At 38.1% G+C, this 242,376-nt stretch overlaps 12 protein-coding genes and 2 long non-coding RNA genes across 25 annotated transcripts; 4 read left to right on the top strand and 10 right to left on the bottom strand.

Moving 5' to 3' along the window:
• Positions 1-12,826: 12,826 nt before the first annotated feature.
• LOC114135123 (fidgetin-like) lies at positions 12,827-28,528 on the top strand. Its single transcript, XM_028002100.1, has 3 exons — positions 12,827-13,001; positions 15,227-15,436; positions 23,681-28,528. The coding sequence occupies exons 2-3, from the start codon at positions 15,412-15,414 to the stop codon at positions 24,838-24,840; spliced, it is 1,185 nt and encodes a 394-aa protein (XP_027857901.1). The 5' UTR covers positions 12,827-13,001; positions 15,227-15,411; the 3' UTR covers positions 24,841-28,528.
• A 2,701-nt stretch (positions 28,529-31,229) lies between these two features.
• On the bottom strand, positions 31,230-87,298 carry scn8ab (sodium channel, voltage gated, type VIII, alpha subunit b). Of its 5 annotated transcripts, none has more exons than XM_028002069.1 (28): positions 87,153-87,298; positions 81,302-81,639; positions 68,326-68,444; positions 67,104-67,193; positions 66,896-67,024; positions 64,322-64,413; positions 61,355-61,576; positions 60,850-60,913; positions 60,439-60,580; positions 59,412-59,618; positions 59,038-59,319; positions 57,756-58,112; positions 56,750-56,882; positions 54,425-54,663; positions 52,520-52,693; positions 52,023-52,379; positions 51,765-51,938; positions 50,775-51,062; positions 48,998-49,115; positions 47,315-47,469; positions 46,328-46,501; positions 42,164-42,286; positions 38,619-38,903; positions 38,484-38,537; positions 38,267-38,404; positions 37,602-37,706; positions 37,247-37,517; positions 31,230-36,587 (listed from the first exon to the last, which is right to left on the bottom strand). In XM_028002069.1, the coding sequence occupies exons 2-28, from the start codon at positions 81,581-81,583 to the stop codon at positions 35,434-35,436; spliced, it is 5,928 nt and encodes a 1,975-aa protein (XP_027857870.1). In that variant the 5' UTR covers positions 81,584-81,639; positions 87,153-87,298; the 3' UTR covers positions 31,230-35,433. The 5 variants fall into 5 exon arrangements, with proteins under 5 accessions (XP_027857870.1, XP_027857871.1, XP_027857873.1 ...); XM_028002070.1 differs by lacking the exon at positions 64,322-64,413 and adding an exon at positions 64,674-64,765 and having other exon boundaries at positions 87,157-87,298; XM_028002072.1 differs by lacking the exon at positions 64,322-64,413 and adding an exon at positions 64,674-64,765 and having other exon boundaries at positions 57,789-58,112; positions 87,157-87,298.
• Positions 87,299-89,993: 2,695 nt separating this feature from the next.
• Positions 89,994-92,719, top strand: tmt1a.1 (thiol methyltransferase 1A, tandem duplicate 1). The gene is made up of 2 exons (XM_028002111.1): positions 89,994-90,566; positions 92,164-92,719. Exons 1-2 carry the CDS (start codon positions 90,072-90,074, stop codon positions 92,395-92,397), a joined length of 729 nt encoding a protein of 242 aa, XP_027857912.1. The 5' UTR covers positions 89,994-90,071; the 3' UTR covers positions 92,398-92,719.
• Positions 92,720-92,801: 82 nt separating this feature from the next.
• LOC114135129 (methyltransferase-like protein 7A) lies at positions 92,802-95,828 on the top strand. Its single transcript, XM_028002110.1, has 2 exons — positions 92,802-93,430; positions 94,819-95,828. The coding sequence occupies exons 1-2, from the start codon at positions 92,933-92,935 to the stop codon at positions 95,053-95,055; spliced, it is 735 nt and encodes a 244-aa protein (XP_027857911.1). The 5' UTR covers positions 92,802-92,932; the 3' UTR covers positions 95,056-95,828.
• atf1 (activating transcription factor 1) lies at positions 95,260-101,165 on the bottom strand. 2 transcript variants are annotated; one of them, XM_028002105.1, is made up of 8 exons: positions 100,600-101,165; positions 99,691-99,794; positions 98,237-98,359; positions 97,735-97,832; positions 97,517-97,650; positions 97,078-97,257; positions 96,673-96,826; positions 95,260-96,079 (listed from the first exon to the last, which is right to left on the bottom strand). In XM_028002105.1, exons 2-8 carry the CDS (start codon positions 99,787-99,789, stop codon positions 95,935-95,937), a joined length of 933 nt encoding a protein of 310 aa, XP_027857906.1. In that variant the 5' UTR covers positions 99,790-99,794; positions 100,600-101,165; the 3' UTR covers positions 95,260-95,934. The 2 variants fall into 2 exon arrangements, with proteins under 2 accessions (XP_027857906.1, XP_027857907.1); XM_028002106.1 differs by lacking the exon at positions 99,691-99,794 and having other exon boundaries at positions 100,600-101,162.
• LOC114135136 (uncharacterized) lies at positions 99,801-100,771 on the top strand. The gene is made up of 2 exons (XR_003593545.1): positions 99,801-100,388; positions 100,494-100,771. It is a non-coding gene; the product is annotated as an uncharacterized LOC114135136 (long non-coding RNA).
• A 615-nt stretch (positions 101,166-101,780) lies between the features above and the next one.
• On the bottom strand, positions 101,781-145,351 carry dip2bb (disco-interacting protein 2 homolog Bb). 2 transcript variants are annotated; one of them, XM_028002073.1, is made up of 39 exons: positions 145,044-145,351; positions 129,733-129,804; positions 128,706-128,858; positions 124,325-124,450; positions 123,870-124,211; positions 122,907-123,053; positions 122,210-122,329; positions 121,083-121,280; positions 120,810-120,901; positions 120,006-120,116; positions 119,810-119,933; positions 118,657-118,766; positions 118,411-118,513; positions 118,265-118,329; positions 117,172-117,265; positions 116,970-117,089; positions 116,586-116,700; positions 115,894-116,033; positions 114,805-114,941; positions 114,621-114,701; positions 114,392-114,519; positions 113,808-113,922; positions 113,533-113,734; positions 112,732-112,844; positions 112,441-112,464; positions 111,405-111,485; positions 111,191-111,314; positions 110,971-111,092; positions 110,048-110,159; positions 109,294-109,403; positions 109,037-109,167; positions 108,775-108,943; positions 108,528-108,698; positions 108,181-108,242; positions 106,464-106,521; positions 106,294-106,368; positions 106,019-106,193; positions 105,285-105,408; positions 101,781-105,071 (listed from the first exon to the last, which is right to left on the bottom strand). In XM_028002073.1, exons 1-39 carry the CDS (start codon positions 145,126-145,128, stop codon positions 104,819-104,821), a joined length of 4,884 nt encoding a protein of 1,627 aa, XP_027857874.1. In that variant the 5' UTR covers positions 145,129-145,351; the 3' UTR covers positions 101,781-104,818. The 2 variants fall into 2 exon arrangements, with proteins under 2 accessions (XP_027857874.1, XP_027857875.1); XM_028002074.1 differs by lacking the exon at positions 112,441-112,464 and having other exon boundaries at positions 145,044-145,350.
• A 2,031-nt stretch (positions 145,352-147,382) lies between these two features.
• Positions 147,383-160,322, bottom strand: atf7b (activating transcription factor 7b). 4 transcript variants are annotated; one of them, XM_028002093.1, is made up of 12 exons: positions 160,173-160,322; positions 157,626-157,686; positions 155,592-155,688; positions 155,352-155,479; positions 155,113-155,238; positions 154,864-155,021; positions 154,673-154,769; positions 154,472-154,591; positions 152,597-152,746; positions 150,301-150,489; positions 150,097-150,202; positions 147,383-149,952 (listed from the first exon to the last, which is right to left on the bottom strand). In XM_028002093.1, the coding sequence occupies exons 2-12, from the start codon at positions 157,671-157,673 to the stop codon at positions 149,717-149,719; spliced, it is 1,455 nt and encodes a 484-aa protein (XP_027857894.1). In that variant the 5' UTR covers positions 157,674-157,686; positions 160,173-160,322; the 3' UTR covers positions 147,383-149,716. The 4 variants fall into 4 exon arrangements, with proteins under 4 accessions (XP_027857894.1, XP_027857892.1, XP_027857893.1 ...); XM_028002091.1 differs by lacking the exon at positions 157,626-157,686 and having other exon boundaries at positions 160,173-160,295; XM_028002092.1 differs by lacking the exon at positions 157,626-157,686 and having other exon boundaries at positions 150,301-150,474; positions 160,173-160,295.
• A 294-nt stretch (positions 160,323-160,616) lies between these two features.
• larp4ab (La ribonucleoprotein 4Ab) lies at positions 160,617-173,413 on the bottom strand. 2 transcript variants are annotated; one of them, XM_028002082.1, is made up of 15 exons: positions 172,980-173,413; positions 170,844-170,982; positions 170,347-170,575; positions 169,815-169,951; positions 168,393-168,496; positions 167,994-168,104; positions 167,610-167,663; positions 165,931-166,143; positions 165,687-165,784; positions 164,873-165,097; positions 164,535-164,586; positions 164,246-164,407; positions 164,004-164,140; positions 163,746-163,917; positions 160,617-163,623 (listed from the first exon to the last, which is right to left on the bottom strand). In XM_028002082.1, the coding sequence occupies exons 1-15, from the start codon at positions 172,980-172,982 to the stop codon at positions 163,261-163,263; spliced, it is 2,199 nt and encodes a 732-aa protein (XP_027857883.1). In that variant the 5' UTR covers positions 172,983-173,413; the 3' UTR covers positions 160,617-163,260. The 2 variants fall into 2 exon arrangements, with proteins under 2 accessions (XP_027857883.1, XP_027857881.1); XM_028002080.1 differs by lacking the exon at positions 172,980-173,413 and having other exon boundaries at positions 170,844-170,988.
• Positions 173,414-175,609: 2,196 nt separating this feature from the next.
• On the bottom strand, positions 175,610-178,146 carry pfdn5 (prefoldin 5). The gene is made up of 6 exons (XM_028002113.1): positions 177,995-178,146; positions 177,701-177,803; positions 177,452-177,483; positions 176,512-176,586; positions 176,334-176,439; positions 175,610-176,175 (listed from the first exon to the last, which is right to left on the bottom strand). Exons 1-6 carry the CDS (start codon positions 178,058-178,060, stop codon positions 176,075-176,077), a joined length of 483 nt encoding a protein of 160 aa, XP_027857914.1. The 5' UTR covers positions 178,061-178,146; the 3' UTR covers positions 175,610-176,074.
• Positions 178,147-178,867: 721 nt separating this feature from the next.
• On the bottom strand, positions 178,868-183,093 carry LOC114135134 (prefoldin subunit 5-like). Its single transcript, XM_028002115.1, has 6 exons — positions 183,009-183,093; positions 181,028-181,130; positions 180,801-180,829; positions 180,255-180,326; positions 179,788-179,893; positions 178,868-179,359 (listed from the first exon to the last, which is right to left on the bottom strand). The coding sequence occupies exons 1-6, from the start codon at positions 183,069-183,071 to the stop codon at positions 179,310-179,312; spliced, it is 423 nt and encodes a 140-aa protein (XP_027857916.1). The 5' UTR covers positions 183,072-183,093; the 3' UTR covers positions 178,868-179,309.
• Positions 183,094-183,491: 398 nt separating this feature from the next.
• On the bottom strand, positions 183,492-197,948 carry espl1 (extra spindle pole bodies like 1, separase). 2 transcript variants are annotated; one of them, XM_028002066.1, is made up of 32 exons: positions 197,801-197,948; positions 197,560-197,648; positions 197,076-197,378; positions 195,370-196,125; positions 194,990-195,091; positions 194,589-194,700; positions 194,344-194,471; positions 194,052-194,245; positions 193,690-193,932; positions 193,390-193,534; positions 192,958-193,117; positions 192,457-192,596; positions 191,912-192,046; positions 191,665-191,781; positions 191,414-191,585; positions 190,709-190,837; positions 190,450-190,606; positions 190,211-190,320; positions 188,609-189,741; positions 187,437-187,842; positions 187,115-187,246; positions 186,770-186,983; positions 186,482-186,669; positions 186,251-186,378; positions 185,655-185,777; positions 185,331-185,480; positions 185,061-185,228; positions 184,846-184,950; positions 184,627-184,742; positions 184,448-184,531; positions 183,974-184,138; positions 183,492-183,857 (listed from the first exon to the last, which is right to left on the bottom strand). In XM_028002066.1, exons 2-32 carry the CDS (start codon positions 197,638-197,640, stop codon positions 183,656-183,658), a joined length of 6,498 nt encoding a protein of 2,165 aa, XP_027857867.1. In that variant the 5' UTR covers positions 197,641-197,648; positions 197,801-197,948; the 3' UTR covers positions 183,492-183,655. The 2 variants fall into 2 exon arrangements, with proteins under 2 accessions (XP_027857867.1, XP_027857868.1); XM_028002067.1 differs by having other exon boundaries at positions 184,849-184,950.
• An 883-nt stretch (positions 197,949-198,831) lies between these two features.
• On the bottom strand, positions 198,832-210,141 carry pfkmb (phosphofructokinase, muscle b). Its single transcript, XM_028002077.1, has 22 exons — positions 209,847-210,141; positions 207,208-207,281; positions 206,825-206,902; positions 206,395-206,584; positions 205,268-205,433; positions 205,135-205,179; positions 203,847-203,955; positions 203,674-203,769; positions 203,505-203,597; positions 203,290-203,415; positions 202,541-202,605; positions 202,391-202,454; positions 202,125-202,271; positions 201,914-201,984; positions 201,701-201,788; positions 200,850-201,002; positions 200,603-200,767; positions 200,428-200,489; positions 200,223-200,334; positions 200,033-200,132; positions 199,823-199,928; positions 198,832-199,218 (listed from the first exon to the last, which is right to left on the bottom strand). The coding sequence occupies exons 1-22, from the start codon at positions 210,136-210,138 to the stop codon at positions 199,077-199,079; spliced, it is 2,544 nt and encodes an 847-aa protein (XP_027857878.1). The 5' UTR covers positions 210,139-210,141; the 3' UTR covers positions 198,832-199,076.
• Positions 210,142-210,778: 637 nt separating this feature from the next.
• On the bottom strand, positions 210,779-212,746 carry LOC114135137 (uncharacterized). The gene is made up of 2 exons (XR_003593546.1): positions 212,659-212,746; positions 210,779-212,584 (listed from the first exon to the last, which is right to left on the bottom strand). It is a non-coding gene; the product is annotated as an uncharacterized LOC114135137 (long non-coding RNA).
• Positions 212,747-242,376: the final 29,630 nt, after the last annotated feature.

Raw genomic sequence — 242,376 nt, 5'->3', positions numbered from 1 at the left:
AAAGCAAATCAAGTTAAATAACGCAAGGAAAAAGTAAGTACAGTTAAAATAAAATGCAACTGTTTTATTTATACTGCATTGTGTTTTATAATGACTACCTAATGAAGTTCCTTTTTTTATTTCCATTTGTTTGGTGAATTTATTAGTTTGTTTAGACATATTTATTTTTTGTTCACTAAGCCATTTATTAATTTCTGTATGTATAGTTAGTACTGGCAGTTTTGGTCTTCTATTGATGGTTGTTGTCTAATCGTAAATTGAATTTTAAATATATAATAAGAGATAAATTATTTTAAAATTTATGCCATGGAGAGGTTCTGCACGATAAAATGTTGTTTGGCTCTTCGGTGTGTTAATGTAATAAAAGAGCTTCTCCACTAGGTGGCAGCAGTGCCATGGTTTTCTTTTAATTAAACATTTTCCCCATTTATTCAGTCAAGCTCCTCATACTGAAATAAAATACTCATCAGACCATCCTCACCTGTTGGTGCAGTATTTTCCTTACCTTACTCCAGCCTTCATGGCCATCAGATTATCCTGATCTGCTTGTGTTGAACTACTTCACTCAGTTTTTTCTCCAGAGGTTAGAAAACAATCTGAACATCTGGAGGCAATGGCCAAAGAATAGCCTGTAGGTAGAGGTTTGAGGTCAAAGTTACTCTGCCCTAATGCATGGAGCTGTGACATGTGTATGCCTCAAGGAGTCATGCGATCCAAATGCCAGATTACACACAGTCATAATGCTCTCACTTAATGAAACATTTTATTTATTTTGTAACATAAAGTCAAAGAAGGGAAAGGCAAAGCATACTAAGGCTTTTTTAAGCTTTTAATAGATGAAGCCAAATCAGTAGACAACATTTTAGAAAACATTCACTGATGTTATTCTCACCTGGTTGTGCAAAACAACTTTCTTTATTGAAAAGAAAATTATAATAGCCTTTATTTACATTTTTATAGAGATTTTTTTGTAACTTTCCTCGAATTAAAAGGTTTACAAAAGCGTACAGAATTAGAGATAATTGTTTTTTAAACTATATGACTCAAACCTTTTAGATTTCCTTCCACAAGCTTCTCACAATAGTTTGCTGGAGTTCTTGCCAATTCGTCCTGACAGCACTGGTGGAACTGAGTCCATTTAATAGGCGGCTTTACTGCACACACCTTTACAGATGTTTCTGTAAAGGTGTGAGAGGAATATTCTCACAGGACCTCAGTCCTATTCTCCATAGGACTGTGGTCAGGACTTTGTGACAGTCAAACCAAAACACTAACTTCTTTGTCGTGAAGTCACTGTATAACCACTTTGGCTGTAAGATTAGGGTAATACTCAATTTGGAAGACCAATATGTGGCAAACCTAATACTTCCTGGCTGATGCCTTTAGATGTTGCTTCAATATTTCAACATTGAAATATGTTGAAATATGTAGATGCCATCTTTCCTCGTGATGGCATCTATTTTATTGAAGTGTGCCAATTTCTTCTACAGCAAAACAGCCCTACAACATGATACTGCCACCCCATATTTCACAAAATGGTGAAAGCATCCATGTTCTTCCTCCAAATGTAACGATGGTCATTATAGCCAACAGTTTCACTTCATGTCATGATCTGTGTTTTTCTGTGTATTTATTTCGAGTTTTCTGTGTCTCCGTGTTGTCCTTTTCTCTCCTCGATTACTCCCAGGTGTTTCTCGTTTCCCTAATTACCTCCTGTGTATTTAGTGTCACCTGTGTGTCTGTGTCTTTGTCGGGTCCTCGTCTCATTGTGGCGTCTGTCTATGTGTGCTCCAGTCCGTCGTTCCAGTTGCTACCTGAGTTGAGCCCTGGCTTCTGCTCATCAGTGTTGCCTGGTGTTATTTGGACTGTTTATTTTCCGGATTGATTATCATTAAATCCATCATTTGCACGTCAACCTGGGTCTCAGCGTCTGCCTCACCTCCTCACCACACCACTTCATGACACTTCAGCTTCCTCAGACCACAGTGGATGTCTCCAAAAATGAAGGTCTTTGTCCATGCGTGCATTTGCAAACTGCAATCTGGCTTTCTTTGTTTCCTTTGAAGTAAAGACTTCTTCCTCACTGCGTGGCCTTCCAGCCCAAGTTTTAGTGAGTATCTAATTTTGTTTTGTCTATATTTTGGACCAAAAGACATTCATCTCTGGGACACAGAATGAATGTCTGAGACCAATTCTGTGTCCCTTTTCTGGGACACAGAATCGGTCTCCTTATTGAGCTGTATGGTGGCTGGACATTCCCATCATGTCTATACTTGCATGAAATTGTTTGAATAGACGAACATTGCACCTTAAAGCATCTGTAAATAAAGAAGGAACAAGACATGTTCAGCTGCACAGTTCTCCTCCTGATATCTTGGTTTATTTCTTGTGACTCCAATTAACTCAAATATGTTTGTGGAAGGGCTGCACAGTGGTGCAGTAGGTAGGACTGTTGCCTTGCAGCAAGAATGTCCTGGGTTTGATTCCTGGCCCAGGGTCTTTCTGCATGGAGTTCGCATGTTCTCCAGGTACTCCGGCTTCCTCTCACAGTCCAAAAACATGACTGTCAGGTTAATTATCCCAGATACTGAAAAAATTTAACAAACTTTTCAACACGAGGAAAGTTACAAAAAATATTCTAAAAAAATGTTTGAGCCACATTTTCTGGCATTTAGCAAATAGAGATCATTTTGGTAATTCTACCTAAGGCAAAACAAAAAAAAAACTTGGTCTAATTTAACTTCAGACAATCAAAATAAATATGTATCTTTCTATAAAGCATATATATATATATATATATATATATGCATTTCCATGACCTTCCATGGGAGATTGTTAAATCAACCTTCCAGGCCACTAATTTTACCCAGTACTCCCTTTATTTTCCTTTGCCTCACTGAACACTGAACTGCTTTTCTTTTTTTTTCAAGCAGAACAGAGGTGGCTCTGAATTCATCCCTCCTCCCCATCAATCTGTGTCATAAATCTATCCAGCCAAGAGAAAGGGAAGTGCTGAATACAGGTTTGTCAGCAATTAATCTAACCTCTATTACCAGGGTTGGATATTGTTTCCTCAGTGCCAGAGGACAATGAGGTACTCAGATGCAGAACATCAGGATGTGAAATGATGCCAGGCAAGAATAAAAGGGAAGAATTTGATTAAGAAAGACCATGCATGCAGTATAAAATCTAACAGGCTCAAGTAATGATGTTAGCAAAACCTATACACTTATTAGCTGAGAAATTGTATCTTTTAAATTCATCAATTGTTTTCTTTTCAATGGAAATTATGTTTTTTTTTTTTTTATTCTTTCCATTTATTTTTTTTCCCTTTGTAATAAGACAACACCAACTTACAAGTAACTTTTCAGCAAGAAATGTGATTTTGTATTAAGTAAATAATTCCTTAATATTGATTTTAAAAAGAAGCAGTTCCATTGGCAGATTATTTTCATGAGGCATTTTTCCCATGTTATATGAAAAATAATCTGCCATTGGAACTAGTACTTTTTATCAGAAATGATTGACTTAAAACAAGTTCCTATTTCTTGTTGAAAAGTTATTTGTAAGTTTTTTCTTATTTCAAGTGTACAGAGATATTTGCACAAGAAACTACACCAAAAATACTTGATAAGATTTTATACTGTTTTTTTTTTTACCCCTCCAGGGGGTCTTTTGTGGGCTCTAGTGTCCCTTTTATGACAGTAGGCTGACAGGAAACGAGAGGGGGGAAGACATGCAGCAAATATCGTCGGGTCCGGGAGTCGAACCCGCGACAGCCACGTCGAGGACTCAAGGCCTCCAAATACGGGTCGCGCTAACCACTACACCACCATGGCACGCCTGATAACATTTGATTTTATTATTGTTGTTATTATTATTGTTGTTGTTGTTTTTGTTGTTGTTATTTTTAGATTTCAGTTTATTTACAAACATCACATAGTTGGTGGATTCTGTCCTTTACACTTTTTTTAAGGCGTTGCTAAGAGACAGTTTTGTTAAGGTCATGTTCTGCAGGATTCCTCTGCTGGCTTATTGTGCAGCAGTGCCGTTTGAGTTGTGTTTTCTTCCTCCTCCAGCTACAACTGGTGACTTGTTCCTATTAGCTCCAAGCGGCTTTTGCGTTTTCACTAGATGAGGAGAATGTTATGATACTTCTGGAGGGTCCTGGTTTTTCTTTGGGGTGAGTTAAAACCGACTGCGATGGTGTTTCATCTGAGCTCTTTTGGGATCGGCTGGAGCTGACATTTTTTTACCATTGTTCGTGCGTTTATCACATATTTGCCTGAGCATCCCACAAGATGTTTCATAGTTATGAAATCCTGTCTGTGAGCTTCAGAGGGGCTGATTCTCTTGTCTGGATCTAAAACTATCATCCGCTTGAGGAGCTTTATAAAGGCTTTGATATCTTTCTGTTCATATGAGTCCTTACAAGTTGGAACTTTCTCCTCCAAGTCGTAAAAGCTTTCTACCAGTGTGGATGAGCATCTTCTGTGTGTTGCCTTATCCTTTGATGTCATTACATATTCTTTTGCATCTTTGAGCTCCCAGATTTCTTCAGGGGTTTCCTGGACCAAGTTGAAAAAGTTTGAGGTGAACAAACCTTTATTCAGCAAAGAATTATCTGGCTGTCCACACAACTCCACAAACATCTTCATGTTATCATATTGAGAATATGAAGGAAACAGGAGCCTTCCCAGGTAACAGAAGGCCAGAGTGCAACCGAGACTCCACATGTCCATACTCACAGACAGTGGCAGGCCCAACAAAACCTCAAAGGCCCTGTAGCAGTTGGGCTGAACCCAACTTCCGGTCCGTAATTCTGATACATGTTTAGCCATGCCAAAATCAATGAGTTTCACCTTGAAGGGAATTAACTTATGATTGACTAACATTATGTTGTCTGGTTTGATGTCGGTGTGAACCATGGCAATGCTTTTCAGCGCTTGTAGGGCTACAAGCATTTGTTGTGCTATCAGTCGGATTGCTGACACAGACAATGGTTTAAAATGTCTGCCTTTCATAAATTCAAAAAGATCTGTATCCAGTATTTCGAAAGCCAGACACTGATGTTCCTTGTGCACAAAATGATCGGTCATCTTGATCAAGCTGCATCTGTCTGAGTCAAACTTTCTGAGCGAAAACATATTTAAAATTTCACTTCTGCCAGCATGTTTGAGGTCCTTTCTTATTATCTTAATTGCCACTGTCTCTTTTGTGTTTAGATTCTTGCACTTAACAACTTTCCCATAAACGCCCCGGCCAATTACCCTAACAACGCGGTATGAACAGTAGCTACCTTTAAGAATCACGTTTTGACCCGTCCAGGGACATTTGCAAATCTTCTTACAACACTTGTTTCCCATACTTTCGGGAACTGAGAATGAACTCAGAGGTGCAAATGAATTAAATAAATTCAAATATTAACCAGTTTCTGGAATAATAAATCCCATCTCCCCCAGCTTGTTTCAGTGCAGAATTAATTCACTTTTTTCAACCTTCCTCCAACACTCCTCTTTGTGACGCGTTATGACAAACAAGTTGTGACGTGAGGAGCGCCTATGCGTTCGCGTGGAACTTCCGTGCATGCTATGGCAAGCTGTTGTAATATAAAAATGGTTTTGTTTACCTATCTGTAATTACGTTCTAGATATCTAAAAATTTGTTTTGACTAGACACGACTACATTTGGACTATCTGGTTAATAATTTAAGATAATTTGCATTCTGACAAGAAGAACAATTCAAGACATTATCAATTACATTTTGATGGTTCAAAATTTATTTCCAAATTCCTGTCAAATAATATCACCAGATATGTCTGTTGAAGGATCACACATTTGTAATTACAATTCGAGATATCTTGAACGTAATTATGTCTAGTCCAAATTAAATTTTTAGATATCTAAGTATAGAAATTGCATTTAAGCTCCCCTGGGGTTCAAACAGAACATAAATTATGTGTGAATTTCTGCTATTACTTGTCTGATTTGTGATGGTTTGTATTTTTCACTTGATGACGTTTTATTTTTGTATCTTTAAATGACATGGAATACTCTTCCTCTGGAAATAAAGACTTAATCAAATTCTTTTAATCCGATTTTATGCTAAATCGGCCTGCCATACATACCCGGGAAAAGCGGAAGAAAATGGATTTATTCTGTTTTGTTTCCATGTATTTTGCATTTGTATAAAAGTACAATATTACATGTTTGAAAAACATTCTCATGGTTATGTACAGGTTTAGGGTTATATCACTGATTTATTTAATGTGCCAATGACAATCAAAATGTTTTCATGCCTTTTATGTGTCCTATTTTTAAGCAGTTTGGATTTTCTCTAGTCTGGTTAAAACCAGCCTTTTGTTCTACGCTTTGCAGAGTTTCTGGACTCTCAGAGAAACGATTGCTTCTTAAACTGGTGACTGTTTTTGTGGTGTGATGTGATGATTCTAATGGTGGCACTTGACAAAATGTGATGTTTCTTGCTTGTTTCACAATTAGTGATTGCGATGGGTTCTGATGATGGGTTGATGATGGGTTGCGATGCTATACAAATTAACTTGACTTCCTGGAGCAGTGAACTCTATTGAGTTTTTTTTTTCACTTTCTCTGCTGCCATTACAGGCAGGCTACAATTCTCAAACAGAAAATTGATGTCATCATTCACAACTTCTCCTTCTGTTCAATGATTGGACCTGTTGAAGTTCTACCACAGGAATCCAAGTCAATGGGAGAAAGCACTGAAGCGAGATTAATTGCACAGGAAGGCAATGGCAAGACTACATTTCCCCTCAAATGCCGTCTGGACATCAACGCATGTTATGAGATGAGGATGGTGTTTAATATGCTGATGCTCTTGGTTTCCTAATCCAAAAGTAGGAAAGATTTCTCATAACAACTTTCCTGTGATTTCAAATCTTTTCAAAATCTGAATTGGACGCTCAGTGAAAAAATGTGTGTAAATGGAGGGCTGGGTTAGAGAAAGAGCAACTGCATTTCCCACCCACCATGCTTCTATTTGCTGGCTTTGTTGAGCGTGTATAACAGGGTTATTAGGCATCTCTTTGATTCTCACCTCAAAATGGATGGTGAGTTCATTTGTCTGTTTTGCAAGACAAAACTTGTAGAAATATGTAAACCTGAAACTCTAACTGAAACTATCTGGGTATCTGCCTTGAGTCTCAGTGTTCTGATCTGCTAGAGCTTTAGGTCACTAAACAGAGAAGCATTTCCAAACACGCCATATGAGCTGTATGGGAGTTCTTTGATATTTCTCTTCATTTTTGCATTACTTACAGATGGAAAGTTATCTAGAATTTGGAGTTTAATGGTGCTAAAAGCAAATTATGTGACAGAATGAACTTGAAGAAAATGAGATTGTGCAGTGATCTGCAATGAACATTTACAGAAATCATGTTAAGAATAAACTAAGACGTATTTTCAAATTCAGCTGACCAAACCTTTGGAAGTTAGCTCTGTCACAGCAAACATGAAGTTGCAGACTGAGTCCAAAACAGGTCCATCTGAAAAGATTACAATACTGTCATAAAAAGGTTTGCTAATTTGTGTCACTCATTTTAGAAAAGCAATTTTAGAAAACAATGCTTTCTTAAACGAAAATATTACACGTGTTGTAAAATATTGAAAGAATGTATACATTTTTCTTCTCTTACCCTTGCAAAGGAGTGGCACTTTGAATATGTACTATTAGCTCTCACGTGTCTTTATATTTCTGATCAGTTTTATTAACATCATTGTCACTGCTGATGTGTTTTACTAAAATCTGATCAAATCTTTGGCTTACAAAGCAGCATCCAGATGATGGTTTATATTTCTGTCTTTAAGGCTCATGGCTATACAGAAACACAGACCAACCCTCAAATACCAGAACTTGCACAGCACTGAAAGGGTCTCCTATGAGAGACAGAGAGACAATACCAACAAAGCACGCATATCCTGTTCTTTTCCGAAATATTTCCTGTTCCTGTTTTGCCCTTTCTCTGAGTTTGTTGCTCTCTCTCTCTCTGCCTCATCATTGACCCTTCACATTATCCCTGAACATGCTCAGACTGGTAGGAATGAAGTCTGGTTTGTAGCTACATATTTGACTCTTATGTACAGCACAACATTCTCAGTTACAAAATAACCAGTGAGGAATGAAACTGAGATTTGTTGACAACTGATATCTCATAAGGAGCTAAATCCTGTTTACAGTTGTACATAACAGATCACATTGTTTTTATATGAACAATGGCTTAAAAATATCTCTGAAACATTTCTGCTCACCTCTTTTTAGTGGAGTTTGTGCAGCAATGGCAAAGGAAGCTTTGATTATAACAAACTTTACTGTGTCAGTGTTTCTAGATTTTTGATTTTTCAAAAAAATAAATCCATTCCTCTTAACTGAACTTCAATAGCAAAGATTTGAAGACTTTTATTGAGAAGCGCAACACAGTAAATCAATTCAATACCATTAAGGTCTGATGAGTTTACTGGCCATGATCACTAAATTTCTATATTTTGATTTCTCTGCTCTGGTGGGGGAAAAAAACATTGCTTGTTATCAGATCACTCAGGGAGAAAGTTTTGATCCAGTTCTTTATAAATGATTTTCCTTTTCATCAAAATTAGTGAATTACTGAAGCTTAACCATCTGCATGGCACAGAACGTAGGTAGCATTCAACTTTTATTCTGCAGAGGAGCCTATTTTCCAGGTGCCCTAAACAATCAGAAAGTTCAATCTTCAGAAAAAATGCATTCAATTCAGTTCTCTGAACTACGTCTTGCAGAACATCATTTTGAAATTGAGTTTTTTCTTGGGGGCTGCACAGTTGAACGGTTGGTAGCACTGTTGCCTTGCAGCAAGAAGGTCCTGGGTTCAATTCCCGGCCTGGGGTCTTTATGCATGTTCTCCCTGTGCATGCGTGGGTTCTCAACAGGTACTCCGGCTTCCTCCCACAGTCCAAAAACATGACTGTTAGGTAAATTGGTCTCTCTAAATTCTCCCTAGGTGTGAGTGTGTGTGTGTGCATGGTTGTTTGCCCTGTCTGTCTCTGTGATGGCTTTTCTTGGGGAGAAGCACCTTCTTTGCTCCTATCCAAACGTTTAGCCTCATAATGAATGGAAAGCATAACATCAGTCTGGTGGTATTGCCAGTTCTGCACAGGTGACACCTGATTTGTTATGACTGAATGTTTTGTCGGAGACTGACCAGGCACTGACTAGACTATAAATGGCCCCCCTGACAGCAGAACAACCTCTTTTCTTGAATTTCTTGCTAATTATTAGTTGATTTGAGTAGAAATATTAACAGGACACATATCCATGGCAGACAGAGAGATATCAGCTCTCCTGGGCCTCATTGCAACTTTCCTCTAAGCTAACCATATGATCACTGACATGATGTTAGCACGTCATTTTAAAGCAGAGATCAAACCAATAACACAAAAACACGTGGCATGGCATATTATTTTTATCTTCTCCTTACGCAAGACTGCCCCCTTCACGCGCCTTGCCAATTGTAAGGCAGCTGTACTGTCAGTCTGCCCCAGGGCAGGTGTGGCTACAACATAGCTTGCCACCATCAGTGTGTGAATGTGTGTGTGAAAGGGTAACTGAATGTAGTGTGTTTCCTCTGTACTCTATAAAGTGCTACACAAATCTACCTGAACCTTAATGAGTCACTTCGGGGCAACCATCTTAATTGCTCATCTGCAAACATCTTTACCAAAAAGCCAAATCTGTTGTTATGTGATTAAAGGAGTTAAAGTAGGTACTAACATAACAAATGTTAACATGTTGCTATTGTTCAAGCTATATTATTGAACCAGTATTTCCTAGTTTTCTATAAAATATACAATCATAAGTTAATTAATGATATGCATAGGATAAGTAACTGCTTACTAGCAATAAATCTCTGTTGTTGTCTTTCCACTTTTTATTACCGTATTTCACTCACCTTTCACCTAAATATCTAATCTATATCTAAATATTTCCCATAATTGCATTTATTGTTTAACATTGATCAATGGTTATTTAACAATTTGTTCTCTGATTCGCTCCTTAATAGCAACAAAGCTAAGCTGGTTATACATAAGTGTTACCTGTGTTTAATTTATTTTTAACAGCAGTTACTCCAACCCCATACATGTTCATGCTGTCATCCACACACACACACACACACACACACACACACACACACACACACACGCCCACACATGCCTGCACCAGTATCATTACAGGGACAGTTCAGCGGAGCAGTGGGTCAGTGCTCAGCTGCTTGAGACAGAATTAGAATGACTAACAGCTGAGCTTCTCATGCATGATATCATGTGACCTTTCCCACCTACAGGCCCAAAGATGCACAAGGTTAGCGTTACCATTTCCAATTTCCACAATGTCTAACATGGATGAGTGTTTATGTCTTCCTATATGTTTCCATTGCTGTACAGTGGGGGAGCTGTAAGGGAAATCTGTCAGTAAACTTCACCTCCAACCTGCTGCTGGTAGCCGCGCCTTTATGTTTGGACCTGCTCACTCTGGCCTCTGTCCTTCCTCTTTCTCCTTTGACCCACTTAGGCATTTTTATTCTAATATGGAGCGGTGTTTTCAGAGGTAAAGAGACAGAACACCTCTGGTAGTTTCGACTCAGGCAGTGAGAATGTATCAAGCCGCCCACCTTACCTGTGATGAAAGGAACAGCTTCTGCAGCACATTTGGGATTGTTCAGATGTATTGTTTTCTTGTCTGCAGAATAACAGAGTGGCTTTTTTTTCAGGGTCTGTCAGCAAAGCATGTAAGGCTGAAAGGGCTGAGCGCTGCACTAGCCATTACTCTTCTGAGTCACCTGTGAAAGGTCTTATAACAAGCCCCTCCACTACTGTTCCCGGCAACATTTTAACTCACAGTTCAGTCCGATTTTTTTTTTTTTTTACTCCTGCAATCTTCCAAGGCACTAATAGCAAACAGCAAACCAGAACTCTATTTAAAGTGATACATCAGTATCCAATATAGCATTCAATAGCGTTTGTGTTTTATATAGATTTTCTGTGATACACCAACAGAAAGTAGAACATAACTCTGAAACTGAAGGAAAATTATACACTGTTTTTAAAGTGACTAAACTGCATTATGAAGTTCAACCAACCCACCAGATAGGTCAGAGATGAAGTTGTGGAGAAGTTTTAAACATGAGCAGGTGGTAAAACAATAAGCATCTCATGATGCAGTGCTCGATCCATGAAGCTGTTGCTCAAAATAAGACATAGATTTGCCACAAGCCATGAAAGCGACTCAGCAAAGATGTGGAAGAAGTAAGATTTTGTCTACATGCAGCACAAAAGTGCATGTCAGACTGAATAAACCATCACCACAGTGAAACATGGTGGTAACAGTATTATGGTGTGGGGATGCTTTTCTTCAGTAGGAACACAAAAACTGGTCAAAGTTGGTGGAGCAACAGTCAAACATAGACAATCTATTAATTGATGCAAAAGACTTGATACTGGGAGAAAGTTTTACCTTCCAGTAGAACAGCAACCTAACCATACAGCCAGAGCTACAATGAAATGGTTTATTCCAAAGCATATTCAAATGCCGCAACAACAAAGTTCAGATTTAACAGAGAAGTTGTGGCCAGACTTGAAAATATATTTTAAGAGATGGTATCTGTCCAGTCATTGGATGAGCAAAGCTGGAAGAGATAAACAGTAGAAACTTACAGCCGTACCTGGAAAATATAAATATAAATGCCACACATTTTTTAGTTGGGGACGGCACATTTAGAACCCCAAAACTTTAAACCATTAATTCATCTCACAATTACATGGTACTCTATATTAGTCTATCAAATGAGATCCTAATGAAATACTGGATGTAAAAATAAACAAAATGTGAAACATTAAAAGGGTATTATTAATTATATTAGTTTTGCTATTAGCAACTAATCTTTAAAACATGGCTCACATGTGTCCAACATGTTCATGTGTGTGTAATCCTATCTGAAGCTGAAGCGGAGCATCCTGCAGCGCCATGAGTGTTTCTGCATGGTAACATGAGCAGCCTATAACATAACTCCAAATGCAGAGTCACAGCTGTGCTTCTGTGTGCAAAACTACCTCAAAGAGTGTAATTAACATCTCAAAAAGAAAGAAAAAAATTTAACTGTGTGGAAATGTTTGGATTATTAAAATAAATTATAGGTGAAAAAGTGACTCCACTGAGTGAAATATCTGAGCTGATTTTATTGCATGTTTGCAGCCTGATGAGTGCTGCGTGTGTATGCGTGCGGTGCATTGAGGGGGATGGGTCACAACAGGAATTAGGTAATATTGACACGGTTGCTTCAAGCCCTCCCTCCCAACACCACTCAGATCAATGCACCGGATCAATAGAAGTCATTGGCAATAACTGAACTTCTCATGTGATCACTGAAGGAGAAAATTCAAAAAAATCTGCCCTCGCATGTGTCCCAGCACGCCCATTCATCAAACTGAGGGCTTCCAATCTCCCAAGTGGGATGACACTCCAATGCACCTCTGCACACGCTGATATATATATATTATATTTATGCATGTATACATGCACACACAGCAGGGATCTTTATGCTCTTCTCTGACACTGCATGATTGGTCACTTTTCCCTCTCTCTCTTTCCCTTCCTGCTAGAATAGTTTGAACAAAAGACAGAAGGGGGAGGAGGTGGGTGCATGGTTGGGGGAGGGGATGCGTGTGTGTGTGTGCGTGTGCGTGTGTGTGTGAGGCTCTGTTGTCACCAGGAGGGAGGGACGGAGGTGGGAGTCAGATGGGGGAGGGAGAGTGCGAGAGAAGAGGATAGGGTCCCACAAGTGAGGGAGCGAAAGAGAGAGAGAGAGAGAGTGTTCCCCCCTCCTGAACACTCAACTACAATCCCTTTTACATCGACTCCCCCCTGCTGTATTTTGAGGAATATTGGATTACTTTCCGCACCGGAGCACTAACCGAGCACATCCAGGGATGGTCAGGTCTGTAAGCATTTCCTCGCTTGTTGAGAAAGTTGTTTTTATTCCCCTAAAAGATGCAAATATTACCTCAGCTTCTTGCGCATTTCTGTCCATCCGCTGCCGTTCTCGTATTTTATTTTATTTTTGCACACTTTTTTTTAGTTTGTCTTTTTGCACCCATTGCCCATCATTTTCTTTCGAGTCGTCATTCTAACACGTCAGTTCAGTCAGTTTTCGCTCGGGCTTGACTTTCTTTACAGAAATGGAAAATCGGTGTCAGGCAGGAGAAAGTCCTCTTTAAAGGAAGAGTGCAAAGTTCTGCTTGCAGTGATATGGTTCCGAGTTTTTCGGTTTGAAAGAGCGATTTTTTTTTTCTTTGCACAGTGAAGCCTGTTTTCTGTCAGGTTGCTAAAGTGAAAATAAGGTTGAGAAGGAGAATATGCGCGCATGACAACTCCAGCAAATGGTAACTTGACGATTTATATATGGGGGTCTTTTTTCCCTCCACTTTCCAAAACTTGACCGCATTAAAAGTGCTTAATGTGTCATTAAAGGAATAAAATGACGCATTAGTATGTTTTTATCTCAAACGACGTAATATCTCCAAATGGTCTGGAATTTAAAGGTCGAAAAACATTCATATGTGGCTTCAGTGGCGCCACCAATGGGGGGCCAGAGGTGGGCAATAGTCACCCCTATAAATTTGCTGGACTCCAGCTAATGGCCAGACAGCTTTATGTGCAAATTATTTTTTACGTGTGAGTTTAAGACAGGAAAGAATAAATTTAGAAAAGTTTCATTTATTTATTTTTGATTTCTTCATATTGTCTGTTTGCATGTCTGTTTCTTAGTTCTGGCCAAACTGCTAAATGATTTTTGAATCGCATATTTAGGTGGAAAATCAGAAGCTGTTTTGTCTTTTAGTAATACAGACACTACATTTTGCTCAGGTTGAAAATAAAAATGACCTAATATATTAAATCAACTGATTATTGGTATGTAGGTACTTGAAAACAGGAAATTACAGATTATTAAACTTTTAAAAATCCTTATTAGGGCTAAGATTAGTTTTTGTTGACAATTTTTTTCAGTCCTAAGTTTGATATTATTTCCTTTTTTATTATAGGAGAAGTAGAAAATAATTACATAATCAGGTTCTAGCCTTTGGATAACATTCATCCTTTTATGTTTTTCACATAAACACACAAAAAAAGATGATAAAAAAACACACCGTTGTCATTGCATAGGTGCAGGATCCCATTATTGCACATTCAAAATCACACTACACTTGCCAGTATGGGCACAGAGAATAAAACTCATGTTTATTCAACTGTTTCATGGAAGCACAGCAGAATAAAATGGCCTGTATGATTTTGCTTTCTTGCAGGTTTGATTCAAAAAGTTTTCTTTTTGAATTTCTGAATTTTTTCTTTTTATTTTCTGATGCTTGACCAAGCATCAGTCAATTCGTACCCATTATGGGGATATTTCATGCCTGCTTTGGCTAAATCTAAACTAAATTAATTTATCCTAATCATAGTCTCCAGTAGTATTTTTTTACGCCAATAACATTACCAGAAAGAGGTTCCTTAAAATAGGGGTCTCAAACTAAAATCCTCAAGTGCCGGGTTCCTGCAACTTTTTGTGTCTCTGCTTCAACACACCTGACTCAAATAATGAGCTAATAATAAACCTCTGTTGAGCTTGACTGAATGCGTATAAGGAGATGTAACCTTTTGATTCAACTGAGTGGGACCAGGAATACTAGTAAAAGTTGCAGCAATCTTTCTTATAACAGCTGGCGTTCTGCTCCAGAGATATTTCAGTTTGTTAGGCTGAAGTATTTCAAGTTTAATCTGCATCTGAACCAAAATACATCAAAATTGGGTGAAAATCTTTCAGATAAAATAGAAAACACCACTGAAATGGTAGTTATTATTGAGGTTTCTACATTATGATTGACTATCTCCATAATATAAAGTGTATATTAAAGAAACACACAATTGTTTATGTACATGAATGGTTATTTTATGGCTATGTAACAGATGTAGGAAGGGGAAAAATGGGAACTTGAAACGATAAAAAGGTGTACAATTTGGCAAAGGGTGAATTGACCTGAAGCCAAATGAAACTCCTGAATATAGGTTATGTCTTTTAGTGTTGCTTTGCTTTCTGAACATTTCTGTGTCACTCTTTACACAAAAGTACTCCTGCATAAATAGCATTGTGGCCGTTTCCCTCTTCAGGTGGTACTTTGGTGTTGAAGTGTAAGGTGAACCATGAAGCTGTACTTGAGGCTGGCCACTTGCAGAGACAGCAGCCACACAGTGTACAGCAGGATCGACTTAGGCCCCATCAGCATGCAGCTGGGTCCTCAGTAAGGACAAGTGGACCTGGTCCTCTCCTCTTCACCTGGGGCCAGGGCTGCAGAATGCTCAGTCCTGCCACCCCATACAGTAAGTCCTGGCAGATTTTGGTGTGTGCAGATCCTCACCTTCAGTCTGTTTTTCTGTACTCATTCTTCTTCTGGCTCATCTTTTGTCCGTCTCCTGTGGTTTGGTTAGAGGGAAGCAGGGAGGGTGAGTGGAGGGAAATGAGAGGAGGGGGTGTCTTTGAGAAGTCATGTTGAGAAAGCAGAAATGCTAATGGTTTTAACAGCTGAGCCTCCAGGCTTCGTTTTGAGGAATTTCACAAAAAGTGTTCAGTTGCTGTTTTTCCAGCCTCTCCATGTGAATGGTGTACAGTTTAAACAGCTATTAGACTTCAAAACATGTTTTGCAGTAAAGCAACTTGTGCATCTGGTGCTTTTTTGTTCAAAGAAAGCGTCATTTATTTTGACTGTGCAGTTCTATGAATAAAAACAAGTATTTCCTGTTTAATCTGTAAACTCCAGGTTTTAAACTTGTTAAATTATTTTTCGGTGAAGAACCAACTCAGAATTAGGTAAGAATAAATGTCACAGTGTGTGAGCTAGTCAAACCTGGAATGGAAACAAAACAAAAAAACAAGGATCCAGTTTTCCCAGACATAAGGCCAAAATCTATTTTCTGCTATTCGTGTGAGACTGATGTATTGTTACATCCATAAAATAAAAGGAAATTATGTTGTTCAATATTATTAATGTCAATGTGTTGAGTTAATGACACCAAAAACCGAGTTTTACTTTTACGAAAGCCAATGTCAGAGTTCTACATTTGGCTGCACGACTTATCCCAGAAACACGTACCGGTAGCTCATTTGCGCATGCGTAAAAATACTTCTGAGACAGTATTTTTTATTTATTTTTTACTTTTTTGTACTTCATTATAATCATAAAAATAGTGTATAATTTAAAGAGAATGAAAAAAAAATACAGATAACAGTTAAATCACATTTCGCTAGACTGCTGTGACTGCTATTTTATGGGAAAAAATATATATTAAGTAATATATGTGCCTGTGTACAATAATCAAATGTGAGGAAAGATGGAGAAATAAATTTGTATTTGTGGGACATAGTCTTGCACAGTTGGATGACACCTTTAGTTAATCTCAGATCTGTGTATTCTGGTTCCACCAGAGGGCGCATTGACATCGTAAATACGTTACAGTCCAATGAGTCTAATACACAACTTTCACAATTATGATCATTATTATTTATTAAGGACATAATAGCTGTCTAGGAAAATAGTTTTTTTTGTAGTAAATAATATTTCAATTGATATCAAAAATAATTGTTAGTCTTTGTAGATCTACATTATAGCAATTATCCAGAAAAATTTTTTTTAGCGCATGTGCAAATGAGCTACTGGTACTGATTGCGCTTCCTGGTCAGATCGTGCAGCCACACTACCTATAGATAGCACAAGCTAATGCTAGCTAATTTTTCAATTGGTGTTTTGACCAAAGAAAATATTATAAAGTCGATACAAATAAGCAATGTTGTGTAACACGGATGCAAATATTTTAGACATTATGAGTATGTTGCCTTCATTTCTTCTTAAAACCCCTTGACTATCATGAGGACACCGGTGTCTTGCATGTAAGTGTGTTAAAGGGTTAAACTGATCATTTTTATGGCACAAATAAACTAAAAGTGAAAATATACATATTTTAAACTTGCTTATTAGTGACATTTGTCACTTGAAGCAAATTGTTGATTCTAAAACCCAACCCAGTTTGCTGGCTCAGAGTCATTACCCAACCCAAAACATAGGTCCAATATTTGGTTAGTAAAAAAAGGCATGTTTTTCACCCCTCTAGTTTTAAGAGTCCAGGCTTTTTTCATATCCTTATATTGACTGACTGGGTTATTGATCAGGTCAGGCTTTAACAGGATTACAACACTAACCTGATTAGAATAAAGCAGAGGGAATTGCTTTCCATGTCTATACATTGCGAATCAGTCAGAAAAATGTCCTGTAGCTTCAACAGAGAATGAGGGAGTTGTCTGAGTAGATAGGAGTTTTTGGTAACATGCATTTGTCACATTCCTTCCTCAAAGTGACTCACAGCGTTGTGTTAGTTCTCCTCCATCTTGACTAAATGCATTCCTAAGATAGTGTTCATTCGCTTTTCCCCCCCCCAATAAAATCTGCCACACTGACCCATCATGGATCAGTCTGCAAAAACAAACAAGTAAACATGTAATCACCATCGTCCCACACCTCATTAAGGGGGCTCTGTACATAATGATGATAGTGTGATGGGAAGAGAGAATGATGAGACATTTTAGCGCTTTTTAAGTCGGCAGTTACCGGGGTGAAGCAGTCCTGTGAATGAAAGCCACATCGTTAGTAACCCGGTGTCAACAGCCTCTCATTAGCTTTGAATGGTGGGCCACATAAATGTCGGCCTCTACAAACGCATTACCCCTCTAACAGTAATCGTGACAGCTTGTTAAGAAAGCCGCAGCCCACCGTAGATTCCTCATTAGGAGTTTAGGTAAAGATGGGAGCTGCGGCGACTGAGGAACAAGCAAAGGGAAGGACAGATGGGGAAGACGTGAGGAGGGACTGGTCAGCTGCAGGGTTGATATATGAGTGGACACAATGAGCAGAGCGGAGGTGTGGGGGGGGCACAGTCCAGCCTCTGCCACATGTGTGGAGCTAAAGGAGTGGGGGAGGGTAAAAAAGTGACCACACAGATTGGGACAGAGTCACATCTTTACTATACTGCACAAGAGATAAATATAAATTAAGCAAACATATTTTAAGCAGATTCTTATTTGTCTTTGGATCAGCAAACTGGATAAAACTGAACCTGGTGTGGTGCAGAGTTTGCACTGTAGCCTGGTTACACTTTGCACACCAGAAAAAAGGAGTAAAGGGGAGTTAGGAGAGCGAGAGGGTCCATTCTCCTTCACTTTGACATTGTGCTTTAGCCACTGGTCACTGCATACATAACAAGGTAGCCCTCATTTACCGTGTAAGCAAGGACACAGACAAGCTTGACGGTGAGTCCACTGGCGTTATCCTCAGTAATTATTACATATTTTTAATGTAGACTTGAGCCGATTTCTTGTTTAAAGTTCTACCAAAGTTTTACAAAGTTCATGTTTCAAACTGAGATTTGAATTCCAGCTTTTCCTTTTGATATGCCAGAGAAAGTTCCTCAATTACCGGTGTTTTCCAGTTTCATACAGTAGTGATCCCCCTCCCCTGGCCATGGCTGTACACTGACAGTCAGCTGGCTGAAAGAAGACTATATTTTTCACTGGCTGGTTCTGGGAATGAAAGCACAGCCAGTCATGTGTGTCCTGTAAAACTATTGGCAGAGTGTGAATCAGCTATAATCACAAAACCCCAACAGCTGATATGTCGCCAGAATTGTTAGCATTTCCACTGTCCTTTTCCCAGATTGTGGAAATTTGACAAGTTTGCTGAGTGTATGGAAAAGATATCTGCGTCTCAGGTTAGATTCCTGGCATGCCTGCAACCTAAATCATCCAATGGTTGATCAGGAGTCCCCCTGCTTGCTGGCCATCCGAAGCCCAACGCTGCAGGACGAACCGCAGTGTGGGAGTTCACTTTGCTGTTGGGGCTTTTCTGTGTGCTCGTGTGTGTGTGTGGGTGTGTGGGGGTGTGTGTGTGTGCATATGTGGGTCAGTGTGTGTGTATTTTCAAGTGTCTGTCCATCTTCAGGGGATCTCTTTGTTTATTGTGAGTGGAGAAAAAGCGCTAACAGAGACCCTTCAGCTACAGAGGGGTGACTTCTTTTTTTTTACTCATCCAGTCCAGGAGCCATTTCTGATGTTCCACAACCCCCAAATCCCATCACAGCAAAGCCCTTCCCCCACACGTACTTCCATCTTATTAACCACTAATTACTCATACTGACCATGCAGTGGATTGCCGTTCAAACTGGAGTCCACTCAGACCCAGAGATCAAGAATAACTTGTATATGCTTGTGTCCTTGAAAGATAAAATCAGGTAGTTAGAGAATAAAACATCCACAAATGTAAGTAACAATGGTGACAATGTTTGGACTGAATGTTTGGAAATGCATTTCCTCATAATGCAGTTCTGTGGAAAAATATTTGCCCGAGATTTCCACTCTTTCTGCTTTTTTGTCACACTCTGATGATTCAGTTGATCAACAAATTTTAATATCGGACAGAGATAACCTGAGTAAATACAAAAGTCAGATTTCAAGTTATGATTTTATTTATTATGCCAGGCTTAACCTGGGTTCAATTACACGTTCCACCCCTGATTACTGCCAAAGCTTTAGAAACAACAAATATCTTAAATATATCTGTCTGCTAACATGTGACAGGACGGAAGATCTTAAAACAGACAACACCAGGCTCTGATTGAAGTAATTTGAAGAACAGATGGATGCAAAATCACTGACATCTATAAGACTGAAAAGGTTTACGAAGCAATTTCTAAGGATTTGGGACATCAGTGAACCACAGTGAGAGTCATTATCTGCAAATGAAGAAAACATGGAACAGTAATGAACCTTAGAGGAATTTGGCATACTAGAATAACTTCATGAGTGCAGCAAAGACTCCTCCTGAACAACATCCGAAGCACTGCAGGCCCCATTAGGCCTACCGATAAAATAGGCCTATCTCACATCTTCCAAAACATCTTGATTATCTGCAGGACCTTTGGAGAAATATTCTGTAGACATTTCTCTCTCTCTTCCTACCAAAAGCTGGATGCCAAAAGTCTTAAGTCTAGTGCACTATTCTCAAGCAGTCTGGTCTCTGCCTTACCTTCACAAATTATTATGAGCAGAAAAAATTTGAAATCTAAAAATCCTCCATATATTAAATGAAACGCTGTTGTTAGTCCATGTTTTGGGTATTCAAACACAACTGAAGTAGACTAAGCTAAGTTAAAGGTTGAAAGAATCACATAAAGGTTTTTAGCTAAGAATGATTTATCTGATTTGAGATCTGAGATTTGTGAACAATTTCTGATCTATGGTTTTTGTAGAGGTTTGTCAATTCTGATTTCCTTTTAACACGTATAATAAAATATTGGAAGAGCCTTCAAAATAAGCTGTCCTGTGTTGAGAGGTGGATAATTATTTATATTAGTATCAGAGGCAATGGGATACCTGGAGTGAGAAAGCAGTCACTGTAAAACATGGTTGTATTGATACTAATTCAAACTAAGACAATATCGTGATGGAGGTGACATTTAAACTGTCACCAGCACCTTATATTAGCAATGAGTACTAAAACAGCAGACTCCATGTGTGTTTTTTTCAGAGAATGTCCTTTAATTAACAGTGAGATTTTCAAAATTTCACATTTCCTTGACAGACAAAAGTATTAAATCTTCACCTTCCTAAAACAATGGAAAAAGCCATTTTTTACCAAAAGTGATTTTGGCCAAAAGAAAAAAAATCTACCTCTATTTCTATATTTCCAAAAGACATTTAGGCAAAAAATAAAAATAAAAAAATTACTTTTGGCATAAAATGACATAGACCGGGTGACGAAATACTGGTTATCCTCCCTGTTATCTGTTAAAGGTCAAGCTTGTGCTCTTCTGCAAGCTGAATGGGATTGGTCCAAGCTTTTCAAACTGATTTATTAATCTGCATTAAACCACTCTCTGTCCAGTACTGCAGATTCAATCCGCAGAAGCTGACTTCAGATCAGTCAAACTAATGGGTCCAAAGATATAGGCTTCTGGTTTATTTCAACAATATCAATATCCTACGTCATTTAGCTCTTCTTTGAAATACATTAAGCTTTAAGAGTAAGCAGTAAAAATTTGAGTTGCACATGTACACTGTAAGAAAAAAAACCTCTTAATTTAAAATTCTGGTAACCACAGCTGCTGGTATTTAACCGCAAATTAGAGACGTTTTTGGGTTTTTTTAAAGTGTAGATATAAACTTGTCATAATTGTAACCAACTCACATCATAGATTAAAATAACTTTAAAAACTCATAAATCTGCAGTGATTTATCATTTTTCAGAGCATTTAAGCAGAATTTAGTTTAGTTTAATGAACAACTTCTTGTAAGCACTTGGAGCAAACTTGCCTCACTGTTCTTATTATTCTTAGTGCGCTATATTATACTGTGGTGATTAGATATTTACACTCTTACATCAACATAGATAACATATTAATTTGGGAGATATGGAGTATTTAGCCTTTTTTTTTTTCCAACAAAAAGTTTTTAAAACAAGTTTTAAAAACAAGAACTGCATCCATTACTTTAATTTTGATGCAAATTTATAACTCCTGCATGTTATTTGTCAAATTTTTTCCACATTAGATATTTTTAAAGTTTATTTTGTTATTTTTCTCCATTTGCCTTACTCATTATAACATGTACTTCTGCCTTTCTTGGCCCGGTTACCCTTCTGAAAGAGATATTGATGTCAACAGATCTTTCTTCTGGTTGAATGAAGGTTTAATTAAAAATATGACAACACAGGCATATAATTTTAAATAAAAACTCAAATATAGACATAAACCCACATTAATATTTGCTCAGTGTTAGTTGGCATTCAGCAAGTTCTTGTCTATAAAATCAATTAAGAACTTTCATCACTTTTGCTCTATTGATATATCTAAAAACTCGTGTTTTTGATACCTTTTTGGTGTAAAAATCATGAATCTCTTGGACGCGCTTCAATCTGCAAACGATTATAGTATTGAAATGTGATTGATATTGCTATTTAGGTCATTAATGTTAAAAGTCATGCATCCAGTCATTATCCAACACGCTTTGTGGGATCACAAGGCTTGCTGGTGCTTATCTCCAGAGGTCAATGGTGAGAGGCGGGGTACACCCTGGACACGTTGTATCTGCAGTGGACCCTGCCAGTCCACTGCAGAGCAGCACCCTGCAACACTTTCATTATTCACTGTAAAAAGTTGCATCTTTAAGGAAGCAGAAGGCTCAGAAAAGGAAAGTAACTCAAAACTCATGTTTGGTTATAAAATCCTATCATAAAAAGGAAATGTTCTCCAAATCAGACCAAAATCTTCTGGTAACTTCCTCCTCTGTCCAGTGCTGTTGCAGGAAAACCCCTCTGGACTAGGCCTGAGATTGGGGTAGTTTAATAATGCTCTGCAATGCCTGGAATGTCAGCCTAACTCCAGTTCAAAAAGACCAGCCCTCAGCCTCTAAACCAGTGGATTACCCAGTCTACATGTGGATGTTTAACTGCTCATGTCACATGAGATTTAGATTTTTTTATTCTCTTGCCTAATCAATCATAACTAAAGCAATCATCTATATATAAGTTCTAGTTTAGCCTCCATGTAAAAGGAAGGAACGAAATACTTAGATTTTTCTCCTCACGGACCCCACCCACTTGTCCAGCAGACCCCTGAGGTTTGGGCCGAATTAGATCACACGCTTGGTGGGGGTGGCTTTGTGGACTATGAGACTCACAGAGAGACAACAATGGCTCCAATGTGAGCGGAGCAGATTCAGAGGGTAGCATGCAGGCTAATCAAGGCTTATCGCTGTGGAGACCAGGCTGGGGGCTATGTTGGCACTTTCTCATAAGGGTTAGGGTTGTTGTCCCCTGCCTGGTTGAATCTGAGCATGGGAACAAAATTGTGTAAAATGCTTTGTTTTTATGGTGATTATGAAGACGGTGTGAAATGACCACTGAAAGGTTGGATGGTCAGTACTGTCATCTTGTGATCAATTTATCCTTTTCTGCAGTTTTACAGATGCAACAAACAGAGCTCTGCCTCTGATACTCAGGTCTTCTGTATTTGTAAAGCTTTAAGATGTTGATACAAACATTAGCTGATTGCTCATATTAAATAATAGTGTTTATTTAATGTCCTAGAGAATGTAGATGAGGACTTTAAAAAATGATGTAGCTTTATGTTATTAAAGCTAAAGTTTAATCAGTAATACTTTTATAACAAATTTATGTCAGATCATGATTTCTTGATTAATGTCAAGTTGTCATAACAAAAACATTTAGAATAATGTCAACTTTGTATTAAAAGTGTCACGATTTACCAAATGACACTTTATGACAACAGTCATAAATATTCATGAAGACTTACTCATGTTCATGCAGATGTTATGTCATGTTTATGACAGTTTCATGACAGTCTTATTCACAACCCGTCAAATAAAGTGTTACCGAGTGTTTTTGCTACTGTAGTCTGCTATTGCTAAAGTATTAATCACAACTAATCAAGCAAAGAATCATTTGATTCTCGTATTCTCGCTGCATTTTTGTGAGTTGACGCATTCTTTCTTGTTTCTTTCAGGTCTATTGAAGATGCACTGGTCTCCGGAGCACGGCGCCCCTTTATCTCAGTGGCCTGAGCAGCACCTAGATGTGACATCCACCACCTCTCCACAGTCTGCCCACAAACAAGACCCCTACAGTACTGCTGCCCGGCGCACCTATGCCCCTGCTGGGTATCCTTGGGCCAGTGACGACATATCTGCTCTTACGGCTTCTTCGCTGCTCAAGCGATATGCGGAGAAGTACTCAGGTCTGGAGTTGTCATATGAACGCCCTGCTACAGGCGCCTACTCTGAATCTGGAAGTTTCCTAAAAACTGAAACCGAGCCCTGGGCTCTGAGCCAAGGCATGGATTGCTACCCCGGACTTGAAGCACTAACTGGCTCCAAGGTGGGGTCTGCCTCTGTAGGAATCCCGGCCACAGGAAGTGTAACATTAGTGAGTAGTAACTTGGTCACGGAACCAGGCTATGGAGGCACTACGTCCTGCAATGCCCCATCATCTCAGGAATATCCTCCTGCCTACAACAGCACCTATCTGTCGCCCGGATACTGCCCTCAGCCCAGTGCAGCACTTCCACCTGCCCCTCTGCACACCTTGCAGCCAGCCCCTACTCTAGTGCCAAGCTACAGCACCAGCACTCCGGTCTACAACTACCCACCGGGTTGCTACCCCCAAACCAGCCTTTCTTCTGGATACAGCCACCCCAGTGCCTCCTATCTTCCCTCAGGAATTAGTGCCCCCACACCTCTAGCCCCTCGGCCTACCGTGGTCGGAGGTAGTTATAGTTACCCATGCCACAACCTTGGAGGGAGCACTGATGGAGGTCTTAAACGCAAGGCCTTTGAGATGACAGATGAAGTACAGGAGGAGGTAGAAGCAGAGGGATCACGCTACAAAAAGTATGGCAACGGTCCAGGAAACAGTCACAGCAAAGGTAACGGTAATAGCCAGGCCAATGGCTATGACGTTAGCCGTCATGCCAACGACCAGCAGGCCTACAAACCTGGAAAGCCCCTGATTTCACCTCCATACAACAGAGCAGGGAACTATAGCCCACCGTCAGGCCTTGCAAGGGAAAGCGTAAGAGGGGAGCACAGCTTTTCTCAGCAGCAAAGAATGTCTGTGAAGATACCTGCATCTCACACACGAGCTGAGGACACCACTGGTGGCCACTGATGATGCCAATCAACATCAGGGAGGAGTACCTAAAGACTGAAGGGTACTGGAACAACACTGACTTGTTCTGCAAAAGGTGTAATCTCTCTGGCAAACACAAGAGGGCACAAGACTTCTATTTCTTGTGGATGTCCATCATTTGTCTTTCTTCATATTTTTCCAAAGATTCACAAGTGTTAGGTTGAGCTATTCTCTACATAGACAGTCTAAATATCAGAGTGTCTCTTTCTCTCAGGATCTTATCTATTTCCTTTTGGCTACTTAGCGTTGTTTAAGAAGTTGGTGTACTAATTTGTAGCCATTATTTATGTAAAAAGGCCTTTGACTGCAAAAATGCTCTTTGGCACCACAAAATGACCAAAAAGGAAAGCAAGCAATAACTAAAATGTTGAGATTGCCGTTCTACTTTAGCATAATCACTGGTAAATCTGACTGCAGGCCTTGGTGTGTCATTGGGCCTTGGGAGATTAATATCATAGTTCTCTCTCCACCTCCTTTTGCATTTATTTCCTATCGTGGAGACGTATCTTTTCTGCTCAACAACAGTCGATGCTTAAATAAACATACAGTGCTGTGATAAAATATTTGTTACAGATTTCTTTAAGTTTTACATTTAGCAATAGTGTTTCAGGTCAATTAAACTCTAAATAGCACAATAACAATTTCAAAATGTTGATTTCATTCATTAGAGGAAAAAAACTAACCAACCTGATCCTTTCTGAAAAACTAATTTCCCGTCACCTTTTTGTACAATCAACAAAAATAACAAGAATATTAAGAATTTGCTTTGAGGTTATATATATATAGATATATATGTGTATATATATCGCTGTATGTGTATAATCTTGCCCCACTCTTCTTAGATTGTGTTTAATTCAGTCACATTGTAGTGCTTTAGAGCTTGTAGACTTTGTTTAAGGTAGTGCCACAGCATTTCAATAAGATTCAAGTCTGGACCCCAATTAAGTCACTCTGTTGTCTCTTTTTGTTAGCCTTTTGGACAGTGTGCTTTGGATCACTGTCCTGCTGGAAAACCAAAATGCACATGATCTTAAGGTTCCAACCTGATAGCTGGACTTTCTCCTTCAGGATGTACTGCTGAATAGCAGAGTTCATGGTTCCATCAGTTATAGCATGGTTGGTCATGCTATAATGACCAGCAGTCAGTATGCTTGACTGCTGGTCATTATAATGTTCTTTGTAAGAACACCTTACAAAGGTTCCGGTTTTGTCTCCTCGGGGAGCAGAATACTCCCCAGTTTTGTGGATCAGCAATCTGATATCTTTGGACTGCAGTGGTTTTGACTTTTTTTTATCCAGTCCTTTTCTTAACTTAACTTATGAACACTGATCTTCACTGAAGCAAGTGAATCCTTTAGATGCTGTTTTGGGTTCTTATGTGACCATTGTTGATGCACTTTGGAGTAGTTTTGGTAGGTTAGCAAATCCCTGGAAGGCTGGGCTACTTTTCTATGTTTTCTCTATTGTTGATGATGACACACTGTGTGTCCCTGGAGTCGTAAGGCGTTTTGTTTCCCATCTGTTCCTGAATTTCTTTAGATCGCGGGGAATGGTGTGTAGCTTTTTAATAGAGTAATCATGTCCTCAGACAGATTCTTTTTAACTGATTTCTTGATTGTACAGGTCTGGTTGTGACTGGAGAAATTGAACCAGTAAGAGTGGATAATCACACTTAATTAATAGGCTAGCAGAAAGGGATAAATTGATTTTTACATAGGCCCAGGTTGATTTGTACAACTTGCTATAATAAATGAAATCTTCATAAAATCATTATTCTGAATTTACTCTGGTTGTGTTTGACTAATATTTGAACTATTCAAGGGAGAATACTTTGTCATAGCACTGTATAAAAAACCTTCAGCAACATACACGAAGTCACTGTTTAAGCTTAAATCTATTACCAATGATTTAAGATTTTATTTTCATTCGAATGTATTTAGCATTCAAAAAATTGCTAGACACAAATATCTGCGGGTTGTGTTCTAATGGTGTAGTTACCAGGCACATTTGTGGTAAGCTTAAGAAAACATTAATAGCATCCAGTTTACCATCCAATAAAGGTTGTTTATTGTATGGATGCTCTTCGTGCAGGTTCCAGTGCCTCAAACACTTTCTGCTCAACATTATAGTCTTTATGTACAATTGCCTGCTTATCTGCTTTGATTTACTCTTTTTAATATGCAATCTCTTTACTTAACCCTATTAGAAGGATGATTTATAGACATGTTATTGAAAAACTCAGGAAGAATATTGTTACCTCAGAATGATAAAAGTAAGAATGTATGTTATAACCTTAGGGTGTTGGTAGCGAGCTTTACGGAGCAAGATGGTGAAAGAAAACAGAGCCATGGCTAAAAACTTCAGGGAAACCACAAACGTTCATGCCTTCAGTAATATAAAATGTCAGCATGCTCACACAATTGCACACATAGGAAAACACAATCCCATCCATTTTATTGCTCTGGAAAACTTGAAGTTTTCTTACCAAGGCCCGAAATGTTGAATGTAATTCAGATATTTTTTTTAAGGACAATACATGCCATAATGTACATCAGTGATGTTTTTTAGATATATAAAACATATTTTCTTTGTGTATAGCTGTAATTCTCCTATAGGTTTTGGTGGAAAAATTTATGCTATGTTAAGTGTTAGTGTAGTTAGTGTTAGGGAAAAGGTTTTGCAGACCAACTTTGTCAAAACAAAGCACTCCTGGTAAAAAAAACAAAAACATTTCCATATATCAACATCTACATCATGTTGGAATGCTTGCTAAATGTCTTAATTAAAAGTTAGCAGTTCACTGTAACTTTTTTCAAATTTGAATCAAAATCCATAAAAAAATGTTTGAAAAGATGTCGATCTAGAAGTTTTTTGGTGATAATATCTTGCGAGAGTGGGATGAGACTTTGCTGTCTCCTTAAACACTCAGACATCAGAATAAATGCAAGTGTAGAAACTCGACCGTCTTTTAAAAATCAAACTTGTGTTAAAATGTCGCAAACAAATCCTCTTTAAACAGAGCTCTGTACTATTTTTAAGAAAAAAATACAGATGTTAAGAAAGGATGAAAGCAACTTGACTAGACTTTTATAAATTTCAAGCGCTTAGCAGAAAGGACTATACGCTCTTCAGTGCCACACAAACTGCATGTTTTATAGTAGAATACGCACAGCAGCAATTATTTCAATTTTTTTGTTTCTCTGGTGCAGAGAAGGATGTGGAGTCATATCTGAACTTCTGTTATCTTTTTAATTCACTCATCATTTCTTCTACATTCTCCTAAACTGTTTCTACCTCATTTGTAAGACATTGTACGTGGCAGTATTTATTTCATGTCATTTTTAGATGCCTGCATAAAGAGCAATGTTTTTTGCTGTTGACCTGTTTAAGTCTACCTCACTACCGACTGTTCTGTCATGTTCTATCAGATGAAAATACACAAAATCAAATCATGCTTGACTCTCTTTGTTTTTCTTTCTTTGAAAACAAGAAGGGGTTTGGTTCATTCATACAACTTTTTTGTGATATAAAAGGACTTTTCAGTGTTTCTCTTTCTTGATTTTTATTTAACTAATCACCGAGCTAGCTAACACAACTTGATAGCTAACAATTTCAATAGCTACTGTAACTGTCAGTTTAAATAATACCAATACTTCTGAAAAACTTACTAATTCATCTGTTATTTTCTTCTACAACTCACACGATGGAACTATAATACTGACATGCACAGTGTAAAAATATTCAAAACCCTTTCTCCCATCTGTCTGTCAGTTAGGACTACTAAAATAATGTATATTTTCCATAGTCACGAGAGACAGATTTTCTTAATATAACTGTACAGTCAGAGCTATGCACATAGGAATGGTTTAGATCCAAGCAGAGGCTGGTACAACATTAACAAGAAAGCATACTGATCCCATGATTCAAAATAAATGTTGAATTTTCCTAGGTGTCCTGTTTCTTCTTGCATAGAATAAACAAACCTTTTCAGAAGAGAACGTCAAACATGGAGTTGGTAACATCTATTGATTTGTTGCTTCAGGATTTAGATGCGGAGAAAACCTGCCATAAGTTTGTGACTTTAAACTCAAGTGCACTGATCCAAAACTACCCAGAAAGATCAAGAAGAAGAATGAGTTAAAACCATTCTGCAAGAAAGAATGAAGCTAAACGTCATGTAAGTGACTCATCACAAGTTTTGACAAAAATTTGACGGCAATTGTTGCCTGCAAGGATGAAAGAATCGATTAGGTTTAAAGAGAAATTACTTTTAAAACAGGGCATTTCCTCTTAATAAGTTACTTTATCATTTAAAAACAGCATTACCATTTACTCAAGTTATTGCTGTCAAATATTAAAATTTGTTTGATGATCTGCAACATCAGAAGGGGGCAAATACTTTGTCACAGTAATGCCTGTAGGTGTTTTTTAGTGACTTAACTCCTTGTAGTTCACTAGAGGGCGTTAGAGAGCTGTAATAAATAACCGGTTTATTATTATATCTGCTTTATTACCGCAGACGTAATAAAGCAGTCCAAAGTGGAGTTGCAGTTTGAACAGTTAAGCTCTAGAAATACAAATTAGTTTAAAAACTAACATGGCATATTTTGTCATAATTAATGCAAGTAATGAAAGGTTGTTATTTCAAGGCTCAGCAGGAGTTTTTATGTGGGGCAGAAGCTGAATTGATCTACAAATATCCCCAGAGGTGGGATAAAATGCGAAATTCAGACGGGACAAGCTCTGACTCACTTTGTGATCAGGTTGTAGAGACAAAAGAAACCCCCAATAAATTAATTAAAAGTATTTGCCTATTTTGCTCTGCATTTTGTAATATTAACATACTGTGCATGAAGACAGAAGTCATGCTCCTCTGTTGCATGCAGGGAGAGACTTTAGTCAGAAAGGAAAATGGCTGTTTTGTGCTTATTTAAAGGAAACCACCTGACCGACTCAGTTGATCATGACTCAGATTACACCAATTCCCCGAAGAACATCCTCCATCTCTGAAAGCCCCCTTACATAAACTTCTCAGATCGGCTGCCCAGCAGATCTCACCAACAACCCACTTAATCGATGGCCTACCTCTGTCCTACATTCAGGTAGATTTTTAAAAAGACAGAACCTTACCAAGGACAAAAATTAAACCAGAATGGTTTAGAGTAGATATGCATATAAAGAAAAAAACAACCGATTTATGCAATTATCAAATAAATAAATTCATTTTACGTGATTCTCAATGATGCAGTGTGAAACAGAGTCGAATCAAACAGCTGGATCATTGGTAAAGGGTAGCTGAAGGTTAAACCCTTAGCAGAGCACTTGCTTTTGACCGCATGAGTCTGTGTTCATTGTTCTCATTTACGTTCCTTTTCCCTAAAGTGGCTGCCTCTCCCTCTGATTTGCTCGCTGTGGGTAAGTAGGTGCTTTACAGTGCACTGTACAGTCTGAGCCTGTTGGGAACATGCTGCTGACTCAGCCCAGGCCACTGCATTCATCTATCTGCACTGCAGTGCTCTCCCTCTCCGCTTACCCCCTTCGCACTGCTCCCTCATTCAGTGCTCCACACAAACACACAACACAAGGTGGGGAGAGACACCCATGCACACACACACACACCTGCCGTTTTAGCATTGTGACATACCTGAGCACATAAAGCCCTAGGGTCTTTTCAAAAGTATTTATTCCTCTTGAACTCATACTTTGTTAAAAGCACAAACTGTTTAATAAAATAAACATGTTTCCTGTCTTAGACTAACAAGAGCTTGGCCATAATTGTGATGTGTAAGGAACTTTTTTTAGTTTTGGTACACAATAATCTGAAAAGTGTGGTGTGTAATGCGTTTGGCCCCTATTAATTGTAACTATCCACCTTTTGCTGCAGTTGTTGCTACATGTTTGCCCCAGTTTCGCCTAGTCAGAGACTGTAACCCAATATCAAGCTCAGTCAGATTGGATGGAAAGCATTTGTGAGCATAAATTTTCAGGTTTTCCCAGAAGTTGTAGGCTATTTCATGCTGAACTTAGGAAATGTTCAGAATTTTGGTTTATTGCTTCATGACATATTTCTGCTTTAAATTTCTCCGCAGCTTCCTCCCTGAACTGCCTGCTGTGTTCCTTGATCTTCATGATGATGTTTTCTCTCTAATATTCTCTAACAAACCTCAGAGTCCTGGAATTATATTAAGATTAATTTGAAACCTTTTTAAGAAAATTAATTGCATTAGATTAGATTTAAAGGCACCAGAGTTAAGTGGACTCAATACAAATGTTCGCCACATTTATATTTTTGTTACTACTGCTTCTTTATCACATAAAATCCCAAAAAGGAAGATTTTTATACCCAAAAATGACACAGGCCACACAGATAACTGGAAGGCTGCTTTATTGTTTGGAAATAGGTTCGTGCTCAAATGAAGACATTCTTTCACCGATTTCTCACTTAATTGTCCCATGTGGTGTGCAACATATACCCTCTTTCTTGACTGTAACAGTTTAAAGAAATGACAGTCAAAAGTTGTTCTTTTTTTCTTTGTAGTTAAGCTATTTTCAAAGAGAAGAAATTCATCTCAGTCATGCTACAAAACAATGGCCTCATATACTGATTGATAAACCAACCTCTGAAAAAAAAGAAGAAAAGAAAACAGAAGTGTAAAACAGAAGGCAAGCTGTTGTCTCCCTGGCTGACGAGCCAGCAACACAACAAAACACAGAGAGAGAGAGCACTTCCTACAAGACTCTACACGATGTTAGTCCAGACAGTCTACACTAAAGGTGGTGAGTTTTCAGTTCGCTTCGTACTCAGCATGTCGTCATGCTCCGGTTTTGATTCGCTCTGAGGGTGATCTTCGTTGCAGGATTTATCAATAGAAAGCTAAAAAGGCACGTGCCGTTAAGAGATATTGCACCATAAACAAACATACAGACAGTTAAGACAACTAATCCTTAAATTGTTAGATATACCTTATTAAAAGTGTCAGCAAAAATCAAGGATCAACTCTAAGCTGCAGCAAATGTGTTAAGGTTAAGGGTGGGGGCACAGGAAGGATTAGGGGCTGCAGCAAGCAATTGAAGTGATCTGGTTAAATAGCAGTTGCCTACAAAAAGGCCAAAATGAGTGTGCATGTCTGTGATGTGTGTGCCATTTTGCATCTGTGTACACAAAGTGGGGAAACTACAGAGGCAAGACATCTTCACACATGTACAAAAAGAGAGAGGGGCGGGGTGTGTGTGCGTGTGTGTGTAGGGTCAATGGGGCTTGGTATGCTGGTAGTGCAATCCTCTCACCAAGGCAGGCTCCACAATTCTCAGCAAGCAGCCAGTACAACATCATGCATTGTAGGCCGATACTCGATACTGGGGAAAGTCCTGGGCAGGAAAGACTTTAGGAAATTCTCTGAGCGTACCGCACAAAGAAAGAAATGGGATCACTTACACTCAGTGGATTTGGTGTCACCTCAATGGGAGTGGACAGGAGAGTTGAGTTACAGACATGGTTCTAACATATATATATAGATATATCTATATATATAGATAGATATATCTATATATAGATAGACATATCTATATATATGTATAAAAGAATATATGTATAATATATATGTAACAGCTCTGAATATGTGAGTTTTGATTTATACAGCTTTACACACAATTTTCTGCTTTTTAATATAGATTCTTTTCACTTATTTCCCTCTTTATTATGAAAAGTGACACACAAAAAAATCTACACCTTTTAACAATGCATCAAAGCCTAGAGTGACAAAGGTGCATCAGCTGGAAGCCATTCTATTTATGGTTATTTGTATTTAGAGTTAAAACTAATAGCTGTAGTTTTTTTCTTTATGGTAATCCTGTATTTACAAAAATTATTTTAAAAAAGCAACAAAATAAAAAAAAACTACACATGCGCTTAAAATTATATATTACATTATTTATAGTTCATTAAAAAAGATAGCTTTTGCAGTTTGTGCCCTATAGAGCATTTATTTATGAATTTATGTATTTATTTACGGCAAAATTGATTTAAAAATTTTTTTTTCCCCATCAGAAAAATCTTGGAGATGTTGGAGAAAATGCACGGTGATAGCTTTATGCTTGTCATTCAGATTTTTATTTGGTTCAAGTTGACACCCACACTGATTCTAGAGATCTCATGCAGCAGCTGGAGCATGGGAAATAACTGATGAGGGAGGCTTATTCACAAACAGGGAAGTGACATCGCTGCACAGCAGGAAGTGCAAATGCTCCGGGTTGTGGTGCTCAGGTTCACAGTACCGTAAGAAGAAATGCATCCGGTGCTCTGTCGGTTATTTGGTATATGGTTTTCTTTTTACAGGTAAGCGACATGAAGGAAAATGGAAAATGAGAAGCTCAAAACTCCTGCTTACATTTGGGGCTTTTCCACTTCTACCTCTGTGCTGCTAAAAACCCAACAAATCCCAACTCACTCTTGTGACATCTCCTCTTGTGACCTATGTTTTACAATCGGGGTGAACCTTTTTTTTTTTTGTATTCAATTTCAATCCACACTAAAATGGCCCCAAACATAAATACGCCACCGGTTATAAGCGGGTTATGTCACCTGGTCACTGCCGTGCCTCTAGCCTTTTGTTGGCAAAACATCTGAACCAGGAAGCGCTAAAATGACCCCCCAACCGAGGCGGCTGTCGGATTGAGACGGCCAAGAGTCATTGTCCCCAATAGTGGCACAAAACAAAAACGATTAAACATGATTTTACATATAATGATACTCCTGCCACATTCAATTGCATTTTGTTGTAGAGCTCTTAATAATACATCTATAATATCTCCTGAGAAAAAGGGAAGAATTTTTCAAGCATTGCATACATTTCTAGGGTCTCTCTGTCTGATAACGACAGCAGAAAAAAACCAGAATGGGCAGTCCCACTCCGTCAGTAAAGGACAACAAGGGATTACAAGGCAGATCTCTTTGGCTTCTCCACACACAATGTTCTCATCACCCATTTATGAGTTTACATCTCTCACTTTGAACACCCCAAACATACCTTTCAGCACAAAACAGCTTTCCTCTCGGCTTGATGCGGTTTATAAAACTGCAATATAAGCCTCATCACCCTCTGAAACATCAGCATTACACAAGGGAAAAAAACAAACATTTACATTAGCGAATAAAACAATTTAAAATGAAACTCCAAACTCTTCTGAGCCCTTTTATAAAGGTTAGAGAAAAAACAGGAATCGGAAAAGGGTTTGCCAAAGCCCAAATCCCAAACCGCGGACAGTCAGACTCCCGCTCACATTAAAGTAAAAGGCAGATGATGCGAAACATTAGACAGGAGCATACAAATTATAAACATATGCTTTTCAAGGTTCCTTAAAACATTCCGGTCCAAACGAACATTTCAGTCCATTGATCCAGTCAGACGTTTTTTTTCCTCATCTTACACACCCAAAATCTTCCGAGCAGCAAAGAAAGTGCTTGCATTTCACACATTGAGGTGGTGTTTTATTCTATTGTTTATAGATTAAACATCTGAAATGTGTCAAATGATGAAATCAGTTTTAGCCGATCAACCCACATACCGCTTGTTTTTGCTGAAGAAATTACCTCCCAACTCTTAAAATTTTGACCAAAAGAAACGCCTCGATCGTACAGATCATCAAGCCACCGGTGAAGTCTGCGTATTAGTGTCTTGTGGACTATGATAATTCATGCAAGATTTCTGATCAAAACATGCCTTCATGCAAGTCATTTCTATGCATTGAACAAGCACAATTATTTATGTATTTGTCTGGAAATCTTTCTGAGTAAATGGAAGCCCTTGGCCCCGGGTTGAACCCCTGTTAATAAACAGACCCTTTAACCAATTTGGTGCAAAAAGCCCATGTAAAATAAAGCATTTTGTATGTGGGTGTAACAAAGACAATGTGAGTAGTTGACCGACATGGGCAAACTGTTTGAATATTGTTCTTTCTTCTGTCTTTTTTTTTTTTGTTGGTTTGTTTCTCGGTTTGCATTTTTTGCTGCTCAAAAAGACAAAAAAAATTTCTAGTTTTAATAAAACAAGAGAAAATACTTTAGACTCTCAGTTTGTGTCTTTCTCTCACTCACCAGTCATCCCTCTGTTTGCTCATAGAGTGAGTCCGTCATTTGTGTCTCTACACACTGACACAGAACCACTTTGACTGCTGAAAGACCGAGCAGCTTCCTTGTCATCTGCAGCCACACGGCGCTGGATTCCCGTTTTTGCCTTCCACCTCTTGGTGTGGAGTTACTTGGTGGAAAAACGTAGGATTTTTCCCTCTTCTGTCTTCCTTCCCCTTTTTGTTAGGATCGGTTGTGTTGATATAACAGTGCCACACAGAATGCTGATTATGTTTGGTTTGACTAAAGTTTAGTCGTTTCTTGCCCCGCTCTGCATCCGTATAGGAATGAAGTCTGTAAACAAAATTATTGAGGACTATTTTTTCTGACTTGCAAATGAAATAATCTGTACATCTGTGTGGGTGAGTTTTCTCTCACTCTGCTTGAAGTTACATTAGTTAAATCTGTACTGTTATTAATGTGGTTATTCATCACCCTCCCCCAGCCTAACACTGAGACTCCCTGATGTCTTTTTGGTTTCTGCCCTTCTCTTTCCTCTCTCCCCTGCCCTCGTTGTTGTCATCCTGCTTTTCCTTTTCAGGTTTGGTCACACTGTCATAAGAAGGCAGGGAGGCAGTGGATGGAGTGCCCTCCTTCTTTTCTTGCTCCTGATTCTCAGCTTTGTTGTTGGCCGGTTTGCGCTTGCACACAAATCCCCGCCGGGCCAGGTGGGAGCGGTAGGCCCGCTGGATGATCCTTGCCGACACGTCCTCCTGCTTTCGCCTCAGAGTGGTGGTAATCGGCTCATAGGAGACTTTAGAGGGATTGGCAGCCACAAAGCGCTCCTCCATTTGTTGCCTGAGCATGTCCAGCTCCCCGCTGTCGCCCAGCACTCGCTTGGTAAAGGCAAACAGGATGTCCAGGCAGTGGATGCGGTCTCCACTCACCATAGGCATGTCCATAGCGATCAGCTCAATGGTGTTGGGCTTGGGGACACGCAGCGGGTGTTCAAGCGCATCGGCAAAGTCAGAAAGCTTGGCATAGGTAATGAACTGGGAGGCATCAGGGTCAAATTTCTCCCAAATTTCATAAAAGGTCTCAAAGTCGTCCTCACTGAGTGGGTCTGCGCTTTCCTCCGTGGCCACACTGAAGTTCTCCAGGATGATGGCAATGTACATGTTGACCACGATTAGGAAAGAAATGATGATGTACATGACAAAGAAGAAGATGCCCACGGATGGGTTGCCACAGTTTCCGGTTGCGGGTGTGCCGGCGTTCTCTAAAAGTGGGTCGCAATCCGGTGGGTAGTTGAGGATGGGCAGCAGAAGGCCATCCCAACCTGCCGATGTGGTGATCATGAACAGGATGATCATGCTGTTTCCAAACGTCTCAAAGTTGTACATGTCGTCGATGCCGGCCCCGTGTTTCACGTAGCCAAAGTTGGACATGCCAAAGATGGAGAAGATGAACATGACCAGGAAGAGCAGGAGGCCGATGTTGAACAAGGCGGGGAGCGACATCATGAGGGCAAACAGCAGAGTTCTGATTCCTTTGGCGCCCTTGATGAGACGCAGGATCCTGCCGATACGAGCCAGACGGATCACCCTGAAGAGAGTCGGCGACACAAAGTACTTCTCGATCAGGTCAGCCAGAAACATACCTGAGGTTACAAGAAAGAGACCAAACACGCTTGGTTAAGGTGTCACAATTTTTACAAAAAGTGTCAGTTCAGACAGAAATTTCACAAAGTTGACAGCACACTGTTTTGTAGGCGCTCTTCTGTATTTCACTTCCATTTTTTGTTTATTTAATGCTATTTATTGAATTTATTTACTCACAACCTTAATTATTACTTAACTAGAAACTTATACGCCTTAGAATGAATGTGTTTGGTGTGCTAGGGGAAACTTTTATTTTACTCTAAATACCAGAGAAAACTAGATTTGTTTTTGCTCTTTATGTGCTAAAGACACATTAGGCTCAAAATCAAACCATGACAACTAAAAACTGGAAAACTACTTTCAGAAATGATGAGTTTTCTTCATATTCACAAATTTTTCAGTTCTAGTTGTAAAAGCTGCAAACCCAGTTTTGTCTTCGTCTTTATCACTCTTTTCTAGATTACCAGATTAATTAAAATTCTGGTTACAGACGTAAAGAAGTTAAATAATTACAATAAAAAAAACACAATTTGTATAACTTCCTATTTATCACTTATAAACTGCCTTTTTAGCCCATTTGAATGGGTAGTATTTAGGCAACACTCAAGCACACTCTTGGTTTTCCTTCATCCACACAAAGCATTTTTTGAATACTTGCCCACAATAGAGAGGATGACCACCACTACGTCGAAGATGTTCCAGCCATTGGTGAAGTAATAGTGGCGCAGCGCAAACAGCTTGAGAAGGAACTCGCCAGTGAAAACCACGATGAATACAAAGTTGACCCAGTAAAGCACAACCTCTGTTTCTTCTGACTGATCATCGGTTTCCACCATCATGGTGACCATGTTGAGGCAGATGAGGATCATGATGGAAATGTCAAACACCTGCTGTGTCACAAAGTCAAACACCATTCCTTGGATCGGGTTCTGTAAAAAAAGGAGAGAAGAAAAATAATTATTTCTGAAGGAAGTAAGAATTTGTTTGCAGGTGGTAAGAGCAGCAATGTTTACCTGAGGCCTTGGTATTGGTTTTTGTGGTTTCTTTGACCCAAGTTTTTTCATTGCATTGTAGTATTTCTTTTGCTCTTCTGTCATGAAGATATCCTGACCTCCAAAGTAAGGGGACACAAACAGTTTGGTTATAATCTGCAGAGGCCTAAACTACTTATTCAAGAATTACATTGAAATGTGTTGACAGAAAAAGAAAATGTGACCAAAGAACAACATGATTGATAATTTATATGATTAAGAGAAACTGTTTGGTAAATATCAGCCACACTTCACTTTAGTAGAGGATTAATTTTAACATCTGTTATATCTCTGCCTCATTTAAAAAACAACAGCAGCACAAGTAACTTTTTCACTTATTCCCCTTTTGCATCAAAACTGACACCAGGTTTCAGCAGATGGTATTTTTTTCCATGCAAGCTATATTACATGTACGTTTTTAGAAGTGCCAATATGTTAGGCAGCTGTGTTTAAAAATCTAAATTATCCTAAAGTTATTTGTGTCAGATTATGCTACTGCAGCGTTTGTAATTGTAATAATTTTTTTTGCACATCTCTACCATGGATGCCAGCTGCAGATCTTCTCTTATTTTCTATCAGACAGTACTCCCCTCTAATTCACACACACTGCTTTCTGAAAAGGTGAAGGTAAAGAAAATAGTTCTTATCTTTTTCTTCTGTTGATTGAAATTATCAATGATGACACCAATGAAGAGATTCAGGGTGAAGAAGGAGCCAAAGATGATAAATATGACAAAGTAGATGTACATGTAGAGGTTGTCCTCATAGACAGGCTGGTCTTCCACCTGTCAGATGGCAAAAGTACATTAAAGTTATTCTAAACAGTAAAATGTAGGACAAACAGTCAGAGCTGCAGATGCTTACCTTTCTTGAATCTATTGCTGCATACATAATGTCCATCCAACCTTTAAAGGTTGCCTGTGAAACAGGTAGACACAAGAGATTAGATTTAAAATTTGCAAGAGGAAAAACGTTTCCTAAATAGAAAAGGTTTCTTACCACTTGCAAAAGTGCAAGATATCCTGCGCCCACATTGTCAAAATTGATCTTCACGTTTTTCCACCTGACCTCAGTGTGATTGCTGTTAATCAGCTCAAAGCACTCAGTTTTATTGTTGACGTCATCCGGCAGAAAGTACTCTTCAGCCGTCTCGTTGAAGCAGTAATAGTATTTCCCGGCAAACAGGTTAACACCCATGATGCTGAAGATGAGCCAGAAGATGAGGCACACAAGCAGCACGTTCATGATGGAGGGTATGGCACCCACCAAGGCGTTCACCACAACCTGCAGAGAGCCGTGAGGGAACAAAACTGTGGACTGACAGTCGCACTGCAGCTGCACATGAACATCAACACACAGAGAAATGCACACTCTCTTCTCACATTAGAGGCTCGCGTGTTTTGGTGATTGTTAAACCCTTTCATGATGTACTGATAGGGAGTGTAACAATACTGAGCAGGGCAGCACACAATACTGAAGCCAAGTTTTAACTCGCAGTAAAAACTAAAAAGCATTTTCAGACATTTTCTGCAGCACAAAACAAATGCAAAACATAATTGTGACTGAAATAAATGTAAACAGATGTGAAATGAAAGAATTACAGAAAGATAAAATGATGTAAAGCAAAAATAATTCTACAAAATGCAAAAAGTATTATTATTAACAAGAAGTAAAGTAAAGAAAGAGGAATATATAAAGCATAAATATGAAATACATATTTCAAAAAGAATACATTCATAAAAAAGTATAAATAAAAATATGAAAAAGATAACCACATGTAGAAAAAAAAACATATCTGTTAATTAAATAATAGCAAAAATTAGTTTCCAAGTCTTCAGCCTAGATTTCACGTGATACATGCTCACCTTTGATGTAAAGTTAAACATGACATTTTGAAGGCTTGCCGTCTCCTAGTATCTTTTTAAACAGTGTGAAACTTTTGGCAAGTTTGTCTTTAACTGCAATTCGATTTATTAAATTGTATTAACACTAGATCAAAAACTTCTGACAGATGTTTTGTGCCATATCGTTTTGTTACACTCCTCCGAACCAATTCCAAATATTCTATGTTGATGTTTAAATATATGTACGAAAGACTAATTGGGTGTAAAAATATAATCTCTAACAGCCCCAATGAAATATATGCCAAGATAATTTGACAAATAAAATTATCATCTCATGTGAAAAGAAACTACTCTATATAAATAGCAGGAAGGGATTGAAGCCTCCACAGGTGAATACATGAATGTGCATTTCTACATACAGAGGTGCCATGAATACAAAAAGCCAAACAAACCAAAACTATAAACATATAACTTTTTTTCTCTTTTTGCATTTTTTTCTTCAGCCCAATATCATACTAAACGAGTCAATGCATTGATGTTAATATAATAGCAAAAGTGTGATGATGGAAACCATAGTGATGAGAAATCACTGAAGAGTGATAAGCAAAGATGGCAGGGGAAGGGAGGGGGGGTATGCAACCAGAAGTTTGTTGATCTTCCAGTGTGACAATGCCAAAGCCAAACTGTGATAAGATCAGGTAACAGGACACCTCAGGCAGAGCAAAAGTCAGGATGCTGAGCCCAGACACGGACAGGACTTTTTGTTTTCCGCCAGACAACAACCAGAGGCTGATCGGAGCCATCCCACAAATCAAGTGCCGCTCAAAAGTGACGATAGTTATAATAGGAGAAAATCTTTTTAGATTTCCTAACAATACTCCCTAATAAAGCGTGGTGATACTGTAAAACTTACCAAGGATTTTAATATGGAAAAATAATTCATCCTTCTAATGCTTTTCATATTTTACCACATGACAACCACAAAATATGTCTTTTGTTGGGATTTTATGTAATAGACCAACACAAAGTAGAGCAAAGTATGTTAACTTACAGCTCTGGAAAAAATTAAGAGACCACATAAGATGATCGGCTTCTCTGATTTTACTCTTTAAAGGTAAATGTTTGAGTAAAATGAATATTGTTCTTTTATTCTATGAACTACTAACAACATCTTTCTGAAATTCCAAGCAAAACGTTAGTATTTATTTGCAAAAAATGAGAAATGGTCAATATAATGAAAAAGATGTTTTCAGACTTCAAATAACCCTAAGAAAATGTTCATATTAATTTAGAAACAACAATACTAATGTTTTAACTCAGAAAGAGTTCAGAACCAAATACTTGGTGGAATAACCAAGAGGTTTTCAATAGGGTTCAGTGCAGTGGGCTCTTCATTTTTCCAAGAGCTGTATTTACAAATGAAAATCTGAAAAGTGTGGCAGGAATTTGTATTTGTTCCCCACTAAATCAATAATTGGTACAAAAACTTCCAGCTTTAGTCACAGCTACTAAGTTATTGTGTATATGTGACTACCAGCTTAGCACATCCAGAGAAATCCATTTTACTCCATTTTACCCATCTTCATTTAAAATAGCTCAAGGACAGTCAGGTTGGAAGGAAAACATAATTTCTTGTAAAAGTTTCTCAGTTTTGGGTTTGGTTTTAGACGTTCTCTGACATGGCTCGTGGTAAACTACTTGCAAATTACATTGTTAATAAACTTACAGCTGTGTTCACAACTTAAAGTGTATTTAAATGAGCCACACCGCCAGCCAATCTCAGACAGGTCTTTTCCGTCCAATCAGAGTATCCTTTGGATAAAAAATTACCAATCAAATCAAAATAAGTGACAGAAATTACAGCATGGTAGGATTTAAGAAAAACACAGGAGAATGTACACTTGAATTTTGAAACCTGATATGTATTTCAGACAATACTGCTACATATACGTAGTTTTATAGTGGATTTTTTTGAAATAGATGAATTAGGTGACCTTTCAAGGCAGTTGTTGCACTGTATTTTCTTTAGGGATATCACAGCAGATGGGTCTGAAAACAAATGCACACCACACTTCAGATAAACTGATCTTCTATCTAGTTGAGAGATGTTATTACTACTTTGGTTTGGTCTATCCCATAAAATTATAATGAAACAAATCACAAGCTTATGGTTGTAAGGTGAAAAAAGCTGAAACAACACAAACACTTTGAAGGGTATTGTGAGTTCATTTGTCTATCTGAGTACTTTAGGAAGACTACCAACTGGTAGCAGATAGTATTTATTTCGTCTTGAATTTGAATTTAAGGTTTTGATGCGACAGTTCACGCCAGCCTCTAGTTGTTTCTCAGCTAGCACCAATCAGAGCTGACTTTTTTTATTTTGCTGCATCATTCAGGTAGGTCAGAGCAAGATATCCTTAGAGTGGGTCATATTTTCTACAAATACTTAGTCACTAGGAGCTTTAACAGAACGCTAAATTTATCATATATGAAATGAAATATGATAAATCAAATCAGATGTATTAAACCATCTGAGATGATCTTAATCCATGCAAAAAAGCTTCTTGCCTACTAAAAGGGTTACTGCAAAAATTCCCCTCAGAGATTTTCAAGGTTTTTTTTGCCATTTCTAGCATGCGTTGATGCTTTTTGTTAAATCGGCATGCAAAAGGAGCAGCTGCCTGGAGTCTTAGGTCTTACCCTCATCCCTTCAAAACGTGACAGGGCCCTGAGGGGTCTCAAGGCCCTCAGTGTCCTGAGTGATTTAATCGGGCCTAGATCGGAGAAGCCCAAAGCATTAGCTATAAGGCTGACTATAGACACCTACACAGATAGGGACAGAAGGAGAAGGAAAGACAGAGGCAGAAGAAGAAGAAAGTCGCCACACAGTTAGAAGGGATATAGAGAGAAAGTTGGCCCTAAATCAACTGTAAGGATGGCTAAATGATTATATACAGAGTACAAAAATAACTCCTTTATGTGTAGGAATACTTCTACAACATAAAGGTTCAAACAGTAAAAAGAAAATGGTCAGTAATGTGTACCCAGAGTTTTTTCCCTTGTTTAAAACCTCATGTTTGTGTTTGGTTTAGTTTTGGCAAGCCAGTCTAGCGTGACAACCAGCTTAACAGCACAGTGAGCACACCTGGAAAGAAACTTGTGGTTGACACAGTGAGAGGAAGAGAAGAGAGTCCAACAAAGGGACAAAATCGGAGGAGAGATGTGTTCACGAAACACTCAAATCAATGTGACACGATCATATAACACACAGTACACAGTACAAAACGGTACCAACACCAGCGGGCATTTCACTCAAAGAAGGGAGAGAGAAAGAGAGAGAGAACGCAGGAGGTTGAGGACAACTTTCAGGGTTAGAAGAGAGAGGGTAACCTGTGAAAGTAGGATCCCCACCACAGCACACAAACCTTACCCTGGACCCCCAAACACCGGCCTCTCTGTCCCCCTTCTGAGGTGCACAATGTCTCTCTTAACTTAAAGAGAGACAGAGTTATTGGAACCTGCTGTGAGAGAGAGGACAGGTCAGTATTAGGGCAAAGGATTGAGTTGTATTTACAGGATGTGATGTAACTAGTAATGCATCAGTTTTGTACAATTACAGTCACCTTCATAAAGTGTAGCAGCCACAATGACTGGTCATTCTCTTATTTTACCCCTCTGAAGGTTTTTATTGTTGAATCAATGTGTTTGCCTACTAGACTCAAATTTTAACCTGGACTTATAGCAGACATAAGTACAGCCAGTGTTGTGCATAAACACATTAAAATGACGCGTTCATTGAGTTCTCAAACCAATGCGAGGTCCGCATTTGAGAACTCACATTTTACTTTCAGTTTCTTTGGTCAAAAAATAAATTGTCTTTTTTGTGAACATGAAAAACCCCATCTGTCTATCAAAAGCAAAATGGATCAAACTTTTACTTACTACAAAATAAACTTTACTAAATTTAATATATAGACAACCCATTCTCTCTGTCTCTCTCTTCTGGATATATATTTCACCCAATTTTAGTCATTTGTGATGAAGAATGTCCAATTTATTGCAAGTACTACTGTAGTTTATTATATTATTATATATTCAATACAAGAAGAAACTTGTGCTTGACTGATTATTTCTTTGTTGTAGCAAACCCTCACAGCAATAATGATATTACTTGTTTGTTAGAGTTGTGTGCGTGGGCTGTGTCCATGAAAAGATTTACCCAATCCTCTTTGCCAATGCCAGACACCTTATTCTGCTACTGACACACGCTTGTTGTTGGTTTTTCAGATGATTGCAGTTTGAAGACATATTGGTAATTTAAACAGTTCATTCATTTAACAAACAAGGCTTCAGCAGTGTGAGGGAGAACCGTACAACCACAACAACCTGTCACCCAGTCCCTGTTATGTTTGTCCGGTGGGCATCCCATCCCCTCCTGTGGGATCAGATTACATTCTTTAATCTGGATTTGTCACAAATAGCCAATCTAGGTTTGGCCACTCTGGCAAGAATCACACAAGATGACAAGCAGTTTCCTCCTCTCTACTCCTAAAACCAGGATCAGCTCCGCTCTGTGGAGGAGAGCTCTGACATCTTGGATGATAGAGTTTGGTTTCTAAGACTGGAAATATCAGATTTCCATTGGTTGAAGAATTCTTTGAGTGTAATGCCATTCCTTCACACTGTCTTCACCAAAAGGAGTTTGGTTTTGGCAAAGAGGATTTAGCAAATTCATGGGCACAAACAGCATAGCATCACTCTGCTGCTCAACCCAAAAAGGCATTTTCCTTACAAAAGGGGCACAATTGAAGGCAGAGTAATAATTAATTACTTTATTAATTAAACAAAACAAAACAGATACAAAAAAAACAGTTTATGTTTTGTTTGTATCTTTTGATCTATAAAAATGTTTATTTTATTCTACTCCTAAAAATATGCAATGTGAAATAGTAGAAAATTGGATTTGTCAATTATTAATTTTAAAAATTAAAGCAACAAAGAGAAAAAAAATCTAATAACATATGTATAATGTGAATATGAAGAATATTCAGATATTCATAGCCCCATTCTAAATGGATTCACACACAAATATAATTTGATCAGCTTTTTTAATCATTGATTTTTTTTAAAAATGTAAAATTCAATATATTTTACATTACATTATAAGATCTGGTATTCCAATAACGAATATTGTATTTACTTTTGTAAACACAATAGTTGTTATACAGACGTGTGTGGAGATAGATAAAATAAATAACTATTTATAAATAAAAAAAACAATACATAGAAAAATTGTTTGGGAGGTATACAACAAAAATAGCCTTTTGCAACATCTGAAGCTGCTGTAGTTTTTCAGATATTAAAAGCCAACTCATACTAGAGTATAACTTTGGATTTACCCTCAAACAGAAATACAAAGAAGTATGAAAAATGAGTAGGGAAGATTTCCATCTTTTGGCAGGGAAGGAAACACAGGTTGTATTGGTAATTTCTTCTTCTTGAGTTAGATTTACTAATGTGGACAAAAGAACAGACATAACCCAAATTGGCATTCAGACATTGGCATTAAAAACAGAAAAGATCAACAAAAAGACACAGAACAAAAATCAACTGAACTGCAAACAGTGAACTACAATTACTAACAGATACTTGGCAGCAGGTCAAAGTTGTGCACATTTCCAGGTTAGCTACATCATCTGTATTCCAGTCAAAGTAAAATTAAGCACACCTTCTTTTTGAAATAATCTAGGGTTTTTCAGGGTTTGCTTAGTTTTCCAGGGACTTTTCTAGTTCAGTTTCATTTTTGTTTCAAAATTGATGACAAGAATAAATATGTGGTATGTGGTTTTGTGCAGCTGATGTAAGATTTCAGCAACTGTAAAATCAGATGAAGACCAGGTCATTTATACATTAAAACCCTAGAACTGAAAGATGGTGTACTTTTTTGATTGTGAGAAGTTATTAGAACAATAAAATAAACATACTTAAATACTTAGATTGAGGTGGGGTTCCCAAAGGCTACATTTTTGGGCCCTCTCAGCTAAGATTATGAAGTACTATAACATTTTCTACAATATATTTGAGAATAACCAACAATTTCATATTTCTGTGCAGCAGCAATCATTTAATATTTGTGTCTGTAAAATTAATATGCTTAACTTATTTATTATATTCATTAATATTCTATGTTTACCTACAGTTCACTTTGTTATGAACTATAGGGGAGTCCTTCAGCAATGTCAGTAAATATCTGGACTCAAAAAAGTCTCATATAAGCTCAAATCGTAAGTTTTCTTCATTTTTGCACTGACAGATTTGCCAGTGAGCAACAGTGAAAGTTTGGGTATTTTGTAAACAAGCACAATATAAAAGCAAATAAAGGTTGAAAACAATATCCAGCTCTACAAACTGCTTCAGTGAATTAAAAAAATGGTCTGGAGTATCATTCTCTCTCTCTCTTTCTTTCTCTTTCCACAAGGTCCAATTTTTTTGGGCTACTGTTGTTCAATGTAGTTTCTGTAGACTCGAAACATGTCGCTTTATTCAGTTGCATCAGACTTTTTAATGTTGATTATTAACATTTTTAAAAACTATTGGGAAACAAATTTGTGAGCAACGATAAAAAAACAAGACATTCAAAACCAAAGTTATTACTAAAATAATTTAATAACCTTAGATGTGTTTAAAAATATTTATTACCAATAAGTTCTGGTAACTGAATTTATAATGTGCAATATTGTTTTAATTTTAAATTAATCCATGATATGCGTTTTCTAGAACCTTCCTCTTCTTAAATCTCCTCATGGTGGAGATTTAAAAAAATTATTGGCTTAACATAACTATGCAGAATATAAGTGTACTTACATCCACAATGAAGAAGTCCAGCCAGCACCAGGCATTAGTGAAGTACTTGACAAAGCCATAGGCCACCCATTTCAGCAACATCTCCAGGATGAAGATGTAGGTGAAAACTCGATCAGCATAATCTAGAATGATGCGCACTGTCTTCCTCTGTTCAATGTACACATCCTCAAAGGCCTGAAATGTAGCAGAATAACATTGGACAGAAGATTAATTGTGAAAATCCTTTTCTGACATTTGTATTTGTATTGAACTTGAGTGCTGAGGGAGCTTTTTTAATCTTTCTGACAAAAGAAAGCATAAAGCAAAAAATAAAAAATTCATTTGAGCTGACATTTAGGGTGATACATGTGCACAATGACACAACAAAAACTATTAAATAAATACTGAGGTAGATGCAGCTTCCTGTCCTCCAGTCATCAACTAGGTAAGTCAATCTACTGATTTTAACTTGAACCTGATAATGGAGCAAATCTCTGTTTTCAATAAAAACAGAAGCTTTACACAACATAAAAATAATTAAGAGAAGGGAGATAAATAAAAGATGAGTACTGACAAATCTCTGCATGACATGTATGCCAGAGGCCTTTTTTTCCTTCAGAAAGCTGTAAACCTAAGGTGAAACCTCTTGGTTGAAAGGTTGGTGCATTACAGCACTTTGTCATCCATTAGGACTATAATATCAAGAGGAGCTGCAGCAAACAAGCAAGAGACATTGATGCTCCTTTACATCTTTAGAGGCCAGTGATATTCACCATACATAAATGAATGTGTATTTCTGCACTTATCATTGCAATCCATTTCCTTCTCTATTTTTATTTCTTTCTTACACCCTAAATGTCGCATATGTTTAATATATGTTTAATGTTTAATATAAACCAGCAACTAACTATGTTTGATTCACTTCATAATAATCTATACTATTAAATGTAATCCTTGAGTACTTTTAGAAGATGAAAAGGACCTTTGTGGGTGTGTTTATGCTTTTACCAAAGCTCCACTGCTGAGGAGGATCATGAAGATGATGAGGGTCTCAAACCAGTTGTGTTCCACTATCAGGTAGCAGGTCTTCCTCAGAAACCACCAGTGCTTTCCCCATCCATGTGTGATGGGAACATCGCAGCACTTGTATTTGGCCACACACTCTGCATGATTAATGAAAACACGACTGCTGACACATTCTGAAGAGTCGCAACATGCCAACATACTGCAAAACAAAGTTTACATTGTCACTAAAATACAAATTGCCACTCATAAAATGGAGTAAGACGATGTTGTCCATTGCAGTGGTGCATGATTCTTTCAGTTCTTGAATATGTCATATATTATGTTCATCATGAAATAAATTAAAATGCCACATAGTAGTATCTCATCAAGCTTGCTCATTTGCCCTGCCCAGTAATGCTAATGGGTAAGTTTGACAAATAAAATACATGAATAAACTGCTGCAACAAAGGACAATAAAGTACTAAAATAAAATAAATAGATACATACATATACTGTATATATTAAATATAATACATACAGCAGTTATAACATTTGCTTTATTTTGTGGTTGATAAAGTACTGAAAAATACAAACAGAAGAATAAACATGTATTTATTTACATATTTAATGTAAGTATTTGTATCTAAGGTTTTTTATTATTATTTCAAATGCCCTTCTATGAACAGCTTTGGTTAATACAGCTAGAAACAAGTGATTAGGTAAAAAATCTGGGTGTAGTGATGAAGTCAAACCTGAATCTTCAGAGAAACATAAAGATATTTACAAAGTTGGCCTTCTATCACCTGAAGAACATTTCCAGGATTAAAGGAGTAAAGCAAGATCCAGAGAAACTCATCCATGCGTTTATCTTAAGTCTCATTGATTACTGCAATCTAGAAAGCTCTGGATCCAGGAAATTAGAGCACATAAACTTAGTTCTAAAGTCTCTACACTGGCTCTCTGTAGTTCAGAGAATAAACTTTAAAATACTGTTAGTTTATAAATCACTGAACAGTTTAGCACCACAACACATTAAAGATCTGCTGCAGTTGTATCAACCTTCCAGACCTTCAGGTTGTCTGATTATGATCTGCTCTGCTTCCCCAGAACCAGAACCAAACATGGAGGAGCAGCATTCAGCTTCTCTGCTCCACTAATTTAACACAGCTCATGATGCCATAGACTCTAACAAGGTTCCTTTGAAAGAGAAACATCCCCACAGCATCACAAATCCTCATCCTCACTTATAAGTGTGAAAGAGATATTTCACCACAAATCCACCTGGAGTGTTTGGAGTCTTAGTCTAATTTGATTAAGGCACCCAGTTCCAGTTAAAGTGCTAGTAGAGTTTAGCCAGCTCCGTGTTTACATTCAGATTTGCAGGATAGAAAAGGCTTTTGTCTTGGAATGCCTATCATATAACTGGTTTTCATATCATAGTGTTCAATGGTTGTCATGAAGACTTGGTAATACGCCGCTGCCACACTTCAGTTTTCTATATGGGAAGACTGCTGATTTTATTTCTTTTTACCTCCCTTACTCCATCTCAACGCAACCACCAGGGTGCAAAGATAAAGTTAATGTGAGATTCTACTACTAAAGTAAATGCACTAAAACATACATTTTCTTTAAGGTTTTGTTTCACATCTGAGCCACAAAGTCTGATAGATGCTGAGCGTCACGTACCATCAGTCCAGCAGGCATCAGGATCAAGATACTCTTCCACGACTTCAACCACCGCCACCTCCTCTACATCAGGCTTGATGTCTATTGTGCTGCCCTCAGATGAACTGGTGTCATCCAACTATGACAAAAAACATCAACCCATTCTTTAAAATACAAACTCAGCTAATTGATTCGATACAGAAGCTATATTATTTGCTCACAACAGGGGAACAAAACTTTCACGTACATCCCAATTTTCTAAATATGCAAATGTACTACTAACAGTTTTCTAGTAAAGTTAAAAAATCATAATCCATGTATAAATGTAAACATAAATCTTAATTGTATTACTACTGATGCTCATTTCTATATTTATAAAAATCCAGATCTGTTATCACTGAATGATTCATCTACTATGAAGTAATGGACTAAACTATATTAGTTAACCAAATAAAAACAAAGAATATCAACAATGAGACTTTCAAACATATAATTATGTTAGCTGTTAGCAGTTTTTACTCTGCTAGCAGCTCCGTCTCCTCTGCAGGGTGTTGTGTTACTGCATGCTGTGCAGGGAGGATGAGTTGAGGTGACTGATGGTATAAGAACCAGGTGCGGGTATAATCGTGATGCAGCTGTATAATCTCAATTTGTCCCACTATGAACCAAATGAAGGTGACCTGCATATTATAAATGTCTACAGGTTTTTGGTCTGGCTTTTGCTGTTTGTACATCATAACATACAGATGGCAATGTTTCTATTGCCTCATCAGGCTTGCTCTCTGTCTGTCTCAGCCATTTTTTGTTTGCATACTCAGCATTTCTGTTCAGTGTAACAGCATTCCTGTCTAAATGAATGCTCTGAAATGTCACGCCAACTTTGTGTTTTCATCTGGAAGTCAATACCAACTCTGCAGACCTTAGATAAGATTTTAACAAATGTAACATTTTCTCAGCAATGCACATAGAAATCAACTGGTTGCTTGAACCTGACAATGATCAGCTTGATTGGGCTTGATACTGATTGGAAACTCAAAAGTCCAATTTTTCTCCAATAATTTATGCACCATACATGTGGAAGTTGTTCCTGAGAAAAGAAGCTATTTATAAGACCAACAAGTTGTTGAAAATATGGTCAGAGGACGCAGAAGAACTGAACACTACTTAAATTTGGAAATTATAACTTCTACACGTAGAAACATGTCTGTGAATCATTCAGATTGCCAAAAAGAGCAAAACTTTCAGCAGATGACAGTAAGGATAAAGGGGGTCCAATGAAGTTTCTTTGTTTCATTTTGAGCTTTCAGCCTCGGTTGAGTAAGAAAATTGCTGGATTTGTAAATTTTGGCAACCTTCTGGAAATATCAAACTTAAGCAAACGATCAATAATGTTAAAAATATATACACAAAGAGTGATGATTATGTAATGCTAGCTGGACTAACAGTGCTAATCACTAAAATAAGATACTGAAGACAGCTTTCAATGACAGTTTTAAATGTATTTTTATAAAAATAATAATGGAATTGACTTACAGTCAATTCTCTGCTCTTAAAAAGAGGAGTTAATGATCGTTCACAGCTATTTTACAGTATATCTCTAATATAATTGTTCTGAGACAAAAAATCAGGCAAAATCATTATTGCTGGGTCTAAGCTTTACAGAAACTCAAAATGAGAACCTTGTTATTGTTCAATTTCAAATTTTTCAGTTTGAAACTATGGGATTGAACTCAAAGCTTCAGACAGTTTCATCTACCTGAAAAATCTACTGAATAGTCAGCCACCCATTTCTACTCACATCTTTGCTGTTTTCCACATCTGATTCGCTGCTGAAGTCCTCCGTGTTGAGGTTTTCAAAGTCTGACTCTCCAACAGCGATGGGAACGCACACGGTGAGGTTGGGGTTGTGGATAAAAGACATATAGTCGTCATCAATCATGTACTTTCCTACACTGCTCCCGATGCCACTGGTGGTGCCGTTGCCATTTTTGGGGTAGTCCAGTTCACGGTTGATTTCAGCAGGGTGGTTTGCTATGCAGTTGAGCTTTTCCTCATAATCCAAAGGCTTCTGCTCGTCCTCTATAGGCTGCTTGTCAGGAAGGTAAAACGAGACAAACAAAAATACTGCTAGAAAACATGGAGGTAGACGATAATGTTGAGATTTTAAATAACTGATTTTTTCATAAAAATATTCAAAAGATATTGCAGTTTGGACAGCTGAAATGCCTAGGTACAATGCTAATTAACATGCTATTTGCAGGGCAGCCAATCCAGAAGCCCCATTAATTTCTGCATTCCCAGGAGTGGATATAGGGAAGACTGTAAATGCTAGCTTCTGTGGTGTTGCAATAAGGTTTCCTCTTGGTTGTTTGAATGCATATTAAGGTATATTTGGAGTTTGAAGTAAAAAGCGTTTTTATGAGGAGTCTCAAGTATTTGCAGATTTCAGGGTTTTGTGGATGACTGTCGTCCCTAAGACTTTAAAAGTCGTTTTATGACCTCACTGCATGTTTTTAGAAGAATAATTGAAGTTTCTCTTGCTGATTTTAGTCTTTTTAAAATCTCCCTAAAGTCACAATTCCAGGACTCAATCAAAGATTACCCAGTGACAGTCTGGCTCTTTAACTTAGGCTCATCAATTTTCTTTTAATAATCAATATTTTTAAAATGTCTTTTGTTTAATTTTTACTGACACTTTCTCATTGACAGCCCTTATGGAAATCTTGGCAGCTTTAAAACCATAACTTTTTAAAACCTTGGCATACGTTGATGCCTAAGCGTCACGTACCTTTTTGAGAACTGTAGCTACCAAGATTCGCATGTTGGCTTTAAACCAGGCGATTCCTATCTTGATGCGGGCAACAGCGAGTTGAAGGTTGTTGGGTTCTCCGTCGTCATCAGTGGCAGCGAGGTTGTCTGCACTGAATGAGCTCAGCAGCAGAGCCAGAAACAGGTTCAGCACCTTACAAGGAAACACAAAACACTCTGAAACCTTACAGCTTAGTGTATATGAGCTACTATGATCATGTGATTTTCTTTTTCTTACCACCAGATTTCCAATAACCATAACCATCATGAAGACGATAATGCACATGGCTTGTCCTGCCACCTCCATGCAGTCCCACATTGTTTCAATCCACTCTCCACACAGCACTCTGAACACGATCAGGAAGGAGTGAAAGAAGTCGTTCATGTGCCAGCGTGGGAGTTCGCAGTCCAACGCGATCTTACACACACAGTCCTTGTAGCTTTTTCCAAACAGCTGCATTCCCACCACGGCAAAGATGAAGACGATGATGGCCAACACCAAGGTCAAATTACCCAGAGCTCCCACCGAGTTTCCAATGATCTTAATCAGCATGTTTAGTGTGGGCCACGACTTGGCCAGTTTGAACACTCTTAACTGTAAATGGAAAACGGGAATAACTGGTCTTATTTTTAGCATATTTAACACATATTTAATCCTAAACTTCAGGTAATAGAAATCTTATGATTACATCTCATATTTCTGTAACATTAATGCGAGACATGATTTTTGCTTACCAATCGGAAAGACCTGAGAACTGAGAGTCCCTCCACGTCCGCCAGCCCCAGTTCAACTAAACTCAGGGTCACAATGAAGCCATCAAAGCAGTTCCAGCCTTCCTGGAAGTAGTAGTAGGGGTCCATGGCTATGAGCTTGGCAAACATCTCGCCAGCAAAGATGCCGGTGAAAACCTAAAGGGGGAGACCAATTTAAAAAGAGATGTCAGTGGGACTCAGGAGGAACATATCACTTCATTGCTACTCATGTTGAAGCAACGATCTATCAACATTACATAGTGTTGAGATTTGCATTATCTTAACTCTTCACTTGGCATGCCTAGTGCTCATGTTTATCTACATGTCATGGTAGATAAACTAATTTTCTGATTTATTTAACTGCTAATTATTTGACAGTTTCTGGAAGCTTATAGACTATGTTTAAAACATGAAGCTCTTATTCACAGATGTTAATTGATAAGTAAGTTCTGTGTATTAGAAGAAAACAAGATGGCAATATTATGGCAAAAAAAACTTACTCTATCCTAATGTGATAACAGACTGTAAAGTTTGCATCCTTGATCGTATTACACACAATATGTAGAAAATGTGGTCATGTGACATGGCTTGATATTTCATAAAAGACACTTTATTTTTTTCACTTCATCTTTGTAGCCAAGACAAAGAACAGTGAAACAGCAGATTAAAATGTATTTTGGTATTTCCACTGAATAAATGTAACATGTAATTGTTTAAAGTCCTTTAAAATGAGTTTCAACAATTTATCTTCAATTATTGTGAAAGGCAATGCAAACTTTTATAAACGGATGAGCCTTCTCTCACTACGACTTCCAAAAAGAATTACAGTTTTAATAAATAATGCTGTGAGATCTGGGTTGGGTCGGGTGATACTCTGTGATTACTGTGATGGTGTAAGTACTTTTCTACCTTTAAAAACGATGTACCTCACAAGAAAAAACTTTAAAGTGGCAATCAATAAATGTGCAGTCAGTTTGAAACTGATTTAAGTGTTAAAATATGAGCAATATTGAAACTGTAACACCTTAAATTACAGCCAATTTCTATAAAATATATGTAAAGAAGTCTTTACATATAGAAGACATGTAAAAACTTCTTTACACTTTGCTAAAAGTGGTAGTGATGATAAACCTCAAAAGATTTCATGTAAATTATCTTTGCACAACCCTAACTACCTTGCTTGCAACGACCTTAAAATGCATTAACGTTAAAACCTTAACACTGTGCAAATTTTAAATGCCAGGGTAAGGTCAAAAATCTGCACATTCACCCACCCGACAGCTAATCATGTGTCCAGTCAGTGCTGCAGAAGACACCCAGTGATTCACACTGCACCATCCAGCTTCTAATGCAGGGTGAATTAAATTCCTGTTTCACTTTGGACAGCAACCAATGCTTATGACCTCATTTCCTGTCTCAGTGCTGACGCAGAGTGAATACTGCTGTGCTACAGTGGTTTTTTTAGGAAGCCGGGGCTGGACTCAGCCAAGTCAAAATGTCTTGTTGTTTGGCATGTTCACTGCTAAACCATGTCGTACCACATCTACGTATGTCTTCAAGTGGTAGGAAGGATGCCAAAAATATGAGACATTTCACATATTTGTCAAAGCACAGACTTTGTATAAAAGGGCACCGGACAAAAGAAAAGTGAACTAAAAGGTGGTGATGAGACTGCAGAGCTGACTAGATGGCAACATTAAAATGGAAATAAATATTTAATGAGATTTCCATCTGATAACTCTATGTGGTTAGTTTGAGTTCTTAAGTGCACATATGAAATGATGCATTGTTTTGCTCAAGCAGACAAACTAGATGTGAAACTGCTCCGTCGCTCCAGCGGAGGAGAAAAGAAGAGCATGGAAGATGGTAAACGTTGTCGTCTCTTACCAGGTTGCCGACGGACAGGACCTCCTCAAAATGTGGAGTCATCGGGTAATGCTCCATGGCCATGAAAAGAGTGTTGAGCACAATGCAGATGGTGATGGCCAGATCCACAAACGGGTCCATGACAATCAAATAGACGATGTGCTTGATTTTTAGCCAGATGGGGCAGCATTCCCAGATGAGGAAGACGTTTGCAAACTTGTACCAACAAGGAGGACACTTTCTTTGAGACTCTTCTAACTCTACAGGATGAAGATGAACAGATATGGTGATTAGATGTTGAAGTTAAATTTAGGTCATGACCAGGGGTGAAAATTAGCACTGTCCAAATGCGGGTAAAAGTATGAAGTGGCGTGTAAATTGGAGCAACACACCCGCCATTGTGGCAGTTTGACAATTTGAACAGAAAAAAAGCTGCATTCAGTTTGGACTTCTATCCAGGGAAGGACTGACCGTCTGGTTTACAGACTGATGCATTTACTGTCCATATCTGGCGGCCCTAAGCTGTCATAATTTAACAACAACAAAAAAATTATATTAAATATTATTTTTATCGACTGCGAGAGCCTATTGGTTGATTTCATTGACGGACATTGAGCTTATCCAATGAAATCCCTCAGTCCTTCTTGGCCCGCCCCTTCCCTCTAAGTTTATAAATAGCGCCATTTCAGCTAACGGTTGCTGCTAACCGGAGTCCGAGAAAAGTGAGCGGATACGAGACGGGGCGGGTCAGAAAAACTACAACAAAAGCTAAAAAGCGCAGAAGCCCATTCAGAAAAATATGTCAAGCTAACCGCTATATGTTTACCGCACAAACTTTGAGGAAGCTACACTAAGCTAGCAGGCATTCTGAAAAACACTGAGATAACACAGGAATGAAGTGGCATTAATAATGAACACGTTCTGAGATATTTCAGTAATAAGAATAATTGTGAATTTCAATAGAAAACGTAATAAGTAAGGGAAAACAAATGGAAGAAAACAGCTATTGATAACATTTAGAAATGTTTTAAAATGACTGGACACATCTACAGTAAATACTATCTGGGGGAATTGTAGCCAAACGGTGGAAATGTTCAACATAGGAAATGATTGCAGGAATGTTAGGGATGTGTAGTTAAAGTTTGTTGTTAGTAATTATTTCAAGTGAACTTATTGCACTACACCTGTGTTAAGGTGTCCAAGCTTTATGTTAAATCTGTATACGTACATATGTGTTACATATGTGTTACATTTACATATGTGTTACATTTACTAACATAACTTGTTAGTAAATCAATTTTCATAGAGTTAAGAATAAATCATATATTTTATACAATTTACTTGTACTGGTGGAGTTTGTAATCAAAAGAAAATTAGTGGCTGGTGAAGAAAATGTTTAATTTCCACCCCTGGTCATAACTATTATGAAACAGCATATATCCCCGACCCATGTGCACTACCTTGCAAAAGTTATCCTACCCATGATCTTTTTCACCTTTTGTCCCGTTATAAAAGAACATTTCAATGGACTTTGGGGGGAACGTTTGATATTGTTGTGCACAGTCGCAGAGTGGGAGGAAAGTGGTACATTATTTTTTTATTTTACAAAAAAATAACTTAAAAATTGTGCTTTATATTTGTGTGCTCAGCTCCTGTTGAGTTATTACTCGTTCACGTTTGAATGGGCTGGACTTTAGCTGGGCCATTCTGATACAGAAATATTTTTCTTAGCAGTTACATTGTCTCTCAGGCTTTATGCTTAAGGTTGTTGTGATGCTGAAAGGTGAATCTTTGCATCAGTCTCATGTCTTTTGCAGCCTCATGTTTTCTTTTAGCTAAATCCATCCTCCCATCAGCTTTGACTGGAAAAAATGCATCGTTTTCAATGTTTTTCAAATAAAATAATTGTGGTGTGTATTTGCATCCAGCCCCACTGAATCATCTATACTGCAACTAAAGCTGATTAATAAGTTAGACCTGTCGCCATTACGATCAGATTTGTGAAGTGCATGAATAATGTATGTCTCATCCAAAGAATTAACAATCAGAGCTACTGTGGGGCTGTGAGAGGTTGAGCGGCTAAAGCCTTTCCTCTGCCTACATCCCCCAGAATGCTGCGGGGTTTAGTGGAATTACTGACTACTTTATTGGATGTATATTCTCTTTATGTTGATCATGTGTCTATCGTGATATTTACTGTTATTGATTTATCGCCCTGCTCAGTTTAAATTTGTAACATCACAAAATGTGTTCAAAAAACACATCCTGATTAAATGTACATTTGAAAGCAGGTCATTTTCACCATGTCTGGAAAAGCATTGTAAGGTTTTTGTGAAATAAGCGTACCTTCTAAGAGTGTGTTGGTGACCACGCTCATCTGACTGTTGGCACGGTCCTTTCCTTTGAAGGAGGAGTTGAGCTGATCCACAGAAATCATGAGAGAACCAGAGTGTTTCTTCTTAATCTCCACATCTGTAGTCTGTACTCAGACAAAACATGAATGATCCTTTAGAAAAGCATGGGATGTACACAAAAATTAAAAGCAACGCTTCAAAGCTACCTCAGCCACTAAATGATACCCATGTTCCACTGAACAGACCAAATAAAGAAAATGCAGCCTAAATCTTCACATCAAATCTGCAGATTACATTGAACTTGTCTTAATATCTTTGTAATATTGAAATGCATGCAGTGGCATGCACATCAGGTCAACAGAGGGGATCTCAAGACATCATTAACATCTACACCATGCTAATATTCAAAAGAGGTAAACAGGTAAGAGCAGGTCAGCTGGCTGAGGGAAGAGGAGGTCTACCATGCGTGCTGTAAGGGGAGAAATATCGTTACAGAAAAATTGTTTCAGGCTTGTTCGTTGCACCATCCAGGGTTAGGAATGGAGAATAGGTGAAGACAGGAGAGGAGGAGGTGAATGAAAGAGAAAGACAGATATGGAGAGAAGAGGGTTGATGAGAAGAAGCGTAAAAGCTCAAGAATGGGATTTCTAAGTAATGACATAAAAGGAATGTTCCTCAGCAAGAAATGTTCATGTTTGTGAATTTTGTTGATAAAATGTTCATTAGTTTGATTAGAAAGGGAGTTTGTAGATATGTTTCTGCTTGTTAGTCATTAAAAAGAAACAGGAAAAAAACATTAAATCAATCAGAAAGAGTAAGTGGCTCTGCAGGGTGACGTTTTTAAACAGAATCTGATTATTCAGGAGGAGAAAGGAGAGCTTAGAGTTCAGGAAACAGAACAACAAGGGGGGAAGGGTCTGGGCTTCGAAAGAAGGAGCTGCAGAGATCAGGGCCGTCATCATGCCTAAACTGTATTGGTGTCCCATGGACGTCCTTACACTGTCATCAGTGGCTGCCTTATCTATTTTCACCTCAGGCAGAAGCCGTCTGCCAGGCCCGGGGCCGATGAGAGACACCACGCCGTTGCAGTCCACCGTGCTGTTCCTCTTCCCTCCAGAGTGTGGCGCCAGTGGGTGGATGCGGGACGAGCCCTGGCTGTAGCCACTGTAGCTATTGCGACGGTAGGGTATGAACAGTGAGCCTCGGCGGTCTTCGCTCTCCTCCACAGTGCTGTGCTCGTCGTCCGCAAACTCGTTCTCCGAGCCCATGTCCTTGGAGCGGCCCTTGAAGCTGAAGATGCTGCTGCGGCTGTTGTGGCGTGACATGAAGGGCGAGCCTGGGATGCTGAGCAGAGACTGAGGAGAGACAGATTTTAAAAAAAGGAGGTGTTGAGGTTGCTGAAAACAGCTGGAAAGAATGAGCAAATAAAGACCTAGAAAACAGAGTGCAGACTGAGAGATGAGAAGTAAATAAAATAAATAAAAGGCTTGCATTAAGAGCCTTTTATTCAGGAACTACTGGAGTTTATACTGTCACGTCATAAATAACATTTTAAATAATAACAATAATTTATTCCATGTTTTTGTCTTGCATATATTTTGTTATGCAATTAATCAAAAATAACTGCTTTCCTAATTGTAATATTTCAATTTTGAGCACATTTTTAATTACTTAGCAGAGAAAAACCTGAACAGAGTCTCAGTGAAATACAAGATTAAGTGAGGGAAGAAAAGCAGCTGGTAAAATGCTTGTGTAAAATTACCAAAATACAGTCACACCTCAAAAGATTTGAAGATCTGTAATTTATATTTAGTTATTTAGCACAAGTGAAACTCGTGCATTATAGTTAATCATATATTGGATATATTTGTGCTATTTATTACTGGACTTATAGGAAATGAAAACCTAAAATTCAGTTTCTCTGAAAATATTTTTTAATATTACAAACAATAAAAATTAAATGTTCGGTTTGGGCCTACACAGTGGCTGATAGCAGAACTGAAAAACTTCCTGGTTGTATGAGAATGAAAAATCACATCAAACTGAATGTTTAGATAATACATCAGCTTTCCCACCTGGTTAGGACCAAACATCAGCCAACACAAAATGGCTGCACATCCCCTGTTAAAGAGGACCTCACAGGTCACTGGAATGGATCAATAATTTAGGTCCGAACAGAAGCCGTACACTTCCAACCACAAAAAGCTTGTACAGTTTTCTGATCTGAAGCCATTAAACAGATCATTTTGCAGAAGCTGACACATTCTCTTCTGACTGTACCTGGTTCATGATGGATGTCTTCCTGCCCAGTCGAGTTCCTGGGAAGCGGATGGTGCTCTTCTTGCTGCCATCGTCTGACTCAGACTTAACTACCTTCTCACTGTCTCCTTTCTCCTTCTCCTGCTCTTTCTGGCGCCATTTCTTCTTGCGATTGCGTCTCTCTTTGGCGCTTTTTGAGCTCAGCTTGGAGACCTCTGAGGAGCTGCGGGACAAGTGACCCCCTTCTACATCCTCTAACGCAGCCTCTGACACGGTCCCTGCCGATGTGGCCATAGCTGCAGCCTGAAGCGGAAAAAATAAAATAAAATAGCCTCATAACGAGAACAAAATGTTCAAATCAGATGTTTACATCTTAAAGGAAAGACGAAGCTTACCTGCGTCTCCTCCTGTTGCCTTTTGAGCTGTTCCAGCATAGCTTTGAATTCAGCCTCTTTTTGCTCAGCCTCCTCCATTGTGGCCTGATTCTGCTCCTCATAAGCCATGGCCACCACAGCCAAGATCAGATTGACCAGGTAGAAGGAGCCCACAAAGATGACCAGCACAAAGAATACCATGTAGGTCTTCCCTGCAGCTCGCAGAGTCTGAGAAAACAAAAAAAATAACATGGACTTCGATGCATGACTTTATGTTATAGACCAACACAAAGTAGTCCAAAAATGTAAAAGCACAACAAAAAGGAGTTGTCGTCTTATTTATTTTATTCTTTATAGATTAAACACTGAAAAGTGCATTTGAATTGAGTCCCATTGGTTCAATACTTCATAAAACAGACTTTTGGGGTTTGTTGTACCATAGCGGTCTCAAGCTCCAATCCTCTAGATCTGGTGTCCTGCAGCTTTTAGGTGCATCTCTGCTTCAGCACACCTGCCTCCAATATTAGCTCATTAACAGAGCTTGACTGCATGCTAGTGAGGCCGTTCAGCTCTTTAATTCAAGTCCATAGCACAAGGACTTGAATTAAAGTCAACTCCTTGCAACACATCTAAATGTTGCAGGACTCTGGTCCTTGAGGAATGTAGTTTAAACCACTGCCTATCAGATTTGAAAATTGTTCTACCTGTGAGAAAAACAGCAGAAGCTCCATCAGGCTGGATGGAAAACATCTGTTCTCATCAATTTTTATGTCTTGCTACAGATTCTCATTTGGATTCAGATGTATTAAGTGCACAATTAATAGTAGCTTTAATAGGTCTTTAAAACTGAGTTATGGATCTCTGCAGCTCCTCCAGAGTTATCATAAGTTCTTGGATGATTTGTTGATTAATCATTCACTTTCCCTGATCTGTCAGGGGTACTCTGTTTAATTATTGGGTGACCTCTGGAAGAAATAGATGGTCAGATCTCACAGAAGAGATATTTTATAGAAAAGATTTGTGACAAATCAGGAAAACGTCTCCTCACCAGCATGTAGAGATTTTCCCAGAAGTCCTGAGTCATGAGACGAAAGAGGGTGAGGAAAGCCCACCCAAAGCTGTCAAAACTGGTGTAACCATAGTTTGGGTTTCTTCCAGCTTTCATGCACGTGAAACCCTCTGGACATCGTCTGAAAGAAAGTCACACAAATATATCTAAAAGAAACTGTTCAAATGAGATTAATTATTATTTTTAGCGTCATCTCGGTGTGGCTAATATGTACCTCCAGATATTTGTGCGATTTTACAAAGATAAAACTGCAATATGTGATTAATTGTTCAAAATTACATATAACTTACTCAAGTTTGAGATTAATTTTGCAATAAAAAACTATTAAACTAACTCCATGAACAGAGACGGAAAATATCCATCATGAACTCACATTAAATCACAACTCACCCCGAGTCTGAACTGTTTCCACACAGCAGAGCATCCAGAGCACCGGGCAGGAAGTAGAAATTTGCTGCAGAAAAGCAAAGTAGGACAGTCACTTTCATTGATCACTGCCTAAAGGATAAATGAGTCATTGTTTATGTTTACATTTCATAAAAGCAAGATAAAAAAAATATTGAATTGAAATTCAATATTTTTTTTTTTTGAAATTCAATATTTTCAATATTTAGGAATCTCAGAGATGTCTAATTTATTTTCTATTCAAAATTTGTAAAACTCAAATTTAGAGAGTTCTTTGTTAGTTTTTCATACATTTCAAAATATCAATGACAAAGTTTCAAATGAATTATTTCTGCAATTGTTAGGCTGATATGAAACCTGTAATAAACACATGAATAGAAAACTAAAGTTAAATGGATGGATTTTTACAGAAATTTACACATATTTTTCACACTAGACTTGAAGACTGCAGGAGCCCCTAATTAAACCGAGTGTCAGAGGTCATACTCACAATCGTTATAGATGTATTTGTTCCAGTCGAAACCTCGGCTGCCGTTTTCCAGGTATTGCTCGGTCATGTTGATTGGCCAGAAGACGCACTTGTTACGAAGGTTCCCCATGAACAGCTGCAAGCCGATCAGCGCAAAGACGCTGAGACAGAAGACGGTCAGGATCATCACATCCGACAGCTTCTTCACAGACTGGATCAGAGCGCCCACGATGGTCTTCAGGCCTGTTCACAAAAAAGCAACACACACACGCACACATGCAGATGTGCACAAATGCACAAACATGGAAACGGGTCGCCTCACACATTCACACCATTGCACAGAATCGCACACAAACAGGAAGGAAGGAGGAGAGTAAGAGAAAGAACCAACTATTTTCTTTTTCTGGGATCAGGAAAATGATCCCAAACACATAAAAACTGTCATGAATAGATAAACTAACATTTGGAATAAGCCTAACTCAACTTCATTGAAAATTTGTGGATGATGCTTAAAAGTAGAGTCTGAGCCAGGGAAAGCAACAAGTTCAAATGAACAACAAATTAAACTCTGTAGAATCGGCTGAAAAGAGGGGTCAAAGTTCACAAAAATGTATAACTTAACTGAATACTAAGAAGTGTTATGGCATTCATGCTGATGATGAATGTTCATACACCTCTGAGTGACAGTGTAGCCTCATCAAACTGAGTCTACTGCGGCGTTGCCACTAGCCTGCTCAACAGTGATTAGAACTCATCACTGAAGTGTCACTTCAGATAAGAAACTGCAGTAAAAAAGGTAATGAAAGATAAGTAGAGTGTAATTAATAAGCTCCTTCAACAAAAATGTCTGCCGGAGCTAGAACACCAGCGGTATCTTGGTGTTCTGAGTTAAAATGAATTAAGCTGTTTCTTCTACATACAACTAACATAAAGAGCATCTGAACAACAGCTAAATTAAGGATGCATTGAAAAAAACTGCTTTTTTTTTTGTTTGTTTTTGGTGAGTGTTTAATATCATGTTTCTGATTTTTCTTCTTGTGTCAACAAAGAAATTAGCAAATATTTTAACATGACTCTAATAATTACTGTGTGGAGTCATTTCTGCCCAATTACTGTCAAGTCTGAGCTGAGTTTCGAGGTTTAAAAATGTTTTATTTCGTAATAAAACTGTTTTAAGATTTTATGGCATATACAGAATATTGTATTGGAATACTTTCAAGAAGATATTTGAAAACTATCACAGCAAATACTGAAGTCTTATGGGATTTTTTCATCAGAGAAATATGCACACATGTAAACAGATCACAAGAAATAAAAAGAGTATGACAACTCAAGGAAGATTTAAACAGAAGAGGAACGATTTTAACTTCATCAATGGAAAAATCCCAAACCAACTTCAGGAAGCATTCTACACATCATATTAAGGACAATATATATGTAGTAAAAAGTGCAAACAATGCACAGATGCAGGATACATTAATTCAGGGAGGCAAGAAATGAAGAAGATGACAAAAAGCCATGCACAAAGATTTAGCTTTTAGGAGCTCTAGAGTTGGGGTTTAGGGTCAATGAGAGGAGGCATGCAGGTCATTTAAACGCCAAGGCTGAGGGAAATGGCCACATCAGTATAAATAGTATTGAGCAAAATGATTGAATTATTTTAAATGAAAGATTAACTTTAATCTGACTTTTTTTTCTTATTCTGAGTGCTCTTTGCACAATATTTAGGATGATAAAGAGGGCATATCCACTGTTTAATGACACATTTTTGCACCATTTTTCCCTTATATCAAAAATACTATCAAAATTATATTATTTATTATTATTTACCGAGGTTATTTTTGTCAGATTTGATTGTTTTAGAGGATCTGGTATGTGTCAAAAAACAAAGAAGAAATGTGCACTGAGAACATCATCCTGAAATATTCAGATTTAACTGAAGTAACTCCTTGATGGGCGGATGCCGTTTCACTATTTTCACAAGCAGTTTACAATATTAAATCAGAGGTTTTGCTCTAAGTCTGTTTCTTTTTTATTCCCAGTGCCTTAACGGCTGGTTCGGTAATTGAATTGTTGCCAACGTCTGGTGAGACAAAAGCTCTGACTGTAAGGAAACGATACAAATCTAAACTATGTGGAGGATTTGCATAAAACTGTTTATTTGACACATTTATATGATGTGATTATTTGTAAAAAAAAAAAAAAAAAAAAAAACTATAACTCTGTATAGACTTAATGAAAATTTAATTAAAAAATAAATCAATGACCCCCGAATTAGATTTGAACAGCAAGTTTCAGAGGTTCATGCAGCACAGGCTTGGCAGTCTTACAGGATTAAATTGTTTACATGACAACAAAAGGTGTTATCGTTGGAGTTTGGACACAAACCAAAACTGTGCAAATGGCAGATGATAGATTTTCCCCTCTCACATATTTGTCATCTAAAAATCCACTTATTAAAAAAAACTACTTATTGAACATTAAGAAAATACAATAAAGCTTTAATGCCAAGTAATCCCAGAGTTTTGTTCATTTCTAGAATCACTTCCACTTCAGAGCAATCCAAACATTTTAAGAGAGATGAAAGTTTTTACAGTCATGGGGAAAAGATAATAAGCCCCTTTTTCATTTCTGAGGGTTTACATAATTTTCATATCGTTAGAATTTTTGGAGTTTGCTTATTTCTTCACAAAAACTTCTATTTGGGCAAAAATCTGTGTTTTGTGTGGTTACACATTTTAATTTGGAATTTTGAACCTCATATAAACCAGATCATATCAGTTCAAACCCAGTAATTGACAAACAGCACTCTTTTCACTATGACTGTACATTTGTCCTCAAAGTAATCCTACGAAACATGTAAGCCCACAAGACTGCCTGCAGACTGCCAATCAAAAATGCTTCACATTTTTGATTGCAAAAAAGGAGATATACAAAGAAAAACATCTAATTTTAGGATCAGCCTTAGTGTTTAAATGGGAGTCTCACCTGGAATGACAGAAATAGTTTTCAATGCTCGGAGAACCCTGAACGTTCTCAGCGCCGAGACATTCCCAAGGTCCACAAACTCTGTTATATATCTGCAACAAGGTAGGATGACACACAGAACAGAACCCTATGATACACAACACACACGATAACAACACACACGAATGATTGTGCAAGAACACGACACCAGCACCACCACCGAAGACCGGGAAGGGACACCACGGTGGGACAGAGGCTGGACACCTGTCCGCCCAGTGAGAGGAGGACGAAGGAGGAGGAGGGAGTGAAACACAACCACGACTAACATGAAGCCCCGTGGATCGCCCTCCCGCAAGACAAACACCTGCCTTACCTGGAATAACTGAAATAGTTTTCAAAGCCCTCAGAACCCTGAACGTACGCAGAGCTGACACATTGCCTAGGTTTACAAACTCTGTTATATACCTGCAAGGTGGATCAGATACAATCACTCAGGAGTTATCCAGGTTAGAGGAAGAGGAAAAAAAGTTGCAAAATATTTTAGTAAGCATAGCTAACGTGATGGGACTGAATGCCCTGGAAAAAATAATTTAATCTAATTTAATTCATAATGTCATCTAATCAATCAAAACTAGAACAATAGGTTGGTTTGTGTGAAGTGGCATTTTGAAAAGTACTTATGAGTAGTCAGGGTTTTTTTCTTGAAGTGGAAAACATATTTCATGTTAGGAAAACAGGAAGGAAATTTGATGATAGCTTCTCAGAGCAGAGCATCAGGCCCATAAAATGACTGCTCTACAGAGATTATATGTATTTTTTTTTAGAGAGAGCAAGGTGTGATTATTATGCAAGAATTTAAAAACAGTGTTAATGTTTACACCGCTGCTATACTGTAGGTACAATACTCACTCTCTCTACTACTCCACACAACCCCTCTGTAAAAGTTTACACCAACAGCTAGAATATTCCCAGATATACAGAAAAAATTAAGGATTAAACTTAAAAAGATAACGGGGGATTTAACCAGGCTGAAAACATTTTCTAAAAAGCTTCAACTGCAATATAATGAGAACATATCTGTGTTTTGATATTAAACTGCAATAACAATGCAATATTCAAAGATCAAAGCAAAACAAAGAATACTGTAAATGCAGTGTCATGATAAAGTGTTTGCTCTCCCAAGAGATTGTTTTGTCACACTTAAATGTCACATCAAACAAATTTTAATATCAGACAAGTATAATCAAAGTAAATAAAAAAACACTTTTTAAATTATTTCCAAATATATCCAAATCTGGCACTAACTGAAAGTATATGGCTCATCTCCTCATGATTTAACTCATTTAAACAGAACATTTTGACAACATGAAGTAGGTTACAAAATCTCAAAATATAACAAATTATGCCCCAATTTGAAGAAAATCAAAAACAGATATGAAACAAAATCATTTTAAAGTTTTTAGTCCAATGAACCATAACTACAAGTGGAGAAAACATGGCGAAGTGGCCAGCCTGCTAAAATGACTCCAACAGTGCATTAACACCTTATGCAGGTGCAGAACCTGCAGGATCACCTGAAGCAATGCAGACCTTACATGCCTCAGTTAGTCACTGTTTATGATTCAAAAATAAGAAAGAAAAAAACGGGTTGATTTCCAAGGCCAAACCAACGCTGACCAAAACCAGAAGACACAAACCCATCTCACATTTACCAAAAAAGATTTTTGATGATCCTCAAAACTTGTACTGACAAGACAAAAATCAAACTCTTTGGATCAGTCACACACTACCAAGGCATTTCAGAAAAAGAACAGCCTGCTGGGTGGTAAAACGTCTTATCAGGCTCAGAGGGCAATTACTTTTCCATGCAGTGCCAGGGTGGTTTGAATAATCTAGTTCATTTAAACAAATCATAATTTAAAAACTTAATTTGGTGTTTATTTATGTCTGAATATGTGTGACAAAAAAAACAGATTAAATCTATGTAGGCTCCAAACATTTTTATCATTGTATGTTTTAAGATCCGCAATGACTGGCAGAAGTACTCATCACCCCTTGAACTTTTTCACATTTTGTCATTTTCAACCACTAATGTTAAGCAGCACATAATCGTAGACCAAGGAACACAGCAGACAGGCTCTGCAGTGACAGAATATGAAAACACCTAAGGGGTATTAATACTTTTGCAAGACCCTGTGTAATTTAAGTCAAGGTATGTAGGTATTGTTAATAATACACCTTCTCTCTAAGTCATCTTGATATGCCTTTGGCATTATAGTGCGACTTCAGAAGAGCAATTATCCACTAATGCTGCATGAGACAACAGGATCCTGGGATACACAGCTGCTGCTCATGTTTGAAGCTACACTTAAAATATGCAAGTTTTAGAGTACAAGAAGTGTTTTTACTGTTATGTTTAGTAAATCTGCTGCAATATTATCACTAAGGCAGATCACGGATAATTTACAGGTTGCTTTTATGTGCTTGTTTGTGCAACTAATGAGTTTTCTTGTAATGTTGTCTTAAATCATTTTAATACACAACTACACCTCTTTTTATGTAAATAAGACAACTATTATATAAACAAATACTTACGCCATTGAAATGACCATGAAGTCCAGCCAGTTCCATGGATCTCTGAGAAACGTGAAGCCGTCGATGGCAAAACCTCGGGCAACAATTTTTGTGAGCGACTCGAATGTGTAGATACCCGTGAATGTATACCTATGAAAGAAAATCCAGTGGAGAGTGAGGAGCAGCGACAGGATTCAAATGCAAGTAATTTGGGGAAATGTATACTTACTCTACTTGTTTGGACCACTCTGGTGGGTCACTAAATGTCATGAATATACAGTTGGTCAAAATGGTACACATGATGATCATGCTGAATAACGTGGAAACACAAGTGTTAAGGAAAACCTTGAACAGTGCACACATAAAACAGCAAGATGTGTTAAATATTTTTAAAAGGTAGGAAGAAGACTGTGATTTAGAAAAGCAAGAAAATAGTTAACCTATACATTTTAAAGTAAAGACAACACAATTTAAGTTCTTCCTGAAAGGAAATGTGAATTAACAAACAGAAATAACAAATTTAGGTCACAGCAAAATATGAATAGATGTTTCATTATTAAGAATGGAAAGAAAAGGAGCCAGATCAATAAAAGGTACCATCTTCTAATTAAGGAATGCATTGTAGGTAATCATTTTACACAAATAAACCTTTAATATATTGGATTTGTTGAGCATTATGCAGTTGAATATGTGAGAATCAATCCAACTAATTTCCTTTGGAGCTTTAAGAAGCCCAGTTATCTACTGAACACAGATCTACACAGGAGTGGATCAGTAAATGCGCACTTCTGTTCAAAAGGCAGGAATCACTGAGAAATATTTCAGTTTTTCATGGAAAATGACATGAAATCTTGTCACTGTTAGAAATTCAGAGTCTAATGGAAATGATACAGTTCCATTAGTTCTTTAAACTTTAAAACTTATTTACCAAACATATTTTCTCAGAAATTACAACACAGTAAATCAACATTTTAGATGTAGATTCCTCAAGGTCATCATCGTCTCCATTTCTGCAGCATCTCCAGCAAAACAGATTATGTTGAATAACAGCTTAGACTTAAACGAGGCGCATTTGTTGAGGCAAAAATTACAGCATCCCTGAAATGATGACCTAACATAATTATTGTTACTAACTGTATTACTAACTCATAAAGCTTTGAAAATTGCATTTGAGTTAGTCACTAAAATTATTTTGAGATGGTGATAAAAGACACCGATGAGGAAAGAGCTCAGTTTCAATGACTGATTACAACTTTAATTGATTAATCAGACTACAAAATCTGAAGTTTAACATTAAATTATGGTCAAGTTGAAGATCATTCCTCACTCCTGAGCAAAACATTTCATTTCATTTCATGAAAAACCTCTCAAAGTCTCATATTATATTGCTCCTTCAAAATTTTTTTTTTAATTTGGTCCGAACACACGACATAAGTGAAGTGAAAGGATATGAATGTATCAAAATCTTTATAGCTATTCGCCTAAATGGATTAAAAGGGCTTATGATGTACAAGGAGGGTGTGGCACTGAAGCGGAAGATTGTTTTCCCCTTGTTTAGGACTATAAATGTCTGTGGAGAGAAGAGAGAAAGAGAAGAGATGAAAGTTAGTCAAACAGTGGCGACAAATATTTGATACATGTCCTGAAAAACTTTCTGATGTCACTTTAAATGAGGAAATTATTCATGAGGTAAGAGAATTCTGTCACAGAACTAAGCTTAGTAATATTACTGCCATGTTATACACAAGACAAAACATCATATGAAAATTATTGTATATATTGTATATATACTGTACGTGTCTCACTCAAATGATCATCAAACTAATTTTAAGTCAAACAGTTGCATGGTGGTGAAATACCAAAAGCAGTTTTCTTACTTAGTTTTTATGTAGCTTTTTTTTTTAATTTAGTACGTTTGCATCCTTATGCAATTGTTCCCTTTTAATATCAATAGTGTCTAGTTGTGGAAGTGGTGTCTTCCTTGTTTCTATAACCATTTCATTTGACCCTTTTGTGACCTCAGTTCAGATGAGAGTTTTCCATCAAGGAAATCTAATTCCTCAATGCACAGCCACTGCTCCAATGTTGGAGGTTCCTCTTCATCCCATAATCTTGTGATGGCTTTTTTTACTTGCTTTTTTTTCTTTTTTTACCAAGTATTTATCTTTTTTGTAGTATGCCATGTGTAAAGCATCCCAAATAGTGTCCTACAAATTCCTCAGAGTTAGATTTGCTTTATTCCAGTATTCTGTTATTTTTTGACATGACTCCATAAGCAGTTTTCTGACGGTGATTTCAAAAAGCAAAGGAAACAAAGCAACTCAATTTATCATGGCTGTTTGTGAAAATCTAAACCAAAGAAATGTTTTGTCACCCTTTGGGAACTTGCATTTTACATTGCTTTGCAGAAATTTTGGCTCACTCTTCTTTGAAAAGTAGTTTTTATTCAACCACATTGAAGGACTTTGGAGCATGAAAGACCAGTTTAAGTTCACACTGCTGCGTCCTGATTTATTGTATTTAGACGTTCTGGACCATTGGCACCAACATACTTCAGAAACTGCCAGCAGACTTCGAAGCCAATTTCAAGTTTGTTGAAAAGCAGGTAAGTGAACACAACATGCCAGTATATCATATCATTAACATGGACAAAGTCTTCCACATTTAACAATTTATAAATAATTTCAACCTGTATATGTTTTTTTTTTTTTTTTTGACTGATGCTCCAGAGCAACTTGTAGTGAGGAAAATACATTCAAAATAAGACCAGGCTTTAATTGGTCCGTCTGAAGAGTCTCTTTTTTAAGCCAATCAGAGATGTCCTTCTGCATGACCCCCCTGCCCTTGAGCATAAGGTCACAAACTGGTTTCTGGAAGAGACCAGGATTTGTGATTCTATCAATTACAGCGAGTCGTCCAGGTCCTGAAGCAGCTAAGCAGACCATCACACTACCACCGCCATCATGGTCTGTCAGTACGGTTATCTTTTTTCGAATACATGCTATATTAGTATCTGATGTTGTCAAATGCATTTTCACTGTTATCTTTTTAGTTAAAATAGCATTTTATTAAAAGTCTATGGGAACATCGAGATGTTTTGGGGAACATGAGAAAAGACATTTTCTTTTTCCTCTTGATAAATAAAATCAATTAAGAAGTGCTAATATTTACTCAGGTTTTCACTGTTATACAAAAGAATAAACTGAGAAAATCTGCATATAAATACATTTTGACAGCACTGTAGAGGTAGCAAAGAAGTAACACTTTGCCTTGCTGACATCACTTCCTCTGTGAGAGGTTGTCAAAGAACTCCCGTCGGTCCCAGCAGGACCTTCACTGTGACAGAAGCAGCGAGCTCTCCTAAAGGCCCAAGACAAGCAGACATCCATATGCAAAGCTCCCTGACTTCTCTGTGGCCGAATGGCTCTCTTCATGTCGGGTTTAAAGCTCTTACTGGAAAGGGAACAGCAAATGCTGTCATCGATCAGGGAAGATCTGCTGACTCGGAGCTCGCTCGCAGTAACCACTCCCTGCCCATAAACAGCACTGGGCAGAGTGCGGCTGGGGAAGAAGAGAGGCAGCAGCCTCTGTTTGTTTCTGTGTACTCATGTGTGGGGTCTGCAGAGGCCTGTGCCAAAGTCTTAGACAAAAGGCACATGAGGTCAGCATTATGGACATGAGCATCATTTACAAACAGACTGCTGAGGTGTTGCACGTTTTCTCCAGGCATCCCAGTTCAGAGCTGCTCTCACTGGCCAGTGTTTCTAAATGCGTAGTTCAGAGGAGGACGCGTCGGTGAACCATGGATATTTGGATGAGGAGGTTCTTCTTTGTTTAAAATAACTCAAAACATAACTACAGTGACGAACAAATGTTAAATTATGTATTTGTGATAAGAAGGAGGACAGTTACCTAGAAATCTAACGATTATATGACTGGAGTTAAGATGGGCATTTTTCAATCAGATCTCTTTCATTGTGAGACAATTAACAGCGACCTGGTTGAAGTCGACGTGACTATGGTCATTTACTTATGCCTTGGAAATATAAATGAAGTTTTTCACATTGCGTCATCTTAAAACCACAAACCTCCACCATAAAATGCCATAAAAAGAAAGCTGAAAACGTGACATGACATAGTTTTTTAATGTTTTACAAATAAAATATGTGCATTTATTTAGCCCCCCCCCCCTTTGTTTTATTCCAGCTTTCAGTAGAACCTCTACACAAAACCAAAATTCTTGGTTTTAATTGCTAGCAGGAGTTTTTGTTTAAGGATCTGTTTAGCAGAATATAGTGGGAATCTGTGCGAATCTTTCCTTGCATCCCCATGTGTGGTTTCAGTTTTCTGCGAAATATAGCGTTTTGATCCCACATGACCTATCCTAAACTGTAGATGGGATTTCAAATGGCTTTTTCTCAACAGACAGGGATGGCCAGTATGGATCTGAAATTTCATTGTGGCATTTTGTTTGAGTTTTCTGCAATATATCTATGAATTCATGACATCAGAGAAACTACTGCCCATTTAAGAAACCCTAAAATTAAACAAGCTGCCACAGTTCACCTCTTACATTAGGCAGTAAAACTACCACTAGTCAATACAAAGTAATTACATACAGTTATCCAGTTATATTGATATTAATTTGTATTGGTGTTAAGTAGAGGGTCAAAGAGCTGAAACAGCAAAACGAACAAACCCTGCCATGTTGACACCTTTAGGGTTATGCAAACACCATAATTTTGAGTTTTATTCTTTTCATGATGAATCACAATTTGCATCCCAATGGTCAAATTTTAGAGTCTACAACAAATGCAACACTGGAAATTATGCAGTTTTTAAAGTTTTCTCCACTGTACAACAACATGACACTAAGTGTTGGTCTGTCACACAAGCTCTCAATAAAAAGCATTGAAATTTGTACTTGTAGCGTGAGAAAACAACAACAAAGCTCCTGACCTTCTGGTGGAAAATGTCATACTAAAGGTAACCACAAACAAAGAAAGTGTAGAGCCAACACTGTAGAGAAGGAAGGAAGAAACGGAGAGGTTGTCTTTCATCATGTGTTTTCGTCAGTCATCTGCTCAGAGTCAATGTCACATGAACAGGAAGCCAAGGGACCTGAAGTCGTCGTTTCTCTCAGAGGTCAAAGGAAGTGTTTTGCTGACCAGGTCAATGCGATACGAGGAAGGAGGGAGTAATGAGTAGCCACTCATTAGGAGTTAACGTGCAAAGCATCACTAACTGTGATTTGATTTACTTAATTGTTGCTCTGTCTGTAGATACAGGTTAATTTAAGCAGGTTGTTCTTGCAACCAAATCCTTACTTGCGAAGATCAGCACATATCTGCCTTTTGTGAATAACATTTCATCCCTTTATTCCCATTTTGATGCGTGCTTAAAAGAAATTAGCCTCTGTGTCATGTCACATTTATATTCCACAGGAACAGGAAGTTGTACAGTACAAACGTAAGAATCACAGAGAATGATTTATTTTTTTTAAAAGTACGAATAAAAACATATGCATTTATTTAATAGGAATATTTAGGATGCCTGTATAGTAATTACAATGTAAGGTTGTTTCCCAACTGAATTAATGTATCCAAATTATAGGGTGGAATATTTTACGTTTTTTTAATTGAAAGGTGCTTTATAGCATTAATTTTGAATTTGATACACATCTATAAAGGAGTATAGATAATTGTGGCACTATATGGGCCATTTACTATCTTAAAAGAGGGCTAGGTTTACATAGCATCGAAATAAACATGAAGGAATCACAGATGAAAAAGTAGCCATAATGAGCAGTGATTGGATTAATCTAGATGCTTCCTTATAAGCAGCAATGATCAGTAATCTAATCCCTGAGAAGGTCTGAGTGTCACGACATAAATATACTATTGATTCCTGAAATATTGCTCAGATCAGATAATCACTGAGGGTGGATAAATAGATTTTTTAGATTATATTTGCCAAAATCAGAACTATTATTTCAGGCAAAAAAATAAATGTTTTTCAAGTGATGGATTTTGCCTTTTAATTGCATTAAGTTACAATAGATACACTTTCCTTTCAAACTAGTTTCTGGTGGGAAACACAACATACAAACTATTTTAAGTCAGAGTTTTGACTTGTAAAGATGCAAGTAGCCTGGAGTTTAATATCAGAAATAGTCAAAGTACAATTTGCAAGTATAAAGTATTTCTTAACAGACTATTTGGGGAAACTTTTCCTTCAACTTGCATTGTGACTAGTAGTTAGTAACATTAATTTTTCAACTTGCAACTTGAACACAGAATAAACGTTTAATAATAAATAGACACAAAACCCACTGTACCAGGCCCCAGTCATATTATATGCAGAACAATTAAATTAACATGCACAAGCAAGAACCAGAAGGGGCATCAGGCTGACAGAGACAGGTCATCGGCAAAGAGAACCGAATAGAGAGAGAATCAGGGGGGTGAGTGATGCAGAGCAGAAAACCAAAGAGCTGCAGAGAAGAGAAAGCCACACCTGGGATAAATGGGCAGATGTAGAGAGAAGGAGGAGGAGGAGGAAGAAGTATGCAGCAGAGAAACTAAGGAAGGGGAGGTGAGAAAGACAGACAAAAACAAAGATTTAAGCTGGGAAACAACAGGGAGGAAGTCATGGAAAGGGAATGCACTACTTCTTAAAGCAAAGAGCAGTTTTAGCATTCTGAGTCAAAAGTCAGAACACACACCACAGTTCTTCTTCTTTGGCTTATGTTTCTCTGTGATTTATTAATCAAATATTTGTGAGCACATCTACTTAAAAAAATCATTTGGTTAAATTAAAAAGAGGCACAAACAAGATTACATGAAGGGGAAACTCCCTCCAATTTGCATTTTAACCTACCGTATTTGTTGTAAATAACAAATCAAATTCATACCGAGGCTTGATGAGGGTACATTTTGCATCTGATACGGATAGAAATTAAAGAATCCCCAATAAATTCTTTAAAAGTAAACTTTTGAGTTATCTTCTTCTTACTTTTTTCTTTTCCAATGTTCCTATGTTTTTATATCTTATCTTGTAAAGCATTTTGTAGCTCATGCTTTATTAACAGTTCTAACTAAAGAAAGTTCATTTTTAATTTTTATGATGATTACTGTTGTTGTCATTATTGTTTGAAATTACAGTTGTGTCTTCCGTGTCTACGTCTCCCTCATGTGAGAGTAAGGTGAGTAAATCTAATTTTAACAGCCTACCTGCTTTAGTTAGCAAAGATCTGAATCAATGTTTTAAGATAAAATATGCACCACTTGTTATAATATAAATGTATGAGTTTACAGATTAAAATTTTTTGTCATTACGTCACGTCTGTTAGAGGTAAAAAAAAAATCTATATTATTTGTGAGATTTTCTGATATCAGCAGCCCAGACGTTTTGCACAAATATTTATTTTTGCTTCCTTGACTTTTGTAGGATCAAATTAAAATAGTTGACTGTCTTTATACTTGCGTTTCAATTTGTCTTTTAATGCTTTTTGCTCCATGGTGGTTTTTATCATCTGACTAACCACACAGGGCATCATTTCATCAGAAAGCTACACAAGCACTTACAAAAGGAAAAAGTAATAATTTGTGACCCAAACAAGTTTTCTATCGCTTGTTATCTCCAGTGAATTTGGACTGGGTTCCCGCTGTTTTGTTAAAGTAAAGGACTATTTTAGCAGAGAAATCTGGACTGCTTTTGTTCATCTCTAACTCAAAATACAAAAAAATTGGTCAGACCTCAAATTAGATTACTCAAGGTTCTTGAAAACATAGTTGATATTCACAGGACCTTTTTATATTTGTAAAAGCAAAACAATACTATGTTTGATGCTTTTTCAATATCAAGATAAATTTGTACTAAAACTTTAAATACAGATCAAACCTGGCTTAATTGATATACATTTGTCACAAATAGTAAAAATTACTTAGAATCAATTGTGAAACCTTAGTTTTAAAAAATATGGGTGTCAGGTACAGATTTCTCAGGTTAGCACTCATTCAAGAACCACCATTGCTAATAACAATAATATAAAGCACTGCAGATTGTTTTGTAAAATATTCAGAACTAACCAAAGCAGCTGCAGGCAATGTCACAATAACAACCGAAGGACAGGAAACTAATGAATTAATAAGCTACGAATAAACACAAAGCCTGCAAAAAGAAAAAAACAACTGCAAAAATAATTATAGAAAAAAAAACAAGAAAATAAAATCCTGGCTTTCTCCAACTTTCGTTTTTCCTCCAGCCTGTATCGCAGTGACAGCACTCGACCACCCCGCTCCTCCCGCCCCCATCCACTTTTTCACTCAGCCGAGTACAGGAGGATGCTGTGTCATCAGAGACTGAGGACTCAGACGGAGCACTAAAGCCCGGCCCTCGGTCTAATTTACTACGCCCCGATAGAAAGAACGCCAGAGACGAGGCGGCAGAGAGAAGAGGAGACGGGAAAAAGCATAATAATGAACGGTGGTGGACTCCAAGAGAGAGCAGGAGGAACATAATGTAATGCTGTGTGCAGCGAGTCTCAGTGGCTGCTGCCGCGAGCTCACCTTGCGCGCCCTCTAGCAGCTGCTGCCGAGCACAAACCCGTGCAGGAATTACTGCTCTGCTGCACACTGCTGGTACAACCATCACAGCAGCAGTGAAAAACTAGGCTATGGGGGGTAAAGAAACTGGGGTTTAGTATTGCTTCGCATACAGGCAGCGTCCGTCTGCACACAGGGACACATGTGTACATGTCCTCCATTCATCACGTCTTCCTTCCTTTAACATTGCCTCGTCACATCAGACATTCGGAAAGCCCAGGCAGTATTCTCACCCATCACAGGGGAAAACAAGAACTGCAACTCTGCATTTCTCTTCCTCACCACTGCCTCCTCTTCCTCTCTTTTATACATGAGTGCTGTGATCAGGTTTCCTGCAGCAACACTAACACACAAACACACACACTTAGACTCATTGACATACAGAGCAATGTGGAGCGATTGGATGAGCGTCGGTCAAGTAGAGGAGACAGACAGCCTTGAAAGGTGAGGGCAGAGACAGGGGGGAGCAGTGGACCCTAACTTGTTACATACTCAGAAAGACTTCCTCACAGAGGGAATAAAGGTCAAATGTCTGTGGATTAGACATAGTGCTGCTTCAAATTATGTAAATATGGTGGGCGTCTGAACGATAAAGACCCTGAATGCACAGAAAAGCTACAAATGTTGTAAAACAGGCCCATCTGCAACTATAAGCAGTACTGGTTAAGCTGTGCACAAAAGCCTTAAAACAGATGGTTGTCATGGAGACTTTATATGGCACCTTTTGCTGCAGCTCTCTGAAAGTGAGCTTTGGAGATATTTTTCTTTAACTCCCTTTCAGTCCTCTTCCTTGTGCATGGTGGTGAGCTAAAACTGGACCTCCGTCCAGCCTTGGTCGTCCTCTTAAAACATTTTAATGACCAATCGGACTGCAGAAATTTATTGAAGCTATTTCTTGACTTATGAAGACAGACATTTAAGGCATGTCTGATCCTCTTTCCCATTTTGAAGAGCTTAGAGTTTTCCCTTGTTGCATCGTCTTAGAGTGAGTGCATTTCAATATTTATAAATGCTACAAACTTATTAATTAAATGTCAACAAAGACATTTAATGAGATGGTAAATAGAAACAAATTATTAAAATCTGTTCAGAAGTGATCTTTAACCTAAATGTCCTGCTCTTTGTCTTTACAAGCAACATTTTTACATTTTAAGGACACTGATCAAATTGTTAATGAGATTTAACTGTATAAAAAGGAGGGGAGAAATTATTTTTGACAATTGTTTGTGCAAAAGACACAATCTATCACATACTTCATTATAGCAAGTTCTGCTGAATTACACTAGCAAAATGTGCGATTACAATATTACTGAAGAATAAATAACAAAGACAATTTCAGTTACAATTAACCCTCATCTCGTTCTTTGCACACAATTAAACATTCCCATCACTCCATGAGTTTTAGGATCCTGGTAGCCAATACTTTAACCAGGTGAGGGTGAGAGTCCACACAGCCTTCCACATACTTCCCATTAGAAATATATTAAAACTGGCCAATTGACCTGAAATACTGTACATGTCATATGTTGGTAGGCAATTACTTCAAAATAACAAAGAAATCAAAACGAATATGTTTAATAGCTGTGTTTTGCGTAATAAATTGGAGGAAAACAGCGAATAAGCACCGAATACATGAAAAAGTAATTATTTGCAAAGGCATAGATGAGTAAACATAAGGAACCTCCTTTATTAATGTTCTGTAAAAAGGTTTCCCATTTCCAAGGTATTTCAAAAGAAGCGTCTCATGATAGTTAAAAGCAAAGCGTTCATTTTTGGGCTGGTTACAGGTCTGTTTTTAAACTGCTGAATGCTCCAGATACCATATTCTAATATTCACCATAAACCTGCATTAACCAAATGATCCTCACAAGACGTCGGACTAAGTAGTCAAGAGAAGAGTAAAGAGCCAAGGACCATTCAGCAAGAGCTTCAGACAGACCTGGAGTTAGCAGGTACGGTTGACAACAATAAGTAATGTACAACCGTAATTGGTTTCATCTAAACTCACTCTGCAAGACTCCTCTGCTTAAGAAAAACTATGTTGAAGGAAGCTTGTTTCAGATTTGTGCAGAACATTTGGAGAATCAGTGAATCCTTGGAGTGCAGTCTGATACGTAAGACTGAAACTGAAAATCTGAACGTCATTGCTTCTGTCATGTCTGGAGAATTGGCTTGCAAATAACCTCCTAAGCTGGGGGCTGTTTTGTAGTTGGGAGGTGTTTTTCAGAGTTTGATACAGGTGGAATGCATGAAGAAATGTACCAGGGGATTATTGATAAATACCTGAAGATGAAATAAAGATATTCCAGCAAGAAAACTCCACCGAGCACGTTACCAAGAAAACTCTAAACTGTTTAAGGGGAAGAAACGAATGTCACTGGTACAACCTTGTTAATCACTGGACTTGAATGTAACTGAAAATATATGGAAATAAATGACGACCAGTCTGCATGATGCTCCCAGAACACATCAGGATCTGAAGACACTTTGTGCTGAGCAACAATGGACCAAAATATAGTTTCTCCATACAAGAAACTTTATGAGGCTGCTGTTGACAAACAATACTTCCAGTAATTTAATACATATTTTTTATGGTATTTAACTTTTTTATGAATAATGTAAACTATGGTCTGATGTTTTTTGATTTCTGAATTTATGTGTATTACTTAGATTGCTACTAACATCTGCTGCCAGTTTCATGTTAATGACCTCGTTACAAAATATGTTTATTGAGTTAAATTCTTATTTCCCCTGCTGGCATTCAGGGTTTGGATCCATGGCTCTGGTAAGATAAAACTTAACAAATATTACATCCAATCAGTCTTTTATGATTGTGACATTACACATATTGAAATTGTGCCATTTGACATATTGTGGATGGTGTTTTTCATATAAATAAAATTACCTGAAACAACAACTACAAGAGAGAATAAGTCTTGGATTTGCGATAGGAACATTAAATCTATAAATCTATAAAAATGCATTCATAGTTGGCTGAAGTCAAGTATTTTTGTTAGTACAGAAACACAGAGACGGTATGAAGCAGTGTTTTCCATAACACTGTTGTTTTATTGCTTATTTTAATGCACCAGTTTCTCACCACGCTTAACAGTTTGCAAACAAACAGCATCACAACAAAGAGACGGTGTTCCTAGATCAGCAAAGTAACTTTGCAGAGCAGAGAAATGAAAGCCAAGGAAGAATGCGCAGAGCATCAGGAAAAGTTTGGAGAGATATTAAAGGCCATAATGTAACCCTTCCTGTGGTAACCACCGACCTGGGACTGTGGATCAATAGATCACAAGAGGCACAGGCCATTGATGGTTCCATCTACCTTGGGAGGGAGTGCTGCACTGTGAGATTGCCAGTCTTGCTGACTGGCCATCTTGCTTCTATAGAGCCCACAGATTGTCTTATACATTATCACTGCCCAAACACAGGAGACAGGAGAGTCCACACAGCTGCATGCCCCTGCACTTTTCTCTCCACTTCCTGTCCTGCCCTCTTCTACTCTAACTTCTCTCACTCGCTTCCACTGGTGCAGAGCCGCAGGAAGGACAGAGCTCAGACACGTCTCTGATAAATAAAAGAAAACAAATTTGGCAATGAGCCAACTTTTCCACATCAGGCTAATTCAAAACCTGATTGTCATTCTGTTTTTGTTTATGCCCGTTGTGAAAAATCACACGTTGTTCAGAAATAGCGCTGATACTGCAGTACCAGAATCAAAATCTGCAGAAAGTGACAACGCAGCTGTACGTATATATGCAAACGTGAAAAGAAATTAGGCCAGATTAGAAATGAAGTGTAACTGTAGCAAAGGTTTCCCTTGAATGCACTAATTTCAGCACTTTTACCTCTCCTGACAAGTCGACAAAGCACTTGCCATCTCAAAGTGTCTTATCCTGACAAAAACTGTTAATCATTAGGACTGATTTTATAGAAGGTCAAAGGCAAACCTGTCCTTCCCTTCTGCAGTTTCATTGTCTTTTCCAGACATAAACAGGAGCAGTGAATCAACACAGCTGGACAAAACATAAGACCGGAATTGCTTTGCAAAAGAAACCTGCAGTTGCAGGAAAAATGTCTCAACTTGCCCATCTATTAAAAAAAGCTATATTTGTAAAGAAGGAGCATTTTATAATCTTGGTGAGCAAAATGCAGAGAATGAGCACCGCTTCCTATGACGACAGAGAATGTGTGGTGGAGTTAAAAGTATGTTTTACCTCAAAGATTTATTCTATCTTTATATTTTGCTATTTTAGCACCTCGTCAGACAAAGTTAATCTTAACAAACACATAAAAATGGTAAAGTGTTGATTTAATAGGGGACAATCTGAGGAAATAGAGGAACAGGTGAGAAACAAGTCCGTTAATATCCTTCAGAAAAGGTGTGGAGTCTATACGTCCATAAGGGTTTAAAAACCATGTTAAGGGTCATTATTCCCAAAACAGTAGATGCTTTCCAGGAGTGACTGGGCCAAATAACATTACTCCAAGAGAGCAACTCATTCGGGAGGTCACAAAACAATCCAGAATATGTTCCAAAGCAAGGCAGACCTCAGTTCCTGCAGTTTAGATATGTTTTCCTGATAAAACAATAGGAAAGAGACTGAGCAAAAAGGACATCCACGGTACAGTTCAACGTGAAAACCACTGCTGACCAAAAAAAAAAAACAGCAGCTGGACAACATGTTCATTACCTGAGAGCGGTGTGTACTATAAACCCACAGCAGAAAGACATTAATGATGTTTGCTTATTTCTTTATATATCACAATCATGCTTGCTACAAAAAATTAACATTATTTCATATTGCAGGTTTTCTAATAATGTGCAGCCGTGTTTCAAAAGAACATCATAGAGACAGTGGAACATGGTGGTGGTAGTGCGATGATCTGGGAATGCTGTGCCAAGTCAGAGATGCCTGACTGATTTGCTGCTATTGATGTTACCATGAATTATGATCTTTATCAGAAAAATTTCTAAAATAAAATGTCAACACATAAATTTATGACCTTCAGTCAGCGGTGTCTTCAGTCCCAAGTGCAACATTTTTTAAGCAAATGTGTGAATTATCTCATCATGCACTCAACTTCCACAAAGTCTTGCATCAGATTAATTAAATTGTTTGTAATTATGCAAACCTAAAAGTTACAGGACACCAACCCTTGAGGACTTGACTTTGATATTTGTGCCTTAAGCAGACTCAGGCTGTACAGCAGGACGATGATCCAATGCACCACAGCTAGTCCAGGCTTAATGGCAAATGGTAACTGGCCTGAATTTCCATAGCGGTTTATCAAGTCTGAGGACTCCAAAACACTTTGCGCTATAATCAGTCTTTCACACTCCGATGGTGGTAAGCTACACTGAAGCCACAGCTGTGGCTCAAAACAAAAAAAATGTAGGCCTAGTCAAAGTTCATACTTGAATCTGATTTAAAAAGTTTCGATTTAAAATCGGATTAGGGTTAGCCAGTGATTGCTTTTAGATTTATGGGCCAGGCTATTTTGAATAGTTTTTATCCATAGAGAAATAAAATCGTTATTTGAAAAATGCTTTTGGTATTTATTCAGATGACATTGGTCTCAGATTAAAATGTGTTTGATGAGCTGAAACATTTAAGCACAATAAAAAAAGCAAGTGAAGCATGACATCCATACAGCTGATGTAAATAGCTAATTCTACCTGAAATACTTTGAAATATTCTCTATAAAGTGGCAGAGAACATTTATCCAATTATTATTTGGCAGCATGATGAATAACATAACTATAAAGGAAAATAAGTCTAGTATTATGACAGTGCGTGTATTAACTTACTTTCTGGTTCAAATAGTATGGATCCAAGTCTTCCAGGGGCGTTGCCGCCATTCCGTCAGGAATATCGCCATAGATGAAGGGCAGGCTCTTGCCTGCCTCCAGGTCGCTGTTGGGCTTCGGCTCATTGTCGTCAGATGTGTCGCGGTGACTACTGTCCGATCTGGGCTTGGGAGGCTTCTTGTTTTTCTCTTCCTGAATGCGCTTCTCGATGTTAGCGAGAGATTCCGGGGTGAACTTCTTGAAGCTGTCAGGTCCTGGGGGTGCAAGAAGGGGTGCGGCCATGTTTTCATCCTGCAGCTATTTCCCTTTTATTTGTTTTCCATCCCCGACAACCAGCTCTGGGAAGAGGGAGACAGAGTGATTAGAAGGAAGAAGAGGAAAAAAATAAATACATAAAAAAGGCACAGAACTTGATTCTTTTACAACTAAAAGATTGAAGTAGAGATCCGATTTGCCAGATCAGAATCTGCCCATTTTTTCATGATCATCTCTGATTAGATATATATCAGCAGAAGAAATACTGGAAATTTGTTGGGTTTTTTTAGTACGTTCATAAAATGCATCAAAACTAAAAACGCTCAACCATTTTCAGTATGTACTTTTGATGAAAAAGTTATTTTATTTGACTTAAAATATATATAAAGGGTAGAGGCAAATGTTTTGATACATAAATGGGAATAATTTTGTAATTCCTTTATTTTATTTTTTTATTTGAAACTGCAATCAGAGTTAGCCGACAACTCCAGAAAACCAGAAATGCCTGATCGGTGAATTTCTAGCTTTGAGCATTAAAAGTGGGTCAGAAACATCGTGCCTTCATGCACACGAGAGGATTATTGCAGAACAATTAAAGTTCTGACAATAATTTGTCAATAAATATCATTATCAGTTGTAACAAAAAATACATCAACTTAATTTGTAAACCCATTATTGTGCATCTATTACAGCCTCTACTTTGCTATTCTGCAGATTATTACGAATGATGCAATAGGGAAAACAATGTTTTTGTGCAGCTTTAGTCCATCCCTGTTCTTGGAAGATGTTTCAAGTAGTAGAAAAGGGAAATGGGCTGGGTGAGCAGGCAAACAACCTATAAAAATGACCTTTTTTCTTTTTTAATTACCCTAATCAAGATCCTGATCCAGATGTGTTAATACTATCAAATGACAGAGCTAAAAACCACGCCATTGTTAAATTGTTAAACAGTGACGCAGAAGAAGAATAAATATTAACTTACAGGAAGTGTTTAATATATGGAAATCTGACCTATTGCTAAAGCAGCAAAACTGTAACTATGGAAACAGAATATCAGCTTTTATCTATATAGATATATATAGTTTCAGATTAGGGAACAGGACTGCTCTAAAACACTGGAAACATTTTAATACAGTAAAGCATTAAAGAAAAAGAAACTTAATACGAAAAGAAGAAAAAAACATGTAACTAAAACAGCATTTTAACTCTTGTGGTACCAACAAACGTGAATTTCACTCACCAGTCTGTTTGGGTGCTTGTGCTGCTTAATTGACTAAGCAGATTATAAGCACAAAATTTATTTAAAAAAACAAAAAAAAAAACACCAGCAAAGTGTGCTTTGAAAACAAATTTTAAAAAGAATTTAGAGGAACTACAAAAGCCGGAAAGCCCCTGACAATCCCGTTTCATTAAAGACAAAAGGGAGAAGAAGTCCAGTTAAGGTAGCCAGTCGGTGAAGCCTCTATGAACAATCTTTCCAGAAAGTTTACATGACGAGGTCCCTCCAGGCGATCCCAAACAGGACACAAGAACTTGACCAGCATCGCATGTTGTGTGTTTTTTAAAGTTTTAAAGACTTTGGCTTATAGCTGCACAGAAACACCTGCAAAAACTGCAGGCATCCCACAAATTTTATATAATCAATAGGCAGCTGATGCAACTTTTACAGCATTTAGCGCCAGGAAAAAAGAATGGAAAAAAAGAAAAACATTATTCCAAACCAATATAATTTCAGCAAATTGCACCCTGCGCAGAGTTAAAGAAATGATGACAAACATTTTACAAACCCATGCCGCCTTTTACTGCTTTCCAAGCAAAAAGAAAAACTGTTTCACTGTCCTGTTCAGCAGCGTGGAAAGGAAAGTGGGGCTGTGTCCTCTGTGGCGATAGAGGCATCCGACTCAGGGTGCCACGCATCCGGACACAGCTCCCTTTACTCTCCTCTGGGCACTCGGACAATCATCTGATGGGGTTTGAGCTCACTGGACATAACAGAGATCCAAGCCAGGCGGTCAAATCCAAACAGGACGTCCATCTGAGTCAAACGAGTTCCTCTTGAACTTCAATTTCCTTCTCCTGCGGTGTATTAATGCTGCCTGTTCTGTGATAGATCACATCCACATTAGTAACTACGTAGCAGCATGGCAGGTTTGTGTCTGAAATCCAGAGTCGTCCCAAGCTTGTCCAAGACCCTGAGCAGAATTTCATTTGGAGGTCCACTTCCAGTTAAACCCACCAACCACTGCAGCACGACTTACCTCCTTTTTTATACTCTCCATGCTTATTTATTTATATCATTTGTTCTACTTCTGTATTGTGTACTCTGCGTGCAGCATCTGTTTTACTGCGAACTGGCAAGGTAGTAAAAAATTCGACCTTTATTTAGTCATCTTTTTTTAAATTTCCATAGTAGTTCTCTAAAAAGCTACCCCCCCCACCCCCCTGATATCAGGGGGGGGGGGGGGGGGGATTACCTTTATTTGACCAGGTAAGTTGATTGAAAACATACTGTGATTGCCAACAACAACCTGTTCAGGAAACATCAAAACATCTACAGCACAATATCATACAGTAGAAAACAGACTAGTACCATAAAATAAACAAAAACGAAAATCCAACCACATTTAAACTGACTAAGCATATTATATACACATGGAAAAAGAAATTAGAGAAAGGTGAAAACAATTAGACAGTCAATCATCTTGTTCTTTAGTTAATATTAGACTGTAGAGATATGGAGGTCATGTGATCCTCTTTTCTTCATTTTGAGTCATTTGTCCTTCCATACTTAAAGAGACGTTTTTTACCGTTTCTTTATACATTAACAGTTAGTTAACTGTTTAACACAGCTACATTTTAAATATGTGACATTTAGTTTGAGGTTTGGTCATCCAGCAGCTTTTTTTATTCTTTGTGGGAATCTTGTAATTTTCTAATGAAATAAATACTTAAATTATGTTTTATTGATCAAATTCATCACTGCCCAGGTTTATATTCAAATGACTGCAGAACTCTTGGCTATAGATATTTAGATGGAGAACAGAGGAGGTTTAGTTGATATCTGGACTGTAAAAAATATTTTGTGTTCAAGTTGTGAGGATTATTTGGTGCTTCATTTTTAATTTTTCATTCCGTAGAACCTTTTGGTACATCAACATGTAGCAACGAAGCACAGGACACCTCTAAAGCCAAAGCTGTACGCTGTAAACCTTTGCTCAAATTAGCAGTAATTATAACAGTATAGTAAAGTTCAATTAGACGCAACTTCCAAAGTTTTAGACTAAACATATTGCATTTCTCATTTTTCACATTTGTTTGAAGATTTCAGTAAGGTTAATTTCTCTCTCTCTCTCTCTCTTTTTCTATATGAATCATCTTTAAAATGAAACTGACATATTACAGTTCTGTTTTTGTAGTGTGCATACACATTAAAATATTGGCTTTAACATCTTTTTCCATTTTATTTAAATTTTTGTACAGAATGTCTTTTGTTCTAGTTTTTCAGTGAAGAATTTCTGTCTATTTTGTTCTAAGCTTTAATTTAGGTTTGTTGAGACCTATTTTAAACTCCCAATGTTCTTGTATTATTATCTCACCTGCACATATTTTTTGATTTATCATTTTTGCTTCATTCTGAAACTAAAAACTAGATTTGTTGTCAGTGAAAGCGTTGATATGGGCAGTTGCCCAGGGCAGCATTTGATTCAGGGGCTACAGGTTCGAGATAAAACAACAACTTGTTTTTCTGTCAGATTAACAAGTTTTCTATTGCTTGTGTTCATATGCAGTCAGTGAGGAGTGAGCGCCCCCTTGTGTTGAGTAGCGGTCAACTGATTACTTCTGAAATTAGACGAGATTACTTGCTCTGTGAAGGAATGCAGAGCAATTTAGCACTTTTGAATTTCTGCATTTTGACTGTTTTCTAAGAGACATACATGTTGTTGTCAATCAAACTGTGCCCGTGTCTTTAGCAAGACAACCTGAACAATATATTTAACTACATCCAATGGGGAAAGAGTATAAAAGAATACTATTCAAGGTAAAATGATACTTATATAGAATGTGTTGGTGCTGTTTCATATGAAACAAAAGTGAGTCATTGCAGATTTTATGCTGAGAATGACTTGTCTCAAAAAATTTATATGTGTGTTGCTTCCTGCCTAGGTGCAGTTCTCATTGACTAGTTTTGTTATTTAATAGTTGTATAATTATCAGAAAAGTCCTGAGGCTGGATTTGGGTTAGAGTGCAGGAGGAGGGACTGCTGCAAAGTTTGATTTCACTTCAGTCCGGCCCAACCAGACTAAACCAGAAAGGATATCTACTTCCTTCATATTAAACTATACAATTAATATTTATTTAGGTACTAAATGGGATAATGCCAAATTCCTGACAAGTGGGATGAATCAGTTTTAGGTTACACTATGTACTTGCAGAACATCGTGGTGTCATAACAAATTGAGTGGATTTCTTTTAAAAGACAAAGTAGATTGAGAAGAAAGAAAACAAAACTCACTCTCTCCTTTTCCTTTAATAACTTCCTTCAGTTTCAAATGATGACCGGCTGCTTTCTTTCACAATGTCATATCACAACCTCAGTGCTATCCCTACCCAGACTTAGAGCTCTCTGTAGCCTGCAGTCCTCACTAAAGTGTTTTATTCCGGGGTGCGTCGTTGTTCTATAGGGCCAGAGCCTGAAATGCTGCAGTGTGCTGCTATAGGTTCTAACTAGTAGGTCAGTGGAATCTACAATCTGGATGCTAACAACTCAAACCTGCAGTAACCCGGCAGCACATATGAACTCACTGCAACGCAATATCACAGAAACATGTTTATTTTAAAAGAACATTAATGAACATTAATCACAAAAAGGGGAAAGTAAACCGCGCCCTGTCAGGCCGAGTACGACAGTGATACAGAATTGTGATATGTGTTGTTTAAGAGTGGATGAAACAATGCGAATGTTGCGTTTTAATGGGAAGCCTGAATAAAAGGAGAAACAAGGTACCGCGGTCCCTTCAGAGGACTGCCAAACTATAGACGCACCTTCTACCCCCTCACGCTATATATTCTCCGGAGAGACTGCAAGCGTGAGGGAGGGGGGGGGGGCATAAAACTATTACCGATACAAAATAATGTTAGAAAAACATGCGGTTACGGTTCAGGTGCAAGCGTCGCATTGTTCCTGTAGACAACCGGGTATCTGTTTTCCACTCAGAGAACTTTACACTTCCACATCATGTTTCTCATTCTGACACTGAAATGTCATCCCATCCAGCTGCAGGCCAACTCCCCAACATAAAAAATAAACGAAAGCCTCGCTGCTACCAAACGCGCCGCATCATATCTTCCCGTTTAAAAGAAAAGAAAAACACACGCACACACACACACACACATTTCCCACTTCTGGCTGAAGCAACCGCATGCACATTTGTTCATGTTACTGGCAAAGAGACCCTCCACAGCCGCTACAGGGGGAAAGATGCTGAGAGAGGGACCCGCTCTGCGGCACTGGGATGCAGTCAGTCGACAAAAAGTACGGCTGAGCTCCATCCCGCGGCCAAACATGCCGGACAAAGACGACAACACATTGTTCACTTACTTTTTCTCGCATTAACAGATATCCTGACAGCTGGCACTGAACTGCAGATGTGGCAAAGAGTCGGGAGTAACTGCGGCTGTCGCCATATTGGTGCTGCTATCTTCCTTCCCAGTGCGTGCCGCTGCCCTGCATAATTGATGACTCTCAGCAAATTGTTAGGGAGTGTCGGTAAATGCCTTCACTCCCAATAACGAGCAAGAGACCGCAGCATCGTAAGCACAAAAAGACGTTCATTTAAAACAACACGCACATATATTGTGTTCGGCAGCATTTTCAGCATCTTTCTTTAGTTTCATGCTTTGTGTCAAATGCTTTCGTGTTTTTATTACATAAATATTGATTGTATTAGCTTTTTGTAAAAAAAAAAATGTCAGCTGCATTTGCCTTTATCTGAACTTTGACTGTGACGAAATAAAAGAAAAAACTGTTATGATACCGTGTTTAGATACATCACGGTTATCAGTATCAGCTTTGGTTTAATTAAAATCTGCTAAACAAAAATATGCAAAAATGATTTTGCAGGCAGCCATCTACAAAATAATAATAAGTAGTTAGAATATATATATTTTTTTTATTAGTAGCAGAAGTGTTAGTAGTAGCAATCTAAGTACCATTCATGTTGGGCTCCATCTGTGTCTTTTGGATACCAAAATGTTTTAAATATTCAATAAAGATATTATACTTTAGATGTTTATTATTAATTCATTTTATGGATTCCATTATTAATTAATTTTTGTGTAAATAAATTACTTCTTCAATCCCCCTTTATCAGCATAGAAATATAAAAATATGGTCATAGAAATATAAAAATATAGTCATATATAAGAAATTTGAATATGTACTTTCTGAAAACAACAACCTTTGAGCAGGTATTAAACATACTTTACATCAAGATCATTTTTCTATATTTTATGAAAATGTTTTCAGATTTTGAAAACATTTTGATGTAAATATTTTGATGTAAACTCATGACAATGAGTTTCCAATCATTGTCATGACTGGAATCTCATCATGACAATCATCATAGCAGAAATAAAGTATTGGAAACACCAGTCTTTGTATCAGCAGTTTATCTATTTCTGGGTTTCATTTACTGTTTTGAAAACACGACTTTGTAACTGTACTTACAGTTACAAAGTCGTGTTCAAATCAATTTGAAATAAAAGTGTTTACAGTTTTTCTGAGTAAGGCTTATATACCTCTGAATCATTAAAGGTCAAATAAAAAAAATAAAATTCATAATTTTACCATATCATTATGAAAACAATGTACATTTTTAACCACTGGAATACAATTACTTAAATACATTTATGAGTGTCTAGTCTATAAAATTAATGTTTATTGTTTATATTAGACATTATTGTTTATATGTTTCAAATAGTATGCACTCTTATTTGCTAAATATTTGAAAATTGTACTTGACATGGTCCTTTGTTGTTTTAAATGCTTATTTAATGATTAATAAATTCCTGCTTGATGCATTATTCAGTCAACAGTAGGTGACTTTATGAGGCCCACCATATTGTCCGCCTTTTAAAAGTGCTTAATATGAAAGTATCAAGAATTTTAACTGCTCTCATTTGGTCACTATTTTGATTTCTGAGTATTTTCAACCTAATATTTATGATTGTCGCACCCTAGTGGAAGAATGAAGAACTGCGCTCAACACGTCCAAAGGGCGAAATAAAAACTAAAGACTTGGGGGGCCTGCAGCGACATAAGGATGACGTAACATCAAGCAACAAACTTCACAAGTTAAGCATAAACTTCACAAGCAAAAATCAAAATGATAGAAAAAGCCTACTTAAAATAATATACTTAATAAGCCAACAATTAAAAACTACTTATAATTGTGGATGGCAATATTAATGAAAACATCCAAGTGTACTACAAATAATAATAATAATAATAATAATAATCCATCCATCCATCCAGGGTCTTATACCCACTTATCCTTGCAGGTTCACAATGGGACCCAATTACTGGAGAAGCATAAACAGGTGACAGACGGATGGACTTAATGTTTATTATATTTTAAAGTAATAATTGAGTTAAATTTATTACTGTAAGTTTTATTTTTGCAAATTTAAAGTATCTTATAATCATTATTTAGAAACACATGTTGCATTATTTCTTTAAATAAAATATATAAACAATATTGTCTTCAATATTTTATAAATATCTGTAATAAACTATCTCTGCACCCATTTCCTATACCCCATTAACCTTTCCAGGATCTTTGCTGGCCTGATGCCAGTTTAAAGAAATAGGTACACCGGCGAAATGCAGGGTAAACCCAGAACACAGTCCTCCACTGCAGACAAACACATTGGAAAACAGGTCAAACCACCACGTGAATAAACAACGCAATAACACATGATGTTATTGCTGGAAGACAACACTCATTGATTTCTCTAAAACTTGTTTTACTGGTGGGTTTAATACGTAGCACTTTGTAATTTAATCTATGAAGGTGACACATAGGTAGTAATAATAATAATAATAATAATAATAATAATAATAATAATAATAATAATAATAATAATAATAACCACTTTAAAACAACACGTATTAGGAAAATAAACTAAATCCGCCAAATCACCTTAAAATTGTTTACCAACAACTCACCAAAGTCATCTGTGTGCCTTATGTAAAGTTATGATTACAGTTTTTATTAAAGGTTTAAACAGAGATCATTATACACTTCAGTTGTTACACATAACGAAACAAATATGTGATCTTTTCAAATACTTCACTTCCCTTCAAACCAGGGGAAGTGAAGTATTTCATTATGCGCACTTAACTTTTATTCTGAAAATCCGCACCGGACGTCACGCTGACCCTTGCCTGTTACACTTTGAGGGCTTGTCGCTGGTTCCGCACGGTGCTCCTGGAGGACTGGATCTCGAGTAAAGATGAGTTTTGCAATGAGCTTTTGGGCCCTGGTGGTGAACGCTTTGTGTATTCCGATGCATATAATCAAAGCACTCGGTCTGTACGAAGGTTATAAACGCGTCTTTCCCATTTTCCTGCAACGCATATCGATCAACTACAACAAGATAATGCACGATGAGAAAGCGGAGTTGTTTCGCAGTCTGTCAGAGTTCACCAAGCCTGGCAAAAAGCTCACACTTCTGGAAATAGGCTGCGGTACTGGGGCAAATTTTGAGTTTTACCCGCCTGGCTGTAAGGTCATCTGCACCGATCCGAACCCACACTTCAAGAAATATCTGGACAAAAGCATGAAGCAGAACGACCACCTCACCTTTGACCAATTCGTGGTGGCCTCGGGGGAAGACATGGCGCCAGTAGAGGACGAGTCGGTGGACGTTGTTGTGTGCACCCTGGTGCTGTGCTCGGTTAAAGATATCCCGCAAACCCTGAGAGAGGCGCACCGCATACTGAGACCAGTAAGAGGTTTTTGAACTGGGCAAATATTTCAGTAGTTCATAACCAAACAAACAGGAGGGAACTGCAGCCACGTTGTTAAGAAACGTGTAATAGGTTCTATAATTTCTGTTCAGCTTAGGCCTTGTGCAATGTAATGCAATTATGAACCTGGATGATGGGTTGAAAATCAGATGGGCTTACAAAGGATAATTTGTAAGGTGTGGTGAATTACAGGCCGATCTCCAACCTCCCATTCATCAGCAAAGTTATTGAAAAAGCTGTGTGTAAACAATTAAATAGCTTCCTAACAATAACCAACCGCTTTGACTCCTTCCAGTCTGGCTTTCGTGCTCATCACAGCACAGAGACCGCCCTCGTAAAAGTGTTCAATGATATCCATATAAATACGGACTGTGGGAGAACCACAGTGCTGGTTCTGTTGGACCTCAGTGCAGCTTTTGACACTGTTGACCATGACATATTACTGAGTCGACTGGAGAGTTGGGTCGGACTCTCCGGTCCAGTGCTTAACTGGTTTGAATCTTACATAAAGAACAGGGATTTATTTGTTTCAATTGGAAACTTCTCATCAACGAGGTCAAAGGTCACATGTGGGGTACCCCAAGGTTCAATCCTAAGGCCCCTCTTATTCAATATTTATATGCTCCCACTAGCTCAGCTTATAACAGGAAATAATATTAGCTACCATAACTATGCAGACGACACACAGCTCTACATTACGATGTCACCAGGTGACTCAGAGCCCATCCAATCACTGAACAGATGCTTAGAACAGATAAATGTGTGGATGTATTTGAAACGTAAACAATTACAAATTTAGTGATGGAACTTGACTTAATGTCATGTTTTGATTGTTGATTCTATGTTGCTTTGTGTTTCTGTTTTTGATATGATGTAAAGCACTTTGAAATGCCTTGATGCTGAAATGTGCTATACAAATCAAATTTTATTGATTGATTGACATATTAAAACTTAGGGTTTTAGTTTTCATTAGTATAAATGAATAAAACCATGGAATAAAAACGTTAAGAAACTGTAACTACATGTTGAAAGTTTTTTTTTCCAATCATTAACTAACAGTAACTGATGGTAAACAGTTGTTAACCCACCCTGCTGTTATTAATTAGTTATAGATTTTGCTGAGCTGCAAATATTTTTTTTTCTTATCAGGGTTTTATTCCCTCCCATTGCCTGAACTGGAAACATCAGGTTTCAGTTATGTAACCTGTTGCACAGGCACTGGCTATCCAATATAAAGCCATGAGAACACGCCTTAAACTCATTTATTTAGTTTTTGGCAGAGAAATTAATGCTTCTCAGACGGAGCATATTAAAACTTTAGAGAGAAACAAAAGGATTAGGAAAAACAGAACAGGGAAAGAGCGACAGTCGTATTTTAGTTTAGTGCCTGGGATCCTATGAGTGTTATATTTTAGTTATCAATAATGTAGATGTTCTTCTTTTATTTAAAACATAACCCTCTTGTTATGTAAATTTAGAATAATTTACAGTTTAATAATTGCAAAAATATTTTTAAATAGCTCACTATTGTTACATTTTAACCACACACACTCAACCATGTTGTGTTACTTTCAGGGTGGTGCCTTCTTATTCATCGAGCATGTGGTGGCAGACCCCTCAACATGGTTGTACTTCTTCCAGCACGTCCTCCAGCCTGCCTGGTTCTACTTTGGGGACGGGTGCGAAGTCACTCGGGAAACCTGGAAATACTTGGAGGCAGCTGGATTCTCTGAGCTCAAACTCAGACACATTCAAGCAAAACTTATGTTTATGATCAATCCGCACATTATCGGCTATGCAGTGAAATAAGTTCCTAGTAATAACTTTTATAAAACATTATTTTGACTACCGGTATATGAATATACCAAGCTTTGTATTGTGCCTATTCCTTGTGTGGGAAGATTACTAGGAGAAAAGACCACTTATCTTAATTTTTGTATTCAAGAAAATGTATTTTCTAAAGATTCTATCTGTTTAAAAACAGCATACAATACTAATGTTTAAATTACTGTTTACTACACACATGATAGTAGCGAACATAAATTGCTGTGCCATCACTTATCTGTGAAGCCACTTATCAATAGGTACCATGTAATCAAGTAAGATTAAAAGATTGTTTAAAAATGTAAAATGTTTGCTGAATAATTTATTCCTGGATTGAGTTTGGGTCACACAAAGTTAACTCAAGTCCTCATTGGCTGCAAAGAAGGAAAATAGGAGAAATTGCCGCAATGTTGTCCTTTGTCACCATCTAGTGGTAAAAAAGAGATGAGTACAGTTTAATCTTTTCATCTGCTTTCGTCTTTTCGGCCGTTGTTGCACTTCAACCGCTTTTCAAGGGAACATGCAGCCTTGTTTTATGAAATTTTGCAGACTACTTTGTTTCGCATTTAGCACCCCTCTTTATCTACTGCAGTTTGTTGGCCTGCGTGGTATGTACAAACGAGTGTTCCCCTTCCTCGCCTACAACGTAACATTTTCATACAACGATAAAACCCACAAGCTGAAGAGAGAACTGTTTCGGAACCTTGGAAGGTTCGCAAACGCTGACGGGACGCTTCGGTTGCTGGAAATCGGCTGTGGCAGTGGAGCAAACTTCGGGTTTTACCCCTATGGCTGCACGGTGATCTGCACCGACCCCAATCCGCACATGGAGCCGTACCTGCGTATAAGCATGGAGGCAAACAAGCACCTGACTTATGACGAGATGTTAGTTCTCTCTGGTGAGGACATGAGAGAAGTTGAGGACGAATCGGTGGACGTCGTGGTCTGCACGCTGGTGCTGTGCTCTGTGAACAACGTGGAAAGGGTCCTGCAGGAGGCCCGACGCATTCTCAGAAATGTGAGTTTTATGGCGCTGCCTTCACGTGTAGTAGGACATGTGAAGTAACTTGCACAACTAACACATTTAATTGGGATGTTGTGAGATGGACCAGTGCGTCCTGAGCAACCAACTGCTTTCAGAAGTCACCTATTGACCGCACCTCTTGTATGTAATATAATCTCTACATAAATACAGCTGTTCTTGTACACAGATGTTTGTTAGAGATAATCATGAACACAAGGAAACTTAAACCAGAAAAAAAGAGAAAAATCACAGTAGTGAAGAGCACCGCTGCAAATCTGTTCACAAATAGTCATGCACTTTGCATATCTGGCCTTTGGAAAGATTGCAGGCCATTGTTGAAAGAAAGTCATAATGTCATGTTTACTGCTTACCATGTATGAATGAGACAGAAAACATGTATAAAAAAATACTCTAGTCAGACAATAACAAAATGACTTTGAGCCTTATTTGCAAAATGCTACGTGAGTGGATAACTAACACACCATCCCTATGGTGAAACATAGTGGTGGCAGCACCATTATGTTTCAGGAAGGCTGGTCAGACTTCAAAGTAAACGGTTTGGAGCTAAACAGGTTAATCCTAGAAGAAAACCTGCTGGAGTCTGGAAAAGATTTAAGAGGTTCACATTCCAAGCAGAACAACGGCTTGAACATCTAACCAGAGCTGCAATATAATGAGAATATTCATGTGCTAACCTGGCCCAAAGTCCAGCTCTAAATCCAATTATTTACATCAAGTCTGTCTGAGGTTGAGCTGTTCTTAATGAGGAATAGGTTAACTTTGTACATATCTGCAAAGGAACATGTAACGTTTATCTTTATAAGTGTAGTGTAATTTGCAAGTCACCATTTATTTCTTAAGCACCACCATACAGATTAAATGCTGACATTGCATTACCTAAAAATAATCTAGTTAATTATCCACATTTAATCATGTGCGTAATTAAAATTTTAATTTAAAATTGTACTTTTCTTGTATATGTATAGTTCTAGAGTAAGATGACTCAACCCAGCAGGACTTTACTGTGCTAATATTGCATTTCATTGGTTCAAATTCCAACACAACATGGCTTCTTATCAAGGCAGAGTCTAGACCTCTGTGCTAGTTTAGACCCTTGTTGGAAAATACATTTCATAGAAAATCAGGGAAGCCTTGAAGTAGTAGTTAACTAAGGCAAGTATGATGCAAAAGCAAATACATGAATAGTGCAGGCTTTAAACAATTTTCCCTTTACTTTAGATCCCTGTAATGATTGAGTTCAGGCTAAACTGCTGAAAGCCTCACTGCAGATTTGACCAGTCAGAACCAGAAGGCTGTCTGGTTTGTACTGGAGCAAACCTGAACACTCGGAAATCCCACCTGCTGTTGGTTTTCTCTTTCAGGGAGGAGCCTTGTATTTTCTGGAGCATGTTGTGTCTGATCCTTCCACGTGGACATACTTCTGTCAGTATGTGTTTGAGCCTCTGTGGTGCCTCCTTGGAGATGGCTGCATGGTTACCAGAGCAACATGGAAAGACCTGGAGGCAGCTGGCTTCGCTGAGCTTCACCTAAAACACATCGAGGCTCCGGAGGTTTCTTTAATGATTAGGCCACACATCATGGGATATTCGATTAAATGAAATATGTTTTTTGTTGTTTCCAGCTAGTTTAAGACTTATTTATTAATTTATTTCTTTTCAAATAAATAATCTTTTAAATTTAGACCAAATGCTGAAACATTTTTTAATCAATAGAAGAAACACTCATAGCAACAGATCAAATTTTAAGGAGCAAAAATACCAACATATTCATGCACAACAAATGCAACAAACAGCCACACATTATACTGAGAGAAAATATATTTATTTACTCACCGAATCAGCAACATTTCATATACTGTTTGTTCTTTCTCACTCCTCCCAAGATGTACAAATAAATATTACCTGGACTATGTGCTTTTTCCCTGATTGTCAAAATAACTGCCAAGTAACAACCAAACCACATTTAATATTTCTGATACCCTTTATACTCCATTGCACAAATATAAGGAATGACAGTTGTAACATCTTTTTAAAAAGGGAAAAGAGGGGAATTGCTGGTTCACATAATTAAAAGAAATTGCATCTTTGTGATATTTATACAGTCAATATTCTTTAGATGCTGGTCAATTAACTCCAATAGCAACAAGTTTAAAAACACAAGAAAATAGGAAAGGGATACATTTGGAAACTGAGACTCAACGTTAAAGCTCACAATTTCAAACCTCCCAGTATTAAAAATGTACACAACTATAAATGTTATAGTGTTAGCATTTTTTTTCTTTGCTTAAAAAAACAGCAGTTGGAAAAATTGTAAATTTGTCCAGTAAATCTCACTGCCAAAAGTCACTTTATATCAGAGTAAAAAAAAAAAAGACTTGAGGCTTTCAGCCTGAAATGAAGTGTTCCCAGAAACCCAGACTTGTCCAAATGAATGAGAGCTGTGTCATTTCACACCGCCTCAATATGGATTGAAAAAGTTTATCCTGTTTTAACGCAGTAAAGATCCTTTAATGTTTTCAGTTCTTCAATCAATGTCTTGTTTTGGTTCTCCAGAACTGCAACACGGTTTTCCAGGCATTTAACATATTCCTTTTTCTTCCGCCGACATTCGCGAGCAGCTTCCCTGAAACCAGGAAAACCATCAGTACTTCTAACTTTAAAACTGGAATGAATGCATTGTTTTTTCAAAGTACAAATTCTCATAGCATCAAGATGGTGTGAACAAACAAGGTTTACCTCACACAGAAAACAACTGAATGAATATGAATTAATAATTAGGTTTTTTGGCTGATTGTTTCTGTGTCTGGGACTTGAGCTGATTCAGGCCCCTCCTAGCCAGGTAACAGCATGTGCAGTAGCCGCAGCAGCCAAATCGCTTGACTACTGAAAAACCTTTCCTGCTCAGCAACAACATAAAAATTTAGATAAAGATGTTTTTCGCTTTGGAAAATGGAAGCAGGAAAAAGTCTTATGAATGGAAACCAAATATTTCCGTACTTAAAAAGTTCTGGAAAATAATCTGAGTAAATGCCGTACTTATCTTGACTCATTAAAACTGTGCAGGAGTTTAAGCAGTGTTTAAACTCTCATTAATGATCTGCTAACCAAACAGCAAAGGCACCTTTGGCAGATCTATTTTTTCAGAATGAAAACATCGTTCTGTCCAAACTGCTGTGGGCTTTTTAGTTGAGTCACCAAACTAAACTGTGTATTTACCTGTTTTTTGCAAGCCTGATTTCCCTCTTTAGTGTTGGATCATCAGTTTTAGTCTGGGACAGTCCAACAGGAGAGCTCATCACAACAGTCTGGGGAAGGGAGGCAGATGTGGGTGCTGTCCGAATCTGGTACGTCTGCACCTCTCCTCCGGCACCTAAACATGGATCATATGAATCATGTCACAACTTTTAGCATTTGACTGGGAGTTTTATATTGTGACTACGCCACAACATATTTTACTTTGGACGTGTGATTTGTAAGACTACCTTTGCTGTTAACCTTTTTTATTTTCCTTTACACATTCGATACTTTGAAACTGTTAATTTTTTCCACATTTCAATTACAAAATAAGACTAATAAATAATACTGGCAAAACAAAATTTGATGAATATACTAAATGTTCACCTTGTACTACTACTTGGTTGCTAGGCACGAGTATCTGCTGACCATCGGGTGTTTGGGCATACTGAAGGATGGTAGCGCCTTGTGCTCCACCAGCGTTGGCCATAGTGACGGCCTGTAGACCCTGAATGCCTTCAGATCCTGGAGATGCCAGCTGGATTGTGCCATTAGCACCAATGGTAACTAATTATGAAGAAAAATTAGAACTTGGTAAGGCACAACAAAAAAATGACAATCTTGGTGGTAAAGTTAAAACATGACAGGAAATGATATTCCTTATTTCATTAGATGTACTTCTTTGCATATTTCACTCCATTAGAGAAATCAAAACTACTCTACGCTAAAATTAATTACAAATATCAAGTGAGCTTCAGACATCCCCACATCCAATGTTGGTGTTAGTACCTATGTATTCACTTTAAACTGAAGGAGCCATTCTTACTGTACTGGCCGGTGCTGGTCTGGTAGATTGGTGTGCTTTGTACAGTAACACCTGTCATTCCTGTGGATGCTGGGCTGCTATCCTGTCTTTCTATGTGTGTTGTTTCCTCAGATGAAAGGTCATTGAAGATCTTTCTGCAGGACAAAAATAATTAAGAGTGATTTCTCAAATTACATTAAAGCTGTGCTTTCTGGAATTCAATTTGATCAACTTCTTACCTGTATGACGGCCGCCTTGCCAGTATTTCTCTGGTCTTCTGGGTTGTTGTTCCACTATCTGAGGAGTCTTGTGAATCTTCACTATCACTACCCTGGGCCTTGGCAGTAGAAGGTGAAGTTATAAGAGCAAGTAGTAGTACAATATCCTTTCTTACATATGAACAAAAATCTTATTTTGAATGAGAGCCTTTTAAATGAGAAGGTGTACTATAGTACTGTAAAACTAGGAAACTACTCATTATGACCATATTAAAATAATCACCAAAAAAAATTTATATTTTCATACAGCAGTCAACAAGTCTTATCTTTATGCCAACTGTTTGACAATACCCTTTTTACTTCTAGGCTTAGTGCCTAGAAGAAACAACTCAGTCATTCAATATATATGAAATATATTTGCAATATATTGCAAACCGAATAAATTTCGGTTTGCAATTTTCTTGTCTAGATTAGAACAATGAGAATGAAAAACAAGAGTGCCAAGAAAAGCAGCTGTGCTCACCGTTGCACTCTGTGCTTGAGGGGACTGAATGACTGATGACTGTGCAGACTGGATCACTCCCTGAACCTGAAACTGACCCCCAGGCAGTTGCACAACAGTCACAGAAGAGCCTCCCAATGACATCTAGAAAAATTCAAATAGAAATAAAATACAGACAAAAAATGGTTTTCCACATAAAACATAATTTGAAGAGAATTTCCTAAACAAGTAAAAACAAATGCACAAACCACATGTAGTCTCATTTACACTTAGGTTTTAAGTTATTTTCTTTTTTTTTTTTTTGCTTTAACTTACGCATTACAAAAGCTTTTAAGCCAAAAGTCATAAATCCAATGTTCTTATCATAAAAATGTAATACATGTTATTTTACATACTTCACAGACATTAGAAAACTTAACTTGGAAAGACAGCGACAACACATTCTACTTTACCACCACTTTTTACCATGAAGTGTTTCTATTAATACATAATTTATATTTGTAAACAGTTTGTACAATTTGAGCTTCAAAAGTGACCCAATTTAATAACAGTCAGTGAAAGATAATCTAAATAGATAATTAATTTTTTTTAAAATTCAAAACAAAAGTATTGATAATGTAAATGCACACTATTATTACTGAATAAACAACTCATTTTATGTTGAATTTATTTTAGTCTCTCAGCTGTATCCATAGAAATCAGCGGGCTGAACCAAGGATGCTCTTGTCAATTTAATTGATTTAAAATGGACTCATTGTCATTGTTAATCAAATGCTGTTGCATACTTGATTCATTGTAGCTTAAATTATTGCACAGTGAAGTTCAGCACATGAAATACCAAGTAAAAGTAATTTACAAAAATAATTCTACTATTTTAAACAGTGATATCATACTTGAATTAAATATATAAATATTTAAATATGTATTCCATAAATTAGTATATTTAAATAACTTTTAATTCATTAATTTTTACATTTGAAGAAGCTGGGGAAACATTTAAATAATTACAAACAGTATTGATACATTTATATTACTTTGTGAGATTTTTTGGCACTCAATTTGCAAAAACTCAAACTCAATGCTAGTTTTCACACTGAAAAATTCATAGTGGAAATATACAAATATAAATACAATCAAGTGCTGTAAATAATGTTATATTAGTTTTATGTGTAAAAGCTTTGATCTCTAGCTTTTCAATGAAAAAAAGATTATAGATATAAACTTTTTTTCGTACAAAATGGTTTCATTATTTTCATAATGATGAGGGATTTTATGCTGTCATATAACTTTAAAACATAGACAAAAATGCAGCAACTTGGGCAGGTTTTGTCATTTTGAATTTGATTAGTACTAAAATATAAGCCGAGTACCAACCACAGTTTAAAGTCGTAACTGTGTTCATTTCTTAATGCTAAACGAGCCTGTATAGCTCCACAAAATGGCAGGCTTTCTTTTTAATCGCATATATTAGTTACCTGCTGCGCTATCTGTGAGAACTGAGAGGATGTGATGGTAGTGGGAATGGTTGCAGTCTGTGACTCAGTGCCATTGCTGCCCTGCTGTACTTCTTCCATAGTAACTGAGAAAAAATAAATCAATATTACTGACTCACAGCAACTCTAATGCAACAACAGTTGTTGTGCCTCGCCGTTTCCCGTCTATACTTTGCTGAAAACGCCAAGCTGCATGATCCCGACTGATTGCGCCAAAACAAACGTTAAAATATGCGCAACCACTAAAAACCTCCTTCTTGTTACTTTTTGTTTCAGATCAATTATGATCTTAAATAAATAAAAAAAATAATAATAATCAACCAGAATACGACTTCCTCTTTGGTTCACTCAAATTTGGCAATCCAAGTAACGTTAATATCGAGTTACGAAACACTGCAGGGATCTGGAGTCAATACTGTTGACTTTTTACCCTCATTGATTTGATGCCCAATCCTATAAAATGTGCAACTTTATAACAAAACAAAACACAGCACTTAAAAATATTGAGCTTTTAGTTCTAGAACGTCCGAGCTCACTAATGTTAGAGCTACTAGTTAACGGTGGCTAACCACTTAAGCGGATGTAATACACTTTAGAGCGATAAAAGCAGCCGTTTCTGAATTATATGCTTGGCAAGTTTCGTTAGGCTGGTACGCGGCATGGATGAGCTTTTTGTCTCGGTGAGCAAATATATGTAACTCTGTCACTGGCACGCAACTTATCGCGTCAAAAGACGTCAGCGATACGAGGAGCCATTAAGCTAACTACACCTTCCCTTTTCGTAGAACGGCGAGCCATTGACGAAGCGACGAGCCGCCATTACGGACCAGCGCGGAGCAGACAGAGAGAGACGAGTACAAAAAGTACCGCTCAGCCAGCTGGATAATTTACCTTCTCAATGAAGTGGGACTGTTCTTGTTCACAGCGTGAAGCTCGGGCAATTGGTGTAAAGACTTTTATTTCGGTAGGAACCTGTAAATTTACTTAGCAGTAACGGCTAACAGCTAAAAACACGAAGATGTCAGCAAAAAAAAAAAATAGCTGACCACTTTTCTCCCCCCCCTCAAAGGAAATGGGCGGGGCTTATGAGTACAGAAGGATTACGTAATTATTCCTTTGAGCTTTGTGATTGGAGGAAAAAGTTTGAGCGTGCCGTGCCACAAAGTTGGAGTTTGCAGGAGTTGTACAATAAAACAGTATTAACAGTAGAATAAAATATTATTGCATATTGTAATTCTGTACTTGTAGTTGTAAAAAAAACATATGGGGAAATTTTCTATTCAAAGTATGTAAGGTTTAAACAAATATACTTGCACTTGTGTAATAATACTACTGTTGTGCAATAATTCAATGGATTATGATCTTATTACTTAAATCCTGCTCTCCACTAAACCTGTATTAAGTCAGAGATATTAATCTGTACTTTAATAGCTTTTTTTTTTTACATGCCTCCAAAATTGTAGTGGGGAAGTAGAGTTCACTCAAATTATCATCTCAAAATAAAAGTAATATAATACCGACATGTTTCTTCAGTCTTTCCTTATTCTTAGATATTACCATCTATTTTAAAGTGAAGCTTTTGCCACTTTTTTAATGGTCAGTCAAGTCTTGACTGAATTTTGAACATGATATTTTATGGGGTACAACATCTATTATAACTTTTTGCAGCTTGATTTTCTGGTATTTTGAAATGTTTTGAATTCTTTTATTAAATGCATAGTTTGTTTTTCTTCGATTTGCAATTTTTTGCATACTCTGCATCTGAAAGTACATTTTTACTGGAGCGCACATGTTGTTTTTTGCATCATGTAGATTATGAATAAATTAGGATAAAATTTGAAGTTCTTGTCCCTATTTTACAAGGAACTGTATAGGTTTCCAACATGGTATGTGGTTTCAAATTCTTTTTATAATCACTGTGCAGAAATATGGAAAATCTGAACATATAACACAACACAACAGATTAACATTAAAAGAGGCTATTTTCAAATAATGTAAAGTCTTAACATATCAGTACCTGTCATTCTATATGCACTACTATGAGTACAGAAATATTGAGGCACATTGTATGATTAAATGTTTCGGTTTATTCTGATTTACTTATACATTAAGTATAAAACAAAGTACAACAAACCATAATGGTAGAAAGCAAAATGGTAAAGGGCGTATCACTTAATATTTAACATATTGAGTTAAAACACCTCCATAGACAGTGGATTACACCCTCTTGAAGCAAATGTAGATTTCACACAGTAATTAATATACAACATATTTAGAGTGCATACACAAAATATTGACAACTCAGTAGAGATCAATGCAATCTTAAGTACACTACTGGGTAGAACTGATCAGTTTTTCTTAGTCTTTAAAAAATTAGCATCATGTTTATTTTTCCATACTGTGCAAGCTTTGAAATTAAATTGCACCATCATTAGGATTGCATAGTGTAAGAAATCTGAAGTTGGAAAAAAAAAGAGTAAGAACCAGAAGAAGCCCTTGTAGACTTCCCAGCAAAGCAGGTAGATGGATTCTGGTTGTCGCTTCAGGTCTCTGATAATTTGCAGAGACTCATTCTTGTCAAATATCCAGTTTATGGATCCCGCTCTTTCATACTTGTTGGATCACCAGGTCCAGTCCTGTTTTACCAGTTTTACTCCCTGAAGTTACAGTTTCATACCTGTTTATCTCTTCTACTATGTCAAAAATAAGATGTACCCCGAGCCAGTCCCTTCGCGGCCGAGTCATGCCAACATTCTGCTGCAGCTATGAAACAAAGGGTTAAAGCTAAGATGAAGTACTGTTGGACCCTATGTTGTTAAAATGGGGCACTGTTTTATGTGAAGCAGGATGTGGCAAAAACTATTAAACAGTGCAAAGTGCATTATTTTGATGTTTGTGATTACTGTTGAGGTTTGCAAATCTCTCCAAAATTGGGCTTGACTTGTTTAAATGGTCAAATGGGGCAACAGCAAAGCCAGAAAAAATGAAGAATTAGAAAAATTCTAGGCTGAAACAAAGGTTTCATCACTGAAACATTGTGCAAGTCATTATATAGTCTTTAAATGATAAAGCACAAGGAAAGCACGTGATTGCTGGTCAAATGTTTACATACTTATCTTGTATATAAATTTTTGAAATAATTCAATTTCAGCTGTTCTCTTTTTGGGGTTACATGATTATACAAAACAAATGAACAAGTTTGCATTTTTATAGATTTTTCTTGTAAGTTTGTAAAGGACACCAGATCAAATACTGGGGCTGTATGAGTATATATAAGCTTATTTTATTACTTTGATCCTGTGTAGTTAAGGGAAAGTTCATGCTCAGTTCTGGCTTATTAAGTCATTAAAGATCTTTGTGGTACAATCACTTAACAAACCCCAAATTAACATGATGCTCACACTCACCATGAGTGGATGTAAACTTCTGAACAGAACATTTTGATGAGATGCAGTATTTTTATGCTCATCTCTGTCAGGTGTTTTTTATTTCCCTCTGGATGGCACCTTGCATGTGGCTCAGCCTGCAGCTGCATTCACAAGTGCTTAAATATTCCAGTGACTCGATACAGAAAATAATTTATGACACGTTGACAACTTTCTGCCTGTTACAGTACAAACAACATTGCTTTGAGAATTCAATTATATACAAAAAGTTGCACAAACACCAACACATAAAAAAAAAAAAAAGTTTGAGCTTTTGAATGCTGAGAGGAACTTAGTTTGAACTTATTATCGCTCCACAATGTTTTACACAACTGAGAGGTTCATACCTGTTTGGCAGCATGGTGGCCATGGATGTGGGATGAACAGAAGTGGACATCATTTTTTATACTTTTTTTTTTCCCACAAAGTAACCCGTCTGCCTGAAAACAGTCATATTATTAGTTCTGCAGCCTTCCTTACAGACACTAACGGGGAAAGTTCCTGCATTAACAGTGATAGCCCTCCCAGTAAACATGGATTATTCTGCTCAGAATAACGTGCTCCTGAACCATATGCTCATAATGCCTCATTGTTATAATAAAATAGATCTTTTTTTTTTTCTTCAAAAAGTGCAACGTTATATCCATACCGATACATAATGATTTAAAGTTATTTATCTTCCCGTCCCATATATAGCTAATATTCCCAAATAAAAGTACTTTTAACTGTTTAATCCTATTTACAGTCTTCTTCCTGCTACTGTTACAGCCTCCCAGCTAAGTTACTTATTCAGAAAGGAGCAGCTGAGAGAGGTGAACAAAACGATTATACATTTATACAAATAAAAATATCTATACAGTGACATACAGTATCGAAAATACAAAGAGACCCTTTTTTTTGTTACAGTACAGAGTATGGGCTCTTGTTTTGTTATCATCCCTTTTGGATATTTGTCAGAACTTTTGCTCCACCTGTTATGGAAGAATCTGAAAGCCATTAATAGCAATTTTATTAAAAGTTAAGATAGGAATGTATGGCTGAAGTTTTGTAAGGCAGGAAATATATCAAAGCAGGAATTATCTATTTGGTTTCGATAAAAGTAGGGGAATAGATTTCTAAGTTTGCACACTGGCTGAGACAGAGGTCTGTCTTCATGGCTTGTCCTCTTACTTATCCACGTTGCTAAGAAATGAAATGAAGGGGCTCAGGACATGCGTTTGTGGGTGAGCGTGCTTGAAAGTTGCACGTACAAAAATACTTCAAGCTGTGTTGAGATTAGTAGCTCTGTGTGGACATGAAGAGGACAGACTTTCACCAAGACAGGACGACAGTTTTTGTTATCAAAATTTACCTGCTGTCTTATTTTGTCATTTCTACACAAAAAAAAGTGCATCAGAGACTTTGCTTTGCTTTTCATCTCACGGTGTACGTTAACTGCCTTGTCTGCATGATTTTATGTTCATAGAAAAAACACAGTGTTCAACCCCAAACACAGACATGCAGTGGTGTAGATATGCTGGTGTCACACATGGCTGCGTGTCTGTACACGTGCTTCATGCTTTTCTGCTCGCCACATACTCACGCACACCCCCTCACACACACACACACACTCCATCGAGCCCGGTCATTAGCGCGACACTGCAGAAGACGCATCCAGAGATCACACCCGGATGGCCACAAGCCCCTCACATGTTGTATGCAACATAGATGGGATCCAGCTGGTCGGCGAGGAACGAGTCACGCAGGTGCATGCGCTGCTTCTCTCCCCTGGAGTTGATGGGTATGACGCCCGGGTCGACGATCACCACCACGCCCACGATGAGGTGGTGCTCCTCCAGCACCACGTTTGTGATGAGGGGAACGAGGTCCAGCGCGTCCTGCTCCGAGCCGCACAGCTCCGACACCACCACCAGCAGGTTGGTCCATGTAAACACAGCACTGCGAGGGACAAGAGCGAGGAGATTTACGTCAGCGAAGCTTAAAAAGAAAAATGATGACAGAACCCACAGAGAAAGAGAGGTCAAAAGAAAGAGAAAGAGGCACAGGAGTAACGTCGAACCACCTGGAATGAGCTGGGATGCTGCCAAAATGTAATTGGAAACACAAATGGGAAGCTTTTTAGGATTAGAAAAGCATCGGCGGCACCCTCACCTCTCAGCTATACTCCGGTGAGCTCGTGACACGGATGTTTCGATGTCAGTAGGGTGGTAGCGTAACCCTCGTAACTCTAGCATCTCGTCCAGTGAGCCAACCACAAAAAGAGCGTCATGCCGATCTGACACACAAAGAAATGTTTGCAGAGTGCAAAGAAAAATTTTGTTCAGTTACTGTAGGAGTGAACGTATCTCTTTGTAATTATAAGGAATATAGTGTAGTGCATTGCAAAAGCCTTTCCACAGTCATGAGTTTCTTATCAGCATTTTATGTGGTAGATCAACACAAAGTGGCACACAGAAGCAGAGTGGAAGGAAGAGCATTTTTGTTTGTAAAAAAATTCAAAATTATAGATAATTTTTCTTATGCACTACTTTGTGTTGAATTGTCATAGAAACCCCCAAAATACTTTAGTTTATATTATTATTTTGCAGCTAATAATGACAGAAAATGTGGAAAAGTTCAAGAGGTGTGAATAAAGTTTGAAAGCTTTGTCAATAACTGTTGATAAGCTTTGTTGTGATGTCTCCATGGAATAATTTGTAAAAATTTATTTAGTCTTTTATGCATTTTAAATACCTAAATCATCTGATGACCTGCTTTTACAAGCCCTGTATATTCAAACATATTTAATTATCCACAAATATTTTCAGCAATAACTTACTAACTCCAATTGTCTAATTTCAGTCTAACTTATTTTAAGTTAGTTTGAGTTTGAGCTGCCTCTTTACCTCCACTTGCATCCAGCAGCTCTGTCCTCTTCACGAATCCCAAGTATCCAGTTCTGGCCCACAAAGTGTGCGGGTCTCCAAAGCTGAGCTTGGTGTTGAAGTGGTCGGCCTGAAGACTCTCCTCACCGTAGATGGTGTAGTAACCGCTGGCATTATGGGGGCTGTTCACCCAGACCTGAGGCAGAGAAACAAAAATTGTGTTTGTTCAACCCTGGAGTGCTTTATATTGGTGCAAACACGCCGTTGCCTCAAACGAGCAACTTCAGCCACATTACCTCCCCCAGATGAGAATCACCGAGTGGACCTTTCGTCTCTGGGTTCACAATGATCACCCTGACGCCTGGCAGGATCTTAAAGAAATGACAACAATATATAATCAACATGTTTTTGTGTGAGGATTTAGCAAACTAGTCTATAACAGTGGAGTACATTTTACGTTTCCCACCTTGCCAGACTCCATCAGAGGAAGACTCTGAGGTGCTCCTCTCTCCACCAGCCTCACTCTGAAATACCCAACAACATAAACAGTCAGACACACATTTATAAAATGCTGAGCCTTAAACCTAAAAGGGACACTAAGCAAAAATATCATCAAGCTACGATTGCAGACCACATATTGCACCCTATTTGTCTGCTCAACAGAAATATAATGCAGGTAAAGTCCACAACCGTGTCAACGGGAGGGACTGACACAAGCATTCCTGCACCAGATGTCTCGAGAGAATTCAGATGTGCAGAACGACCCTTTGTCTTTTATAACCTTGCTTGAGGTGCAAGCTATTCACTGTCTTTTCTGTTTTAAACGGTGGATGTCGCTGCTGCTTGTCAAACCTGCTCGCATTCAACAATCGGTAAAAAAAAGGTCTGCAGAGGAAGCCCAGCCCTCTGACATTGTAGTGGATTTGTTGTGCAGATGGTGAGTATTTCATTTATTTGACAAGCCAGCAGCGTGGCAGGTTGATGTGTTTTGTGGTGAGCTGCAGGAACTGAACTGTGAAAATGGAGTAAATATTATACTATAACAAATTCGGTTTTCTAAGTATTATGTAATAATACATGATTAGTTGCCAATCATTGCTTTTTTTTAATGGATTTAGAGAACTGCATACAAGATATAATGTATCCTAATATAACATTCATTTGTTAATTTAACAAATTGCGGACATGTAAATAATTACAGATTTCTTTTAATTATATGTATAAATAATTATTATTTAATTGTTGCGATTGTGACACTTTTGGCATCAAAAACAGAACAAAATAAAATCGCTCCTTGTGAAGGCAGTTAATTAAAAGTAAAACTGGTTTTATGCTACTAACAAATAACAAATATCAAAAACCTGAAATGAACACCTTGAACTGGACCGAGCTGTAAAGTTGGCTGCGGTGAAGTGAAAAACTTCTGTATTCAGACGAATCAGATTTTGAAATTCCTGCACCCTTTGAACTGACGAGGCGAGGAACCATCTGGCGCATTACCAGAACAAAATGTGAGAATCTAAAAATCGTGATGGTGTTGGACAAGTTCAGACAGATGGTATGAGTAACTCGCCGATCTGTGGAGGCTCCATTAATGCTGCACGATACAGCTCTTACACCAACATATGCTGCCATCCATATCATGTCTTTATCACAGAAGAATATTAAATACTTCAGAGACAACATAAAAATTACAATTTGCATCCAGTTTAAGGTGTAGAAAACAACTTAAAGAAACAAATGTGGCATGTTTTTAAAACAGAGAACGCATTAAAAGATGAATGAGAATGTCAAGTACATGAGCTGTTATAATAAACAGGAATAGACAAAAATAATCTAAAACCTTTAAAGGATGTTGTGAAAAAATAACACGGGGCTTATTAGATAAAGAGGTTTTGAGCTGCTACCGTTAACGGCATCAAATTTAAAGATATTTTTAAGAGAAAAACAATCATAAATTTGATCCTTAACATTGTTTTTGTATATTTTATTCAAAACTCAGGGTAAATGCATTATGCTCATAACAATGCATAAATAGAATCACAGTTTAAAACTTTTTGCGAAAAGAAGTTACATTTCTAACTTATTTTATATTGCCAAAGCTCAGTTTTGATGCTTAAAAGCTTTGAGTGGTTTATTTAATCACGCTGTTTTAGTTAAAAATGAACCTCCTGTGCTCCTACCTATCATGACGTAAAGACTTGATGTCCACATACACCGTGCAGGGATCAGGGCCTGTGGTTCCCTTTGGCATGCAAAAAAGGTCAGACAGGTTCACATTTTTAATGTTGAAAATCCATACTGAATTGTTTCACTGCACATATAAAAGTTTGCAAAAGAAATATACATAAAGAAAGTGGCAGACAACTGGCTTGAGCCAAAGGGACAGTGCCAATCCATCCTGGGTTAGCATATTTTAAACAATAAAAATACAAATATTACGAATCCTGGTTTCTCTTTATTACAATTTCAGGCCAGAGAAAGTATGTAAATCAAACTAAGACAGAACAAGTGCTGATGTTTGGTTTACCTGCAGGCAGATAGCAAGGTTAACTCTGGAGCCAAAAGCAGTGCTGACAGCCCTGGACGACAGACCCACGTCCTTAAACAGCTTGGAGAAGGACTGTGAGAGGGTGAGACGAGGACGCTCCTCTGCTATCACAACGCAGCTCCGCACACACGACAGGTTCACCCCACGGGCCTTAAGCACAACCAGACACAACAATCATATCCAAGCTTGTTTGCCACAAACCCTGATTGTGTGTGTAGGCCCTCACCTTCAGTAAGTCAGTCTGCGTGCCCAGTCCTTTAGTGCACAGCTCCATAACGGAGTAGGAGCAGAATGTGTCCCTAATGCGGTACTGACTGAGCGTGCTCAGCCACAGAGACACACTGCTCTCCAGCTCAAAGGGAGGAATAAGGATTGACTGGTGGCCAGAATAAACACTGAAGGTTAAAGTAAAAAAAAAAATGATGAAGATCTGAGGAAAACCAGTGCAGACACAAAGATAACGTAAAGAAAGTGATGGCTTACTGCACCTTGCAAGGCACCACAAGACGAAGCCCAGACCACAGTAGGGATCCAGACAGATGGCAATTTGGCGAGAAGAGTAAAGTTCACACTGAAGCTTTATGGAGCGACAAAGGGCACTGACTGCTGCATGAGAGATCTGTGATGAATACACAGAAAAGGTTTTTACTATTGTAATTTTCTGGTTTCTTTTCAATATATAATCTGACTGTTATATTTTAGAAATGAATTTTATTAGAGACATGCAAGAAGCAGGATCTCTCACCTTGACGCCAGTGAGCATGCCTGTAGTGGAGACGCTGAAGTCCAGATAAGCAATCATCTCTGCTGTGGGAGGTTTGTAGATCTGTGGAGGGCGTCGGCGAGGGAGTTCATCTGCAAACGAGAACAGAGCAAGGCTTTAAAAAAAAAGAAAACACATGTAGAACAGTAAGAAATAAATACAAAATAATGTTTTGTTAAATAACATTTTATGGGTATGCATCTCTTATAACTCATCTTCGGAGAATCATGTTGTACAACCAAGCTTGAAGGTGACATGTTTCAGAAGGCTCTCCTAAATCTGAGTTTCTATTATTTTTATGTATCTCCTCCATCTATTGAAACCTCTAGTCTTATGTTTCAGATGGTGGCTTACAGTGAGCCAGGTTCTGCTGGAAGTTTCTTCCTGTTAAAAGGGGAGTTTTCCTCTCCACTGTCACTACATGCATGATTAATAAGAGGGATTACTTTAAAGTCAACCACACAATGTGAGCGACTGTCTGCTGTTGCAACATTCCTATCCAGGAGGAGTGAATGCTTTAAGTCAATGAAATCTGCTGGGTTTCAGTACACAGAAAATGTCTCTAACCAATTCTAATAATGAACTGAACTTTACTGGATTGTTTGTTAACTCGGATCAATTTGAATATATGTATGATTGGATGGAACTGACCTTTTTCTTTCTCATGTGCCTTGAGATGACATGTCATGAATTGTCCCTAAATGTTTAAATTGAACTGAATCAGTGGGTTTATTACCCGTATCAATGATGGTTGGCCAGGTTTTGATGTTAACAGATGCTGCAGCCTCTTTGGAACGCAGGATCCTCATGAGGTTCTGCGTGGTGAGGATGCACGCAGCTTTGCTGACCTGGCAACAAAACACCGAAATGATTCATAAGGAAAGCAGAAGCTGCTGCAAAATTTAAACGAGGAGCAAACACCCACACACCCGATCATGCAACATGATCGCACTTTCTGATGTTGAATTGTTCAGCTGATGTTGCTAATGATTTAGACTTGTTTTGTAAACAAAATGTATGTTCATCAGGTCACTCAACTGTTAAACATGAAGAATATCGATAATCTCAACGTGAGTTTAAACAGTCAGTAGCTGTACCACTTGAACTGAACCACAATTTTATTTTATTTTTTTACATTAAAACCACAAAGACCAATTTTACCAAGCTATTGTGTTTAAAACCAACACAAAATATAACATATTTGTCACTTAGAAAGAACATTTTTTGCGATTTAAAATATGAATAAACACATGTTCAGCTCAAGAGCAACTATTGCCTTCCGAAATTGACTAAAACAGAGTCCAGCTGGATGTAGTTTAATTTTAGTATTAATCCAGCTGTTCTGAGAAGGCCTCAGACGTTTGTTAGCAAATATTAACGATCAAGGAACACAGCAGACAGGTCAGGGGGCAAGTTATGGAGAAGTTTAAAGCAGGGTTTGATTCAAACACAACAGGCCAAACTTTGGAAATTGTGGAGTATTTGTTGACAGTACAGGCATTATTAATGCCCTCTGGAGTATGAATGCTTTTCTTTTTGCAAAGCATTGCAAATATCCAAATAAATTAAATATCTCCAAGTTTCTGATTATATCTCAGCATAAATGTTAGCATGATTATTTAAAAGGAACGTGATGAAAACATTTTTAAACAGGCATACATCAATGATCATCCGAACAGTCGGCAGAGTGGCTGCCAGGTTCTGCGGGTGCGGAGGCCTGACGTTGACCGGAACACAGCCAGCGTAGAGACAGCCGTAGAAGGCCGCGATCAAATCGATCCCTGGGAAAAACATGGAGGACAACCACAGTGTTATGAAAAATTTAAATCATTTAAGTCTCATAATAAGTCATCTTTAGACAGAGTCAGAGGCAACTTGCCAGGAGGATAGAGCAGCACCACATTCTCCCCGGTGTTGATGCTGCTTTTCTCAGAAAGGGCAGCTGCTATCTTCTCTGCTCTCTTGTGAAGCTGAACACAGGTTGCTGTCCCAACTGTCACACCCTAAAGGACAAAAAAAGAGGAGATAAAGGCACATAATGTAGCAATGCAGAAATCAGTGTTGGGAAAAACCAGATAGGAGTAACTTTGTACCTTTGCATTAAGGAGAACATAGAGAACATGGTCTGAGTCAGTCTGGGCCCTCCATTGAAGAGCTTCAGTCAAATACTGATGCTGCAATTTGGTGAGAAAACTAATGAACAACAGCACATCTATAGAAGCGCAAACAATTACACAGGGCAAATTCTGATGGGAGAAAAATAAAAGTTGTGCATAGAGGCTGCATAGCTCAGTGACAAACAATCCAACATAAACATAAACATCCAACATAATGTATAACTCTCACTTTGAGTCAGAGGTGGGTAGAGAACCCAAAAATTGTACTCAAGTAAGAACAGGACCACTTCAAAATATTTTACTCAACTAAGAGTAAAACATATCGTCCGAGAAATTACTCAAGCAAGAGTAAAAAAATAATTGTTAAAGAGATTACTCAAGTGTTAAGTAACTGATGAAAACATAATTCATTTAATATTAAAAAAATACATCATTAAACAGATCAAAATATAAGGTTGTATGAAAAAAGTTTGTGTTTTAAGGAACTAAATGAAAAATAATTCATATAAACAACATAATTACAAAAAACAAAATCAGATGAAAGAAAATTTTTCCAAATCAATTTCATTCAATATAAAACTTATGTTTTGTGTCTTTTCCATACAAAAACGGAAAGTGTGTGTATAGATCTGCTTAGATTTTAGTTTAAAAAAGTTTGTTCTCCATTCAGTGAAGAACAATAGGTAGAGTATTCAGAGATTTTACTCATGTAAGAGTAGTAATACTTCATAATAAAATTACTCAAGTAAAAATAAAAAGTCCAGCAGAGTAAAAGTTCTCCTAAAAGTATTTTTTCCCCCCAAAAGTTACTCAAGTAAATGCAACTAGCTACTACCCAACTCTGCTCTGAGTCAACACAGCTCTTATAACAACTTTGGTGTGAGAGGTAGTGAACATCAGAGGATGCATATCTTATAAAAATCAAACATGCATGCACCACTGCACAGGTTAACACATGACCAGAATAAACACAGGTGTGGGGAATCATGCCAGCGAGGACTGCAGTTCTTACCATCACAGTGGGCCACATACAGAGCTACATCCAAAACAAACAAAAAAAAACACAGAGCAGAAGGAAAGAAGAATCCAGATTTTTTCTGTAAAACAAGTCTTTGAATCTATTGTAGCAGTGGATAGTATCCAATCATCACTTTTATAACTAACACCAATATTGAGTATCAAATGTATCTGCGTGTTCATCATTCCTGAAGCTTATGTAGAGGCAGATGCTGTTAGTAATTTAATAGATTAGGATCTAGCGTTTGGTTGGACATGTGGATTAAAGTCCTTCAGGACAAACTACCTTTCGGACCAGATCCTGGTCTTCGATCATGCCGAGATCCCTCCCTACAGCCTGAGCGATCCGCTTCCCCGCCACCAGGTTCCCCACCATGACGGATGCAGGACCGACACCGACTACGAAAGAGGAAAACATCGTTGCGCATCGAAAACCCAACAGATCTAACATGAAAAGATTTTTTTTAATCACAGTTAATTATGATTGTGGAACTAAATGCAGTTCTTGTTTTAATGTAGCAGGAAAGTTACACAAATAGATACAAATGTCAATATAGAGGAAACAAAAATCCTATCAACATTGCTACAAATCAAGTACTAAACAATAACATCTTAATGATTCAGGAGAAACAGAAGCCAACAGGCACCTTACAACCAAGTACCCTAAATGTTTTTTATTGACATGTGAGTACAATATACAGCTTAATTTACTTTTCATACCACCACAGTTACTGTAACAGGATTTACATCTAACAAACAAAATAAAGGCAAAACCAAAAAAAAAAAAAAATATTTCAACTCAAATTTACACACATTAGCACTTTATGATTACAATATGTTAAGAACCAGATAATTATTGACCATAATGTGCATTTATACCTTTTTTATTGTTATTTTTCACATGTTTTTATTGTATTTAAGCTGATCCTAATCTTTGTGTACTTAAGTTTTGTGTATATTATTTTTATTATTTTTTTTGGCCACTATCTGTTGTCAAATTTAGTTAACAAAAAGTAGCACAACAGATTAACGTACAGTACGTAGACAGACAATAATAATGACTGAGTACTTCTTATGGCAGACTCACCCGGCTGCTTCTGGCGGGGCTTCGGTAGGTTGGTGACACACGTATGGGGGCACATCAGGATGTTGCAGGGGTGCAAGTTCCCATCCAAGAAGAACTGCTTGGTGTCGGAGATGTGGATACCGCCGAGGGGTGTTTTGGGCAAGGTGTTGGCAGAGACCAGAGCCAGACAGTAAAGACCAACCTGGTGGATGCTGTCGATTGCCTAGAGGGGAAACCAGGAAACCAGGTCAAATGTTGGTTGTTTGAAAACATTAATTAAGAAGTTTCTTGCTTACCTGAAGTACTCTGCTCATCCACTGGAAGCTGTCCTCCTCGCTGGCGTCTGGCCTTTGCTCTGCGACAATTACGACCCTCTCATCATAGAACACGGTGACTGAAAACACCGCGATCCTGACATAGAAATAGAAACAAGAGCAAATAGTGAAAACTTTTCAGAGAATACAGAAACAGTTTGACAGCCTAGTGAAAATAGAAGGACTATAGCAAAAGTATTTATATCCCTTTAGCAACTTACATAAATAAACCAACATAAAGTAGTTCAGAAGACAATATATCATTGACTGCACCATTGCACTGGATTTTATTCAGGGGAATGAAGACAAACAGGTCAGACTTATCAGATTTATTCTCCATTTTTTATCACGCATTATTTTTCTAAACTTCACAATTACACAATACTTTACATTCATTCCCAGTAAAAAGTTTGTGGTTATGAAGTGAAGAGACATGAAAAAGTTGGCAACGAACTGAACTGTTCAACTGCATTTTTCTACATGCTATGTTTGCTTTCAACCACTAGATGTCAGTAGTGATAAAGAGAGAAATCAACAGTCACACACTGTGAAACATGCATGTCTACCTTCCACGGTACACCGTCTTAACCGGCTCCACAGCTAGAGCGGTGGCCACCAGGTCGTCAGCGTTGTGCCTACGGCTGCTCACCATCAGTAAGCCTTCTATCTTCCCCACAACAAAGATCAAACTGCCCTGTGAAGGTGGGAGGAGGGGCCAAAAGCTGAGTCAGTATCCTGCATGTTGAGGGAGCCAGGTTTCACACAACTAGAGATGATATAATGAGTTGTACTTACTGGGCCAACAAACCCCAGGAGTCCTGACCGCACAAATGGAATCTCTCCAATAGGAACTCCATTAGCATTAACTGGTATCACCTGAGCAAATTACAGAGAGAAAGCCACATTAAACAGCTCCCCTCTCCTTTCCTGTCAGCACACACACAGCAGGCTGTTGGATCATCTCCCACCTCACACATACCTCAAAAGTGTTTTTGGTGAGTCCAGGCAGGCCGTAGTACATCGTGCCTCCAGCACGGGAGTTGATTATTATCTCTCCTATCTCATCAGTTTTACACAACTGAGGAGGCCCGTCTGGCCTAACTATACACATCAGAGCTGAAAGTACAAAAGAGGAAACCATGAAATAACTGGAATGCCTTAAACAATGACACTGAACATGCTGGCTACAATCCTGATGCCTTTCTGTCAGGGACATCAGCTAAAAATGTCAGCTAAATCTATGTTTTCTGCAGTTAAGTATGGGATTTGTTTGACCGTACTAACATGACATGTCAGATGACTTGTTCCAAATTGATAGAGTTACAAAGGCAGCAGAACCAACTGCATGTGAGTAAAAGTTGTTGAGATAGTTTCTAAAACCTGGAATACGTGAGAACCTGCTTAGTTTAGCTGCTGCGTGTTGTTACCATCCAGAAAACCTAAACGTTCTACAAAAATATGAACATGTACTATCTCTCTAGCATCATGTACCAACTCACTGGAGTGCTGTGTCTCAAAAATAGCTCATATAAAGTTTTAAAAAGCAGAAATGATTCAGTTCAGTTTGCATTGAGACTTTAAAACTAAGTGTGAGATCTGCTGATGAGCTGAAAAGCTGAGCATTGCTGTTGTGCATCCAGTAAGTGTTCACTGGTAACATCTCAGGCTGTACATACAGGCTTTTTGGTCTCATTTTGTTCCCACTTCCCACTGTGGGTTTGTAAAACATTACAGTCTACGATACTGTTCTTTTAAATGATCTATTGGAACCAGCTGGTTAATGCCTGTTTTGTTTTGTTTGGATTCATGAGCCGGAAAAGTGATTTGTTGCAACCAAACATAAAAATTTATGATTGATGTCTCATTGTGATGACTAACTATTATTTTCATGCAGTGGCTTTCCAGACGGCACCCTCTGACAGGCTAAAGCATGATGGTACTTTTATGTGCCTATATTCCAGTAAATTTCGATGTGGCTTTGTTGCAGCTTCCTCTAAAATCTGAATCCACATGACATTTATTTTTCTTGCTTTTCACATGACTAATGCCTGCTTCCCTCTGTCCTCACCCCCAGGCATGACGTGTCCTACATCTTGTACGGTCAAGGCGGAGTTCTTGTCCTCGGTGTTGACCCGGATGACCCCATAACTCAGGCCACCCATGGAAAGGATGGCCCGTGCGGGGAGAGGTGCACCTGGGACGCCCGGCCTAAAGAAAGCGAAAATTCAATTAAATATTTGTAATTACATCCATCTCATCGCTTTGGATACCACTTTTACTATCAGCCAATGTACAAGTATGCATTTTCATTAAAGTAGCAGTTCCAGAAAAACTGATTGAGGTTGTGGTGTCTTTCAGCCCAAGTTGGGGTCGTTGCATAGATGTATTATGTTGCTTTGTGGCTATGGTGGTAAACAAATGGATTATTCACACTCTTGACTCTTACTGCAGCAGCTACCATTATAATTCATAATCTGAAATCTTTTTTTAAAATATTCCTCCTATAAGGTTACGTCTGCTCTCATTAACTGGATGACAAATCTAGTTAGATTTTAGAAAAGCAGACATATAAGCAGAACTGCAACAGTCTGCAGAGAATGGAGAAAACTAAAAGCATTTTATGTCCTCAGTTGTAGTGTCCAGGCTTAGTGAGCTTGGTTAAAATTAAGATAAGGCAATGCATCTATCTTGTTCAGGTTCTTTTTTTCCCATTCTAAAGTCCACAAAAACAATGTTAAGAACAAAGGAAAAGTGAGGTACCTGCGGATAGCTACTGTCATGGCCTCAGGGGAGGCGGCACAGGGGCAGATAACTTCAGGCTTTAGCCCATGTGACTGAAACAGATTCAAGAAGGCATCACAGGAAGAGACAGACCCTGGAAAAGAGCAGATAGGAAATGTTACATCAGATCCATTTGGGTTTGAAACAAGGCATGTTCAAAGATTTTGATTTCAAAATGCCACATTTTGCTAAAAAATAATTTATAGTAGGTTTTTGGTCAATTTTAAAGCACAAACACAAATGGAAACAAATATTTTTCCAAATTATTTTTTTTCCCATTTTTATGCAGATGTGGAAAAAACTTAAAATAAACTCCAGACTTTGTCAGACATGCTTAGAACCAGGAGTTTCAGATTTACTCACAGGGGTTAGCACCATCAGCAACAATGAGCATTCGTAGTGAAGCCAGGCTGATATCTCTCTGGTCCCGATGAGCCATCATGGCCCAGTGCAGATCACGGCACTTCACCAAAGCTACACGAGCTGCAGAGCAGGAAGACAAACTCACCAAGTCACACAGGATTTTAAACAACAAGGCTCAAAGCAAAAGACTGACATCATTTACCTTTATTCATGTGGACCCTCTGCACCCAGGAGAGAGGACAAGCTTTCATTACGGCGTAGGGAACACTGATGGTGTGTATCCTGTTCATTACAGCCTGGGACAAACCCCCCGCCCCAGAAAAACAGAGTAACATTTAGCTGAAGGCAACCTACAAGGCAGCATTCTTACATTTTGATGTTTCAACTGTTATAATTGTCAGCTGTTAAAATGTTGTAATCAGATTTATTGCTTAATTTATTACTTTCCTTTTATGTTTTATCATCTTTTCCAGATGTTTCTTGATCTGAAGAAAGAAAAGCTGAACTTTCACTGATCATAATCTAACTTTAACAATAGGTTTTCTATTAGTTGTCTGTTCTTGATGAATCTTATTCCTAAGAGTGGCTTTAGTTTTGTAAAAAAAAATCTTTATAGTTATTCTGCTATAGGCTAATGCTGCTGGATCCACTGACCACATTCCGTCTCTCAAATACTTGCCCCATCAATTCTCCAATTCTGCATTATTTGCAATTAATCCTGCTATCGCTCATAGAAAATACTCCTTGCACCACAAATTTGATACAAACTTCCAGAAAACTGTAAAACAGCTGAAACACTGACTTCTTTTAAATCTCGACTAAAAACCCACCTGTTTAGAATTGTATTTGAAATGTAATCAATTACAAATTTATTGATGGAACCTGACTTAATGCTGTGTTTTGATTGTTGATTCTATCTTGCGTTGTGTTTCTGTGTTTGATATGATGTAAAGCACTTTCAAATGCCTTGCTGCTGAAATGTGCTATACAAATAAAATTTGATTTTGATTTGATTTGATCCTGACCTAGTGATTCTGCCTAGCTGTGTTTTTTTTTTACTATAAGGAGCCATTGATGGAGATAATAATGCCATTAACTTTGTCTACTCTCTTTGTTTTGTTTAGGGGTTTTTTTTCCTGAAGAAATATCCCTGGTTTAATGCTTCTGTGTTTCTTTCTTCAATAAAGCCAAGAACAGTGACAGTGACTCTTCTGTAAGGGGCTCCGGATGTTTTTAGAAGAGTTACTTCACTTAAACTTGCATTGCATGAATTTATTCAGAGGGAAAATACTCACAGTGAGAACACCGTGCCATAAGCCCATGTCCTTTTTGAAGTCCAGGACATTCACTAAAGTTTCCCCTTTAAACAGAAACATAAAGAAGGTTGTAACATTTTGCCGTTCGATGTGTTGTATGACGCCATCACCAATAATCCACTCACCCTCGCAGTAGTTGCAGGCCTGGGTCAGCGCTTGACAGTGGGTCAGCATGGCCACTTTAGAGACGGCCACCCCAACCACTGTGCCCTCTTTACTGGCCTTGTACTACACACAGAGGGAGCAGAATGTGACCAGAAAGGTGTAAACATGTCCTTAAACACGCTGAAATGAATTATCAATAGGATTAGATGGATCATTCAGGCTAAAATCAGAATCAGGAGGGGAGTCAGTGAGCCCAGCTCTGTTACCTCGATGTATGCAGGATCAGTGTTAGCTGTGGGGATGTGCGGCTGCCAGTCTTTGGATGGCTTGGTCAGGTATTTAGAGTCTGTTATCACCCACTTCATTCGAGGCCAACCTGGCAAAGAGTATCATCAGGAAACTGTAAGTTAAACATTTAGATTAAAATAATTTAGAGATTTCACTAGAAAGGCACCGTCCATTTTATTTCCAAGCAGTTTAAAGCAGGAACCACCAAGACTAAGGTACTACTGTTTTATTAAGTATGAGATAAGTAGGAGAGTTGACTAGAACATAATAAAAACATGCTTCAGGTTTGATTATTTAGAGATTGACAGTTCTGTTCAAGAAATCCTAAAAATGTAACATTTAAAATCGCGTATTAGTTTTTATTAGGAGAGTAACAGTGATAATGTGACGCCTGAAGCCTCTCTCACTCTTTAATTGATTTAGCTGAGATAGAAACACGCCAGTCAAATCGGATAAAACTGAAGAGTTGTTGCTTCAGGGGAGATCGTTATTTATTCGCTGACTAGACACTTCAATATCTGTGGGAAAAAGTAACACCAACAAAACCCTCATTTCAATCTGCATGGCCCATACAATGCAGTTCACCTCCATAAAGAAGTGCTTTGATGTTCTCTGGACCAAAATACAGAACATTTAACATTTTTTACCACACAAAACCAAGATAGAGCATTACTGAACTGCCTGGACTTATTCTAAGTATATCCCTAACATTACTCTGCCCCTGCTAGTTCACTTGTCTTTCTAACTTGGTTCAAATGAGAATCTGCTTTAATCAAACAAACCATTAAACTGTTGTATATTCCTGTGTTTCTCAGACAGATTGTTCATCAGAAGGCAAGTAATTCTGCCTGCACCACTTTAAAAAAATGCTAAAACTACGTAGTTTCTTTCATTTCGTTATTCAAGACTGCCCTAAATTATATGCACTGCAAACTAGATGCCATAGTGTATTAGAGATTCATTTTAGGTAACAAAGTTTGGACCATTTGGCGTTCAGTTTAATGGAGAGATGCTGAAAATACGTTACTGGTCCTTTGATTGTTAAAACTCGTTGTTTTAAGGCACATCTTCTAATAAATGCATCATATTCTTCTCTGACATATCTCTGCACACTCCAGGCACCTTCCATACCTTTGAATTGCAGTATTTCACCAGTGGGGGTCTTTGGCAGACCTTTCAGGCAGATCTCGCTCGTCAGAGCCAGACCGACTCCACAGCTGCCGAGCAGGAAGCCCACCTGGCTGATACCTGCATCCTAAAAACACAGTGTGTAGTTAATCACAAAATATGCCTCTAAATGAGCCTGTTGCTGTGAACGGTTTCATACCTTGCGAGACAGCGGTACCTCAATAGGTACAGGTATGACTTCAGCCAGGAGGCAGCCGTAGAAGGCCACCCAGAACATTCCTGGGTCACTGTTTGGATACACCAGCGCCACCTACCGAGACAGTAACTTTCTCTTTAGGATTGCTTTATGTCTCGACTTCTATTGATTATGCAAAACTCTGTGGGGTCCCTTAAGAAACTATTCTCATCCTTAATTTTGTTTTACAGGGAAACAAAAAGTGGGGAGCAACTTGAAGCAATATCTGTGTCTAATGACTTTGTCCTGTCAACAGATCCTATGGTACCACCTGCAATCTCTGTATTTTCCCTCAGATTTAATTTATACCAGTGGACTCTAATTAAGGGACATTTGTAGACAATTGCTATCACTGGATTTTACTTTGGCATCAGAGAAAATGGGACTAAATACAAATGAAATATAAAGGTATTAAATTTTAATACTTTTTTTCCTTCAACTTTACAGTCATACACTTCCTTTTTGTTAGTTTGTCACATAAATTCCCAATAAATTGCAAGAAAAACTGTGTTTTTATGTTGAAATACTAAAAAGTGTAAGAGGTTTGAACAGTGTCACAAGGCACAATAAATCACACCTTCTAGCAAGTGGAAATATGATAAGTACATTTTCCTGTTACTTGTAACTAGATTTTAAGGATGTGGCTTGTTGGTAAAATGGTACTGAATCTTCACAGTTAATGTTGGAGGTTTTTAAAAAAATGTCTGCAGCAGATTTTCCTTCCTGTCCTAATAATCCTCTTCTGTAACTGTGTGCCTGCTGCCTCACTTTGTCTCCAGGTTTGAGGATTTGCTCGTTCTTGGTGCCCAGCTTGTTTAGGAGTGTGTACGCCAGCTTCACACTGCGACTCCACAGCTTCCCTAACACACAGAAGGTGGGAAGGAGGCAACATGTTACCACGGCCAAAGCAACCTCATGTCACGGATAAAACACATTTTTACATTTTCAGTAAGACTTTCAGGCAGATTTTTTTTTTTAAAAAACACCGTCTTGACCAAAAACCTTACGTTCTTGGTCATACACTTGAATCTTGCGTCTCACCATAAGTCAGGGTATAGAGAGGTTTGCCCGTGATGTCCAGGGCAGTGAGAGCGGGGCTCTTTCCCTGAGTGGCCCCCCAGCGAGCTAACGCTGCCTGCAGGGCTGGTGGCCAGTTGCTGACCACTCCCAGAGGCTCCCCTTTCACCGGGATGATCTGACGGCCCTCCGGCCTGGGAGTGTTGGGGTCCGGCTGGGGCACTGTGATGAGCAGAGACCACATATGGTTTTTGGGTAGGTTACAGATGGATAACTGTCTTTACTAGGACGTCAAAGTCAAGCCAAATGCATTCATTACAGCTCGCAGATACTGTCCCTACTGTACACCCATAATCTTCTTTATTCATGCAGAGACAGGATACATGTGATGTCATCAGACATGCACCGCTCTGAAGCTACATCTACTAAGTAAACGAAAACAAAATAAGGACTTTATGTGCAGACCAGAAATAAGTAGACAGAGTTAATAATGTTATGTAATATAATTAATTTTAAGAGCAAACAGCAAAAAGATTGTTAGTTTATTAATGTATTTAGTGCTAACAGAGGAGAATATTATATTTACTTATTGCTTCTATGACACAACAACCCAAACGGAAAAGGTAAATCATTTTTAAATGTCTACCCAGGAGGCGGTACTTGGAATAAGTCATATTTAATGATCTTACAAAAATTTGTTCCACTGCACTGATGTAGAATTTGCTGGCTACAGATTATATTTGTAAAAGTTTCCATAAAGACTTAAACACTTCCTATGGAGTTCCTCAGGGTTCAGTGCTTGGATCATAGGGATCAATTATGCTTACAATTTACCTTTCTGTAAAGGTTGATTATTCCAATTATACTTTTTCTGACATATGTGAAAGTGTTGCATTTTAAGAACTTCATTAAAAAAATTCACCTTTTCGGGAGGTGTTTCAATACAAACATTGAAACACCTCCAACAATGCAAAAAAGTGTGCATAAATGATGGGAATGACATTACATAACATTAAATTGTAACATTTTCTTATTACTACATTACCTATCCACAAATGTGAAACTAGATGGCATTGTGTACATGTTTATGAATAAAGTAGTTGTAACTCGACTTCAGGGTAAAGGTCAATGAGTTCTATGAGCCAACATACCTTGGACGATCTCCTCAGAGTCATCAGTGAAGAACTCACTGAGTGGGGGTCTCTTAGGCCTCTTCAGAGTGTTTAACAGCTGCTGGATCTTTGTGGAAACTCTGCTGCTCACAGGAACTCCTACGAAGAGGGTAAAGGCGGAAACACGAAAGAATGAAGAAGTGACATTTCACAGCTCTAGCAAACATTACAATACATCATGATGTGTTCAAATGTCTTAAAATCTTATCATCTGCTGTTCTTCATTCCATTTCATAAGTTTTAGAATGGGTTTGGGCTTTTAATCAGCATTCATTTTGTTGTTGGGCAATGAAAAGCAGCAGCTCTAGGTGGGTGTCATCAATACTGGGAAAACACAGAGAGATCTGGGAGAACGGTTTTCAGTCTCAGGGCCACACATGAGGATTGTTTGTTGTATTCCCTTCTATGATCATCCAGTACAAACGACAGGGAGAGTGAGGGTTCACCAGGAAACAGGAGATAAGAGGCTGTGGTTATGAAAAGTTTCCTTACTCTGCATATTAGTTCTCCCTGTTAGCCAGTCAAATAAGGATCAAAAAGACAAAAAAAACATTAAGTCTGATGCATGTGATACAAAAGATGAAAATCAACACCTTTCTCATGACAGAGAAATAGGCAAATGTTAATAAAAAGATGCGTAGGCTTAGGTTTGGCCATTGTGTGGCGAAGCTGTTACCGTCAGCGGTCTCCATCATGCTGGAGCGGCTGTGCCCGCGGCTCATCCCTCGGACGACGGCGTTGGAGGGCAGGTCCACCCGGGGGCCTCTGGAAGGGGGGGCCACAGCCGTCACATCTGGAGGAGGGGCGGAGTTCTCAGAAGGAGCTGAAAAGAAAATGAAGTGCGAACAAGTTTCACTAGAAATAAGCACAAAAAAGTAAGCAGGTGGACTAGATGCAGTGAAATGTTTTGTCAAACCCCAGAGACGTGCATGTACCAGATTAGAGTTATTTTGTTATTTGAAGGTGAGATTTACTTATTTCCTGAACTTTCCATAAAATATTAACAGATGTATCATTTGGTTATTTATAAAAATTTGAAAAGTTACAGTGGGCCAAGTATTGAACCTTGGGGTATTCCTTTTTTTATTCAAAAAAACAAGACTTTACTGTAATGACTTCAACGCAACATTCTCTAGTTCCTAGTGTACAGAACATGGATCTATGGATATTAGCCTTCACTCTGTGCAGAATAAATGATTTTTCTACTTTCTATTAATTATTAACAGATTCTTCATTTGGCAAGTTATAATGCTCAGAGAACTATTTCATAAATTCATGATCGCATGAAATCTTAAAAAAAAAAACATATTGAAGTTGGTGGTTTTAAGGTGACAAATTGTGGAAAATCTTAACGTACCTGACAAATTTGTAAAGGGTTGTAGCTCTGTTCATATGTTACAAAATATACAACATGGTGAATATTCGGGGGGGTTTTCTCCTTTTTTAAATATTCACCAGCAAGTGTATGTACAATAAACATTATAGTGGCAAAAAGGGGCATTGATCTACAAAATAATTAACCAGATAGTAGAATGAACACATGGTGAATATTCTTTTATTGGACTTTTTAGGGTCCTTGGCAAACTTTGACTACGAGAGCAACTTGTGTCCATGAATATTTCATCAAACTCTTCCTCACCAATGCGACTGTGAGCCAGCATGTCCGTCACGGCTGCAGTGCGGCTCTGCTCCTGAGGCTGGCGGTGAGGTTGTTGCTGAGGTTGCTGCTGGGGTTGATGGTGAGGCTGATACAGCGGCTGGTACTGCGGCTTGTACTGAGGCTGAGGCTGGCTCTGCGCCTGAGGTTTGGCCTCACCGTGCGACATCGTGGAGGACGCGGAGGATGAGGTGGAGGAGCCCTGGGCGGAGCGGTTCATCCAGTAGTCCGAGCTCTGCAGGTTGGGATGGACTTGAGGCTGAGGAGCGACCGCTGAAGACTGTCTGCGTGCAGATGTCTCATCTTCAGACCCTGATGAGGAATCTGTGAAAGACAAAAAAAAAAAAAAAACACGGCATAATGTTTAGTTTAATACGTTGATGTCTAAATTTACAGCTGCATTGAAAGAGAGATAAAAGACTTCTTCTGGGCATTACCTGGTGGGGTCCGGGTTTCAATGGGGGACTGCACATAAGTGGAGCGCCGCTTGGTTGGCATTGGAAGCGCCATTTTTTCCTCTTTGTTTTTAGCCAGTGCAGCTTGGACAGCCTCTGTATGGATATCTGCATAGGCAGAGGAAAAAGTACACACCTTGAGTCCGACATACTCTAGTTCTGACGCAAAAACAACCAGACAACAAGAAAACCAAAAGAAAAGAAGAAAAAAAAATCAGCTTAAATGGACCTAAAGTTTAAGATTTTGCTATCAAAAGCCCGCGGCCTTTGCAGGCCAACTTGCTAAAAAGCTCTGGAAGTTCTAGATTCATAAGGTGTGAACACAGGAAAAAACTTTTCTCATTGGCACATAGAAGATTTTCTTTTTCTTGTTAGATCTCGCAAGCAAACTCAATTCAATAATCTTACAAGATTAAATCTATCTAGACTTGATGAGAAGGATTACTTTATTATCAACACATATTGGAGATAAAGGTTCAAGATCATTTCAATGGTTGGTTGGACGGATGGATGTTTCAGTGTTTCTTAGCGAGAACATTTTAGCTTTTTTTTTTGCCAAGACACCGCTAAAATCCGAGGAAGAAGTGATGAAAATGTTTTCTCGACAAAGAATGAAGCCACGAGGAGAGAATAAAATAATGTATTAGCCCACTCGCAAGCCTACACAGAAAAAATGCACACAGCAATAAACACAGAGATGCTGTTCACTCGATGACACCCACAGGCGCATTAAATGGCACCACGTGACCGGGAGCACGCTCAGACCATGCAACACAACATGTGCAAGAGAATTATGCACTGAGAGAAAACACATTTATTACTTCAGTGAAATTGTTTGAACATCGAGAGATAAAAATAAATCAAGAGCAGCCCACTGCACAGCAGCAACGGGGACTATAATTACGTAAATGGCACTCTGATGAACAGATTACTGTGGGTTAAATTATCCTTCTTCATAATGTGCATTTTTTCAGCGTCAGGAGAGGGTGACTCCTCAAACGTGTCCTGAAGGATGATGGAGTTTCACAGACACAGTGTGGCGTTTAGAGGCTGGGCACGTGTTTAACTACAGGTCCAAGCTACACTGACAGCTGAATCCAGTGGTACAATACAAGCCTGATATGGTACATATGTAGCACATTAAATGAAAGTAGTGAAACAAAACAGGGAATTCTTTGCCTTAACTTTGTTTTATTTTTTACAAGTTTGAGGCTCAATCTTTCATTTACACTTGAAGCTTAATAATAAGAGTAATAATGTGGAATTGGTAATAATGTTTATAGGCCATACCTATTGAAGTGTAGGAAGATAAACAGTGTGTTTACTGTTAGCCAAGCAGGAGTCAAGTTGCTTAAGTGCTGAAATGTCTGAAGAAGGCCAGGCTTTACAGCTTATAAAGTTATGTTTTATATCATAGTTTTCTGTTGTTCAGGTTGTTTGGGTTCAAGGTCTTGATTAAACTAAACAAAAATGACCTATCTGAACTGAACTGCACAACTTCTATAGAGAAGTAAAATTTCTACATATTAAAGTGGATGTACACAAAAGTTCTGCTTTGTTTGCGGTGCGTGTCACAGCGGCACATGCAGAAGTCGTTACTTCTTGATGGAACATCACTGGATTTAATTTTTCTCACAGTCCTTTTTATGTCTGATTATTATGAATACATACAACTTTAAAAGTTCTGCACAGAAATATGGTTGTATGCATGACATTGGATATCATTTTGAATACTAGAATGATGACATCAACTCCAATTAATCCACATATCCTCACTTCTAATTCTTTTCCATCCATTTATCACAATATAAGCACCATTAGTCTTAAGTTTTAAGACATTAATCAGTAAAATCTGTATCAAGGTCAGAATAAAAGATAGTCAAATCTTTTTATCAGGCCAAATATACAAGTATTATAGTCTATTAAATATTTTGATCTGAGCAATTCTATGAAATGGCAATAATGCACATGCTGACATTGCTATGACAAATCAATTTTGATGAATTGTGCAGCCGTGACAGAAAATCTCAAACTGGACTGCTTTGACTGAAGTTGTTTATTTATTTAAGTTATTTACCTGACAGTTGCATTTTTTAAGTTGCACACTTCCTGTGTCAAAATTACAAGTATTTATGTGCCAATCCACCATCTAAGCATATAGAGCAGTTGAAAAATTACTTACTGAATTTTATAACCTGCAAAGCAAAATTCTACGTTTATGAAGCAATGTAACATTTAAATGTGTGTAAGTTTTGAAATATGTCACAAGTCAATTCATCAAGGAGATATCAAAACAGAGATTAAACCTGCTAACATTAGCATTGTACTTTAGCAAAACTCCACACACACAAAAAACACTGGCAGCAGAAGCAGCTAGTAGATAATAAAGGTTATCTTTATTTGTTGGTTCTGATGTAACTTCTGAACACAAAACAGTTTCAGTAGTAAAAATGTTTAGCAGCGTTTAGGTGACGCTACTGGTCATTGTAGTTCTTACTTAAACCAGCTAATCCTGTGTTGGAGCTACATTTTTTCCCCTGATTTAAGCAGAAAGATCAAATTGAGATTAAAAACATCTTTTTCAAGGGAGAAAGTGGACTGTTCAAAAAACAGACAGGAGAGACTGCAGCGTCATCAAAATAACTGAGCTAAGTCGGACACTATTCTGATTTCTGATGTTAACCATGTAATACTCATGAAATGTGGGTCATTTTATCACATTTTAAAGCTGCAAAGCATCTCATTAGAACTTTGTGTTAGTAAATTCCTGGTTTTTATGACTCCAATCAGTATTGGAGAAGAAAATCTTTATTGGAGCGTTACTAATTGCAACTGCTAATCTGTAAAAACTAGTACAAATAGTAAAATATTATAGTCATTAACATCCAACCATTACCAAGTTCACTTTTTTATCAGTACCTAAAGATAGCATAACTTTGTCACTGGAACATTTTAACACAGTTTTAAAATATATATTGTAAAGTGTTATTGATTTAAATGAAATGCACATTGAGCAGAAGTGAGTTGGCTGTCACAGCGACTCTTGCTGCATCTTGTTTCCCTCCAGTGACTCTGTATAGATCCACTGCTGCTGACATTTCAGATGACTCCACAGGTTTGTGCTGTTTTCTTATTCTTCTCTCTTCCAGCTCCCCTCCCTTATCAGTCAGCAGCAGGTCTTGCACTTGGGCTTCCCTGGATGTGGCTCAATAAAATACTTAAATAAGGAATTGGAACCACCGTTGAATTATTTACTGTTCATAAATAAAGAAGCCCAAAAGCTGCAGTCAAATGTGTGAATATTGAGGAAACAAAAACTGGGATCATTTCCTGATGAAAAAAACAGTTGAATTACTTTTCTTATTATAATTTGAACAGGCAGTGCATTGTTGTCACATTTGAAGCTAAAGTGCAAACTGTGGTCCCCTGAGTGAGAAACTGTGGAGCAGATGATCTAAAAATAGAATGTGGAAGGCTTGAAGAAAAACATGTTGAGGCTTTGAAAAACAGTAGGTCTTTTGATTTAAAAAAAATGACACAAACTAATAAAGACGAAGTTAAGTTAAATTTTTGAAAGAAAAAAAAAGGGTGGAGCTCTTGTAACGATACAGTACTAGACAAATGTGGCTCACTAGCACAGGTTACTAATGCAGGCTGACACGTATCTAAGGTATTTTAAGGACCAGATTTTCACAGACAAATGTAATTTTTTTCAAAACAACTCTTGATGCATGTGAAATGTTGGATCGGCACATTTAGAGTTGGTCCTATCTGAGTCACTCTTGAATTTTTGATTTAGCTCTGATTTCTCCCTCTGTTTTCCTGAGTTGTTTTTAAACATTTGTTTCCTCAGTAACTCGGTATAACAGTCAGGATCTGGTTCATATGGCTTCTTAGCGAGCCTGCTGGAGTGTTATTGTGATTCCCACAAGAGCAGAGCAGAAAGAGACGGTACGCAGGATGTCCAAATGAACACTAGCAGTATTCTCCATGTTGTTTCGGTGACCTTTTACCTCGACTGCTCAGACTCTCCACCATCAGGTTTCCCCATCAAGATCAGTGTTGGCTTTTCACTAAGTACCGTCACACACATCCAACCAGTGACATCATATTACTGAGAGTGGGGGTCCTCACAAAGGGGTTCCCCAGCTGCAGTCCTCCACTGCTGACGGTTTCTCTAATCTCCTCACACTCCCATAAACAAACACGCTTCTAATTAACTCCTGTTTAATTGGTCCCTTTGAGACGGCCCAGAGTGTGATTTTAAACACCGGCTCACTCATCAAGACCGGCTGATGGAGGCTCATCAAAGGTGCTCAAAGTTTGAGAAGCAAGTTAAATATCAGTGAGACTGTTTTCTGACCTGATCTGTAGCGGTCATCCCTGGTTCCTCCGTTACGATGTGTCCGGCGAGAGCGGCGTTCACGGTACCGGGATGAGTTGGCGGGGGCCGGAGCAGGGGCGTGGCTGGACGAACTGGGAGCAGGGGGCTGTGCATCATTCTGAGGGGGCGCCACTGTCAAACAAAAACAACAAACCTCTTTTAGTGTGAAAAATATCCCATATAAACAAGAACATCTGTAGTTTTTCACGTGAGCAGAACATTTGTGTTTCAATACTGATAGATCTGAGAGAACAAAAGGTCAGTTATCACCCTGAAAAATACAAAGACCTTCACTACTTTAACTTTATAATCCACAGAGGAAGTTCCAGACTCTGTGAGCTCACCTTTTGGACAAAATAGCTTCAAAACTGTCCAGTTATAACTAGAGAAGCCCTCAGAAATGGGTTCGTTTTCAGCCCGCTGGCCTCATTCGAAACAATTTCTGGACATACTAAACCTAAAGTGTCAATAAGTGGCACTAATAAAACTCTTCAGTGTTTTGTCACTGAGGCAAGAAAGGTCAGTTTCCTACCTTCAGTAGCAGTGTGCAGAGCAGTGAGGCAATTTAAAAGGGAAACTGGGGAATTTGGATATAGATTGGAACGTCTCTAGTTGTATAATCCAACACTTTTCTACTTGGAAGTCATAAGAAAGTGGGCTTTCTGATCATTTTTATAAGCACAAATATTTAGAGGCTGCTCAAATAAATAAAAGGCTTACTCAGAAATTTGATGTTTGTATCTTATGGTACATCAGCCTCTTGATTTGATTAAAATGCATTTAATTTTCAGGAAGTATATCTGTTTTTGGGGGGTATTTGTTTGCATTATATGGCTTCAGGAAAACATCTGGACAACTGTAAGACGGCCAGGACAGTAAAACCACCCAACACAACAGGCTGAAATGGTTTTCTCTGTGGTAGAGACCTTAGCAATAAGGTAAGGGGTCCAGATATCCAGTAGAGTCTGTGTGTGTTCTCAGAAACTAAGAGGCAATCTGATCTTACCTGGAGTTTGGATTATGTAGGGAGCCAGGAGTTTAGTCCTCTTCTTCTCGTAGCCCTTCTGAGTGATGTCACCTGAGTGAAACAAAAATGTTACTCAGATTTAAATTTGCAGAAAAACACACAAACAGCAACTTATCCATCGATTGCGCCTCACAAAATAAAAGACGAAGTTATCAACATTCGCCAATGATTGCATAAATTAACAGTGACTCCTTCTGATGTCGAAAGAAGCCATCTGTGATCAAGAAAGGACAGAGCGACAGGGAAAAATACCCACGTTGGAAACCAGTAGGCAGGAGGGTGAAAACAGATGGGTGCGCACAGTGTTGCATTAATCTCTAGAGATGGCTGCGGGCGTCAAGGATGAGCCTCAATGAAGGGAAAAACAAAACAGGACTAAATGTGGACGGAGACGGAAGCGTGGGCTGGGGACAGGGTGATTCAGAGACTCAGAGAGAAGTGACGACAGCGGATGAGAAGGTGGAAGATGAAAAGAAGATGACGAGAGCACAGAATAGGAAATGGTGGCAATAAGGAGAAAGTGAGCAGACAGAGGTGGGCTGATACTAATTCATTGCCCTGACTTTAACTTTAACCAGGAAGCAGGCAAGCAAAGCCGTGACTGGGGCCGTGCAGACTCGATGCTAATCTTTCATGTGGGTAAAGCCGATTCAGATTTTCACATGTACAAGAAATCAATCTGTGGAGCCTATCCCCACTTTTCCAGAAAAAACCATCAGGGATAGATCATCCATTCCTATTTGTTCCTGGGTGAACTGAATATAATCCTAGTTTCAATAAGGTGAAACCTGTTAACTTTCGGTTAACAAATTCTAAACTTGGTTTCTGAAACGCTGAGCTTTGCTCAACAATTATTAAAACTTGGACCAATTAAAAAGTTTTCTGCACCTTACAGAGATAAACAGGCATCCTGCATCACTTTGTGTACAATATGATTGTTTTAATCAGCTAGTCATATTTTGATTAGCATTCAGTGCTAATCATTAGTGTTTTCATTAGACACGGAGCTAGCAGTGACGATAAAGGTTCCTGAAAAACACTGAATCCAAATTCATCACTTATTATTATTTTCACCTTTTTTGAGACAATTGAGTCTAAAAAAGCATCTTTTGCATAAAATGTTTGTGTAATGTATGACGTTTCTGAGTCCCGGATCTTTTGGGACAGCAGCTGGAAAGGATGAATCCAGGTCAGAGACTCCAGTTTGGTTCTGGAGGTTCTGGTGCTGGAAGAAATGCATGGAGCAAGGCAGCTACATGCATCTGGAAGAGCTCTGAGGCTGATAAGTTAAAACTGCGAAAAACATAAACATGGAAGGTCGTCTAAGAACAATGATCACAGTGACACTTCTGGGAAAATATTGATGGATTATTGACACATTAATAATACATGTGCAAAATTCAACTGGTCTTACTGTTGTGAGTAAAATCAGCACTTTTATTTATTTTTGCATATTTTGCTCAAGTAATTTTACATGCTGGAAAGTAAAAACTGAGGTTAGGTTACCGGGGTCAGATGTTTGTTTTTGAAAGATTTGTGTTATTTACGAGTTCTGTGGCTTTATCTCAGTGGTTTATCGTCGCAGATAAGATGGCCTTGCTTAAATATTTGGCACATGGCAGCGGAAAAACCACAGACAGTGGGAATAAGCAAGAAAGCTCATGTTTGTAAGGACATCGCCCGGGAGCTCGCTCCGACAAAAATACCAACTGAGAGGCAGGGGAGCTTCTTTTTTTGAGGAAGAAATACGGAAGAAAGGCAAACACTTCCATAAGTAATGCATGAACAGTACAGTTGGCTGCGCTCAGTCACATGATTTATTTTTAGCTTATGTGAACAGGCAATTTCTCTGCCGAAACACAGAGAGAGAGGAAGAGATGGAGACTGGGATGGGGGAGGGGTCAGCGTGCATTAACTGAAACCCAAAGTAATCGCTCCTCCATCTGGATCATTTTCCAGCAGTTAGAGACGAGAGAGTTAAACTATTAACCATCACCGGATATGTTGGGGGGAGGGGAAATTGGAGAAACTGGTGGATAATAATCACCATCTTAAATATTTGCATTTGCAAAATGTGCATCACACAAACACAGATATGAACCAGTACTTGTATGCTCCCAATTGGCAGGTTACCAGGGGTCAAACCACAGCTGCACCATAAGGGGAGAAAAGGGCCTCACTTGTTACCACACTTTCCCACAGCGACTCAGTCATGTCTGTCCCAGCGCCGGACGCCAAGATCAAATGGTTTCATTCGACCTTTGCACGAGACAGCCGCAGCTCGTCCTGGTTGGACAGCAAGAACGATGCAAAACATCAAAGTCGTCCATCCTCTCCGGCCCGAAAGCTCTCCAACTTTCTGTTGTCGGGAATATTTGAGCTGCAGCTCGGCTGCTCGCTCTCCTTCTGCCCCATGGCCTCTCAGGCTGAATAGTAATTGGCTGCACATCTTCATTCTCTTTCTCTCTCTCTCTCTCTCTCTGCTTCCCACCCCCATCACATTACACTCAATTGGCCTCGCAAGAAAACAACCTAAATTTATGTCAACACCTACTTGTTAAAAATCAAACAAACTATATAGAATATGACTTTAAATCTATAAAGTCTGGTCCAATCTTTGAGATGCTGTGTGCTGACCATCAAGAGCCAGTGATAGGAGCTGGCACCGTGCCCCTCCTGCCTTTGTTGTTTGAGTTCAAGTCGGTAATTTTCAACAGGATTGTTGTTTATTCAGCAAAGCGAGGGTCCTGAGGTCCAAAGAGCTGGCGCGGTTTTATCTGCAGAATAAACATCTGAGACCTCCCAGAGGCTTCGTTTTTGTTCTTACCTAATCCAACTCATCACGTACAGGCACCAGTAACCGGACACACATATCCTGCATGAGTATCAAGAATATGGTAATTACTCTGCATGTTTTTAAGGGGCAGCAGTGGCTCAGGTGGAAGAGGTTTGTCCTGTAACAGGGGGGCTGCCCATTAACCCCCAACCCATCTGTCTCAGTCACTTTGTCATTGCGGAGTCCTTGGACTTGATAAAGCACTATCCAAGTGGAGTCCATTTACCGTTTAAACGGCAACAATGTTTGGGTTTTAAATCAGAACAATTTAAATGAAATGGGTTCTTCGCTGCTCAAAACCATTTTCCTGTAGATTCACTGTAATATTTAGGACAATCCTGATGATTCGAGCAATAACTATGAGTATTATCAGGTATTGTAGGGGCCGTTATGAGCATGCAGTTAATTTTTTACATAACACAATATACAGCTCTGGAAAAACTGAAGAGTCCACTGCACTGAACCCCATTGAAAACCTCCTGGTTCTTCCACCAAATAGTGATTTCTGAACTCTTCCTGAGTTAAAACATCAGTATTGTTGTTTCTAAATGAATCTAAACTTGTTTTCTTTGCATTATTTGAAAGCAATGCATCTTTTTTGTTATTTTGACCATTTCTCATTTTCTGCAAATAAATAATAAATTTTTGCTTGGAATTTTGGAGACATGTTGTCAGTAGTTCATAGAATAAAAGAACAATGTTCATTTTACTCAAATATATACCTATAAAGAGGAAATCAGAGAAACCGTATTTATCGCCATATTTCTTATTTACTGGCAGCACACAAATGTTTTTGCATTTTTTTTACATTACCTGTATGCTAGTGTATGATTGCAATGTGGAGCAGTTCAGAGGGTTCTCTTGCTCTTTCTTGCGCCTGTGCTCGTGAACTTGTGCATGTTGGTACAAGACCACAAGTATGTCAACACTAATACGCTGTGTGACTGACAATTAGGCTTATGCAGCTACTCAAAGAAGCTGTGAGCGAACTCAAATTAAACCCTGCAACCATTTTCTTCCACTATAAGCACACAAAATAGTTTCTTGCAATAAAATGTTTTCCACAGATCACACAGCTGTTCTCTTTGATAAGATTGCTCCCGACAGGTTATATTTGAAGAGACATTTGTAAAGCTGTTAGTAATTTCAACATGCATTTTTTTTCCTGTTTTAGAAGGTTGGAGCTGCAGAGACACACCAAAAGAAAACACAATTATCTCACGTATAATGAGACCTCTGTGTATATTCTGTCACAGTGGATTATATTACTGAAAGAAGACACATCTGTACTTCTGTCGGTTCAGACCAAAACTAGTATTACAAGTCCAGCAGGGTGAAAACGGTCTCCAATCATTTTCCTCCTGTGGAATAGGAAGCTGGGTGTGGCCAACATGGGCAACAAAGAGAATCATGTTTTCCTCCACACATTCATTAAACTCATCCCTGATGGGACTGATGACATCAACACACACACACACACACACAGTCCCGAGAGGCCCAGAAGCAGTAATATCAAGGGTCACAAAGATAAAAGATAAAAGTGCAGGTAAGTATTTGATGTCCCCGTCCTGCTTGGTGGATGCAAAGTTTTCTCTTTGTGATAAAAAAGCAGGAAGAAGCAGGGACCGACATATCTGATGCACACTTTAGCATTTACTGGCATCTGCTGCTACATAGACTGTTACTCAATATTTCAATTCAAAAATATTTTATTTGTCCCAAGGGCAAATGAAATGTTGTCATCCAAGTATCTTCAAAAGAGTCATTGTGGATGGTGATGCTGTGGGCAGGAAGTTTTTTTACACAAATCTGAATAAGCTTTTGACTGACGACTGTTGTTGTATGAAGCTTTCATGACAGTCATAACATGCTAACAGCTCAATTTCAAGGCAACACAGATGATATTCCACAGTAACATGCCCTGGATGACAATCAGTGGTGGACAAGCACTGCTGATCCTCCTCATTTGCTTTTCCTGCTTCTCTTTTAAGATTAGGAAAGCGGTCAGGGGGAAGTTAGAGTCGTAGATGTGACCAGGAGAATAGAAGAGATAGTTTAAAGTTCCAGTTGCCACGGTTACACATCATAACAACTGAACTGTCTAAAAGTAAAAAAAGTAAAAGCAAAAACCTTCTAGCAGCATAGCATTCAAAACCAGAGGGAATAACAAGCAATACCTTAACCAAAAGAATTATGAACAAAAGTCGACAAAATGATTAAATCAGAGCTAATGTAACAGAGCTGCTGCCACCGTGAGCATTATATTCTATATCCAACCTTATTTACTGTCTAAACACCTCAGAGAGCTGAAGATGAACAGCTCTAGTGGTTTGAAACCAGAAGCAAGTCTAGTTTCATGAGTGAGGCAATACCAGACACGAGCAGAAACCGGAAAACTGGACAGAGATGATCCAGTTAGAGACAGTCTGATGAACAGTCTGCAGTCCAGTTTATTTGAACACCTCCTTCAACATTCAGACTCTTTTTTTGTGCTTTGACAAGAAGAATGAATACAACAGATAAACAGAAAAATATCTGAGAAACATCCTGAAAGTGGGTGATTTAAAAAAAATTGCCATTTGTTTAAGGATTTTTCTTATAAGGTTTAGATTTTTTAAATTTTTTTTAATAGGAGCATATCCAGGTAATGTTGCTGTTTTTGTGGAGTCGTTTCAGGTCAGTTGGTGGTCCTTCAGTGTCCTGAAAACATCGTTTTACTCTACTGAGGTTCAGCTGGCAAGCAAGGAGCAATTACCACATGTAAAAAAAAAAAAAAAAGCACAGACTGGCTTCTCATGCTGCAGCCTTGATACCACTAAAAAATTTAAGCATATGAGACTCACAAAGACAATTAATTGAGCTGATTCAGAAATATTTCCTGACAAAAAGAAAACAGCAAAGCCGATCACTCTTAATAAGGCAATACTGTTTAAGGAACTGCAGCTTACAAATTATGAGAATATGTTGTACAGCAGTAGATAACAGGCTAGCTACTTGAGAAAACAGCTTGACATATTAATCAACTAATATCAGATTGGTATATCTGTTTTACTTTGCAAAGAGAAGAGCAAAAACACAATATAAACATAATTACTTGAAGTATCTACAACTACAGTTCAGTTTGGTTTAGTTTTTGCCAACAGTTTTACTTGAACAGGTTATAATCTCAGGGTATGCCATCCAAATAGTCACATCTATCCTGAGTTTATGGCTGGATGAGAATCTCCTCAATGTATTGTCTGACTGTCTGAAGGAAACAGTTCTCACGTTTCATGTGTAACAGCTTTTACAGCTTGGGGCAGTTTTTTGGCTGCAGCATACGGTTATTTTAATCTGGAATGGTTTATGGAAAGGGCACAACTTAGTCAGAAGTCTTAAAATTATGCCAAAACTGACACCTGCTGCATTTCCAGTAGTAATCCACAGTCCTGCTGCTTTCTATGTTCTCTCATGGAAGTAAAATGAATCAGTCTATGAGTGCATCACAGTTGCATCCCATACAGAAACAGGATTTACAGGCCGGTTTATCATAAAGGAGAAAGTAGCATGTACACAAGAAGGAACCTAGATTAAATGACAGAGCACTCACTGGTCTGCATTGCAGGTTGAGTCCTTCTATTAAATAATTGAGTGAACACACACTGACCTATGAACCATTTACTGCTCTCTATGCCATAACCACCAACTCCCTTGAATTATTTCTTTTAGCTTTTGCCATTTTTACCAGCCAAAGCCAAATAATGAATCATAGAGTTGTAATAAAGATAATGGGACGGCGTAAAAAGCAGCCTAAAAGGTACAACAGTTTAAAGCCCATGTGAGGCTCCCTGCGAACATGAAAGCAAGATGATTCAGGATTCAGCTCCCCAGCTGACTGGGCAGCTCTCTGTGAAGGTGTGCACCAGAGTCTCCTCTAAATTATTCAGTCGTTTCAGAACAGAGCTTCATTTTTAATAGTGTTTGTCTGTGTTCCCGGCCGAATTAAAGGCTTAATATTAAAAAAAGGAAGCTATTATGTTTTACGGTGACATGATCAGTGCCACAACTTTTTCTTTCATCATGTTTGGTCGAGTCCAGGCTGGAAGGCAGAAAACCAGAGGGCTGTTGCTCTGAAACACTTAACGACTGAAATCTGTTTTTTCCCGGGACCTGTCAATGGAGTTTGCACACGCAAAAAACAAATCCATCTAAAAGTAGTGCAACTCACTCTGTATGCACACACAGTCAGTGTTATTCGATGGGTTTTAAGAAAGGAAGACGATATCTTCAGATTTTTCCTTCCATAAATAATCTACTTTAAAAACATAAGCATAAATGATTTTATTCTTGCAGGACTTCTGATTATATTTTTGACCACCTCACGTTTTTAGTAAGTGGCATTACAACGAATGTTTGACTGTTCCTTTATCACGATAACATTATATTTCAAATGTAAAATGTTTGGTCAAAAAACTATTTTCAATCAGTCTTCAACATTGCTGCAGAGGGATTATGACTTCCTCTTCATCACAAATTGGTATTAATGCAGCCACATTGTAAGGTTTGTTTAAGGTCACACCACAGTCATTTGTACTTAAGCCCAGACTTCAGGCCATTCCAGAACAAATTTTTTTCTGGTGGATTTTCTGGTGTGCTTTGGATTGTTCTGTTGCTGCATAATTCGAGGGCCCTTAAATTTCAGGTCAAAAACTGATGGCTTGATATTCTCCTTTATGCTAGAGAACCGATGGTTTCATTGGTTACATCAACTCATCCTCCTCCTAAATCCCAGGTTGTCACAGTAGCACTCTGATGTTAGATTATTGGCATGATGCTGTTTTTATTGTGTTAGTTTTATGCCGGATGTAACGGGATGGCACACCTTCCAACAGGTTCCACTTCAGTCGAATCAGAATATTTCCCTAAAAGTCTTGGGGATTCTCAAGATATTTTACAGCAAATATGCGGAGATTGTTTGTGTTGTCTTTCGTCAGCGGGGAATCATGTAGTTAGCGACATTTCAGACAAAAATTTTAAAAGAATCAGTATCAAAATCGGTACAATTGAACTGTCTAAAAGTGAAAGAGTAAAAGCAAAAACCCTTAGGAAATCAGCAGGTCAGACGTTTTAAAGATCTTATTTGGCAAACAGTGCAACCCTAGGTATTCATGGAAACTAAAATATATTAAGTCTGCCACATATTCACTGCAACACACATTTCAGTCACAGGGACGATTGTAACTTGGACGTATTGTGTTCGTCTAGTTGGTAGCCTTTAGGAAACCTCAGACTAAAGGCAAAGATCTTTCCACCCATTCTCACTTCTAGTGCTGACTGGTCTCAATAACCTTCAAGTAACTTCCTTTCCAGAAAACTAATCTAATTTCAACTAGATCTGTGTGGATTAAATTTAAAATATTTTCTGCAAGATCAAGATTATCAGACAGGTCAAAGAGCTGACTAACGCATGGTGGGTTTCGAACTCTAAACCAACAGCCTGATCATATAACTTTTTCTTATAAAGAGACGAGCTCATGCAACACATCAGCGGGGGGTAAAAAGAAAACCTGACAGGAAGCAGTTATTGTTGGTGGGTGTGTGAGAGGCAGAGATCCCCAGCAGCAGTTTCAGCCTAATGTGACTCACAGGCTAAATGAGCTAGGCTTGTTGCCCCCTGATGTTCTGTGACCTAGATTGAGAGATGCAGGCAGGACTATAATCTCTCAATTCTCTCCCTCTCCCACTGTATAGAACAGGCTGCTGACATGCGCGGAGACAAGATATAGATGGTCTCCAGAAATCCACCAGACATTATTGATCCTTGACAGCAAGAGCTGAGGAGATGATTGAATTATGAAACCGAGAAAAACTGCTCAAGTAGCTGCAAAGCGTGCCAAACTGTTTGTTTACGGGACACATTTATAGCACCACGCACATATGTGGAGTGGGACAGTGCAGATGGCATGGATCACCGGCACTGGAGTGAGTTTCCACTTGGCTTAAAGCATCAACAGCGCTGCGAAAAAGTATTTGCCCCACGAAGGCTTCTTTATGCATTTGTTTTTTAATCACATTTAAAAGTTTCCAGTATAGAAGAACCATATATTCTTAATAAGTACAGAAGGCAGTTTTCAAATTATGATGATTTTTTTTTTTTTTTTTGCCAAATCCAGGGTTGGTTTTTTGCAAGTTCTATAAAGTCACTCCAATGGAGCCTACTTCCTGTCTGGCATCAACTAGCAAATCATCAACTAAGAAAAAACGTATCTGATACTTATTGTAACGGAGAAGATCACACAACAATTTCTACAGTTGTGAGACTTCAGTGAACTACAGTGAGGGTCATGAACTACACAAAGAAAACATGATGAACCTTCCCAAAGACGACTCACAAAGGAGGTAAAGAAAAAAAACAAGAAATTAAGGTTGTGGTGTGGTCTAGTCAAAGTCTGGACATTTATCCAATGAAGATGCTTTGCAATAGTCTTAAACAACCCAGTCACACTTGTGGCTGAATTAAAACAACTCTTACATCCTCCACGGCAATGTACATTTTGATGGTTTCTGAACAGTTGTTTGTATTTATTGGCTTTACATTGAAAAAACTCATTAAATACAAAGTTGTCTCACACTAACTTTTGTTTGATTATGTGAACCATACATTTTCAGTCAAGATATAAAAGAAATCTTGAAGAAGGCTAATTCTTTTTCTACAGGTTTAGAGCCGCTGAGGAGAAAAAAGAATGATAAATTTATTTTAAAATTATTTTCTGACATTAATCTCAGAATTCTGACTGAATGCAGATTTTGTGAAGGAACGTGTCAGATTCAAGTGACTTTTCCTACATGGCAGAGGGGTTCCAGTAATCTGGGATTAATATTGGAATTTGTAGATTTTATCAGTGGCCTTGGTTCCATATTTTTCACAGCAATTCACTTTGGACAAAATACTTTTCGCAACCTACAATTGTGCTTTGAGTAGCTATCTAAATGAACCGCCTTCATACTGTCGCTGGGAATCTTTGACCAATTGGGAAGCAGATTCTTAAACGCTGAAGTCTTAAGCATCAGATGCTTTGGTTTTATGCGCCACAATCTAGAAAGTTTGAAGAAGTGGTAGAGCAGCACACTCAGACTGTGTGTGTCCACTCGAATTGGTGAGCTTTACGTTAGTGTGTGGTCTATCTCAAGATAACATTAGCATCCTCAAATTTCCCAGTGGAACAAACTACAACAGAATAATCTGTTTCTCGCTTGGTCTGGAGTGACATTTGATGTTCTGATTGATCATAACATTTTCCTTTCCACACATGAAGAAGTTCATCTGATCTCTTGTTCTATTTATATCCTTATCTGTCTACTCTACATGGTAGCACTTCCTTGACACCTACCACACTGGCATTGTTAGCTTTTTCCAGCTCTTCTACCTCATGGTGGTTGCCTCCATGAATGCAAGATGGAGGCAACCGCCGCGATGTCACTTATTAGCGTGGGAACTGCCATTTTGGAGTGTCAGGTTCAGTAATCTCCATCTAATTTGAAGTTTGAGCCTATTGATAATAGAAGTGATAGATGAGTCCTGACTGGGCAGAAATACACATCTTTAGCAGCAAATGGTGCTAAAATAGTGAACAAAAAAAAGCAACGTAACGGTGGCTACAGGCATTTCTAACTCAGCCTTAATCCAGGGTTTGGTTGTAAAACAATAGCCCAAGCTGTATGCATCTCACTGAGGTCTGTTCAATCCATTATCTGAAACCAGACAGAGTATCACATAGCTGCAAATCTACAAAGACATGGCCATTAATCTAAACTGACAGGCAAGGCAAGGAACCCATCAATAAGGGAAGGAGCCAAGAAATGACTCTGGAGAAGCTGCAGACATCCGACAGCTGAACAGGAAGTAGCCGGTGAATGTGGAAACAGAGCTCCTTAACGCGAACATCGTCTCTAGATCACAGTAGCACACCACAATGTTCTCTCCCTTGTTTCTTCCCTTCCATTTTTTCTCTAGGTGTTGTTTATTTTTGCATCACCCAGCAGGATTTCCCACTAATTCCAGCGGTGAGCTTAGTATTGCACTACATTAGCTTTCTCTTGCAAGTTAAGTTTTGGAAGTCGTAAATTAGGATTTTGGTTTAATCTGATCAGAGCTGCTTCTACCACATGTTTGCTGTAATTGCTTTCTTTTTGACACTTTCTCATGAAGTCCAGATTTGTGTGCATGTGCAATAATTGTCCATTCAACACATTTCCCCACCTTCAGTCAGGAGCAGCTTGACAATTATGGCTGCAGCTCCACATTAAGATGGACTCTGCGTTCCACTTTGCTCAGCAACACAAACTGCTGTTGCCCAGCGCATGGCAATACAAACAAATCTGTTTCTCAGAGCAGCGCAGCCGATTTCACATCCCAACAGAAAGTGTGCTAATACTGCACATCAAACACAGGGTAGTGGCAGCAGCATGCTGTCGGGATAATACTGCTTTTCTTAATCAGAAAGAAGAACTCTGGTCAGAGTTAATGGAAATGAATAAAAGGTAATTCTGGAACTTGCCACATACTTGAGACCGGAGGTTCACCTTTCTGCAAGACAAACCCCCCAAACATCTAGGCAGAGCTATGATGCAATGGTTTGGATCAAGCATATTAACATTTTAAGGTGGCCTAGTCAAAGTCCAGACCTAAATTTAATTGAGAATATGTACGTCGATGAAATCAAAAGTTTCTTAGCTACTTCACAGAGAATTGCCGAACATTACATGTTCGGCAACATGTAATGTTCACTTGTTTTTATGAGATATATTTAATGATAATTGAGAAGCCTTTTATCTAAATATTTTCTTATTAGAAATTGAATTTATTTGTGTGAATAATGAGCACTTTTAAGATCATACTTTCAGACTGCATAAAATCTAATAGTAATGGCTTTTAAAGAGTCTGTACATTTATCTTGATGTATTTGGTGATAGCTGTTCTCACTAGTGTTGTATGTTTCTTTGTATTGTCTTTGTTTTATTAAATTTTGTCTTTGGTCCAAAGAAAATGAAAAAATAAAAAATGGTTTAAAAAAAAGAAACTTTAGTCTATAGCTGTGGAAAGCTAGTAGATTCATCCCCTAGTTGAAGCAAAAAACATAAAAAAGGAAAACTTAGTGGAGGTATGCATGCCACACTATTCAGGTCTTAAACTCAACTGAAATGTAAAAAAAAAAAAAACAAACAAGAAAGCACATGGACACCATATATTATGAACTACTTTCAGTAGCTCAATCACATAAAAAAAAACAATGAGGTTTGTTATTAAGATGCTCTGGGAGACACATGTGAAGTCACTAGGTTGTGGCAGATGTCCCATCGCATGAAGACCTTCTAAACGGAGCTTAACTAGCTACATGAGTCCAGCCGTGTGAAAAACAACAACCTGGTCAAACACATAATCCCCATAGTGCAGGGAATAAGCACTGGACACTTGTACCCTCGTTCAGAGCAGCTTAGACTGTTGTGGTTTAGTGCTCTACATTCCAGCCCAGCTCAGTCACTAAGACCTTTACCCCGTCAAAGGTTTTCTTTGTGTCCTTCCAGTCATGGAAGTTAAAGTAGGTGGAGTTGCTCTGTTTCCTCTCCTAGCTGCGACTATCGTCACTAACATGCACAGAAGCAAATGCACATCACACTGCAGCCCTATGTGTTTTCAGACAGGACATAAAAGATGCTGATGCACATTTTCCTGCGCTTGTTGCTAGGGGGAATCCCATCTACGGGAACAACAATGAGGGGAATTGTTGCCATGTAAAAGATATCCATGGCAAAGTTTCAGGCTCGCTGGGTGTCCAGCTGCTTCTCGCCTTGTTGCCGTCAGCCGTTTACAGCCTGAGTGGACGTTGGACAGACGGCGAGGACGCTTCATGACACTAGAAGGTGTAGATACAGAAGAAGAAGAAGAAGCAGCATCTGGAAAGCAGGAGCTTTTCATCACGTTTGATCTAATGTTTCAAACGACAGCGCGGCCCTCTGAGACGGACTGAGGCTCTTACAGAGGGATATGAGGTGTCACCTTACCACACAGCTTCGCTCAAAAGACTAAAACAGACAACAGTCTGAATACACTATTGGCTGTGGAGATGTCCCAGAAACTTTGACTTGACACTGAATCCAAGAGATGTATTTACTTTGATAACTAATTTAAAAATAACAGCCTTTTCACTTAACTAACTTAGATTATTGAACTAATTTTAATATCAAAGACAAAGTGAGTTCATAAAAAAACAGAGTGGTGATTCCATCTATTAAGGGAATAAAGCAAAACAAATTTACCTCGCACTATGCGAAAAAGTAATCATCCCACTTGTTAAATCGTAAAATAAGAAATTAACTATGACTTTTTTTTTACTATCCACTCCGAGGCCTGAGAGAACCTGTCTGACAACATGAGGTTGGCCCAAAGATCTAAAACGCAACATGCTATTTAGACACAGATCTAAAGAAAATCAAGAATAGATGAGAAAGGGTCACTGACATCTATCATTCTGGTAAGTATTAGAAAGCCATTTCTAAGGCTTTTCAACGCCAGTGAACCACAATGAAAGCCATTATCCAAAAGTGGAAAAAACACTGAACTGTTGTGAACCTTCCCAGGAGAGGTCGCCTACAAACACTACTCCCAAAAGAGCATCAACCACACATCCAGGGAGCCACAAAGACTCCAGAACTGCATCTAAAGAACTACATGCCTCACTTGGGTTTAGTATTTATGATCTGACAATAACAAAGAGACGTGGGAAAACATGGCATACATGGGTTTCAAGGCCAAAAGGACAGCTGAACACAAGTAGCCATCTCCCATTCGCCAGAAACAACACGTAGATGTTCAAGACTTTTAGGGGAAATATCCTGTGAACTTGCAAGAGAAAAACTAAATATTTACATCTGGTCTTAAAGCAACAAAACATTTCAGAACAAATCACATCTGCAGTCAAACACAGCGGTGGTAGAGTGATGGCCTGGGATTGAAAGAAACATGAATTCTGCTCATGAAGGAGAATACCCAAACATCAATTTGTAACATTAAGCTCAAGCTCACTTAAGTGGTGCAGCAAGTCAATGATTTAAAAAAAAAACACCAGCAAGTCTACATCAGAATGACTAAAACAACATTGTAAATGAGGGTTCTGGAGAGGTCTAGTCCATGTCTGGACCTAAATCCAACAGAGATATTGTGCTTTGGTCTAAAACGGTTTAATGTGGCTGAAATAAAACACCAAATCAATTTAAAAGACTCACAGGCAGCAATCAAAATTGCTTGACGACAATTGTTTCTGTCAAAGTTGGTACAACCAGCAGTTAGTGGGTTTAGGGGTAAAGTAGCTTTTTCGGGCAGCATCAGGTTGGTTGGGAATTTTTCCCTTAAAAACACAAACATTTCATTTTTAAAAAATTATGTTTTTATTTAATTACTGAGGTTACATTTGTCTGATACTAAAACCTATTTGATGGTGCAAAACATCTAAGCGAGACAAGAAGGTAAAAACAGAAGAATGTTGTAAGGGGAAAAATAATTTTTCACAACAGTCAAACACCAAAAACAATACTTTAGAAGATTACCAGAACTATTAAGAGATGTTTTTTAAAGAAAGAGCTTGTGGTTTTCGCAACCTATGAACAAAATGACAAGAGTTTTTTTTTTCTCCACCAAGGTTCCCGTCTCAAGTTTCACCTGTGCTCCTACAGACAGGGCAGCTAAATGTATACATGAGGCTCTGTGTTGCAGCTAAGACATCATTAGTGGCACATACCTCCTCTTGTTTGACTCTATGTGAAGCATAACATTAGTCATCCTCCTCCAGGCACCAGAGAACTGCACGGCACAAATCAAGTTTCTGCCTAGTGATTCGCAGCGTGACGAGGAGACTTGCATAACATCCAGATCCATATTCTCTATTCCTAGAGTAATGTTTTTTAAGCAAATGAGCCTTCATTATGTGCTGCAGATCAGAGTTAAAGCTTTGAGAGCAGCAGAGATGGATGCTGGATGGGTCACAGCACCATCACTATCCACTGATCCTTGTGCACAGGGCCTCTGGAATGACAAAACCTGACCCACATTCAACAACAGGAGTGGATGGATGCTCATTTCACCAAAATGGACTAAATACAGGATGATAATGCGGATTAAAAACAAGAACTCATTGCAGATGTCTCATAAAAAAAACATTAAAAAACACAAACTATAAATGATAATCCCTGCGTGTAGCAGTACAAATGGCAGGGATTTCATGTTTTAATAGGGGGTCAGTGTGTGTTTATATTTTGCTGTGTTCGTGACTCGACCCACTGCAGTAGCTGGGACTCAACCAGCTGACACAGAGACCCTGTCAGTCCCCGAAGGAACACAAATCTGCAAATAAATCTCCACTTTCCACCAAATCTACAGCATCTAACGCTCCTGAACCCGCTGCAGGAACATCCAGCCTACCTTCGCTCAGCTCCAGGTCCAGCTCCGCCAGCTGGTCCCTGACCTCTTTCGGCAGAGTCGACAGATCAACGCCGCGGTCGGTCATCTTCGGAGGCTCCGCAGCCAGCGGGGTGGATCTGTTGAGCTCGAAGGGCAGCAGGTGACTATCCTGCGAGAGGCTGTAAGAGGGAGCTGGGGGCGGGGGGGGAATAAACAATCAAGACGTGGTAGCGGTGCTGTTTACTCCATCTCCGCGACTCCCCGACACCGCCATGACTGTGGGAGATGGGAACAAGTCGGCAGAGAGGAGTCCGTTAGTCACGTGACCCGGGATGATGGGACCCTGTGGAGGCAGGAAGTGGACTCGGTGCGCCCTCTGCTGTTAGCAGCTGGAAGTGAAACAAGCTTCTTCCACCTCACCTGACTCACCGTAGGTGGAAAATGGCACAATAGCATAGGGGCGATATGGACTTAAATTTTCATCACAATGGTTTGTGATTCTCTTGTTGTAACGATAAAAGTGACGATAATAACTATTTTTTTTTCTTTTCCCCTTACCGTGTCGCCTGCATGGCTCTACAAATACAAATACTCATGAAAACATACTCATTTATGATATGAGTGTGATTTTTATCTAAACTGCACACAGTAACTCTATAATGATAGTTTTTTTTAAATATATTGATATTTATTGACACTCATTAGTAAAAATGAGATAGTAAAAATAATAATCTCAATAATAAAACACAGTATTGACACACATTTTGAATTTAACATTAAATCAAAATTCTTATGATATGAAATTTATTATGATAAATGATAAACAACATGATAAATTAGTACCTAATTTTTATTTATCTCTGGAAAAGAAAATATTTTATTTACACCTGAACACTTAACAGTTTCCTTATCTTACTCATTTAACAAAAGATATCCACTTTTTTTTACCTGAAGATAATTTAAGATACCTTGTGCAGTAGTGTGTAACCCTGGACCTAAACTACCCCTGGCCTGCATGTTTTAGATGAATCCGCTTTTATATTAACAGTAGGAAGAGCTTGCTCTGGGTACAGTGAAGACTTTTGAGGGGTTTTTTTTAGCATCTTGCAGTCTGCTCTCAAAGTGAAATTGCTTGGACAACCAAACCTGGAAATGTCTACTTGTAGAATATTTTCCATCAGGGGAAATTGAGGATTTAAATTTCTTTTGAGATCTCTTCATGTTACCAGACTTATAATATGCTACAATCATATTTCTGATGGGCTTAGATAGCTCTTTTGAGTGTACTATAGTGCTGACTCTTTTATTCTGTTCCTAAAGTGGGATCACAAATAGGTACACACCTGCAATATAGAAATCTAAAATTGAAAGACAGAAAAAACAAAACTGAAGTTATTATTTTTGGACCTAAAGAGGAACGATCTAGAGTCAATGCACATCTCCAGTTATTACAACTGAAAACCAGCGATCAGGCCCGAAACCTGGGAGTAGTGATGGACTCTGACCTGAACCTCCAGAGCCACATAAAGACAGTTACAAAGTCGGCCTTCTATCACCTGAAGAACATTTCCAGAATTAAAGGACTTATGTCTCAGCCAGATCTAGAGAAACTCATCCATGCATTCATCTTCAGTCGTATTGATTATTGCAACAGCGTCTTCACAGGTCTGTCCAACAAATCAATCAAACAGCTGCAGCTGATCCAGAATGCTGCTGCTCGCTTTCTCACTAAAACCAGGAAGATAGAGCACATAACACCAGTTTTAAAGTCCCTCCACTGGCTCCCTGTAGCTCAAAGAATAGACTTTAAAATACTGTTGTTAGTTTATAAATCACTGAACGGCTTAGCACCACAATACATTAAAGATCTGCTGTTGTTGTATGAACCTTCCAGACCTCTCAGGTCTTCCGGTTCTGGCCTGCTCTGCATCCCCAGAACCAGAACCAAACGAGGAGAAGCAGCTTTCAGCATCCATGCACCAAAAATTTGGAACAAACTTCCAGAAAACTGTAAAACAGCTGAAACACTGACTTCTTTTAAATCTCAACTAAAAACCCACCTGTTTAGAATTGTATTTGAAATGTAATCAATTACAAATTTATGGATGGAACTTGACTTAATGCTTTGTTTTGATTATTGATTCTATATTGCATTGTGATTCTGTGTTTGTAATGATGTAAAGCACTTTGAAATGTCTTGCTGCTGAAATGTGCTATACAAATAAAATTTGATTGATTGATTGATTGAAAAAATCTTGAATTTTGAATACATACATAGAGTATTTGACATCTAATTATTTAAAACAATACTAAGCACTAAGATTCCAGACAGATAAAAAAACAAACAAAAACAACCTACATTTACTTTTGTTATACATTAATTTATTTCATCGTTTGTCCAAGACAACTTATTAATTAGCTGAGACTATACACAAGTTATTTCCCATCTTGAGGCCTGAGTATTGAACAAACTTACTCCACACAGATATTTTCAACATGCCCCCTTCCCACCCAATGTAGTAAAACATTAAGAGAAAAATAAAAATCTCTAACCAAAAGGGTGCATACAATCACATGGAGAACACCTTAACATTCCCACAGAAAACAAAGCCTAAAACATGTTATAAAAACAGCAACAAGGGAAAAAAAAAAGTTGATAGTCAATAGTCGTGGAAGAACAATGTCATATATTAAAAAGCTGCAAAAGAAAGTCAAAAGAAGCACCGTGCATGTATAATTATTCTGGTTCATAATGTTATAGCACTAGTTTTATGGTATAAAGCTCCCAATCAGACCACTTGTAACTCTAACATGTACACTGATTAACAGTCCATTCACTCAACAATAATCTTCTTCACATTTCCTTTGGTCACCTCGTAACTGTAGCGTTTGACTGAAATAGAGCAAACCCTGTCAGCAGCTGGACTACACACGTCCACTCAAAGCAAGAACATTGATATTCAATAGAAAAATATATTGCACCACTCTTTACTCAACTGAAATGTTTGGGTAAAGGGTTTAAAACCTGTTACTTCTGATTATCAATTAAAAGTATTCTAATAGCCCAAAGTTTTCAGGGGCCAATGATGGAATCCTAACAGAACCGGGCCAGTTTTCACATTTACAGATCGATGTTAAAAAACAGTGAGAGTATAATGGGCTACGTACAAATAGTGGTATTCTTCAGCCTTGAGTAATCCATGCAGTCAGTAGGGGTTGATACAATTGACTAATATCATGATATCCATTCTAAATGGGTTACATATTAATAAAAGGGCACACAATCACAGGATTAACTGTGTTCACATCTACGATTTGTTTTGTTGTGAACTCAACCAACTTTCATTGAGTGCATTATTAAAAGAGTTGACTGAAGAAAAAAAAACATTTATAAAACAAAGAGTACAAGACAGATGATAAAATAACAAAAGAAGAAAAAATCTTCCCAGAATGGATTCACAGCACTCTGGAAAGATTTTACTACAACTGAAAATAAGCATTAAACATGTCAACATTTTTACCTGTAAGTTTATTTTTAAATGGTGTAGTGACATAAAATTCCCACCAGATGTTGGTAACAAAGAAATCAACAAAACTTAATCCATACATTTAGTTATGAAATCAAATGTATTTTGGAAAAATGAACCAACATGGCCTCTTTGCTGATTGTACTCACAGCACAAGACTCCACTACTGAAGAAAATGCATGCTTAAGCTTCATTTCATTTATACTCTTTTTGGTAGATTTGATTACACTGAGGTGAGTCAGCTTTCTTGCCAAACAGGAAACTTGACACAAATGGAAAGAACAGAAGATTTGTGCAATGTTGAAACTGCCACAACCAATAAAAGCCTTTCTACTATGTAGGATATGGTTTAGTAAATTTCTGTTTAGCACTTATTCTTTTAAGTTTTTCACTTCATTTCCATACAACTTAATTTATGGAGTTATTCATGTTGATTTCTCTGTATGTTTGGATTATTTATGTTAACAACAGGGATTGATGATCAACCACTTCTTATGATATGATATAGGCACCAGCCTCCCAGCAACCCTGCAAGAATAACTGGATAGAAAAAGATGGATGGATATTACCCACATTCGGTGTAATTTAATGTCTATAACTCCATTAGAGATAAATTTATTGAGAAAAACATTGGCATGTTTAATAAGCTTCTTCCTAGATGTAACTATAAACGTTATATGAACAAATGCAGATGTTCAAAACTCTTTTTTACAAATTAAAAAAGAAAACAATCATGATATATTACAGTAAAACTGTTAGCATGGAAAGAAACAAACCTCATCACAGCCAGTGTGGGAAGAAGTTGGACTGTTGCTGCTTTCCAAGCTGAAATAAAATAACTAAATGGTTAAAAAGCCATTTCATATTTTTCTTCTGGATCTAAAACCATTTCTGTCATAACTGACCCCGAACCCTGCAGAGTAAGTGTTCGACACATAATTCATATTTACATACACAGAGTGATGAAGCGTTTCTGAAAAGGGAGCCTGTTGGAGGAGGGTTGGTGGAGGTACCACGCCATGTCTTTGTGTGATTACTGTAGGATGTAGAGGAGGAAAAAGGGGGTATCTACTGAGTTAGGGTGGGTTCCCTCTTCACACCAAGCTTTGCACCAGTGCGGCCTCTGAATGTCACTCGAGTTCATTCTGGCTGCCGTCTGCCTGCACATCATCTCGGGGTTGGCTGCGACTGCGGAGCGATGACGTCCCCTCCAGGCTGGCCCGAGCCCATGCCGGCTAACACCGACATGGCCACTGCTTCTGCAGCTCGGACGCTTAGTCCATTTATGGTAGGCCCTGGGCTGGAGGCCACGGTGGCAGGTGACGGCACGTGCTGAATGACCGCCGCCGGGGAGCCGATGTGTTCGGTGGGAGCCTCCCTCGAGGCTTCCTCTCCTCCTGCAGCTATAGACAGACAGAGCAACATTCACCCTTAGAGAGGTGAGCGAGTAAAAAATAACACATTAGATGGATGAAATGGTGGATGACAGCTGACTAAAGGAGTGATAAAACAGGATGACATGTTAGTTAATGATCTTGAATGGTTACCTAAGAAAGCTGCCTTCTTCTGCATGACAGTGACAGGGCAGTCTTTGTGAGCTAGAAGGAGCTGTTTCAGCTGTGCCACCTCATTCCTCAGCAGAGTCACTTCACTCTGATGGCAACACAAAATATTCACCATTCATTCAGTCATCCCGAGACCAGTCACAAAGCATGTTTAAATGTTTAGCATAGAGCCCGCTGATGGCTTACTGTCAGAGAGATGTTCATGTTGGCAAGATCTTCTGCCTTCTTCTCCAAGGAGTTGACCCATAGCTTTCGTTTTTGTCTGCAGCGAGAAGCGGCCGCCCGGTTCCTTTCCAGAAAACGTTGCCTCCTCTCGTCGGGATCCATCTCTGACGCACGCCGCCGCCGTCCCCCTGTTGGCTGAGCAGGGGACACCTGGAGAATGAGGAGGGGGGGTAAAAGTGGGCCACTTGCAGACATATACATGATCACTTGTAAATTACCTCTTGATATGTTACATTGCAAGATGTTTTGTTGGGATTTTGTGTGCAAGACTGACACATAAGTAGCAAATAATTATGACGTTGAAGGTTATATATATATATATATATATATATATTACAAATGAAAATCTGAAAAGAGTGGTATGTGTGGTGTGTGATTTTAAAAAAAATACAGTATAACTACAGCTGTTTTGTTAAGACTTCAAAGGAACTCAATAGGCATCTGAGGGATAAAGCTGTAGATGCTGAAAGGACGTTTCTGTTATAAACAAAATGGCTGAAGATCTTCCAGATTCAATCTATCATCTGATAATAATTATGGCACAACTATAAACCCACCAAAACATGGTTACATATTACAATGAATAAAAAAAAACCCATAATGAAACACGGTGGTGGCTCAATAATGCTGTTGGAACAGAAACAGAGAAGCTGGCCAGAGTTGAGGTGAAGATAAATGGAGCCAATTACAGGACAATTTTCAAAGAAAACTGACTACAAACTGCATAATTACTGCAAACAGAATTGCAACAAAATGCTTTAGATCGGAATATAATAATGAGTTAGAATAGACTAGCCAAAGTCCTTGACAAAATCTATATAAGAATTGGTGGACTTAGACCAATGTTCACAATCATCCAGTTTTTAAGCAGCATAACGCTTCATTTCACTGGTTTGCATAGGACATTCACATTTACCTGTTTTTGAAAATGAAAAGGGACATTACAACCTTGCAACACTGTCCATGAATGAAAATAATCTGAGCCTCAACAAGAATACAACGGAGGTTATTATTTTCAGTAAATCTAATCCTCTAGATTGGAACAAATGGTGATCTTGGTCTACTAACTTCATGATGTCAATGTCTGTCAGAAAACAGTCATAATTGACTCTTCTTTTAAACTGAACAAACAATTCAAATGATTTATTCTTTTGATTTTGCCTAATTATATGTGCATTATAAAGTAATGCATTATACAGTACTATTCATTATGATCTTATATATAATTTACATTTATTCATATCCAAGTATGGGCATAAAGTATATTTTATGTGGATTGTGCTGTTTCTGTTTGCATGTACTTCACAGCAGATGTATTCTAAAGTTGTGACTCAATTCAAAATAGGAGGTAATGCAAACACTGTTGAAATTTCTCATTACAGCAGTAACTTTCTAATCCTGTTCCTCGGAGCACAGTGTCCTGATTGTCTTGGATGTTCTGGCTCCAACACACACAATTCACGATAATAAATCACAACAATGGCCCGCTGTCATGTTCTCCTAAAGCATTTCAATGACTCACCAATGGAATGTAGGTGTGCTTAAACTTTAGCATCTAAAACATGCAGGCGGGATGCCTCAACGACACAGGACAGGGAGACACAGGTTTACAGCATGTCTGGTTCCGAATGAAGGGAAATCACATCAGTGGAGCAAGACATGCATTCAAAATGTGCCTCAGTTAAAGTCTAATGAGGGAACAGAGAAAGTGCTGCAGTTTTTTTCTGGCTGTTTGCAATCCATCTCGTGCCTGTAACTGCGCATTACTGATCAGCTGGCTAAAGGAGGGCCTCAACCGTATCCCTTGTTTAAAAAGGACTTCTTCCAACAGTGGTGGCTCAGACACCAAGGAAACAGCACCCATCTCTCTAATTAAGATAATTAGAGAGATGGGTGCTGAGAGACTGGCCAAGCGCCTGTTGACACCTGATATCACCTGGGCAATATCAGCTAGAGCTGCTTTTTATTTCAGCGAGTTGATAACCTACTTTTTTATTAGGAATATGAGTCCGTATACAAATAAATGTTACAGATAGCATTACTACTGTAGCTATCAATATGTTGAGTTATTTTAGCAACAGCTAGAATAAACATTGCCTTTCTGTTTTCAATGTGTGTGTTAACATCGGGATATAAGGACTTCTGGCTATACTAGAGCAGCATTAGTTTGAGTAACAGTGTCACTGTATGCATTATTGTGCATCAACATTTTTTCTTCTCTGTCATATGTTAGTGTGTAACAAGCTAATTCCTATACCTGAGGTTGTGCAGGCGACGGTGTATCAGAGTTCTGGTTGGGCTGCTGGCCCTGTTCTTGTCGCTGGGGGATAGCAGGGATGGATCCTGATCCGCCACCTGCTCCATCTTGTGCTGCCGGGCCTTGATGAGACAGAGCTGCCTTCAGCCTCTATAACGACACATAGAAAACACTCCAGGTAAATGTCAAACTCCTGAGAAATTTCTGGTGCCAGTCTCCGGGAGTCATGGGTGAAGGGGTTTGAGGTACACCCTGGATGGGTCACCAGTCCATCACAGGGCAATAAAGAGACACACAGGACAATCACACGCACACGCCCCCACACACACACACCCCTGCACGCACACACACACAAATTTTACACAGTTTAGAGAGACCAATGAACCTAGCAGTCATGGAGCTGTAAAAAAAACTGGAGAGCAGGGCTGGATGAAAAATTAATAACAATATATATAGCAATAGAAACAAGATCAATATGAACAGAATATGGCCAATGGAATATTCCATAATTTCACTGAAGTCCGATCCAGGACCGCACAGCATCCTGAGGGATGTAGGCAGACGAAAAGCTTTAGCCACTCACCATCTCAAAGCTAGCAAAGCAAGGTTGCTGGCATCAACTAACTCACTCGTTCTTTGTTTACCTAGCAATGAATTGCTGAGTAACTTGTGGTTACCTAGCAACGACCTGCTGAGCAACTTGCACAGCAGCAGTTTAAGGTTTCACCACTGTGCCTCATAACTGCTTAAAAACTGGATAAAACAGGAAAGCTCACATCACCAGTTTGTTAGTATTTCACATATTTAAAACAAAAAATTAATCAATAATTATTGATATAGACCAATATGAAATCCTTATCCATATCATCTAGACCTATTGGACAATATGAGAAATTTTAACATTACGCAAGTAGATCCCAACAAATCAGATTATCACTGAAAATGTCACACTCATTTTATATTGAGTCAGTAGTCACATTGATATTATTTCCAGTTTTTTGTTCTGTTAATTTTTATGATTATGGCTTAGAACTAATAAAAAAAAGGTTGCCATGCTATGGCTTCCAGAGTCATAAGGGGGATTGCTGACAGTTTGTCAGCAATCCCCAGTTTGACAGTTGTCCAGCCATTGGCCCGATCCACAAGGAATGTGTAAGCTCACAGAGTGCTGCATCCAAGCACAGTAATGGAAAGTGGAGCTTTTAACTGCAGCCAATAAGATTGTGAAGCAACACCTACACACAAACATATCGGGACATGAGCTACAACTGTGGCATTCTTTGTGTTCACCACCCCTGAATCAACATCGGAAGCGTCTTACCTGGGCTGAGGAGAAAAAGAGCCAGAGTGTTGCTTTGTGGTCCAAAATCCTCTTTTCAAAAGGAAGTAAATGTTGAATTTCATTTGGAAATCAAGGTCCAAGAGTCTGGAGAATCCAAGTTTCTTTAGGTGCAGTGAGGTTTCCACATTCAGTGATGAATTGAGGAAATATGCTCCATTGTGTTTTATAATGTCCAAAGTCAGCACAGCCCAGGAAAGTTTAGAGCTTCCCTATATTGAGACGCCTAATGGGGATTATGATTTAGTTTTCCAGTAGGATATGTACCTACATTCAGTAGGTTGACATTTCTGTATTAAAATGTTATTTGGAGCACTTATGTCATATCTTAATGCTTTGAAAAGTAAATTCAAAGCAGTTTTTGTTACCTGTATTAATACAATTAACTGACAAACACTTAGACAGGCAAGCACAAAGGATTTAAATTAAGAGTTTAAATTTTTTAAACGAAACACTGAAGTAAAACAATTTTTCAACTCTATCCTTATCTATTGGGGTGTATTTGATAACCAAAAAAAAAAAAAAAGTAATCTTACCATTTTGGTCTCCGAGTGAAGACCGTATCCAGATGGGGAGGAGGAACCACTGCTGGCTCCCCCTATCGGAGGTCCTGGTATCCCAGGGATGTTAGGCACTGTGTTCACTGTCCTCGCAAGCTTCCAAAGACAACAAAGAAGGTAAATAAAATAACTTTCCCATCCATCCTCTCTGTTTAGTTCTTCTTAGACTTTACTCACAGATATAACAGAAGTCATCTGCACAGGACTGGGTAAAAGAGGGACAGTCTGGCCATTAGGGAGGTGCCTCACCAGTGGATATGCACTTGTGGGAGATCTGTTTACATTTGTACATTTTATGAGAACTTACTTAAGCTTCAAGATGTTTATTCACAAGGACAATAAATGCAAGGGAACACAATGTAATTTACCCAAGCTGTCTGTTGGAGGGTGGAGCCTGTGTGATGACAGACGTTGGAGAAGGCAGAGTTGGGTGTAGCGGGTCACCGGTCAGGTGAAGGGGGAGAGAACCTGGACGAACAATTGTCGGAGTAGGAGCGGAGCTCGCCACAGGCTTAGAGAGAAACTCCTGCCGGAAAAATGATGATGTATTTAATCATGCATTACTGTAATTTTGTATCCAGCACTTAGTGACAAATGGATTACATGCTTCGTCTCACCCTAGAGTCCCTGCTATTCTCAGACATGCTGGAAGAGGAATCTGGACTGTCAGGGGGAGAAGAATCGACTTGTAAGGACGACTCGTCCTCATCTTTCACTTCAGAGGGTGTTTGTAAAGGTGCAGCCTAAAAGACCAGAAGCGCATGAACTCTGTCAGATCATCTGGAATAATGAGAAGGTCAACAGCTAAATTAAGAAGATACAGATATTACACCTCTGAGACAAGCTGCTTACTCACAGGGTGCTTTGTTCTGTGATCGTCTTCCTGTGTTTTACCAAACTCCTGATCAAAGGAACCGGCCAGCTCATTAAACAAACCGACCTCCTCACAGTTCTTCAGGAAGCGTGTGGGTGTAGGAGTCTGGTCTGGGAAACCCAAAAAATAAAAACCACATTAGGTCTTCAATGTGGAAAGAACCATTACACATGGCCTCTGCTGCATTTTCTAAAAATAACATACAAAAACTATTGCATATACCTTGAATAATAACAGAGTCGGTCCTGGCAGGACCAAACTTTAATGTCATTTCATGTTTGTGTTTGTGGACCGAGAGGTGATCTTCATTTGTGAATCTCTGCAACAGAAAACAGATTAGACAGGAGAAAAACAAATACTAGGGAGCAAATAAAAGACTAGCATATCAAGAAAAAGAAAAGAAATAAATTAAAAAATGAATTAAATATGCTTATTTATTTATTGATCATTTAAAGATGAATAACAGTAGATGTTGCTGAGAAAAACTATGGTAGTAATGTGCTTAATTATTGCTCATGATATATAGTAGTTTAATGACAAAATTCACTTTAAGCCCGCAAAGCATTGAGTTTTTCTGGAGGGATGATCCATTTCCAACTTTTTATGGTCAACTGTGACTTTAAATCTTTTAGCATTATTATAGTTTTTAAAATTGAGAACTGAACCGTCATTAATATATTTTGTATTAACCTTAATTTATAGCATATGCAAATTTTATACACACATTTTTTAGTTTATGTAAAAAAGGAGCAATGCGTATAATATTGAACTGAGGTACAGTGACTGTATAATAAAAAAAAAAAAAACGATAACTCAAATTAACAGAAACTTCCAGCTTATATAAAATAAAACAAATACCAAAGCCTGTGTCGTGAAACTTTTAGACGTGTCCTTAGTCCAACACATCAAATCAAATGGCTGAACTGCCTCTTTAGAATGCAATAAAGTTCTACAATGCCCTGATAATTATCTAGTTATTTGGCTCATGTTTCAGCAGAGATCCCCAATAAAATAAATCATACCCATAATATAATGCTGCTCCTTCCACAGTGGGGTCAAGGTGGTATGCAGAGGTACTTTACATTTTGCATACAAGAAAAAGAAATATTCTAATCTCATCTGAACAGAGCACCTTCTTTCACATATTTTCCATCTTCCCAAGAGAATGGCACTACTTTGTGACACACTTTAAATGGAACATATTATGGCTATCTTTGTACAGTGGCCCTATTTTGCCACTCTTTGAAAAGAAAAGACACATTTGTGATTACACAAGTAACATTTGTCTGTTAAACACATTCTTCCACCTGAGATGTGCATCTCTGCAGCTCCTCCAGAATTACATTAGAGGCCTTCTCTGATTAAATCTCTCCTTGCCTTGCCGGTTAGTTTAGGCGGAATGCTATGTCTTGTGTTATAGTCACAATTATGCACCGCTTTGTGTGGGTCTATCATGTAAAATCTCAATAAAATAGAGATTTTACAAATACCACTGCCAAAGTAAAGCCTTTGGCAGTTCTTGCAGCCAGCTCTACTGAGAACAGTGACCTTCAGCAATCAAAGGGATGGCTAATTTTTTAAATTAAAATTAGCATATGTGGTTCTCTTAAGTAAAGTGAACCATAAGCTTGATTTTTGTTCTGAAAGAAAATCTGATTTGCTAAAAAAGAAAAATTAATTTTATGTCTATTTCAATGCTTTACTTCCACAAATGTTTCAGGGAAGTAGAAACAATGGAACATGTGTGTGTAAGGATGTGCTGATAATTATTTACATGAAAAATGATAACTGGTTAAAAGTCACTCTGAATTTTAGCCTTTTCTATGGACTGGTCATTTCACCCCTTTGCTTCTTCATACTCTTCTAGTTCAACCATTTTTATTTTCTATTTATGTCAAAGGGGCCAAACCTGTCAAATCAAAAGGTCCAGAAAGCAACTGAGGCAACTGAAATAAATGTAACAAAGTTGTAAGAAAATAATATGCAATAAAATTTAATTATATATATATGGAGAAAAAAACAACTGTTTAACATGTGTATGAAATGATTTGTTTGCGGTATAAAATATTAGAAGTAAGAGGCAAAATCAAATGGGTGTAGGCGTACAATAGGGTGAATTTACACAGCCATTCTAGTCAAAGGCCTATAAATCTTTGCTCATGTAATGGAAGAAACTAAAGTTATTTCTGCAGCTAAAAGTTAGAATGCAAGGAATTGATATTTTTTTAATAGGATGGTGAGTTGGAGAAGTTTTACCTGCCCACATCCAGGGGCTGTGCAGACAAAGGGTCGATCATCCCCCATCTCAAACAACGTTCTGCAAGGGACAGCAAGAAACAACAGCATATGGCTTTTTAGGACCACTCAGAGTAAACCATTACTCAAAGCCCTTTTCTTTTCATCTATGCAGTCTTTTGCTTACTTTAGAGTAAGCAAGGTCTGAACTGTCTGAGAATATTTTAATAAGGAACAGTTAACAAAATAGGCTGCACAGTGGCGCAGTTGGTAGCGCCACTGTGCAGTGGTGCCACTGTGCAACACAGTTGGTAGCACTGTTGCCTTGCAGCAAGAAGGTCTTGGGTTTGAATTCCCGGCCTGGGGTCTTTCTGCATGGAGTTTGCATGTTCTCTCTGTGCATGCATGGGTTCTCTCCGGCTTCCTCCCATAGTCCAAAAACATGACTGTCAGGTAAATTGGAACATGACTGTCAGGTTAACTGATCTCTCTAAATTCTCCCTAGGTGTGAGTGTGTGTGTGCTTGGTTGTGTGTCCTGTCTGTTTCTGTGTTGCCCTGTGACAGACTGGCGACCTGTCCAAGATGTACCCCGCCTCTTGCCCGGAAAGTTAGCTGGAGATAGGCACCAGCACCCCTCCTGACCCCACTAGGGACAAGGGTGTAAGAAAATGGATGGACAGTTAACAAAATGGAGCCACTTTCAAACTTTCAGGATTTAAGTTGATTATATTAAAATGATGATTAATTTAAAAGAAAAATCTGAATTTCTAGTAGTTCTGAATGTATATGAAAAATGGGCAAAAACTCTTGCATATAGTCCAACAAGGTGAAAATGTCTCCAGACAGACAGCACTGATAAGGTGAAGCAAATAACACCTCATGTTTCTTCACTGTGGCACTTGCTAGTGGGTGGGGTATACTGGGCAGTAAGTGAACATATTGTCTTCAAACTGATTGTGTTAGAAGCAGAAACAATTGTCAAGCATAAGGATTTGAGAACGTTTGAAAAGGGCCAAATTGTGATGACTTGTCAGTGTTAGAGAATCTCCAAAACTGCAGATCTGGTGATCGTCGATGAAGACAGGGAGCGAACTTGGGCTTGTTGAGTGGTCTAATCCACTAAAAGAACTATTGTAGCTTAACTGGTAGGGAAAAGTGTCTAATATGCAGCAAATCCCAGTTTACTGCAAATACAGTAGGCTTGAATAGTTGCAGAGTGGTCAGAGTGCACATGGTGACCCCTGACTAGAACTAACAATGGTCTAACGAGCATCTAAACCAGACTTTGAAGCAATGGAAGAAGGACGTTTCAGTTGGGTTCATGTGCATCACTTATGCAGGTAACACATGGGTAAGCACTACAAAGCAATACAAACTTTAAATATTCTGGACCACCATCCATGTGGATGTTACTTTAACACATACAACCTACCAGGGTATTGCTGAAGACCATATTCGCACTGTCATTGAAAGTAACATTTTATGATGGTTGTTTCCTTTCAGCAGAGTAATTCACCCTGTCACAAAGCACAAGAGGATTCTGGGGTGGTTTGAGGTGTAGTCTAGGCCTCCAATTCCCCAGATCTTAATCCAATTGACCATCTCTGGACGTTCTAGTCTGATCCACTGTGACTATGCAGCAAAGACTCTAGTGCCAAATATTCGTAGGACACATTCAGGGGTCTAGTGGAGTCCAATGCTTTGAAGGGTCAAGGCTGTTTGCACTGTAAAAATGTTATACCTGATTAATATGTGATTTAATGTGATTCACTCTGCTGTTAGTAGTAAATTTGAACTGTACTGCTGCTGCTGTCTAGATCAATAGGTCAAATCTGGTTAAAGTAAGAAAATTAACCTTGCACCTGTTGAGGAGGAAAACCTGTGATATCACGGGAAATTCCCTGTGCTCACCTGTCACTGAAACCGCTTGAACTGGTCACCTTAACAACTGGTTAGAAAGGAGGAACACACAGGCCGAGCACTATCGGCCTATCTGAAGGGTTTTGCTCTGGACTCTGGAGGATGATCTGGGACAAAACGTTCAACGACGAGGTAGCACAACCAATGCAAGCTACCACGCAACCCTTTCCGTATTGCCATCGAACCGGTCAGCACCGATTTTACTGTATTTCTTCGGGTTTCGGACAGCAGACAGATTGAGCTATACAGGGCATAATCTTTGCTTGCTTTGACTTTCTCAGAGATGTTCCGCAATATATCCTGTCCTCACCCCATTTATCACTTTTATTCAAACTAAACGCGACATTAGAACGAATATGTAAATTAGTGTCATAGAACCAGAAATAATTCAAGCCAAATACTTGTAAAAATATACACATTTTCACACTCACACATAAGCTAGCTATGTTCAAGCTAACTGCTAGGCGAAGCTCCATTAGCTCACTTGAAGAATTTACACTACACGTTAGCAAGCTAATGCTAACGATAACTGTGGTTACAAACTCTCCTGTCTGAGTAAGAATACAAAATGCTTCACAAACACCAACAGTGAACTCCTCTTAATGCGAGATGCAATGTTACATGATGTGAAATCCGTCCAAACTCACCGGACGTTTAAAGTGCCTCTTCACTCCCCCTCCCTGCTCCGGACAGCGCTGCTGCTGCCTGTCCGTTGTTGACACTCTGACACTTGCATTAGCCAAATCTCGCGACATCTCGAGCTCGATGTTACGTAACAGGGTTGCTCGGTCGGAAACGTGCAATTTCTATGCCTACATCTACAACAGTGTTTTTAAAGCTTCAGAGCTTGCAGTTTTGTAAATCATTATTGAATGATTTATGAATGTTGTGTCAATGTTGAGCGCCAACAAAATCTAAATATCTATGGTGAAGACAAACGTGACTTCAGCGGTTACATAATCTTTTAAAGTTATTTCCGGGAGTTTATTTGGCAGAATATTATGGTGTTTCTCGAGATTTGTAAAAAAGCGAAAAGTCTTACATTTTAATATAACCCTATTCAATATACATACACACTCAGAAACAAATAATAAAATCTTACTTAAAGTCTTTTATTTGTACACAATATTTAATTGATAAACCAGTGTACAATTGATAAACGAATCCCCCCTTATTTTTAAGATAAGAGGACTTTAATGTTGAAGTACAATTAACAAGGTGACAGAATTGACATAATGGACAAGTTTAATTTTTGAGTTTGATCAACTGACCTGAATATGTCTATAATTGAAAAAAGACATTCGCTGGAATGAAAACACATTATGTCATATTATTTTGAGAATGAACCAGGAAATCTTGCTATACGTGATGTGTTTAGGATTCTTTCTGCTGAAACAGAACTAGCAAAGGCACAAGGTTTTGGAAAAACATGTTTTCACAAATCCACAAACTAAAAATGTAATTTTTTATCATCTTGACCCTCTTTTCCTTCCTTTAAACAATTCGATCAGAACAAAAAAGCATAAAAGTAGCATTCAACCTTCCACCCCACATCTTTTTAAGCATTACGAAACTCAAGATCATATGAAATACATTTCATTGACCACCTCCACATGTATGTTCAATGTTGAGACAAGTAAACTCACTTACTGTAAATAGTGAACACAATTAAACTCTTGAATCAAGCAAAAAAAAAAAAAAAGCTTAGACATAACAGATTCAACAGCAATGACAACCCTGAACACAAATCTCTACTATATCATAAAAGACTAGAAAACAGGAAGGGTGTCACAAAAAGAAAAATAAACACAAACCAGTAGTTGCAGATCCCATGGCATTCACAGCCTTTTCATCTCATCATACAAATGCAAACTATTACCATCGACAGTTCAAAGACACCAAATGGTTAAAAAAGAAAAAGCTAGTTTAAAAGTTAAGTAGAAGAGGGGCGAAAAAAAGTTGAAAAACCTAGTTATCCTTAAGGTCCCTTTGATAAACACAAAAGTGCAAAAACAGATCAATTATGAACCCTTGATTATATATATATATATATATATATATATATATATATATATATAATGCTGTTCTAAAAACATGTATTTACCAAACTATTCATTTTTTATACTGTTACTATGTATGTACGCAACAACCCAAGGTAAAACTCAACCCAAAGTTAGAGAATTTGATACAATAAACAAGTTTTTCCTCTATAAGTACTGAGTAATCATTCATATCACAGCTTTTGTTTTGGCAAACAACTCATGGTCATCCCCCAAGTACAAAATCAACTTCTAAACATTGTATAGCTCTCTGTTTTCAGAAACAGAAACATTCATGAACTAAGTAAAATAGAGCAAAACGGTTACCCGATAAACATTTTTCTTAAATAAGATTGAAATCAGAAACGGAAGAATATGTTTTGGGGGAAAAAAATGAAGCGTAAAATTTATAGGAGATCAAACAGGGAGAGAAAACGGTAAAGGTTTTACAAAATGTTGTTTTTTTGCTACATTTTTGGCCAGGGTTGCTTACCACTGACCATTTAAATTTAAAAATGAAATGTCAAAATAGTAAAGTATTGTCAAAGAATATAAATAAAAACAAAAGTACATTCAACATTATTACCTAGTCAGACATGAAAGTGGATAATTTGCCTCTAACAAGTGGTAAAGTTTCATATTTTTCTTTATATTCTGACACTTTGTCTAGTTTTTATACAAAATGCAAGTGAAAATAGATGCTTTGTAATTATTCAAGCACTGAATCAGCTCTAGCAAAGGCCCTTTTCCAAATGTTAGCAACATTGAACTAATATTTACAGCACAAAAAAAAGGAAAAAAATCCCCCAAAACTTAAATGAAGTAATTTTCCATATTAAACATCAGCACAACTTTAAATCATAATGTCAACATTATTGTTACCCTCAAGTTTTAAAAGGTAACAACTTCACTATGCATCTGCTCAGGACTCAGCAAGTACCATAACAGGATCAAACAGTCTATGTTTACAAAACACTTAAAAGATCAACAGAAAAATAATATGGGCCTTCTTCTCCAATATTTACCAACTATAATATTGTGTTAAAATACAGCTTAAAAAGCAAAAATACAAAACTAAAAGACCCAACACATTTCCTCATGTACACTCCATCTATGGAGGCTTCCATAACCTTTGGTTATTATGTTAAAAAGTTGTAATCCATGATATTCAGGATCACTGGTGAAATGAAACCAAAGTCAAACTTTAAAGTTTTCTGATATTGAGGTTTTTCAAAATCAGTGCTCTGTTTTGTTTTATCATTCTATTTAATGCCTTTTATAGTCCTTAAGACAATTTCTCCACCAGAAGAAAATCTGAACTGTTGTCTCAAAATCTATGTGCCAGACTGCAAAAAAAGTTTCCTGCAATAAGACGCACAACTTGCCAGATCAGATAAACAGTAAAGTATGACAAAGGATTTCTGCTAACAATACATTGCTCATCTGTATATAAGTGAAGTACTGCTGTATTAAATATCAAAGTTAAAAATAATTCTACAATCAACCTTTAAGGGGTTTAATACAGCACTTAGCCTTGAATTCTGTTGAAATACACATCTTCCTTTAAGGAATATCAACTTAAAGTCTCTGAATAATTTTAGACATCATGATTCTTCGACAAAATCTGTCAAAAGAAATATATTCATCTGTATTTACATATTTACACATTTTAAATAAGGTCCGTAAAGTTCCAGGTTCAGTTATTCTGCTGAAGCGGGGGTATGTTCTGTTCTTTGCCGCTGCGTTTGGGACCCCGCTGAGGGGAAAACTGCTTTCCAGCATTCAGGCCTCTCTGATGTTCCCGAATCTTCATCCCTGAACCTTTTGCTCTGGAGTGACCAGCTGCACCTCTGAATGTACGTGAAGGCTGCCGAGGAGGTTTATCTCCAACTCTCTCGGGACTCTTCTTAGAGGCCAGCTGAGGGTCCTTGACGGTGTTGACCTTGAGCTCCTTTAGAGGGTGGTCGGGTGAAGTGGCAGGAGGGGAGGGTGTCTCTGCTAATGGTGGGTCTCTGGCTGGCCTCTGGCACACCTCTGCATAGCTAAGCTTTCTTGGCTCCTGCGTAGAACATTAAGAATTTTAAAGTATTTAGTAAAAAAACAAACTCATATCAAGCAAATAAAAATCTACTGAAACAGGTGTGAGAGAATATGACTGGGACATTTGGAGATCAGGCCTACCAGGTCTTGCTCTGATGTTGAAGATGAAGGTTGTCCAGCAGAAACACTTTTGCTGCTCGTGCTGGGATCGTGTTCTGGAGTGGTTTTAGAATCAGGTTCAGTGGATGGAGGCAGGTTTCTCTGTACAGCAGCTGGTTCGGTTTTATCTCCCTTTGTTACTGTTGGACAAGCACTAATGATGCAATAAAAAAGGAGATAAGTTGTTATTTTAATTAGGCTATAAATATGCTAATTATTATTCTTAAACCGCATAATTACCTTGCTGCTGGAGGAGTTGCTGTTTGTGCCTCAACAACAACAGCGGGTTTAGCAGGCAGGGAGGTAGATTCCTGTTTGCTTGCAGGACTTTCAGAGTCTTTTGAGTTTTGAGTCAAGCTGTTCTCCTGGTTTCCTGCCTGAAATACATTTTAATAAATAGATTAATAAAACAAAGTACAATAATGCAACGAAATCCAGCTATCATTCTTCAACATGTAAATGTTATGAAGAGGGATAGTCACCTTGCTTGTGAGCCTCAGGCCACGGACAACATCGGAGAGGCGCACCTCTGTCACGGTTTCCCCCTGAACAGGAACCACAGATCCTGGCAAAGGAGGAAAACTTGAAGCTGCCAGATCAAAGTTAGGAGGGGCTGCCTTGACCTCCATCAAAGGGACAGGTTTCTGTTTCATTTATGGGAAAGTGGCGGGAAAAAAAAACATTCATGAACAAAGATTTCAGTAAGTTCAATGTATTGAGATAACGTTCAACATAGATACTTTGGAGTAAAATAAAAGAAGAAATGCTCACCATAGACTGTTCATCTTCTCTTTTCCTCCTCATGCCTCTGTGGCCATTTCTCCTATTTCAAAATTTAGATTAGAAGTGAAAAAAACAACAAAAAACCCCAAAAACAAACAGAAAAAACAATACATCAGTATAATGTGCAATAACTTGTTTTTTAAGTACAACTAATAATGAAAGTCACTCCTGTATACATTTTTTTTCCTTTTTAAAGTTAAAAGGTAAAAAAAACAATTACAGTCATGGACAAAATATCAAAAAACAACTACATTGCACAATGTTACATTTTGGTTGGAAATGCTGACATCTAGACGTTTGTTCCAATATTAAAGAGTTCAGCTGACCTGTCTCGCCCAGAGCGGCTCTGATCTCCATTGGATATGGAGGACAGTGAAGAAGAGTCTTTAAAGTGGAAGGAAGAGGCTGGATGTGATTTAAAGCTGGACAGAGTCCTTAGTGCCTGGATGTCCTGTGGACTCATGGGGCCAGAGATACCATCCACCATGGTTCCTGGAGCCAAGTTAGAAGAAACAGCATCGCCTGGTCGAGGGTGACCTTTTATGTGGTTCCTAGGGTACAGAAACAATGTTTTGTTTTGAAAATGAAAAAGAAAATGCTACAAATGCATTGATGTGATTCAAAAAGTACAAGGAAAGATATTAAGCGAATGTATATTAAAAGTATACAGGTATGTTTTGAAGCACTTATGAGCAAAATAATAAAGGGATATAATTTTAAAAGGAATCTACATACATTAGTGCCTTCTTAGATAATAATCACATTCAATACAGCCATAATAACTGAACTGTTTGGAGATGAGCACTAAATACCAGTGGAAAAGGAACAAATGGTCTAACTTTTTATTTTTTTTAACAAAATTGACTTCAAAGCCTATTTTTTTCCTAACACGGTGTTTGTTAAATTACCTTCCAAGGCTTCATTTTTTGCTCTAGGCATTAAGAGGATTGCACACAGCTACTTAAAGACTGATACAGATCTATTTGTTGCTTAAACCTGCCATCATTCAGATCAAACTTAAAGTGATGAAGCTTGAAGCTTAAAGAGCAAACAAGCTGTCACAATAATTAATGTCTCTATTTGGCAACAGAAGTTATTCAAGACCAAAAATGAGCGATCTCTATCATAATTTGCAGGTACCTGTTCCTGCCAGCAGGACGGTGGATGCTGCTGGAGTTTGGTTTGTAGTTCCCTGGATTGCTGTATCCATTCATGAATCCTGCACTGGGGAAGGGAGCCTGCAACAATGACATAAAAAATAAAATAAAAACACATCTACATAAAGCACATAAAGGAAAAATCTAAATTCTAATGAAGAAGGATATCACATTAACTGGTTCAGAGATTGTTTGACTTTAAATAAGAATTATATAATAGTTCTCACCAGTGGCGTTTCAAAGTGTGGCACGATGGAAGGGTTCCAGGTGGGAGACACCACAGGATAAATGGGGAACTCCTGCTGAGGGCTGTACACCTGCTGCATGTACACCGGAGACACATACTGGGCCTGAGACTGGGCATGCTGCTGATACACTCCGGAGTCCATGCTGTGAAAGCCATTTTTTCCAAAGAATGTATTTATGGCTTTAATGCGAGCCTACAGAGAAGACAACTAGTTAAGCTTTCTAAAACACAAGAACACTTAATAATTATTTATGACAATTAGTGCTGTTGCTTTATTGTTGTTATTCCCCTCAGATCTCATAATCTCACGGTCATGAGGCCATAAAACACTGCACTAACAAGGGGGAGAGAAGGAGGAGGGTAAGGGGACAAGAAGAAGAGGTTGAGGGAGGATGGGAGAAAAGCAAAGATTAAGATGTATGTAGAGAAAATGAAAGGTCCTCCTGGATAGACAGTGAATATGGGTCCTTCCAAGCGCGATACTGATCATCACAGGGGCAAACAGAGGCCTTGAAGGATTCATATACCTTGGACTTTTCCACATTACAACCAAAAATTATATGTATTTTTTATGCAAGTGACAGATCAACATAATTCTCTTTTTCCTCCAAAAAACAAAATTCTGAAAATTGAGGCATCTATTTTTTATTCAGTTCCATTAATTCAATGATTTATAGATCCACCTTCAGCTGCTGTTAGTGTAGGTCCCTCTTTGTATGCAGGACAAAAATCTATTTTGATCTAATCTGAACCGAACATGTTCTCTCTCATGTTTGTCTTGTCTCCACATGACTCGTGGAAAGCTGCATTCAGGAACTCTTCTAGCTTTCTTATTGCTACCCTTCTATAAAAAGGTCAACATTTTGGAAAGCACAGGTAATAATAATCCTGTCAACAGCTACTATAAGATGAGTTATGAATTTCAGCAGCTTCAGAGTTACCACTGACCTCTTGGCTCCTTCTCCCACTAAGGTTCTCCTTGCCCAACTTGCCACCCAATTGTGCAATATTTTTTCTATTTTTAGATTTAACAGCGTTCTGTCAGATGTTCACAGTTTGGAATATTGTTTTATAATTTAACCCTGCTTTATACATCTCCATAATCGTATCCCAGACTTTGTTGCTGTTTTCCTTGGTTTTCATGATGATCCAAGGCCCTTTCAGAACAGCCGGATTTACGCCCACATTTAAATAAACACAGATAAACTCCATTTACGAAATAGGTTGCTTATTGTGTTGGCATATCTTATGTAATACCAATAAAATATATTGATGAGCGCGGTTGTATTGTGACAACTATGAAACGGTTTAAAACAAGCAACTTTCCAAGGCATTGTAGAGTATACACACCTCATGTACTTTATAGATTTCATTTGATTTATTTTGGATGGGTGGGAGTAAGCAAGAGAGGAAAAAAATGTCTACAAAATGCACAAGATTCACATTATGATGTTAAAACTATAAATCTGGAAAGTTTTATCAACTTTCCCTTTTCACTCTTGACAAATACTAGCAAAAATGAAGCTCGCTTTATCTGGTTTCTATCCAAATACATCCCAAGGTAAACCTGAGGCTAAATCACACAAGCCTTGCCCTGAGGACATTCCGTTTTTTTCATGACATCTAACTTAGCAATGTAAATTATTTCATGTCATTTACCATAATGGGTTTCCCCTGGAACATTTTCACTTCCTCTCGTAGGTATCTGTATGCCTGATCAAGAAAAAGAGGGGAAAAAAAGAGGGAACATATTTTTACTAAACAGCAAATTCAGTTTTTTTTCTTTTTGGTTCAGTGACCTCTGTGTCCTAAACCAATCTTGTTATCTTGCAAGATGTTCAAAATTGATTTTAACCAAGTCAATGAGCTTTTGTATTAACATGCTTTCTAATAGTTTTCTACTAGCTCCTAGTGTTTTTAATAGTGACAGGTTGGAATGCTGAACACAGATGAAGCATTTATTCAAAAAAAAAAAAAAAACAGAAATAGTGCAAATATCAAACCTAAGAAATTAAGTAAATGATGATTAATGAGAATGCATACCTGCAGGGCATCCATGTCTGACTGAAATGTTATATACCAGTTGCTATTGTGAGCAAACTCAACACCCAACACCTTTGGACAGTTTTCACTCTTGAATAGATCCTCTACTTCCTGAGAAAAGAAAAAAAAATATATATATATATATATATATAAATGTATTTTCTGTCCCAAACAGAGAACACTAATTAACCCACAGAACAATGGTATATAATGAGGTAACTTTAAGACACAACAAAGACTAAACAAGTCCAGATTTGCCATTTTCCATATATATACCTTGCAAGTTCTTTTTAAACAAGTTGTAAGCAAGTAAAATCTTATGGCAACATTTCGTAGGTCTAACAGTTTATTTGCGCAATTCAGAAAACTGCTTAGTATGCAGTATTAGGTCATCTTTACCTCAACTGGTGTAGTTTCTGGCACTTCTCTTAAAATAATGATGCAGCGGCTGTGGTTAGGTCGAACTTTCTCACCAGCTTCATCAACTTGCACTAAAGGAGACGCTGAAAAGAAAAATACATTCTAAAATAAGCTTTATATTAATAAGAACATGCTAGATTTAAAAACATCTACATAGTTTCATATTAGTGAAACTATGTAAATTGATCTCCCTGTGTTGCCAACACAGATTTTCTTTACCTTTTTTTGCTGCTTTTCTGTGACAAAGTCCCTTACTTTCTGGGACTTTCCACAGAAGTGGAGATAATAAAATATGTTTATTGCAAAAAAAACAACATTTGATATTTGACATATCAAATGTGTTAGGAATAAATATACTGAAGTTTGTTCAGTTACAAAAAATTAACACATTTTCTAATAATTTTTAATATAATTTATAGACAACAACAGCACTGCTGCAGTGGCGAGTTGGGTAACCCAACAACAGATCCTGTTGTCCGTTAACAGACTTTGCCTAACTGAAACCACAGTAATTATGCCATGTATTGTGACATAAACAATTTTGTGTAATTTAAGTCAAGATTCGCAGCTTTTTTATAGGATGCACAACTTCTCTTTCTCAGTTTAGAAGTTTGATCCTGAATAAACTGATATTAAAGCCACTTGTTAAACACCACACCCCTGGTTCCTTTTATCTGGTTACAAAACCAGCAATGTTTCTTGCCAAACTACTGTCACATGAGTCCACACCGCTTTCATTCAATGTCACATGACCAGAGTAGTACTGATAATGAAAGCCAAAGGAAAACTTTTTCTCTTAGTGGAGAGAAAATCCCTGTCGACTAAAGGTTAGCATAAAATACTGGCCATCTCTGAGAGCGATCAAAGTTTACTCATTAATAGCTGATATCATCAATATGCAGGACAAGAAAAAAAAAAAAAGATAAAGCAACAGCCTGGAAATCACATCAAGCTAAATGTAATGTTTTCTGCAACTTAATTCTACATCTTCACTAAAACTGCAAAAAATATCAAATCATAGTTGAGTTTTAGGTAGGTTGGTATATTCCAGAGGTCAATTATGCAATCTTAAACTTCCAAACAACCCGTCTTGTTTTATGGATATACACAAAATAAGCCTATATGTTTCTGTGCCATGCACCGGCTCATATGCCATTTAAATACTACACAGAGTACAGATACTTAATGAAGTAATAAAAGTAAAAGTTTGTTGACATCATTCTACTTCCTTCCTCAATTTCTGCATGAATTGGCCCATTAGATGCTTGAAGATTTTCAGCTTGTGCTGCTCTTAGTGAGTTTTTCCACTTAGTTAACACCAATAAACCTTTATATCTTAAAATTAATATCTTAACTAGCAAGAGTTTATATTCATTACATGGAGAAGAGTAGCACTGGTACCTCTCAATACTTCCAGGATTAGATCCATGTCAGTGGTGAGCGCTTTGATGTCCTCCATACAGGCAAAAGTCCAGATAGGAATAAACTGATCACTGTCCATCTGGGATATTAGGTACAGATCCTTAGAGAGGTTCTCCCTGAAAGAATAGAACATTTACATTGTGCTTGTATCATACATACTAATGTTTCTATCAGACGTGGCTAATAACCGTTTTTTTTATTTTTTATATATATATATACTATTTTTACTATCATAAAGTATTGCTACTCTTGAGTACAATTCTTGGGTACTCTACCTTATTATTAACAACAAAACAATGTTGACTAAATGTAAAAATGTTAAATGTTTCACCAAGGAATGGTTAAATTGAACAATAGTAAGACATACAACAATGACTTCTTTTATGACTAAATTCTTTGAGGAATATACACAGTTCCTTACAACTCAGTAATTATGGTTAGTTTTCCCTGTTCTTGAAACACAAAACACATGGACACAAAAACCTATTCTGATGAAACAAGTAGGATTTACCTAGAAAAGCAGAACTCCAGTCTTTTCTTTAATGACTCCCGTAAACTCTCTTCAATCACTACTTCTTCCTTAGACAGTTCAGTGTCTATGGCAGAGTCGCCCTGTGCATCAAAGACCAAATATCCCAGGTCTGGATGCTCCACATCCTCGGATGTGGGGTACTCATCGGGGCTACTCAGGAAGTCAATAGCGTATCCTTTACTCTCCAAAGAAAGAACATCTGACAAACCTACGGCAAGAAGGAAAACAGCAGAAAGATTGGGAAATGACTGCTATGTTTGCAGACCAAAATGATCCACCAAAGGAGTCACAACTTCACCGCAGACATCTAAGGCCAAGAGTAAACATTTCTTCATAAGCTGTGTTTACTCTTAATTATCAGCAAATATTGTGTCTTAACCTGATAAAGCCACTTCTCAGTCTCATACTCACTAAAGAGACAGATAAGTGGCTCAAACTGCCTTATCAACGAAAATTATACCAAACAAGACCCATACCATCAGTCATCTCAGGGGGGGAAGAGTTGGTGTGGAGCCAAGAAGAATCTTCAGATACTTCTGGGATGTCATTTTGTTGGGCTGGGATCTCTTGCCACACTTTGGCGTTGGGGTTAAGACTAGTTCCCTTGGTGGTAACCTGCATAATAGACATCAAAGTAGCATGGGAAAAAAAATTATTTAGTAGGAGTTGTCAAATGTTTTTTTTGTGCAAATTATACATTTTTTGCCATTCTACTCTTCATAGACCAGTACTGGTAAAATAAACTGATACTAGCTGCTTAATTAGATACATTATTTGCTCCAGCAGAGTTTATAGTTGGCTGGTAAACTGCCAGTTCTTCCCGACTGGACGCACAACGGCTGAAAAAGGTTTTACTTAAAGTAAGGGAGGATATAGTTCATTCAGCTTCATTCAGACAGCTGATTGGCAGTGTGCAGCAACAGATGGGGGAAGGACACAACTGAAGTACTATACGAGAAAAATTACTCCACCTTCTTTGGCACCTCAATAAAAACTTTAAACCATAAAAATAGCTTGACAAAAAAACATGTATTATTTACTAGTGTTTTTAAAAGGTTTGTGGGACTGGTGGTCTGAACTCAGTAGCTAGACAGGAAGCTGGGCAGAAAAACAAGGAGGACACATGTAGTAAATAGCCCAGGGGTCAGATGTGTTGAATGTACTCCCCACATATACATGACATGTGTTGCTCTCGCTGTATGAAGTCACAGATGCATTTCCCCCCAAAAATTGATGAAGCTTTCAACTTTTCCCCCCCATTAAAATAATATCACAAAATACTGTAATCCATTTAACTCCATATTTGCGTATCACTCCAATGATCTCAGTTTTGCACAAATTATTAGAAAGAGATTTTTCAACTTGCTTAAAATTATAGCAAAATCAAAGAAGTCAAACTTTGGATGGATAGTAGCACTCTACTTAAATATAAAAGTTAAGGTCAAATTATTAGATTATGAATGCATTTTGTTTGTAAATTAAACTGCCTCCTTGAACTTGTCATTTAAAATACGCTTTAGGGAGTTGAGCAACTTTGCATTATAAAATCCTGCTGTTTCATCACACATTCGCTAAATATACCACATCCAATCCAGTGAATGAAGTAACTGGACCCGCAAATCCAGCTTTACACAGAACACACAACCCTGAGCTTTCATTGGTCAGCTTCACTCTTCTCCGCCCCTCTGTGGTCACATGGATCAATACTCCGAGTTGATCCGCCTCTGAATTTCAAGCTCACCTTTCACAACGCTTTGCAAGCTGTCATCCAATCCCCCCAAAAAGCCAAACACAAACACGAAGATGCTTTGGTCATAAACATATTTTGAAATCTTACATGTGAAGCCATCTTGTATGCTAGCCCGGGTTTCAAATCTGAAGGTTTACTCTTTCTTTTTTTTTTAACATAAGAGGGGAAACAGTCTTTGAGTTTCGGGAGGAGCACGTGGCGCCGACGTGCTCCTGTTACTTTTAAAACATAACCCTACCCTGAACGCCTATTTCTCTGCTCATTCTAATTACAAATGTTGTTGCCAATCGATAACTAACGTGTTCAACCACAAGTAACCGTTTTCAGACAACGTCCCCGTCGACCTTCGGCACACACGCAGCTACAACTGGGTGCAGCGGCTAACGTTCAACCCAAAATCACGTGCAGAAGTTACTACACGTGCAAAGGCGAGAAATTGCTCAATAAAACTTTCTTTCACACTAAAATATGGCAACTAATTGGGTAAATACTAGAACGTGTTTTTTAAAACTACTGTATTTGGCTTGTAGTAGTTCCTTTGTGTTACCATATGTTAACTTTGTGACATCAGCGTCACCGGCGTTAAGCTAACTAGCTTATGTTTACTACTAGCAGACCAGCTGGAACCGGCCTGACTTTACTTTGCTATTCTACGCTAATTTGTTTGACAGGTTGAAATAAACGTCGTCGAAAGGATTCAAACTCCCATCTTTTAAGAACATTACTTATAAAAACAGTACAGTTGTTGCAGAGTGTAGACGACCTTCAGATGGCACGAACTGTGTAGACCCGAGAACAGCAAAAAACTGAAACAGGTTGGCAATCATTAGCCGAGGTGAAAGCCTCCAGGCCGCGTACTTACCATGTTAACGTAATCTTTGTCTTCTACCCTGGTCAGCGCCGGTAAACTTCACTTATCTGGCCCCGTTCCTATCCTGTAAACGATTTAAACTGCGAAATAGCTGCTGCTTTTAAGCAGTAGAGTCCGCTTCTTTGTCGGTTGTAACTGCCGTCTCGAGCGCACGCCTCGGTCGCGTGCTCCTGTTTCAACAGTTTGCCTCGCGCACCGTAACTTTAACCGGTGACTAGCTCTACGGCGCTCTTTCGATAAATCTGCGATAAAATGCCCACTTGTACCACTAGATAAGGTAATTCTGGCTCAATTCCTCATCTCTGACTGTCAGCGACGCCGCGGTTACTGCAGCATGTGACAGCTGCTTCTTCAGAGTGTAGGTCTGGCTCGGTCCGACCCAACAACAGGCTGCACCCCGCCCGCTCGCTCCGACCTCCACTGCAACAACGCAACTGCTGTGACCTCCCCGGCGAGGCCGCTGCAGAATGAGGGTTGATGTAACCATGAGAAACACGTAACAACTGACTTCATCTTGTGAAAGTTTGCATTTTTTAGCCGGGGATAAGGCAGCTGGCACATTTAAAAGTCGACCCTCGGTTTCTATTTAGTAAACGTAATGAAACAACAAAAATCAAAGTTTCACAGAAACGGTTTATCAAATGTGGGAAAATAGATAAAACAAATCTGCAAGGCTACTGACCACTGTATCAATTAACCTTACAATATTTACACTGAATGCTTGGTGAGTCCTCTAGCTTGGATGTTTTAATAAAGACCTTCAGCTCACCTGCATTGTTTCCTCTTGTTTCTCACATTGTTCTTAGGAACAATATATAAAGTCTCTTGTTTTAAATTCCTCTCCAAGCTGTAGTTAACGTTTGTGCACCTTTGTGAAACATATTTTTTCTTCCACCAAACTTTAAGTGTTCTTTTTTGACTAAGTCTTCTTGTAAAGCATATCAATGACTGCAACAAGTACCATTTCCACATATGCTAATTTTTACATATTTCAAATAGAAAAAATAAACTAAGCTTATACAAAGTTTGAACATTTTGGGCAACATCAAACCTAAAAATCTAATATGGCTGCCATATGTCTAGAACATATGGCAAAATATCAACTCATCAGTTTACAAACTGATGAGTTGGTAATTTTGGTAGTATGTATATTCAAAATTATGTACAACTTGTGTTACTGAACCAGTTTTTGAAAAGATTATATGCAGAGAATTGTGTTATTGCATTGTATTGATTAATGAGCAAAGAACTAATCTCCAGAGTTCTGTTTTTACTTTACAGGTAAATGGAAAACAGAGATAGAGATAAGAGATAAATCTTTATCGTCATTGTCACAAGGACAACAAAATTTAAAAGGTGCCATCAGTCAGTGCATATGCTTAAAAACAAAAAATAACTGTCTCACAATTCACACACAATGTAAGCACAAATAGTCAACATTATTCTATCCAGTCATCCAACATATAAAGTTATAAAGAAGTGAATGAGGCTGTAAACTTATTGGAATGCAGTAAAGCTGTTTTTATTTTCTCCCATAATACCATCATTAAGCCTCCAAATTGTTTTTGGAGGCTTAATGACGGTATTTTGCTGAATAAGACTGTTTTCTAGACCAAACAGGATGGCTAATATTTGATGTAACATTATGCTTGTAACTTCAAAAATTGCACAGAAACCAAATGCATTTAACTGAGTGCTGCATGCTGTGTACATTATATACAATTTAGCTTTCCAGTTAAAAATCACAAACTTTCTAAAGTTAGTTTGCTTCATTTTATGCTCTTGCTAAGGTGCATGTTTGTTCTTAATGATTTATGGTGGCCCAAATGAAAATTGAAGAGCTACAATCTCCTGTACCTCCACATAAGCAGAAGACAAAGAAAGAAAATTGTTGTAAAGTCATGAGACCTGGGATGAAGAACTTCATTTATTGCCGCCCAGGAAAAGGTCACTCTGCACTGAAGACTCATCAACCTTACAATTCTCATGGAAATTCAGCAGGTCCTTGGGAGACCCTAGTGTGTGATGCCATCATCAAAAAACGTTATCACTCTATGGAGGTAATGCCCCACACACTGTGTAGTTAGAGAATGCAACAAAGAAGCAACAGCTTGCATGTACTCCTGTTTCCTGTGTAACTGAAAAAAAACACCAAAAGAAGTAATGTACATGACATTCTGTGTGCGATGTCTGTGTTGGAGAAAAAACAATATTTAGTCAGCAGTTGGTAACAAGTCCTACAATCTATAAAGCTGCACTGAAAAACAGCTTTTTGTCTGATGTCACTGCACTGTTGCAGTATGTTGATGACATCCTCATCTGTAGCCAATTCCCTGCCCAGTGCATAAAAGACAGTTTCTCTATTGAAACATTTAGATGCTTTTGGCCACACAGTTGGTCAAAATTGTAAGTTGTGCAGGAAAACGTTACAATTTTAGGACATGTTATCATTGCTGAGGGATGCTTGTCCTCACAACATGTTTCTGCTGCTCAAAATATCCCCATATTCCCAAGTCCACCACTAAGAAATAATTTATGTCCTTTTTGGGCATGATACCATAATGCAGAAATTTAATTCCCAATTACTCTGCCTTTAAAGCCCCTTTAGAAGCCCTCTATCACATTATGTTAATTTACTTTTCCTTTAATTAAAAATCTTTGCTGTCAACAAAACTATACAGAATCCCAGCTAAAATTATTACACTGCAGTTTTGTCCTTCAAGTCTAAAGATAAGTCACCAAACATCCAGTCTAGATAAACTTGTACACCTTTTGACAATATGCAGGGTTTTGCAATATATGCCAAGTGGAATGGAGAAATAATCAAGAAAAGTCTCAAGCCTTACCTATTAGGATGAAAGTATGTATGATTGACAGATCTAGCGACAAATAATGACACAGGATTTTTTAAACCCAAACTTAACTAGCTTTAATGACTAAAGTTGACAACAAATTTTTATTTAAATTTCTGCAAGTACACAGGGAGTCGTCCATGTACCCGCCAACCTACACTTCAAACATGATTTCTGCATTTTGCATCATCTTGTGAAGGCAAACTTAAAAAAAGCTCTCTAATCCTGAATAGCTCAAACAGTTGTTCCCATCAGGCCTTTGTTTCCAACCATCTGTGATGCCTGTTGACTCTGTTGTAATTGCTGGATCTTCAGATTCATTACTTCAATGACCGCTGCAAAACAGAAAAAAATTATTTTTACCAATCTGCCAATATGTGGGAGAAGTATTTGCCTCTTTGTTAAATCACATAACTAACTGATCAACTACCTTTTTGGTTCAATTTCACCTGCTATGAAAATGCTCAGAGCTCTTGATTTATCCTCATATTACCTTGTTTCATAGCGTGTTTCTCTTGAAGAGCTGGCTGAATTTTCTCTATCTGCTTTGTGAGGAAGTCTATTTTACGCTTGAAGAATGCCTTTGAGTTCTCCACATTCTAGAAAGATAAAATATGATCAAGTACCATTTATTCTGACATAGTTGACACATTCAAAAGCCAATATGTTACCTTTTCAACATAATATCCAGTCCCCACATCCACTAACACATGTTCCACATCATTTAACGTTCCAGGAACGTACATCTGGGTAGAAACAGCTAAGGATCTCCATTGGCACACAACCTCTTTCAATACACATTGTCCAGCCATAATATGACCATTACCGGGTGAGGTCAACACACAAATCATGTCCACCTTGGCACTTGTTAGTGGGGAGGATGTTGTAAATGGAAACTGAGCAATTTGTCCTCAAAGTTAATGTGTTAACATAAATAAACTGGGCAACTAAATAAGGATTTTAATAAATCTGATAAGGAATTAATTTTAAATTGTAAATGTAAAGTCTTTCATAACAACAGTATTCCATGATGGCAATGCAATAGATGGATAATACAAGTCGATATAAGCAAAACATTTTACAGAAATAATTTAAAGACCTTAGCAAGAGATTGAGGTGTAGCTTTGCTCCCAGATCTAAATCCAATCTAGCATCAGTGGCCTGTGTTTTACAAACAAGACTGATCCATTTTTGTTCCCACCTCACATCTTGCAGGCCTTAAAATAATCTGATGCTAATATCTTAGTGCCAAATACCACAGCACACCCACTGTGGCCCAACACACCATTAATCATGGAGTCATAATGTTATATCTGATAAGTGTGTATTGCACCATAAAGAAATATGTTTGCTGTCGCTTTTCATAGACATCTATAGATGCATAGACGTATCAATGGGTGTAAAAGCTGCTTTCATGAGTGATGTAGTTTTACTTAAGATTGAAAAAAAAAAAAATCCATGATGTCAACCGAGGCTTGAGTTTAGTTTGAAAACTATATACACCTATAGATAAACAGCTAATAAGCTGCCAGTGGCAGCATGTCTGTGATTACTATTAGTCTTATTGCAGTGCTCTGCTGGATTGATGGTGTAGAATCACGAAAAGGATACAGAACTGGTGAGAGGCACAAGCAACTCTTTTCCTGTTCAAGAAAACAAAGAAAGAAAGCATAGTTACCAGCAACTGATATAAGCCACACATACTCAGATAATTTCATCAATTATAAACCAAAAATAGCTTAACAATGAAAACTGTAATCCTGGGAATTAGATTGGTAATGTTAACATATTTGTTATAAACACCATTCAGTTTAAATTCCCTACACTCTCTGTCAGCAGAAATGTCATTAGTTTACGTACCCTTATTGTTTGGGTTCAGGACACTTAAGCTGTCTTTTGCTTCAACAAACTTGTTCTGGGCAATTTTCAGCTGACTTATGGAAGACGTCAAGAACTCAACCTCCTGAAATAAAACATCACTAATTAAAAATGAGCACAATAAAGGGAAGCATTGTCATGTTAACACGCTGAGGCTGTATAAGAACCGACATCAGTAGAGTTGGAGCCATTTTAATTTTAATTGGGGGAAATACTGTCATATAGACACACATGGCTGATAATCTAGTATCTATATACTGAAAAAAGAAACAATACCTGGTCTAGTTGGCCTTTTAATCCTTCCAACTGAGGAAGGGAGAGGTCTGTGAGATTCACCGCCATATTGGAAGCGTGATGAGCAACGAGCAGCACTGGGTGCGCACCATTTGTCAGCCGGAGAACAGAGCGGTGCGCCGGGTTGGCGGAGTTGATACACAATTTTAAATGGAGAATTAGATACCCGACATGCTTCGTCCAGATAAACAGTGGGAAACAAGAGATTTTTTTTTAGATGTAGCAAAAGGAAACATTAATTAAATACGAATATGTACAGTAAATATGCAGACCATCGCAAATCCCATACTGTGCCGCAGTATTAAGCAGCGGAAAATGCTTAACACTGCCATCCTTATTAGGCACGTAATAAGGATGGCAGTAATGAGCTCAGATCCCTTGGTTTTCCCTCGTTAGCTAAATACGTTGTCCTCGTTTTTAAGATGTAAACTCCCCCCGCCACTTCGTCATCGCTTCTACCCAAGCCATGCACCGGCTGACTGTTAAGAAGTATCCCATTAATTGTGCTTCCGACTGAGAGATGGAGCGAGATTAATCTAAAACACTGCCCCCTGTGGTCAAAATGGCATCCATCAACATTTTAGGCCAACGAAATTTAAAATATCCAATCTGGAAAGAATTAATCTGTTACACCGTTACTCTCATCTATGTTATCCAAGAGGGGATTTAATAATTGTGTCCAGGAGTTGGTTGAAGCAAATTAATTCTTAAAAGCATTTTATTTACTATTCAATGAAAAATACTAATAAAAAATAAATTATCTCAAATTAAAAAGAACAAAACAAAACCAGCATCACAAGCTAGGTCATTTTAGCAACAAAAAACAACAAACAAACAAAAAAAACATAGGTTAAGTGACGTTTGAAAGATTCCATTTAATATCCATATAAGACAGAAACTTTATCAACAATCCTGCATTTGTTTTAGTGTTACATAAATGAAAGAAATTTGTTTTTTTAGTAACATTTAACAATAAAATGTTTTTTTTCCTATAACAATGTATCACAGTATGTTCCTCTAACACTACAGCCAATATATTCCTGGGTTTTAACATACAGGTGAAACATTTTGAAGAAAACCCAACATACCGCACATCCAAGTAATTTCACCCAAAAAACAGACCACAAAAATAAACCTTTAAAATATTAAATTTTTAAACCAGCAACAGCATCTCAAACAACTCGAATGAAAACAATTAACTTAAGAAAACTAATAACAATTAAACTTCAGACAGCAGAGCTATGCCTCATGTGAGTGCTGACACAATAACACCTGGATACTCGTACAGCAGGTGAATTCATGACCTGTGGTTGGCAGCTCCCGTTGTCGGAATAGATGCTTTCACTCCTGCAATAAAGAAAAACAATTTAAGCAATACACAGAAATGAAACTTGAATGAAAGAGTTCAAAACAATGATTTAGGACAAATCTCAACTTACTTATGAAAAGATAATTATATTTAATGGCTGCTAATCGGTGTACAAATACATTTTCGGGTATTAGTGTATAAAAATATATTATCAGGATATGAGGTTTTAACCTGCAAAAACCCACAGACTGAGGGGATGATTGGACAAAATGGTGGAAAAGGTACAAATGTATAAATGAATGGCTGGATGTATAAACAGATGGTTAATGGAAAAAAGATGAATGAGTAGAAAATGGACAAACCAATGGACATATGGAGGAAAAAATGGACTAGTTGATGGAAAAACACTGTCTTAAGTGAGATAATAAAAACAGGGAATTCTTTTTTAAGAGAAATCTCAGCTTACCTTTGATGATTAAACATTTCTCCTCAACAACTGACTCAACCTTTTCCACCTGCTTTGAGACGAGGTCTATCTGCCGCTTTAAGAAGGCCTTGGCTTCCTCCGTACTCTACACAGGCAAAAACATAACAAGCTTTACGTACTGAGAATACACCTTCACTTGGACTTAAACTTTATTTACAATTTCTTTTATTTTCACTGAATTGATTCTGTTCATTTGTGGATTTTTCACATTTTGCAGGTCATTCAGTTTTTTAATTCTGTCTCTTAATCTCACTTTATTATTAAACAGACACAACGGATCCCGACATACAAATATGATAAATCCAACAGAAAAAAAAACCCTACTAAACTACAGCACTGACTTACAAGATGTGATAAAAACACAATATCACATTTCTCATCAGACACAACCTGAAGTTATTAGTTCTAAATATAAGAACAAGTTTTCAAAAGCAAGCATGTATTACCTTCTCCACATGAAATCCGGCCCCGATGTTCACCATGACGTGGTCCGTGTTTAAAGCTCCAGGAACATACATCTACATCTGCAGTTCAGGTCAAACACGGATCTGAAATCACTGCTTTTAATTTATATCCCACCACAAAGAAATCACCTTGGGTCATATTTAGTTCAGTGGTAAGTTTGTCTCGCAAAGTCTGCAGGTGTTTAAATTAATGTGTGAACTCACTGATGATTTGTAAGCAAATGCATCATGCTGGTGTACTACAGCAACATCTCTAACGATCATACTGTGAAAAAGTTGACTATTTCTGCTTCATTTATTTTTTTCTAAATTGACCTTATTTTCTAAGACACGGAACTTTTGGGTTTTCATAATCTGTAAATCATAATTAGTAAAATATCCTCTTTATCATATTAAAATTCAAAGGTAGAGGCGGCCACTGATTTCACCATGTGATGTCAATAAACCAACACTAAAAGTAATGATGGCTGCTGGATGGACAGATTCAAACATTTATTTTGATGAAAACACCAAAGACTCAAAGGATACGTAGCTAGTGAGGGGCAGAAGGAATTCTCCTGTTTGTGAATGGATAGAAACAAAAGGATGACCACACACACACACAAACACACACACACAAACTTTCATACTCTGATAAACACTACAGACGTAAAATAATAATCCAAACATGCAAAGCGCGTAGTATTGAATAAATAAGGATCAAGATGGACTAGGACTAAAAAAGTGTTTTTAAGAAAACTGTTTAGTTCACACACCATTTCTGTTTCTGCTCACGATCTCTACGCTCTCTAGTGCGTGAGCGTACCGGGCCTGGGAGTCTTTCAGCTGTCTGACTGAACACACCAGGAACTCGGCTTCCTGAAAGAAACATGAACATGAATAAAAGAGGAGCAGGTGTCGATGCAAAACAAACAACAAACAAGAATGACTCCAAAACATTTAACATAAAAAGCACTTATGATGGTCGATTCATCTAGATATCTGAGCTAAGAATGATGTTTTACCCAAGCTGAGCTCATTCTCATTACCAGATGGAAAAATAGTGAAATTTAATACTTCTTTTGGTATTAATTAGCTACCAAATATAAGCCAATAATATATATTCCCCCCATTTTATATGTTCAATCAGTAAAGGAACAAGTTCGCAAATAGATGGAGTACAGTACGAGATCTGACACTGGATTATTATAGTATAAATAATCAGAAGTGCTAACAGTAATGAACTTGCATAGTGCTTTTCCAGTCATACTGCTTCATATTAGCACCACATTCACAAACATATTTATAAGTGCCTTGCCCAGGAGGAAGCTGGAATTGAACTTGCAACCTTCCAATTACAAGACCAAAAAAGTCTCCATATAAAATATGGTATGTACGGGAAAAGTTTCCAACACTGTACACATACCACATCTATATTTGATATGAAACTTGGGGCTTCTCAGACACCTCAAAAATAAATAAATAAATAAATAAAAATTAAGTTTTTGTTTATTCCCAACTGGAAAAATATGCAAAAAGCCAGATTCGAGCAACATCCCAGTATAAGTGGTGTGTATATATCAGCTTCTCCTCAACACCAAGCAGATCAATTACTGATTTTAGTAAAAATACTTTCTAAGTGGTTAATAATTTACCAAGAGGATTGACAGATTAATGGAAAACCATTAGTTGTGATACTTGTTGTTATGGAGCAGAAATAAGTGAAAGAGCTGGGTTGCAAATAATATCAAAATGAACTTTCATCAATAAGGCCATTCAATGTTGTGCGGCATTTTTAATTATTTGATATGTATGGACATAAAAGCTGATATAAGAACTTTAAAATAAAAGCGGTTTGTTTATAAAAGCTACTTAAACTCAACACAGCTACATGTTTTGGTAAATGTGTGTGGACATTGGACAAATTGGTATTTTTTAAAATTTCAATTCAAAAATACTTTCCAAAGGGAGATTAGATGTTATCACTCATATCATTCAAGTATCTTCAAAGAACCGTCGTGAATGGTGACGCTGCAGACAGGAAGGATCTGATTACACAATTACAATCAGTCGTTGACGAGCTCTGCTAACCCACTTCATTTGCTTTTGCCGCTACTCTTTAACTCTGACTGGCCTTACGGCTCAGAAGACTGGCAGAGAGACTCACTATAATCGATGGAAGAGATTTATTGAGCTTAGATTTTAATCAAAGGATTGGTTAAAATCTAAAGTGATAATTCAGACCTCAATAAAAATCGTAAATTGTTATCGTCAGTAAATTGGACCGATGAATCTGTCTCAGCACAGCAGCTTTCAAGATGGTTCTCTCTGTAAAAGGGAATTAGGTCAAAAGAGACCTGACAGCCTTTGAGTTTTCACAAATTGATATTTTTTAGACAAATTACAGCTTATGTTTTATATACCTAACATAATGAACAATATATTATTTCCAGTGTAATAACTTTTGAACTAACGCGAATCAAAGGTAGTCCTAGCCCTTTAATATATTCAGAAGCTACAAATACGATGCAAATTTCAACTTCAGAAAATACCAAAGCTAAAAATGTGAAAAACCAAGAGAAATCTCAAAACCATACTGCAATGTTGGTTTAAAGTCATTTTTTTCCACTGGCCTTTAGCATTCCCCTGATAGTTGGGCGATTACAGAAACATGAAGCTAATGGTAGCGTTACATGATTCATCCTGTTTTATTCCAGGCCAGTGTCCTCATACACTAAAAACAAATAGATTAAAAACCTGTTGAAGTTGATGAAAGCACTCCAAACCAGGCTGAGAGAAGCTTGGGAGATTTACCGCCATGATGCAAGAGCCGAGAGAAGAACTTTCATGTTTCGTACTAAAATAATTTGAAACACTGCCCCCATGTGGACGAAACCAGGATCTACACTACCACTTTCATGCACGCTCCAGTCATTCTTACCTACCGGTCCTTGCAGCCCTAAAAAGGGGATTAAACAGGAATATAAATAACTTATGACAAGCACTACATCAGATACTTCATTTCCAGTACTTATTATTGCATGTTTTACAAGCCAACAACTTTAATAGCCAAGATGTTTTACTCCTATTCATTCTTACCAAAAATTAAACATCAAACCAAGGGATGATTTAAAAAAAAAATACTTTCATCTCCATTCAAAATGATGAATACTATAGGTCTACAGTAAACCGCTGTATCTTTAAAAAAAATAAATAAATAAAAACACTTGCAAAACAGACTGGATGTGTCATCTCATTTATTCGAAATATGTAGCAATTTAAAAAAAAAAAAGAAAAAAAAAGATGGTTAGAAAAAACATTCAGAGTTCATAATAAAGCGTCATGGTGTTGCATAAACGAAATGTTTATTCTGTTTGTTGCTAAGCATTTTAAGGCTTCCAGTCCTACTGCAGGTGGATGGGTAGCCCATAGATGACGGGTGCTGCTCCTATGAGGTATTTAAGGTGTGTGGCCTGACGCGATGAATCTATGAACTCCAGGAGCGGTGCTCCGGATCCTGCAGAGAACCAGGACTCCAGCAGGACCTTGGTGAAGCGATCGATGTCCCGATCAGTTACATCCCACAAGTTGCCCAAAATAAAGGGGCTAGGAGAAAAATAACACATTTAAACAACAATTCAGGTCACAGACTCAATGCAGACACACAGTCGTCCCAAAAATGAAGTACTGGATGTGGATACAAGTAGAAAGATTCATCTCACCATCCTGATATGAGGTAGTTCAGAATGATGCCCTGTCCCTCCTGATTGCCTTTGACTGCCAGAGCGGCGCTGCTGCAGCCCAGAAGCAGCGAGGCAGCTCTCATCTGCTGCTTGAGGACCGCCTGGCAGTCCAGAAACCTGGCTCCTGCTCCATGTCCCACATAACTACGACACAAACGGGGAGATTCAGTTTAATTAAAAAAAACAAACAAAAAAAAAACAGAAACTGCTTTGTTTCCTCCAACTGATTCACAATAAGTTGCGCAACATTCATACAAATTTCAATAAATTTGATTTTTCTTTGTATCTACTTAGTTAAAGCCTGGGAACATGAGTAGCAGTTGTGTTTTCCATCTAAGATTTTAATTTATTTATTTTTTTGACAGTGCTACAGACTGGCTATACAGTGAAGTTGATGAAACATTTTTAAGTCTTACTGTAATGAATATTACCAAAATTTCATCTCAAACTCACATGTACAGGTCCTGGGAAGCAACAGCTTCTTGTAGTTGTCCTGAGTCAGGAGCGACACCACACACACCCTGCCAGCCTGGTTTACTTTCACACACACACACACACACAAAAGGGTCATCAATAATGGGACAGAATATAAACTGGTGACAGAAATGAGTCACATTTAATATTTGCCTCACGTGGAAAAAGATTCCTTGAACCGATCCTGAGCATTTTTCAAATTGCCATCAGGGTCCAAAACGTAAAACACCTTCTTCAGGTCCACACCCTGCCTCAGGACGGACTGAGGATCCGTCTGAGGAGGAAAACATATCCCGTTAAATTATCTCCACGGCACACAACTAATACGCTACGAGTTGGATCAGCACCACAGACGGTACTAATGATCTAAATCTCACCTCCTTCTGAAAGCTCAGCCCGATCAGAGAATGCAGAGAAGGCATCCGGCTGATGGAGTGAGACTTTAGGGCTGTCATGCTCTCCCACGGCAACCTCTGAACATACTGCATTAAAAACACGGGGTGGGAAGTGTTATACACTTTTTCACAAATGTAAAAATCAGTTACATTTTATTTCTGACCAGCACAGAGTCGGTCATGCAGGACAATCTGACCTTGTCCAGGATTAGAACCACGTGACCTTTGGCCTCCGTTCTCTCTGAGAGCTGAGACACTGCTGTGCGGAAAAGATGATCACAGGCCATGTCCCATTTCGGGGAAAGTCCTGATCCAAATCTTTTAAGATCTTCTTCAGAGAGAGAGTGAGAAGCTGAAAGCACAATCTAAGAGACAAAGAATGCGGTTTAACAGTCGATAAACAAGAAGACAGACCACAGCTTCGCTCTCCAAGAAAAGAAAAGAAAAGAAAAGAAAAAGCAGCATACCTTCAGCATCTTCTCACTCACAGCGACTCCTCTCTTAGATAAAGCCTTGCGAAGTTCTTTAGCCTGATCGGAGAGCTGTGGATCTTGTGCAAGTGGTAAAAAGAAGCTCTGCCAGCATCCGAGCATCTTCTCCATTTCTTTTAGCAGTTGCTGAAAAATGTCATTAATCGGTAAACATTTGGTAAAAACTCAAGTGAAAACCACGGAATATTAAATATTCTCTGTAGTTGAGTATTTTTGTAAATAATAGAGTATTGGTCACAAAAAAAAATCTTAGTTTTCATAAATCCATTTGACATCAGGAGACGCCACTAAAACCTTTACCTGAAGTCGACAGTCAAGAGCTCGGCGACCCTCCCACCACTTGGCTTTCTCAGCCACGCAGCTCACAACCTTTTGCTCTACCAGGATGCTGTCCATCTCCTGGACCAACCACCTGACGGTGAGCTTCACAACACAAAGATAGGGAACATTTTCATATATAGAAAACCAAAACTTCACGACAAATTAATCATTTTAGCAGACAGCAAAGAGTTATCTCAAAAACAATTTAATAAGTCATCTCTGTAAGAGTTTCTGTTCTGTGAAAAGATGCTTTGATTCATTGATGTTGACCTAATGAAACGTTTATCGCATTATCAAGGTGCATTCTGAAGAAAAGGTTTCACACTGGAGAGCGAGACTGAAACGGCAACAGGGAATCTTACAGGAAAGAGACATTTTATTTCATCTGGTATTTCTGCTGAGCTCAATTACGCTCAGTGAATGCAGCTTTACTAATCTGACGGCCGATATAATGGCTAAGACAACATACTTGAAAACTCTTGTGGCCAAACTTTAAATTCCGTTTTAGATCATGATTTCTGCACATTCTTTGATGAAAGTTGTTTAAACAGTAAAACATTTTTAATCAAGCTAACCTCTTGTCTGGAAGTGGAGATATGAAGAGTGATGGGGGAAGAGTCCTTCTCCAGACGTGTCAACATTAAGCTTTCCCCCATTTCCCCTGGTTTTACTCCCAGCACGGACATCAAACACACCGTTACTCCTGAACACGAAGAGAAAGAAAAATATAGGGATCATTTATCTGTGTTCAAGTTCAGAGAAGAATAGTTAAAGTTAAAAAGCTTTTGAGAATAAACAGTGTCTACCTGGTGGAAGCCGTTGGATTTGTTGGGTAAACTCTTGGCAGGGGTTCTTGGGGAAGAAACAGAGGTCTGCAGTGGGGAAGGAAAATATGCCGTCCATCTGACACAGCTTCTCTCCAGTCAAGCTGGGCTCGTTCAGACTCAGAGCCTCCATTTTTTCTGGTAAGTTGCTGGACGACTTTTTCAGTTTTCTAGATTTAAAAAAATGCAAAATTAATTTAGAAAATGAACTAGATTGATTTCAACTCAATAACTGATGCGCTTAAGAAATTTTAAAAAATACAAACTTACAGGCGAGAGCTGTTTAAGTAGCGGATTGTGCGATGGCGACTGGTGACTCCCAACGACTGGACGTGCAACATTGCTGTGCTTTTGGGGTCACTCTCCCCTGTGGTCAGGGCCAGAAGAGTGCAGAGGCTTGGGTAGATTGTTGGACAGGGGAAGTGATGAAGAGTCAGCAGTGCTGAGTGCAGCAGAGCCTGAACGTCCTCCACGGAAAGATTGTCTGAGGACCAAAACAAACAGGCGCAACAAAATTAAGAACTTCAATCTTTTCAATAGGAACATATTTCTATTAGATAAATTCTGCACAGGAATACATTATCAAAAAAAAAAAAGAAACTTAGAGTCACATACCTGGCGTGATGTCTGCGTGAGCGATGTTGGTTGATCGATCTTCTGCTGGACGGCCATTATTTCTCTTTTCAAGCAGCCCATCTTTCTCCAAATCACAGTACATATCCCTCCTCAACACCTCAAAGTCGATGTCTGAGGACAGAGGAAAAATTTGATAGCCATCACATCACAATTTTAAAACGCGGGGATTCTGATTAAGAAAACGCAATGAGCTCTATACTGAAACAAAACATCTCAAGTGTTTTAGAATCTAAACTGATATCAAAGATGGCAGTCGTTAGTCTCTTCTAATGTTTTTCTTTCAAGAACAACAAACACATACTAATGTCTTTAGCTGCAGCTGACCGATTCTCCTCAGCATCCGACGTCCTGAGCTGCTCGATGCTTATGTCTAGAACACCATCAGCTTCTTCCACGATAGTCCTCATGGTGTCCAGCTCATCCTGCAGTTCTTCAGTCTTGGACGGTTTTCTGCTTCTTCCTCTTCTGCTGGACGCAGGCCGACGAAGCAAAGCCTCGTCATCCTCGGAAGAGACCAGAAGAGGCTTTGCCACGCTCGTTTTTGCCCTGGTCGGCCTCCTGGTTGCAGCCTTCTCTGCAGGTGGATCTGTGGCCGTCTTAGGATTAGCAGCAGCTCTTCTAGACGTTCGATTTTTACGCACATCTGCAGACACTCTGAGGTCTGCTTGGGCAGCTACGTCGGAGTCACTCTCATCGCTAAACTCAACCTGTGACAAGATGAGGAGGCAGTTTGATGATAAAAGTTCATTTGCACAAATGGAAATCATTGCGAAGTTTGATTTACTTTAGTAAAACTTAGATTTATTACAGACTAAAGTGGAGGTGGACATTTATCATAATGTTCATCAATTATTGTGATACATTTCTTAATTTCGATTCATCACAATTTTTGTCACAATAAATTTCAATTAATGTTTAAAATTCATCAAAAATGTTTTTGCATTGTTGGAATTGTTATTTTTACTTTTTGTTCCCCCAATGTTTGCTCAACAAGAGTTTAAATAAATATTTTAAAAAACCCTGAAAAATATGATTAAATGCAGTTTTATGTAAATGGTGTCAAAAAAAAAAAACTGTTACAATTGGGTACGTTTGTCAAAACCAGCATTTGGGGTTTTTGCGGCTGTGATTGTCATTTCATGCAGTCACAGTTATACATTCACCTAAAAAAGAAGAGTAATGAATAGTTCTTATTGTCATCTCAATAATACCACAAAATATTGTGATAAAACTAATTCTATATCACCCATCCCATGTAAGGAATATCAGCTTTTATCAAATTATCACACAATATTCCAGTAAAACTTACAGAACCTTGTGGTTAAAATGCAACTATATGAAAAAGTTAAAGAGGTACTAAAGACTTTTCTCCACTGCAAGCAATTAAAAAATATATAGATATATATAAAATAATTTGCCTGAGAGGTGTCCAATCATCTTTATGTTCTGACAGTAAATCTGTTTTCTGCTCACCTTGTAGCGTGTTTTCTTGGTCCGTTTTGGAGCCGCGGGCACAGGAGGAACCTTGTTCTGAACTGGTGACACGTCTTCATACACATGAAACTGGAGTTTAGTCGTACTCCTCGACACTTTCTGTATCGAAGCGTGGCATTGCACATTCTGAACAGGAGTGAAAGTCAAAGTAGGAACTACTGTGTTGAAATCAAATACGCCAGAAGAGGACTTGGACTTTGCAACAACTGGCGTCATGGGAACCAGACCCTTTGCTTTGGTTGAGGGGCCGGTGAATTGAATTTTGGATTTGACCCCTTTGACTTTTTTTGGTTCCTGTTTTTTCTCAGCAGCATTCGGGCTTTGAATGGAGGCTTTGGTCTTCTTTAGTTTTGAAGGTGGGACTGATTTCTCCCCGGACTCAATGTCATTCGGCTCCTTTGGTGCGTTCCATGTCCAGGTCTTTGAAAACAGTTCCTCAGGCCTGCAGCCTTTTTTGGCAGCCAAACTCATCAGTAAAGCAATGGCTTTGGTTGCCATCAAATGCGCCCTTACAGGTCGCAGCGCAGGAGAGAATGTGGAATCCATAAATGCAAGGCCGGCATCTAGTATTTTCCACAAGCCAGAGACCTTGTTGGCCTTTGTTTGAAGTTCGGCCTGGGCCATGCTCAGGTACACACGGCCCACCACGTCCTGCATCAGGGACGGATTGGAGATGCCTCTTGCAGAGTTGCAGGGAGGGAAGAGCTCAGTCAGCTTCTCCTTGAGTCGCATGGTCACGTTTTTACAGCAGACTAAAGTTGCCCAGTGAAGCTTAGAAATAACACTGAGATCATTTGGATCAAGCTGAAGAGCAAGCTCCGCCTGCGTTGCCGCCCAGTGAGCCGAGGCTCGGCCTAAACACGGCTCTGAGCAGCAGGAACACTGACAATCAGGTTCATGGGTCAGAGAGGAGAGCCAGCGCAGAGGTGGAGCTTTAAGGGGCGGAGAGCTGGCCACATCCTTCATGACCACTTCTTTGGCACTCCACCTGATGCTCAAAATGTCTTTTAGCTCATTTTCCATGGATGGAAGAGGCGACTGAGGTCTTTGAGCAGGACGACCTTTTCTCGGTTTGATTTTGACATCCATCCTTTTAACCTGATCTGACAAATCTAAGGGAAAGAGAAAGGGAAGTAAGAGTGTTTCTATTAATTTATGATTAATAATCTTGTCACATTCTGCTTCTCAGAGGACCCATATTTACTTAGTCACCACATACACTGAGACAAATGGAAAAAGAAGTTAAAAAAAAAAGTCTTAAGCTAAGCATTATAAAACTGCAAAAAAGAGTAGCATCTTGCTAATTCTGCAAGAGCACTTAAGAGAAGAACCAGTCCTTTTAGTTTCACAACTTTCTAATCATTTGTGAAACTGAATTTTTGGTTTTCGTTATCCATGAGCTATGATCATCAAACTTGCAAGAAATAAAGGCTGACATGTTTCACCCTATATGTCAAATTTGTATGAGCTTCATATAAAAAACATGGAACTTTTTCTGTTTTTACAATATTCATAGTTTTTGATGTACCAGTAATAGAAAAGCAGCTCCTTTTGAACCGATGCATCAGTGCGTTCACATACCTGTGTCGTGCTCCAGGAGGGTTTTGACAAAATTCAGATCTGTTCGACTTTCTTCCGTTTCCCCCTGCATCAGCTCCAATTCTGCTTTAAGCACCAAGAACTCCACACATCTTCAAGAAATAAATACAAAGCAAACAAGATAAAAACTAACTGCATATTAGATTTACTGCTTTACTTGTGCCTAATCAACTAACATAAACAAATTATAATCAGAGCCCTGTGTGGCTCCCCCTGCATACCGGCCAAGTGCTTGCAGCTTGATGGCCAGTTTCAGGGCTTCTAAACACTGGAACCTGGCATCATTGATGGCACCAGAGCTGCTCCGTACGGCGACCAGCTTTGCAGTGGAGCTCAGCAGCTCTGACAGCAGCTGCCACTTCATGACCAGGTTTTCTCCTAGTTAAAGACAAGAGACGGTGATGAGATCTGGCTGTTCTTGACAAAAGCCAGAAACAGGAAGTGAGTCTTGTTATGGGGGAAAATGTCTTTCAATAATACCTTGGTGAACAAAGCGCACTTCTTCGTTATGTGTAGTGTTCCCATACAGGCCTTTTCCCACTAAAGTGATCAGCAAGCTGCAGAGAAGCTTAAGTCCCTCATATATGGCAGTATCAGGAGAAGTTATACCTGAGATAAACACAACATATAATTACTTGCCTTTAAAAAAACAAAATTAAAACATCTTAATACAGCCCCTTGCCAAAGTATTTACACCCATTTAACGTTTTTATAGGTCAGGTTACATCCATAAATGTCGGGGGATATTTTGTGGGGTTTATGCAGTAGATCAAACTAAAGTAGTGCAGAGTGGTGAGGAGAACATATATATATACAATAAGTGCAATGTGATTTTCTTCCATCAGCCTTTTCAAGTCAACTTGTAAGACCAGTGTTAGCTGCAAGCACAGCAGCTAGTCTTTGGGGTTGTGTCTCTACCAGCTCTGCACATTTACAGAGAACACGTTTTGCCCATTTGTCTTTGCAAAGTAGCTTTATAATTTATTTCAGCCAGAGTGGGTAGATGGCGTCTGATAACCAATATTCAAGTCCCTTCTCTTCACCCATGTGCTGCTTTTTGTTGATCTATAACATATAACTAAAACACACTGAAGCTTATAGTATTAGAACAAAAAAAGGTTCAAATGTTTTGAATACGTTTGCAGACATTTAGATGCAAAAGTACTGCATATGACCTCCACTCACCGAACTGAGAGATAAGGCTTCTTTGGGCTTGAGGCAGCTGACTGACGTCCAGATTCAAATAGGAGCTGCAGGTCTGCAGAGTACGCGCTCGAAGCAGGTACCAGTTCTTTGACTGTTTTTCATCGTTTACCTCTTCCAGCACTTGACATAGATAAGGGAGTCCAATGCTAATCTAAAATATAGGCAAAAAACATAGGATCAGCACAATAACCTGACTAATGAATCATGCTGGATGTGCAAAGATTGAATACCTGTCCTACGCTGTAGAAGTACTGAGCCTTTAACAAGACAACCAGAATAGAGAGAAATGGAGGACCATCATCTTTGGTGTTTGAAGAAAGCATTTTCTCTGCTTCCTCAATCGGGGCCTTGAGATAAATCATAAGTGGATTACAATAGTTATATGGCAGATTTAAGAAAAAACAAAACTACCTGTTCCATTTTCTGTTTATTGTTTAATAAACCAAAAACAAACAAACTAACAAAAAAACAATTCACCAGAGCTAGGTCAGGAGAGCCCAAGTCCAAAAGGATGCTGGCTGTTTGACAGAGAGCTGCAGCACAATAACCAGTATCAGCAAGTTCACGGGAAAATTTAATCACAAGGCGATACGCTTCCAGTGCCTTCAGGGGCTGTATCAGAAACAAAAACAAAAAAAATAATTTTTACCTTTTAATGCAATAAAACTATTCACAAATGCATGCCATAAAACATCTCGAGATCAAATGTAGTTTCTCTCTTTCTAGAATTGTTAAAATAATAAACACCCCCAACTAATTCAATTCAGTCAAGATTAACATTGTTTTTTTTTAAACCCATGATGCATAAAAAACAGGACGATGAAATATACACTTAAAAGCATGTTTGAGCTCTTCACAGTGAATATTTTAGTCCAATTTCATACTTGAACATGTAACTCAATTTAAATAGGCATTTCCAGTTTATTTTAATGATCTTCTATATAAACATGCATTAAATTTTACAGCTAGACAGAAAACGAGCAAAGGAGATGCAATAGTTGTGATCCATTTGTTGCCATTACCTTCCCAATGAGTCTGAAGAGAGCAGCAGCAGAAGATATCGAGCTGCAGGTCTGCTTAGCGTTTCTGACAGCAGGCACAGCTCGATTCTTAAAAAGGTCACTCCAGAACGCCAGAGCTTTTTCTAGTGGCTGACACAGCTCTTAAAAGTGAGAGAAAAAAAGACATTTATTCATATTGTACTTTATGACAAAAAAAATCCAATAAGCCTACAGCAACAACTCCAGAACTGAAACCAAAGTCAATTATAATTCTAAGAAGAGATTTGGGTGTGCTGTGGTGGCGCAGAGGATTGTGCGACCCACGTTTGGAGGCCTTGAGTCTCCGACGCAGCCGTTGCGGGTTAGATTCCCGGACCCGGCGATATTTGCTGCATGTCTTCCCCCTTTCCTGTCAGCCTACTTAAATATAAGGGGCACTAGAGCCCACAAAAGACCCCCCGGAGGGAAGAAGAAGAAAAAATTCTAAGAGAAAGATGATCAGATAAAAATCAGCCGCCTTACTTTTTTCTGCAGACAGGTTCAGATGAAGCCCTTCATACACCAGAGTTCTGTCCTGTGTCTTCTGCTTGTCTTCATAATCAAAGTCATTGTTGCCTACAGGATTGGTTGCATCCACTGTGTTTTCACGCAGCTCTTTACGTTTTTTATCATTTTCAATGGCCTGGTGAAAAAATAAAATAATTTACAACATTTTAGAAAGTGTTGACCCAAAGCTGATGTCTAAACTATTAGAAATGGGCCAATGTTAAAAAGTTGCTCTTTCAAAGCTTTAAAGGTGTTGTATAGAAGACAAAAATCAGTATGACAGAGCATAGACAACACTGCCAACCTTTCTAGTTGTGAAAAACAGTAATGGTGTTGAAACTAATTGACCGCCATCCATCACTCCTATTCTTGTAATACCAAAAAAAAAATATAACAAAGATCAATCACCTCCTGCAGGTTCTTCTCTAGAGTGCAAATATAAAGCCAGAGTAAGGCTTGTGCTTTGTCATCTTTCAGTCTGTCAGCATTTTCTGAAGTCTCTGTTTCTTCGTCAAGAAGCCGTAAAGCTTCGTTGGTGAAATCAACGGCCATGCTGTGTTGGCAGAAAAAATAAACAAGAACTAATGAAGATAGTTCTGTGGTATCAATTAGTTAAAGACAAAAACAAACAAAAAGAAAAACGACAATAAAAGAAAAAGACACTTGTGGATGACAGTTCATTATATTTTCCGTAATAAAAATGATTACCAGTCAGTTTGCTCACTGAAATCCTGGAAGCACACCACTTGGGCCATTTCACAGAGGTAGACGGCACGTAGATGTCGGTAAGCACTCTCCTCCTGGCAGATGTCCAGTAGATCACAGAGTGTGTTGTAACGTTCTTGAGCCGTGTCTCTGGTCGACTCCTTATAGGCACGCAGCTCTTCATCCAAAAGGCACAGCATGACTTTCTCCTCCAGAACGTCGGCACCAAATCCATCACGTAAAGTCCTGATTTTAACACAAACAAATGCAAGATCATTTTGTAAATTAATATTAAAGTTTACATACAAAAAGAAATATGTATATATATATATGTATAAAAAAATAAAAATAATATTTTTCTGTACACAAGTTTTATATCCTCATCATCGTTACAGGCGCCGTCACCCTTTGTTTTGACCCAAAGAGAGATGGGCTCAGCCATAAGAGTTGTCATTTGGTCCCCCAGGGCCTTCAGCCACACGATTATCCAGTCAAGCGCTCGCTGCAGTTTTCCAGCCCGCCGTGAAGTTTGCACAGCCAGCATGAAGGGTCGACTTAACTGGTTTGTTACAACAGAAATAAAAAAAAAAATTCAACTAAATACACAGTATATGTAACATGGGGTCTGGTAGAGAGGATCGTATTTGACAAACTTACTCTGTCAGCTGAAAGCGTGTTGGGCCATTTCCTGGTCAGATCCTTGCAGACGATTTCCACCAGCGCAAAAGCCTGCTCATACAGGCGCCGATTGAACAAGCAACAAGCCAAATTGCTCACAGCAACCACTATAAAGCAGATTATGCACAACAGCTATGATATTCAAATTACATTCAGATGGCTATAAAATGATGCAAGAGTTTCAGAGTCGACTTGACAATCCATAAAAGAAACAAACCGGTCACCTGATTTGCTCAAAAGGCTTTCATTTAACAACTTGTAAAGTTCAGTCATCAGCAGCCCAGTTGTTGCTTTGCAGTAGAGCACAATCCTGTCCAGGGTGTCACCGTCCTCCAGCTAAGTACAATAAATCAAACGTATTAAAAACTCAAAACCAAATGTGTGTGCATCCAAAGTTGATTCTGACAGAGTTTTTGTTCATTTTTTCAAAAGCACAGAAATGAAACAATAAAATCTGATTTGGTGTAAGCTTTTTGAACTTCAGAAAAGCTTACACAGGAAGATTTTAAAATTGCCAGCCAATTTTCAAAAACCTGAGAGATCGCAAAATATTAATGTTATTTGTGTTGAGATACATTTTTTTTTTTTTTTACGTTTTGCAAACAGTTTTAAATGCAAAGTTTACCTGTGATGTCTTCATGCTCTCATAGGCCAATGCAAAGCTGTGGTAAATGTTCAAACAAAGTGACTTTCGCATCTTTTCCCCCACCACTTTAAATTCTGAAACCTAGGAAAGCAAGAAAATTATAGTTTTTTGTTTCTTCTACAGTTTATTCGAACACAGATTTTTAAACCTAATACAGTGTCTCTCAATTCCAGTTTCCAGGGAGCATTGTCCTGCACGTTTTCCCTTCTAACAGGATGCTGCAGCACTTGATGATGCAGAGGAAGTTATGAAATCATTTGAACCAGGTGTTATGGAACAGAGACATCTAAAATATGCAGAGCAGTGGTCCCTGAGGACCAGAATTGAGAAACAATGACCCATCAGGAGGCAACACTAACCTTATCAAGCATTCTCAGTGTCCGCTCTTGGTACTCCTCCAGAAATGAAAACAAAGCCAGTAGCTCTGCACCACTCAGCTCTTTGCTGTGTCCATTTTCAACAGCCCATACCAACAGGTTGCAAACTTCAAGAACTGTGTGACCTTCTCTGAAGTCCAGCTCAGTTGAAACAGATCTTAAAATTCTTGCACAGTGTTTCAAAGCCTCGTGACATTCTTCATCAGCCTTCTTTGTTGAGTGAATCATTATTCCCCATTTGCAGAGAACCAGCGGTGTCGTTGGAAAGCCAACACGGTTCACAGTCATCCTCTCCATGTCAGTCAAGAAGCATCGGGCTAGATTGTGGTAGCCGACCTTACAGATAGCCTTCACTGACAGCAGTATAATTTCAGATAGCGCATAATAACGTGATATTGGTAAATGTTGAATTTTCTCCCCTTCCTCACAGGTTTCACTCTCAGCATTAGTTCTCTTAACCATTGTTTTTATTTCCTCCAGAAGATATGAAGCTTCCTCTATGGTCAGGACTTCAAAGCTACTCTCAAACGCAGTGATGGCATCCTGCATGTATTCGGAGGTTTTCAAGGAAGCAGGAGTCTCCGTTTCTGACTCCAGCAACAATAAGAAGCTATAAGTTAGAATCTGCCAGCGCAGTTTATCTCGAGGATTCAGTGCATTCTTTTCTTTAGCAGCAGAGAGGCCGTTCCAAAACACCGTGAAACAGCTCCGCAAGAGAACATTGCAATCCTCTCCAGTCTGCAAATAACACAAAACACATTAGAGCTGACAATGTCAGCAAGTATGGATTTTAAAATACAGCACATATTTCCAGTTAAAAATGTAGAATCTCCATCAGCAATAATATATTATTTTGAGCTTTTAATGATGACTGAGCTGTTGATTTTTTTTACGATATTCCAAGTTTGAGTACCGACATTTCAATGATTTTGACAAAAACTCAAAAGTTTAAATTTGTAGCATCCTTCTCAGGTTGAAAAATAAATGCATGTTCCCACTGTCTTTTCTCAGCATGTTGCACTTCTACCAAATGTTCTCTGTAGACATAAACAAGTTCCTGGCATAATTGTGGCTAGATGTTTGATCATTTTTCTTGTCAGATATTGTATATTTTTTGGCAAAGACCAAGCTTTTAAGAACAATCCACAAATTTTCAATATGATTGATAGAATAAATGGGTAGCACATAATTATTAACAACCACCTCAATTTGTGGTCATCAGACAGAACTAATCATTGAAAATATGTTTGGAGGAGCCAAGGCTTTCAAAATGTAACATTGTACAACTGTCAAGCATAGTGGAGGTAGGATAATGCTGAGGGTCGTCTTCACTGGCTGTGGTAAAGGTGTGTTGCACATAAAGAGAAATCATCAAGGAGAAGGACAACCTTTAAATTATCAAATGCAATCTCAAATCAACAAAACCTGTTAAACAAAACACAGCTTAATTATAAATTTCTGAAACAGGCACAATCTCAGGGCCTACAAGGTGGATTAGTACCAGGGAATCTAACTATTTAAATAATCTCTACTAATTATAAGCAGAATTTTCAGAAATGAAGCCAGAATTATGCCATAAACTTGTTGGGGACTGCAAAAACTGTTGTTCCTATGTAAAATTCATTATTAAAAACCCCAAATAAACAACATTTAAGTCAAAGATGACTGCCACTCTCGACGATACACACCTCTTGTACTTTTGAAATCCTGTAGCAAAGGATTCCAGCCAGTTGACCGCAAAGAGTGTATTCCCCTAAGGAGCATAGGTTCTTGACAACATGGAAAAGGATCATCTCCATGTATAACGGACTGTGGCGCGGCACAACCTTTACAGAAGTATCATAGGCATGAAGAATCAGCCCCACCAAAGTCACCAACTCCTTCGCGTGGACAGAGTGACAGGATGTAAGTCCAAGCTGATGGTTACAAGCTCTAATAATCCTGTCACATAGTACGCGAACATGAAGTCCAGGATTACTATTCGCATATTTCTAAAAAAAAGAAGATGAAAAAGAAACACGGTTACGTTTTAGTGTAAGAAAATATAAGTCAATTTAACACAGAATGGATGGATTTTTATAGGGTAAGTGATTAGTTAATGCTTAGGGAATGTAATTTACTGATTCACGTAAATCTGCAGGTAAAATCTAAGCATTTGGTTGTTATGCCAACCTCAAATTCCTGAGACAAAAGCCTCGTCTCTTCAACAGAGACGGTCCTCTTGATGTAGTCTTCCACTTTCAAACACTTCATGTCGACTCCTGTAAAAGACAAATCATTAAACGATTCCTCCTGCCCAAACCGTGTTTAATAAAGTGGCAAGCTACTATTTATGTCCCCGCGGTTGGTTCAATATGACGCTAGTATTTAGCTAAAGTCTTAAAGTTTTAAAACAGTAGCAGCATGAACTTACTTGATGTATTCACTATTGGCGAAAATATTGTCCTCACGGCCGAAAAATTAGATAGTTGTTCCTCATAACAAAAGTTTGAGAAGGAGCTTTTAATGAAAATTTCAGTTACGTGGGTGCTCCATTTCCCAACGGCAACCGCGGCGCACGGTTTTTGAATGATCTCAGCGAACCAATCACAAGCTGTCAGGAAAACGATTGGAATTATGGGTGTTTTATTTTTAAAGAAACATGCACAAGCCTTTTTAAGGACCGACCACAAAATCCCATATTAATTTATAGATATTTCAGTATATTTCAACTATATTTTAACTATATTCGGTATGTTTCGGCTATTTCTTTCAGATATTTAAATAGATAGCACGTCTTCATTACAGTTACTCGTCACGTATTTATAGCGTGCAACATGTTTAAATATTTGGTAAACTAATTCACTGGTCAATTGAGACAGGTTTAAGAGGCGTCCATTGTTGCAGAGAAAATATGATAACATTTTTACAATTTATCATGTTTAATTTAGCTTTAAACAAACTTATTTAAGCATATATGTCTAGTGTGCAAAAATATTATATTTTCTTTTAATTTAAATATTCAAAAAACAGTAAATTTTGAATGTATTCAATTTCTTAATTTCTTCTTTTACCCTCATGATTTAATTCATGCTGCAACATCAAATGCTATGCAAAAATCTTGAACACCCTTCATTTGGTCTTTAGATATTCTCATATTTTTTATTCTAAAGTGAAGATCAAAAACTGCAGGGCATTTCAAAGCCAAAGTTTCTAATTCACACAATGCATGATTAAATATTGGTATTATAAAAAATGGGGAAAAAAGAGGAAACTACAGAGTCAACTTGGTTAATTTAGAATTTTAATATTTAACAAAAAAACTTAAAGGGGAGACACATTTTTTATCACCAAAACCAGACTTCAGAAAATCTTTTTAGGAACACTGTAATCGAGGCATTTATAATTTCTAACCCACATAGAAGTAAAAACTATCTAATATACTATCTAATATAGTTACACACAATGTTGGATGAAACAAGAAATCAATCAGAATTTAAACTTCCTAAAATTCCGCTGTTTGTACAATTTAGCAAATGCATTTCACTCGATTTATTTAAACACTGACAGTATGATTTGTAAGAAGTAGTTGTTAAGCAATATTTTTATGTTAATGTCTTTATTATTGCACAATCCTCAAGTCAGAGTTTACAAAGTGCTTTAAACAGAAGACAATGAACTGATGTCTCTTGAGCAGTGACATGGAAAAGCTACTGAGGAACTAAGCCTCTCTTCTTGATGACATGTTCCATTGCAGTCCTCTCTGAGGTGTCCAAGTTGATCTTGTACTTGGCCAGGATCTTCAAGATGGGCCTCAGCCTCAGCCACCACTGGATCTTTGGAATACGGTGTCTGCAAAGGACAATGCTTATCAGTGAAAAAGTCTAAAGGCAAAAAAGAAAACATGTTAAAAAGGCCAAATAAATGTCCTCCAAAACTTATTTACATTTTGTCCTGTTACAACCACAATCTTGGATTTATTTTGGGGGGATTTATATGAAGGACCAACACGCATAACTGAGATATGTTAGGGAAAGGTTACATGGCCCTGTCAAAATCAAAACCAACATACAACTGAGAATCTGTACAAAGACTTTGAAACTCTTCGTTGATTTTGACTACAATTGAGCAAATTTGCAATGAACAAAGTGAAGAAAGTTTAGTTTTCATAATTCAAAACGATTGCCATTGTAACTAAACCAAAAGGTTCTTTAACAAGGTAACTGAAGTAGAATTGTTGAACAAATGTTCATGTCACAATTTTCAAGCTTTACTTTGTAAAAAGATTTGAGAAGGCATACATTTCTTCCACTTTACAATGACGCTCTACTTTCTGATCGTCTGCTGGGAAGATTGGAGTAAAATATGTTGTAATTTACGCTTGAAAAATCAAAAATTTGATAAGTCCAAGGGGTTTTAATACAGGGTACTGTAAGTAACATTTCTAAGTTCTTACTCAATGTCAGTCTCAGTTCTTAGATCTGCCAAAGGCTGGAACACCAACGCTCTTTTCCTCATTCCCAGCACACAGGCTGAGTCCTTAGAGTTGGCAAAGATGCGACCTGCAGGTTTAATTTATAAACAGTCATTATAGAGTTAAAAACAGCATACTTTATTAAAAATTATAAACAAGAACACCAGATGTTTTATGTTTTCAAACACTCACCATGTCTGTAGCATTCCTTCAGCTTGTCAGTCAACCAGAGAACAGACTTGACTCCCATCTTTGTGCCAAAGTTCCTATCAAAAGGACTGGGGGTTCCACCCTAAGAAGAAAAAAAAATTGTATCTTTCACAGTGGCTGCGCCAAACTATGAGAAGTGGACCAACAAACAGAGAATCACAGAGTAACAAACCTGCTGCATATGACCAAGAACATTTTTTCTGCAGTCAAACACACCCTTCCCCTCCTCTGAATACAGGTTGAAGATGAAATCAGTCGTGTAGTTTGCGTTGCACTTCTCATTTCTGAAGCAAAAGTAGAAGTTTCAGACAAGACATTCACTAATAGCAGTGAGTGTGAGCAGGATGAAAATATTTGTGGTTTTATTTCCCACAAACCTCAGAATTAGCCCTCTCTTCACGGTTGTCTTCATCTTTTCCACTAGATGATCAACGTTCAGCTACAAACAAATCATCGATCAGACTGACAGAAATATCTGCCCATCTCTCACTGATGAATGCTATGATTTTGTTTCTTTTTATCTTTCGGTCATGAGAAGACATACAGACAGACCTCGAGGTCATGAATGTTGAACGGTTCCTCATAAATGTAGGCCGCATCTGCTCCAGATGCCAACCCAGCCATGGTTGCCAGGTAGCCACAGTATCCCCCCATGGTCTCAATAATGAACACTCTCCTCTTGGTGCCGGCAGCAGACTGCTTGATCCGGTCACATGTCTGCAGAACGTGAGCAACAATGAGTGAAAAAGACCTGATTGTTTATGGATTACTTCATGTTTCTACACAGTCAGATGTTTACCATAGTAATGGTGTTGAGGGCTGTGTCTGCGCCTATGCTGAAGTCAGATCCAGGGACATTATTGGAGACGGTAGCAGGAACAACGACGAGGGGAATGCACAGTTCCTCGTACTTCTCTCTAGCTTCCACCATCTCTAGACCTCCCAGGAATGCCTGTGAGGAGGAAAGCCATAACTCAAAAGGACATGCTTTTTTTTCAAGCATTTGCAGGATCCAAGTTTACAAACAGTCCTCATTGGCAAGAATAAAATTTTTATTCGGGGCTTTTACTGACGCATTTAAAACTTTCTTTTCTCATTACAGAATGGCTGTACATCTCCAGTGAGTTTAAAACGTGAATTCTTGCAGCCCAAATATGGTAAACTTATACAAATAGGTTCAAATATGACATATACATCCTCACTGATGTTTGGTTAAATATGCCACCGCAACTTGTAGAGCAACAACACGCATTTTGTTACCACCAATTTCAGCTGATATTTGACATCTTTTCTCATCACAAATGGTGGAGCTCACTGTACACTATCCTTAAAAAAGCTGGGCTATATCAAGAAACAAAGCTATTTGAATAAGCTGATAAATACCAGCCAGAATTAAGCCATAACTTTATGACTATAAGAAACATGCAGTTTCCTAAGGGACATTAAACCAGTGGTTACTTGGAGAGACACAAATTTATATTGAACTGTATGCAGAATTTTGACCCTGTAGCGGTAATAGAAAATCAGCAACAATTTCAAACTTGTCCATGCTTAATGTATTAACCTTTTAAACGTTTGACTGATTTTGTTGCTGAAGTCAAATGGACTTTGTAGTATTTTAAAACTGAAGCAGAGTCAAAAGTGTCTCACCTCAAAGCCTCCGATAATGACAATACCATGGATGTTGAACTTTGTGATGTTCAGGCTGATCTCCTCCAGATGCTGCTTAGGTAGCGTCCTTCATAACAAAAATAATGAACATCACATCATGTCAGTACAGATTTAGATTTTCATTAAGGCAACCAGTATTCAATGAAATATTAAAGAATCTGTTGAAGCCCAGATCTTCTTGAACTGGCTCACCTCTTGGTGCCAAGCATGGAACCACCCTTTCCAGTCCATCCTGCCACTCCAGACCAACCAATTGGCTCAATCTGTACATGCAGTCAGAACATTTTGTCCCATTATAAGTTCAGTTCTTGATGATAAAATAAGATTATGTCCCAATCGTCAATTTGTATTCATAGGGACAGTGCTCAACATGTGTCATTTACAGCCTGATCTAATACATTACCAGCCCATGTGCCAAGCCATCAAAGCCTTCATGCACCGCCAGCATCTGGTGGCCCTGAAGCAGCCCAATCCTGACAGCTGCACGTACTGCAGCATTCATTCCTGCACATGGAGCGCCGATGTTCAGTATGGCAATGTTGATATTGCTCTGAAATTATATGTGTATATATATATATACATATATATATAAAAAAATAACCCTCATCAGAAGAATTTTGGAAAATTTCCACTAAATCTAAACATGGTTGTAAAGGAGTAGTTTCTAACCTTTGTCTCTGGAGGGTTCACATGGGCAAGCATTTTATATGTGTTCCAGTTGTTCTCAAAGCTCCTGTTATTAGAAAAGCAAAAGTGAACATTCATTTGAAAACAAACACACTGGGTAGAAATTAAAATGAATATAGGTGCAGGCCTTACTTTCCTCTGAGCATCACCGCATCGTCATACCGTCCTTCAGCCATGGCTGTGGTGACATCTTTAGTCTGGTATGAAAAGCAAACACATAAGTTTTAATCAAAAAATTTGAAGTCAATCAAAACCTTTGCAAAAACATTTGAACTTTTTTATATTTTGTTTATCAAACTTTAATGTATTTTATTGGAATTTTATGTGATAAACCAATGCAAAGTAGTGCCTAAACATGAAATGAAAGGATAATTATACAATCTGAAAACTGTGGTGTGCGTTTGTACTTAGTTCCCTGAAGAATCACCTATTGTTGGAATTACAATAAAATTAAATTTTAAACATTTATCAGACATTGTCAGATAAATTTGGGCCTAGACTTTGACTGGACCATTTCAACACATGCATATACTTGGATTTAAACCATTCCCCGGTAGCTCTGACTTTATTTAGATCAGTAATCTACTGGAAGATGAACCTCCATCCCAGTCTCAAGGGTTTTGCAAGTTTTAACATTTTCTTTTCCACCTTCCCAGCTTTTCTGTTCCTTCTAAAAAAAAAAAACATCAACTGAGAATAATGGTGCCACCACTGTTTTAACACTGACTAACATAAACATACATTCCAATAAAATACATAGAGTGACAAAATTACAAACAACTGAATTTACTGTCTTTTCAAGTCACTGCAGAATCACAGTTATTACCTAATGAACACCTGGCAGACTTAATGTTCGTGAATGTGTCGTCATGCTGACTTACCACTTGCACACATTCCATAAGAGGCAGCCTGACAGCCATGTTTCCAGACAGGCTGACCACACAGGCAGGAGTATCTGGTGTGGCTTCCAGCAGAGCCATGACAGCCTCCACACCCATTCTGCTTGCCTGGGTTATAATAAAAACAAGAGAGGCTCTAACATAATCAATAAATCTTATAAAAATGAGTAGGATAAACAGGTTTATTGAGGCATTACCAGGATCCTGTCAAAAGCGGAGGGGGTTCCTCCTCTTTGCACATGGCCCAGGATGGTGGTTCGGGTGTCGAAACCCAGCTGCTTTGACACCAGCTTGAAAAAGATATTGTTTATGAGAAAACTTCCTGGCATAGTTTGTGCTTATTTCCTAGTATTCTGGTGCACTGACCTGTTTGACTAGGTCACAGGTGATTGGTTTTCCTTTGCGATCTATTGCTCCCTCTGCAACGATGATGATATTCAAACGGGAACCACGACATCTTTGCTACAATAGGGCAGGTAAAGATTTAGGGCAGAAGCCAAATTAAACATAAATGTGACACTGAAGAGCAGGAAATTTACATCTGTAAGTCTTCTACACAGATGTTCCTCCCATCCTTCATCTGGAGGCATCTCTGGGATGAAGACCCAGTCGGCACCACATGCCAGAGCAGTCACCAAGGCAAGGTAGCTGTACACAATAAAATGTTATTGCAACATGGAATTACAATACACAGAAACAGCCGTTTAAAGCTTTACTCTGACTGTACATGTGGGAAACTTTGAAGAATAGCTATTTCTCTCTAGGTGTTTCCTGATCTACACATCTGCTTCAGTTGAAAGGCATGTTCTGGTGCTTCCTATTCTAAAGAATTTATGGGCCCGTACGTCAACAGGGAGTTTACTAATTATTAGTTTAAAAATGCTTTAATTAGATGATGTTAGTACAGAAATGTGCTTTGGTCTAATCCATTCCATTGTTGCACCGACTGCATTTTATTATTATTGTCCTGCTGGAAGGTGGACCTCCTCTTCGATCTTTAACAGTCTTGCACAGGTTTTCTTCCAGGTTTCGCTTGTTTTTACCTCCATCCATCGTCCCATCAGCTCAGATCAGCTTTGTTGTTCCCAGTACGATCAAGGTGATTAGAAGTGTTTTTTTCTTTCACGTAATATGTTTTCATGCAGTTTAAAAATATCTAATTTTGCTCTCATCTGAGCACTGGGTTTGCTGTTGCTCTCACTGATTCTGGATAAATACAAATGGGATTTCTCATGGCTTTCTCTCAGCAAGGGTTTCCTTGTTTTCGCACATCTATAAAGCTCAGATTTGTGGATTGCACCAATACTACTTATCCTGTCAACAGATTCTCGCAATTATGAATCTCTGCAGCTCTTCCAGAGTTACTGCAGGTCTCCTGCTGCTTCTGTGATTACGGCTTCTTGAAAAACCAAACCTTGTTTGCCATAGACTTAGTTTGCCATATTTTTTTCATTTTGCAAAGATGGGTGGAACAGTACTCTGTGAAGCATTCAAGGCAACCTAAATGTCTCTATGTCTTTCTCTCTGGCCTGTCTGCTCTGTTCCTTGGTCTCCATGATGCTGCTTGTTCACACATGCTCTCTGACAACTGAGGTCTTCAAAGAACAGCTTCCACTTCAAACATATGCACAACCTTGTGTTGGTCTACCATGTAAAATGTTTACAGAGAAGGATTTAGGGCCACTTTTCTCTTCTGAGATTAAAGTCAGAATTTGTTTTATTTTTTATTTTACTGCTCCTAATCCTCTTCCATAAAAGTTAGATATGTGGTTGTTATGTGAAACTTTATTCAAATTCTTCCAAAACACACATAAAATCTGTACTCACCCACAGTGCCTACCCATTACCTCCAAGATGAAGGTCCTCTGGTGACTGCACACAGAAGCACTTATTGTCAAAAGCCTGCAAACGTTTCACCTGCTGCTTCTGTCTTTGAACATTTTAAAACCTACATGCTTACCTCTGTGCCGTGGTTGTGATGGCATCTACTATTTCAATAATGCGATGCAGGGCGCTGTCAGTGCCAATGGTCATATCAGTTCCACAGAAGTCATTGTCGATGGAGCCCACCATGCCGACAATGTTGAGATGGGAGGAGTTATTTGCTTCATTTGCTGTGATTTTTCCTGAAACCAGATTCAAACATATTTTTTTTTAAAAATGCTTATATAGCATATTTATACTGATCATTTATTAGAAATCTTGCATTCATATTGTGCACTGTAAAACATCTGAGCCACATTTAGTTGTGTCTACTGTCTCCTACTCTTTTAGTCAAATAAATTGAGCAAGTTTTAGATTTTGAACCTAAATGTATGAATTTGTGAAAGACAAACTTAGTAAGTTGTTTTAACTTGTTATTAATTTTGTCAAACCTCCAAGAGTTGAACAAACTTGAGATTTTAGGTTAGCAATTTAAAAACTGGAAGAAGAAAAAGAGAGGAGTTACAGAATGCTTAGCGGCTTGTTTTTATAATCTTGTTTTGCACCTTGAGTGAGATGGAAGTGTGTTACATTGATCTGATTCTTCAGTGTTTTTCAGGCAAAAGGTCATTTAGTACAATTTAGTACTAAATTTACATTTAGTACAATTTTCAGTTTGTAAAGCTTGAGGATAATGTCCTGTTCATGCTAAATGTTTCTGAACAAAATTCATTTTGATGGTTAATAAAATTCATTATCAGATCAGAAATTTTGTTCATGCAATTTGAAACAAGAATTAAAATTATTCTAAAGTAAAATAAGTAGTTATTTTAACTTGATATAGTAACAAGTAACAGAAAAATGTGAGCTCTTTAACTGGGTGAGGACAGTATTTTCTTGCATATTGTGAAATAGTTATTTGGTTTAAATTGCAGCACTAAGTTAAAACTCACAAGTCAAGATTAATGAACCTAATAAACAATTTTTAGACACTTGTTTCTTGTTATTAAATCAACTTTTCAAACTTTAAGTTCTGAGTTAAAACCAAAAGATTTTTCTTTCTGACTTAAATTGCATTTTCAAGGCAGCAGGTGGACTTTCATTTTAAACTTAAAACACCTTCAAATGTTTTACAGCGTGCAGCTCTTTGAAGGTGGAGCTCACCTGCTTTAACCAGGTCAGCTAGCAGGTCTTTCCACTCCGTCCTGAACTGGTTGGCACCTGTGAGACTGCCGTCACCTCCAATAACACACAAGTTGGTGATGCCCAGCTTGACTAAGTTACAGGCCGCCTTGGTGCGCCCCTCCTTGGTGCGGAAGTCCTGACAGCGGGCGCTACCGATCACAGTCCCACCCTGATGTCCGACAAGGAGAAAGGATTTCAGTCTCGAACGTGAAGGACACAGCTTGGGTGGCAGAATTTGAAAACTTCACACATGTGTCGCAGAAGTGTTGCTTTCTAATGAACCTTGGCATTTAACTGACTATTTGACCTTCAACGCTGCACCGTAGAGAGTAAAGGCTGGACTGCTAGTACATGTGAGAGACTATATATAGTGCACATATTATCATTGCCTGCGTGTGTTCGAACTCACCAGCTGCAGCATCATTGACACACTTTCCCAGGTAGCTGGGCGGATATTGTCTCCCCCGTCAACCAGGCCCTGGTAACCCTGGTAACAACAAGATGTCACCATACAACAGAAAATTACCCCTTTAAAAATAATACTTGCAGTGAAGCAACTTCATGTTTGTCACATTCTTTTATTTTCGCCGCTGCTTTAGTCCTACTAACATTCCTGTAAGAAAGATTGAACAATTGAAGTAATTCTGTTGAATAATAGTAATACATTAAAAAACGTGATTGTTTTTCTCCGTTTTCATAAAAGTAGAACACTTATAATAATTGATTATTTATCTATTTTAATTCGTTCAGATCATATAATTTACTGTGGTAATGGACAGAAGTGGTACCAACCTCATGGACAAAGTACACCTTGGCTCCAGTGTACAGCCCCACTCGAACGGTGGCTCTCACAGCCGCATTCATTCCTGCATGAACAGAGTACGGATCTTTATTTGCACCATCCTCGTAACTGGACTTTTTTTTTTAAAAATAAATTTTGGGACATTGAATTATTTTGGGTGAATTCAGTATGCACAGTGTTTTGTAAAAGGATTCAGCTCATATAGGGTATCTCTACCAGTTTGCCCATTCTTTTTTGCAAAACAGCTCAAGTTCAGTCCGATTAGATGGAGAGCACCTGTGAACATCAATTTTCAACTCTGTTTCATAATTCTTGGTGGGATTTGGGTCTGAACTTTGACTGGGCCATTTCAACACCCAAACTACTCAATTGTAACTCTCGCTGGATGGTTGTTGTTCTTGAAGAAGAACTTCTGCCCCAGTCTCTAGGCTAAAAAGGTAAATATTGATCTCATTAGACCAGACATCTGTAAGTTTCACACATGGCTTATAGAAAACTGCAAAAGGGGATTCTTATAACTTCTTTCAACAATGGATTTATCTTTTTCCACTCTTTCATAAAAAGATCTGTGGAATGCATAACTAGATGTCCAGTGAACAGATTCTCACACCTGAGCTATAGATCTCCAGATCAGCAGCTCCTCCAGAGTTGGGGTACGTTTACACTCCAGCCAGAAGTGACCCAATTCCGAATTTCTTTTCTTTTCTTTTTAGCCTTATTGTGACCTGTATTTAATATTTTCATCACAGTCTGAACAACACAGGTCGGGTTTTTTTCGATTGCTAACCACGCCACTTGGATATCCGGTACGTATCTGATTCAAATACGATCTGACGCCTGGTCAGGTCGTATTCCTGGTACCTGGTCGCATTCATCGAGCTGAACGTCATTGACACTCGACAAATGTCACTATTCTGCTTCCTGTGGGAAGAAAAACTACAACCATGGCTAACAATAATGAGGATTAAGTTGTTACTGTACTGGCTCTGCTTGGACAACAACTTCAAAATCGTAAGCTATGCTCCACCGTTAGCATCCATTTTTACTTCCGCAAACACTGAGCGCTACTTCTTCTTTAAGGCTGTTGGGAAAACACTGAGCACGCTCCATGTATGACGTTTTTCGCCCTCTACTGCGCATGCGGGACACTTTCAGCTCATTTGAGGTTCACGCTGGAGATCACATACAAATCGCATATATTTAGAAGTGTAAACGGCCACGCCAAAAAAAATAAATAAAAAAAAGATCGATTTGACAAAAAAAAAAAAAATCGGAATTAGGTTACTTCAGGTTGCGATGTGAACGCAGCCTTACTGTGGTCCTCTTGGCTGCTTCTCATGATTTTCTTTCCCACCCATGCTATTTTCATTTTCAAACAATGGTTTGAGCAGAACAGAGAGATGTTCAAAACCTTTTTATTATCAAACTTTTAAACTGTTCCACAACCGTGTGTTGGTGAAGCCCAGGCAAAACACATTTTCCTTTGAAAGTTTAAGAGGTTTGAACACTATTGCATTGTAAATTTGGATTGCTCTCACTATCCTTTTTAAATAGAATATCCATTAGTGTGTATCATCCCCACGTAACTTGATAAAAAAAAACAACCCTGTCATTAAGTGCAAACTTTAATTTCACCTTTAGATCATAACGTTCACAGTTTTCTTTCAGCTTGCATGTTAAGTTGGGAGTTTTCTGAGTCTGAATGTTGAGTCATTCGAGTGTTAAATAAATTCAGAAATGCTATTTTTGGCTCCTATGAAAAACTTGTGAATTTGAAACATCAGATGAAAGCCACAGTGTGAACCTCACTGCGGTCGTTTGATTGAGGGGTTACTTAAAGGACAAGCTGCGGATAGATTAACTTAAAGGGTGCCAAAAGCATATCCTCTTACAGTGTAAAAGGAAAGAGGTATAGGAAGGAAGAGCAGTACTGCTTTCTTCATCTGCCTCACTAATGTACACATAGGAAGGAAAGGTCATGTTTCTAAAATTAGCAGTCGTAATTGTTGCATTCCTTGAAAGAAATTAGGATTATTTTACAGAAAAATGCATATTAAAAGACAAAAGTTGTGATGAAATCAATGTGTAGTTTTGGTTTTGCATTTGAGATTGTGTCCAATGTTTGAGAAAGTTCACATGGTAAACCGAAGAGAGAAATCTCAGGCTCTCACATGCTGACACTTCAGCTGTGTGGGGTCACTGGCAAACCTTTTAAAGGTCACTTTGGACATATTCCTCATCAAGTTAAAGGTCAGAATATGGTCTGCTATTCTCTTTCCTTCTGGCAAATCATGTCTCCCTTTTACCTTACTGAGTTTTATGACAGCTAGGAGAAATTACAGAGCATAATCCATATTTAAAAAATACAGGATTTGATGGGGAGAATTAAATGTTTGAACATGGTAGTGTATTTAAAATAATTTCTGTTTACTAATGAAGCATCAAAAATAGTCTAGGAAGTGAATAGCAGATTAAAAATAGTCCTGTGTGAGCAGTGAATAGCTAGCCTGACCACAAGTCATTGATATTAAAGAGTTGAAAAAAAATAGCATTTTTTTAATATTAACTTAAGCAGATCCTCCAAGTCCTTGCTTTGCACAATTGTACATTCTGGAAAGCCTGCACTTACCCTGAGCATCGCCTCCAGAAGTCAGCACTGCAATCGCCCGACCCTCACCCATCTTAGTGGGGTCGGTTTTAACGGGTTGCGCCATTGTTCTGGTTCTGGTCCTGGTCCTGGTCCTGGGACTGAAGCTGGCTGACAGAAAGAGGCCCTGAGTGTAAAAATCTCTGCTGCCCTGCTGGACTCTGAGGAGCTCAAGGTGCCTCTGCAGTAACCCAGTCTGCCTGGTATGAAAAGTGAGCGCAGTTGCAAAAGTGCCCAGCTTAACTACTCTATTGGCAGCCATGTAGGCACACATAGTTGTGACGGATTTAGACACAAACACACACATACAGTACAGTACACACAACTAGTTAGAAATATTTAACACCCTCACCCTTTAATATTAAACTAAAACTGATTTTTATCATTTTGAGATGCTTGTTATTAAAAAAATATATATATTCACCTTTCAGAAATTAAAACGTAAAACCAGCCACATTTTTTCAATGGTAGAGTGTGCACTTGTATTTTCTTTAATCAGTACTGGTCATTTTGGCTTTAAACCTTGTAGTACTTTGAATTTGCACTCAATGTTTTCGAGCATGAAACATATGACTCTTCGTACTCACAGTGTGTTAGGTCACACCTGTCTTGTGGACATTTTGTACCCACTACTTTGAAAACAGGTTTTCTATATTCTTTACATGGTGTGCTGTAAGGACATATGGCTATAAGACGTCAGTGAGTATTATCTATCAGCAGGAGGTTGCTAAGAGTTATTTTTGGTTTGATCAGCAGTACCAGTCAAATGTCCCAAATTGTTAATCAATTTATATTTCATTTTCATATGTAATGTTATATTTCCTTCCTGTACTTCTTTTTATTTATAAGTTTATTGTAATTTTTTTAACGGCCATGTTAAATATTTTTTTGCCATTAAAATTCATTTTATTTTATCAATACTTTGCAAAATAACTTATGGCCATTTTATGCCAATTTAGTTTTCCTTTTATTCCCTTTAATGCCGACAGAAACTTTTTCTACTTAAAGCTAAAATAGTAATCTATGAGTATTTCCAGGAGTTTTAAGATTATTTATTCCCATATTTTATAAAGAATTAGACACCAAGAGAAATGCACGGCTGTTTAAAGTGTAGGTATAAAGGAAGTTGGTTTATTTCTCCCATGTTTTCCTTGAAAAAAAGATTTTAGTCTTCAGACTTCATAAATCTACAGCTTTTTCTTCCAGACTAGGCTTGAATATGAATGAAATTTTATACCTTCTTCCAGAAATTTCACTAATCAGAAGACACATTTTTAAACACACATTTGTTTAAGAGCTTGATTGCAAATGGACAATTAAAATTCAGAGATCCCAGATACAGATGATGTGTAAGTGGTACTGATAGACCCTGTAATGAGCTCCAGACTAGTAAGAACTTAAAAACTTGTCTTAAAATCTTCAGCTGCAGATACCTTTATGGTTGCCCAGTTAATGTTTTTAAGATTTAATTACATATTGTCTACATCAACAATCCTTAAGATAATTTTGAACCACAATTTGTGTTTTGCAAAATGATTTATACCCATTAAGCCTTTTTTCATTTGTCACATTACATAAAATAGTAGAATTGTACTGTAAAAGATAGTAATATTTTTTTTTAATAAAGTATGAAATATACTTGGCATCTATACACTACACATTGTAGAACTACCTCTTGGTGTAAGATCTTTTAACAGGGTTAGGTCTCTGCAGTCTTTGCACATTTGAAAGCTGATTTATTTCTTTAAACCAAAATACATCAAGCTAGGTCATATTTGATGGACACTATCTACTTATTCTGACTGGGTCTTTCTAACTCATAAAACTGCATTTATCTAAGTCATTTAGTTCTAGTTGAATGTTTAGAGTTGTTGTCCTGCTGGAAAGTGAACCTCTGCCTTGTTTCCAGTCTTTTGCTGCATATAAATTTATTTTCTTCCAGGACAATCTTGCATTTTGCTCCATCCATTTTCCCATCAACTCTTATAAACTTCTTTGTTCCACTTGAAAGAAAGCAGCCACCTAGCATGGTGACCATCATCACCATGTTTCACTGCAGAGATGGTGTTTTCAGGGTCTTAGTTTCATTCACAGTTGACATTTTGAATGACAGACAAGAAGCTTGGTCTCATCTGATAAAATAACTTTCTTCTGTGTGTTTGTTGTCGCCTACAAAAAGTTCTGCTGATTGTTTCTTTCAGTAATGATTTTCTTCTTGTCACTCTGCCATAAAGATCAAATTTGTGGAGTGCACATAGTTGTGCTGTCAACAGATTCCTCCCTGTGGAGCTGTGGACTTGTGCAGGTCCTCCACAATTACCTCTTGGCTGCTTTTGGGATTAATGCTCCCCTTGCTTTGCTCAGCCTGTCAGTTCAGGTAGACGGTTGAGTCTCGGTAGGTTTGCATTTGTGCCACTGTCTTTCCATTTTCAAATGACAGAACTGTGCTCTGTAAGATATTTAAATATGGCTGCAATGTGACAAAATGTGAAAAAGTTAAAGGGATTTCAATTATTTTACAATGCAAAACATGTTAATTAATTTTTCATCAATGATGATTGTCTGTGTTGGCTACTCCCCAAAGTTTAGCAGCTGTTAGCATACACTCACCTACATGTTTCATAACAAAACTGAAAATCTTTCTTTCTTACCACCACTGCCTCCTGAATCACAACCCGAGTTTCTCTCACCTACACATTTAGCTGCAGAGTCATCTCCACCTGGACAGGTAGAATGAAACAGATTAACTCAGGCTGCAGAGGAATCTTCATACTTTGCTGTAAAATCATCTCACATGATAAACCTTCTCTACGAATGACGAATTGCTCCAGCATATTTCTCCTCTTTTATCCACTTTGTTTATTAGAAACATTTCCCCTTCAGTGAGTAAAATCCTATATCTGTACATTACAGACATGCCTACTCCCACTGGTCTTATCTTGATAGAAACAGATGGTGGAACGTTGGCTGCTTTAGATTTTGTGTGAAAGCAAAAAACAGATGGAAATATGTTTGTTTTGTTTAGCCTCATCAGAAAAAAAAGTCTTCCCTTGAGTTCACTTTGTTAGATATGGCTAGGTCACAACAAGGGCAATGGATATTTGACATTGATGGCTCCTACACACAAAGTCTGTAATTTACATTTGACTTTAATAGGTTTACATACAAGAAGTTAACCAGTGAGAATGTCAGCTAGTTTCTGTTAGTTTGTAATGTTCTTATTTTCCACCGGATACGTTGTTAATTATAGCGTGATACGTTGTATAAGTAATGAGATTCAGCATAGTGCTATAGATCATATTAAGTCTGTGCATGTATTAATTAAAACAGTCCATTCATTGAGAACAACCTGATCATCACTATCTAATACAATTTGCGACTAAAACACTACAATGTCAAGGCATACATGATGCGCAACTATTTAAATGCAACATGTCACATGAATAAACTTAAAATAAAACTGCAGTTTGGTGGGGTCAATGTGATGGAGAGTTCATTGGACTTTGTGAAAATATTCACACCACTTTAACTTTTTCACATTTTGTCACATTGCAAACACAAACCTCAAAATATTGCATAAGGATTTTACGTGACAGGCCAACACATAATTTTTTTTTTTTTTTTTTTACCCCTCCAGGGGGTCTTTTGTGGGCTCTAGTGTCCCTTATATGACAGTGGGCTGACAGGAAACGGGGAGGGAGAGGGGGTTAGACATGCGGCAAATATCGTCGGGTCCGGGAGTCGAACCCGCGACGCCCGTGTTGAGGACTCAAGGCCTCCAAATACGGGTCTCGCTAACCACTATGCCACCACGGCACGCCCCGCCAACACATAACTTGATGCTTTTCCTCTGGGAGCTGGTTAGAGTTTACGTAAATAAAGAGCAACCCTGGAAAAACTCTCAAAGGCTCCAAAAAACTGGAGAGCAATGGAAATTCATGCAAAGCATGAACATAAACATAAAGTGAACATAAAGCCAGAGTTATAATGGATTGGTTTAGATTAAAGTTTATTAAATAGGCTAGAATGGCCCAGAGTCCTGACTTGAATCCAACTCTGAATTTGTTGCAAGTGAAAATCTCTGGTTGCTTTCTGTGCAGCCTGACTCTACTTAAGTTATTTTCTGAAGAACATTGGCCAAAGGATTTATACCTTTGTGATTTTTTATTCATAAAAAAATTAACAAACCATGTATCCCTACTGATTTATAAGCCATGTACCTCTCTGTGTTAATCTGTCATGTAAAATTCCTTTAGAATATCTAGATTTCTGTTTATGAAAAGATATGAGAAAGTTAAGAGTATGAACAGTAATGCAAGGCAATGTATCAATTACAATCAGGCTGCTCAAAATCTGTGAGACAACCGCAGACGTCTGTGTCTCGCCTGCTTCAGGCAGGTGACCCGTCCCGACTGTAAATAGATACAGCGACTATCTATAAAACTCACAGTAACTTCTTCTCCTCACCACCATTACTGTGAAACTGCACAGTCATTCCTGTAACTGAACATGCTAACATGTACCATACTTTTCTATTTATTATGTTGTAAACAGTCACAGAAAGTTGAAACTTTTTTTAATGAAGAATAAATTTGAATGAGCTGACAAATACTTCACTGACATACAAACATAAATAGACCAAAACAAACGTAAAACATATAAAATACATGTATTTACACCAATTACTTACCATGACTTTTGTTTCTGAACCATCGCAATAGACCCAAGAACAATGCAAAGCAGAGTATCTGCAGGGTTGAGGAAACATCGAATTGCCACATCCTCTCAGTGCCTTTCTTGCAGAAAAACTATTGTGGATCAGATCTGTATTAATAGCTCATGTCGCTCCTATATTGTGGAGTAACGGCGCTCATCAGTAAAGCATGCTCAGTACGTAAAAACAGCTCACAGATAGGTCTGCAACCATCTGAGGGCGAAGCAGCTCCATGTTTAACTATCAAGTTTGTTGAGTTAAAAAAGTTAAAAGGTTGAAAACTTAATGAACAGAATTCAAGTAGAATCAGAAAACATTAGAATGTGTATCTTGATCTACCACCGGAGTCAAGTATTGATGATGACTGTTATTACAACTACAAAGGTTGAAATTATAAACGGCAAATTGTAGTTTTGACTCAGTGGAGTTTGACCAGGATTTCCAGAAAAGGAAAATAAAAAACTAACTAGAGAAAACTCCTCAAACAGATATACTAAAGAACCTGACATATGGTATGTCATGGATGAATACATAAGAAGCTGATCAAGGTAATGCACTCACACCATAAAAGACAAAGGCATAAAAAGCTTGGAATGGATTATTTAAAGTCAAGTTAGTCCACATCTTTGTCAAGCTTGCATTTAGTTTTACTTCTGTTCCATATGGTTCTCTTTGCTTCCTCTTTTATTCTGTAGATGCTTCACATCAGGTCTAGTTTCAGGGTCTGATTATCAGACATGTTGGTCATTTCCTTTTTTTGGTGGTTCTGCTTTAAAGTGTTTTATTTCTTTATTCAAATTAGCTTATTTTTCCCTTTTCATTCTTCCCAATCACTAGTCTCCACTTAGGCTCTAATACAACCACTCAGCTTGAGTTAAAAAATGTGTTAATAATTCTCAAGATATCCATCCATCCATCCATTTTCTGTTCACCCTTGTCCCTAATGGGGTCGGGAGGGTTGCTGGTGCCCATCTCCAGCTATGTTCCGGGCGAGAGGCGGGGTACACCCCGGACAGGTCGCCAGTCTGTCGCAGGGCAACACAGAGACATACAGGACAAACAACCATGCACACACACACTCACACCTAGGGAGAATTTTAGAGAAACCAATTGACCTGACAGTCATGTTTTTGGACTGTGGGAGGAAGCCGGAGTACCCGGAGAGAACCCACGCATGCACAGGGAGAACATGCAAACTCCATGCAGAAAGACCCCGGCCGGGAATCGAACCCAGGACCTTCTTGCTGCAAGGCAACAGTGCTACCAACTGCGCCACTGTGCAGCCCTATTCTCAAGATATATGAATTTTAAAAATATGCTTTCAAAAACAGAAGCTAGTCATTGGAGGAATATAAACACAAATTACATTAAATTAACGTCACAAAAAGAGACCATGAAACCTTTTTTTCTAATTAATGAGCGGAGACAAAGTTGCCATAAATGCGTCAGGAATTGCTTAACTATGCAGCACTTTATCAACAATAATTTATAAGAAACAGAAAATAATACCCGTATTAATCTGTTTTTATTTGCAAGATTGAAAAAATAACAATAAAGTGGTTTACAGTATGCTTTGAGGGGCTTTAGTTAAGTACAGTGGTATTATAATATGGTGTCAGTGTTTGTGTTCAATTCCCTGAGGCGACGCTGAAGCCTGCAGACTGGGAGTTACGTCGCAATGTGACACTGGTGTGACTGTCATACCAGAACAGATTGAGATTACGACTGTGAAGTGCAGGCAGCTTGACTCTGAATGTATTCCAACACATACAGTCAGTAAATATGAAGAATTTAACTCAGCAGGTTTTATTTTGCGGTGATTCATCAACTTGGTGAATCTCTGCAGATCCCGACTAAACGTACACCACAAATCAGACGAGACTGAAGCAGCAAAATGGCTTCTTAAAATGGACACATCACTGAATACAAAAGGGAATTCATCAAATCCACACGACTCAGGTGGCATTTGTGCTGTTACCTCTTTCTGCACCATCTTTTTAAAAAAAATTGTGAGTCTCTGGGGTTGCTGAGTGACATGTAGCTCTCTCCTGAGGCAAACCACACCGATCAATAGCACCATTTCCAGGTAATCCCCGCTCCTGTCTTTCTGGAGACTGTTAACACTCGGGTGGCCTGTAATAAACCATATGGATCAATAAAACAACAGTTCAACACAAAACACTTCCACCTTCAGCTAATGCAATGAGACGCAGACTGGATCTGACTGCAGTCTGACCTTTCACCAATTACCTGAATTACTCAGTTCATAATCAGATCATGTTGTGTGTAATTGAAGCAGATGCTTTGAAAGAGATGCAAAGTTACGAAGCGGATGTCAAAGGCTTGCCCACAAACGTTGCCTGACATTTACAAGTTTGTTCTACCCATGTCTTTGCATCTTCTGGCCTGTAATTTGTTGTTTATCTTTAACTCTGGTTATTTACAAAATGAGGCACATGTGCTCTTCTACCTTTGAACCTTTTCACCTGCATTCATCCCTCACAATAATAACCATCTAACAAAATGGTAGTTCTTGTCTGAAGCCTCACCTTCTGCCCAAACAAATAAAGTGCAGGAAATTATCTGGATTTCTGGGGTGGGAATAAAGGTATCATAGTTTCACACCTGTTAGCAGCTGCAAAGAGGGGCGTCTACTGAACACATGGGGGCGCTAAATCCCCATTGACTGTGCATTCATAAAAGCAACAGAAAACAAGTCACAGCTGACAGAACGGTTACATACTTTTGTCTGGAGCTTGTGTTCCCCTTTAATAAATGCCACCCTGGGCAGCTGTCCATATATATTCGAAGTCCCTGCTTCCCACACACATCCATTTATGGCCACTGGCTAAAAGAGACAGGCGTCTGTGTGACATTGTATTAATACCCCAGGAGACAGAAACTCAAGGATTACTAATTGATGGTTCCTAGAAGTTTTGATCAACTTAAAAAAGTAAAGTATAATTAATTAAAGACATAATTCAGCTCCATTTATTTTAAAGTGGTTGTTAGAGGTATAAAACTTTGCCACCTCTGCTTTCTTAGCATGAGAAACTGTGACACTGTAAAGGACATTTATACGTCTTCATCAGCTGTGCCAGTAAGTGCAGCTGGCACATATATAGAAAACTTATATATAAATAAATACACACAGGTTAAAGGTGGATTGACAAGAGGTAAATCCTATGAAGTCAATTTTGAGATAGATTGTGGTCTTCTCTTACTTTATGTCCTTAAGTAATATAGAGTAATAGTCAGCCAAAAGGTGGCAGCAGTATCTGATCTTTCCCTTCCTTGGGCTTCATCAGTGCTTGTGAAACACGTGCGCGGAGCTCAGGCCTAATAAATCATGTACTGAATGTATCAGTGGAAATTTTGTTAGATTTTATTGCAGTTTAATCAGCTCAATGAATGTTTTAATAGGCTGATATTTCAGAGAGCGAGCAGCAATACAGTGATAAATTACGAGGGGTGAGCTGCTCGGGCTCTCCCGTCTCCCGCTCTTGCGTGTGTCTCCAAAATTATTCAATTATTTTCCTGCGGAGAATGGATACCTGCACAACTATCTGTCTACTCGCTGGTGCAGGCCTGTATAGTATGACTCACAAGGATTACTCATTTTCCGTTTAAAGCAGACATATTTATAACCTTTGCCCCCACAGTGCTGCACAAACTTCTCTCTTTCTGTTTTTTTGTTCATAGTTTGTTTCCTCCTATTTGGTGGATTTTTTTTTCTTCACTCCACTAAGCGTGAGGCCAACGCATTTAACACGTGTTTAACCCTTCTTTTACCTTTTAGGATTTCCCTTTTTTCTGTCATTTGTGATCCTTACTTCCTTTTTCCTCCTGGATTTCATTTCTTTTTAAATTTCTATACTTATAACTGACCTTTTTTCACATTTGTTTCACACTTATGCATCTCCCTAATGGGCTGGAGGCTGTAATTAAAGACCATTGGGGTCTCTTGCTGGATAAGTATGAGGGAGAAGCATAAACGGCAGCTATCTTCTGCTTCGACAATAAATCAACCTGCTCCCTTTAGCCCCCCTATATCACTACACTGCATTCTGCTCCTCTTCTTTGCAAAAGCAATTCCGTCATGTCTTGTTAGCTCATTTGTCTTCATCAAGACCAGTGGGAGGTCCAAACCCTGTCCTCTCACCCCCCAACCCACCATATCAATGCCAAGCACCATTGGTCAAAGCAGAAGCAACCTGTGCACGGGCGCCGGTGTTGTTTTGCTCCATGTAACAGCTGAAAAGAAGGACGGCTCTTCCACCAATCCCAGCCTGGCCCTTCAGATCGGCTGCAATATTATTAATGAACGCCTGGTTAACACACAAGGCGTGCTAATGACATTCAGGGCCAATTAAGGGATGACTAATTAATGAGACATTTCCTATAAGGCTTATTGATATGTTAATTTGCAGTCAAATAAATCACAGTCTTAATTGTGCTGACTTGAGATAATAAGATTTTCATTACACGTAACGATGTATTGTTAAGACGACTCAGTTTACCCAGAAACGCAGTCTTTATTCAAACTTTACAAAATTTATAGGGAATGTTAAAAACAATCTGTTATTTTTTTCTTTTAGGGACACTTGCTTATTTATACTTAGTCATACTGAGATGGATTCTAGTTTTCCTTTGCAATTACAGCTGTGCTCAAACTTCAGGTTAGACAGGAGGATTGTGTTGGTATTTGTAAGTAATCCATGCAAAGTAAGACGTGCTGCATGTTGGATCGTTCTAATGGGGAAATAGCAAAAGTTTTGATGTTTTTTATACTTGTTCTATTTGACACTTCTGTGCTGTTCTCTAGGTTTACAAAAGGATCTACATGTATCCTGGCAACAATCCTAGTCAATTGAAAAAAGAACAACTACAGCAGAAAATATATTGTATCTGAAATCAGGCAATACTGTGTTTGCACCTTTGCTAAATAAACCTTTAGGTCTGACTATAAGCATGAAGAGATTTTGTCCAAACGTTTAGCCATTAGAGGTTTGGAGCCAGTTAAGAATAACAATACAGATAAACTATGGATGTTGCTCCCACACAAAAAAAACAACAACAAAAAAACCAGGCGATTTGAAAAATATGTATCTCTTTGGCTACACCCTGGAAACCCTTAAAGCTATTTGGTTGACTCCTTATGACAGCAAAGAATCCAGTTTTAAATGAACAAAACTACAAAGCTAAACTCCTGGAAGCTTTGATCAATAAGCACACTTTAATTTGGACAGCTTTGATATTAAAGATGCACAAACAGCGACTGTCGTCAGACGCTCCCCTCCCATGTCACAGACGTTTGATTGGCAGCTGTCAATCCAGTTTATGAGAGATGACTGAAGGGGTCACCAGCGATACCAGTGGGGATGGCTGTGTCGTCAGCGGCTGACCGGTTTGAAGGGGGATGGAAACAGACACGGTCCACTGTGTTCTACTGGGATCTCCTTTGTCTCACCCAGGAGGGACGTGCAAGTCAGAGAGTCAGTCATTCACAAACCTGTTCAGTGCAGACACAGGATAACAGCAGGACCTGTCCAAAATTAGACCGAAATATGTCTAAGCCCCTTTTCTATCCATCAGAAGATGGATAAGAAGCATGATAAGAGGAGACATGCAGATTAAAACAAGGAGCAGAATGCATCTCACGTCCACGCTCCTGCCAACTGGATACAAATAAAAGGAAGAGGAGGGGAATTGAAAAGAAGCATGAAACAAGAGAAAAGCTAAATGGCTGGAGGGAGGCATACAAGTGTGCTTTTTTAAATAAGGTTGTATATTTTGGTCACCTTCTCTGCAGTGGTGGGAAGAGGATAGATGTAAGGAGGGAGAGAGGGTTTATAAAGCGCCAGGAGAAAGTGTCAAAAACAGGCAGCTACAGAGACAAAAGCAGGATGCTAAAAGTATTCACCTTTTTAAAAAAGCAGACAGTCAGGAAAAACACTGCAAGCACTGACAGGGGCCATTAAGAGTCAGATGTTGCACTGAAAGAGTGAGAAATGAGGCTGTATTCAGAATGAAGATGGAAAACGACAAAGAAGAGCAAAAGAGATGTAATGGAAGAGGAGCCATCAGTGCTCTTTGGTTTTTTGGCCCATGCTAACCTAAACCTTTTAACATGGCTGTTGGTTTCTTTCTCTCTCACACACATAGTGTGTCTTTCTATCTTCACAAGGACTTTCCATTGATTTCAATTCATTTCTACCCCAACTCTGACCCTAAATCTAACCAGTACAGTACATGCCAAACCCTAAATCAATGCAAAAACACAAAATCTTACCAAGAATCTTTGCTCTAGTTTCTAGTGAAAATATTGTAATTTTCATCACTAATTCCTTGATATTGATGAAAAAGTACTAGTTTCACTGGGAAATTATTTAATTTATAAAATGGGAAACATGTCTTGTTAAGTCAAATAATCTGCCAGTACTTTTTAAATCAATATTAAGGAATTATTAACTTAAAACAAGTTCCTATTTCTTCCTGGGAAGTTGCTTGTGACATAGTTTTGTCTTATTTCAAGTATACTGACATATTTGCACTAGAAATAGACCAAAAATAGTTAATAAGATTTTGTGTTTTTGCTGTGAACCCTAACCCAAAACAGCATCTCGTGTGATGGGACCAATTGGGCCCCATAAGGAGCAGTCGGTCCTCACAACATAGTATTTGTTGGAAAAATGGTCCTTAAACTGTATCAAATGAAAAGCCACACACACACACACACACACACACACACACACACACACACACACACACACACACACACACACACACACACACACACATATATATATATATATATATATGTATATATGTATATATATATATATATATATATATATATATATATATATATATATATATATATATATATATATATATATACACACACACACACAACAGAAAGATTCATTCCTCCTGCAGACAGTCTGATCCCGTCCCCCCGGGGAGGTGTTAGTCAGGAGGAATGTGAGGGGCTTCGTTTGGACACCAAAGTGAGGGTGGTAATAATTCCCATTCTACCCTCAGTGCACACACACCCACCATCCCAAAACACACATCATCTCTCACATACACATGGAAAACCACCAGCACTGGTGAATGTGTATTTAGCATTACATGAGATCCTACTAAAATCCCTCCTCCTCTGGATGGGAAATCTTGGTGGAGGTCAGCTGCAAACAGGGAAATATAACTGGTTATAATAAAAATGTTTGGATCAAGAACATTTTACATCAGACATGGATTGGTTACAAACAAATTTTTACCAAGTATTTTTAAAAAAAAAAACCAAATCAGACTCTATTGATATTTGATATTTGTCACCCAGCTTGAGTCTCATAACATAACGCTCTATTGTAGCATGCTGAGCTGCTTGCACTGATTCAAACCCCGATATGTTCTCATTCAGGAAATAAACTGCCTGATCACCCAGAAACTCTGTGTCTTCATTAAAAAAACTACACAACTATACACTACATCCACCATGGTGCAGATTGGCGGGGTTACTTGGGTCGGCCTGGTACAGTGGAGTGAAGCAGAACCCGGTTACACTTAGAATGGTCTAATCAAAGTCATCATAACCTTAAACCAGCTGTTCATGCTAAAAAAACATCCAATGTGGATGAATTACAATAGTTCAGCAAATATTATGGATTATAATTATATGAGGTTGTATATTTTGGTCACCATCATCGTTTTCTTAGAGACTTTTTAAACAACTCTGAATAATTAATTGTGCATACTGCACTGTTTGATATTTAGGATAAGCTGGAATGTATGTGTGATTGAATTAAAAATAATTGTGTTGTAAAATGCCTTGAGACGACATTTGTTGTGAATTGCTGCCATATTAATAAACTGAATCAAACTGAATTGAAGTCCTCACATCAGTCCAAATCTTGTTGAAAGATTGCAGATAAAGCTTATTCACAATTTACTGTAGTTTTGAAGGTTGAATGTTGAAAGGTAATCCCTTTGAAAACTAAATATGACTCCAACCGTGTTAACATGGAGGAGATAAAGCAGTTACAAGGTAGACATGGAGAGGTGAAAGAATGGGTGTTTGTAGCAAGATCAATACAAAGCTGTGCAGTGACACCATATTCATCCTGGGGGCCTATCAGCGAGAATGTCAACAGCCCCTGGTGAGACGGACTCCCCAACTCACCTTTTTTTTCCTGCTTTACCAATTCATTATGGACGAGCTTGCTGGGCCTCATTAGCAGAGGGCCACACAATGCTCCTTCCACAAACAAAACAAAACGCCACACAACAGTAATTGCCTTCTTCGTGCGTGTCTCCGCCTCCGAGCTTCCTTCTTCAGCTGACACCTGCAGTGGAGAAGTTGCACAGAAAACTAAACGACACACAGAGATGTCTCTCTGCAACCATTTATTATTTTCCCTTCACATTCGGCCGTTCATTGCATAACCAACAATCAGCATGTAGCCTCCTCAATTAGTTTTAGTTTTTACTTATTTATATGTTATCATTTTGACAATTTTTTGCCCCCCTTTGTGCTGCTGATAATGAAACAAAACCTGCTTGGAAATCGACAAGAATAAAAAAGGAGTGTAAGGGAGAGCAGAGTAGGGAGGCAGAGAGCAGAAGCAACAACGAAAATTGGCAAAATAGACAGAAGGGATGCTCTGCTGCTTGGCTGACACACATGGGGGTCTCCACAGACTGAGAAAATGCTAGTAGAAGGGAGGGGAAAGAGAGACAGAGAGTTTTGTGGCGTGGTAAGCAGCATCTACCTCTCCTCCTTTGCTTCCAGTCTCTACTCCCCCCACCATGGTGGAACTGTATGCTTGGCTTCTCCCGGTTTCTTTAGCATTCCTCTCCATGCTCTCCTAAAGCCTGGGAGAGGACTGAGGCAGACAGCAGGGCTTGTCATAGTCACAGGCCTCGATCTAAACAGCAAGTGTGGCTGGGTGTGTGTGTAGGGGGGTGTGTGCGTGTGTGTGTGTGTGTGTGTGTGTGTGTGTGTGTAAGATTGCTAGCAGGCCCTTATGAATGCATACTGCGTCTGATTATGGTTAAACATGGGGTAGGTAAATAATGTTTTAATAGCAGTGTTGCTAATTTGTTCATTCATGTCTGCTTGTTCTCTGGTTCAAGCTTTGTACCGCTTATTCAAGCGGTACAAACTGTCATAAATGCGTAAATGTCAAATGCAACTCAGAACTTTTCACCGTAAAAACAACTTCAGTCACGGAGCTACATTTAAATGTAACAGCTATCACTGACATTTTGTTAGAAGATGCAGACAATAGAAACTAAACATTTTTTTACAAATATGATGTTGTCCGAAAACAGTATAACTTGGAAGAAATGTTTTAGATTTCCTTTCACAATCATCTCACTAACGTTTGCTGTAATTGTAGCCTATTTCTCTTGCTAGAACTGATGTAATTGAGCCAGGTTTATATTGTAATTTTAATTTTATTTTTTCAGGTAATTTTTTTGAGAACAAATTCTCTTTTTCGACAGCGACCTGTCAAGGCCACTTTCCTTGCACACACGTTCTCTGCTCTTCTCAAACCTTTTTCATAAAAATTATATCAGAACTATAATGTTTACTTCCTTGTCATAAAGCAAAACTTTTATTAATCTTGAAGTATTCTTAGTCATTGTCCTTTTGTAGGATTCCTCTTTGCTGGAGCTTTAACGTCTTCGCTGATGCCTCCAGATGTTGTTTCAGTATTTCCACATGCCTCATTATGCCATTCACTTTGTGAAGTATACCTGTTCACCCTGCAAAAATACACTCACACATCATAAAACTGCTGCCATACTTTATATTGGGGATGCCTTCTTTTGCGTCCCAAATGAAGCAGTAGACATTTGGACATGTCTCTATAAAGGACCATCTTTGCTTCTCTTTGCATTTTCTAATTGCAATCTGTCCAGTTATGTTGCTTTTGACATGCATTTAGGTTCTCTATCTCTGTAATATGTTAGGTGACTCACACTCAGACCTAGGGAGAATTTTAGAAAGACCAATTAACCTGAGTCATGTTTTTGGACTGTGGGAGGAAGCCGGAGTACCTGGAGAACATGCGAACTCCATGCAGAAAGACCCCAGGCCGGGAATCAAACCCAGGACCTTCTTGCTGCAAGGCAACAGTCCTACCTACTGCACCACTGTGCAGCCTCACACTTGCATAATGAAGTACAAAAGATTTTTAGAAGGTAAAGCTTTTAAAGTGATAAAGTAATTATGAAAAAATAAAAACAACTGTCTGCCTGAAACTAAAATAACATGACACTTTCCAATGACAATTCTTTGAGAAGGAAATGTATTAGATTTTTTTTAGTAGAAGTACTGATTACTTTTATAGGGTCTATTTTTGTTGTTTATGAAAAATAGAAAGACATTAATACTTAATTATTTATTTATTGCAAGTCATATTGTTGCTGTAACATCAAACATTATCATTACATATTCTTTTCAAATATGCAGCCTCAGTATCAACATGTTCTTTGTATGAAGAACGATGTGTGGGATAGAATGGGATCTTTGGCAGTAATGACAGACAAGCTCACTGGAAGCATAAAAATTCACTGCTACATCTGCCTGTCTTTTGTTTTTTTTATATCTACAAATTACTCACCATGCTTTGATCAACAAGAAGTGGAGTCTAACGAGTAAAATCTGTCAGGAAGACTCTGAGCTGCTACGTGTGAGCATGATGAAAGAGTAGGAAAATACACCATGTTTTGCTTCACTTAGAGGATGTTTGGTCAAATTAATTCTTCCACAACTTACAGTAATTAAATAGCAATTATGTTAACTTTTTCTGGGAACTCCCCCACATATACAGAAACATTTAATGGACCAAACATCCTCCACAGAGTTACAGAGAACAGTCATAAAGTAGATTATACTCAGCTGAAAATAGATTTTTACACACTGGACACCCAACCATTTTCTTCACTGACTTTAACATTTTCTTAAAAATAATTTTATTATAACTTTCTTTAAAAGCAGAAGTTTAAATAGACACATCCCTCTCTTTTAAACATTTTAGGAAATGAAAATGATGTCATAATTTTTCAAGGTTTTGGCCAGGCTGAAAAATGACCAGCCCCGCTCCACCACCTCTGAAGATGTGCTAAAAGGACCGAAATAAACTTGTATTTGAAAAAATAAAACATATAAAATCCAACCTTTAATTTACATTTGTTTATCATTTATTTAGTGGAAAGTTGAGGGGAAATAAAGATTTGTTTAATTATGATTCAGCATATCTTTGCAAACTTTACAGTGATGGTGACTGAAGTTAATCAGCCCTGGGAAACGTGCAGATCTGATGTTTTTTTTCAATCAGGCAATTCAAAACTATTTTTTTTTGCACATGACTATTTTTTATTATCTATTAGTGTAAGTTTTTAGGTTGCCTTCATGTTAATACTGTGCTGTATAATTAGTTGCATGCTTGCTTCCTTTGACAGAGATCTGTTTTGCCTTTGAGTTGAGAACAAAATGCTGTAAAGTTGACTCATTCAGAACGGCTGAATTCCCTGTCAGAAAAGGCCAGATAAGCATGTTTTCTAAATCCTTTAACTTTATCTTTGTTCTCGCAGCTTCCAAGGATATCTGGAGTCTTTTAGCGATGCACGGCAAAGCAATCTGACCAAAAGGCAGATTACACAGACACACTGAAGTTTCTTCCTCTCTCACCTGTCAGCTCTCTCTTTCACCCTACAACAACCCCCACAACACCTCTTCCTGTCTGTCTCTCTGTTACCTTGGAGTCTGGCCGTCATGCTCTTGTGGCTCCACTCTAAAGGTTACGCTGTGTACCCACCGTCACTGCCTGTCACTCCCCTACCACCACATGCCACGCACACACACACACACACGGACGACGGTCTCATCACTCTTAGGTTCTGTCTGAAATACAGCCCAAAGAATCACTGACCTACCTTTACAAAGGAACACTAAATGCGAATAATGTTGGAGGGCCTTGTTATAAGCTCTGGTGATAGAGCAGGTGAAAGCTAAGTATTATTCTGTCTCACAGTGGAGTATGAATACAACAGGCTGTATGGAAGAACAAGATATGCTACACCAAAATGAACAGGTCAGATCACTACCATTTACTGCTTTCTGCTCTTTTCAAAATAAAATACAGTTTAATGTGGTTTCAAGAACACATCAACGTTTACCCTCAGTTTTAATATTTGTAAAGGGTTTGTTGCCACAAAATATCAACAAAAACCTGAAAAATAAACTCAAATTACTCCATAACTTAAGTTATTTGTAATAAGTAAATAAAGGTAGTTCCTGTATTTTTACTTTTCATCTGAAAACAATAAGGATTTTCCTTGGCTGTATGTTGAGACAAGTCCACACTTGTTTCACTTTAGGGATATTATTAAGAATGTCCAGGTATATACAGTATATTTTCTCATCCTTCATCAATCCTTCAAAGTCTGTCAGTACAATACAGTGCATTCAGACGATAATCCCTGCACTTACTTTTCCCCCCATATTTATGTTACAGCCTTATTCTAAATGGTACTAAGTGAATCTCTGTCGTTAAAATTCAAAACACAGATATCCTATTATGATATTGTGGAAAAATGTTTGAGATTTTTCCTAATTTATTAAAAATAGAGAACCAAGAAATTACATTTATGTTATGTTCACAGCCTTTTCTCACTGTTGATCCAGCCTCAAGTCTTTTTAAATATGATGCCACCTATTTCCACTCATTCGTCTTTGCAGTTCTTCATCCATCATCAGATTGGATGGAGACTTGTGAAGAAATTCACAAGTCTCATCTTTCTAATAGAAATAAAACACGGGTTCTTTAAAAATGACGAGAAATTTCCTTTCAAAAAGTCATATGGCAATTGTAGCTCTAAACATGTTTTATTAGGGCATGAAGAAAAGGCTGAAAAACCTATCATGATATAAACGTTTCATGTCAGTCGATATCGATAATTATTGATTCATTTTATTGGTTGTAAATATCTGAAATATTACCAAACTGGTGATAAAATATTTCCTGTTTTATCCACAGTTTTCACTCCAAACCGTTTTTTTAAATGATTCTTTTTAAACAGTTTATGAGGCACAATAGTGAAACCTTAAACTGCTGCTGCGCCAGTTACTCAAAAGATTGTTGCTAGGTTACCGCAAGTTACTCAACTTGCCAGGTAATCAAAACGTGAGTGAGTTAGTTGATGCCACCCACTTTGCTTAGCTGGGTGAGAGTTCAGTGAAATTATTGAACGAATGAAGGTAGCTACCAGGCTTGCTAGCTAGTTGGCCAGCTGTGTGTTTGTGTGTTTGTAATCCTGCAGAGACACATTCTCCAGGGAGGCTGACACGACAAAATGAACAAAACCCACAGGAACAAATCTGTAATTAGGAAGTGATCGACATTTTGAACTGAACGTAACAAGGTTAATCTGATCTCACACGCTCACTACTTTTGCAAAACTGTAAAATCCAACAACCACATGCAGCTGCTCGCCTTAATATCTCTACAGTGTTTTCAGCATCTTGAACAAAAAGCACATGTATTCTTCTATATCTGTGTCTCCTCACTCCTCCTCTCATCCTTCTACCCCCTTCTGTTTCTCCTTCAGTCCTCCTCTCTGTGGGCCATACGTGGAGCGTTCAAGCGCTCTGACGACATGCACCACTGAATTCTCAACATCTTGCCTTGTCACGCCAATTACACTTACACTCGCACCCCTACACGCCTACACACATTTAACATACCCAGTGCACTCTTTTTAACTGAACAACGTGATATATCCTCATAAGTCATACATAGGTATACCAAAACAAACTGTTTGGGATTCAAAATGGAGAAAAAAACCCGGTTTAGCATGGTTGCGTCAAGCAAATAACAAATGGAAAAAATTAACAGATAGTTACATTTCAACAGAGAGATGTGATGGTAGTGAGCAGGTGGTCTGAGAGGTTAGGCCATGAATCGGTCATTGACCCCACCCCACAACCGTGAAAGGATAAGGGTTAATTAACTGCAGGCTCTGATGAATGATTCATAATTTCAGGTCTATGACTAATATTTAAAACACACGGACACAGGCAGAGCAGATATTAATTATTCAGATGCAATGATACCCGGCACTACATTTCACTCACAGTGAGCAAAGACAGCCGAATTTCTGGCTCTCAGCATCCGTGAGAAGAACAATCTAACGACAGCAGAGTAAAAGAAGAAGATGACTGTTTTTTGAACATTCTCTAAAATAGAACAGATATACTGCAATTTCAATATTCGGTGTAGAAAATGAAAAAAAAAAAAAAAGGAACTGAAGCGACAGACAAAATGAAGGCCTGACTGAAAAAAAAAAGATGAATGACCAAAAAAATAGAGAGGGAGTGAGTTTGCTCAGCTTAGATTTACTGTCTTGTCCCTGAAATTTGCAGGAAACAAGTCACAGCGACGAAACTTCAATATATTTTAAAATCCTATCTTGTTCGTTTCTCTTCCATCTGCTCCAACAGCTTGAATAGACTTGTATGGAAAACTAAGTTTTATTTTCCTTAATATTCTTCAGCATGACAACTTCTCCTTCGGTTTATAAGTAAGCTCAGACTTCCTTTTGAAACTGCTTATAGATTTGTAAATGTGGCTTGTTTTTAGGAGCTATTTGGAAAGCGCTTCCGAATTCCTATCTATTTATCATTTTTGAGCCGAATAAGCATAAAAGTTGCAATCAGTATTCACCCCCAGTGATTTCTCTCCCACATTTTCTTACAGTACAATTTTAATGTATTTTATTGGTATTCTTGCTGGTAAGCCAATGTGTGGAAGTAGTGACTGTACTTTTTGGGTTTCTTCAAACCACTCTGACCAGCATCACCTCCTCTGAGTCCAGCCTTTCATCTGTATCAAAAACTGAATAAATAAATATATATATTTTACCACATCTGGTCCTGAAGGATGCCTTACTGATCATCACTTGCAAATTTCCAAGTGTAAGTCCAAAAATGTGGAGTGAGGTGTTGAAATCACAGCAGTCTCACTCAAGAAATGCTTAAACTTAAATTAAAATGTTTCAGTGCCAAAGATTTGGCAGTACTACTATTACTACTATTAGTACTACTACTAATAGTCTAATAATAATTTCTTTCCTGAACATTTTGAATCAGATTCACAGTCCCAATAAGATGTTAGCATAGATCTAGACCATAAACAGACACAGTTCCTTCAAGAAGACAGTTGTGTGCCTAAATATTATTTTATAACTCAAAGCAGTTTTTTAATCTACATTCTGCCAAATTACATTAATATGAAAAAAAATTCAATATTATTTAACTTCAAGAAGTTCTCATTGAATGCAGAGACTCATATATTCATATTTTAACAGTTTAATATGTAGTTTTATCAATACATTTTGAAGCTATCCCTTTGATAACATTCATTCTCTTGATATGGCTCCAAATAAAAACCTCTGTTTTAGGGGATGCTCTATCCAAAGGAGTTTCCAATTGGTCTTGAGCTAGAAACACAGCACAAAATATATTATTATTATTATTATTATTATTATTATTATTATTATTATTGGGCTGCACAGTGGCGCAGTTGGTAGCACTGTTGCCTTGCAGCAAGAAGGTCCTGGGTTCGATTCCCGGCCGGGGTCTTTCTGCATGGAGTTTGCATGTTCTCCCTGTGCATGCGTGGGTTCTCTCCGGGTACTCCGGCTTCCTCCCACAGTCCAAAAACATGACTGTCAGGTCAATTGGTTTCTCTAAATTCTCCCTAGGTGTGAGTGTGTGTGTGCATGGTTGTTTGTCCTGTATGTCTCTGTGTTGCCCTGCGACAGACTGGCGACCTGTCCAGGGTGAACCCCGCCTCTCGCCCGGAACATAGCTGGAGATGGGCACCAGCAACCCTCCCGACCCCATTAGGGACAAGGGTGAACAGAAGATGGATGGATGGATATTATTATTATTATTATTATATCAACATAGATTTAAATCTCAGGATTTTTTTCTCAGCTCTTGTTGAATGAAGAATTAAAGCAGTTCTGAATGCAGAGTGGGGCTGTACCTGCAAACTGCAAATATGTAATTCCTAACACATCCATACAAATTTAGTCAGATTTATAATGTTAATCTTTTAGTGTCTGTCAACACAAATGCTCTCATTTTTTAACCATAAGATGCTGTACGTCTCCACCATTGCAAGAAAATGTTAACAACCAAAGCTTTTAGAAGTGACTTTTCCTTTATGGACCTGTGGCCCCTTATGAAAAACGGATCGTTTTCTATTCACCAGTGAAACCAAGCACAAGCTAAATGAAATGTTGTTGGCTGCAAGATAAAACAAATGAGGCCAGCACACTTTTCAGCTGGCGAACAGATCAAGACTGAGAGCGCGAGAGCTGGAGGTAAAGCTTCAAAAAGAAGGAGACCGTATTAGACTGTGTGGGAAGAAAATAGAAACTGTGCAGGAGGGGGAGATTTATTACTGTAATTGTGCCCAGAGCACTTGTTTACCCAGCGGTGAAGGCAGGTAAGGGCGTCAGATTAAGGACACAGATGGATAGATCAGGTTGAGACATCCAGAGTGTGAGACGAATGATTTGTCAGTACGACTGCACGTTTATTCCCAGTGAATATGATGGATGACCTGTTAGCATCAACATCCATTACGGATTCTTATCTCATTAAAAACAGAAAAATGTTAGTTTTTAGTTGTTTTGGATGAAGTAATGTACAGTGTTTTTATGTAGGATCGATCTATTAAGAATGGTTGTATTGACGTTATCTAAATGTTAGGACTGTTTCTGCCTCAACTCTTATAGATATAAAAGCTATTTTGAGTTTTAGTGACTTTTGCCTGCAGTTACAAGCCGATGTATCATAAATGATTGTCTAGATAGAGATTTGTCAGTGTGTGATTTCGAATAAAACATCCAATTTATGAGATATTTTAGAAGTCGTTTATTTATGTTACTCTTGTTTAGTTTTGTGGTTTACTGTACACAACAGGGTTATTTTATTGTATGTTCTTTATCTTGTACATGAATATTGCTAAATAATCATTAAAATGACGCTAGCAGCCTTCTTTTGTTTAAAAAATACCAGACTTTATTTTTTATATTCTGTGCAGGGATCAGCTGTATTAATATTAATTAGCAGGTTATGCAGACTTGTTGTTATTATGAAAATAAGATTAATTCTTGAACATGCATTTATTTTCACACATTGTTGTTCTATTCTCTCTGTTAATCAACCTGGGAACCCTTAAGTATCTCTACCCTCAGGGTTACACTTCCTGTTTCATCTCAATAAGACCAGATTTACATTCCTCCTAAAATGTGTTGCAAACATCAGCTGAAAGACGCATGCATTAATTTTTTTAAATAACTTCTTTACTTTTTTGTCAACAAGATTAAAGCTTTAGTAGAGTCTACTACAGTATAAACTTAGATTTATTTTTTAATAAATTTAAATTCAATCGACACCTTTGTCTCATAAATACGTAGAAATAGCAGAAGACACATAAGCTTAATTGCTCTTTTTTATAGTTTTAGGTGAGGATATTTAAGGTGTACAAAACATTTCAGCAGCTGCTTTGACATTATGTGTGGCTCTCAAACCTGACCTCCCAGGTTAAAAATCTCTAAACTATTGCAGACCACCATACTGTACTGATAAAAAAGATGCAGAGTGAGTAAAAAAGCTACTTTACTCCCAGTTTTTCATTCAATAATTTCATTTCCAATTCCCCAGTAAGCTCTGGTGTTATTTAACTATATATACGTATCTCCGATGTAATCAACCCCTATTGTGGGTAAAGTAGCTTAAAAGCTTCCTTCCCATTCTTTAGCTTTTGAAATCATTTTCAGCCAATTAAAGCTGGATGATACGGTCAGTCTGAAACAGAGCCTCTAAGTCGCATGTTACGCTATGCATTAACCGGTTCTAATGAGGCACTTTAAATGAAAAATGCATTAAAAATAATTTGTAACCACACAAAGCCCAGAGAGGAATGGGGTGTGTGTGTGTGTGTGTGTGTGTGTGTGTGTAAGTAGCTGTGTGTATTAGACAGCATTGTCCAGTGTATTAGACAGCCCTGTCATGTTCATGTCGCAGCAGCAGGGTATAGGAGGTGTTCTTGTCTCTGAGTGATGCGATGGCATGAACAGCATGGTTTAAGAGCGAAAAGAAGGTCATCGATGTCTCGCTTCACTATCCCTCCCTCCTTTCCTCTCCTCCCTCTGTTGCCCCTGTCATCCATACTGGATGATCCCTTGCGCTCTTATCCAACCCGCCTGTCTTTCTGTCCTTCGTCACGGGTTGGTACTCCACCCTCCCCTTCCTGCATCCTGCTTTGTGTTTAACCACATTCCTAAAAAGTGATTTTACTTTTGCTGCATTCACGCTCCACTGTACGAAGAATTTGTAAAGTGTGAAAGTAAGAACTGTGAGGAATTCGGCGTGCAGAGTGGGATCAGGGTTTAAGTTCAGCCTCAGGGAACAAGCCACACAGGGACCCACCTGAATGGCTTAACAGATCCATGGCATCAAGCCAAGGGCCGGTTACCATTCACAAATGTGTTACTCTATTTGTGCTCAGTTCAAGTTTCAAGAACTTAAATGACCTGCTGACATCTTTGAGCCTGAAAACTAAAACTGCATGACAGTTTTTAATATATCAGATTAAATCCCACCACATCACATCTGGTCATTTCAGTATCAATATCAACAATATATCTATATGTATTGCAGGGAGCGATACAGTAGGATTGGATGTGTATCAGCCTTATCTGAAATAACCCAGTTGGTAAAGGTTCTGGGTCAATGTGACCCTGTAAATGTTTGCCTATAAACAAGGGCAGCCAACAACCAGCAGCCAGTTCTGGTTCTTGCATGAATGTCTGAATGTCATTCAAAATGCAGGAAATTATCTGAACTCTATCTGCATTCCTGCATAAAGCAAGTAAAATATTCTCCCTATTCTCAGCAGCAAGCAGAGACTGTGAACTCCCAGTTTAAGAGAACATGATGTTAAAGCATCATCTCCAACACTTAACTTTAGGTCAAGTGTTGGACCTAAATGTGGATACGGGTCAGGATCATTGATCACATGATTATGTTGAATGGAACAATGGAAAAAAACAAAAGAAACTTACAAAGAACCAGAGTCCAAAGCAGAAAAACAAAAAGCACAGGGTTCTGTGTTGGAGCACAAGCCCCCCAGAAATGAAACAGAAATCCTCCGAGAGTTTAATAGGAAAGATCAGACAAAGACAAGATGAAAATTGGAAGACAAATCCAGATAAGGATTTTACAAATCAGTTTAGTCTGATTAAATGGCAGCAGCTGTGAACAGCCAAAGAATAAGAAAAGCAATTCAAAAACATAACTAAACGCAGAAATTACTGAACAAAAAGATAACAAAATAACAAATAGCAGAAAACTGACCACCAGCATGATTAGCTGACACATTGGGGCCATTCTAATATATTAATATACTTTAATTTAACTCTGGAGTCCCAAACTTTAGACCTGAGGGTCTGGTGTTCTACAACGTTTAGTCTCTTATTAAATAAACAATTAGGAGTTATTATTATTATTACCATTATTAGGACTTGACTGTAAGTTTAGGATGGTTGAAAACGTTTTGTAAACTCCGACCAGCTACTTAGAGATAATGACTTAAAGCAACACCACAGCATGATGCTACCACCATCATGTTTCTGCACACCAACGTTTTCAGATTTTTTTATGTTAAAGGAAGCCACTAAGTCATGTGTGACTGAGCTTCCAATTTAATATTACACATGACACTGTTGGTCTGTTGCATAAAATTTCAATAAAATACAAATAGAGAAATAGAAACTGTAAGAGACATTTTTTTTTTACATAATGTAATATCAAAATCAACTATTTTAACACACCTGTTAACATATTAATATTCCATCAACTTTGTCAGGGTTTGATGTTCACATTTCTGTCATCACTGTTCTGTTCATTGCATCTTGGGTTGAATCTGATAAATCTCCCTCTCAATTTAATGATCTAGTAAACGTTTATTCATGTGTTAAAGTTGTACAAATGTGGGATTTCAACTAAACTTCAAATGAAAAAACTTGTAACTTCACTTTCATGGTTGTGTGTGCACAGCCAAAGGAGCTCCTCTCTCCTCTTTAAGGTTTTGTTTTCTTAGTAACCACTGCAACTTAATAAATAGCAAGTTGCAGAAGTCATACTTTTTTTTACCCAAGCCAGGTAATAAAAAGTTTGTGCAGCTAAATAATGAGGCAACATTTCGTCTCTATGCTTCTCAGCTCTGGAAGAAACTGTCTGAACACCTGAAAAAGGTTGACTCCCTTAAATCAGGACTGAAATAATTGTCAACTGCAGTTTATAACAGACCGGTTTCACAAATGAACTATTTGCCCAAACACTGATGTGTTAAGTCTGAGACGTAAAAGTATGTTGCATTTCTTTTTATGCAATGTTTAACCAATATGTTTTTTTTTTCATTTAATATTTCTCCTTTGGATTTGTGTAAAGCTCTTTGGACTGCCTTGTGTATGAATGATGCTATTGCTTTTCTTGCTTAATGCAATCTGTACCAAAACTCCTCACTGATGATCAGACAATAAGTTGGATCTAATTATCAGCAGATGTCTGCTACCTCCAGCCTATTTGCAATAAAAGATGGAGTTACTTGATATTGTACAGAATTAGTTTCCCCCTCTAAATAAATAATGAAACTTTGAGACCCATAAAATGCACTTTGATTTTCCTTTGTGATGCTGATATTCTCAATCGTTTTTCTGTCTCCAGTTTTCATTTGTGTGAATTTTGTTTTAAATGCAGTAAAATTTAATTTGTAAAAGTTATAATACAAAATGAACTAGGGTTGAAGAAAATGAGTGAAAAAAAAAGATTTAATCAAACCCCAGGTAGTTTGAAGATGATTTTTTTTCACTAAGGTATTTGTGTATTTGAAGGAAGTTTGAAAAAAGAAAGGAAATTTCAGAAAAAACGTTTATGTAAATGAACAACAGATGTGGCAATCAAATGTTAAAGGTAGGTATGGAAGGTTAGAAGAAAAACAAACAAAACAACAACAAAAAAAAAAAAAACAAAAGTAAAGAAGCAAAAGCTATGACACAAAAATCAAGCCACCAATACAAAAGAACATAAAACAGGACAAAGGCTGAAACAGGGCATGTCACCAGTGTCATTATTGTCTGACCTACTTTTATTTCTTACCTGTAAATAAACCATCACATGTATCCTTCATTCTTTTGTGAAAATTCAAATACAAAGCAATTATTTCATTGAAAAAACTGAAAAAGTGTTTAAATTTGCATTTGTTATCATATCTATATTTAAAACATTAGCTGGTTTTTTATAACTTTTGGCCAAAGTTCTTAAGAGCAAATTTGGAAAGAGCCACTTACAGCTCCAGAGCCACAGGTTGGAAACCCCTGATGACGACACAATCCAGTACTAAATCTGACAGAAAATTAGAGTTGTCGCCTCGAGACACAACAAATCTCCTCATCATTGATTGAATCTGGAGATCTTTTGCAATGCAGAATGGGCAAACGTTAAAAAGCCAACATGTTGGATGCTGATAAAGGTTTTAAATTGATGCATCATTATCTTAATAAAGATGAGCAAGAACAAAGCCAAGTACAAACCAAACACAACATTGCACAAGTAGCACATTTTAAACGAGTAAAAAGACGAACACACTGGAAAGGGACACCAAGTCAATCACACAAGTAGGCCTGTCACGATAACAAATTTTGCTTGGACGATAAATTGTCCCAGAACTTATTGCAACATTTCTATAGTAGTAATAATGGCATAGTAATGCAAGAACACATTCTCAAGGATCAATAAAGTTTCTAATGAACATTTAAACACTGGAATTAAGAAAATAATAGAAACGACAAATAAAATGAATTATGGAGTCTATGTAAACAAAATGATCTTTCAAGAAAAGGTATAGTTGAGACCAAAGCACCAGACTGAAAACTTTTATCACTCAGTTTTTGGTAAAAAGAGAAAGAAAAGAGAAAAACAATCAATCAAGCAACAGAAAATGATTGAGTTTCTTTCAATTTATCATGCGATTAATTGATTTATTGTTTATTGTGACAGGCCTACACACAAGACCAAAATTCAAACTCAGTTGTGCAGTTTTTATGCTCTCTGCATAATATAGTTTATCCAGACTGTCATGCTAATATAGAGCTCAAGCATTATTCAGGCCTGTGTCTTTCGGCGTGTGCGTGTGTGTGTGTGTGTGTGTGTTTGCCATTTATCTTGTGTGATCATGCTCTGCCTTTGCCATGTTGGAGAGATCCAGAAAACAGATTTCCTGATGGGAACAGCAGGTTCTGGGACAGACTAGAGCTTTAATTAATGCTCAGTGTGGGGTGAAGAATTTCTGACATGGTGGCTCAGTAGGGATTCACCGGAAACATTTGATGCAGCACTGCAGTGTTTTATCCTCATAATGCTAATTTTCTCTTATTTCTGTCCGGACAAAGTGTCAATCATCTCAGTGTAATCATTCTGCAACTGTATTTCAGTGAAAGTGATTTGAAGTAGCTATATTTTACAAATATTTTTGACAAAATGGGTACTTACTTTATGAATTAATACACTATTTTTTTAAAAGAAAAAATGGGAGCAGAGGAAATATCTTAAATAAACTGCCATATGGCTTTTAATAATGTAACGAGAAAACAACACATACGGTTATTAATTGAAGTTATAAATCATTATTTACCCATGTAAGAGGGCTTATTTAACCTTGGTGTGCTGGCAGAATTAAGATGTGGATTTCAGGGAGGAAAGCCACTCTGTATGCTTGGCCATACTGTGGAAGGACACAGATGTGGGAGGGAAGAAAGAAGAGTAAAACCTCGAGTCAGAAAGGGCTGGAAAGGGAATCTATACAAATGAAAAAGTGGAAATTCTGGAGGAAAAAAACCAAACAAACTAGTTTTAAAGCAGGTAAGAGAGGTTGGAATGAAGAGGAGACATTTATTAAGAAGATGGGAGAATGGGCCAGGAAGAAGAGGGGTGTGTTTGTACTGGAGGAGGAGAAACGGACGAGGAGGAGAGGAGGGCAAGACGGTGAGGGTGGAGAGCGCAAGACAGATGACAAATTGTGATTAATAGATGGGGTCCGGGGTAGCAGTGTGGAGCTCAACTCATTAATAGAGAGAATTAGAGAGGCTGTGCAACTCAATCTGCACACTGTCACTCGCAATCAAGGACCATAATCAGATCTGCACGCAGACAGAGGTACATGTCCCAGAGGAGCGCGGTTCATGCACGTACACACATTTTACCCAACACTTATCAGGAACGCTCACTGCTGCATTCCCCATACTGAACATTTAATCCTCTTCTCGTGATCTGGTATCACAGTTTTAGCAGTAAACTCGAACTTTGAGAGCTTACTGCTTACCGTTTGGTTTACTGAAATAACCACAATTTAGACATTATTAAAAGTGCATTAATTATTAGGAGTACCACACCAAAAACAAAAAAAACTAAAACCTTTTCTTACTATTAGTTATAAATTTCAAAAGGGTTTTATTATGGTCCTGTCATGTATTGAGAAACTGACGGTCAGACGATGAGTGAGTAAAGGAGGTAAAGCTGGCACACTATGAAGGTAAACTAATAAATGAATAAATGTAACTCATACAAATTTGTACCAATCTTTTTCTTTAAATCATACTAAAAAAATATTTATATTGACTAAATTGCCAGGGAATCTCAGTTTGGGAAGAAACCAATTTATAGGGATGATCTGACTCCAGCCAAACTGCAACCTTTATGGCGTCAGTGCAGAAAAGAAAACAAAAATTATGAAATATGAAGACGACATAAGCTGCTTTACCATTACGAACGTGCACAAAACCTTGTCTGTATTCTGCTAATGTTGAAAAAACACAATTTCACTATTATAGTGTTTCCATTAAATAAGAAACGCAAGTAAAGTCAAATGTGTCAAGACGATGACGCATTTGACACACCGCATCATCATTATACAACTGCTTCATGTTGTGTTCTTCTTCGTGGAAACATCCAGCTGTTGATCATCTGACTTCTGTGATGTGGAAAAGTGTTTCCATTGCAGTTTTGCAAAATAAATTTTGATTTGGCCAAAAAAAACACCTCAACCAAACAACAAAACATTTAATTGAAAAAAATCGTTTTTTTTGTTTTTTACAAAATTGCTGTTTCCATTAAGCAATTTTTTAATTCGAAATGTCAAATTGTGCAATAATGTGGAAGCACAGCTATCGTGGAGTACTCATTTTGAGCTAGCTAAGCTGGACTGAGTCAAAACAAACATTTAAGGCTGTGAGTCAGACTGCGCATATAACAGCACCACTGTTGACTAACTCAGTATTTTAGTTTGAAAACTATAACATGGTAGCTAGAAATTAAGTTAAATAAAAAGATTTGTTACTTAATGGCTCCAAAACAATAAAAAGTTCAACTTAACTCAACCTAAGTCCTTATCCTGAAAAGTTAAGGACTTATTGATTCTTCTTAGACTTTATGAAAAAAAAACAACAACAGAAATTTATTGATTCCATGACTGATTAGTTGAAATAGAAAAACAATTTTAAATTTGCAGACATTACAATGTGGAACAAAAAACAAACTCACATAGCTGTCCAATTATTTTTTTGCCCAAGCTAGACATTTTCATGACAAAATATAGCATGTGTTCTGCCCAGATGTTCTGTGAATATTTTAAAAAGAAAAATCTGCTACGTCCTTTTATTTACAATGTTTGTGATATATGTCTTGGTGTGCAAAATGGAAATTCCTCCTTGTGCATTTAGTCAGTGTAATGTATTGGATTCCATGAACTAATTAGCTGAAGACAAATGTAATGAAATGATTCTACTTGATTTTTAAATAAGTGCGCATTAATCCAACAATCAAATCAATCAATGTGCGAGTCATCTAAAATTAAACGAGTTTAAAAATCCCTTTATTTCTGAGAACTTTATCTAGATAATTAATGGAGGAATAAAAGTTGTGAAAACATCTTTTATGTACACTTTCATACTATGTATGAATTTATAAAACCTTTCAGGACTTTACAGCAGCAGTGCTTTATAAACACATGGAACCCAATGAAGGAATTGTGTATTTTTCCAAATTCCTGCTGATGTTTGGTTTTTGCCCAGTTAAAACAGACTTAGAGTCAGTATGGGTTAACTGCAGCAGCCTTGTTTAACCTGGGATCTATCTTGTTACTTTGGTCCTCGCAGCTCACCATCCTGAATCCTCCTGTAATAATCATATTTCTGCAGCTCAGAGACCTGAAGGTCAGAGAGCTGGAGGATGGATACCAGAGTGAAGGGCAAAATAAAATATATAACTTGTAACTGGATTAATAAGCAAAGATTTAGAAATATATTTCATCTAAAAATTCAGAGTGTGTAAAGCATACTCAGCATGTTCATCCTGTAAACTTGATTAAACTCAAAACAAAGAGCAGACAGGAAGATGATGGAAGCTGAGCCAGACATTATCTCTTCACAGCTTATACATTCATCCGCTTACTTAATATTTCATGAGGCCCTAAAAAACTCATTCTCTCTAAATTGTCCTTCCTTCTGAGCAATTATAATTTGAATGCAGGGAACCTCTTAGTGTTTAACCATTGTGCCGAAGCCACATGCATAGTATGTGTGTATGTGAGCGCGCATGAAGAGGCACAAACAAACCCAGGCGCCCTCAAAGCAGAGGGTCTACAGCAGAGATGTCATATTCATGAACACAGAAAGTCCTCCAGCTTTTATATGTTTTATTTGCCAGTTTTGTAAAATAAATAAAAAATAAAGCAAGGACCACATAGTTTCCCTCCATCTGACAAGCAGTAGTTACGTATTTTCTATCTCCAAATGCAAATGTGACCAGAGGCTTGGCATCTGCCTGAGGGCTCAGTAGGCTGACAGTATGCATCCTAGGGAGTGATCTATTGATCCATATTCAATATCTGCTACACTCTCTAGCTCAGTAAAGTTGAAAGATGAATAAATAAGGAGCAGAACTGACAGAGCGTACATGTATACTAACACTGAGTGGCTAAATGGTTTTACTGGCCTCTTTTTGTGTGTAAATGACTAACACTAAAATCAGAGGCAGAGCAGTTGTTCCATGTAAGATGTGCTGCAGTTTAAAAAAGCCTTCATACCTTTTGAACTTTCTCACATCCTCTGATGTTACCGCCTTGATTGGTGGTTTGATTTGAATTGTGGATGTGATAGACCAACATAACAAAACTGGTGATGTTTCTTGTTTTATTAATTTAGTGCAACTCTTAACATAAACTCTACAGCTTCATACTCTAAATCTAGGCATTTAGAGGGAAGTCTTAATAAAATCCAGTGCAACCATTTACGGTTTGAAGTGATTTAATTAGAGTTCACCATTGTGTAATTTAATCCAAGTATAAATGCTAATATTCTGTCTAGGTTTGTTTGAGAACATTGATGATTGGTGGTAAGGTAAGGTAAGGTAAGGTAAGGTAAGGTAAGGTAAGGTAAGGTAATTTTATTTATATAGCACATTTTTAGCAACACGGCATTTGAAAGTGATTTACATGAGTTAGAAGAAAATACAAACAAAACAGCGAACCAAATGAAAGACAAAAAGTTAAAAGAATAAAAATACATATTGGTTCCCTATGTTTAATAAGAATAAGAATAAATAATCCTTAATTTATAAACTAGTAGGGGTTTCTCTGGATTCTTGTTCTGACGAAAATAGATGTTAGTTCTCCATGTTTGATTCTATAAAACTAGATGGTACTTTCTAAATTTGTTCTAGATTTGTAAACTAACAGGAGTTTGTCCAGGTCTTGATCCATTTTTAAAGTTTAATGTTAAATGTTGATTTAAGATATGAGTATATTAGTTTTTCTCCAGATAAACTAATAGGAGATTCTTCTTTTAAGTTTGTTCTAACTCCTGCTCTGGGTTGAGTGAAGTATAAAACTAAATGTAAGGACAGCATTGATTAAAATAGCATCCGATAGTCACATAGTTACTCTGGAGGAGCTGTAGAAATTCACTGCTCAAGTGGGAGAAGCTGATGAAAAGATTACTATTGGTTTTACCAATTTATGGAGGAGTGGCAAGAAGAAAATTGTTGCTGAACGAAAGATTTCTTGTCACAATTTACACTTTTTCATGTAGAGGACAGCAAACATGCAGAAGATGCTCTGATCAGGTGAGACCAAAATTAAACTTTCTTGTGACCCAACAAAACGATGAGAGGTGGAAACCTTCGTCTGCCCTGAACGCACCATTCCCGTGAGATGCAGAAACATGATGATAGTACCATTACGCAATCAGGATGCTTTTCTTTAGCAGGAACTTTAGGAATTTTATTTACAGGATAAAACATCTTATTTTAAAACAGTATTGATTGATGATATAAAGGATTGATCTTGTAAGACCTAAAAGTGCTTACAAATTTTTGATTGTAAGCTCTTGTTCATAAAGAATGAGGGCAAAATTGGCTCTTCTGATTGCAAACATTGGAGACCTCTGGTTTAGATCAAAACATGTCCACATGTTAGAATGGCCCAGTCAAAGTCTAGACTTAAATTCTGTTGATATTCCACAGGAAGCTTGGAAAACTTATTTTCACTGTGGAATGTGATTGAAAAAGCTAATGTCTAATACAGATGCACTCTTTTATACATTTTATATGCAAATAAAATTTAAGACCTTGTATCCTTTTCCATCCACTTCACC

Source organism: Xiphophorus couchianus, chromosome 20 (assembly GCF_001444195.1).
Source record: "Xiphophorus couchianus chromosome 20, X_couchianus-1.0, whole genome shotgun sequence".
NCBI classification, from domain to species: Eukaryota; Metazoa; Chordata; class Actinopteri; order Cyprinodontiformes; family Poeciliidae; genus Xiphophorus; species Xiphophorus couchianus.
The sequence above is the reverse complement of the archived record's forward strand: the minus strand, read 5'-3'. Positions and strand labels throughout refer to the sequence as shown.

Coding starts and splice junctions, on each gene's coding strand:
- LOC114135123 (XM_028002100.1), top strand. CDS start 15,412: ATGCTCAGTCCTGCCACCCCATACA. Junction 15,437..23,680: donor CAGTCCTGCCACCCCATACA/GTAAGTCCTGGC, acceptor TGTTTCTTTCAG/GTCTATTGAAGATGCACTGG.
- scn8ab (XM_028002069.1), bottom strand. CDS start 81,583: ATGGCCGCACCCCTTCTTGCACCCCCAGGACCTGACAGCTTCAAGAAG. Junction 51,063..51,764: donor TAGCTACAGTTCTCAAAAAG/GTACGTGACGCT, acceptor CCTGACAAGCAG/CCTATAGAGGACGAGCAGAA. Junction 38,904..42,163: donor CACGTTTTGAAGGGATGAGG/GTAAGACCTAAG, acceptor GGCTCTCTGCAG/GTTGTGGTGAACGCCTTGGT.
- tmt1a.1 (XM_028002111.1), top strand. CDS start 90,072: ATGAGTTTTGCAATGAGCTTTTGGGCCCTGGTGGTGAACGCTTTGTGT. Junction 90,567..92,163: donor CGCACCGCATACTGAGACCA/GTAAGAGGTTTT, acceptor TGTTACTTTCAG/GGTGGTGCCTTCTTATTCAT.
- LOC114135129 (XM_028002110.1), top strand. CDS start 92,933: ATGCAGCCTTGTTTTATGAAATTTTGCAGACTACTTTGTTTCGCATTT. Junction 93,431..94,818: donor CCCGACGCATTCTCAGAAAT/GTGAGTTTTATG, acceptor TTTCTCTTTCAG/GGAGGAGCCTTGTATTTTCT.
- atf1 (XM_028002105.1), bottom strand. CDS start 99,789: ATGGAAGAAGTACAGCAGGGCAGCAATGGCACTGAGTCACAGACTGCA. Junction 97,258..97,516: donor GACCAGCACCGGCCAGTACA/GTAAGAATGGCT, acceptor CTTCATAATTAG/TTACCATTGGTGCTAATGGC. Junction 96,080..96,672: donor ATCAGGCTTGCAAAAAACAG/GTAAATACACAG, acceptor TCCTGGTTTCAG/GGAAGCTGCTCGCGAATGTC.
- dip2bb (XM_028002073.1), bottom strand. CDS start 145,128: ATGACCGACCGCGGCGTTGATCTGTCGACTCTGCCGAAAGAGGTCAGG. Junction 118,514..118,656: donor CTGATCCTGCATACATCGAG/GTAACAGAGCTG, acceptor CTCTGTGTGTAG/TACAAGGCCAGTAAAGAGGG. Junction 106,194..106,293: donor GTGATTCTCATCTGGGGGAG/GTAATGTGGCTG, acceptor TCTCTGCCTCAG/GTCTGGGTGAACAGCCCCCA.
- atf7b (XM_028002091.1), bottom strand. CDS start 160,280: ATGTCGCGAGATTTGGCTAATGCAAGTGTCAGAGTGTCAACAACGGAC. Junction 152,747..154,471: donor TTCACTCGGAGACCAAAATG/GTAAGATTACTT, acceptor GTGTCGTTATAG/AGGCTGAAGGCAGCTCTGTC. Junction 149,953..150,096: donor GAAGAAGGCAGCTTTCTTAG/GTAACCATTCAA, acceptor GTCTGTCTATAG/CTGCAGGAGGAGAGGAAGCC.
- larp4ab (XM_028002080.1), bottom strand. CDS start 170,988: ATGCAGGTTACCACCAAGGGAACTAGTCTTAACCCCAACGCCAAAGTG. Junction 168,497..169,814: donor AATCCTGGAAGTATTGAGAG/GTACCAGTGCTA, acceptor TTTTCTTTTCAG/CGTCTCCTTTAGTGCAAGTT. Junction 168,105..168,392: donor CAGAAACTACACCAGTTGAG/GTAAAGATGACC, acceptor TTCTTTTCTCAG/GAAGTAGAGGATCTATTCAA.
- pfdn5 (XM_028002113.1), bottom strand. CDS start 178,060: ATGGCGGTGAATCTCACAGACCTCTCCCTTCCTCAGTTGGAAGGATTA. Junction 177,804..177,994: donor TAAAAGGCCAACTAGACCAG/GTATTGTTTCTT, acceptor GTTTTATTTCAG/GAGGTTGAGTTCTTGACGTC. Junction 176,440..176,511: donor CTGGATATTATGTTGAAAAG/GTAACATATTGG, acceptor TTATCTTTCTAG/AATGTGGAGAACTCAAAGGC.
- LOC114135134 (XM_028002115.1), bottom strand. CDS start 183,071: ATGGCGGTAAATCTCCCAAGCTTCTCTCAGCCTGGTTTGGAGTGCTTT. Junction 181,131..183,008: donor GCTTTCATCAACTTCAACAG/GTTTTTAATCTA, acceptor TGTTTCTTTCAG/GAAGCCGAGTTCCTGGTGTG. Junction 179,894..180,254: donor CCGGATTTCATGTGGAGAAG/GTAATACATGCT, acceptor TTGCCTGTGTAG/AGTACGGAGGAAGCCAAGGC.
- espl1 (XM_028002066.1), bottom strand. CDS start 197,640: ATGAAGTGTTTGAAAGTGGAAGACTACATCAAGAGGACCGTCTCTGTT. Junction 193,933..194,051: donor GATGAGGATATAAAACTTGT/GTACAGAAAAAT, acceptor TGTTAAAATCAG/GACTTTACGTGATGGATTTG. Junction 192,047..192,456: donor TCTTCAGACTCATTGGGAAG/GTAATGGCAACA, acceptor TTTCTGATACAG/CCCCTGAAGGCACTGGAAGC.
- pfkmb (XM_028002077.1), bottom strand. CDS start 210,138: ATGTGTGCCTACATGGCTGCCAATAGAGTAGTTAAGCTGGGCACTTTT. Junction 206,903..207,207: donor AGGTGTACTTTGTCCATGAG/GTTGGTACCACT, acceptor TGTTGTTACCAG/GGTTACCAGGGCCTGGTTGA. Junction 199,929..200,032: donor GAAGGAATGCTACAGACATG/GTGAGTGTTTGA, acceptor TTAAACCTGCAG/GTCGCATCTTTGCCAACTCT.